This window comes from Lycorma delicatula, chromosome 10, assembly GCF_047948215.1.
Source record: "Lycorma delicatula isolate Av1 chromosome 10, ASM4794821v1, whole genome shotgun sequence".
Lineage (NCBI taxonomy): Eukaryota > Metazoa > Arthropoda > Insecta > Hemiptera > Fulgoridae > Lycorma > Lycorma delicatula.
This window is the reverse complement of record NC_134464.1, coordinates 20300382-20565098: the sequence shown is the minus strand read 5'-3', so window position 1 is coordinate 20565098 and position 264717 is coordinate 20300382. Positions and strand designations below refer to the sequence as shown.

Below are 264717 nucleotides of genomic sequence, written 5' to 3'. Positions count from 1 at the left end.
GGAGATTTTTATTACATTTTAAATTTTCATTTAAGTGAGTTAAAGAAGTCTTTTACAAATGATCAGTCATTAGCCCAAATTCTGGTTTAATCTCACACTGCTTCTATCGGCTAATAAAACTGATTATTAAATACTACTCAGCCAAGTAAATTATATGTTTATATCAAAACCATCAAGACTAGAAAAAAAACATCAGTGCTTGCTTTAATTATATAAAAAAGTAAAATTATTTCTTAGGTGAATCATAATCTAGAACAAATCTACCTACATAATTGATATAACATACTAATATTTAATATCTTGAGTAATTAAATTTATTCACTTAGAAAAGTTCAAAAGAACTCACAGAAACATAATTTATCTTTACCCAAATATATATTACTTAATCCAACCATTGCCTTGCAACCATTGCATTGTGAGTGCAAGTAAGTAACGTTATGTGTCGGTTATGTTATATAACCCACAGGGTTGTACTAGTGGGTGAATGCGTCTTCATTCAGGAAATGTACAGGACTAAACTTCATTTACACTTATACATATCATCCTCATTCATCCTTTGAAGTAATACCTGAATGGTAATTCCCAGAGGCTAAACAGGAAAAAAGAAGGTTATGTTATGTATTTATATATACCAGGTGATACCACATTTATTATTCAACAGCTATTAGTCCCATCGTATTTCTGTTTGCAGGTATGTATACCGTTCTTGGGAGGAACCTTTTTAAAATTATTTTCAAACGGGTGAAACCCAACCACCATTACACCTACCCCAACTCAAAAATTCTTATTGGCAGTGGTAAAATTTAATTACATTAATTAACAACCCCAAAAAAATAATGAATTTTGGTGAAAAGAAAGTTAAAATATGTTCACCCCTTCGCTCAGTAGGTGAAAAAGCCATTTGGGTAGTACTTTTTTAAATTTAACAAAAATAACTATAAAATTACATGATATTACTTCCTAAACCATTTGAAATAATCATAATCTGTGGATTAAAACTGAAAATTATTTTTTAAATTACCAACCAAAATTTTGCTCTTAAATGTTTTCTAAATGTTCAAGGTTGAAAACTTATTTTTTTTTAAATGAGATGATGTAGCTTGTGACACCTCATTGGAAGGCCATTTGAATGACAAGTAATTTGGTACAAATAAAATAAAAATTAGTTCACTGGTGTTGTTTTTATGATTAAAAATGTGTTTTTTTAGGTTATGTTGAAATTCAGAGTTACTGACCAAAGCATTAGGTCTGAAATCATCTGTAATATGGGGTTTAGGTTTCTTCAGCATTGAAAAAATGTACCAGTAAAACACAGCATTATAATAACAGTTAAACATATGAAAAACCAATAATAAGGTAGCTACTTCTTTGCTGGTAACATGTTGAAAAATTGTTTTTCAACAATTTATGTTATAACAAGGTAAACACCTTGTTATAACAGGTTATAATTTTCTACCAATTATTAAGATCTTAGTTTCTATGGTAAATTTTTGCAAATTGTTTTCTTTTATATTGTATGTAATTAATGGCATAAAGTATTTTTTGTATTTATTTCAAAATTATGTTTTTTTAAAATTGTTGTGTTCTTTAGTTAAAATTGGCATTTGGTATATGTTATTGCTCCACACAATTTATACTTTCATTTTTTGTAAATTTGTGTCACTAAAATGACAACTTACAATTTGGAAGAAAGGACTGAACTAATTTTTACATACAGAGAACAAAATAAATGAGCTAGGAAAACTGCCCAAGCATTTAATGAACAGCATCCATATAAAAATGTTTCACAATTTTACATTGTAAAACTAGTAAAAAAAATTCCAAGAAACAGGATCTGTCATGAATAAGAAAAGTGCAGGGCAAAAGGTTTTAGACAAATTAACTTTGGTTGAAATCTTGAGAAATGTAGTAGCTAATTCTCAGAGTTCAATTTGTAAAATATCCCATGAAACTGGGGTTTTTTATGGATGGTTCTGGTTTCACAACAATAAAGTTGAATAAATTTTTTGTGTATAAAATTCAACTGCATCAAGAACTGAATGATAGCTTGGAACATTCTATCATTCAGTATGTTATTGAGCAGGCGAACTGTTAATTTGCGTGGGATTACACAGAGGACCTTACAAATGCCTTCTCTCCAGACATTGTTGTAAGCAGCTGATAAATCAATGAATGCAGCAGAGGTTTTAAGATTTCTTTGGAACCCTGTTTCAATGTATGTTGAGAGCGAGAGAACTTGGTCGGTGCAACTTCATTTTGGCCTAAAGCCTGCATATTTAATCGATATAACATCAAATATTCTCTGACAGATTCTGTTGTAGATAAGCCTTTCTATTAATTTATATGTCACTGATAGCAATGCTATAGGCCTGTAGCTCTTACATAAGTTTACTGGTTTCCCTGGTTTTAAGATTCTACTACCTTTGATTTTTTGAACTTTCTGGGTGTGCTACCAGTCTACATTATGTCAGTAAAAGAATCTGGCCAGCAAAAGTTTTGCATATTTTCCACAGTTAAATGGGAATTCCGGATTGATTGACTCAATCTCTTCAAGTGTTAAAGGGTGACTATACTCAGTCTCCCTCGCCTCTCTCTGGCGTTCTGGTTTCTGAGTTCACATTTTATCTCATTTGTGTGCACCTTGTCTCTTAGTGCTCTGGACGTTGCCACTATCTGGGATGCTACAGTGTTTGGGGAGACATTTATTTTTTGTCTCTGAATAGCAGCAGCTCCGCTTCCTAATTTTCTTAGTAGAGTCCATGCATGATAACTCGAGGTCTGAATTTTATATTAATGTATAAATATTAATTTTAAAACACAAATGGGATTTATAAATAAAATTTAAATATATCTTAATAAAAATGTAGGTTTTTTAAATCATTTGTACTTTTTCAAAAGAGATCATTCACTTTCTTCTGCTGTTTGGGAAGTAATATGTGCCTTAACAACAGACCAGTTCAATGCAAACTCAGATTACCACCTCCTTAGATAAGAAGATAATATCTATCTATCAACATGTTGAAGAATCAGATTCACAAGTATATATTCTTGTGAATAATTTTGTTATTATGTTGTAAATTTTAACTAATAAAATTTTTTTAACTGAAAATTTTAATTTGTAACATTTCCAAAAAGTGTTTCAATTTATCAAATATATTTATTTATGATCAGATCTTGATAGCACTTTTTGGTTCAGCCAACTTTGAAGCTTATTATGATTTCGGTTTATGCATTTAATTATATACAATAGGTTTATTATATCCAACCATGGACCATGAAAAAAATTGCTTACCAAAAAAATGGTCAATTCTACACTGCTTGAAAGTAGGCTCCTTATGACTCAACACACTTAACTCCACAGTCCTCCCATTGCTGGAAATAATTCTTCTTGAAATAGATACCAGTAATTATGTTATTGCTTTTATCATTAAGTCTTCCTGGCAGTGGGATTCTTACAGAAGCATTTTCAGCTTGGGAGACATTCAGAAATGGTAAAGAGCCATATGTGGTGAATAAAGTGCCTTAGATCCAATTGCCACTTTCATGATTCCCTCAAGTCTGGTTTCTTGTGCCAAACTGCATCATGAAGATGATGCAGAACCTCTAGATAGTGATGGTTATTGACAGTTTGGCCTTCAGTTTGTTCAGCATGTTTTGTGATGCAAAACTCTGCAGAAGTCAAAAACACAGTCAGCATCATTTTCATTTTCATTTTGTTCCTTGCTTACCCCATTCTCATTTTTTTTTGCCTTGGTGAAAATGTGACTTCAATATGAACATTCTTTAGTTTCTGGGTCATATACACTCAAGATTCATTACCAATCTTAAATCACAGTCTAAGGAAGTTAAGATCACTGTTGAACCCTTCCAGAATATCCTTTGCCTGTCAAAACGAATCATTTTATACCAAAAGCAACTTTGATCCAGCCACTCTGCACACCCAAAGCCATTTGCAATTTCTTAGAATCACCTGACAATTTTTGATTATCAAATTGTGCATGGTTGTTAATGATAGTTGGATTTTGCTTTGTTAATAGTCTACCATTGTAATGGAGACCCTTAACTGAGGTTCTACCATTTGAAAATAGTTATATCTCTTTAACTTTTATAACCCCCATAACTACATTCCCGGAAAAATCCTTAATCTTACAAATTGCTTTGCTTCAGGTATCAACAAACTTGTGGAAAAATTTGATGGCACCTACTGCCATTAAAAAAAAATAAAAATTGTGACTAGCACCTGTTACTCCAAGACACACAAGCCACTTGATAACAACCGACATACTTTTAATCAAGTTATAGAGCACTCATGTTCTGAATATGCAATGTTGCACTCAAATAATATTTCAACAAAAAAAAATAGTCACTTTTTGAACAGATTTCATACGTGCTTTCCTATATAGAGTGCGTCAAAAGTATAGAAACCCCTCAACAACTTTAAAACTGTTATAGATAGAATACTGTAACTTTCAGGATAAGGTAGCTGTCAACTACTTTACCTTTTGATGACAAATAGAAATTTCAACCCCTTCTTGGGGGGGTGGCCAGAGGTTGTACTTTAAATATTTTAAACGGTAACACCCTTTGTGTGTTACATCATTTTAAAGGTCTCTTTAAGACAAGAAAATGGTAGAAATAAAAAGTTGGTACAATATATTTTCCCAAAATGGCAGCAGGATAAAGTTTGGATTTTGAAAATTACTAGAGTTAGTTGTTTAAATAATAAAATTCAATTATATTTTATCTAAGGATTTCAGGTATATTTTAGATTTAACAGTGAGATTTTTATGTTCTGTATAATGGGTGGGTGCTTAAACAAATTCTTTTCTTGCTGTTTGTAATGTAAGTTATTTTTAGTGTACAAGGTTGGCTGGTGTGTAATAGATTTATGTTGTGCTAAAATAAAAAAAAGGAATACTTTAAAAAACAATTGTTTTATATACCTTTCTACTTAGGGTATTCTCACTGCTGGTTCTAGAATTACAAATATGTACTGTGCAAAATAATTGATATTATTGAAATATCTGTTATCTTTCAGATTTATTTATCTTGCTTTTAAGTAGTTATCTTTATATTACAGGTATGTCTGTGGCTGCATTTGATTTTTTTGATGGCACTTTGCATAGAGCTCAAGTAACTAAACTGCCAGGAAAGCGCCAAGTTGAAGTTTTTTTTTGTGGACTCAGGAAACACTAAGGTTCTGCCATGGGATAATCTTAGAAAACTACAGAACAGATTTTCACGCATGAGTGCTCAGGTGATTATTGCAGTTTTTGATAAAATGTGATTTTTTTACTACAGTGCAATTTATTCTAAACTTCATTAACGAGTATTAATATACAGGTGTCCCTGGTTTTAAAATGCAACCCATCTGTATCAGTAGGTATATTTAAATAAAAAAAGGCAATTTTTTAATAAAGAAGGCATTTCTTAAAATTAAATATTTTATTTCCAAACTTTCCAGACCTTAAATTCTAGAATAAATGCTGGAAGTGGCCACTATCTTCATGAATACATGCTTCCACCCTTTTTCACTGTGTTTCTTGCAAAATTATTTTCAAAGTTTATGGGTTGATAAATAAAACAGCTTGTTCAATATTAACCTTCAACTGTTGAGATAACCCCAAAGAAAAAATCTGGTTCATTCAAATCTGGAGATCTTGGTGGCCATAAGCCACGACCAATAACACAATCACCAAAGAATTTGTTAATGAAATTAGAAGTTGAATGTGCATAGTGTGATGCTACACCATCATGTTGGAATCAGTAGTAACGATCTTCCTCTTTTAAGAGTGTAATGAATTGAAATAAAATATTCTGATATCGTTCTACAGTAATGGTATACTCAAAGAAAAGAGGATCAGTAATTTTTTTTTGTGATTCGCTCACCATATGCCATCCTCTGTGGATGCAATTGTTTTTCATGATATGCGTGGGGATTCTCAGCATCCTACTATTATGATTGTTTACATAGCCATCCAGAAGAAACCATGCCTCGTCTGTGAAAAAATAGAGTCCATAACATGAATTGGTAGAATATTGGTTTCATTGATTGTACAAATCAATGAAACCAATAAAAATATTCTAGCCATTTTTCATTATCTGGATCAAGAAGTTGATAATCTGACTGTTTGAATTCGATATAGTCTAAGTTCAATTTTTTTGTCACCCAATGAACAGTTGTTGATCTTGGTACATTAATTTTTTGCTGAGGCAGTTAATCGGTCTTTAATTTCAGCAACTGTGTTTGCATTCAACACTGTTATCAATTTTTTTTGTTCCTTGATATTAACAGAACCCATCTCTAAATTTAGCCACTAATCACAAAACTGATGTCTTGTTAGATGCTGGTTTATCATGTTACTTACGGCAAAAAGATTCTTGTACTGCAACCACTGATCATGTGCTAAAGTATGACAAGAATAAAAACATATTTGTCTTGTGAAAACACCATTTACTTTCTAACAGTGTACTGAGTGTTACGATCTGTTATGACTATCAGTAGCAGTTAATTGCATTGGCATGATGTTCACTTGTTTGATGATTCCATTCCAGTAAAAGGTTGGGGAGTTGGGCAGTCAGTTCAAATATTAATATTATTGTAGGCTGATTGGTGGGTTAAATTTTAAATGGGAAATCCTTTATTAAATTAGGAAACACTTTTATCTCAACCATTTCTCTTTCCATCTGAACACTTTTTTTATTCAGATTAAAAAAATTAAATTAATTTGCACGCAGATTAAGTGCAAATTAGCGATTGTTTCGCTAATTTGCACTTACTGTGTATAGTATTTCTTAATTTTCGATAGTTATCTTCTTCTTCAATAGCATCTTATACTTTCTATACTCATCCATCACCTGCAAAAAATCTTCTGTTATCCAAGGTTTTCTACTAGCTCTGTTTGTTCTGCCTAAGTTCGCTTCTGCTGATTTAAAAATTTAGTTTTTAAAATTCTACCATTCTTTATCTTCTACCTTATCTTTTTTACTCAGTCCTCTTGCGACGTTCTCAAAAATCTTCTTTACCTCCATTTCCTCAAGCTTCTCTGAATTCCACATATTCAACTGATACCTTTTCTTCAGGTTTTTAAACCACAATCTACATTTATTTCATTATCACTAAATTATGGCTGCTATCAGTGTCTGTTCCTGGATATGCTTTGCATCTACAAATTGATTTTTAAATCTTTGCTTAACCATGGTATAATTTATCTGATACCTTGCAGTTTTGCCTGGCTTTTTCCATGTGTATGTTCTATTATAATTTTTAAAGTGGCTGTTGGCAATTATTAAATTATACTTCATGCAAAACTCAATAAGTCAGTCCCCTCTTTCATTTCTTTAGCCTAGCCCATATTCACCCACAATATTTCCTTCCTTGCCTTTTCTGATACTTGCATTCCAATCCAACTATTATTAAATTTTCATCCCCTTTTATGTGTTTTAATTGCTTCATCAATTTCTTTGTATACACACTACCTCATCATCATCATCATGGGCACACGTAGGCTTATAGATGTTAACAATTGTCTGCTTAGTTTTAAATTTATCCTTATTACAATGATTCTATCACTAAGCTTTTTGAGTTACTCTACTCTCTGCCCTATCTTCTTGTTAATTACGCAACCTACTCCTGCCTGTCCTTTATTTGATGCTGAGTTAATTATTCTGTAATCACCTGACCAGAAGTCGTTTTCCTCGTCCCACCGAACCTCGCCAATTCCTACTACATCTACACTTAACCTTCCCATTTCTCTTTATATTTTCTAACCTACCAATCTTTTTCAAACTTATAACATTCGATTCTTTGACTTGTAGAATGTATTTTTTTTTCAAGTGACCCATTTCTTAGTAGTCTCCACCCAGAGATTTGAACAGGAGACTAATTTACCTCCAGAAAATTTTACCAAGGAAGGTGCCTCCATCTTTGCTACATGAAAATGCAGAGAGCTACATTTTCTTGGAAAAAATACAACTGTAGTTTTCTATTGCTTTCAGCTGTGCAGTATTCAGATGACTGAGTGATATTGATATGGCTGTTTAAGTTTTCCTGACCTACACCCTTAACAACTGCTGAAAGAGTGCTGCCCTCTTTCAGGAATCATTTTTTGGTCTGGCTCTCAAACAGATACCACTCTGATATGGTTGCACCTTCCTCCAGCTATTCTGTATCACTGAGCACTCCAGACTTCTCACCATCGGTAAGGTCTCATAATTCATAGAGGAATACCACAAATGTCTTTAATGCGGTGCTTTCCTCCAACCTTCTGTATCGTATGCTGTTGAACTTTTGGTTTCATCTGTCTTTAGGATGGTTTCCCATTACAAGGGCAAGAGAGTGCCCTGTCTTCTATCGCTTCTGCACCCTTCATAGAGACTGTTGGGATTTGTGGAAGGTGATCCTTATTCCAGGAGATGCTCAGTCCAAGCTTTTTTTAGCCGCTTATATATACTACTATAAGCAATATGTGTAATCGTTGCCCCCTCTTTACCACAGGGAGGTGAAAGTCCAGAATTTCCCTTCCTCAAAATCAGGACCACAAGGCATTTCCTGATTTCTCCAGTACTTAGAGTTGATCTATTATTCAGAGGAAATTATTCTTACCTGTTATTGTTTTTCATGTATTTCAACCAGTATATAAATTCCTTTAACCATGGGATCACAAGAGCTCCTCTAGTTTTTTATTTGGCAGCCTGATCATTTTATTAATATCAAAGATATATATTTTTTTTCTAAGTCTAATTGTTTCCTGAATTGTATTAGTATTTAACGATGAAGACCACTGAGTTGGTACAGGGATCAGGATGCTTGGTATAAAACATGACTATTAAATTTTTTTTCATTAATCATAAAATTTTAGTTTAGTAGAATCTATCCACTTTAGTGAATCTCTCTTTTGACAGGTTTCACCTGTGAATGATGTTCATTTTTCTCAGTTCGAGCATATTCCTTCATTTCCTTCCTAATAACTGTAAACATTCCTAATCCTTTTTTTCTTACTCTCTTTCCTTCCACTTTTCCTTCGCTGAAGATGATTTGGAATTGTAGAATATATCTCACCCAAGATGTTTTCCTTTTTCTTAACATCATCAATTTTTCTTTCCTCTATTCTTCTAGTACTAGCCTTAATTGAATGTGAATTTTTTCAATTTTCTTTTCTTTGAATAATAAAATATTCATATTGGGTTTCTTAATCCTGACTATCTTAAAAAAGAGACATACATTAATAAAGACTTACATGTAATGAAGTATAATAATTTACTAATATTAAAAATATTACAATATTTTCACTATTATTAATTCATTGTAATTGTAGTTATAATTATGTATTGTAATTTATTAAATGATAATATTAATTAAATTATTCCAGTTGAGATTGTGTCATTTAATTTTATTCAGAAGGAAATGAAAACTTGTTTTTTAATTTATAGTAAATCACTTCAAGAATTTTTGTCATAACTTTGTTATTAATGAATGGATTTGAATAAATACGATTCTTTTTTTTTGTCTTAAAATACTTAAAATTTTTTGTAATAAGGTATTCATTGGTATTCATGTGATGCCCTTCTTGTTTACATGGTATATTCAATCAGGTTAAACATTTTTACAAACTCTCATTTCTCATACGACACCCCTGGTACAATTTATGGGTTATGTTTTGTTTTAACCCAGTAGAGAAAGTTACATAATGCAAGCAAGAAAATTTCGAGTATACATTTAAAACATTCAAGATGAATATATGAAGATATAAGGCAAAATTTACAGAACCAAACTGTAAACTCTTTTATACCTATTAAAAAAGACTAATATACTAAATACACACTAGATTAAAAAGATTTCCATAATAAAATTTATCCCAAAAACACTTCATTTGTGACTGGTACTCAGATTAGATTAAAATATTATATAGCTATCGGTTGCACTTAACTATTTGAGAGAACTCATTATTGGCAAAAACTAAACTCACTGTTAACAAAAACTAAGCAGATTAGTAATTGCTGGTACATCAGTAATTCAAATACTTTGTTATCAGTTATCTGTTTTATTTTTTTTTTGTGGAGACTCTTCAGGTCCTTTCAGATTTTTCTTCTTGTCAGCACAACTATTAGGATTTAAATGTGGATATAAAAAATGAAATTTAAACACGAGTTAAAAAAATATGAAATCTATGTTTTTTCAAAACACATTTTTGAATGTTTTGCATACATTTTGTGTATGAATAAATTATGTTGCTAAATATTAACAATGACTGGAAATACAAAAGATCAAAGATACATAAACCATTCAATGTTAGTTCAGTCTGTATTTTAAGCAGGGAAACTGAAAAAAGAACAAAATTCCATAAAAAATCATGCTGCCAAATGAATATATGAAATGAGAACTATGGGTTTTTATTCAATGCTAAAAGAAAATGATGCAAAAGTATTAATATTTTCTTTTGACGGGGAAAAAAATCATACCTTTCAAAAGTATGGATCATTTGGCCTATTACAGCATTCAAATATATTTTCAAAATTTCACTATTGTAGTTTTTAAATTACACTAATTAAAAAATCTGAACAAAAAACCTGCCAATTTTCTGTACTTTAATCTAACAATAAAAGATAATTTGAGCTCACAAAAGTTCCATTAATTCTTTTTAAATTGTTATTATTAGTATATTGTTATTTTATTTATTTGGCTTTATCATAGTCATTTCAATGTTATTTCATATATTTTTTAGTATTATGTATTAATATGAACTATTATCACATCCTACATATAGTTACAGTGTATTATGTGTAATGTAATTAAGGTACAGACTTATCTTTAAGTATGATTAAGCAAAAATTGGTTCAAGGTACCCTTTATCCATCTAGACAAAAATGTTGGGGCAGCTCTTTTTCCTTATCCATGGAGCAGCACATTCATATCCATTCTTCACATGATCTACATAAAATATAATTAGTACTAATCTTAATAAAATAATTATCTATTTATTGATATCCAGTAATCCCTTAAAAAAATCTTCAGCTTCTGTTGCACAAGAAATAATATCATGAAAATTCTTAATTATCTGATAGTATCAATCCTTCACCATGGATTTAACAGATTAAATTTGTCCACTAATAAAAAAACAAGATTTATGAATGATTCTTGCGGGGGCCAAAGTAAAAAAATAATTTTGGTGAAGATGCGAAGTAAATGGCTTGTACCTTCAATTCCTGAGAATAATAATATAACCAGTATAAGGTACTCATTTATCCGTATAAATGGATGTTTTTGGATTAATTTAATGAGATTTTCAACTGCAAAACCAGACATATAAAGGAAGAAATAATAAAGGAACATTCAACATTTATAGAAGTAGAGAATAATTGTAATATCTAGAACTAAAAAAAAACAAAGTCGATGAATACTTCAAACTGAATAGTACATACATTTTAAGCTCTTACTTGGCAAAAAATTTATTTTAACCCTATCAAATGAAAATGTTAAAAATATTTCAAGAGAGATAGTATATTATACCAATAACTGAACAAGTCAAAGAAGAAATTTAACACATCAAAGAAACTTTTCCCAGAAAGACAAACAGAACCTGAACTATACGCAATTTAAAATGTATCTAAACGTTAACCATATGAAAAAACACAAATATAAGTATGTGTGTGTGTATATATATATATACACACATAAACGTTTTATATAATAAATATATATATTTTTTAAATTGTGAAGAGAAGATTATGAGTTTTTACACCTTCTGAAAAATACTTCTGTTGGAGGTTGCTGGGTTTGATCTTAGTAGACGTATATTTAATTATAGCATTTACAATTATTACAATTTTTATAACAGTTAAGAAAGACAAGAGGCACTTATATATAAATTATATATTTTTTTATATTATGCAGTAATTAACTTAAGATATATTATGACCATTAAACAGTAATCTCACTTCACTTCCACACTTTTATAACACCATCACGTGATCCAGTTAATAGAAAACACTGGGATGCATGACAAAGTGCTATATCAGAAATGGTATCATGGTGTCCAGTAGGTGGTGGGTCAGGTCCTGCTCTTGGCAGTTCCTCACTATTTCCTCTGCTACGACTAGAACCAACTCTCGATTGTACTTCTTGAACTATGTTGGTTCCATCTACAAGTCTTGACCTAAAGGTAAAATTATAATATTATAGAATGAAATTTGCAATAGTAATTGTTATAGAATATAAAGTTCTTTTTTTTTTCTTTTCTTTCATTATAATTTACTTGAAGAAAACCTGTAGGGTTATGGAAATTACACACACAAAATTTCCTGTTTTAGTAATTCAATTTTAACAATCTATGATATCATTAATCCTAGAATGTTAAGCCGTTGTGATTTTTCTAAGCCAAATCATATTTTAATAACAGAGTTTGTGTTTCTGTTTTTTTTCACTCCCTACCCTACCTAGGTTAGTGCATTGTAAGAACAGTTATATTTGCTCAGTTAAGTTTTTATTTGCTCACAGCAACCCTGTTTTGTGTTTTTCACAACGGAATACCATTAATGTACCTTTTTCAGTATTTTGTGAGTTTTACAACATACCAGTAATGTAACTTTTATGCAACAAATATTATTTGTTTTATGTACAGTTTTTTCTGGCTTTTTTAATAGTTTTAAGTGTAAAATGTTAATAGTGCAAAAATTTTTAACAGTTTTCAGAATTTCAAATTGGCATTATTTTTATTTTCAAAAACGTAAAATAATATCAGGTTTTTTGTAAAGAATCTGTCTTTTACAATAAAATTACACTCATCTGCAATAGAAAAAATAATTTTTTATGATGAAAGTGATATTGATCATGGTAGTGGTAGTAAGGAAGAGGATGGCATTTTTGCTTCTTCTGATACTGATGATTACAAGTCATCATGTGAAGAAATTTCTTCGATGAGTATGAAATTTGCCCTAAGAAAAAGAGTAAAGTATCAAGGATTCTTAAATTTAAAGGAAAACCTAGAAACCCACGAAGAATCTGGACCACAGAATACATCATCTCAAGTCCCTGATCGTACTGATTCTATTGCATCTGTTCCTGGTCTTGCTAATGCCTGAGCTGTAAGCAGTTCCTCAGTTCCTGCAGCTGCCCCTGCTTCTGTTGATACTTCTGTTTCGACTAGCACTCCACTTCAGCAAATGGCACATGTGTTCCTCGGATTATAAAAGATGAAAACATGTATTCCTGGATGAAAGAACCTCCTTCCAATACTACAAGAGCTGTGGCAAGGAAGGGCCAATGTCCAAAAGGTAATACTTAATTTTATAGTTTCTAACTTTGCAATCACTTCATTTGCATAAGTTTCAAGGCATTATAAATTATAAAACCTACAACCCATACCAATGCCAAACATTAAATAAACCGAGCAACTAAAGCTCTCTGCAATTCTCAGTTGGTCTAACTCTCTTGAAATTAAGGTAATATTATTAGGCTTTATCATTTTTAGTGCCATTCACAAAGACAATGACTTAAATGCAACAGAAATGTCTGGCCTTGCAAAAAGTGATCTTTTATAAAAAAAAGTCCCTTCAAGATGTACAACTCCAAGAAACCCGCAAAATATGGGCTTAAGATAATTATGATATGTGATGTTGGGTCTAAATATATGCTAATTGCTGAATCCTATTTAGGTAAACACTCCACTCAAAGAGGAATACCTATTAGCGAGCAATTTGTGAAAAAATTAACAACATCCTTTCACGAATCAAACAGGAACTTAACGATGGACAATTGGTTTACAAGTATTCTGCTAGTTAATCAGTTGAAAGAAACCTCTCTACGCTGTATAATGTAACAGTTATTCGCACACTTAGACTAGACAAACCAGAAACTCCACTATTTGTGGTTGTAAAAAAGGAAAGCGCGCTAGAGATACAAAATTAATAAGACATGTTATTAAGTACCTGTCGATCACACCAGAGAAAATGCCTGAACTACATTTCTTGCTTATGAAAAGTGACTGTTATTTCCTAACATTCATCATTAGTTTGTTTTTTCTTTTGTAGTGAGAATTCTTCTATCCTTCACAATTCTTTTCTATCTTTTTGTTGACTGAAATCATGTAACTGAGTATGGACTATAATAGTACTGTTGTTTATAAGATAGTTAATAACATGATACATAAGACATGATACTTAGTCTCAAATAGAAAGTCAAGATTGCCATCAATATTAATGGAAATTTTTTCCTACACATCTCCTTTCTAACCTCATTGTTAATTAAAATTATGAAACTACATACATATTCTTATGAAAACAGTTGACAAAATTTTTTCTTGTCTACAGAAAGCCAAAGTAGCCATTATTATTTTTAAATAGTTACCATATTAAAACGAACAATTAGAAATTTTTTTTTAAATTTTAAGCACCAGAGAAAAAAATTTTCATCTCATTGATGGCAATCTTGACTTTCTGTTTGAGACTAAGTATCATCACTTCACATACAGAAAATGCCTGAACTATACAGACAACTACATTTCTTGCTTATGAGAATGACTGTTATTTCCTAACATTCATCATTAGTTTGTTTTTTCTTTTGTTGTGAGAATTCTTCTATCCTTCACAATCCTTTTTCTATTTCTTGTAACTTAGTGTGGACTATAATAGTACTGTTGTTTATAAGACAGTTCATTTAAAAAAAATTCTTTTTTAATATATTTTTATATGAGGAACATTCAATAATCGATTAAAAAAATTTATGTAGAAAAAAAATGATTCATTCAATGGTAATGAAACTTTTTGAGGGTCAAGTTGGCAACTTTGGGAACACATTAATCAGCTGTTCATAATTAATATCTTTTGTTGATTTCAGAATGTCAGCTACACATGTACACCAGAAGAGCAATGTTCGGTGATAAGATGTTTGCCATCAGAAGGTGTGAAACCGGTGGAAATTTACTCAAGAATGTTGAAACAGTATGGTGTAAAGTGTTTATATCACAGTAAAATGGGTGGAACAGTTTAATTTGGCCAGAACAAATGTGACATCTCCCATCAATCTGGAAGACCGGCTAATGTTTCGACTACTGTGCTGCAAAATTGCAAAAAAATATGATCTTATCCATGAAGACAAGCAAGTAAAAATTCCCAAACTGCTAGTTTGTGTAATATTAGTGTTGGAATTGTGCTTTAATCATTCACGATGTACTGAATTATCACAAAACATTTGAGGTGGGTTCCAAGAGAGTTGACTCAAGCCCATAAAGACATCTGGACATCTTGGATTTCTTTGAGCTCAAAGAATGGTTTGAAGCAGAAGGTTCTAGAAGCAGACTTTCTAGATCGTATAAAAACCTGTGGTGAAATGTGGATACAATTTCAAGCCTGAATCCAAACAGCAAAGTTGAAACATCCGGATTCGCCCACCAAAAAAAATTCAAAACTCACATGTCAGCCGATAAAGTGATGTTGATGGTCTTCTGGGACTTGCAAGGCTCAATTTAGTGACTATTTAGAAGAACAACATACTGTGAACAGAGAGTACTATTATAACAATAAGGTGAGACCTGCAATAAGGCGAAAATGTCAGGGTGCTCTCTCAGAAGGTGTGATTCTCTTGCATGACAATGCATGCGCCCATATTGCTCAGAGAACAGGAGAAATGTTCGAGAAGTTGGGTTGGAAAGTGTTGCCACATCCTTCTTACAGCCCAGACCTCGTCCCTTTGATTTTCATTTGTTCGGCCTGCTCAACGACTTTTTATGTGGCAAGAAGTCTGATGACAATGAAGCAATTAAAAAAGCGGTACACGAATGGTTTTAACAGCAAGGTAAAGACTTCTATGCTGCAGGAATCAGAAAGCTCACAGAACGGTGGGACAATTGTCTAAATGTTGTTGGAGACCATTTGAAAAGTAGTGTAAATTTCACTGTCACAGAATAAATCATTATTTCTCTACATCAATTTCTCTTGTTAATTACCGAACGACCCTAATAATTAATATTTTATATAACTATTAATAAAGTTATGGAATGTCGTGAATACAATTAAATAGTGTATTTTTACAGGTACTTTTCCATAATTCCAAAACATTTTCTTCAAATAAATTTTAACTCTCAAGAATAATACAGAAAAGAAATGTCACCCGTGTTCAATATGGTAAAAATTAATATTTTCCATTAACAACTGGCTTTTAATATATAATTATTTCAAGCCGGCTTTTTTCTTTCATGTTGAAAACTAGTAAATTTATATCTTTATCAGTTATTTTAAGGCAGTAATCAGTAATTGCCCGGACAAGGCACTACATTACCATGCTCTGAGGTAATAATCGAGTTGGCTGCCCCCCTTCCTTCATTCTCTTTTTTTAGGATGAATACCATGGAAATTGGGTCAGCTGCTGCCCTGGTCCTATATGTATTATGCTGACTGCAATGTTACAGCTCAGGGAAGCTGACTGCTTAATTTTCAAAGGCAGATGCCTGTAGAACTGTTCAAGAACTCTTTTTCCTATTTTGATGTTGTACAACAAGCCAAACTAGTGGATGAAGTTCATACAGAGTAAAGCAGGGCTTGTTACTTTTATAAATGTTTCCCACATTAATATTGGGATGGAGGTGATATGAGATATGGATTTTTTTGTCATTTTTGAATCAAAATAATTTATGTAGTGGCATTACTTATGTTTACCAAAAATATATCCTTTTCATGGATTTTAATAAGTATCAGACAACAGTTACAGAAAAAGTGCTTTAAAAAATAATATGTGCCTCATGTCAACATTTGGAACTGGTGACAGGGAATACAGGTATAAGGAATTGATCTCATTTGCAATATGTTCAACCACTGCTCAGAAAAATTAATAATTAGTCAAGTACTTTTTTCACCCCTTTACAGAGCAGACTTTACATCTTCTGTGGTGGATTTTTATGTCACAGGATAAAAAGAAGCTTAATTTTAGTATTTCCTTGTACAAAGTACAAGGAAGTATTATAATTGTGAAAAATTTTGGTTTTCAGATTTTAATGGAAATATCCATTTTGACCATCCCAGAATCCATTTTGATTAGTTTCGGCGTGACGTCTATATGTACATATGTATTTTCATTGGTTCCAGAATTATAGGTAAATAAAATTTTAATTAATGAAATATTTTGATCTTACAAGGGGAAGGCACATCGGTTCAAATCAGACTTAATTTTCTTTTTTTTAAAATTTAAATATATGATTTATTAATAATTATTAACCTCCGATTGTAAAAAGATGTTTACAATAAATAATTCAATAAAAAAAAAAAATGAAAATAAATCAGAAGTTATTAGTGAAATAAAATTTTATGTACTTTTAAAAACGTGTATATATAATTTAATAAGCCATAAAGGAAGTTATGTGGTGTCCATATCAGATTTTTTTTAATATGATAAACCATATGACCCTTACTTATACCTTGTACATTTAATTATCAATTGATTTCTGTAACATTTTAACCATAAATTCTTTCTTTATTCATTTACTATTAGAATTTTCCAAAATTCCTCAATTTTATACCACGACACATTAATTTATATTATTAAAAGCTCAAATAAATTATCTCATTAGATGATAAAGACACGTAATTTCTTTCTTAATAACAAAGTAAAAGATAGAAGATGCAAGAATGAAAGTAATATTTCATTTTTCACGGAGCAACTAAAATTTTTGTACTCTGTCTCGTATTTTCATTCTATTCCAAACTTGTCAACAGAACAATTTCATATTTCTCTACATCTATTTACATTGCCCATCTTCTCATTACCCCCCATACTACCAACTACTGGGATGGGTAAACATTTTTTGACTCAAAACTATGTTCTTTGTTCAACTGTAACTTCCGAACAAATTTTTAAGATTTCAATGCAATTTTCTCAAATGATCTGTTATTTCCTAAGGAAGGATTTTAAATATCCAAAATTGTGTACTGCTTTTGATGTTGTTAGTTTTTAATGGGATTGAATTTGATGAAGCTCCCTATATGAATATAGTAGTCGGTCATGTTGCCAGTTTCAGTTTTCGTCTTTGCTGGAAGGATTCTTTCATCCATGTGAGTAAGGCAACATGGCCTTGGTAGCTTGGGGTTTTATAATGTTTAATTTTTTAACAATCCTATTTATCTATCTTGCAGCTCCCATATGTTTTTCTTATTAACCCATCATTAAATAACAGTGTTCTCATCCATGCTTTTTCAGTATTCACCAAGGTTTATTTATGGATGTCATCTAACATAGTAATAAAGAAATTTTTTATAACTTTTCTCCAATCATTTTAAACAATAAAATTGTTAGAAAAACCAACATATACTTTTATACCAACATATGTACTCTTTCTGTACATTACCTGGATAATTTTTTTTACATGTTTTTGGTTCTTATTTCCACATGTTATTTATTTATTATGTTGCTACATTAAATAAACACAAAAAAAATTAATCGGTACAACATTTCAGAATATAAATATTAGAACTACCAAAAGAAGTTACTTATGTAGAGTGTAAAAATCAAAATAATGTTAAGACTTGAGACTGGCATTGGCATTGGTATTTTCTAAACAGAGACTATCTAAATTTTTTTAATTATCAGTTAATTTCAAAATAAAGTTAGTAAAAACTTAATAAAATATTAATTTATTAATTATAATTAATAAATTAACTACAATACATTAAAATAAGGTAGGATTATAAGAAATCTCCTACAAAGAGAAAAAAAAATTAGCTAAACCTATTTAAATTTACCACTTCTAAATAATTTTCTTCATTATGCAGGCAGTGATTCAATTCATTTTTAACACCTGGCAAGTTGATCCTGAATAATATTAAACTTACCTTCAATTTCCTTTGAATATCAGAAAATACTGTTTCAAAACCAATCTGTCAGTTTCAATTGAATTTTGGAAGCAAAACAAAATCATTATGGGCTAGGTTTGACTAATGGAAAGGATAGGGAATGAGTAACATATTGCAGTGGATCAAATACTTCTTATTTTAAGAAACATATGAGTAGGTATGTAGAAAACACAATGAAAGAGCCAACTGCAGTTAAACCAGTTTTTTGTAACAGATTTTCTCAAGGGTATCTCACATTACAATAAAATTCAGACACACCTAATTAAGAGAGATTAAGAGAGATAATTAAGAGAGCGGAAACAATTTATTTAACATCAACAAAAGTAAATTATGTTTTCTGTTAAACTTTTGTGAGCTAGCCTAGCTCTCATTAGTTTTGATAAGGATGGATTATATCTCAGTTTTTGAATTTTAACCATAAATACTACTCTTTTCGTGTACTGCTCTTAAAGATGAAAGATGGATCAAAATCAGTTTAGTCAAAAGAGTCAAGGCACATGTCCATACATCAGTACTTTTAATTTTTTATCAAAAGTCAGGGGATAAACTTAGCAGTATGCAAAGCATGTTGAACATTTTTAATGGGTTTCTGCTCACTTCTATAACTGATCTAAATGCTATTTTTAATTTTATTTGTATTAGGCAAATGTGATCATAATTGAATTTCCCAGATTTTTTCAACATTTTCTACCATTTAGCTGGTACTTGGTCACACTGAATACAGACCATCTACAACAAAAATTTGATTAGCCTGTGAAATAAACAAGTCATTTAAATATTAGATCCCTGATATCTGCCAAACCCATGAAATGCTTCATCATGGTTTTGGCAGATATCAGGGATCTAATATTTAAATGACTTGTTTATTTCACAGGCTAATCAAATTTTTATATGAGGTCAATTCGCATAATATCTCATTCAAAAAATTGGACACAAATATTTATCTGAAAAATTTATGATAATATCTGATATATAACAATAGAATTTAAATTATAACTGATCTATAGTTAAAAGTCAAATGAACTAAACATAAGTACTTACTTATAAGAGAATGATGTTTGTCCAGGAGTATCACTACCACCATGAATAGCCATGTATGATTCATTAGGTGAATCTAAAACCCAATATCGAACCCTGTGATCTGTTCCACCTGATAATAAAAATGGAGTTCTGTCTACATTTGCAGCATATAGTGCAAACATACTTTGATCGTTCAGCTGTTAACAAAATTCATAAAAGTAGTCAATGAGGGAATAATTGATATATGAAGAATCAATCAATATTAAGAGTTTTAACCACTAAGTGATTCTGATCAGAAAGATGAAAGATAAAAACAACAAATGCTCAATACAGATTTAAGTAAACTCTTCATTTGTTTATTACAAGCTGAAAATTAAATTAACTCAATCCATGAACATTTAAAATAAAAATGGGCTGATATTAAACAAATTTTATTGAATTCAAAAAACACATGAAAAAAATAACACGTACGTAAATAACAATGAACAAAATGAAAATATCTCTACAGGCATAAATTTAAGATTCTGCAATTTAATGTCAGAAATAGCTGTATAATACTACCTATGCGATGATTTGATTGGAATAAAATGAGTAATTTGTATATGTTTTAATTAATGTGTATGCAAGGCTACAAGCTCCATTTGTTAATTGTCTATTGCAAAAAAATAATTATAAAGATCTGTGTGTAAACTTTGGTATAAAAATGAGCAATAGAATTTGAGAACATTGTGATAACAAATTTTGGGTGAAAAATCAACAGAAGAACTGCTACTGAAACATTGGAGCTATTGAAATTGGAAATGATGTGGATGCAAAGGCCACTAATGGCCTTAGTAGTAGAAAAGCAAATGGTGTGAATGTGAAGATGTGATTGATGATCCCAGAAGAGAACAGCAAAAAAAAAAAAAAAAAAATTATGGAAACAAATGTGAAGACAATGCAGCAAGCGTGGTACATCTGAAAAACAGTTAAGTATGTGATTAATGGCAGATTAAAACATTGATGATGCTGAAAAATTATGAAATTTTGCTTGAACAAAAGATTGGAATTGTGACTGATAATAAGAAAGTTAATGGCCAAAAATCAATTACTGAATTATATCATCCTTAGTTTCTTATGATTTCTGGTTGTTCTCATAACTAGACTTTGCTAAAAAGACAAAGATTTTCTGTTTTCTGATATCCAGTGATATGTAACAAAAAATCAGAATATTCTGCAATGAATTCCCACTTTCAGAGACAGGAACACAGTAAAGTAGAGTATAGATGTCAAGGAATTTGTAATTTGAAGGTGACAGAAGTCACTAAAAACAGTTTCAATCTTATGTTTTTTTGCAGATAAATTCTGGGAATTAAGTTGTCACTCATCAATGATTTACATGAAGAAGAACTATCTTTTATATATGCTTTAAAGAGAACATGTTTATAAAGAGCATACTATACATCAGTAGTGTGCTTTCATTTTGTTAAGTATAACTGTTTTGTAGGATGTGTAATCATGTACTGAATAACAAAATTAAAAAATCAAGAAATTTGAAATTATATATAAAGACACAAATAACAAATGTAATATTGTCCATTTTTGCATCTAACCTGGAAAATCTGCTGTGTACAATATTTTTTTCTTATTATTTTATAGCCAATATATATTTTTTTAAATTTATTGTAATAAATTTAATGATTTTTAAAATTACAATACATCAAAACACAAATTATTCAGATATACAATTTCATTAATATTAATATTATTTATCAGACTTGTAGAATTTTATTTGCTAATTTTAGTTTTACAAACTACAATCTGCAATGTACGTTTTGAATTGACAACAAAAGTTTAATTTCTTATGATTCTTTTGTATGCGAGCTATATTCCCTGAAATACATTACTATAAATAGCTTAGTTTTTCTGTATGTACTGAATATGGAAAAAATTATGACAATAGCTGGATATTAGCATGTATTAATAGAATCATTTTGTGTCAAGTCAAGCCATTCACAACCCGAGTGACTAGGATTTTCATGAAATTTGGTTTGAATTAACTGTTGATAGAGTTTGAGAAAATAGTGAATTTCAGATCTCATTAACAATTTTGTTTTCAGAGCCCTTCAAATCTACTGGAAAATGGCAAATTTTGACTTGCGGCAATAATGTTAGGTCAACAGAACTTTGTTATTTATTAAGATAGAATGAGAAGTTGTTGGTCTATAGTTAGTACCTAATAAAACCTCTGTAGTAGAGTTGGTTGGGAGAAGAAGACTGCAAGAAATGCAAATTAATGTTGCTGGGACCGGTATTCCCACATCGGGAAGCGTTAAGTACCTCGGCGTGTGGTTGGAGAGGAGCTGAAACTACAACGCCCACTTTCAGCAGACCTTGGCATATGTTCAGACAGTTGTTGATAATCTCGGTAAGCTTATGCGTAACCACAGAGGTCCTTGTGCCTCTAGACGATGCATAATACTGACAGTGGCTTCTTCAATCATATTTTATGCTGTCCCTGCATGTGGTAGAAGCTCTTGAAAAGAAAAGGAATATAGATAAAATATCATCGCTTCAAAGATGTGTTGCATTGAACATTGCGGCCACATACCGCACGGTTTCGCAAAATGCTACTGAGGTCATCTCCATCATTCCACCAATCCGGCTGTGAGCATTGATGCTCCAGCAGGTTTATCTTGGTATGACAAAGACCAAGGCTAAGGACTTACTTCAGGCCAAGTGGCAGGAGGCCTGGAACACCTCATCTACTGGTAGATGGACACGTAAATTAATTCTGAGAATAGATGTATAGGTAGGTGCAGAGAGGACTGGGTGAGGTAGGTTTCTATATAACGCAGCTCCTTTCTGGACATGGTGAGTTTGAAGTCTACCTGCATCGCTTTGGCAGGAGAGCATCTCCTCTATGCAGGTACTGCGATCTTGAAGATACTGTTGAGCACACCATCTACCAATGCCAGCGGTGGGATGTAGTCAGACAAGATGTCGGGTTAAGCTGACTTTCTTCGGAAGAAACAGTTCCACACATGTTGGTAGGAAGAGCGGAATGGGACAAGGTAGTACACCTAGCAACAAGTATCCTGAAAACTAAAGCAAGAGAAGCTAGAGAATCGGATAGAGCCTGATTTAGGACCCAGATCAGTAAGAGGTCTGAAGATCACCCATCAAGGAATCAGAGTTGCATACAAAAGACCTGAGACCGAGGCGAAGAAAGTGAAGGGGTGAAGGACAGCCCGCTGTGGAGCCGTTGTACGTTTGACTGCAGGACCGATCCCGGAGGAGGAGAAACAGTGAGATAGGAATTTTAGTCAGTAGCATGCGGGTACACATAGGTTCTTAATAACATCTAGCCGAACCTGTGCGAGTCTGACACTCCCCAATTTATGGGGGTGCGTAAATGGCATTTCTCAGACTCATCTATAACAAAAAAAAAAATAATAGTAGAATGATAAACTTGGACTTATTTCATGATCAAATGATGAATTTGAGGTCATCGGCCTTTGACTTTTGTCCTTGAATTCAGAAAAATCAGGTCTTCCATTTTTTTTTAAGAAAAATATATTTTATTCATCATTATATTATAAAACAGCTGTGCAAATTTGAAACTGGGACTGCATTGGGATTAAGGGGAAAAAGTAAAATGTGTATCAATGTTTAAACAAAAAAACCTTTTTTGTCAGGTTTTGAGGTGGCAAATACTTAAATTTTTGTTGGCTGAACTTGCAAAATCATATAAAGAGAAACTAAAAATAATGAAGCAATATGTTGCTCATTTGTTTTGTCTAGTAATAATAAACTCAACTCAATCAAATGACCAATGATTATGTAATGCGATGACTCAGTGTAATTAATATAAATCTAAAGACAAAAAGTATTGAAGCTTACTATAACATCAGTTTAGTCATAGTCTGTGTCCGTTGTTTTAGTGTAAACAATATTAAATATGATCTAAAATATGTGATTTATTTGTGGAATAACATGATGTAAGAAAGCATGAGCACTGTATAAATATGCCTGCCCTGAAGTCAAGATATTCAGTGTTCGTTTACTGATTGCTAAGCATTGGTATAGTTACTTAGTTTTTTCTTAATGTTAGGTTCTTTTTACAATAATAAATGCAATCTATTTCAAGTAGGTCATAATAATGTTATTATGAATTTAAGAAAAGTGTTGCCAAGAATGACAGAAAAAAATTCAAATTTAGAAAGTGATTGGAAGATTTATGATAAGTGTAGGAAAAACTTGCCTCAATTAGAAATAAAGCTTCAGAAGAAGAAGCTGCAGATGATGGTGAAGAAGCTTTTTATGATGAAATGAATTATGCATTAGACAGGCTCAATGAGAGTCTATTGAGTATTGGGGAATCACCTGCAAAATGTAAATAATAGCAACGGAAAACATATTCTGCCAAAAGATAGCAAAAATTTAGTCGTCAATGAGGAAAAACATATTCAATGGAGCTTGTAAAAATTCTGAGACTTCATCTCAAGTTGAATCTGATAGCGAAATCTTGGTACAATTGAAAGAAAAATTTAATTGTACAATGGACAGATGTCTTAAAATAAAAAGTTTCAATAAATTTTTTATCTTTATCTGAATCTTATATATATAACAAATCAGAAAAAAGTAATAATTAAATTTCATACCTGAGTATTAGAAAGTGGTGGTGCATTGCTCGGCCATAGCACTAACTGTCTTGAACCGCTTTCAATATTCCACATTCCTATTTCATTATTACCTTGTACTGATGATATTAACCATGATGGTTCAGTAGGATGAGTAACTAACCTTCTTACTCTAAGCGCTGTAACAAAAAATATTCTATATTCAGTTTTATAAATTATGACATCACTATTTCTTTTCATTAATTTCTCAAAATAATGAATTCAAATTCATTTACTTCTAAAAATAAGATGTTTATATATTTAAATAAGTTGCAATTTTTTAAGTTTATTTTCTTGGTTTTTACAACATACAAAAGAGGTCCCCTGAATTCAAAACTGTTAAAATCTAAGTTAAATTGTTTTATATGTACATAAATGTGAATTGTGTGTGTTGAACTCTATTTTACCACCTCAGGAATGGTTTACTATTCAAATGAAAATCTTAAATATTTTTTATTTTTGACTCATAAATGATAGTTAGAACACAGAAGTAGAGACTGTATGGAGAAATGAAATCTGATGTTGTAAAATATAAATTTAAAAATATTTAATATCTGAATGGAATATAATGCTTTACAGAGGCAATAAGCAGATAAAGGAATGCTAGAAAGCAAAAAATAGTAGTTTTGGAGTGTAATGTTATACAAGAATGATGAAAATTAATTGGGTTAAAAAGTCTGAAATGATGTTTTAAAATAAATCAAAGAAAAGACCACTGGTAAATATACTGAGTTCGTTAATTTAGTAATGGAAGGAAGTAAAAACTGTAAAGGACAGACAAAAGTAAAAATGCATACATTAATCTAATGATGTGGGTAATTTGATGTGAAATATAAATAAAAATAAATAAATAATTTATGAGAATGGTTTATAGCCACTATAGCTTATGTTTAGAGCCACTGCAAAAAATAACATCCTATGCCAGGCTGAAACATTTTACTAAAACTATGAAACAGTTCTCATTGCCTTTTTCAGTAAGCCAAATAAACTGCTGCAAATCAAAAGGCCAAGACCTCCAAACTTCAGCTAATATTAAGGCCTACTAGCAAGATTTTCACTCTACTACAGGACTAGCTTTATAATAAACATTATTATTATACTCAGAGGCAACAACTCTTGCTAGTACCACTTGCACCTCGCATCTCAGATAATTTTCAAATATTAGTCATAAAAGGATGCAGATAGATAATGAAAAACAACAAAAATAACGTATTCCTTTCTATGAGAAATCTCACGTAATGTGAGTATAACCTATCTTCAACAGGGTAAGGTTACATGCAACAAAATACATTGAAATTAAAACATTAGCATAGAAAAAAATGAAGAAGTGCATAGAATAATCAAATGACTAATAAGAAGAAAAAAATACATACATTGTGGGTGAGCCATAGTTGCTACTGGTAACTGAAAACGAAGATCCCAACATGTAATATAACCGCTACTAGTACCTAAAGATAAGCTACACTGCCTTGAATCAATACACATTGCAGTAATAACTCCTGAAAGTAAATGAGAAAAGACATAAATATCAGGGAAAACAATACAACAATGAAGAAAAATATCAAACAGATTATTTTTCTAAAAAAGAAACAATATAATTTTTACATACTTACTGTGCTATAAAAAATGTACTTTTAAACTGTTTATAAATAATTTTCATATACTTCTGTGAATTTTAAAATAACATCACACAAACTCCATTGTCTTACTATTATTATATCATATTAATACAATATACTATAGTTAACAGAAAGTTAATATAGTAAAAGATTTCACAGATTCAGAATTAATGATACTAGGATTGCTGAGAAAATAATTATGAATATTACTGTGTCATTGAGCAATTAAACATACAAAATAGGAATTACAGAATTACTAAAAAAAAAAAAATAATAAATGATCAAATAAATAAAGGCTATTTACAGTCTATACAGGTTACACAGAGTAATTTACTAAAATTCTCATGTTTAATTTCCTAATACTGAAACACTTTCGTTCATAAATAACAATTCCATTTAATTTACTAACAAGTACTGAACTGTGGTGTGAAAATTTTATTTTATTCAAAGAGACATCAAACAGTAGCAATTAACAAACAATAATCACTTCTGAAAGAGAATATTAACTTTCTACATCATAAACTTAATAAAAAAGTAAATCCAAAAAATAAAATAGACTTACTAAACTACTAAAACTAAAATTGGTTCACGTAGACTAATTTTAGTTGAGTTACAAAATTCAATAAATACACAAATACATGTATAATAATAGTATTTTTCTACTTGCAAATTATTAAAAATATTAAAGCTGACATCAATGAATAAGTGGTGATAATTCTGCCTTATAAGATTTTGGGTTCAAATTATAGTTGGGCTTCTCATTTTTTCATATTTTGTAAAACAGTTTCTAGTTTCTTTGATCAATATGATTTAATTTTAAAGCCAATAAGGTTCTAGATAAACTGATTTCAGGTTCCATTCCTAGCAAGTATCAGAATTTTATTCACGTATCATTTCATTCATCTCATTTTCCATTTAAAATATAATAGCCATCAAGAAAGTAAAGAATGTCAAGAATACAGCAGTCATACAGACGAATTCCCAGGTAAGTCCTTACTGTAATAGCTATGCTAGTCAAGTTTTGTGATAACAGATATATATTTTATAATTGTTTTTTTCCCTTAAATATATTTGAAAAATATAAAATCCCATCTTGTACGAAATTTTGTGTAAGATTTAGTTTATAAATGCAAGAAAAGTTTAATTGTAGAAATTCATAGTTAAATAAGAGAGGCATTATGTGGTAAAGTGATTATGAGTTAATCAAAGGTAAGAAAATGGGTATCAGGTTTAAGGCAGGAAATGAAATGTTTATAAATTGTTCCAGATGTCCTTTTTTGCGATAAAAAAAAAACTGTAGTAAAATATTTAAAATGAATTTCTTTATGAAAAATGATTCCCTATTGATGAATTTCATAACTTATTTTTTAGATTTCAAGTTCACCAACCGTGTGAACTTCTGTATATTAAAAATATTTGCTACATACATTCAGTCAAGTCTATTTAAAATAAAATTTACAGATAATTTTTTACAGAAAAAAATATCTTCTGTCAATGATTCTTTTTCAACAATTCTAATAAAAAATAATAGGTCTAGTTTTATACATAAAACAATTAAATCAAAGTACATAAAATAAAACAATTTTTATTGATGCTTTTTGAATCAAGAATTATTCTGTAGTTATTTATGTTTACTATATTAATACCATTTAATTTATAATACCATTTAATACCATACCTTAACATACCTTAATCATACCATAACACCTTAATACCATTTAATTTATATCTTAAATAGTTAATATGGATTTTAATCACAACTATATTTTATTTTATATCTAGCCAGTCGGGTGAGTGAAGCGAGCTCCAACCAGGTAGTCTTGCCAGGGGCTCTACCCCCTGGACCCCTGAGGCCCAGGTGAACCCCCAGAGTTGATCCAGAGACATGCTAGGCCACAGAGCTCCTGCAGGGTTCACTTCTCTTGCCATTTTTGTCTAGTCAGAGGGCTCCACCCCATGGACCCCTGCAGGATTCATTATCCTGCAGGGGAAAACTTAGCTTTCCCCTGTGAGAAAGTTTGATAAAATAATACTGATAAATATTTGTGAGAATAATACTAATAAATAAAAATTAAAGTATTTAAGCTTTTTAGAATCTGTGGGTTGGTTCTTACGTGATACGAGAACAAACAAACTTTCAGCTTTATATATAAGAATTAATTGTATCATTTTGCAATTCTACTCTAACAAGGTTTTACCACAGTTTCTCTTGAGGAAAAATGTTGAGGCAGGTTTCTTTATTTAGATAGGACTGGGATCTGGATAGCAAAAACTGTGAATTATGACTTCTACTACTTATAAAATTCATTGTATACTATGATAAAAAGATTTATCTGATGTAGTCTATCTGTTAAACAGTGTATTCACTACTTATAGATCATAGCTGATTTTCTTAACATTATTATTGTTAGTACTGAGGTGAAACAAAATTTGTATGTTTTTTATGAATCTGTATGTCATGTGAAAAAATGAACTATAAATAAATGAGACAAAGTAGAAAAAATAGTAACTGATTGTAACTTAATCAGTAAAATTATGGAATACTGATTTTGTTACAAACTCAGTAAGAATTTTGTTGATACAGAATTTTGTCTGAGAGCAGATACTGAATATTTCTAATAAGATATATTTGCAATGTAATAAAATCACTTAGAAAATTGACATAAGAATCTGTACAAAAAGCTACCAGAAAAAATATAAATTTTCAATAGAGACTGACACTATTTAAGATTTGAAATCAGTAGAAACTTAAAAAGAATAGTTTACATGAATGGTATACAAAAAGTGTTTATAGAGTTGAAATATTTAATGAAAATATTCTATACCGATGTATGTGGCTTCTCTTATACAGAAGATTTTGGGTATAAGAGAAATTGTTTGAAAAAAGGACTACCTGCTTAATTTTTCCTTTTTGAAGACCTCTTTACATACAAATTAATATTGATCCAAAATAAAATCATACAATTTAATGAAAACAAAGACTGTGCTAACTGCTCTTTCTTTCACAGTGTTCTGCAAGAAACTTTTGGGAATTGGCTCATTTCAAGAGCTACCTCTCTGGCCATCACTCTCTTCACATCTTTTACCATATGGTAACTTCTGGAGATCAGTAAGTGACTTAATGCAGTAGACAATATTCAATGTCTTTGAAAATATTGCCACGCTATAACTAAACAAAGAATTTATCTAAGTGATAAGAGAACTGAACTTTCCTATTAAAAAAAACACAAAAAAATTATTTAAAAAATTAACCGATGTTTGACACATGTTTAGAATTAGAAAAATATGATTTTATTTAAAAAATCAACTTTTTAGTTGATTTATTTTTATTTATCTATTAAAATAGTTAATATATGCAGATACAAACATTTGAATTTCAACAAGTTTTACTGCTCTTATAGACACCAATTTTTACTCAACATGGATTCTACAGCATCAACTTTCATTATCACTAATCCACATCAACAACTCACCAACATATAAGCTTGAACTTATCAGCATATTCTGTCAAACAATTTGAGCTTAATTCAAAACATTTTTATAAATTGTACTTACTTGTTTGTGTTCCAACAACAGAAATGTCTTCAATTAATCACAAAACAATAAAATCATAAAAAGTAACATACATGAATATCTTGGTTAGTTACTTCTAAAAACTTTGGTAATGCTTTTTAAATATTAAAATAAGTAATTTTTAAGAATGTGTCAGTCAACTCATCTACTTTTCAGATTTAACATTTACAAAATTAGATGAAATAGTGAATGTTTTTTTATAACTTAACAATTATAATGAACATGAAAATTAACAATAACCTTGTTTCAAATCATTATCAAGACGGAATGCATCACCAGGTTTTCTAAGATCCCAGCCAATTAAATTACCATACATGGTAGCATAAACGAGAACAGAATTTGAGCCAGAATTAAAATAAGCAATATCTACAGCAGTGCCGCCTTCTTGAAGATCTAGTTGTCAGCTGCTTAAAAGTGACATTTTATTACTGCTTGTTTCCATCCTGTAAAATAACACAAAGATTATGGATTAAAAAACAGTTGTAGTACAAAATCTATATACTGCAATATTCTGATAATAACAAATCTTCAATTTTTAGACTTTGTCACTATTTACAATTAAGGGTATATCTTATAATTATGAGATCATTAAAAATAACTTTCTTGAGAATGGTAAATTAAAAAAAAAAAAGTAATTTTAGGTGATCTAGATAGAACCTCTCAATAGTATGCTACAGAGAGTTAGTACATGTGCTCAAGCATTAATCATTTAACTGTCTATTACACTGAATCTAATAATTTTCTTTTGATAAATCATAATATTTAAAACTGAATATTAATAACTTTAAATGTTTTGGAAAAATGAGGCCAGTATTGCCTAGCATAGACCCAGTTCTGACATATTACAAAAAAGTCATTAAAAGTGAAATATAAAGATTTTCATTCAAAATGTCTTGTAAAAGTTACCAATACTGGCTCGTACCATCCCAAAACATTACCAAAACTGAATACAAAAAGAATGGCTTGACCAAAACTGGTCAAGCCATTCTTGAGTAATCTGTGAACAGAAATAAAAAAACAAACAAAACATATGCAGTTATTTATAACCTCCTCCTCTTTGAAGTCCGATTAACAGTCATAACAATATAACTTACCTAAGAAGAAATATAGAGCCAGAATCGTTTGCTGCAGCAAGTGACTGATTATTTAAACACAATGTAAATCCTGTAAGTGGCCCTGCATGTGTATTATAAACCTGACATGATCTATTTGCAATATTTCTTCCTTCCATTTTTGCACAATCCCATAATCTAATGCAACCATCAGATGAACAACTAGCAAATAAACCAGCTGTCTCTGGTATAGCAAGCATTCTGAAACGCCAAAGAATTTAAAAATAGAAAAGACAGACAAATTCACTTTAAATGGAAATATCATGAAATTATATTGCAAAAATTAAATGTTAAATAATAATAATAAAAATCTTTAAAAAAACAAACACAAAAACAGCAGAAAAAAGATGAAACAAGAAATCTGTTCAACATTTGACCTTGAGTCATTAAAATGAAAATATCCCACCAATTTGGTTCTACTTCATCCGTATGTAAGTATAATCCACCTTAACTAAAACTAACCTTCTAAACACATTTTAAAAAGTATTATTTTTAGAAAGCATGTATTCATATGTTTTTCATAATATCTTCTTAGGTACACATCATTACACTTAGAGCACAATTTAAGTTTCAGGAATACTCAAAATTTACAGGGAATAACTATAAATTAATATATTTGACAAATCTGGTTAATTATATATCTAATTGAACAATTTAGGATTAGATAAAAGAAATGAATAGGGAGTTATCAGCCAATCTGAACATTCCCAAATTGTTGTTAAAATTATCATATTAAAAATAATTTATTGGATAGACAATTGACACTCTTTCACAATTTAATTTTGACTTCCCATAATATAAACATTTCATTATGTTAATGATTTACCAGGACAATGATCAGGTTTTATCAAATGTGACTGTTTGTGAAACAATTATATCATTCTTCTGTTTGTGTAAACTCCAATGGATTGTTGCTAGATGCCTAAAAAATCTTATTTCATCTTTGGAAGATTTTGGCAAAACCTAATATAATGATATCGTTTATGATGATATGTCATTAACATATTCATTGTTTTTTTTTTTTTTTTACAATTATTTCACCACATAAACTAAAAGCTAGAACAAAGTAATAAAAAATTGATTTTTTTTAATGTGTGAACAAAAGCCAACGGATTTGAACCCAAGATTTTTTAGATGAAAGGCTCAGGTGCTAGTACATCACTATGGATGTGTGCAATATGACAAGCATTTAATATGATATGAAAATTGCAGATTTCAACATATTCTATTGTTAAGGTTTTTTTTTAGCCTTACGCACACGTGCTAGTAGGTTAACTAAAGCACTGTTTTATTGATTCTAGCTGATAATCAAAAAAAAAAGAAAGAATACTTTTTGAACAGACTTCTAATATTTTCATTGAGCTCATGCAAGTATTGTAGTATTTAGACTTAATTTCTAAAACAGCCAAAAAAAATTCCCATGTACTGAAACCAATCAACTATTTAAATTTATACAAGAATTTTTATTAAAGAAGGGTTACAGATTTTTTTTTGCTTATAATTATTAAAAAATAGCATTCGTTGTATGTTGCAGATTCACAGTTAACCCAGTTAATAAACTCTGTTTTTATAGGTAAGCCAAGAATAAGATAAATCTGAGTTACTTAATTTCACTTGTATGAATTACAGGGATTAAATAATTAGAATATAATAATAAAAAAGAATTTAATTTTAAATAAACCAGCTATTTTTGTTTAAAATATTGGTTGTTTGTTTATACTTTATGTTTGTTAAATTATTGAATATACATTCAATATGTGAAAATATCATATGAGTGAATAATAAATAATATATTACCTGTTAACAGCTCCTTTATGTTCATGCAAATGAGCAACAAGGGCACCCCTTAGCTGCCAACCTGGTGGTGGCAATGGAGGGCATAACCAAGTTTTATGTTCAACCCATTCTCTGTTTCGAACTACAGTACTATGAATTTCTTGTTTTCTATTTAACAGCTGTCGCAATTCTAATCTACATGGAGCACATCTATCTGCAAACAATAAGAGTAGATCACAGGATCCATACAGGATCATCATCACTGCATTGCTATTAATTGTAATGCATAAGATCATATTTCATGTTTAATTTAAAAAAAAGCAATGAACTGCATAAAGTTATAACTTCACAGGGAATTTCTCCACACTATCAAAAAGTTATTTTCACAATAAACATTAATTGATGTTAATATCCTACACATAAAAGTAATTTTACCAAATTTCAAGTCTTTATATTAACGAAGTCTGTAGATATGAGGAATAGCTAAATTTTGTTACTCCATCCATTAAAAAAAAGAAAAAAATTAAGTCTAGCAATCATATCACTTTTTATATAGATAGTTAATAATTATTAAATTTCCTTATTTTCTACCAGCCACTGACAATTTTCATTACCAACCAATTCCTTTTCTATTTTCTCCTTCACTTTCTAAAATTCCACAGTCAAATTAATGAACTTTCTACAAATTTTAAACCAATGTGATAAAAATTATGGAAAATCTCGTATAAAAAGTACATTGTTTACATTATTAAATATAATTAATTGATTTTAATATCTTTTATAAAAAATAAAACACGAATAAATTATTTTTAAATGGAAACATAAAATGCATTAAAATAACATCTAATTTTTAGGTAATTTAAATCTAATTTGAAAATATATTTATAAAATGTTGCAACAGAAATTGCTACGCGATTAAATATGTTAATATTTTAATCACACTATAATTGCAAGAAATTAAAAATTATGTTGTAAAATAAAATATTTTACTAGCCAAGATACTGATAAAATAAATGAAAGTAAAATGATTTTGGGGTGTAAAGTATGGCATGCAGCACAAACAGCCACATCCATGTAACTGCCAACTTGTTCACACTGATGAGGCTATGGTGACCGAGTGATCGTCAGTATAAGTGGTTCTTCTTATACCAAATAACTGAAGTTGTTGGCACTTATTTGGTATAAGAAGAACCACTTATACGGACGATCACTCGACTTCAGCGGAAGTGGATGTCTGGGTACAAGGAAGGGCACCCTACTGTCCTAGAAATGAGAAATTTTTCTCAAAGACGGAAAAACCGTAAGGTCAACAGCATTAGGTTGCATAAGGTAACAAGAAAACACTGCGTTATAAAGATCCGAAAGGATTCCTTAGTAGTTTACGGTACGGTATGGACCTTACTGAAAAAGTTTCTGAAGGTAAAGATCCCCTCAATCAGATCTCCATGAGGGGAATACGATGAGGCTTATACTCAGGAGGAGGGGGAAAGGAGAAATATCCAAAAGTGAAAATAAATGATACAAAAACCTTAAAAATTGAAACACGGAATGTACTGGCATTACTTCAAAGTGGAAAACTAGAAAATACAAAGAATAAATCGGTTAAAAAAGGGCATATTTGGTACGAGTGAAGTACGACGGAAAGGAAATGGAGAAATATTAAGGGGAGATTTTCAGTTTTACTATTCAAGAATGGAGATAAGTGGTAAACATGAAGTCGGTATGATATAAATAAGAAACCGGTAAGAAGAGTAATAAAGGTGGAATATGTTGATGAGCGTGTGATAATGATGAGGATCAAAGGAAGAGATAAAGATCTTATGATAATACAAGTATACGTCGCAACCTCACAGCACTCAGAAGAGTGCTGTGAGGTTGTGCTGTGTCTACTTGTGCTCACAAGTAGAAGAGTGTTGTGATAAAAGAAATAGGAGGTTGTGTAGTGATAGTAGGCGATTAGAATGCTGTGACTGGAGAAGGAAAAGAAGAAAAGATAGTCGGAACTTATAATTTGCTAAGTATTAATGAACGAGAAGACTCACCAAATTCTATATGAAAAATAATTAGTATTAGAAAACAATTTTTATAATAAACACAAGAGAAGATGTACACGGGTGTCAAAATTAAATGGTGCAAAATACCAAATCATCTATATCGTAATGCAATAACGATGTAGGGATTGCTTGAAAAGTGCTACAGCTTACCCTGGGGCAGGTATAAGTTCATATCATAACCTAGTTTTCACACAAGTGAATATAAATCTCAAGAAAATATTAAAGGGAAGTGGAAGGAGTTACTACAATTTGGAGAAACTAAGCAGAAGAAGAAACAGAAAGACAGATGGGGGAGAACTAAGAACTAGAAATGTACTAAGTAATGCGCACGACAAATGGATAAAAATAAAGAACAGTTTAAAAGATGCAGCAGAAGAGATATTAGTGATTAATAACAGGAAAAGAATACACAAAGAGGGGTTCACCGGCAAAATGTTAGACAAGATGAATGAAAGGAGAAAATGGAAAAATATGCAAACAGAAAGCAATGGAAAGAGATATAGAAAACTACATAATGAATTAAGAAATGAAACTGAGAAAGCTAAAGTAAGGCGGCTCAAAAAAAGATGTGCTGTGATAGAAAACCTGGAAAAGAAATGAGTGATATGATCTAATGTATAAAGAAGATTCAGAAATGGTTTTTAACAATAAGAGAAGGCACTAAAATGTATCAAATAGACAAAGAATATAAATATAGTAACAGAGAGCTAAGAAGTGAAAAAGAACATGGAAAGATTGATAAAAAAAAGACAAGAGAAATATATCTACGAGTTGAATAAGAGAGCAAATAAGATGATCAAAAGGAATACAATATGTAAGAAGTAAAGTATGTAAGAGAGACTATTAAAATGAGAAAAAAGGAAAGGCTGAAGTAGGTGATGAAATATCAATTGAACTGTTTATCATTCTCTGATTGAGAATGGAGAAAATAAATCTGTGCAATGCAATATACAAATTAGGAAAGTGGCCTTGGGTCTTCCTTAAAACAATAATGGTACCTATTGCAAAGAAAAAAAATACAAAAAAGTGTGAAGAACACAGGACTATTAGCATAATATGTGCAAAGGTGCTAATAAGAAATTTAAACAAGTCTTTACAAAAAAAAGTGGAGGGAGATATTGGGAAGAGCAGTATGGCTTTGGAAGGATAGTTGGAACTACAGTTGCTACAGGTCTTCTAAGATGATGCAGGAGAGATATATGGAAAAGAAATGGAAGGTATGTATTTTTCATTTGTCGACGTGGAGAAGGTCTTCAACAGAGTAAGATGGTATAAATTAATATTAATTTTGAAAAAGAGGAGAGTTGACTGGGGAGAGAGAGAGAGAGAGAGCTGATAAAAGAGTTCTACTGTGATACAAGAATAAAAGGTAAAGTGGGAGATGAGATGTACGAAAGAGACTAAGCAAGGATGATCATGTCGCCTACTCTGTTCAGCATACATCTACAAGAGATAATTAAAGGTTGTTTTAACGGCAAAAGAAGATGGCAGTCAGAAGAAGGAAAGTGGAATGTACGATTCATTGATGATATGGTGGTGGAGAGTAAAACAAAGCTAATCGATGTGCTTAATGAATTAAATAGATTTTGTGAAAACAAAGGAATGATAATAAATAAAAAGAAAACAAAATGCACGGTAACAGGCAAAAAAGTAGAGAAGATTGAGGTCAGAGTGGGAAATGAAGTATTGGAGCAGGTGGAAAAATTTAAATACTTGGAAAGTATTATAACCGAATACCTAAACTTGTACCACAGCGGGTAAAACAAAGATAGGAGTAAAAGAGAATTTAATAGTAAGAGAAAACTGTTGTGTGGAAAGAAACCTGGAATTTAAGAAAAAGATTGGCAAAATGTTATACTTGGGAGTGTCATGTAATATGGTGCTACGGAAGGACACTATAGAAGGTAGACAGATGAGGAATTAAGGTATTTGAGGCGTAGGTATGGCGTAAAATGATTTTTTCAGATGGCAAGATTACGTAACGAATAAGTTATTAGAAAGAATAAAAGAAAGCAGGAGAATGTTAAATATAATCGACAGCAGGAAAAGATAAAGTAACTGATGCAAGATACTATAAAGTGGAGAATGACCATGTCGAGACCTGGGGGAACAGAATGGATGAAGATAATTTTAAGAGAAATATTTTGAATGTGTTTATGTAATAATAGATGAAATATTGATCAGGTGTCACTGGCTATACAAAACGAAAAACAATTTGTTGTTTCTTATTTTTTTTAATGATAATATTAAACCATTTTTTTGTAAACCATCTTATTATGTAATTCAACATAATAGTTAAACATTTTATCATTTCGCTTGAAGGCTAAGTGATTAACAAGCCAGAAATTTAATTTTTATTCCTCTAAAAAAAAATAAAAACTACATTATTTAGTTTAAATTATTAAGTAAACTTTTCATCGCAGATCGAGACTGTCTTATGCCCGATTGAGAAAGAAACATAATATTATAATTTAGTTCATAAAATGTGAATCCTCACTTTAATGTTTTTTTACAGTAACGGTGGTAATGATATACTTGATGTAAAAGTTCCAAGGTTTACTTATTTATTTTGAAGGAATGAATATAAATGGCAAAATTCATCATCAAAACCACATTCTTAATTCGATAAAACATTAAATCAATAAATTTAATAAAGATTAATTTTAAAACGCGCTTAAAGAAACACAAAAATAATGCTGATTCAGCTTAAGAAAACAAATATTTGTAATAGCATACATCTTTAAAATAATCATTTGTTTGCAATAGATCTCGTCTCTCAGTAAATATATTATAAACATAACAGTGTTAATTAACTGCTTGATTTAGTATAATCGATCAAAATTTGCTTTTACAATGTCTGGGATAATTCAGTTTAACTAAATATTGAATCGCAATTTAATGAAAACAGTAATACTAGTATATCAATTACAGTAGGAGAAGTCAATTATAATAGTTGAAATAATTAACTGTTCAACAATCGACCGATTAATGCGATTAGTTGGGAGAAACGATTCCACTAATATGGTAAACACATATTTAGTTACAGCTATTTATTATTTTCTGTGATGTCAGATTCATTATCTCAATTATACATATCTGTATTTTTTCATTCTTCTTTCTTCCTTTATTAGTTTGTCTTCATCTATACAAAATGAATACACAGAGAGAATATTCCATTACGTGATGAATAAACTGCATACCTATGTTGCAAGAAGGAAAGTATGGTAATCAGTCAAAAAAAGAGAGTAAGTTTTTTTCATTTCTAGACATTTTATGATCCCGGGACTCTAAAAAACAAAAAAAGTGGGGGGTTATGTTCATACATATGTATGTATATGTGTTGGCGTGTTTGAAACTTAACTAATTTTGACTGGATACACTGGTTTTGATGAAATTTAGCACAGAGACTTGTGTATATGGAGCAATTTGTTAGTAAATGTTTGAGCTCAATATTTCCAGGGGATGCTGTGAATAGTTTCTTTGGGTCGATTTTCTCAAAATACTGCAAACATATTGGGCTACAATACTTGTGCACATGCTTCTTATCTTACCATTAAAAAAAATATTTGCCCCCAAATATTGAAATCTTTTCATTTTTTCATATCTTAATAATTTTTTTATGCCTTCCTAGGTGTAGTAGTAGTGCAAACGACCTAAAAATAATAATAAATACTTTGGGGATAAAAAATATTTCCACCTTAAAGTTAAGAAAAACTTCATATTTAATCGATAAGACAATGGTAGCATGTGAAAAAAGTTTAACATGTTTAGCGTAATTATAAGTTTGAATAACTGCTATTTTAATAGGGGAAAAAAATTATCTGAATAATTTCTAAATTATAAAAAAATCTTTGTTAAAATACCCTCTAAGGGAAGGTAATTTTTTGGAAAATCACAGCCGCTTTTCAATTCCAAATCGGTTGGTGTTTGGAGGTATTTGCAGAGAAATTTTATGTATTTTTTTTTATTTTTGTAACAAGTAACACTGTAAAAAAATAATTATCATAAAAGATGTTAAAAACTATTCATCCTTTAGCGATTAGAATCTTAAAGTAATACTAAAAAAAAAGACACTACAATTAATATAAAACACAACAGTTTAATTAACCATCAAGAAATTATAAAACGGTTACTTTTGTACGGATTTGAATACTAGATCGTGGATACTTGGTAGTTGGGTTTTAATTAACTATACATCTCAGAAATGGTCGACCTGAGACTATACCAGACTACACTTCATATACACTCATACATATCATCCTCTTAAGTAATACCTGACGGTGGGTGATTCCCGATAGTTAAACAGGGAAAAAAAGACAAAAGATTTATAATAATTTTTTAATACGCTCTATAATAATATGAGCGTATTAATTCGCGAAAGTTTAATGTAGTAAAAGTAAAAATAATTCCTTATTGTGTTGTGCCAAAACGGTTTGTGAAGGATTGAAGAATGATGTTAACAGTGTTCAGATTAGCGCTCGGTCAAAATCTGGGGCGTTCTGATCGATCGGTTTTCGTGTTATGATTGATATATAAATATACTGTTTTCCGAACGGTTAAAAGTTTTCATTCTTATAATCGGTTAAGAAGAGATATTTCATTGAGATATTCTGATCGATTGGAAATCGGTGTGTCTGATTTTCTTGAACGAATCATTGTGTAATGTTAATATAAACGGAGCAGGTATTTTTTTCAAACAGGAGTCACTTTTTGTCAAGTTCTAGATGTTGAATGAATAAATAAATAATGCTGCTACGAGTATTTAGCGAGTTATTCGGAATTATGAGTAAATACAAAGGTTGTGTGTGAATAAAAACGAAACTTTTTGAAAAAGCTACGTACATATTTATTAATCTTTCTTTTCATGTTCGTATGTTTAGTTATAACCACGGTTATGAATATTAAAGTTCGTAAATCAAGATGGATAATAAACGGAGACAGATACAAGGTAAGTGCAGAGAATTATTAAGTTTTCAGAATGAAAATATCGATTTTATAACGAGGCAATTTTGGTCAGAAAATTATAAACAAGAGAAGAAGCTTTGTCGCCGAGGAAAAAATGGAGTTGTTGTTACGTTTTGTCGGTAATTCAGGATTCCAAACCGATATAGCTAAAGATGATAGAGTTCATCGCTCTCTTGTATATTAGACTGTAATGAATTGTATCATTGAAAATCAAATCGCATAAAAAAGAACTGATGCTAAGGTTTTGTGGCAAACCCGTTTTCGGATCCCGACTATAATAGTCATTAGCCTATACTCTTACTGAGGTTCTATTTGCAGATGAATACATAAACAGAAAAGGTACATGCGATGCGACTGGCTGCACCTCCGATTACGTGAATAAAAAAAAACAAAATTAAAAAATGAATTTTTTTAAACAAAGAGAAACGAAATACCGTCACCTCCTGGTGATGTTTGTCGAGTAACGCTAAGAACCGGGCGAAATATATTTTTTATCGTATATGTTTATTCATCAGTTAACCGACTACAACTACTATTTTTAAGATGGAGACATTTTGAAATTCACACGCTTCAGATCACTCAAAGTTTCGGGTTCTGCAGTGAGAACTGTTGCTCCGAAGAAATTACAATATTCTTTTTAAATTGAACGGGCTTTAATTTTTATTTATCATTATTATTCTCAAAAGCATGAATTTAATAAACACAGGGGGTGCAGGGGGCAGAGACCCCTGTCTAGTTTTATTATAAATCTTTTCCACCGTTTACCCAAGAGGCGATTCTAAAAATGTTCTCAAGTTTATCAGCCAGATAGTATTTTTCTCTTACAATATTTAGTCGCATGTCAAACCAAACTTCCAAGCGATATAGTTTATAAAAATTCACAAGTAAATACATTAATATTTATCGTATCACGAGTATACAGTGAAGGTTCCATTAAATTAAATATATGATATATAAAGTCCCCTGTGTATGTATGTATTCAAGAGTAAGGAAGAACTTTAGAATTTAAAGAGCGATAATGTTAGAGGTTAAAGTGTATAATTACTCTTAACGTTCAAGAAATTGTGTAAAATCAGCTCTATAGTACACCTATCGGGTCATTTCTAATGAAGTTACCGGAATAAAAGTTTTAATTTTGAAAAAAAAAATTAATGAAAGTTATCGGTCAAATCGAAACCGATCAAGCGGTACGGTATGAGGAACAGAAATTACAAAATTATAAACCGTCTACGATTTATTATTATTTTTTAATAAACAATTTTACACGAACTATAAATTATATTTATATATAAACAAAAAAATATTACTTATATTTAAAACGGTGTATAATAGTATTTATAAAATTACACAAAGGAAAAGTTTCACGCCAAATTTCAAGAGTTCTTATTAAGCAGTATTTAACCGAGTTTACAAAAAAAAATAATAATAATAATAAGACGATGAAATAGGAGCAATGTAGTCCACCAGAAACGAGTTACGAAAATCTCAAGGAATTCTAATAAATGTAGAAACCAGGAAAAGAGAATTTTTCATGATTATTTCATTAAACGCATATGACGTTTAGATACGATTAGATATCATAATGTATGTGCTATTACAAAATAAATTTCAAAATAGCTTTATGAAATTAAAACAATAAAAAGAAACTAAGTTTAGTAATTACATATTAACAATGTGAAAATCATGAAATAACAGATAAAATACAAAAACGTCTCGTAAATATTTTAATAAAAAGTAACATAACTATCTGAACGATAATAATTATACACAAGTACAACAAAACAACACAAAATATAGTGACAAAATTCTTATTAATTTATAATAAAACATAAAACATTTCATCTTTCAATAAATCGATACGCTTTTCTAATATGATTTCAACTTTAAAAAAATCTCTCTTTTTATATTTCGTTTAAAAAGGCCAAACCGATTTACTTTCAAGATTATTTCAGACTTTTAAGACAACATAAATAGGTAAATATCACTTCCAAGGCGAAACAGTTTTTGTTTTATAATCTCCCCCTTAGAATTTAATAAAAAATAAAGCTCATAACATTTGCAGGATTCGAAGTTTTTTTGTTGTTGTTGGAATTTTGAATAGTGTCGCATTTGATGTAAATAATTATTTTCATTTTTCCTTGGTTCTTTTTCGGAATCCGACAGCCACTGTTCAATTATTTCTTCAAAATCAGTGGGTGTTTGGAGGTATTTGCATAAAAATTATAAACATAATCTAATCAAACTTAACCTATGCTCGCTAACCTATTTTTTTTAATTTCTACTTGTCGATTTTATTCAAACATGGGTCTTCCAAATATACCTGTGAGAAGCACAATATAAACATTATATATATATATATATATAATTTAAACTTCGCTTGCTAGTCAAGATTAGAGGCGAGCGTAGGCTAAGTTTGGTTAGATAATATTTAAAATTTCTCTGCAAATACCATCTGATTTGGAAGAAAAAATTGAAAAGCGGCTGTGGGTTTCCGAAAAATTACATTCTCTTAGAGGGTATTTTAATAAAGAGTTTTTCTTATAATTTAGAAATTATTCAGATAATATTTTTTTGCCTAGAAAAATAGCAGTTATTCAAACAATGTAAAAATAAACAAGTTATTCAAAAAAGTTATTATTAAAAAACTGAATTGTAATTTTAATTCATTCATTAAGACATTGCCCGATTCTTCGTTACGATGAAGTACAAATAGGACAAAGCTCGGAGAACATTCTTGAAGAGGAATTATGCATATACAAGTCAGCAGTAGGTGGCGTGCTAACTAACTAAGAGATAGACGATTAAGATAAAAAAGATAGCAGGATAGAAGTGTTTCTAGAAACTGAGTAAAGCGAAAGAAAGCGGTTGAAAAAGTTGCCCTCCACGCCCATTATAATTTAGCGATGAACTTTCTCGTCGGAAGGAAAATTTGAATCGATTAAATCCGTATTTTATGCAGATAACATAGTCATAATTTAAAAAAATAAAAATCAATTATATTATCGATTTACGATATTTACACACGATTCAAATATGTAGTACAGTTTTTTTAGATTCATAGCATATCGGCAGCTGTAATGAATGTATTTTAACTTGTTACATCCGTACAATAAGATGCTTCATTGGAATTAAAGGACTTTTAGCGTTAAAATATAACTTTTTCTACCGGACCTTGAACTATCAATTCCCGTAACCATCTTAGTCACATCGAAACGTACCGGTTACAATATGCCAATTCCTTAGAAGAGACACCGGTAAGTACCTTTCCGGACAAAAGTACAAGGCGATAGCTTTTGAAGGGAAGCTGACCAATTCGTTCTAAAACTCGTAGTCGACCAGATACTACCAAAAGTAAAAACATTTAACAGTATTGTGATATCTGAAAATTTAACAATTTTTTATTTTAGATAGCGACGTGAGAAATACAAATACTTCAATTAAAACTGAAGAATCATGAATTTTAAGGCTGCTGAAATGAGGAGGTACCTGCGTTCAGTGAAAGGTTGTACAACAAGAGATATGATAAAGAATGAAAATATCATGAAAAGATAACGATAAAACTGCTTGATGAAATATTAAATAATTATATGCGAAAATAGTCAAAACATCAATTGAGAATTTCAGCCATCAGATAATTCTATGTGTGAAATGACAAACCCGATGGAAGAACAGATCTGAGAAGACTGAAAAGTTTTGCGCAAGAAAAGGCTAATGGCCATAACCCTTAAAATATAAAAAGAGTATAAAAAATTGAGAATCAATTTTTTCCCGTAAGATGTTAATAATAATAATAAAAATTAAAAAGTAATAAACCGAATAATGTGCAAAGTTAATAATAAAAATAATCCGTTACAAATCATTTAACTGTTGTAAATTGAAGAAAAAAAAACGAAAACTGAAGAAATTATTAAATCCAAGGAGTAAAGGAAATGAAGCAAAAATAAAGGTTTCTAAAAATGCTGACTACATTCTTTTAGACCGTTCATTCATTCATATAATTGTTCTACACCCTTTTTCTTTCTACAAAACATAAAAACAAAAATACAGTAGAAAGCAATATTACACAGTTTGCTGCCGTTCATAATTTTCACGTTTAATCTCTTTCTACAGGTAGACTTCGTCTTACTAAGATTTTTTTTTTAATTTATTTAAAAAAAAGGTTTTACAAAAAAAAGTTGAAAATCTACAACACCGTTAAATGAAAGAAAGATCGATGAATATTACAGCGACAAAAGTACAAACGAATATAAATTTACCGCATCTCAAAACTTTTTATCGAATGATGTCGTCGTTATAGAATCGTGTACGGAAGACAATATAATGTCTATACTATTCAAACGGTAATCGATGAAATACGAGTATAAGCCGAAAGATTATAAACATTTACTTTCCTAAACTCTTATCAAAAAATATAATTCTTTATTAAAATTTTAATCCGGATACGATTATAAATATAACCGAAATAATTTTTTTTTATCAGGCACTAGAAATTTCTTAGTAGATTCAATCGATAAAAATAACAATGAAATTGTAAAATACACGGTAAGAGTCGTAGAAATAAGTTTTTCAGTTAAAAAACAAAAATTTCTGTAATAACTGTTTTCAACAAAATGATATCAAAAAAGGTAAGACATTATACAATTCTATTATTAAATTTTTTTATTGATTTAGAATTTCCTTTAAAATAATACACGTTAAATAAATGTAATATACAATAATAGATAATAAAAAATGTTTAAGCGTTCCATATAATAAGCAAAAAAAAAATAAAAAATTGTTACAAAACTCTTACCGGCCCGATTTCATTTATTAAACACCGAATAATCAAAAGAATTGTATTATTTCTGTAAATGTGATATGTATTATTCGTTGTTTAATAAATGAAATCGGGCCGGTAAGAATTTTTTCTATTTTTTGCTTATTATAAGGAACGCTTAAACATTGTTTATTATCTATTACTGTACGTTGTCTATTACATATATTTAACGTGTATTTTTTTTTAAACAAAATTGTAAATTAATAACAGATTTTGATAATAGAAATGTACAACAGTCTTACCTTTTTTGATATAATTATCGTTTTGTTAAAAAGAGATTTATTTATAGTACACATATTTTTGTTTTTTGAGAAGAACTGATATCTGCGAGACTCTTACCGTATCGTTTAAAATTTAATCGTAATTTTTTTGGATATCACTGGGTTTTAAGATTATTCTTTTATTTTTTATGAGTTACTCATCGTTATCTTATGGACTTATTAAAATTTATCGCCTTTCTAGAACAAACAAATATACATTTTTTTAAATTTCACGGCCAATTTTTTACGTCGATAGTCATATCATTCACTTCAAACCATATTTTTCATTTTTTAATAAAACTAATATAACGAATGACCTTCTCGAATCGAAGATCCGTGGTGTAATATTGCACTTATTACTTTGAACGTGAAACTCTCGACTTTTATCGTTAAATTCGATTTTACCAATGGAATATATTTCTGTTTTATATATTCCTGTTTTAATAAAACTAGTATAAACTCTTTTAAAGTAATACTTTATTTTTTTTTTTTAACAAGCGATGGGAATTAAAAATATTGTTTCATCTTCAGCATTTTCATTTACATAAGAGCAATTACTATTTAAAAAAAGACTGTTGTATTTTCTTCTAAATTTTATTATTTCAAGTACATCAAGTTTTTGTACGCTTAGTACTGTCAAGTACTGCTATCTAGCGGCGCTATTTGTTAAGCGACGTTAAAAAAAAGGAATAAAATGACATATTCGAGTCCCGCGGTTCATCAAATGGAAAAAAACGTCGTTTAACAAAATTCGAGGTATTTTTGGAAAGTATTCTTTATTACAAATCTAACTGAACTGAAATGTAATGTTTTCACGCTTATTTTTTCCCCGTTTTCATTTCACTTTTAGGTTAGGTCATATTTATAACTGTAAAAGTGGTTCGTGGACTTGGCCGTCTGCGACCCCTTACCGGCGAAATTCTAACGAACTCCGTGATTTCTGCATCATCGAGTATCTCCAAAATTTATTCATTATTTATCGGTTATTTAATTTTTATATTCCAGATAAATACCGGTCACGCTGGTCACAGATTACGGGTCGTTAAATGGAATACCCATCGTACTAGAAAGTAAAAGAAACCTAATTACACAACTAAACACAACGTTTTAAGAAAAAGTTACGGATTAAATATATACTAAAGATGAACACAAAATATATAAATCTATTTTTTAACTATTTAGTAATTTAGAAAATTTTTATTTAAATTGTTACGGGGGTCTCATAGACATATCCTGTGATTGTTAGATCCTACCGTCGTTTGCGGGTAAATTTCACGAATATTCCTTATTTTTTATATCTTCTTCCGAGAATTTGATTTGAGCCCTGCTGGACAAGACCCTACGAACTATGGATTTGTACAACCGAAGTGCACTTGATATGATCTGATGAGGAGGCAGCTGATTGTAGATCGACAGATAGCTCGGTTAACATCCGCAGCAAGATTGCATAATAAGGCTAACAGTTGAAGAGCCTATCAGTTGTAATGTAAAAAAAAATGAACTGTCAATTATAAATTAAGAATCTTTTGCCGTATTTCTGAACTTGAAACGAATTCAAAGAGAGAAAATATTTAATAAACCGCACTTCAGAATTAACTTTATTAATAAAATTTTTTGTAAATTACGTAGGTATAATCAAAGAAATTAATGTTCCTTTTTTTAACATTTCAAACAGATCTTTTTCGTTTGATTTTTTCATCTGGAAAAGGATTTCGATGAGATTTACTTTTGTAGCCGATTTTATTAAAATCTAATACATTTTTAACAGATTTCATGTTGATTTCTACCTTACAGTTTTAGAAGATGATTTTAAAAGTAGATTAGGAAATTATGCGATAAATTTTATTTTTCGATTTTCAAACTTATGAAAACGTAACGGATAGCCAAGAATCACGATAATGATTTATACGCTTTTTAAACCTTCTTTTTAAACCCTTTTTACATCGGTTGAAATACATTTCTTGTTAACCAATCGGTTTCTAGTTTGTAACGATTAATGAATAGAAATATGAATACAAACAAAAAGTTTATACGTAAAGATCTACCGTCTATTATTTATGGTTTTCGTCGAATGATGTATGATTTTTCCAAGAATAGGAGAGGCCGATCAATAATAATTTTAATTTTAAATTCTGAGCAATATTTTACCGACTACTTTCTGCAATTTCAGAAAGAAACAAATGGGTTTTAAGGTATGAAAACATTTATAACATTATAAAAACATATGAAAAACATATAACATTATGAAAACATTTATGCATTAATACATAAGTAGCTTAAAAAACTTGTTGCACAATTATGCCCAAGAAGACCGACTTTCCTAATTTTATTTTGTATAATATTTATTGTATGATTATATCGAATAGTTTTTCTTCGCATTAAATAAATTAAATTAAAATTAAAATTAAATTCGTTTTAATTATTTAATTACCATGAATGGTATTTTTGTAATTCTCATACCTCGAAATGTAAAGAAAATGAATGAATGTTAGCCAACCACACCACAAGCGACCGAAAAAGTACCTTAAATTGAGGTTAAGAGTTGCCTGTTGTCAAATTTAAATTGAGCGTAACTCAGGAACGACGAAACCAATCTTCATCAAATTCTCACGTATACAACGTCAGATTCACTACTACAGCATATCTAAATTTCAATGAAATTGATAAAATAGTTATAGATTTTCGAGCCACAATTTTATACATAGCACACACACACACACACACACACACACACACACACACACACACACACACACACACACACACACACATCTCAAAATCTAAAGAAAATTCAATTTAATCCTCCCCATTTTAACGTGCGACAGAAAGTAATACCTTACACTTTTCTTCGAAAAATCAAAAGATCTACAAAATTATTCATAGAGATAACAATTTTCTTTTATAAAAAAAATCCCTATTTTTACTTTCTCACCAAGCGCTACAGCCGAACTCCCTAAAGCTATACAAGTGAAAATACGGTAATCGGTTCACATTGGGCATATGCGATTTTCACCGCATCTTTACGTTTTGACACCTAAGGAACCAAAAAAAAGGGTGGAAATTTTCCGGATGTTCGTATGTACGTGTGTGTGTGTTCGGTGTTATATCCAGAACTAATCGACCAATTTTGATCAAACTTAGGCGCATTATTTCTATACATGGAGCATTGATCCCGCTAAATTTTCAACTTAAAAGGTCAAAGAGGTGAGGCTGTAGAGCAAGGTTACCTTCAGCCTAATTATTTCGCCTAATTAAGGTCCTATTTTTCTTAGGCGCATTTGTTAACGATTAAAAAACAATAATAGTTCCAAAAAAGGTTTTACAAAATCGCACTCCCGCTCATAAAATGTTCTAAATAAAGTAGCGGCTAAACGGGTATAGTGTCATTAGTACCACCTCTAACCACAAGGAGCGCTAGTGTAGCATTGACGTACAGCTACTGTAGTCGTCTTCTACGTAACGTCACAGGTAAGCGGTAGAATTAAATAAATGAATAATATTTAAAGTGTAAAAATTATTTAAATCGGCCACTAGTACTGCCACACCAACGCGAATGTAATATGTTATGCGCGCGCGCTTTAGTTCTCTTTTTATCTTTTATCCTCCGCAACCACCGTAAGGTGTTACTTCAAAGGATGAATGTGAATGAAGTGTAGTCTTGTACAATCTCAGGTCGACCACTCCTGAGAGAATTGTGGTTAATCGGGACCCAAACACCAAAGAACACCGGTATCCACGATCTAGTATTCAAATATCCGTATAAAAGTAACTAGGATTTGAACGTTGACACTCTCGACTTGGAAATCAACTGATTTACGATGACAAGTTAACCGCTAGATCAGATCGGTGGACTGCGCGCGCTTTAGTTAAAACGATGAATTAAACAAAAGATAATATATTTAAAGAAAATGAAATATTTTAAATTAAATTTTGTGTGCGTAAGCCGTGAATCAGTTAAAGCCGCACGGCGAGGAAGTCTTACAACTGTGTTGTCATCTTTGTTTAGCTTATTTATAATTTTTATAGATAAAAGGAAATTTCAGTTTTGCTTATATTATTAATTTTTGAAAATTCATTATGATGCAAATTTTTAAAATGCAAAATTTATTAAATTTGTTTCAGTTTATATTAGACAAAAATTTCAATTTATAAAATAAATTTTATCGTCATTTGCACGTATACTAATATTTTCATACTCCCTGGTATAAAATGTATTATGACGTAATTGATATATATATAAATTGAAACTAAATCATTTTTGAATTATTTATATCGTTATTTATTACAAAAACAAACTATTATTCTAATTAAATGTTTGTTTCAATTAATTTATTTATATACATTAGTTGAATATGAAAAATTAATTCTCTTCTGTATTTAATAGGCATAAGCTTATTCCTTTTTTTAATTTTTTTAATGTTATTTAACGTTAAACATCAGAATGAATAAACTTTAAAACCCCTTTCAAATAGAAATAAAAATTTTAAATATTTAATTTCTCAGTAAATATTACAAATTTTTACTGAGAAATTAAATATTTAAAATTTTTGACTTTGGACAACTTACCTATATTTCACATTGAATTTTTACCTAGAATCATTATTTTCGCATGAAATTAGATGTTTTCAAAATTTTAATTACTCGAAAAAAAAAGAGTAATTTTTTACATTTAGGAACATATTTTTATAAGAAGCTTTTTTAATTTTGTCAATAGAACACTTTCCTAAAATAATAAACGTGGTCACATTACATAGATACTTCATTAATTTAAACCGGTTTACACTTTCGTGATATGATATAATAACAATCGCATTACCTTATTGGTACGGAAAATCAACAAGCGAAATTCTAAACATTAAGAATTTGTTAAACGTCATATAAAAAAAGTACAGAGTCATTAATTAATTTTGTATCAAAAAAAAAAAGAAAAAACATACACAAAACGATAAAAAAATGGTTTTTAGATTGCCAAATCAGTATAAATACATACGGAAGTAAGTGAAAAAAAAAAAAAATCAAAGCTGTAGTATAAACTGAATGCGACAATATTTTACCCCGTACTACATACCTTGACAAAAATATCGTACGTTTTAAAGTAAATTTAACCGTATATCCAAACACCGAACAAAATGTCTCGTTATTTCCTAACATATACCAATAGAAATTTTCACGAACAAATAAACGGGTGCGAGTATAAATGTTACCTTCATATAAATCCCTAGATGCAATTGAGTGCGCGCGCGCACACACAAAAACAACATACGTTGATAGCAAGCGATGCTATCAAACTTTAAACGACGCGCAATCTTAATTTTGACCATTTTCTATTGTAATTTCTGACGGTGATGATTGCAAATTGACCGAACTCCCGTTACAGTTAATAAAAAAGGATCTAATCGAAAAATATTCCAATTCTTAAACACACGTATACTACTAAGCAAATAATAAACATAAGAATGTTAAAAATTAGATTTTTATTGGTTTCTATAAAACATATAGTTATTTTAAATAGCCAAGTGTTTAGCCAGGTAAGAAAAAACACTAGTTTTGTATACGTACTGTGAAATATATATATATAGTGTTTCATTTTAATCGTCGCAGGAAATTGTTTCGTAAAATACGCACGATACAAAAAAATGACCTAAACAAAACTTACTCAGATTGAAAGGGGACATAGTACGGTGACCTTGACCGTTATTTCAAGGTTAACACGATTTGTTTCAAATGAAATGACCTATTTTTGACCCCACCGATAAAAAGAGCAGAAAAGTTTACAACGGAATACGTAGTAAACATAAACTTGGATCTGAAACTGAAATGTGCGCTTCAATAGAAAATGCCGCGAATTGTAAGGTCCGTTCAGCGATAGGTTTTTACCGGCAAAAAATCTCAAACCGATTGAAATTCATCGCAAGTTTGTGAGGTGTACGGAGATGGAATAATGAGTGATGGTGGAGTGAGGCAGTGGAGCATTTAGTTTAAAAATGGCCGCACCAATCTTCATGATGAGAACCGAACTGGTCGGCCTAGCTTTGTGACTGATGAACTGACGACGAAAATCAACGATAAAATTCGTGAAAATCGGTATTACGATTACGCAACTCTCGCTTCATTTCCCCCAAATTTCACAAAGTTTACTGCATGAAATTGAATCGGGAAAGCTTGGTTATCACAAGTTTTGTGCAAGATGGGTGCCAAAAATCTAAGGCGGCAGATTTATACAGAGAAGGAAAAGCTTGTGTATCGTTATCATAAGTGGCTTAATTTAAATGGTGCCCGTGTAGAAAAATAGTTTAAGATTGTTCCTTTCAAATATATATAATAAATTTCTTTTTTTTATTCGGTTGGTTTTTTATTTCAAAACGTAAGTTACTTTCTGGACAGACTTCGTGTGTCTAGTGGTGAACGCGTCTTCCTACATAACCGATTTGGAAATCGAGAGTTCCAGCGTTCAAATCCTAGTAAAGTCAGTTACTTTTACACGGATTTGAATACTAGATCGTGGATACCGGTGTTCTTTGGTGGTTGGGTTTCAATTAACCACACATCTCAGGAATAGTCGAACTGAGACTGTACAAGACTACACTTCTATTACACTCATACATATCATCCTCTGAAGTATTATTTGAAAGGTAATTACCGGAGGCTAAACAGGAAAAACTAATTTATAAATATAACTTTCTACAAAGAGTGGTACAGTCGCTTTTACTGGATGTATTCGATTAGGTTATCTTAATCATTATTATATACTATAGACTAGCAAACATTTTTGGCAATTATTATTTTTACGGCATACAATTCATTTCACGGCAAGAAGTATCATTCTTTTTATATAAAAATACATTTATACAGCAACTGCAATTTTTTATTTAGTTTAACTGATGATTAATGAATTGAAAATCGGATAAATATCATTCGACATAAAACAAGGTATTAATTTTAATATATTTTCTATTATTCGAAAAATGTAATAGAACGTTTTTTTTTTAATTTTAATATGGAAGGTAAGTTTTTATTATATTAATTAAAATAAGGTGAAAATGATTTATGTTTTTAGATTAAAAAAAAAAATCAAACTACATGTACATCTAATATAATTAATTGTGGATATTTCTGACCGTAATTCATATAATACAATAGGCGATTAAATAAAAAATGCCGGAATTGTATTCATGACATTCAGTACAAAAAATAGGACGAATTATTTGTTACAAGAAATATTTTTATTAGTGATGTTTGATTCGTTTAAATCAATTAATTTTCCAAAAATAAGATTAAACGATTACAGTTCAACTTTTATTTTAACCGAATGAAGGTAACGAACACTTAACTAAGGAGATTAAAGAGATATTTTAATGTTTTACATATTTATGGATCGTGAACATACAAGACATATAGTCAAAACTCATTCGTAACTCATTTATATTTAATAGTACGTAATCGCATTTATCTGCTATTTAAGTAAGCAAATTAATCGATTTAAATTTTGGAAGTTTAATGAATTATGCATTAACTTACATTAACAAATGGATTTAAAACATACTAATTTGTGGATTGTTCGTACGGTTGCTCTACTCGGGAGAAAACTGAACGTTTACAGTTCGTTACGCGTTCACGCAGCTTACCGGTTGTAAAACGTATCACCTGTCAAAGAAAACCTGGACGTGCTTGTATACAGAATTGCACGCACATTAAAACATCATATTCACTGTTACCTAGTTTATTTATCCGACGAATAATAAAATTATTATCTGTTGTAACAATTTTATTATTACAAAATAATAATTTTATTATTCCGGGTTCCTTACTGCGAAGTCCACAGGATTGGGATGTGGAAAACACGATTCCGATAGTAGCAATTATAATTTTAAGTTAATTGTAAATTAGTTATTTACGAAATAACTATTTATTAAAATTAAATGCTAAGTACATCGAAATAATTAAAAAATAAATGTAAAAACAAATCTTACGGAAAACTTTATATAGAGTTAAGCCGATCTCCGTGGCAGAATGATAGCGTCTCGGCCTTTCATACTGAGGTCCCGAGTAAGGTATGGCGTTTTTCATAAGGCTTCAAATTTCCATTTCCATATCCCAAGCATAAGCTTCAAGCTTATGTGGCGATATCAAGCCAAGAAAAAAAATAGATGCTAAATTCATTCTTTTTTAAAAAAAGGGTAGTTACCTTTTTCATTTAAAGATCAATAAAGAGGTTAGCACATCATTTTATGGAAATTGGTCCAATTTGGGCATATACGATTTTTACCGAATTTTACATTTTGACACGAAGGAACCCAAAAAAACCAAAATATCGCATGGAAATTTTCCGAATGTTCGTAAGTACGTTTTTGTGTTCGGTGTTTAGTGTCGCCCCCTAAATCACCTTACATGTCCAGAAATACTCAACCGATTTTGACCAAACTTAGGCAGCACATAACGTCTATATGTGGGTAATCGTCTATACGTGGCTATACAGCAAGGTCACCCACGAGATTTCGCCTAATTAAGGTCTTATTTTTCTTAGGCGCATTTATTAACGATCAAAAAATATTACAAAATCGCACCCTCAAAAAATGCTCTAACAAGTCGCTGGGTATAGTGTATCACTAGTATCCCCTCTCACCACAAGGAGCGCTAATGTAGCACTGACGTACAGACGTCTCTTTCACTTTCTCTCTTTTTCTGTTTAGCCTCCGGAACCGCAGTAAAGTATTATACTTCAACGGATGAATGAAGATTATATGTATGAATATAAATGAAGTGTAGTCTTTCACAGTCTCAGGTCGACCGTTCCAGAGATGTGCGGTTAATTGAAACCCGACCGAAAAAATCACCGGTATTCATGTTCGAGTAGCTATAGTCGTCTGCTATGTTTTAACGTCACAGGTGAGCGGTAGAATTAAATCGATGAATAATATTTAAAATGTAAAAAGTATTTCCAGTGACCACTAGTACCGACACACCCGCGAATGAAATACGGTATGCACGCGCACTTTAGTTAGAATTACGGAATTAAATAAACAAAAAAATAAATATTATATTTAAATAAAATTATAAATATTTTAAGTTAAGATGTGTATGTAAGCCGTGCGTCAGAAAAGAACCGCGTGGCGGGAAAGTCCTACAACTGTATTGTCATCTTTTTTACTTCCTTGTACGAAGTAAAGAAAGTATTGTGATGGCGAAAATATCATTTTTGGATGGTCCATTTTGACTGGTTTCGGCGTGACGTTGTACGTACGTATGTATATATCTCGCATAACTTGAAAACTATTAGCCGTAGGATGTTGAAATTTTGAATCTAGGACTGCTGTAACATCTAGTTGCGCACTTCCCCTTTTGATTGCAATCGACTTGACCAAAAGTATCCAAAAAAGCCCAAAATTGGATTTTGGACTTTTTCTTAACAGCATTGATAAGCCCTTATTGAGAGCTTTTCAACGATACATCACAAGTGGTACTTATTTTCATTGGTTCCAGAGTTATAGCCAAATAAAATTGTAATTAATGAATTATTTGGATCTTATAAGAGGAAGGCACATCGGTACGATTTCGACTTCATTTCCTCTTTTTAATTTAAATAATATATTGATTTATTAATAATTTATTACCATATAATTCGAAAAAAAATTACAATAAATAATAATTCAATAGCGATAAAAAAATGAAAAAAATATCACAAGTTATTAATGAAATAAAATTTTTTGTACTTTTCATTTTAAGAAAATGTGTATGTGTAATTTTATAGGCGTTTTAACACCGTTTAACACCACATCAAAATTTTTAAAACGGTAGAGTTTCGTTAAAGATAACAAATAAAATATCCTTTTTATTTATCCTAAGGAAGAAGGTAATTTCTCGAAGGTGAGTCCTTTCCTCATCGCTCAAGAAATAAATAAATGTGCTGGAGGCCAGTTAAGGAAATTAGAAAACTTTCACGGGAGTTCATGTAAAGACTGTAAATGATATACAGTCTCAGAAGATCCTAGGGCTGAAAGAAATAGGAGATTTGGCTGTACGTGTTGATCCCCATGGCACACTCAACACCTCAAGAGGTGTTGTGGTCTGTCGGGATCTTTTAAATTGTTCAGAGCAAGAGATTGTAGAGGAACTGGCAGCACAAGGAGTAATATAGTGTCGCCGATTGAACAAGAGAAGGAATGGCGAAGTCCTTCCCTCAGCATCTCATGTTCTCACATTTAACCGGCCTACTTTGCCGGAAAAAGTAAGAGCGGGAATACATCGGTTGGATGTGCGGGCATTTGTCCCACAGCCAATGAGATGCTTCAAATGCCTACGTTTTGGCCACACCGCTCTCAGATGTGAGAGACCACAAATATGCGTGTGCGGCGATGAGTTGCATGAAGGAGAGCCATGCAAAGAACCTCCACATGCATCAATTGTAAAGGAACGCATTCTTGTAGATCCAGGAACTGTCCTGTCTACCAAGACGAGGTAGCTGTGCAGGAAGTAAAAACCCTGTAAAAGGTCAGCTACTTCGAAGCAAAGAAGGTTGTTAACGCCCGCAAGCCTAGAGCAACAACAACTTATGCTCAGGCTGCGGCTGCCGTTCATGTTCCTACTCCAGTTGCTGTCGATGAAAGTCGACAGCAAATGTTGCAAAGTTGCCACCTCCTGCAAATGAGGTGGGCTCTAAACCCCAGAGGCCACAAAAAATCACACAGGGGGGCGAGTGTCCCCCATTCCACAGGCGGTGACCGGTGCTACCCCCGTGTCGGGGGGCGACCACGTTGCCGCCTCTCAATCGGCGCCGATCCATGCCCGTCGTCATCGGTGGCTTCTCTTGTCTCCGATTCGGAGACTGGAAGCTATACGGGTGACGACGTTCTCCGCGAACATGATGCTGTTCGCAATATGGAGAAAAAAAGAAAGAAAAAAAGGATGGCCGAAAGGAAAACCTAGGCTATAATATAATTTAAAATCAGCGAGTCGATAGTACAATGGAACATCAATGGATGTTTTTCAAACATCCATGAGCTCCAACGCTTGGTACATGGTGTAGACCCGATTTGTATATGTCTGCAAGAAACGCATTTCAGCCGAAATGAACATTTTAAATTAAAAGGATATGATACATTTCGGCGAGATCAACCGGCAAATATTAGAGTTAGAGGTGGAGTAGCCATACTAACATCGACCAGAGCTACCGCCGAAGCTGTTGATCTAAATACAAACCTGCAAGCGGTCGCCATTAGAATGAAGCGTCCGCTTCAGGTCACTGTTTGCAGCATATAATTGCCGAATTTTGATTGGAATAAGGATGACATAGCAAGATTAATTTTCTGAGCATTTTCTGAGTAATTCTGAGTATAATTACTCATATAATGTACCATTTAAAATGCAAGAATTCGTGAAAGCGTTGGAAAAAGCAGGCAACACAGCTGCTGGTCCGGATAAAATCCATTATAATATGATCAGGCAGCTGAATACCACTGCAAAACGCAGATTATTAGAATTGTATATTCAAATATGGCGATGGAATATACCCGCAGCAGTGGAAAAAAGCTCATGTTGTTCCAGTACCAAAGAAAAAGAAAAATTTAACAGATCCCAGTAGCTATCGTCCTATCTCCTTGACGTGCGCTATGGGAAAAATATTCGAAAAAATGATTACTAATCGACTCGTTTGGGTTCTGGAAAAAGAAAACCTGATATCACCATATCAAGCAGGTTTTCGGCAATACCATTCTACCACTGATCAAATGATCAACTTAGAGAACGTTATATAACAGCTTTATTACAAGGAAACATTGTGTCGGAGTCTTCTTTGATCTTCAGAAGGCTTTCGATATGACCTGGCGTCATGGTATAATGCTCCAGATACATGAATGGGGCATTCGTGGCAAACTGCCAATCTTATTGAGCAACTATATGAATGATGAATGACCGTACTTTCCAAGTACGTGTCAACAGCGAATATTCATCTATAAAAATCTTGGAAAATGGCATACGACAAGGTTCGCCGGTGAGCGGACCTTTAGCAAAAGCGTCTATGTTGATGATTTGGCAATTGTGTATGCCAGCAACAAGACTGCTATCGTGAAATACAAATTGCAACGATCGATCAACGCTCTAAATGAAGTTGCGAGGAATAATGGATTCTAATTTTCACCAGAAAAAACGTGCTGTGTACACTTCTGTAGGAAGAGAATTCCTCATAAAAGTCCTATGTTGACAATCGGCAATGATCCAATACAATATAAAGACAACGTGAGATTTTTAGGACTAGTATTGGATAAATCCGTTACATGGGGATTACACATACAGGACTTGAGTGTTAGATGCAAAAAAGCCCTAAATATTATCAAATGTTTATCGAATATTAATTGGGGCTCAAAGAGATATTGTTGAGACTGTATAAGGCATTGGTTCAATCGAAACTAGACTACGAATGTATTGTATATTCATCCGCTAGGAAGTCGCATTTAAGAAAGTTAGACGTAATTCATAATAGCGGAATTAGATATGCGACAGGCGCTTTCCGCACAAGTCCGGCGACAAGTCTAATGTCCGAAGCCGGAATAATGCCACTACATTATAGAAGAGAGATCCTTTTGTTAAGATATGCAGCAAACGTATGGGCTTTTCCTGCCCATATAAATAATAAACTTTTCATGAATCATCCAATGGCTGCAGTATATGAATGTCGTGCTACCTATTCCAGACCAGCCGGAATTAGGTACCACGAATTAAGAAGAAAATACGAAATTGCTATTCCAGATACAATAGCAATTTCCACAAGAGAAATACCGCCATGGCTTTTGCCAGCGGTAAATACAAGGTTGGATCTCTCTCAGGGAGAAATAAAAAAGAAGCCAGCATTGATCATCCAACAGGAAGTTTTGGCAACCGTCAGTAGTTACGAAGAACATATTAGAATTTATACTGACGGTTCTAAAACCGAACATGGTGTTGGATGCTCCATATATGTAAATGGAAAAGCCCATTGTTGGAAACTGCCAGATATGGCCAGTGTTTATACGGCAGAACTTACTGCCATTCAGCAAGCTCTTCGCTTCACAGAACATTATTGCGAAGAGAGAGTGCTAATTTGTTCCGATTCCCTAAGTGCACTTGTTGCAATTCGGAACAAAAACATTAAGGATGTCCTAATTTCAAACATCCTGTCTATTTTATACGTTTTAAATCAACGAGGACAGCGATGCGTATTTGTATGGACTCCAGGGCATGCTGGTATTACAGGTAATGAGAGCGCAGACGAAGCTGCCAGAAAGGCAACAGTCTGCGATGATTTGGATGCATTTCCTGTAAGAGTGGCAGATGTTAAAAACTGTCTTAACTAACGTAGTTAAAAACAAGTGGAATACTGAATGGAGGAGTTTAAATACAAAATTAAACTCTGTTAAAACTTCTCCATATAAATGGAAAAGCGACTTTAAGTTGATTCGCCGAGAACAAGTAGCTGTGACCAGACTTAGAATCGGTCACACGCGATTAAAAAATGCATATTTGTTAACCGGCGAAGAGAGACCAATGTGCGGTATTTGTAATAAAACACTGACAGTCAAGCATCTAATAGAAGCGTGTACCATATATGAGTACCTCAGAAAGAGGTTCTGTCTTAGAAAAGATATTACTGCTGATCTGGATAATGGAAATGAAGAAAAGATAGTTGCATTTTTACATGCCAGTGGACTCCTTAAAAGTCTATAAAAATGAAAATAAAGCTGTGATAAAAGAATCTCTAAGCGGTAGTTTTATATATATATATATATATATATATATATATATATATATATATATATATATATATATATATGAGAGCCTCGAAGCGTGGCATGTATAGTAACGGGAGGTAGCCGCCCTCTTGCCTAGGCCATCTGGCTCGTCTGCATTCAAGAGCAGTGAGTCGGGGTGTGTCCAATGATGGCATGGGGGACCCTCAAGGGTAAACTGAGGGCGCGAGGCTATGGGTAAGTGCAATTGGATTCCCGTAGCCTGTTTATAGAGGAGTCAACTGCCACGGCACCCTGGCGCGACTGATATACTGCTCAACGGCGGTTCTGGTCGCCCCGAGGGTGCTTAAACAAACTATAAACGAGACACGTAGAAGAAGGAAATGGTATTGATATCTTGTATTTTTAATTTCATGGTCTTTTGAGAACTTTATCTCAAATTTTAATATCGGGGCCCTTTACACCCCGTAAGAGTTGTGTTTGTCCTTAGCTTTTGTGTCTTAATGTTTCGTGTAGTTTGTGTTTTTAAATAAAATTTAAGGGACCTTTACACCCTTACATATGACGATCCTGATGGTGATACTAATTTCTTTCTAAGAACTTGACGAGGGCAATGACCTTAGTAGTCGATGCCCGTAAAAATTCAAGAAAAAAAAATAATAATAATATAATTATAATAATAATATAAATTATTTTAAATTAAGATCAATTATTATTTATTAATTTATAATAATATATTATATCTAAATTTTAATCTCTACAAAAATATAGAACCCACAATAGACTAAGACCAATATGAATAACCAACATGAAATCCATTTCATATCTACCTTTGATCCCTGTTACACTTACAAAAAATCCTAAAAAATTTTAGATGACAATGTTTTTTTTGGAATAAATATATTATTTAAATGAATCGAAGTAATTTTTCAATATTATAAAGAAATACGGGCAATAAATTTTACATTAATTTATTGATTGGTTTTCTATTTCTTTAAATATATTTACAATTTACAAGTCTGATTTCTTGTTTCTCTAGGTATTAAAACCTTTCTTTTGAACAGTAAAAAGTGTTTTCTTAGAACAGTGCAGAAATGTTTTCTTAAGTGTTGCTAATTAACTGATTCAACCTTTTTCGACTAGTCTTGTTTCTGTGTAAATATTTTGTTTATAACTACAGTGTATTATTCACTTAAAAGTAGTACTTAAAAACGGATCTCGGGGAGACTCCATACACTTGTAATATAAAATAACTGAAACGATATTTACGCATTTAAAAACAAGATATGGAAGAAAAATGGATGAAATTTTAGTGAAATTAGTTTGAAAACTTTCAGTCTTTCTAAGATTAATGATGTATCAACAAAATAAAAATCTTAAGAAATTAACCCTGATGTTTAAACGTTTGGTTCGACATTTAAGAGGTGATTTTTTAAAAATTAAGAATAATCAAATTTCTATAAATATTTTTCTCTTTATTAAATATATTGGGTTTATAAAAGTAAATTAAATGAAAAAATTTAGTACAAAAATTAAGAAGATATTAAAAATTTTATTAAAAACTAAATTATTTTCAATACAAATAATGTCACAATTTCGAATAACTAATGTCTTCAATTTATAAATAATGTCTTCAATTTCATTAACTACTTTCATTAAAAAATAATTCATTCAGATCTTCAATTTTCGGCACGGTGGCCCACCGCTGTCATTATGGTTTTATTTCTGTTTTTTTTTTTTTTTTTTTTACTTAAATAGCTTTCTTCTTACATTATTAGTGTTAACTGGTTTCTTTCAGTTTAATAACTTTTACCTTTGAGTTTTAGTTTTTAATTTTTTTACATTACTTTTATATTGTTATTCCATTTCAATTTTACTCTTCACGTCACACACCAACAATAACGATATTGTTCATACATTTCTGTTGTGCTCTTCACTCCTTTATTTCTGAACTATTTGAAATTTTGAGAGGTGGGGGCCCACCTCCCCACCTCACTTTATCATCACCCCAGAATAACCATGCTATTCATCCGATTTTGTGTGAGTGTTCACTTCTTTATTTATGAATTATTGGAAATTTTTAGAGGTGGGGGCCCTCCTCCCCACCTCACTTTATCATCACCCCAGAATAACCATGTTATTCATCCGTTTCTGTGTGACTTCACTTCTTGATTTATGAATTATTGGAAATTTTTAGAGGTGGGGCCCTCCTCCCCACCTCACTTTATCGCCACCCCAGAATAACCATGTTATTCATCCGTTTCTGTGTGACTTCGCTTCTTGATTTATGAATTATTGGAAATTTTTAGAGGTGGGGGCCCTCCTCCCCACCTCACTTTATCACCACCCCAGAATAACCATGTTATTCATCCGTTTCTGTGTGACTTCCCTTCTTGATTTATGAATTATTGGAAATTTTTAGAGGTGGGGGCCCTCCTCCCCACCTCACTTTATCACCACCCCAGAATAACCATGTTATTCATCCGTTTCTGTGTGACTTCGCTTCTTGATTTATGAATTATTGGAAATTTTTAGAGGTGGGGGCCCTCCTCCCCACCTCACTTTATCATCACCCCAGAATAACCATGTTATTCATCCGTTTCTGTGTGACTTCGCTTCTTGATTTATGAATTATTGGAAATTTTTAGAGGTGGGGGCCCTCCTCCCCACCTCACTTTATCGCCACCCCAGAATAACCATGTTATTCATCCGTTTCTGTGTGACTTCACTTCTTGATTTATGAATTATTGGAAATCTTTAGAGGTGGGGACCCTCCTCCCCACCTCACTTTATCACCACCCCAGAATAACCATGTTATTCATCCGTTTCTGTGTGACTTCGCTTCTTGATTTATGAATTATTGGAAATTTTTAGAGGTGGGGGCCCTCCTCCCCACCTCACTTTATCGCCACCACAGAATAACCATGTTATTCATCCGTTTCTGTGTGACTTCGCTTCTTGATTTATTAATTATTGGAAATTTTTAGAGGTGGGGGCCCTCCTCCCCGCCTCACTTTATCGCCACCCCAGAATAACCATGTTATTCATCCGTTTCTGTGTGACTTTGCTTCTTGATTTATGAATTATTGGAAATTTTTAGAGGTGGGGGCCCTCCTCCCCGCCTCACATTATCACCACCCCAGAATAACCATGTTATTCATCCGTTTCTGTGTGACTTCGCTTCTTGATTTATGAATTATTGGAAATTTTTAGAGGTGGGGGCCCTCCACCCCACCTCACTTTATCGCCACCCCAGAATAACCATGTTATTCATCCGTTTCTGTGTGACTTTGCTTCTTGATTTATGAATTATTGGAAATTTTTAGAGGTGGGGGCCCTCCTCCCCACCTCACTTTATCTTCACCCCAGAATAACCATGTTATTCATCCGTTTCTGTGTGACTTCGCTTCTTGATTTATGAATTATTGGAAATTTTTAGAGGTGGGGGCCCTCCTCAACACCGCACTTTATCACCACCCCAGAATAACCATGTTATTCATCCGTTTCTGTGTGACTTCGCTTCTTGATTTATGAATTATTGGAAATTTTTAGAGGTGGGGGCCCTCCTCCCCACCTCACTTTATCGCCACCCCAGAATAACCATGTTATTCATCCGTTTCTGTGTGACTTCGCTTCTTGATTTATGAATTATTGGAAATTTTTAGAGGTGGGGGCCCTCCTCCCCACCTCACTTTATCACCACCCCAGAATAACCATGTTATTCATCCGTTTCTGTGTGACTTCACTTCTTGATTTATGAATTATTGGAAATTTTTAGAGGTGGGGGCCCTCCTCCCCACCTCACTTTATCGCCACTCCAGAATAACCATGTTATTCATCCGTTTCTGTGTGACTTCGCTTCTTGATTTATGAATTATTGGAAATTTTTAGAGGTGGGGGCCCTCCTCCCCACCTCACTTTATCACCACCCCAGAATAACCATGTTATTCATCCGTTTCTGTGTGACTTCGCTTCTTGATTTATGAATTATTGGAAATTTTTAGAGGTGGGGGCCCTCCTCCCCACCTCACTTTATCGCCACCCCAGAATAACCATGTTATTCATCCGTTTCTGTGTGACTTCACTTCTTGATTTATTAATTATTGGAAATTTTTAGAGGTGGGGGCCCTCCTCCCCACCTCACTTTATCGCCACCCCAGAATAACCATGTTATTCATCCGTTTCTGTGTGACTTCGCTTCTTGATTTATGAATTATTGGAAATTTTTAGAGGTGGGGGCCCTCCTCCCCACCTCACTTTATCACCACCCCAGAATAACCATGTTATTCATCCGTTTCTGTGTGACTTCACTTCTTGATTTATGAATTATTGGAAATTTTTAGAGGTGGGGGCCCTCCTCCCCACCTCACTTTATCACCACTCCAGAATAACCATGTTATTCATCCGTTTCTGTGTGACTTCGCTTCTTGATTTATGAATTATTGGAAATTTTTAGAGGTGGGGGCCCTCCTCCCCACCTCACTTTATCGCCACCCCAGAATAACCATGTTATTCATCCGTTTCTGTGTGACTTCGCTTCTTGATTTATTAATTATTGGAAATTTTTAGAGGTGGGGGCCCTCCTCCCCACCTCACTTTATCGCCACCCCAGAATAACCATGTTATTCATCCGTTTCTGTGTGACTTTGCTTCTTGATTTATGAATTATTGGAAATTTTTAGAGGTGGGGGCCCTCCTCCCAGCCTCACATTATCACCACCCCAGAATAACCGTGTTATTCATCCGTTTCTGTGTGACTTCGCTTCTTGATTTATGAATTATTGGAAATTTTTAGAGGTGGGGGCCCTCCACCCCACCTCACTTTATCGCCACCCCAGAATAACCATGTTATTCATCCGTTTCTGTGTGACTTCACTTCTTGATTTATGAATTATTGGAAATTTTTAGAGGTGGGGGCCCTCCTCCGCACCTCACTTTATCGCCACCCCAGAATAACCATGTTATTCATCCGTTTCTGTGTGACTTTGCTTCTTGATTTATGAATTATTGGAAATTTTTAGAGGTGGGGGCCCTCCTCCCCACCTCACTTTATCATCACCACAGAATAACCATGTTATTCATCCGTTTCTGTGTGACTTCGCTTCTTGATTTATGAATTATTGGAAATTTTTAGAGGTGGGGGCCCTCCTCCCCACCTCACTTTATCGCCACCCCAGAATAACCATGTTATTCATCCGTTTCTGTGTGACTTCGCTTCTTGATTTATTAATTATTGGAAATTTTTAGAGGTGGGGGCCCTCCTCCCCACCTCACTTTATCGCCACCCCAGAATAACCATGTTATTCATCCGTTTCTGTGTGACTTCGCTTCTTGATTTATGAATTATTGGAAATTTTTAGAGGTGGGGGCCCTCCTCCCCACCTCACTTTATCATCACCCCAGAATAACCATGTTATTCATCCGTTTCTGTGTGACTTCACTTCTTGATTTATGAATTATTGGAAATTTTTAGAGGTGGGGGCCCTCCTCCCCACCTCACTTTATCATCACCCCAGAATAACCATGTTATTCATCCGTTTCTGTGTGACTTTGCTTCTTGATTTATGAATTATTGGAAATTTTTAGAGGTGGGGGCCCTCCTCCCCACCTCACTTTATCTTCACCCCAGAATAACCATGTTATTCATCCGTTTCTGTGTGACTTCGCTTCTTGATTTATGAATTATTGGAAATTTTTAGAGGTGGGGGCCCTCCTCAACACCGCACTTTATCACCACCCCAGAATAACCATGTTATTCATCCGTTTCTGTGTGACTTCGCTTCTTGATTTATTAATTATTGGAAATTTTTAGAGGTGGGGGCCCTCCTCCCCACCTCACTTTATCGCCACCCCAGAATAACCATGTTATTCATCAGTTTCTGTGTGACTTTGCTTCTTGATTTATGAATTATTGGAAATTTTTAGAGGTGGGGGCCCTCCTCCCCACCTCACTTTATCGCCACCCCAGAATAACCATGTTATTCATCCGTTTCTGTGTGACTTCGCTTCTTGATTTATGAATTATTGGAAATTTTTAGAGGTGGGGGCCCTCCTCCCCACCTCACTTTATCGCCACCCCAGAATAGCCATGTTATTCATCCGTTTCTGTGTGACTTCGCTTCTTGATTTATGAATTATTGGAAATTTTTAGAGGTGGGGGCCCTCCTCCCCACCTCACTTTATCGCCACCCCAGAATAACCATGTTATTCATCCGTTTCTGTGTGACTTCGCTTCTTGATTTATGAATTATTGGAAATTTTTAGAGGTGGGGGCCCTCCTCCCCACCTCACTTTATCGCCACCCCAGAATAACCATGTTATTCATCCGTTTCTGTGTGACTTCGCTTCTTGATTTATGAATTATTGGAAATTTTTAGAGGTGGGGGCCCTCCTCCCCACCTCACTTTATCGCCACCCCAGAATAACCATGTTATTCATCCGTTTCTGTGTGACTTCACTTCTTGATTTATGAATTATTGGAAATTTTTAGAGGTGGGGGCCCTCCTGCCCACCTCACTTTATCGCCACCCCAGAATAACCATGTTATTCATCCGTTTCTGTGTGACTTCACTTCTTGATTTATTAATTATTGGAAATTTTTAGAGGTGGGGGCCCTCCTCCCCGCCTCACTTTATCGCCACCCCAGAATAACCATGTTATTCATCCGTTTCTGTGTGACTTCGCTTCTTGATTTATGAATTATTGGAAATTTTTAGAGGTGGGGGCCCTCCTCCCCACCTCACTTTATCGCCACTCCAGAATAACCATGTTATTCATCCGTTTCTGTGTGACTTCGCTTCTTGATTTATGAATTATTGGAAATTTTTAGAGGTGGGGGCCCTCCTCCCCACCTCACTTTATCGCCACCCCAGAATAACCATGTTATTCATCCGTTTCTGTGTGACTTTGCTTCTTGATTTATGAATTATTGGAAATTTTTAGAGGTGGGGGCCCTCCTCCCAGCCTCACATTATCACCACCCCAGAATAACCGTGTTATTCATCCGTTTCTGTGTGACTTCGCTTCTTGATTTATGAATTATTGGAAATTTTTAGAGGTGGGGGCCCTCCACCCCACCGCACTTTATCGCCACCCCAGAATAACCATGTTATTCATCCGTTTCTGTGTGACTTCACTTCTTGATTTATGAATTATTGGAAATTTTTAGAGGTGGGGGCCCTCCTCCGCACCTCACTTTATCGCCACCCCAGAATAACCATGTTATTCATCCGTTTCTGTGTGACTTCGCTTCTTGATTTATTAATTATTGGAAATTTTTAGAGGTGGGGGCCCTCCTCCCCACCTCACTTTATCGCCACCCCAGAATAACCATGTTATTCATCCGTTTCTGTGTGACTTTGCTTCTTGATTTATGAATTATTGGAAATTTTTAGAGGTGGGGGCCCTCCTCCCCGCCTCACATTATCATCACCCCAGAATAACCATGTTATTCATCCGTTTCTGTGTGACTTCGCTTCTTGATTTATGAATTATTGGAAATTTTTAGAGGTGGGGGCCCTCCTCCCCACCTCACTTTATCGCCACCCCAGAATAACCATGTTATTCATCCGTTTCTGTGTGACTTCGCTTCTTGATTTATTAATTATTGGAAATTTTTAGAGGTGGGGGCCCTCCTCCCCACCTCACTTTATCGCCACCCCAGAATAACCATGTTATTCATCCGTTTCTGTGTGACTTCGCTTCTTGATTTATGAATTATTGGAAATTTTTAGAGGTGGGGGCCCTCCTCCCCACCTCACTTTATCACCACCCGAGAATAACCATGTTATTCATCCGTTTCTGTGTGACTTCACTTCTTGATTTATGAATTATTGGAAATTTTTAGAGGTGGGGGCCCTCCTCCCCACCTCACTTTATCATCACCACAGAATAACCATGTTATTCATCCGTTTCTGTGTGACTTCGCTTCTTGATTTATGAATTATTGGAAATTTTTAGAGGTGGGGGCCCTCCTCCCCACCTCACTTTATCACCACCCCAGAATAACCATGTTATTCATCCGTTTCTGTGTGACTTCACTTCTTGATTTATGAATTATTGGAAATTTTTAGAGGTGGGGGCCCTCCTCCCCACCTCACTTTATCACCACCCCAGAATAACCATGTTATTCATCCGTTTCTGTTTTACTGTTCACTTCTTTATTCATGAATTTTTGTAATAATGAGCAACGAAAATTATCATGGAAAATATTACGCCGCATCAAATTTTATATGTTTTTTATTACACCATTTATAATTCTAAAAATCAATGTTCTGTTTGCCAAACTTTTAGTTCTTCGTAATTTTTATGGTGCACGTAATCGTCCATCAGAGCAACTTATTCGTCCGAATGTTGATAATTTTTGAAAAACATTAATTCTACTTCATGAAAAACCAACAAGACCTGTAAGTACAGACGAAAATATCGGTATTGTCAGTGATAGTTCAAGAAGATCGGAAGTATCTAAACCACATCCTGCTACCAAATTATTCCATTCATTTAAACAATTTTGCGACCGAATTATTTGACGTAATATTCTAGTGAATTGTCCTCCAAGATCATGTGACTTAACACCAGTAGATTATTTTCTTTGGAGATGTTTTGCTCTTTGTTTATGCTGATAAACCAACAACAATTCACGCTTTGGAAGGAAACATAACTCTTGTTATTAACAACATAGGTCCCGAATTACTTTTAGTTTGGTTCAAAATTGGAATTGTCGAATCTTACTAATCGTGGTTGACATATGCCGGAAATTATTTTCAAAAATTAAACGGAAAAATTATGTTTGAGATAAAAACAAAATTGTTTTCAAACTTACCTTTTCATGTGTTTCAAAATTCAAAACTTCAAAATTCTATCACTCTAAAACAAACACCCATTATAAATGTTGTAAATGTGTACCACCATCTTTTCCAGGTCTTCGTTATCACGTTTTTACCTTATTTGAAGCTTTTGTTTTCTTTACTTATTATAAAATTATTTTTTTAATTTATGTAACTTGTAATTATTTTTAGTTTTTACACATGCACTTTTATTAGATATTTGAATAGAATTAAATGCTTAAGTTACATGACGTTGCTGTGTTACGAATTAAGCACTGTTATAGAAGATTTTGTTCCATTGTTAATATTTTTATTAATAAAAAATAAAAATACTTTATTTAGTTCGTATGTAATAAAAAAATTTAATCTTATTTTTTATAGATGCAGTGAAAGTAGTATCAGAAAAGCTGCTGACTGTTGTAAGGGACAAATACTGCATGACTTGCCTGGCTATTCCGATCAAGTATACAATTCCTTGCTCAAATTTTTCATTGCAAAACTTTCTAGCTTCACTGAAAAACTTTACAATTCAATTATTCAAAGTCTAATTTTTATTTTCGTAAAAAATGTTTAAATATAAGTAAATAAATCATATACATATATATATATATATATAAAAGTTTGAACTGACGGTGGTTTTGTAGTCTGGGGGATGTGAAACGGGAAGATATGTCGAAATTTTTCGGAAGTGGAATCATGGTACCCATTACGATACGTAGCTTTCTTATGAAATGTACCTAAATTTGATTTTTTTTTTAAAGGAAAAATTCTGTATTTATTTATTAGCCTAAGGTACTACATCATAGACATGTAAAGGAAAATTGTCACAATTTAAAGAGAATTTTATTTTTGTGAGTACAAATACGTAAAATCTAGTGGAAAAATTTAATATTTTCCCTTGCCCATAATTGAAGTAAGCCGTCACCGTCTGTTTTTTTTTTTCAAAATATATCTCAAATTTTTTATTTATATTTCTCTCTGTTTCTATTTGTTTGTATCAGTATAAAATATATACTTACATTATATCTTCGTACATAATCATATCGTCTATACGTACGTACGTATATATCTCGCATAACTCAAAAACGTTTAGCCGTAGGATGTTGAAATTTTGGATATAGGACTGTTGTAACATCTGGATGTGCACCTCCCGTTTTGATTGCTTTCGACTGGCCAAAAGTGTACATAAAAGCCCAAAATCCAAAAATATTTGAATTTTGGACTCTTTCTTAACTGCAGTAATAAGCCCTTTTGGAGAGCTTTTCAACAGTATATCATAAGTGGTACGTATTTTTATGCTTTATGAAAATAAGTACAAATAGTTAAATAAGAGTTAACTTAAGAGTTAAATAACTCTTGACTTCAGAGTTATAACGAAATAAAATTTTAATTAATGAAATATTTGGATCTTAGTAAGGGAAGGCACATCGGATCGAATCAGACTTCATTTCCTTTTTTTAACTTTTTGTTTTTGATTTAAATGTATTGATTTATTAACAGTTATTAACCTCTGATTGTAAAAAAAAAATTCACGATAAATAATAATTCAATAATATTAATAAAACAGAAAAATATGAAAAAATATCAGAAGTTATTAATGAAATAAAATTTAATTTACTTTTCATTTTAAAAAAAGTCTATACTTATATGTAATTTAATAGGCATACAAGGAATTATATGGTGCTACATCAGATTTTTATACCATAATATTGCAGTAGAAAGTAATGGTTACAAAAAAAGTAAAAATAATACCATTTTGTGTTCCGATATTTTTTATTTTTAATATCCATTCATTGATAGTTATCTGAGAGATATTTACGGGTGGAATTTTCTGTTCATAAATAAAAATAATCGGAATTAGTGAATTTGGTTTGGAGTAAGATTTGAGGAAGTGTTGCAGGCAACAAAGACTTTGTGGGAACCAAGACGTTAAAGTTTGAACCGTTAAAGAACCAAGACGTTTGAGTAAATTATTCACAATAGTTTTTGTGATAAAAATTCCCTTTGAGGTGACTCAAATATATAAAACAAATTATATTATTCCCTACGTAAATAATTAATTATACGGGAACGAAATCCATTATTTATAATCTATAAGTTCAGGGTAAAAGTGGTATTTTTACTGTATAGGTTAAAAGTATAAATGTTGATTATCTGTTAATAAGGGTTTTTTAAAGTTTTTTGTAGTTTTTTTCTCTTACATTTCTTCAGTGTTCCTATTCTTTCTATAGCACCTACATACAACTAATGATTATATTTACTGGTTTTAATTGTATATTTCTGTGTACAGTAAAGAAGTTTGATAGACCATTATTGTCTTGTAATTTGAATGTTCCCGTGTTATTTTCAGATATTTTATTTGACACAATTCAAAATTATTAGTTTATTTTAATAACTATTAATTTCGGATTCAATATAAGAAGAAAAAATCAAAAAGACAAATGTTTTTGGCGTTTTAATACTGTTCTACTCTTAGAATTTCTGGATTGAATAATTATATTAATAATAACCTTGCTGAATTAAGTTGATAACATAGTCGAATTTACAGCTTAAAATTCTTCTCTCAACGACAACACCAGTCTAAACTGATGTTGTCTAACATCATGTTGTCTAACGTTGAAGAACGTTTATGTTTCTGCTACTAGTAGAGATACATTTCATTTAGATGCATGCATACGCCATTAGACAAAAGTATGTTTGTTCACGCGCTCTCTTACGCACCCCACACCGACAAACATTTGTCTTTTAATTTTTAAAGCACAAAATATCAAATTTTTTACGTGAATAAGTTGTCACATGTAAAACCGTGTGCTAGAACACTAAATAGATGCATAAAATAAACCTCTGATTGTTCAATTGCCTTTATAATCACTTTAAAACGTGATTGTAATGGTAAAGCAGAATGTTTTTATTGCGTGACAACATACGTTTCACCTTATTCCATGATTCAATCAATATATTCATACTGTTTAATTACTCCTGACTGGAACGAGAACAAGCCTATTCATAGTTTATTTTTTTATTTTATAATCTCTGCATTCAGAATACGATTATCAAAAGGCGTATCTTAAAAATTTTTATTTTATTTTATTCAGATTTATTCTTTCATTCAATTTTTCACCACTTCTTTTATGTAAGACGTTCTGTAACGTACCAGGTAATTTTGTTTTAAGCAGTGTTACTTGGTTTTCCTGAGCCTTTGATTATTTACACATTATTCTTATATAGATTGTAAATAACACTTCTTTTTCTATATTTCAATCAATTTTCCGTAAAAGTTTTATAATTTATTCCATTCTGTTTTATTTAATAATGTATAAGGATCAACATAATCTCAACCAGGTAGCGTTTTCTTTTTTCTATCTTGATTTCGATGACAAATACATTAGTTAAAAATGCTTTCTTTGTATTTTTATTTTTTGTGAAAATGAACCAGCTTCATGGAATTACATTTATCATTTATCTGCTCCTACTTTTTTTAATTTTTTTATTTAATTCAGTGGACTCTTAACTAGTGTGGCTTACATAGGATTATATTAGCTATATTTTTTGAATTGTACTTAGTTTTTAACAAAATAATTGAGATACGAGAAATTACCCTAAGGTAGCGTACCGTAATATTATGTAAAACATTTCTCTGGAGATTGCTGGTCTTACTTTTTAATTAAAAAAAATAATAATAATAATTGTCATTACACCAGACAGAGAACCAGACAAGGGAAGCAATTTTAGGCCTCAGATTAATAGTAGAAGGAAGATTAAAGAAAAACAAACCAACATACTTGGCGTTTATAGACCTAGAAAAGGCTTTCGATAACGTAGACTGGAATAAAATGTTCAGCATTTTAAAAAAATTAGGGTTCAAATACAGAGATAGAAGAACAATTGCTAACATGTACAGGAACCAAACAGCAACAATAACAATTGAAGAACATAAGAAAGAAGCCCTAATAAGAAAGGGAGTCCGACAAGGATGTTCCCTATCTCCGTTACTTTTTAATCTTTACATGGAACTAGCGGTTAATGATGTTAAAGAACAATTTAGATTCGGAGTAACAGTACAAGGTGAAAAGATAAAGATGCTACGATTTGCTGATGATATAGTAATTCTAGCCGAGAATAAAAAGGATTTAGAAGAAACAATGAACGGCATAGATGAAGTCCTACGCAACAACTATCGCATGGAAATAAACAAGAACAAAACAAAAGTAATGAAATGTAGTAGAAATAACAAAGATGGACCGCTGAAAAGTAGTTACTTATAAAAGTAGTTACTTAGATTATTATTAAGTTAACTTACTTTATTTTGGTAAGTTAATTCCATAGAAGTGTTCTTTAAATAAATTACTTCCTTAAAAATTTAATATTAGTTTCCGTAGAAGTAACTGAAAATAGTCTCTAATACCATAATTCCAAATATGAGAATAACAATATCTTTCTGGCAATTATGATTGAGTAATAGCGTCTGTCCCTTTCACCCGGAAGTTTCTGTGTTTGAATCCCGATAAGGTTCGGCATATTCACGAGCTACAAATTCATCTAAAATAAGCATAATTAATAAAACATATTATTAACATATCTTTAATAAACATAATTCAGTCACCGCTATCGTTATTTTTTTTTAAGGAAAATAGATTTTATTTTGAAGCTTGTTGATATTTAGCTCAATTTTCCACGTAACAAAGAACTGATATCGCTAGAGAGTAATAATTTGACGATTATACCGAGCGTTTATTGAGGATCTATTTTTGAGGATTTATTGAAGAATTTTTATGTTTGTGCTGCGTGTAGAAGTACATTTGGATATACGCATACGCTATTAGACACAAGTTTGTTTGTTCACGCGCACTCTTACACATCCCATATGCACAAATATTTGTCTTATAATTTTTAAAGCACAATTATCATATTTTTTATGTGAAGTTATTAATTATATGTAAAACTGGGTGCTACTACCCTTAGTAGATGCATAAAATATAATTAATTTATAATTTAATTAATTTTTTAGAAGGTTATTAAAAATAACCTTTCTGTAGAAGAAGTTTCTATTTTTATCGCATCAATTTTGAACCGTAATTTTTAATAAGAATTAGTCTTGTCCGTCCTTATGTTAACAATGAAATTAAATTTGCATGAAAACCTAAATAAATTTACGAGATAAAAATTTAATTGTGTGATTTTGTAATAGCAGAGAAGCATATTTAAAGAGCCGATTTAAGGATTCCATTTCTTCCGACTTGAATCGGCTTAATTACGTTAAATTATCCCGGATCGTTGTGCAGGTCTTATTTCCATTAGCTCCACATTTTAGTGAATTTATATAAATAAGTTGAGTTTAGAACAATTATGAATATAAATCTTATTCATCATTTAAGAACCTGTTTATTGATAACTGTGAACTAGTTCAAATAGCTCATAATACAACTATAATAGCTTTATGTTAAATGTACATATTACGATCTCATTTGTGTTTAAATATCGGTGTTACTTAATGAACTGGTTATTTTTTAAATTAAAATTTGAATAATAAATATTAAATAAAATGTAAATGTGTAAATAAGTGTGCGTTGAATCCTGCAAAAATTCGTTTCACGTTAAGTTTTTTTACGTCTCGCGTGGCAACAATAGATAAAAAATATTAATTCCTAATATAAATCAGTTGTTGATATAGCCATATGTTTATAAGTAACTTTACAGTGTTGCCACTCTGGCTGCCAAAAAACTAGTCTCATTATTTTATTTACAGACCTCATATGTATATGAATTTTTTTCATTACTTTTACCAGTGAACATGTCCTGAAAGTTTCACCGCTTCTTCGTAGGGATAACCTGTATAACTGTTCGGTTGGGTATCGAATTACCAACTTCCCGTAAGGAAGGCTTAACTAACTGTTCTACTCTACACGAAATACACATATATATTATGTGTACGCGTAATATGTAGCTCTGGAGAATAAACAATAAATTAGTTTATAAGGCGTAAATTTCAACGGTTAAAACTACTTTTTACCGATATCGTTTTATCTATTGCGATATATCGCAAAAAATGGTAGCGTTCCTTGGCATAATATTGAGTATGACAACATACATACGATTAAAATTTATATAGAAAGTATACAATTTAATACAAGATTCAAAGGATATAAATTAACTTTTTTATGCTAAATCAAGAACTTAACGTTCGTACTAAAACTAGATTAATGTAAATTAACAGGAAATTTCTTACGTTAATTCAGACTACGTAATCGTCTGACGAATGCAGTTTAAGTTAGCTACATCTTTAACTTGATTTATCACGTTAAAAGAAAAAAGGTATAAACTATATCTAAACAGTTTTTATAAATATATTTTTAACTTTTATAAATGTTAACTTAAATATTTAATTTTATTTCTGGAGTAAGTTTATTTATAAGTAGAACTCATATGGAGAGTAGCAATAGTAAGGGTATAGCTTATGACTCGGTTATTAATACTAATCTGGTATGTTATACATATATATTTCACAGGAAGATACTTTAACGTGTAGGTTGATGTCATATGTCACGGCTAATTTAAAATAAAACTTTAATACTGCCACCTGTAATAGCTAAATTACGTAGCTGGACGATTCATAAATACATTTATGTAATTTCAAAATTTTTAACGATCGAAGAGAAAATATATATGTATTAAAAAAATATATATCAACACAGATATCATAAACATTTTAAATGCATCAACATAAATGTCATAATTGTAATACGAATGTAAATGAAATATTGAATTATTACGATATCTTTCAAAATTGAGGGACAAAAATAATTATTTACTTCCTTGTACGAAATAAAGGAAGTATTGTGATAGCGAAAAATTGCGGTTTTCAGATTTCAACGGAAGTATTCATTTTGAACATCCCTGAATCGATTTTGACTAGTTTCCGCGTGACGTCTGTACGTACGTGCGTATGTAATTCGCATAACTCAAAAACGATTAGCCGTATAATATTGAAATTTTGGATTTAGGACTGTTGTAACATCTAGTTGTGTACCTCCCCTTTTCATTACAACCAACTGAACCAAAAGTGTTCAAAAAAGCCAAAAACAAAAAAAAAATTGGTGTTTGGACTTTTTCTTAACTGTAGTAATAAGCACTCATTGAGAGCTTTTCAACGATTTATCATAAGTTGTACTTATTTTCATTGGTTCTAGAGTTAAGCCAAATAAAATTTTAATTAATGAAATACTTGGATCTTAAAAGGGTAATGCACATCGGTTCAAAAAAGACTTTATCTCATTTTTTTTTAACTTCAATATATTCATTTATTAATAATTATTAACCTCTGATTGTAAAAAAAAAATTACGATAAATAATAATGCAATAATAACAATAAAAAACAAATACAAAAAATATTAGAATTTTTTAATGAAATAAAATTTTATGTAGTTTTCATTTTAAAAAAATTTGTACTGTAATTTAATAGGCGTTAAAGGAAGTCATGTAGTGTTCACATCAGATTTTTTTTCAGTAAAAGAAAGAAATATTGAAATTATCATAGTTTTATTAGCATTTTTTTTGTGGTATTATCATGTTGCTTCTATTCTGTGTAAAAAAATATGATCTACCAAAGACTTATAGCTGAAATGCTCACCCAACACTTAGGGAAATTATTTCATTTGTTGGGATTGGTGTTTTATTACCGAGGTTCCCATCTTAGTAGATTGTCCTGTTTATCCATTTATCCATTTTGTTTATCCTTGTTCCTTCCTTTTCTGGTTTAAATTAGGTCTTAAGTTGAGAGTGTGAGGAATCTGACAAAACAAACAAGATTCTACATCCTTATATCTAAACTATCTTAATCTAATTCATATAGAGAAAAATCAACCTTTACATGAATAAAGGGCACAAAGAAAAAAAATATATATGTTTATATATTCCACATGTTAATATCATATTGTAACCCTTAAATAATTTTTCAACAGTTAAACATAAAAAAATGAAACTTATCAAATCGTCTCACCACAAAATTCTACTTTTCCATATTGAACCATACCATTCTAAGCATTCAGTGGGATGTTTGCTCAAAAATTTGAAATTGAAAAGACAGGGTTATGAGCTATCATTTTAAAGAGTACTATAAGCCAAACATTTTTGCATTAAAAAATTTCAGCCTATGAAACCCTAACGAAAATGTATTTGCCATTTAATATTTAACCAGATAGTTTTGAAATTGGCCTATAGTTCACCCCAGGTAGTGATCGCAAATCAAAAAATAGATAATTTTGATTTAGAAAAATTTTCTGAATTTAATTTTTTTAACTTTCCACTATTGAGCAATTATTTAAGAGATATTGCAAACCACCTTTAAAACTAGCTAATTAAATGACTAATATTTTCGTTAGGGTTATCTTAGTTTACTTTTTTTATATAAAAATATTTGCTTTTCAGTCTACTTTAAAAGGGTTTGTCACAAACATTTCCATTTAAAATTTTTGAGTTGCATCCCTGAGTGCTTCAGGCATAAAGGTCTCGTACTGAAAAATAAATGGTTTTGAGATAGGATCATTTACTAAATAATTTTATTTTTCTACTATCTAACCCTGGAAAATTTATTTAAGGGTTGCCATTGCTTTGTTAACATCTGGTGTGTGTATGAATGGATGTTTTTAACACTAAATTTGTGACTATTCTACCGATGATTGATGAATTAACAATCGATTTAAATAATTTTTTTTACTCCTACCAAGATCAATTTTATCAAATCAAATACAAAATTAAGCTTGATTCCTACGCGATTAAATTAAAAAGATATTGAAGTTTTTAATCTTCACAGAATTACATTTTTTTGGAAACCATCGGGTGATCAAAGATTCCGAGAATTCTCTGTTTTTAAAGGCAGATTTAACTTCAATTACAAATGTGATGCATAAGGAGTAAAAACATACTGTATCTTTTTCACAATAACACATACCTCTATTTTCATTCTTGTAATATAATTTTTAATGCATTGAAAACTAATTATACCATTTATTCTTCATTCAAACATTTCTACATTTCTTTAAACTAATAATAAGCAAAGTAAATATTGAAGAAAAATTAACATTAACCTCATTTAACTAACAGATTCTGTTTTTTATATAATATTTTTTTAGGAATAATTATAATGAAAGTGACATCAACTACTTAAAAACAATGACAACTATTTGTCGCTAAAACACAACCCTTTAAGTTACAAGTTAATTTTGTACCATTTTACTTTAAGTGTATGTAGATAAGAGTACCTTAGCTTCATGACCATAAAGGCTAACTTTGTTTGAGACAAAAAGTGAGTATAGTTTTTTTTTTTGTGAGGAGAGTATTCTTTAAATAAGTACACCTTATATGAATTACATTTGGTGACATTTTCTGGCTGAATTGTAGGTTTGTGACAAACAATCAGGCCACATAAGATTTAGGATTTGTGGAACTTGCATATTCAGGAATTTTGAAATTTATTAAGCTCTGAAATTGAAATACTGATTTCAGTAACAATGAGGGAATGTTTATACTTCATATAAATAAAAATCATTGTTTGTTTCTATACGGGTGAGTGTATTTGTTTTAAATTTCCTGCTAAACCACAGGACTGATTTCATCCAAACTGGGACACTTAATGTAATTTATTAACTGAGCAAAAATACTATGGATGTTGGACATACCTACCACAACCGCTGCAGGAGGGTTGAGCGGTGAGAACCTTAAGCCATTATAAAAGGTTAAAATTCTAGAATATTTGGGGTTGTTCTACAATATTATGAATAATAGTATTCATATACTATTATACATATGCTATTTTACCCATACTGTTATTCATATACTATTATACATTTTGGAAATAACACTACTGTTACACACTTTCAAAATTGTTGAACTTCTTAAAAGTTTCTAGAACATTTTGGAGGATTCTAGATCATTCTTGTATATTTTTGCATTTTGGAACAAAAAGAAATGACAAAAAATGTTGTTTACAGGCAAGAATTGCATTAGTCTAAGTTGTTGCAGCACTGCTGCATTATTATTATTCTTCAATTATGAAAAAAAAATACTTATTAGGTATTTTTGGATGCAGCATCCCTTTTAAACTAACAGAAGATATTGATCCAAAATAAAAATGAAAAACGATAAAATATTAACTCGTAGAGCAAATCTAGATTCTGTTACAAAAACAATAATATTTCTGTTGTAAAATGGCATGACAGAAGCAAAAAACTCTTACGATCGTTTCCAACAATCATAATATCATGAAACTACCACAGTTAAGCGAAACATTTGTAAAAAGAGAGATTTAATGTGCAGCCGATGTTTCCCTGCAACATTTTTATGTCTGGTTACAAGGAAATAATCGTCCGTGTGTGTGGATCAAAATGAAACATGTTGCTTGTATTCGCGTGTACTATCTTGAGTAGGAAATATCGGTTGGTCTGGACGTCCCGTAAGCAGCAGAGACTGTATCACCTGGAAACGGGAGAATGAGTTTGAACCGTTGCTCCCAGTGTGGACGCGAAACATTGGTGTTACCGTGTGTCTGGATACAAGTTGCTTTCTCTCCATCAAGTTTTGTCCAAATTGCGGGATACTTGTTTGCTGGCAATTATCGTCGATTCAGCACAGAGCTTTACAGCATTTCTAAACAAATCAATAAGATATATTCTGTTTCTTACTCGATGTAGCAATTATAAATAATTATATATTAGCCAATTGAAAGAAGACAACAATAAATGAAACTATAAATTAATTTTAATTTTCACTCGCTTTTAACAGGTAAACTTGTTAAAGAGCAAGCACTAAGCAGTGTAAATAAAAAACATGGGAAATCACTGAAAGGTTTAAGTCACAAAGAAAACAAAATTTTTTTATAAAAAAGTCGTTCGCTAAAGAAATTCGGTTTTAAAATGTTGGTACACGCATTCCGATGAATAGACCGAACGACTTAACGTCGCTGTACGAAATATCAGTACAAGGAAAAATGTTAAGACATCAAATATTTTATGAAAAACAAGTTATATCACACTACGTTTTATTACTTTTGACTCTTTCCGTAAAATATAATACGTAAAAATGGAGCAATATAATATTTACTGTAATTTTTTAAACAAAGAACTACGGCGATCTTCGTAACAGAGTGATAGCGATTCTGCCTTTAATCTGGATATTACGAATTTGAGTTCCGGCCAGGCATGGCATTTTTCTCGTGCTACAAATTCATTATTCTTCATCAGTAACCGTTATGCAGCGTCAGTCTGTAGGCCAGGGATTTTCAAACTGGGAGGCGCAGACTAGTGCAAAGAGGGGCGCAAACAGAAATGTAATCGTCATAATATAACATTTCAAAATAAAAGTTGTATTTTGAATTTAGCGCGTATATCGTTGGTGAGTATTTGCATTATTTAACAGTGACAGATAAACCAACCTTTAAAAATAAAATACGCCGTAGAAACATTACCTCACTTTTCTAGTGAAATGTAGTAAACCCGTAGTAACAGTAGTACGGAAATGGTGGTACGGCGTCAAAAATGACGTCATTCCAAGATGGCGGCTGTCCGCCATCTTGTATTCCAAGATGGCGGCCGTCCACCATCTTGGAAACGTCACTTCTGACGTCACTAATTCAAGATGGCTGTGGTCAGCCATCTTGGATTGTGACGTCATTGACGCCGGTACCCCGTCAGTGTTGCCAACTTGATTTATTTTATGTCGACAGCGAGTCAGTGTTACCAACTTGATTTATTTTTTGTTGACATGTTTATATATTGAAAGAATATTTCAAAGGTTGGTATCACTGTTGTGTGGCGGTCGATTTGAATTAAATAAATAATATTTAAAGTGAAAAAAAATTCTGTCGGCTAGAGGATTCGAACCCGGTCATGACGGGACGCGACCGACTGACGCCTTAAACCAATCGGCTGCGGTGACTCCCTGATGTAATGAGTGAAAAATGTTCTACGTAAGCTGTGAATTTTAACGTAACATCAGTCTGTACACACACACACATACACAAACACACATGCACACATACACACGCGCACACACATACATATATACACACAAGTGAATATAGACGTACCTCGAGGATGATCCTGGTCGTCCAGGCGATGACGTTGGGAGGCGTAACCTCGAAGGAGAGAGGTTCTCGTCGTAGATCGTGCACCGAGAGGCGGTGGCGGCGATGTCTGCTGCGACACACAAACACAAACACACACGCACACACACACGCGCACACACATACATATATATACACACAAGTGAATATAGACGTACCTCGAGGATGATCCTGGTCGTCCAGGCGATGGCGTCGGGAGGCGTTACAGGTTCTCGTCGTGAATCGTGCACCGGGAGGCGGTGGCGGCGATGTCTGCTGCGACACACAAACACACACGCACACACACACGCGCACACACATACATATACACACAAGTGAATATAGACGTACCTCGAGGATGATCCTGGTCGTCCAGGCGATGGCGTCGGGAGGCGTTACCGCGACGGAGAGAGGTTCTCGTCGTGGATCGTGCACCGGGAGGCGGTGGCGGCTGTGTTTGCGTGCGTGCGTCAGCGGAGTGACGTAGAGGTGTTTACCGTGCGAGATGCGGCGCTCGACTGAAGAATTGTGGGACCGACGTGGTCTGAAGTTGTCCGATTGACCAATCGCAGCGTTGGAATTCGAATCGGCGCATGCGCACTAGCCGTTAGTGCGTACGTGCGAACTCGAACGTCGTCTCTAATAAGAGCGGATGCGATAAGGAAAATGTTTTTTTTAATAATTATCGGATCACTAATACAAAAGTGACTTGAGTTGTTGTAACTGGTTAAATCCGGTTGTGTCTGGATCTGTAAAAGGAAAAAAAAGTTATGAAATGAATTTATGTGTTGGAACACTCTCCTCACCATTCGCAAGTGTAATTCGACAACAGATGGTGAATCTGACATCGGATTACACCGCAGGCCTTGGAACCTTCATCCAGTAATGCCGATCGACTAAATTTTATTTCTAAAAAATAGTTTTACATTACTGTATGGGGGTTTAGAGTGTTGTTGCATTTCCACACCACCCCAGAGGTAGCAACCGCGGTGCGTTGAGATTTTTTTTTTAGAGTGATATCTCTCCCCAGTAGGCCTAAAAAACACTCGACTATATATATATCTTAAGAAACGTCTTCATGATACTTCTTTACAAGAAAGAACATCTATGTTAAACAAAAAAAAATCCCAAGATAACTCTAATTTATGTTGTAGTCCTTAAAAGAACTTATTTAAACATCGTAGAAATTAAAAAATTCGTTGACGGTTTTCTTTATACTCTTCTTTGCGTTTCGTATTCTTGTATAAAATAAAATAAAGAGAAGCGATGTGACGTCCTTTCGTATATCGATTGGTTTTAACGTAATCGAATTCTGAATTTTCATTTGTGTCGTACGCCACCAACAGCGGTTGGGTATCATCGTCACAACCATCGGCAGAACAATCTACCTCATCACGACCTCTGAAGAAAAGTCCTCCGTCCGTCGCTACATTAGCTGTTACTCTTCTTCTTTCGTTTGCAGCAAACACGTTTACAGCGAGTACGTTATTTTTTCGATGCGACGTATTGAGATTTTTTAACACGGACGCATTCAACTTCATATTCGACGAACGATTTAATTTGAACGCCTTTACGTTACCGTCGTCACCGTAGAATCCAGAAAACAGTACTTCTTTGCTGTGAATAAGTGCGATAGCTTGTTCACCGCATTCAAATTCGCAATAATATTTTCGTCCATATCCAAAATCATCATCATTGAAAACCACTCTTATGGTCAAGTTATCACCGTTTTTATCAAAATCATGATCAGATAAATCGACAATATATACGTAACTGTGTTTTAATTTAAAACACATAGTCGTCAGTTGTTGGTCACCAACGCGCACGCGTACATCTTCTTCACTAAACTGAATCATGTTTACAACTCGAACGTTTCTCAACAAATAAACTGCTTCACTCAGTTACACTGTATTTATAAGCTCCTCCCCACCACCACAACTACCACACCCTACTATCAACGAATCAGAATGTCACATCCTCCCCTCCACAATTCAAAAAAAAATTCATCTGATAGGTATGGTGATATCCTGACAAGTGCATTTTGTATGATTTGAAGCTACAATTTTTCAATTTATTGTTAAACACTCTCCTCACCATTTGCAACAAAATCCGATAGTAGATAAATCTATTACCAGATCGTGTCGCGGGCCTTGGAACCACTACATTCAATAAACGTAACTAAATATCGTTTTCTATCTTGTTTACTTTAAAAGAAAACATTTTTTAAAAAACAATAATTAGTTACAAATTTATTGATGGGGGTTTAAAGTGTTTTTTGTTTTGTGTATGTATGTGTAATTTTGTGTTGTTTGTTTAATGTGTTGTTGTCCTGAAAAGGACAGTTTAAATAGCTACCTGGTATTACTCGAATGCTACATCGAAAGCTTTACCAATTAATCCTTTATATACGAGTTTTAATTTCATAGATACCATTTTTTCTAATTCATCCTCATTAAGCATTTCGGTAAAACGTCTTGGTAAATAAACGTTAAATGGTTGTTCTTCTTCACCATCTCGTAAACGACATACTATGCTCTTCCCATAACGTGTAGCGATTTTCCTTAACCATACAATTTCATAAGGTTTACCGATAGTGAGATCACCAACGCTTTTTGTTTCGAAGTTGGTAGCAACAAGTCGCTTATTCAAATGATGAATAAAATCTTTTCTGTTACCGTCAGTCATGATGATGTTGTTTGTCCAAGAGTTAGCTTTAGAATGAGACTACGGCGATTACAAATGGCTATTTATACCCACACATCTGCTTATCAACATCCGCAATCGGTATTCCAAGAATCGACAATTAATATTTATTTTAATTGCTTAACAACATCTGGTTGAGCCAATTATTTTTTCTTATCAAAGCCATAAATTATTTTTATTTTAAGTTCTTATCTACTAATCACATCCGGTCGAGCCAATTATTTCTTATCAACGCTATAAATAATTTTTTATTGTTATCGTCACGATAAATAATCCCACGTGTCAATTAAAATTATCGTCACGATAATTAATTCCACGAATTGAACCAATTATTTTTTTTTATCAAAGTCATAAATTATTCTTATCAATATTTATTTTAATTGCTTAACAACATCTGGTTGAGCCAATTATTTTTATTTTAAGTTCTTATCTACTAATCACATCCGGTCGAGCCAATTATTTCTTATCAACGCTATAAATAATTTTTTATTGTTATCGTCATGATAATTAATCCCACGTGCCAATTAAAATTATCGTCACGATAATTAATTCCACGAATTGAACCAATTATTTTTTTTATCAAAGCCATAAATTATTCTTATCAATATTTATTTTAATTGCTTAACAACATCTGGTTGAGCCAATTATTTTTCTTATCAAAGCCATAAATTATTTTTATTTCTTATCAACGCTATAAATATTTTTTTTTATTGTTATCGTCACGATAAATAATCCCACGTGCCAATTAAAAATTATATTTTCCTTATAAAACAGTAATCACAAATAAACAAACATTTACCACCACCAAAAAAAAAATACATTTGTTTGAGTTGCGTTTCCACACCACCCAAGAGGTAGCAACTGCAGCGCGTTGAGATTTTTTTTATGCGAGTGATATCTCTCCCCAATAGGCCTACAAACACTCGTGCAAAATTTTACAAACTGATTTTTATATCCTCGTTGAACTCGTCAACGTCACCGTTGGCGAGTTTTTTCTTTCCATAATAAGTTAATTTCATCGAATGATTTTTTACAACGTTCAATTCATCGTCGGTAAATCTGTTTGTATACGTCTTTGGTAATAAGGTTTGAAAGCTGTCCGGTTCATCCGATTCGCTGTCGAACAATATTACGCAAATACGGAGTTCGCCGTATTGAGTAAATATCTTTCTCATTTCCAACAGTACGTAGCTAACACCGATATCAAGATCGGTCAACCTCCTGAACGGTATCTTCTTTAGAAAACAATATTCATCGTTGAAAATGTTAATAAACGCTACGGTGTCCATCTTAACATTCGCAGTGCTCACACTCGAATGGCAATTGCAAGTGTGATTTACCTTCTTACCCCCTATTTCCACGACAATTTTGCAAAACAACCGAAAGAGTTCGTTACGATCGATAACTGTACAGGCGAACGGACTTTCCCATAACACTTCGTATTTATTTGCACGTACCATAGCGTGCATTCTTTTCACGTTTTCAATAATCAATTCGCACGAACATAAGTATTCTGGTAGACCACGACCGCAGTAGTCGAATTTCTTACAATCGAAAGCATGTATTTCATCATTAACATCGTAGTGGGTGGTAAGCATCATAAAACAATATTTGCAAATATACGATGCAATAAACCTCAATTCGTTTACCGAATCGCTAAACGTTTTCATCGCTGCTATATTGGATCGTCACTATAGTGAATATAATGTCTACACAATCCGTCTACAGTATCTATTTTTAAACTGTCTAAATATTCTTGTAAACCGTCGTGAAGTTCAGCGTAAGTGGCGTCGTAATTGAAAACCACTCTAACCGTATTGAAACGGTGTATGTCTGCGGTAATACTTGTTGCGTGAGGAAACGCAGCAATTGTAAGTTTCATAAGATGACGCAACGTTCTTACGCGACGATTTGGAAAAAATCTAATCGTCCACACCGATGCGGCTATGTCAACGTCCATCGCTAAACTGCGGATGGAATTACACATCGGAAGGTTTTTTAAGGGGAAAAAATAGGTTTACTATAAAACACTCTCCTCACCGTTTGTAACACAATTGATAGTGGATAAATCCAATATCATATCGTGTCACGGGCCTTGGAACCACTACATTCAATAAATGTAAATAAATATCGTTTTTTTTTTTAAATTAAAAAAACAATAATTAGTTACAATTTATTGTATGGGGGTTTAAAGTGTTTTTTGTTTTGTCTACGCGTGTAATTTTGTGTTGTTTGTGTAATGTGTTGTTGTCCTGAAAAGGACAGTTTGGGAAAGACGGTGAGGTGACTAGTTGAAATAGATTTTTATATAGCCAGTCACCGCTTGTCTACACATCCCACATGGAAGGTTGTGTTGTATTAAATACCGTACACAATCTATGCAGAATGTGTGACCACACGGTAGTATCGTTGCTCCTACACGTCCAATCAGACATATTTTACATCGCAGTGTACTGGTCAAATCTTCATCCCGTATAACACCTCGTTCTACTGCACATTTCACATTTCTTAATGCCTCACTAAGCGATTCTAAAAAGGGTACATCTGCACCCTTCACACTTGAGATACTACGCACCAAGTTTCTAATACTGGTAACAACTCTTGCTTTAGCAAGTTCGAATGATGTCGATGTTCTCTCACCCATGTTCGTCTGATGTGCAGCTGTGTTGTGAAATGAATGATGTAGTGAGCAGAGCGACAAATATATATACCTTATCAGTGCTATGGACCCTGTACTTCCTGTTATTTCCCGCTTGTTATTTTAAATTTAAAAAAAAACGGTTACGTTTCCACACCACCCACGAGGTAGCAACCGTGGCGCGTTGAGATTTTTTTTTTACATGAGTGAAATCTCTCCCCAATAGGCCTACTGTAAAACACTCGAATCTTTTTTTATATTTTTTTAAAATTTTTTTTTATTTTTTTTTTTATTTTTTATTTTTTTCATCAACATCTTGCAGCAGACTGAGCTCTACAGCGGTATTCGACGTGGAACAACATGTTCAAACGAAAGCGGTACGTTTTCCTTGATGCAGTTTTGACAACGAGTTGAGTGGTGATGCACATCCATCCTTTCGTTACACCAACAACATTTTACACACAATTCGTTGAAGGAATAGTAATAACCGTTTTTTGCCAATTCCTCTTTGTTTTCCGCGTTTGTGTTCGCAAACGATCGCAATCGATCGGCTTCTCTCACCAGATCCAACGGCTTTTTACACATCTTCAACCACTCCATGTAGAAACAACCGGTTTGTAACGCACATTTTCCACTCTCCTTGTGCGTGTGGTACGGACAATTTACGATATAATTTGAATTAGGTTTCGGTGCGCCGTCCGGTATCTGACGAACATCGTTATGAAACTGTCGCAAAAATTCCACTTTCTCCAACCCTTTGGTGTGTATTGTGGCAAACTGCGAACATAACGCCTTCATGATATCGTCGTTGTATACGACTTCGCCGTAATTCCAATCGATTTTGTGAAAATTCCTCTCCAACCATCCGACCATCCGTTTGTATTTAGATGTCAACTCAGACTTTGGGTACGGTGATCGAAAGTGAAGAATCATATAGTTTCCATCACCGACAACAGCAAGTTCTTTAACTATAAACTCACCTCGTTTGCCGAGAAAGCCGTGATACTCGATAACTCCTTCCATGACGATCGCTCATCCGTGTATGAGGATGGCGATATGTAACCACCAACGATGTCTATGAAATCACAATGTTGGTGGGGGATATCCCTTCGTTCCCCTTATCCGCCTTCTTTTTGTCCTTCTTCTTCTGCTTCTTATTGGTCTTGGTCTTTGTGATCGTGTGTTCAACTGAAGAAGGTTTATCATAAGATTTTTTACGCGGATTTCTCCTTTTGCGGATCTTCGTTGGTTTCGATTTAACCTCCTTCTCAGTCGGTTTCGTAACTTCAGGATGGTGATTGATGTTATGCAAAGAATCGTTCATGAATAGAAACGATTGAACGTCGTCTGGCGAATATACACCACTTCCTTCCATGACGGATGCTCAACAACTACTGATTTGTATGCGTGCAGTCGGATTAGGCCTTTTTATACTTTCAAAGTAGAAGTGGTGGGGGTTACCCCCTCCACATCTTCTTCTTCCTCGTTTAGAGGACCATCATAGTCATCATCACCATGTGCATGTAACGTCATGTTACGTAATGAGATTTTGGTAGCGTTTACCTTTGGTAACACTGTTGTCCTCGCTGAAGGTAATGATGTCGTTACATTCACTATGTTTTTCCTCTTCAATGCGGTTTTGTCGATGTTTACCTTTGGTAATACTGTCGTCTTCGCTGAAGTTAACGATGTAGTGATGTTGCTAACTACGTCAGCAGACAGGTTTTTTGAAGATGATGGTGGTGATACGGTAGCGTTGTAAAAAATGGACAACACCTCCACAGACGATGAATTACACCATACTAACGGTATGTTAACCGGTGATTGTGTAGAAAATGTCACTCTACACCGTATCGGTTTGATCGTTGTACAAGATTCATGCGAAAAGTCACCCAGTAACAGTGTTACGATTATTCCAACTGCAATACCCGTTTTAAATATGCTAAATGTTATCAACCATTTCGTAAACTGTCGCCACGTAGCTAATATTTGCTTTTTACCTTCCTCTCCCCGTCCACCACCTAATTGATCCATCTCAAATACCACCGGCATTACATACGTTTTTTCACTATTCCACTGAGCGGAGTGTACGTGACGATGCTATCATGTATAATGAGACAGTAGGCAGTCGTGTTGGCCGGTATATTGTTTTTAGTATCGAAATCGATACGTACATCTACTGTTCCTGTTTTAAGCGATTCGTTCTGACGGGAACAGTCGATAACTATTAACGGTACACTGGTCTTGAAATCCGCCAAACTGTAAGCGGGACATTCGTCCTGCGGTTTGTTATAATACCCGGACCGAAAGCTGGCGAACATTTCATACATCATATTCACATCTCCCTGTAGATTGTCGTACGGATAGTACTGCGAATTCAAATACAGACGAACGTTTACCAACTCGCACATATCGAAGTTCGTCAATGATTTTGTAGCTTTATCTTTTCTGTCGGTCTGTAAACCGAATATCACGTATCTTGGTCTCTCCGTTTGCGCACATGTTTTTACCGTCCATGAATGTATGTTTGTTTGTGGTAGAGCCGGATATTCGTGGATCTGCCATGTACGAAAAGCAATAGCTAACGGTCTATCTCGTTCTACTACCTTCAACAAATGCAATCGCATCGTATCGGCAACGTGAACATACGGAATTTTCCACGCTATCTTAGTCACTTTCAACTTGGAATCAGGCGCCTCTTTTGAAGACACTAATGCGTTCACGTCGTTGGAAGATCTAAGCAAAACCAATTCTTGTTTAACGTTCAATATTATGTGTCTGTAGTCTTCGGCGAAACCCATAAGCATACGCAGCGGTACGTAGAAGCAAAATCTTCCCGTGTTTTCTTCCAAATCGAACTTATCCGACGCTTTGAACTTCCACCCGAAATTTTCCAAAATATTTTCTTCGCTTTTACGCAACGAAAGAATATTCTTTATCGTTGTCGTTATTCCTAGCTTTTGTACGCGACACATTTCCGTACCGTTTATCTCGTATCGTATCTCTTCGAAGAGAAACGGTATCGCGTTGTTTGTTAACCACGATTCCGTTGCCTTTTTATCGCCTGCTTTAGTAGTTAACGCACCTTCGACCATCAAATAGCTTTTATGCGGTAAAGTGTACACATCTTGTTGGTGTATCGGAATCCGGATTTCATCGTTGTTGTTGTAAGTCGACGAAGCGTACGGTAGATGGGTATGATATTCGTACTGTGTGATCGTGTTATCGAACGAAACACTTTCACCGACGTCCAACATATTCGCTCCTGCCATTACTGTTCACCAAAACTGTAAAACCAAGTTTACGAAGAAACAACACGTTACGCGATGTTAACGCTTTGGTGTTTGCACGTCGACTGATCGGTTTGCGTGTCGTTTCGCTACTAGTACCAACGCTGTTGTATATTAACCCCATCTATTGGCTTTCTTTTTTACTTCGTTTTCCTTTGTAAATGCAATCTCACCGTAACGGTTTCACCGCGAAAATTAATCGGTTTTCCGTCTTGATCGGTAAACTTTATAGCGATATCGTCTAAGCTCTTCGTATTCACCGGTAGATAGATTATATTCTTCGGCGATTCGATTATTTTGAAACCTGGCGGTACGCTTAGCGTGAATTCGTGCAACACGTGTCCCTCTGATCCGTTTGTGTAGGAGCCTCGTATAAGGTTGCATTCGACCCGTACGGTGTTCACGTTGTTAATGGCAACTGGCTTCGATGACTCGTGCCATATATTCGCCGTCAGATTAGTTTTCTCGAACCCCAACAACGGTGCTAAACTATCCGTTGATGTCAAATCGATGGCAGCGCTGCATTTAAGTTCGCATTTTAATGTGTTGTTATTCGGACGCATAAGTAAATCTATTTTGCTTTTGTCTTTGAGTTCATCGCTCAAGCGTTTGGCGATATCATCCACTTCGTACGATCCGGTCGCTAGTGTCAGCTTAATCGGTTTTTGAGGTTTCTTTGGTACAACAGTAAATGTGTTGTTGATTCCCTCTTCGACATTTGGAATCGAGTTGTATGTGGTTAAGTTTATCAACGCCAATTCCCAATCGCCATCAGACAAATCCAATGGCGGAAAGAATGTAGCGTGTAAGAACGACGTAGTTCCACTTATGCAAAACATGTTTACCTGTAGGCTGACGAATCACGACTGAGAAATTCAAGACATAAATGACCGCAGATAACCGTGTTTATACTCTGTCTGGCGTTATAATTGAAATTTATAATCGAATCGAGTGGAAAATAACGTATCAATTCGTTAGGTGGACGCAGATTACCGAAACTGTCGAAATAGTCCACCATCCGTCCACGTTTTCTATAACATACCCAGTGTGTTCCATGACCAGTACTGCGGTCAAGATTAACTATCGCAGTTTCGTTAATCTTCGGTTGTGTAGGTAATGCGTCCAACATGAAGACCCCTCGAAAATCGGTTATATTTGTCTTCTCGCGTACCACATTAGTTCTATGTTCGATAGCGGTCGCACTGGTATTCCCTTTATTGGAGACGACGACGACGGCGACGACGTTTTTTTTTTACCGCCCATCCCCGATCCCGTCAAAGGGTAGGGCTTAAGGTATAATCCCTGCCCTGCAGCGTCCGCTTTTCGTTTCATCATTTCGACAAGGCGTTTTATATTATTCCTTTTTGTTCGTCTTCTTCGTCTTCGTACTCTTCCACCGCCGAACTTTGCTTTTAATTTCATCGCGTTTGTAACCGCCAATGCCGTAGCTTTTTCCGCGATACTCGAATCCTTAGCTTTAACTCTTTCCCAAGCGCTTTCGGCTAATTTACGATCTGCTGCCGCTCTTCTTTCGTTGTCGCTGTACGTTGCGTATGCGATATCGTGTTCTTTACAAGCGGCGTCCAACTTGTTTACACCGGGATCGCCTCTCTTTAATCGTTTTTTTAAATTCGTTCCAGGTCCGCAGTACTGATATCCCGGAATATGTAACTCTATCGGTAATAAATCGACCCCTTTGTTTACGACCGTACCCACCACCTTTTTGACACCTTTTAATGCTTTATCACCGATATAGGATCCTAACGCTCCTGCAGCTCCTGCTGTTAGAGTTGTTAACAGTCCACCGCCTCGTTTAAGACTGGCTATTCGTTTAGATCTTCTCACCTTACCCTTTTGAACGGGAGAACATTTTGACCTCCTCACTCTTGCCATGTCGGATAGACAATGAACTTGTTTACAACATTCTACCATCTTACATTGGATCCATGTTCGACAATCATACCATATTTTTATTCACATCATCCGAGACCGGGGGACGTATCATATTTTTATTCACATCCTCATTCTTCAATGTCTTATCAGTGATCGGAGGACGCACCATATTTTTTGTCACATCCTCGTCCTCCGAAACCGGGAGACGTATCGTATTTTTATTCACATCATCATTCTTCATTGTCTTATCAGCGATTGGAGGACGCACCATATTTTTTGTCGCATCCTCATTCTCCTTTGTATCTTTACTATTTAGATCTGTGTTTGCAGAATCGCTTTGGTGATGATTGTCAGCGGTTAATATACGCATAAGCGATATTTGATTTAAGTTTCTGTTAGCGCTGTCATTAATGTTTAATACAAATTTGTAAAAATTAAATAGTGCGCGTGTTAAAACCAAATTAGTTATTTGCTTTTCATCGAAAAGTTTTTTTTTTAAATAGTTGACAGTAACGACGTCCGTCTTTTCGACAGGATCACCGACTCTACATATTCGCTTATTTTGGATATCCACAACACCGTTTTTAATCGTTAAAATCCCAGTTGTCAATTTGTCTACGTATGACTTTGTAGTGAGATCTGTGGTATTAATTGGTGCACCAGCATTTGCAATAACGCACCCTCTCGCGTTAATTCTCTCATTTGTACCGAAAAGGTTTTTCCGTAAATAGTCGACAGTTACGGCGTCTGTTTTTACAATTGGATCGGCGATATCGCACAATCGCCTCTTTGAAAAGGAGAGTGCGTTGTTGTCCATCGGTGAAACCGTCGGTAAGTATTTATTATTCAACTCGCTTTGCTTTACGAACATTTTCTTAACGTGACCGATTGTTGCACCATCATCATCTTCAACAGGCGGTCCGACGTTGCACAAACGTCTTTTTTTGATATCGAAATCTCCATCGGCGGTTTTGTCAAACGTTTCAACAATCCGAGTTGGTGGTGGTTGGGCGGTTGCACTCCCAACGCGAGAACGTCCGAACTTGTCGATACTCATCTTCAGACTGTTTAAAATAAAAGGTTCCCTGTACTACCTTCCTTTATGTATCCACCTTCTTGCAGTTCTTCTACGATTGAAACTATTTCGTTATTATGACCGGTATGACCCGCACGTTTCGAAGCCAATAAAAGTCGCAGTCTATCGCACAGTTCATTCGGATCGTCCCAGTAAACGTAATCCGGTCTAACCGTTTTCTTCGCTCTCATCAACAGACCCGATCCAGTTATTGGACTTTCGTCGTCATGACCGCTTTCCGACGAAAGATGCGTACGAGGAAACAGTCTTTTGATAATATTTTTGTACTTTAACGATCGACTGGAAATTATGCGACCGGTATTTTGACTTTTATGCGCCTCAGTAGTTTCTAATATTTTCTTATAGTTATTTAAATCTTTGGTTGTATAATCTACAGGCTCATTCAAAAAAATCAATTGATATAAACCTTTGGAACCGCTATACGTCTTGTTGTCGATAACTATTTTATTTCCTTTGAACTGGAGTGGTTATGTTCCGATCATCCATTGATCGTCAATGTTTTTAACTCCGTAGACGTTGTCTATTTTTTTACCTTTATCCGTTACGGTAAGATCCAAGAAATGTTTTGCACGATACCCCATCGTTTTCGGTGTCGACGGGTCTACAGGTTTCACGAACTGTTTTTCCGACGTCGGTGTTTTAAAGAGTCTTCTCATAACCGTTGGTGTCTCTTCCACCTCCTCCTTTGCATTCTCTTCTTGTTCTTTTTTAACATCGTACTTTTGTTTAAACGATTGATTAAGTTCTCGGAGCGGTTCGACAATAGGCTTAAATTGCTTTTCAATATCTTGTTCCGATTCTGTTATTCCTTGCGTAATAGCGCGATGTTTTCGTTTAATCGAATCTCGTATTCTATCGATTTCCATTACCAACTTCGCAGACGACGATGAGGATGGCATATCGACCTCGTTCTTGTTCGACATCGTGGTTACGAATGATCGGAAAACAGTCGATCACATCACCATCCTAGTTCCACCGATCTAAAGAACACTGCATGTTTTTTGGTTCTGCGTAGAAAACGTATAACATCGATTAACGAAACATTCATTCTTGTCAGACGACGATTGGTATTGCACAATTCGCGGTAATATTGTGTCACACCCTGATCGATAGACGGTATCATGAGTTTCGTGCTTGTGTCTTTAAAGACAGCAGCCCTTTTTACATTTCCAACCCACAGCGGAATATCCACAACCGTTGAGTGATCGCGTTGTGGTACCTTTGTCAAGTACCGTGTGGAAAGTCGTCTGATCGGATGACGGTCACCTTCCGAATGTAAATGCAACAGATAGCTATTCAACAACCAAAATTCGTCCGGTTTCGCTCCTGCATATTCGCACCATTTTCGCAGCAGATCTTCGTTTTGGATTTCAAACAGTTCGCGTCGTTCGTTGTACCTCAATCCGAACGAATCGGCGTATAATCGCAACGTAGGTAGCGCTTCGTTTAGAAATTCGCCAGAAAAGAGCGCCTGCGCCCTGTTGTTCACGATGTCGAACGGTAATCCTCCTCGTCTTATCGGTAATGTTTCCGGTACGTCGTCGGTAAATTGTACTCCGTAAGCCGTGTCCACAAAACATTTTCTACCGTATGATAACGCTAAGCGGTACAACGTTTTTGGCGACCTGATCGGAATAGTTCGTTCCGTGATCACTATACAGCATCTCGCTCCTTCTAGACGACTACCGTATTCCAACATGTGCATGTAAACGTTTGTGTAGTCCATAGATGCATGACGGTTCCGAAGTTCCAATAAAGGCTTTTTGTACACGAGCGGAGAGGGTCTAAATCTTGAAATAAAGTTCCATCCGTGTCGAATTGTGGTGTTGAACATGTTTTTATCGTATATCACCAGTTCAATTGGCATCTCGTATTTGTCACATTCTTCTAAAAATTTTAACCATATACGCTTATTGAAAATCGTACCTTCGCTAGTAATCATCAACAGAACGACCAACGGATAGTCACGATTCATTCTTTTTACATGTCGCCAACATCGTCGGTCTTTATTTTCACAGTAGTTCACTTTACGGCAGACGTAGTTACCGCAAAACTTCTGACGGTCGCTAAAATATTTGGAACACAAGTTGTTTTGCGGTTTTTGCCTAAAACGTATCGCGTTAGCGTACGGTGTTCCGTCCTCGTAGGTGTGTATGCTTGCCATTGTTACCAACTATCAACTGATCTCTTTTACAAAATCATCAAAGCCTACTCTATATCGTCCACCGTCGATATCGCTCTCCTTATCCACAACCAAAAATCCATGAGGTTTTCTCCATGCAACACCACACAGACTTTTAAACCGATCGAATTTCATATCGGTATTTACATGATCTTGATATATGTGACGTAAGTTGAGATCGTCTTGTTTGAATATAAGAAGGAGATTTGCGTTGTCCCGTACAAGGTGTTTCCCGACACTGGAATATGTCTGAGTCAAATAAAAGCTATCGATGTTGTTGTGTCGCCCCATCGCAAAGTACTTGCGAATATTATGTTGCTTTTCGCAAGCTACATCGTCGAAAATCATTATCGAATTCGGTTCCGCTTCGTCGGGTGCCATCACATGATCGTTTTCTGAGTATGCAAAAAAGCCGATCTCCGGGACACCAGTCATGACTTGTTCTAGAAACTTATATTTCGGTTGGTACAGCGATTTAGAAAACACGTAAATATTTCTGAATCGTAAACCGTCCGGTGAGAACAGCAAGTTGAATAGGACATTTGTTTTTCCGCAATTAGACGGTCCACAGATAATACATCTGATTGTATTCGGTAGAAGAGGTCCATGACGAGTCCTTTTTCCCTCTCCACACCCGGCTCCTGTATATTCGTCGAAGTTTTCTAGCGTAATATTACCGACCTGTTGACGTTCCAACTTCATGTTTATGACTGATCGATTCACTACACCAAATCCGCCTTATGTATCCAACTGTTGTGTTTTCCATCGAACCCTTGCCACTTTACAAATAGCCTATCGCCTTTTCTTCGTAAGAATTTCTCGACTAAATAAACATTATTTGTAACGTTAGTTTTAGTGAGCTCTTCAGCGTAAAATTTACCGCTCACCACCTCACCGTGAACATCGATCAACGTGTAAGTACACGGACGCGTATTATCATGTACCTTATGTACGATAAATATTTCATTCGTCCAATTCGGTAGATATCCTTTGGCGAATGTCTTTTTAAATTTGCTTATACGCACTCGATCGCCGACATTGTATTTCGGTAAAGTAGGTTTTCGATAGAGTACCGTATTTAACCGCTGTAAAACAGCGGCTTGGTTTCGCTTATTTACATCTTTCGGTTTCATTCCGATAGTCCGGTGACTGGTGTTGTTGTATTTTGCGATCAATTTCGGTAGTAATTCTAACCACCTGTAGGTTCCTTGTTCGGTAAAATTTCTCCACATCATCGTTTTCAGTGTTCGATTAAACCGTTCGACTATCGACGCTTTTTTATCCGAATGTGTGGAATAGTGATTTATATTGTACGACTGTAATAGTCGTTTAACCGACGGATTGTAAAACTCTTTACCCAAATCGGTTTGAAAATGTCGCATCTTGTGTTTATCCAATATGGGTTTGAGGGCTTTAGCGATCTCCGTACCGGTTTTGGTTTTAATCGGTACGGCAAATGCTAGTTTAGAAAAACAATTTATCATCGTCAGTATGTAACGATAACCTTTGTTCGATTTAGCATACGGTATCATCTCAACAAGGTCAGCTTGATATAGGTCTGAAATACCTTTAAGTTCAACGCGTCTTGTGGGGTAGTTTCGACGCGCCTGTCGATGGAGCTCTTTAGCTATTGACGCCTTGACGTTCATTGTTGTACTGACCGTATTTCGTGTGTGTTTGTTTTTATATTATTAGATATATACTTTATTTCATATTTTTTTACATTCAATTTTTTTGAAAAAAGTGATTTATGTAATAATTTTAAAAAGTCATTTATATTATTAGATATATACTTTATTTCATATTTTTTACATATAATTTTTTTTTCACTTATAATAATTTATTACATAATGGTTTTATTTTAAATAAAAGAAAGGCAATATATATCCTCATGATAAAAAAAATTAACAATAGTCATGATCGTGGGCTATTAGGGTTTCGTTTACGGTTCTTGGTCTACAATAGTCATGACCGTGGGCTATGAGCACTTCGTTTACGGTTCTTGGTCTTTTTTGCGGAGTGTTGTCGTTATTGTTGGGTGGGAGTTTACGTTTCTTTTTGTTTATACTGTAATGTCCGTATGGAACTGTGTTGATTTTATTTTCTAATATGTAACGTTTATCGTCGTAAGGTGAAAGCGATTTCTTTGACTTGTTAATGGAAAATATATTGTGCAAAGTGCTTATGATTCCGTACGCGCTTGTATACGTAACGGAATCATTAAAAAGACTTTTTTTGTACAGATCGTGTCTAAGATCCTTTGCAATGGATACTCTAGGAATACCCTTTGCTACATTCTTCTCTTTCTTGTCGAATTCGAGAATGCTATACATCTTAGCACGAAGTCCGACAAATTCACGAATAGCTTTTCCATTCATTTCGTCTTTGAATTTACCAAGTTTTTTCTTATTGGTATTACTAAAACATGCGTGATCGCGAGGGTAATCTGAAGTATCGAACCGATCGATATCGTGAAGAATATCGTTGTAAACGTTATCGGTCACGATATGATACATCAGACTGTCCGTATCGGTCATTAGAAGATTTATATTATGACCGTACTTTTCCACCATGTAGTCATAGTGGAATTCGTACATGATCATTTTGCTAATGTCCAATACGGTAAATCCGATGTAGATCGGACGATTAAGGAATATCTCCGTTTTCTTTAGATTTACCCCAACGACATCCTTGTTATAGATGTACCAAGCCTTAACTCTCGGTTTTGCAATCACCTTATCCAATTTACGTTCGTTAGTGACCAGTTGGAAGTCTATTCTGTTTCGTACGTTTTCTAAGGACTTACCGTACACCGCGTTGTTCATCAACTTAAAAAAGTCCTTTTCAAAACTGTTTCGTGCTTGTGCACGCTTTTCAGTATTGAAGTCGATGTACGGTTTCAACCAAGGCGACTGGGAGAATTCCAGAACTCTGTGAATGTTTTTCACTTTCAGTCCTAGTCGAGTGTACAACTTTAGGTTTCTGTAATGTAAAACGTATTTTTGTTTGTCGTACAATGTAGTCATTAATTTTTTTACGGGACATCTCTTTATGTCCTTCAAATAGGGGGACAGCATATCATCGGTTGGTACTAATCGTTCTGGTGCAAGAGGGTAATCCTTGTGACGATCGTGTAATTCTTGTGGATACTCAAGATCCACTTCTAAGATGTAGCCCTTTTCACCACGATCGCAAACGCTGTTAATATCGAGATTGTCAATCTCTTCAGTATTCAACCACCTAAAATTAGCGTGTGGCAAGGGCTCAACCATGGCTGTCCCGTAAAGGTTGTTGCAATCGTAATATTGAACCCAGGATGTGGGTTCGGATGGGTCATACTGATCTGGAATGTTGGGATTGTTCGCCTTGGCGTACCTGTTTGAAATCATGGCTACACCACCTCGTGTTCCTTTTTCGACAAACAGATGCATATCTATGTCGGTTAACAGTTCCAATTTTTGTCGGGTAAATTTTAACATGGCATTCCACGTGAAATGGGGGGTGGAGTAAAAGTGACAGGGGTCCAAACCGTAATATTGCATAGACGTACTTCGGAAATTTTCAAAGACGTCTGCCAACAATAATACGTCGCTAAGAAGATAAAGATCGTGGTAATCGCCTAACGTATTGCAGTCAAACGATTCCCACACGTTTTGAGCGTGGACGTAATCATCGTCCGTTATGTTCTCTCTTCTTAGCGTACTGTAGAATGCCGTCTGTGGTGGAAGTTGGGTTTCGAAAAACTTGTTTATATGGGTCATGTACTCGTACGGGTAAACGCCTTTACGGATTAAACAATCTCTTTTCTCGGGTAGCGGGTAACAGTTTGTGAGACGTTTAAATACGGTGTCTTTGTCCTGACAATCTTTTACAAGATTTTCCACAAGTTTTTCGAGCGATGACGAAAGAAATTGTAAAGAGTCCAAGAACCTCAACGGACCGACAGACAGTGACTGTAATCGCTCGGATGTGTTGGCGATACAGTTTATTTTTACATCGTCCTTATATTTTCCCAGAGCTTGAACTATATGATGACTATCGTAACCGCGGAGGTTATGAAAAAATACTGGAATATGCTCGGTGCGCTTACAATTTAAATTGCACTCGTTATGACATGCACCGAGAAACCGTCCTGTGGTATGCGAGTGATGACGTACACGATCGTCGTTCAACTCACAATGACAAAGAAAACACTCGGTAGCCCTTTGAAATGTTTCAGTGTCTTCGGGAGTCATCACCATCGGTTTTTCGGTGATCATAATTTTGTGCAATCTATCGGCGTGACCGAGCAATTCATCCAGCATCTTTTCAACGATATTTTCAGCATCGGTTCTCGCTCGGTAGACTACAGGACCTTCACAAATCTCCCCTTCCTCGTCGACGATTACATAGGCGTAACCGGACGGAAGATGATGGGCTACCTTATCGGTAAAACTAGTGTTGGGTTTAGGGGTGGCAGTGTCCATCGGATGTACAAATGATTCAAAGTCTGCATACACTGTATACGGAACGCGTAGTGTGGACGAGTAGTCCCTGAACTTCATCACGCATTCCTTTTCTTTAGCGGGATCGGGTACTCTTATCCTTTGTGCACCGTGTCGCTTACACTCGATCAAATGTTGGTTTAGGTTTTGTGTAGCGACATGTGGGTCTGATGAACTGAAACGGTGCAAACAGTAAGGGCAATATTGGCTGCTACCACCATGTTTTGTAAGACCTGAAAGGAGACGAGATAGCCCATTTTTACCTGGTTTGGTATTTATAAGGCAGTAGTGAAATTTATCTCTCGTCTCCCCTGCAAGCAGCAATAGGTGTATGCAGTGGGTACGATCGCGGTTTTCGGTAACACGCACCGGGTACACGCGATCGTTATCTTCCTCATAGCCGTAAACATTGATGCTTATTGTGGGGTTCAACACCTCGAAGCGATCAATGTCTTTAACCTTTACTGGATATGATATCCCGTTCATGTTAATTTCATGTTCAAAGCGTGCATACCAACTCTGACGATAGTTACGACCTGGTTGGTCATGCAGGTATGCTAGTACGGACCATAGGAAACATTTTTCATCATGCGGATTTTTTACATTAACTATTGCCTCTCTTTTTACAAGTTTTTTTGGTGTTTTTATAAATGTGCTAGAGGCGCCATATAACGGACGGTAACGAATAATATTTAAATCAATATAAATTATTTTATTCATTACCCATCCGCTGCCGTTGTTGATGAATTTGGTTAGTGTCTCTATAATTTTCTCCACTGATTCTATCCATGATTCTTCAACAACGTTGGTGTTATCGTCCAAATTTATCACCGTTCTAGTTTTTCCATGCAAGTACAAATTGATGAATGTTGTTTCTACTCCGTCTTCCAGATGTGTCCGCTTCATCAATTCAACATTTGCTGCAACGTACCTGTAGAAACAGAATAATGTTAGTACATATTGACTACTTTAAAAAAAAACAGTATTTACAAAAAATATTAACGTTTTTTTTTAATTACCATTTTATGTTGCCATCAAAGCGTCTGCCTTCTTCCTTCAAACAGTTCAGGATGTTCTTCTGATACCGTAGAAGAGTTGAAAGGAGATACATCTCCTCAGAGTCAGACAGGTCCCATCGAAGACGGATGACGTTGTTATTTATTGCGTGGATAACTACCGGTGATACCATTTTTTTTGTAATATCTGAAACAAATTAAAATAACATATATCGTAACATTGTTTTTTTTTGTGTGTTTCAGTGAATAACAGAAGAAGAAGAAATGTTTTTCATTATATATATTATTTATTTTATTTGTTTAAAAGTATTTTTTATTGTATTTATTTTAATTGTATAAAGTATTTTTTTAATTGTATTTATTTTAATTGTTTGAAAGTATTTATTTTTTTTAAGTTATAAAGTATTTTTTTAAATTTAATTAAATAATTTATTTGATTTGATTTGATTGAAAGTTATTTGATAATACCATACTGTTCCATTAGTATTTATTTTTTTCATTATATATTTTATTTGTTTAAAAGTATTTTTTATTGTATTTATTTTAATTGTATAAATTATTTTTTAATTGTATTTATTTTACTTGTTTAAAAGTATTAATTTTTTTTTAATTTATAGTGTTTTTTTTTTAATTTAATTAAATATTTTTTTTTTGATTTGATTGAAAGTTATTTGATAATACCATACTGTTCCATTAGTATTTATTTTTTTAATTAATTAAAGTAAAACTTACCTTGCTAATTAAGATGAAATTTTTTTCATTATATATATTATTTATTTTATTTGTTTAAAAGTATTTTTTATTGTATTTATTTTAATTGTATACAGTATTTTTTAATTGTATTTATTTTAATTATTTAAAAGTATTAATTTTTTTAATTTATAAAGTATTTTTTAAAAATTTAATTAAATAATTCTTCTTGATTTGATTGAAAGTTATTTGATAATACCATACTGTTCCATTAGTATTTATTTTTTTAATTAATTAAAGTAAAACTTACCTTGCTAATTAAGATGAAAATGTAATGATCTCTCTCCGATCGATGTATTCACTTTCAATAACAGATTGCGAATGATGAAATCAAATGATCTCTCTGCGATCGATGTATTCACTTTCAATAACAGATTGCGAATGATGAAATTACACAAATTTTTTCACTTATATACAAACACAACCGGATTTAACCAACGCAAGTTATAGATAAGAAATTAAAATAAATACGATTCGTGGAATTATTTATCGTGTCGATAAGAACAAAAAAAAAAATAATTGGCTTGTGGTTTTAATTATTAAAAAAAAAAAAAAACATTTTCCTTATCGCATCCGCTCTTATTAGAGACGACGTTCCAGTTCGCACGTGCGCACTAACGGCTAGTGCGCATGCGCCGATTCATATACAAAAACGGCTCGAAAGAGAGAAGAGAGAAAATGAAGAGGGAAGGGGCAGGATAGGCAATCGTGTATCGGAGACTGCAACGATGGTATAGAAACGGTGGCTATGTGTGTATTAATATTACTGTACCATAGCAAATACGATTCTTGGAATTATTTTTCGTGACGATAAGAATATTTTATGGCTTTGATAAAAAAATAATTGGCTCAATTCGCGGAATTAATTATAATGACGATAACAATAAAAAATTATTTATAGCGTTGATAAGAAATAATTGGCTCGACCGGATGTGATTAGTAGATAAGAACTTAAAATAAAAATAATTTATGGCTTTGATAAGAAAAATAATTGACTCAACCAGATGTTGTTAAGCAATTAAAATAAATATTGATAATAATAATTTATGGCTTTGATAAGAAAAAATAATTGGCTCAACCAGATGTTGTTAAGCAATTAAAATAAATATTAATTGTCGATTCTTGGAATACCGATTGCGGATGTTGATAAGCAGATGTGTGGGCACGTACGCACTAACGGCTAGTGCGCATGCGCCGATTCGAATTCCAACGCTGCGATTGGTCAATCGGACAACTTCAGACCACGTCGGTCCCACAATTCTTCAGTCGAGCGCCGCATCTCGCACGGTAAACACCTCTACGTCACTCCGCTGACGCACGCACGCAAACACAGCCGCCACCGCCTCCCGGTGCACGATCCACGACGAGAACCTCTCTCCGTCGCGGTAACGCCTCCCGACGCCATCGCCTGGACGACCAGGATCATCCTCGAGGTACGTCTATATTCACTTGTGTGTATATGTATGTGTGTGCGCGTGTGTGTGTGCGTGTGTGTTTGTGTGTCGCAGCAGACATCGCCGCCACCGCCTCCCGGTGCACGATTCACGACGAGAACCTGTAACGCCTCCCGACGCCATCGCCTGGACGACCAGGATCATCCTCGAGGTACGTCTATATTCACTTGTGTGTGTATATATATGTATGTGTGTGCGCGTGTGTGTGTGCGTGTGTGTTTGTGTTTGTGTGTCGCAGCAGACATCGCCGCCACCGCCTCTCGGTGCACGATCTACGACGAGAACCTCTCTCCTTCGAGGTTACGCCTCCCAACGTCATCGCCTGGACGACCAGGATCATCCTCGAGGTACGTCTATATTCACTTGTGTGTATATATGTATGTGTGTGCGCGTGTGTATGTGTGCATGTGTGTTTGTGTATGTGTGTGTGTGTACAGACTGATGTTACGTTAAAATTCACAGCTTACGTAGAACATTTTTCACTCATTACATCAGGGAGTCACCGCAGCCGATTGGTTTAAGGCGTCAGTCGGTCGCGTCCCGTCATGACCGGGTTCGAATCCTCTAGCCGACAGAATTTTTTTTCACTTTAAATATTATTTATTTAATTCAAATCGACCGCCACACAACAGTGATACCAACCTTTGAAATATTCTTTCAATATATAAACATGTCAACAAAAAATAAATCAAGTTGGTAACACTGACTCGCTGTCGACATAAAATAAATCAAGTTGGCAACACTGACGGGGTACCGGCGTCAATGACGTCACAATCCAAGATGGCTGACCACAGCCATCTTGAATTAGTGACGTCAGAAGTGACGTTTCCAAGATGGCGGACGGCCGCCATCTTGGAATCCAAGATGGCGGACAGCCGCCATCTTGGAATGACGTCATTTTTGACGCCGTACCACCATTTCCGTACTACTAGTAACTATAAAAAAATGATAACCTGAAATTCAAACGTCCCTCTTATCTAAAATGTTAACATAAGCATTTCTATAGTGTGTGATTGTTTTTTAAAATTCTTTTTGTCGTAATTACTTACCTATAAATATTCGTAAGTTATTTTGAAGTTGTATTTTTTCTTCATATAAATTTAAAAGTAACTTTTTTTAGACAAATGGATAAATTTTTGATCGGTCACAAGAAAAAAATCTTCTAATTATAGAGTTAATAATGCTGACACAAGTAAATGTGGTGAAAATACAAGGTGCAAGGAGATATAACTCCCAAAACAAGAAAATATGATTCATCCTATTTATGATTAGGATTCACAAGTGTTATTATAGATGGCTTGGAAAAATTAATATCTTTATTTTGTACTAAAATTAGCTGCAAATAGTATGAGACCAGGCCAATTAAAAACGGCACCTTAAAACTATGTATTCTGATTTGGCAGTCCGGAAAATTTTTTCAAAGAAAACTAGGTGAGTTTAATACATAAAAACAAACGATCAAAAAAATTGTTTCTGTTCCATCAAATTAATTGCTAGCGTCGTATCATGTTTCTTACAAAATTGCAAAATAAAGGATGAGTAACATAAAACCGAACCGCTGCAGAATCGGTAGGTTATGTTGGAATGAAATTTTATGAGTGATACGATAAATTAAATAAGAAAAACACATAAAAGAGTAATTTAAATGCTGCATTCATTTACCTTATTGTTACAAAAGATGTTCAAAATGACCACCCTGGGCGTCGATGCACTTTTGTGCTCGATTGATCATATTGAGAGTCGTCTGACGCAAAACGTTGTTGTCAATTGCGTTGATTTCTCGTTGAACGTTCATCCTTAGCTCATCAATATTGTGGAGATTAGATGCATAAATTCTCTCCTTTAAGTAACCCCAAAGAAAAAATATCGCAAGTAGACAAGTCTGGAAAACGTGGAGGCCACCGTCCTCTGCTGACAGCTCGTTCATTTGAAAGCTGCATGAATGCGATTCAGTGAAACGTTTGATGTGCGACACGTTGCTCCGCCTTGTTGGAAGAAGCTGTATTCTTTTTCATTATCAGTTAATTGCGCATAGAATTCTTCGAAAATTATGAGGTAAACTTGTGTATTGACAGTCCGATCAAAAAATATTGGTCCTACGATTACCGGAAACAGCACACCAATTTTCTCGTCGTGAAATGGACGCTCAAATATCTCGTGAAGATTCCTCGCCATCCAGTATCTGGCGTTCTGCGAATTAACATGGCCGGATAAATGAAACCTTGCCACGCCAGACATGAAATACGACATCGGGTCTATCTGTTTACCAAAAATGTTTTCGAAAAGCTAGTTGCAATAATCAAGTCGTTTCGGTTTGTCTGTCTCCTTCCGTTTTTGCACAGCTGTAACGCGGTACTGTTTCAATTTTAATTCATGAAGAATTTTACGACAAAATGTGTATTTAACACCAGATTGTTGGGATAATTTGCGTAGTGATTCTTTTGGACTGGCAGTAATTCACCCTTCAATGGCCTGTGCAGTTCTAACGGAAGGTTGCCTGTTTCGTTTTGCTTTTGAAACCGAACCTGTTGTACGCCATTTTTTAACCAAATCTACTCTTCTCTGGGAAAGAGGCATTCGGAAAATTTTTTACGAATACTTGACGTGATTCTTCAAACGATCCAGAATGAATATCGGCCTCAACTGTAACTATCCTCTCTTGGACTGAATAAGGTATTTTACACAAACACAACTGCACTTACAATACTGCACTGCAACAAAACGTATATTGCTCTGACACGTAACCACCTGACAAACGGCAGCAGCAATCAGTAGTAACATATACATCCACTAGTCGCGCTAGTTCTGTGAGAATCTTTCATAAATAGTATTAGGTAGGGGTTTCATTATGGGTTCGGTTTTATATTGCCCCCTTGTATTAAAAAAACCCACACAATAGGAGAAACTCTAGTTTTGCTAGCAACTATTGGTATATTTAAAATAATGTTCAGCGAATTATATGCAATGAAATTTTTAATACGTGTATAATTGACACTTTTTGTGATGAAAACGACATAAAGTGCAGCAACTGCATCGGATTCTGTATTGATGAAGCACAGTTAATGTCAGGACATAAGGGAAGTCATCAAGCGTTAATTAAAAAGAAAGCATCCGAAGTTATATGGACTTACTGCGTGCTTCACAGAGCAGGTCTTGTTCAAAAAATTTGAGCTAGAAACTCAACGAAATTTAAAAAATTACGTTAGTTATAAACGACATAAAAAATACCCCTTTAAAAATTAGGACGTTTGCAAAGCTGTATGAAGAACATTATTCTTCACTTCTGTAATATTGTGAAGTGCGTTGGCTAACTCGTGCAAAAATTATTCGAAGGGTGTTTGAACTCAAAGAAGAGATTGCAATTTTTACTTGCTTTTCTTTAATTCACAATTTTTTTTTCATATTTGTCCACATTCTTCCTGACATTGCCGATTGATGATTTATTCCGATCGTCCAAGTTTAACTTCCAAATAAAGCTACGCTCCAAACATATACTTTCAAAAATATTTTCCTGACGTTTAAATTAATTTTTGATGTAAATAAATTATATTTCTGATTGAAGGCTCGTTTCAACTATGCTATTCGGCATTTTATATCGCTCCTGATTCGTCCATCTTTAGTAATTCTACTTCCCAAATAACAAAATTCTTCTACCTCCGTTATCTTTTCCCTTCCTAGTTTTACATTCAGTGGTCCATCTTTGTTATTTCTACTACATTTCATTACTTTCGTTTTGTTCTTGTTTATTTTCATGCGGTAGTTCTTGCGTAGGACTTCATCCATGCTGTTCATTGTTTCTTCTAAATTTTTTTCACTCTCAGCTAGAATTTCTAGTAACATAACAGGCAATACAATTAAATTTAAGGGAACCAATATAAAGCTACAAACCACACAGTTCAAGACCAAAAGAATTAGGACAGATCCAAATGCAACAAGTGCATTTTCTTTATGTTTTGCGACATCAAAGGAATCTTTCACTAAGAAATTATTTATCTCTCCTGGTGAAATGATGAATTCTTGATATTTATTGCTGTTTTCTGAAGAACTTGAAAGAAAATGTGCGATAAAAAAGATCAAAACAATCCAAATTGTCTGTTGCATTTATGTGCCTTTTCCCCCTCCCTCAATAATATGCAGTTTTTTATAGAAAAAATCTGATGTGGACACCATATGACTTCCTTGTACGCCTAATAAATTGCATATACACATTTAAAAAAAATGAAAAATACATAAAATTTTATTTCATTAAAAACTTCTGATATTTTGTCATATTTTTTTTTGTTATTATTGAATTATTTATCGTACATTTTATTTTTACAATCAGAGGTTAATAATTCTTAATAAATCAATATATATAAATAACAAAAAAAAGTTAAAAAAAAGGAGATGAGGTCTGATTCGAACCGACATTGGAGATGAGATCCGTACGTACAGACGTCACACCGAAATTTGTCAAAATGGATTCAGGAATGGTCAAAATAGATATTCTGTTGAAATTTGAAAACCTAAATTTTTCGCGATCACAATACTTCCTTTACTTTGTACAAGGAAGTAAAAATATTGTAGACGTCCTACGTCATCCTTACGCTCTCGAATTAGCCTTCTATAACTTTTCCTTGTTTTTGAAAATGAAATTGTAGGTGAAAAGCTGCCGTTTTGACATCGTAGAAAATGTTCAAACATAACAGCAGTACTGAACGGCCTTTAATATTTTTTTTTTTTTTTTAATAATTTATTAAAAAAAAATCTATATATTATTATAAAATAAAGGAAAATAATTTCGCCGGTGCTTTTAGAACGTGAAAAAGATGATGGGATTACTGTATTTTCCTAAAAAGACTACTATTTTTGAGATGGAGCCTATTTTTAAATAAGTAAGCTTTTATATTATTTTTAGACTTAATCTGGGAACTTTCTGAAATAACCTTGTATATTTTAGAAAATTACCAAAACCGATTCATGAACTGAGTTCCTAGAGAAATTAGTGATCAACGGCTTTATAAAAATAATTTTTAGTAAAATAATATTACGTAGTAGGATCGCTTAGATTCTAATGACTACAAACTCTCATAGTATTTCTTGATGATGTACTTCCCAGTTCTGCTAAATAAGCGTAATTTAATAATTTTATAAAAATAATGTTAGAACAATTTGATATAATATTTACCAGAAAAATTTAGCTGATAAAATTTGTCCCGTTTAAGTTTTTTATTGAAATATTTATAAAATTAAATCCGTTAGTTAATTTTAACTAATTAATTTACGTTGTAATGTACATTTTTATACTAAAAATTATGTCACTCGGAAGTGTTGGACAACGTAAACAGGAGAATTCATTTGGCAGATGTATATAACATTTTGCTGCTCTGGGTGACATGTCTCAGACGGTTATTAACCAGGACAGGGCCACCTTTGTCTGCCCGCCCGCTTACAAGTTTTTGCGCCACTCTCACTCGTCCAACTTCTACTACCACACTTTTGTTGTAATCAAAATAGCACTTTTCATCTAAATTTACTAATGCATTGTCTCTATTTATATTTTAGTATTTTAATGTTGTTTTACCCCTTTTTTAAACCGACCAACAGCTAACATTGTGTACCGATTGCATATTGAATCCGGCGTAAAGATGACCTTGAGTAAAGATATTACTACAGTTTTAGTGCATACTTCATCGTAATTTATCATAAGACTCGCATAGCCGCATTCTTATCCATAGCTTATCCATTTCATGTAATATTTAATATATTGTAATTTAATAATCTTAAATGTTTATTTCCCTTCTTCAAATACTCCAAAAAGAATTATATATGTATTTTTTAATGAAAAACAGGAATTCAAAATAAATATTTTTATACGTTACATGCTTTACAGTTTGTTATATGTTAGCTTTACAGTTGTAGGTGATGTAAAATAAGATACTATTTCCAAATATGGGATACTATTCCATTCATAACAAGCATTCCATCTCAGGCTTAGATGTGAAGGTATTGACAGAAGTGGTTTTTCTGTTAATATCTCCAATAATAAGCTACATATATTGTTGTACATCCTGAATTCATTGAAATAAAGATTATATTCAACCCTTCTATGTCACCAATATTGTACATTACAGAAACTGACTGTAATTTTTTCTCTGAATCTTCAGAGAAAACAACAATGACTACCGCAGATTGTCTCTCACGTGCTCACACACACACTCTCTCTCTCTCTCTCTCTCTCTCTCTCTCTCTCTATGTATATATATATATATATATATACGAGGTGCTACCGAAAAGTTCGGGGAATTTTGCCATAAAAATAAAATAGCTTACCATAACTTATAATTTCCACTGTCTCCTTCAAAGTAATCCCCTTGGGCATTGATACAGTGATCCCAGCGTTATTCCCATGATTTCATGCATCCCTGGAAGTCTGTAGGTGTAAGTGTTCGAAGCACGTTCTGCGTTTCTTCCTGAATCTCCTCAATTGTGTTAAAACAACGGCCTTTCAATTGAAATTTTATTTTCGGAAAGAGAAAAAAGTCGCACGGGGCAAGGTCAGGCGAATAGGGTGGGTGGGAATCACTACCGTCTTTTTGGAAGCCAAGAAATTCCGAACGGCTAGCGATGTGTGCGCGGGCGCGTTGTCATGGTGCAGAACCCAGCTGTTGTTTCCCCACAGATCTGAACGTTTGCGCCTAATGCTTTCACGTAACCGCTTCAAAACTTCACAATAGAACATCCCATTGACAGTTTGACCAAGAGGAACAAATTCCTTATGGATAATGCCTTTGATGTCGAAAAAAACAATCATCATGGACTTCAGTTGCTGCGAACTTGGCGTGCTTTTTTTGGCCGCGGTGAACTTGGCGACTTCCACTGCGACGACTGCTGCTTAGTTTCAGGGTCATACCCGTATACCCATGTCTCATCACCGGTTATGATGTTTGAGATGAAGTTAGGGTCATCTCTTGCTGAATTTTTCAATTCGCTACAGACAGTTACGCGATTTTGTTTCTGGTCGCTGTTCAACAGTCTCGGTACGAATTTTGCAGCAATACGTCTCATGTACAAATTGTCCGACAAGATGCGTTGCACGGATCCATATGACATTTGTACGATTGCACAAACATCATGGATTGTTTGCAACAGTAGATCTGCAACAATAGCCTCTCGCACTTTCGCGATGTTTTCCGGTGTTGCGCTTGTTGATGGTCTTCCTGAATGCACATCGTCATCGACTGTCGTTCGTCCATCTTTGAATCGTTTGTACCACAAAAAAGTTTTACTTTTACTCATAGCATTGTCACCAAATGCTTCCACACGCATGTGATGGGTTCCTGCCCAGTTTTTTAAGCATGAAGCAAAATTTTATGCAGGTTTTTTGCTCTTTAAAATCTGCCATTTAAAACTTCGCCGAAGCAGTAAAACACAACGTTACACAACCGCACGAAAATCAACAATGCAACCTTTCACCGTCACAACTGTTGGAACACTGATTCACAAAGAGTACTGTTAGCCACACCTAGCGGCAGCAGGTCGTACCAGCAATGTTCCGCGCGCGAAATTCAAATTTCCCGAACTTTTGGGTAGCACCTCGTATATGTATATATATTACACCCTTACAAATAATGTAAAATAAATTAATGTCTCCTTTTTTTCAAGAAAAAATGTGTTATGTACACTACATCACTTTCAGTGCGTTAACTTAGAATAAATATCTATTATAAGTTTTAATTACTTAGACATAATATTTTTATAACTATTTGCACTAGTTATGTATATGCCTAGAGTTTATATTTATATCTTACCCTTATGTTTAATGTTTTACTTTACAAACCAGCATAAATGGAGAGAAAGTTAATTACGGGATCTTTCCTTGTGTTTAGAAAAGAGTGATACTATTTTTTCCTATTAGCAATTATTTTTGCAAAGACTTGTTCTTTTCTGAAAGATTTTTATTCACCTCTTAATAATTATTGTAAGCCGTAATAAAATATTATATCAAATATACAAACTATATAAATAAAGATGTAAACGTTCGTTTGTTCAAAATCTTAAATCTCCGAAAGTTCTTCACCGATTGCTTTGAAATTTTGACAAAACGTTACATTCGAATACGCGCGTGTTTTTTATGTACCTACCATTTATAAACCTAAGATGTCACGCCTGTAACAGGAAAAACATGCTTTTTTTTAAAAATGCGCTATCTGTTGGACGTAAAAGCAACAAATACTATGCTAAATATTTTACGATTCCATTTCAGCGTTTCCGATATGTGTGTCCACTATAGACTATAAAACCCATTTAAGCGCGGGGGAAAAAGGGAAAAATTGGAAAAGGGAAAGAGGGAAAAATCGGAAAAGGAAAAATTGAAAAAGGTAAAAGGGAAGAAGGTAAAAATGGAAGAAGGGGAAAATGTAAAAAATAAAAAAGGGGAAAACGGGGAAAAGGAAAACGGACAAAGGAAATGGCGCTACAGCCTCATCCCTTTAATTTGAAAATGTAATGGCATCAGTGTCCCATGTACTTGTAATCTGACCAAGTTTGGTCAAAATCGGTCTGGTAGTTCTGGAAATAAAAGGTATTTAGAGGTCAATACTGGACACACACATTTACATTTGAACATTAACATCCAGAAAATTTCCTTCTGGTTTTTTGGGTTCCTAGGTGTCAAAATTTCAAGATCTGATGAAAACCCCACATGCCCAAATTGGACCGATTACAATATTTTCCCTTCTACAGCTATAGTTTTGCTGTAGTGGTATCTAGATGGAAAAGTAAAATATATATATATATGTATATATATTTTTTTTTATAGATTTTGGTTCAGTGTATCATGTTGTTATAAAACATTAATTACAAATTAATATGTTTGCTGACTGTCATAGACAAGAAAATAACAAAAATAAAACTTTAATAATTGGATAAAAGAATATTGTAGCAAACCATAAATATAAGAATATATTTATGTAATATAATCAATCTTAATTGTTTTATTTCATGATAGACATGAATAAAAATGTTACTCATTGGAACAATATACAATAAATCAATAAAGTAAAAAATAATAATTTACTAATATTTTATTGCTTAGGTGGTTTTATTGATCTGAATGCTTACATATATTTTGAATTGCAAAATAATATAAAAAGAAAGTGTGTTTGTGTATGTGTGTGTGTGTGTGTGTGTGTGTGTGTGTGTTTGTTTATGTGTCCTTATTGTTAGTGTGTCTTTTGGTAAAAATAGTAGAATAAATTTTTTGATCATAAAAGTTTTAGAAATTATGTTCCTTAAACTCCTATTTAACCTAAAATTTGTGCGTCTACAAGTTATGTTATTGTATAAATGTGGAGAAACTGCTAATTCTGGGTCCCTCATTTCTAATAAGAAAAGAAGTGATTCTAATTCTTCCCATTAGTAGTTTACCCTAATTTTCACAGAAACATTGCAAGTACCTATCTTTTTCTCTGTTAAAAGTATAAGGTTAAAACATCCTTCTGATGAATAGGGTTTAATTCTGGTACTAAGATGAGAAACTTGTACTTTTTTCATTTGTGTAAAGTACCGTGGGTTCCTTTAATAAATTAAATTTACTTATTAAAATGTCTATTGCTATTAAAATTAGTCTTTTTATCGTTACATGGCAGAGATGTTATGGTACATGGTTTACAAATAAAGATGTCCCTTTCAATTTGTTTTTTATACTACTGGTTTCATCTTATAGTTATGATGCATGAAATTTATCTAGCCATTAGTACAAGTGGCATTAGTAAAAACTGCTTTCTGTAAAAGTAATGATGTTCCATTATATAGCCAGCTCCTGTAGTTAACAAACTAAAAAAGTCACTCATACAGCTGATTTTCACATTCATTTCAATAAGTTTGCCATGTTAATAGAGAAAAGTAAGAGTATATTTGACTAAGTGATGAAGATAACACGATACCAGTTTAATCTCACTTCCCTAGTAAGCCTGGCATGGATGTTTGCTATGCTTTGAGACTGGCTGTGTTATTTTTTGGATGAATTACTGGTGGTGTCTTGTGTGTGGTATTATGTGATGTTCCATACTTTTTAGATGAATTTGTAGTTTTTAAACAATTATTAACAGTAAAAATTCTGAATTAAAACCTACAAGTAAATTCACTGCAAATTTACATCAGACTTTTGTGCAGGTATATATCTAGAATTTTATATGTATCCATCTATAACAGTCTACATGATAATTTAAAATTTAAATGTTTTTGAAGATTAACTTTACCAAATTATTTAATTGTATTTTTTTTTTTTTTAAAGAACATATTAGAAACAAACATATTATATATGAAGAATCATATATATATATATAAGAATATATATGAAGAACATATTCAGTCACCTTTATAACAATCTTCAGTGATTGGTGCTGTTATTTTTACATTCAATGAAAATAACGCTGTGTGAAAACAATCAAATGGTTGCAAAGAAGACTGAAAAATATTAAAGATTTTTTTTTAATAATTTTAATTACTATATTATTTTCATTTTATTTATATCATTAGATTCATTATTAAAAGGTTTAAGTATTCAACTTTGATGTAAAAGCATATAAATTATATGAAAGTTTTCTTAACTTTCAAAATACATGTATGTATAAAAATAAGAGCTGTTTTATTGTGTGAATTGCTTTTTCTTTATTTCACCTGTGTAATGTGATCTTAAAATATTTCTATATTTCATAGTACATTTTAAATGTACATGCATATATATATATATATATATATATATGTGTGTGTGTGTGTGTGTGTGTGTGTGTGAGCATGCGTGCACATGCATGTGAGAGTAGAGAAAGAAAGAATATGAGAGAGAAAGAGCAGCAATAAAATTATTTGAAATGAGATTTTATATTAAGACTAATTGTAGGTTGAGCTTTAAATATCATAGATCTGTAGAGAAGTACAGGTGTGTCACAATTTAGCTATTCTGATGGAAAGTACTAGCAGCATCTTGGCTCCCACTCGCATAAAAATAAACTTGAATAGATGCCCATAAGTTGACTGAAAGGTGTTACTCAAGCGTATAATCATTTGTCATAACCATTTGAATTTTATTACAAGAACTTGAAAGGATTCGCTTGAAATGTAAAATGTGTTTCAAAAATGACTACTCATATTTTAGATTATTTTATATATGAATGATAAATATTAATGACATAATAAACTCTTTTTATTTTGATATAAATGGGAACAATTTAGAAATACTTACACAAATAAGATTTATTCAATAGATTTAATTTTGTAAAGGAAATTTCATAATTTTCATAAAATATTAATTACTGAAAAATTTGTGTAATAGCCATAGCTACTGACTCACAGTAAACCAACACCATACCATAAAATATAAAGTTATTTCAAACAGGAAAAACCAGTAATATTTGAGAACAACTAATCTTAAATATTTTTTAAATATTAAAAAAAAAAAGTTGTAATGAAATTACAGAAACCAAGTAGGTCATCACAGTAATAATGAAAGAACTAGTGTTTTATAGTATATAAATGTAGACAAAAATATTTAATATTTTAACTATTTAGATTTCAACCGTTTAAATTTCCATTTATCTACCTACACAATTAACTCAGTTTAGTTTATCATGTTACAAATACAATATTAAAGCATCTTTCCTTATTTATATATAGTTTATGTTGTTATTTTATTAATCAGAAAAATTTCAGTAAGAATTTTCTATAGAAAAAATATAATTTATAAACTTATTTATGGCACAAACTGAAATATATTTTCAACTTTTGATTGATGATGCTCTCTGATTTTTAAAAAATGATATTTTAAAATCATTTTGCTAATATTTTTATGATTGAAGTCGGCTTTAAAAAAATTAAAGTGTAATTCAGTTTGGACAAATATGATTTGATTGAAGAATTTTTCTCATATTTTTCTTGTCAAAAAAATTTTTATAGAGTGTAGTGTTTCATAATCTTTTTAGGATTAATGACCTTGTTTTACATATTAAGCACCTCAGAGTCAGAATTGGCTTTTTACACAATCATTGAACAGAATAGAGTCTCTAGGTAGAACTGCCCCCTATTAAGCTAAATAAATACCAAGGATGCAGTAACTAAAAAGAATTCTATATCCATTGAACTTTGATTCAATAGACATCTATCTAAAACTCATATAAAACCGTTTGGGAGTAAAGAATCCAGAATAAGGATAAGAAAAAAAGAAAGGGTTGGATACTGATAAAGGGATGATCTGCCTGTAGCAGGACTGTAGAATGGGACAAACCCTTCTTAAAAAATGTACCTAAGACTTCCTCAAGGTAGGCCTCCTCCTTGATAGTACCAAGTCTTTCAACATCTTAAGCATAATCATTCCTCAGGAGATCAAAATATCTTTGCCTATGATGAGAATAGCACATCAACAATTCTTAAGAAATATGAAGCAGTGGACTGCAGTTCATGTAGCACTCATAAAAGGCATGTAAAAAATATTATAAAGTTTTTTATAAAAATCTTGATGTCTTCTAAAAAAGTACACAATTATTCTTCAATTTTGGTAAATTCCACATAATTAAGAATTTTTCTTTTCTTTAAGAATTTTTTTTTCTTTTAAGTGTCATATTTTAAACATCATGTATAAAATTAGTAACATGGAAATGGAATAATAATTGGGAAGAAATTGAAGTGGGTAAAGCAATTTGATTATTTTTAAATAAAAATTTACAATAAATATTTTTTTTTAATACATGTTTTATTTGAATGATAAAAAAAATGTGAAAACATGCCAAAAACCTAGGCAACAAAATTTGTGCCAAACTATAATTGTTGGGTTATCATTTAAAACACTTTTAAAATATAACAAAGAAAAAGAATCTTTAAACGTTTTAATAAATTTAACACTAATGTTATAAGGAGGTTGTTACATTTAAATAAAGAAGCTAAGTCATTCATCAAGTTAAGATATAGGTTAGTATTAAAATACTGTGATTACTAAAATAAAACATTTTTATAGTATATCAATACAAAGTCATGATTCATATATAAATTATTTTTCTATTATTTTTTTAGTGTTGAAGGATTGTCCTCCTTCACTTTCATGCGACTATTCATGTTTTAATTCTACTGGTGTAGGATGATCAAAGGATTCTTTTCCTTTTTGTGTTTTTATTTATATTATTAATCTTGAACTTACTGCATTGTAAATTACATAAAATTTTTAAAGTTTTTGTAATAAAATTACTTTTCAAAATGAGAAGATAAATAATCAATAATAAAATAAAAAAATTAATAAAATATTTATAGTACAGTTTTTATTCATCATACAAAAGTACAGACATCAAATCATACAATTTTTTTCATTAACACAACACCATTCATAAATCTGATGGACTTAACCAGAGGTCATCTTTTAGACCGTCTAAACTTGAATAACGCAGTCATCAATTTGGCTTCTGTCAGGATGCCACCAATACAAATGCCTCAGCAGACATTTCCATCAGTGTATTTACACAACTTGCTATCGCCTTCATATGGCCTCTTCAAACCACAACCATCTACCATAACTTAAACCCTCAACTATCAAATTAACCGATTTGTGGAAGTGTGATTCCTGCGCCTTCCTCTAATACCAAAGGTTTCAACAAAAACTCTTCCTACTCTTCCCATATCTAACTTAAATTCGATTATGCACTCAGATCATTACTTGATTGAGTCTAAACAAAAAAAAATACTGTCCTCATTCCAACAAAACAAGTATTGATCGCGACAACGACAATTTTGTCCTATAATTTAATTTTTTCAAAGTCCTCTTGATTTATTTAAAAATTAAGAACCAGTATCACAAATTTAATAAGTCTCTAAGGAAAACTTACCCTGTCACTGTCTGCTCTGATCCGGTTTCAGGAGTGAGTTCATTGCCTACACCATCCCACACCGCAGCTCCGTTTCAGAGTTCTCTACACATCCACTCTCTTCATAACAGTGAATATCCCAGCTAATCGGAGCTTGATGTCAAAACACCTGTCTTGGCAAGGTAAGCATCCAGGCGGGCACCTAGCCGCCTGGGTTGCTATTCTATCTATATATCTATAACAGCATCAGACCCACTCAACCATCCTCCACAGGGGTAAGAATCTAAGGAAGCAGCAACTATGTTTCATTCCTTTCAGTTTTCCAATTAACTTGCAAATCAAAATCAGTATTGATCCTAGCAAGCTCTCTAGCTACTTTGGTACATTTAGCTTCGTACCTGGGGCAGACATATAAGACATAGTGCGCATTATCAATGGCTCTACACTCCAGACATAAGCCTGAATTAACCAAACCAAATCTAGCCAACCTATCTTGAAAAGCACCATGTCCAGAAAGAAACTGTGTAATATACTGATTGGCAGTATCCACCTAACTACGTGTATACTTCTCACATCAGGAAAATACCATGCATGCAGTGGCTATCAGATGATTAAGTCCATCTTACCGCCATAAATGGTAACCTTGGTCGTCGCCCAGAAGTAAGTTACCTCTGGTAAGTTACCGGAGATAAGTACCTTCTTAGCATCATAAAGTAATTGACATTCAGTCACAAGGATATCAATGGGCTTAATACCAGAAACAACAAGGACCACCTCTCATGTGTCTTAGGGACGAATCACAGATAACTCCTAGGGACCAATCATAAATAACAATAGGAGATGCAGGGCTCTCAACAACAAAATACTCCTATAATGTTTGTACCTCATTCAATGAGACCAGACCAATGAGTCCAAAGTCAGTAAAAAACATTTTAAGCCTCCAATTGGGATGAACTACTCTCTGAACACCGAATAAAGCAGAGCAAGCCTTTTTGGTAGCATATTGAACGTGCTCTTTGAATCAAAGATTCTCATCAAGGGTAGCACCTAAATACTTCTGCACAGAACATAACCTAATTCGATGACCTACCATTAATACACAAGTTCATCGTGTAACAGCTTGTCTGCTCTTGAACAACATCATTGTTGTTTTCTCTGGGCTAAATCCCATCTTATGTTGCAAACTCCATAGCTGGAGTATCTTGCAAGCCTGGGCTTGCAAGAAATTGAATTCAATCTCATTCCTCGAATCCCCTTTAATCAGCAAACGTCCTTCATCAGCATATATCTTCCATGTCCTGCCTGAGGAAAAACCATACTGATCATCCAACAAATCTCTAGAATTCAGTCTATCAGTAACATGAAGGTACAATACTTTCTGAAAAACACCTTTTCAATAACTGGCAGGAGCATTAAAGACCTATGAAAGGAGCTCACAGTGGGGTCCTTTTCACCACCTCTAAACAACAATTTTAGAACACCTTTTTTCCAGCAAACGGAAATAGCCAGCAAAGAGCGTTCTATTAAAATTTTAGTCAAACTACCAACACAAATTCTGACAGAATGGACAAGGAACTCTACCACGATTCCGGGGCTTTATTCCTACCAGAAGTGCAAATTGATGTACCTTTGCCTCGTAATTTCCAGAGATAAAACACTACAGTGAAAAGCAGCAACTTCTTCTTGGACTTGCAGATGATACAAGGTTTCATTAGTCACAGCATCATCTAGTAACAAATCATTCAATAGAATATTTAAAATCTCAGCTTTGTTAGAAACAATACCCTGCTGAGTCGAGAGAGCTGACAAAAGAATATTTTTCTTACGCTTATGCCCTAGGATTCTATACACAACACCCCAAGGATCGTTATTTCCTTGTTCTCTAACAAAAGAATGCCATAAGCCCCATTTTGATGTCCTGATCAAATGAAAATATTGAGACCTCTATCTTTGATAGTCATCTACGAAAGCCGCTCGCCATTCAGGATTACTGTCCCACTGAGCAGCTCTCCTGAGACGGTTCATGAACTGTTTCAACAAAGACAACTGTCTAGTCCACCAAGAAGCAATTCTCTCTTCCTGAACTATGGGAAATTGAATTCTCAGTGACATCGAAGAAAGCCAGAGAAAATCTTTCTGTCAGGTATTCCAGTTGAATATCATCCAGTCTTCAATCTAAGACATGGGAGTCTAGCAGAGAGAATATTAACAAATTTAGGCCAGTCCACCTTCCTGTACATGAAGCACCTGCTGATGAACAAGGACATTGCATCTACAAGCGTTTTGCAACTCCTTAACCAACTCAAAGATAATTAATTGAAGATCACTAGAACAATCATCAACAACAGACCAAGCACCAACCCTACCAAGAATATTCCTATCAACATAATATGAATATTTGTTCCAGCAAACAATCTCCTTCCTTCTACCATTCCAGCATCTGTTGGTAACTCACTGAAAACACTACTGTACATTGTAGTATATTGAATCCTTACAACACCCTTAATGGTTTTATGATTGACATAAATTACAAGTCATTTCAAAAAATAGCAGTTATCTTAAAGAATAATAATAACCCAAGCCAGACCTACTAAAGAAAGTGAGGAATGAAATAGTCTCCTGTTACTTTCTTAATATTCTTTCCTGGAAGTGACATCTTCAATTATCCATCAAAGGTACAACCTACGTAATAAAAATCAATGTTCTGGTGTTTCTTATAATTAAAGTGTTTTTCATGTATCATAGCCAAAAGGTTTTCTTTATTCCTAAAAAGTACTACTGCAATTTTAACTTATTTGTAGCTGTAAAAGCAGAAGTGTTGATAGTCCAATCTGCGAGGATAACTTAACTAAGAAATTACAGCAGAGAAGAATTTAAATTCTTTCACATCCTCAACAGTTAGACGATTATCTAATTGTGTATACTTCTAAAATCATAAGTTAATTTACAAAATGTGTAATTTTTTTTACTTAACCAGGAACTGCAGATTGGTAATTTCAACTAAAAATAGTCTTTCAAGTATTTAAATGCTTTACAAGTTGAATAAGATTCTACAATAAATACGCACACATTAGTTGTTAGAGATTGGCATAATTGGAACAAAAAAAGAAATGGAAATGGTGGAATAGACTGCAATGTCACTGATGTGCAACAAGATTGTTTCAAAAGTTACGTGAAACAAATCTTGAGTACAGTATTGCCAACAGATAAATAGAGTGATGTAAAATTTACCTATGAATAAGTGTCATGCTTTTATTCTAAATGTTGCATCATTTTAAAATGGTTTTCTAAATTTGCAACCATATTTTTTCCAAAAACTTGTTTTACTTAAATAAAAGTTCTTTTTCAGTAAAATTTATTAATAAGAAAGATGTGAGGTTTTATTACATCACAGTTTTGATTGGATGGAGAGGATGTGTTAGTTTTTTCTTTTTTTAAGTTTGAAAGATGTAGAGCAGCTGAATTAAATTATTAAAAGAGTTATCAGTCTACCAGCAGCTCAAAATGGGTTGTTCCAATAGCTTCTTTGCGATCATGTTTCATATTTACTGCCCATGCTTTGCACTCAACATTAATGATAACACCAACTGAAAAAATTAAAATATTATCAATAATTTTTTTTTTTAAATTTAACAATAATTTAAATCAAAGAAAATAAAAATTATAGATGTTTTTAATATAAAAAGACCAATTAAAAAATTATTATCATAAGTAACAAGGCTGAAAGCTAAAATAATTTTATTCAAAATATTAAATATTTTATTTTTAAAACCATTCATAAAAGAAATTCTTAAACATCTTTCTCTGCTGCAAAGAAAATCATGAGTAATAATTAGGTGACCCTTCAATCTGTGGATTTCCTCAACAACTTCTGTTCCCCTAAGCTTGTATTGTACTAACTCCTCCTAAAGGTGAGACTATGTGATCCTGCTGAGGAAGTATAACACCTCATTCTTCCATTTAACCAGCTTGTAAGTCAGTGACTTTTAATTAATGTGATTTAGGTCTTGTTCACAGTTTATGCTCAGGTCTGTAATCCTTCAAATACTGCTCAATCCTTTTTATTATCCCTTTAAATTTAAAATAACAGATGTCTCAAGGATATCCTTCAAGGTGATAGGAATTTACATAAGAAAGTTACTCATCGTAAGGTCAGAGAGTTACCTACTCTAGTGACTGTTCTGGGTTTTTTTCTTTTTAACAGCACACGTATTAATTTTGTATTAGTCAGAAAATCTCAATGTAATGTATAAAATCTGTAATATTGATGGTGTGTGTCATAACATTGAAATTAATACCACTGAGAGAGAATACTTTCAAGCATGATGATGAAATTTTCTTTATATTTACAGAAAATGAATAATGGACGTGAAGAATAGATAGAGGCCAGTCGTCAAATTTTTAATGAAAGAGGTACGAACAGCTGGAAACATCCATGGTTAACTCACACATATTCAGTGAGCTAGCAAGAAAAATGTTCAAAGGTGGGTCAATAAGTTTAAGGCATGAGAAAATTCCCATAATGACAAATCATTTGGTGGAAGGCCAGTGAGTTGATGACTTGATTTGTGCAGATCAATGAATCCCATTATGCAAAGTTGCTGTGATCTTCAATTGAAGATTTAAAAATGTGCAGAGGATAATAGAGTTCCCAGGTTACAGAAAATTAAGTCTGCATCAAGTAGGTATCTTATCAGTTAATACCTGCTTTGAAAAACTAAAGGTGGAAATGTGTATGCAGAATTCCTTTTCATGTTTGAAATCGATGAAGAGCATTTTTTTTTAAATGTTGTGATGGAAAATGAAGCTTGGGTATATCAATAAAGTCTTTAAGTCTAGAAGGCAGTTGATGGAATGGCAACATAGTACTTCATCTAAATTAAAAAATTCATAAAAACATCAGAACCCTGTATCCAAGGTGAGAGTTTTTGTTTCTTTTTTCTGGAACCAGAGTAGCATCAGTTTGTTAGATCTTCTTGAACAAGGCTCAACAGTAAACGGTGAGTATTACATTGTATCTTTAAAAATAACTCAGAGAAGCCATCAGAAAGAAAAGACAGAGAAAAATCTTTATGCCATTAAACTGTATCATGATAATGGGCTCCCAGATCTCAACTACAAACCAATACTATGTACAAATGGGGTGGTCAGTGGTTTCCAATTCGTCCTACAGCCCTGATCTTGTACCATCAGACTTGCATATCTTTGACACAATGAAAATGCCTTTCAGTATTCAAGTTTGAGTGATACAGAAGGAGTAAAAGCTATATCATTAAAGCGTAGGTTAGAGGGTCCTTTACAGATTTTTCCAAAGTGCTTTTCAGAAATTGGTAAAAGATGGTGCAAATGTGCTGAGTGCAAAAGAGATTATTTTCAATAGTGACATTCAATTCATAAAGATTCAATGTATATATAAGTATAATTTCATCTTTCAAATTTTGTTAATAAATAAATTATTAGCCAATTATGAGTTTTCAGTGCAGCCTACATTTTCCTAAAAAATCACTTCAGATCTTCTGGGTTTTATAACGCTACATTTTTTGTGGATGATAAAATATTATTGAGATTCTCACTAATTTTCTTAGTCAAGTAATATTTCTTACAATATTGTATTTTATTGTATATCGTATATTATTTTAATGTGCAGTTTAATCTGTGCTGTCTTGTGTCATGGCCCAAAGCAAGTACTTACAGTATGTAACTTCTTTTCATGAAGATAAGTAATTATTCATGTATTTGTTGATAATGTATTGTTCAATTGGTTGTAGTATATAATAATACATGTCTATATAATCATTATTTATATATATAAATAAATAAAATATATATATATAAGTTTAGTAGATTGTTCTTATTACAATAATCATAAAGTAGACTAATATTTTATAATAGTAAGCTATTATTTTATTGTATTTGAGAATGAATGCCTCTTATTATTCTCTTATTATATTGAAAAGATCTTGGAAATTGGAGTTGAGTAGGAGGAAGAATATGTTGAAGGAAATAATAAAGAGCTTTCCAATTGTTTAAATATGAGATCATTGTTGTTGTTTAGTGACAGGCAACTAGAACTAGTCAGTGGTCTTGACCCAGATGTTCAGACAATAAGCAGGACATATTAAGTGATGACAATAATTATGTTTATTAAGGTACAACAGTGTAACAGTTTTTTTTTCATTTCAACAATAAAATTAAAAAAAGGCTCCACCAATTTAGAATATTAGAATAAAAAAATACATCACTGTGTTTCACTTCCTGCGACTCTTGAAATTATGAAAATTGTTAAAACTTTTCTAGAAATTTATTCTTACAGTAATGTTATATGTTTATATTACATATAAAAATTACTTTATTTAATGTTGAACTTCAACATTATTTTCATGGATTTTTAGGTTTGTAAACAAAGGTAAATAGTGTTTTGTGTTAAAGTTAACTTCAGAACTTTAATTGTTTCTCTCTATTATAATAATAAATATCTTGCCTTTTTATTAAAAGTTTTGAAAAATTTGAATTGATTATAATTTTTTCTACTTAAAAATTGTACTTTTTTAATTTTTTTTTAAATATTGATTTAATTTAAATTACTAAAATATAAATACATTATGTGGTAATCAGTACATGTTTAAGATTTAGACAAATAAGTAACTTTCCTTTTATTTATTCTGAAAAAAAAAACAGTTAGGTCATAAATATCTTAATATTAGGGTCATAATATCTAGTAAAAAAACTTACTTTTCGGCCTTTTAAAGTGTATTGCAACAAGTGGACTGAGATAACCTTCTGTGTTTAGATAAGGATAAAAGTAACCAGGAAATCCCTGTCGTGGAATATACTGTATTTCTCCAATATTTTCTCTGTCTAATGGTCCTTCACCTTCATATGATACCCAAATAGTCTTCAACTATTTAACAAAAGAAAATAACTATTAAATAATAAATGTGTAAAATTGTTTATTCATTAAGAATTTATATAAACTCATATCTCCATAAATTTATGCCACTCAAAACAACTGTTATGTGCTTAATGAAGTTAATATTGTCATATATACTGTATTTGTATATAAAAGTAACATATGTACCTAAATAGCTTTTATTTTTAGTAAAAATATACTTATGAAAGTTTTCTTGTTTATACTCAGTCTTATATTTTACTGTGATGTTACTTCAATTACATAGCAAATGATGATACTTGAACGTTGTCTAATGGACTTAAAAATTTCCTTCTTATACTATATTTTAACATTAAAACAATATAAAAAATAAAAGACCTTCTGGAGTAATCGTTTTAAAAGCTCAGAAAAATGGGTAGATAAGGGAATATTTAACTTTGGAACAATGCTTTTACATGATGCATCTTGTAGCTATAATTAATGAAAAACAAGTTATATGAAATAAGCTAATTTTTAATGATGAATCTTTTTTTTTGGATGGTATCTGAGATCTGAAAACAAATATTGCATCCCGATCAGATTCTTATGCACTTATGTCAACTGGACCTCCTGTTACCAGAATGATACTATTTATCATCTATGCACTTAATCCGTTTTCCCCAAGAAAAAAGATTAAGATTCATCTAAGTTACTTATAGAAGCTCTTTTGGGTCAGTAATTTTTTTGATTGATTCATATAACATTCCAGAAATTTCTAGATATCTAGTACTGCTTCCTTGATTCAGGACACATAAGCAACTCATCCCTTGTTTGTCTATAGAGAGTTTCTGTAACTTGTTATATCTATGGATCCCCAGGCTAGGATGTATTGTTGATTAGAATTCATAATGAAGGCTGGGACATCATCAAGAAGAAATTATTAAAATATTACTTGTTTGGCTTGGCCTCAAATTACCAATCTCCCATATGAGAGACTACCCTATAACTATCTCTGGATAATGCAACATAATTGTCAGTTATAGCTTATCAATATACTTTCATTATGCAGTTTTCTTCTAATTTAAAAATATAGTTGACAATCAGTCGGTTAAACTTTTTAATCTTACCAAACGTGGATTAACAGTCTTCTGAGTTGCTATTCGTCTTTTAAGATCATCGGGCATGTTTGAAGGTAGATGATTTGTATCATTGTAAAACTGTGGCATCCATCCAAATATCTAAAAAAATATATAAATCTTTATTAAAAACATAAATTAATTATATTGTAAAAAATATTATTATTGATTTTAAAAATATTAAGAACTTTGATCAATCATCATAGGGTAATAATAACTCAGTAATTAAAGCAAAGTAAATAAAAAATTAAATTAATTATTGACAGAAAATAGTGCCATGAGATTACATCTGTTGAAGTTTTTCTAATAATATCGGCAGTAATTAAAAAAAGGATTATTTAAAAAGTACACGTATATAACATATTGTATTGTGTTAAATATAAATAATTTTCATTAATACCTTCTGAATAATTAGTTATTTTGTATATTTTGTAACTATTTTATTTATTTTTTATATTCAAATATTTAATTTACTAATATTTCAGGTATTGTATTTCAAATAAATAGTATGGACTTTTAAATAGTTCTATTTTTTATTTTATAATTAATTATGTATTTACAATAGATGTTCTGATCAAGGCTTTACTTGGTTTACTTTGGTTCATCCAAGTAAATGCTGAAGCAGTTCCTTTATTTCAGTATGATGTAGCACATCTATCATTTGTTATAATAAACAAATGTATGGTTTTGTAATAATAAAAATTAGAAATAAAATATATTGTTAACTAGTGTAGTAATAATTTATAATATTATTATATGTACGTAACATGGAAATTGAATTTTCGATGAATTGAAAACCAAAATAAAATTTGAACTTTATTCAAAATTTAATTTAATTACACTATACAATTTTCCAATCCATTAACTAATAAAGTGGCAATATAAATTGCCATTCCATTCAGATTAATGAATCATTGAATCATTTTTTTTTTAATTTGTATTATTATAACAGATAAAGGTTGTACTAGTCTCCCTCAGCTCCTCAATTTTTACAGCAATTAATCAAAATTCTACATGTTAAAAAAACTTTGAAAATCTAGTGCTGAATAATAAAATATATAATTTTAATTCTGACATTTAAATACCATTATAAAAGAAAAATGCAACAAATCAATTTAAAATGAAAGTAAAATAGAATAATTTGAGTTTGGTAAAAGAAAAATGATACATAAAGTTTTTAACCATGAGCCCATGAATTGGTTTTGTGTCTATTGTATCAATGTACTGTAATTAGGTTGGCATGCATAGGGGAAATCAAACAAATTTCTAAAGTTTGAAATGTGATTTAAAAGTGATTTTAACACAAAACACATTTATTTTTCCTTTGTTTATAAGTTCATTATCTGGTCCTGTCAGGTTCCCTAGTCCTCTCAGTTCCCCATTCCCTTTTTGTCCCACTAGTCCGCTCAGATTCTCAGGCTCTCAATTTTTTAAGAGTACAGGAGTTAACTCCAGAGACCTGTGCTAATTGCAGTCACACTCATAAATCAAACCTGTACTTCATAAAATCATATTATGCTAAATACATTTCAATTTTTAGCGCTTTTCTTCACATGTACTTATTTATATTAAATTATGCACTGTACTTGATTATCTACATTGAGCAATTTTTCATCATTGGTTTAAATTACCACACAGAATTAGTATAGTTTGGGTGTAGATGAAATTAAAAAATATTTCAAATTTCATGAAGTCAATTCGATTATTATCTTGTTTTAATTTATTTTTTATTTCTATCATTCCTTTACATTTCCCCCCTCTCTTACATTCCCTTTTATACATTCCTTCCCCCTTTACATTCCTTCCTCTTCACATCCATTCAGGTTTCAGAATTTCCTCTTTGGTGACTTTTTCCTTTACAACTTCTTTCTTTACTTGCTAAGTATTGCTTTATATATCTCTATGCTGGTTGTTCTTGAGTATTATGCTATAAAAATTCAGTTTTGGTACTTGTTTCTTTTCAGTTTTTCTCAACATTTTATAAAATTTTTTCATAATTTGAAGTAATGTAGAATTTGCATTTTTTATAAGATAAATAACCTGTCTGATTATTTGCTTTAAAAAAATAAATGATTGAAGAACTCAGTCAACAAAACTTAAACTTTTTTTCAACAAAATTGTTTTTCAACAAAACTTTAACTTTAGATTTTTCTAAAAATCAATGAAATTGGTTCATATTTACTCCTGGAATGTCAACATGCTTCAAAATTGAAGAAACATGATTTTTGGAGCTAAGATTGAGTGTCTTGACCAGATTCTGCATCTTACTAAGAACATAGAAATAGGGTTAAAGACAGTAAAAATGGTAAAAAATACTTTTATACTGAGGTGCGTAAAGTTAGAATATCTTAATTCTAAATCAATGTAAGCTAAATGAAAATCCATTTTAATTAAAGAAAAATGTTCAATGAGTAACACATTCTGTTTAAATTGAATTAGTGCATTAAATTTCTTTATTCAATGGATATTCCTTTAATAACTCGTCTGATTTGGAAATATCAGAAATAAAGCCTTGCTTTACAAATCAATATATATGTTTTCATATGCATCATACAGTGTGTACATATATATAAGAACAAAGAAATTTTATTAACACATTATTGTTTTAAGATGATAAATGAGTTGTTGATCAAAGAATACCACTAAGATGCCAAGTTATATTACTTAAATCAATTCCATGACTATTGGTTTTATCATCTAATGTTGCTGCCAATAAAAGTATTACCTGGCTGACTTTCAGATTCTGTTTTTAGTTTTTCTGAGTATAATAAAAGAAAAGGTATCAGTACAAAAACAGGAATGCATTTTACATTATCGTCATGGTTCACTGCCAAATAAGTTTATTTCTATCTGTTTAAATATCTCTACCCTGAAGGTAATTGAATCTTATGAACATTTAGTAGTAACATAGATGATAATAATAATTAAATTATTTCAGGTAAAGAGGAATAAAAAGATTACTTATTACAGATAAGATGATTTAATTCAGAAAACAGGAAAAATTATAATAATGAAGGAGCAGCCATGGTAGTATTATAGAACTTTGCCTAATTTTAATTTTATGCACTTAAACTAGAAATTATTTAATATAAAGTTTGTTACAGAATTAACAGTGTAATGAAACAATAAACTGACGAGGTAAAATTAAAAAAAAACTAGTTTTTGTAAAACAAAATACTAAGTTTTTTTTTTTTTCCCTACTAAGTTGAAGCAGTAAATATAATGGATTTTTTCAATGTAGAAAGGGGTACATTGAAAAAATCCATTATATGTATTGCTTCAACTTAATGTTTACTATACAACTATACAGCCAATCTGTAATGGAAAGAATAAAGGTGTCACTTATAGAATTAAATATATCATGTATTCTGATGAGATTAGTATGCTAATATACAACCACACACACATTTTGCATAGTGAAGAATTTAATAGGAAACCAATTACTTCATTCCTCCTCTTACTTAGTAACTCGGACATGGAATCTTGTTATTCTTACAGAAAATTAAGTCATTTTTGGGAGTGACTTGAACTCATGTCAGGTCACCTACAACACTGTCAAACACACCTTGTATCAGTGCCCTGAATGGGAGGAACGTAGGGTTCGTGTAGGGATTCCCGGCTTAACACCTGCATCCTTACTGACTCACATATTTGTTTCTACAGCTTCTTGGGATGTGTTCAGCCTCTTTTCCCAGACGGTGCTTTGGTGCTAAGGATGATGAGAAGCAGAGAAGGGGCTTCTAAAAAGGGGCATTGGACAGCCTCAGCTGCGAGGACTGGTACGCCTTGGTGCACCAGCTCCGATGATCAGTTGGGGATTCCATACATGACATGTACCGCTATGACAGTTCCCTGATGAAGATCTTCATCCACTAGGGGGGAGTTAAGACCAGAGTCCTGGTGGGGGATCCTCTTGGAGACCCTTCATTTGAGGCATAAGGCACAGACAAGACCGAGACCGAGCCTTCGGCGTAGGGATAAAGGTTGCAGCTTAGCTGGATCTGGAGTCTCCTCACTGAGAGTTAGAGGCTGGCACAATAAAAAAGACCCAACCTGCAGGCCAATTTGCCTTGTTGGATATACAGCTGGTGGGCGGGAAGGCCTGTTAGAGTTAAAGGACACTCCCCTGGGCTGAGTTATACTTAGCTGTGGGTCTGGCTCAGGGGAGGGGAAAAAAGCCACTTACAACAAATATTGTTATGGGACATAAATATATATAAGAAATATACAATAAATATGAATATATACAATAAATATGAATTTAATAATAATATCATATATACAATAAATATGAATTTATTGTTTAATATAAAAATTAAATGTAATTGTTCAGTTCTTAGTTAAGAGCACAAAAATATCAGCTGACTACACAATAAGCTATGCAAGACTATATACCAAGTGTCTGTAAAAGGGGAGGCCAGTCTCTAGGTAGTGATTCTACTTAACATACTGAAGAAAAAATGTCCAGTGAACATGGTTCAAAAATGCATATTTTTCTGTCTGTCATCATGTTGTTCTTTTCTAAGAAAAAATTATTTTTCAAGAACGGTTGGAGATAATGCAATAAAATTTTGTACTTTATTTTAAACTAACATTTTTTAATAGGAAAAAAATAACTATACTCTTCATTGACAAATTTCAAAATGACGGTCTTTTCAGTTTTTCAATCTTAAATATCTTAGGAATTGTTAAAATTTTATCAAATTGTTTTGTATTGTAAAAATTATGATGCATTTTTTTAGAAACAAAACAACACCTTAGTCGTAAAAACCCAACAACAAACAACAGAGTTACTGCAAAATGTAGGCCTTAACCAATATGGTGGCCATCTTGTTTGTTTTACTGTCATGACTCACTTGATAACTAAATCAAATTTTCTGATTAAAATTTCTAAAAATTCAACATTATGAATATTTAATAATAATTATTGAAAGAGCATGTGAAATTTTGTTTGTTTTCTGATGAGAATCACAACAAATGTTCAAAGTGACCTCCACTCATTCTATGACAACAATCCACACATTTAGTGACTGATGTACACAGTCAAAAATTCCTGGCTGCTCCCTGATTTTTTGAAAAGAGCAGACAATTCTCTCCTCTAACTGATGAACATCAACAACTGGTATTGAATAAAACAGAGACTTTACATGTCCCCATAAATAATAGTCTAATGGGTTTAGATCTGGAGAACCTGCAAGCCAACGAATGGGACCGCCTCAACCAATCCACCTTCCTTGAAAACAATCAGTAAATTTTTCTCTGATGCCGATTGTAAAGTGAGCAGGTGCACCGTCACGCATGAACCACATGTTCATTGTGCTTTGCAAAGGAATGTCCTCCTGAAGTTCAGGTAGGTCATTTGTTATGAATTCCAAATATGAATCACCTGTCATTCTATGTGGCAAAAAGAAAGGCCAATTAGCTTATCCATGTAGATTGCTTCCCAAATATTCAGAGAAAACCTGTGTTGATGACTTCCTGCTTGAAATACTACATGAGGATTTTCTTCACACCAAACATGTCGATTGTGGAAGTTGTTTATACCGTCCTTAGTGAAAGAGGCCTCATCTGTAAAAAGAATGTTAGATATCTGCTCGGGTTATGGGCACACTTGTTAATTAACCACCGACTGAATGCAATCTTTGATTGGTTATCACCTGGTAGAAGAGCTTGTACCATTGCAGATGGTATGGGTTCAATTATTGCAAGTGTAAAATATTCATTCTATACTGTATTCCAAAATATTTTTTCTTGGATAGCAATTCTTCTGCACGATAATTCTGGATCCTGTGCAAACTTGTTCAAATCCCTTTCTTCTACCTGTGGTGTTGAAACGATTTTAGGTTTACCATTAATAACTATGATGGCTAGAATTCTTTTAAATGTTTTTAAATGTAACCAATATGAGCACTGAAATAATAGAACCTTCTAGCATAGCACCATATTAACAAATGAAAATTTCTGATGAAAAAAATATTATGTAGTTTAATGCAGATAAATATTATTTCTAGCACAGCAAATATATTCACCTAAATAAATTTTGCTGGTTAGCAGGTATTCTATATTATAAAAACATAAAAATATACTTATACTGAACTTATACTTAAATGAATTGAATTATTTATTCATTTGATTTTCTATATAAATCACATCAGAAATGTAAAAGCAGCACACCATAAGGTGTTCCTCATTTATTTTGTTAAAATCAATTTATCAATTCTATTCAGAGTTTTTTCTTTTTTACAATCTATCAGAATTCTTTTTATTTTATAAAAAATGTGTCCGTTCCAAAGAAGTAAAACGTTAAAAAAATACTGTAAATAATGCTGATTAAACAGTTTTTAAAAAAAATTCTACTGTTCTATTAATGAAATTTTTTAAGCTGTTTAAACTACTCAGATTTTTTTTAATGTGTTGACTATGTATAGTGTTACACTAAGTATACATTACACACAAATTTATTTTAATTTTCTATACACTGTTAGATAAAATATTACCTACAGATCTATATAGTATTATACAAATTTAGAATGAATGATTTGCTCCATTGAGCACACTTTTATGAATCTTAATACATATGCTTTTTTCATGGCACACTGCAATATACAGTCATCTACCATGCCACCGCTGTCAGTATTCTTTTTAATTGAAACTGTAAAAGTAATATAATGCATATTAAATAATATAACTTGGTAAAATAAAGTAAACAAATAAATATATCATCTAATGTATCAGGAATGTCATACATATTATGACTGAGAGCTTTAAGGGGGTGGTAAGATTTTAATATGTAGCCCACCAACTTTGTTTTTTTATGAGATTCTTCAATTTATTTTAAAATCTCTTCATTTCATACTTTATCAACATATATAATTTTTAACATTCTTCAATAGCACTAAATTTTAAAAGCCTGATTTTTCCCCTCTTTTCTTTCTTTTATTTTTCATGTTTCACTTTTATAAACTGTTGCATAATAATCGTTTTATAATCAAGATTAATAATTTTTGAGTTTAGATTTGTAAAGCATGATATTATTCAGCTTTTAATCTAGTTTAGGTTTAAAATACAGAACCATTTGTTTTAATCTACAAATATTAATTCACTCCATTACCTTCAATATTTAGCTCTTTCATTTAAATTTGTTGAATTAATTAAAAATAATGAAGATTTATGACAAAAAAGACTAGAAGTAACAAGTAAACCTATACTGGATTATTTATAAAAATTGTTAATATAAAATATCTGACCTTATTGAGTTTTATGAAGACACATGGACTTGACTGATGGTAGTTAAAATTGTTCTCAAAAGTACAAGGAAACCAGTTCTTCACATCTACATCGCATACTTGTCCTCTGCCAGGAGGGCGATCATAGTCACAATTGTAAATATTTTGCCCTCTTCCTGGCGTTAATCCAGGTCGTCTATAAACTGATATAAAACAAAATTTAACATATTATTATTCATTTTAGATAATTTTTTGTTGAATATTATTTAGCTTCTAGAAAATAAAAGATGTAAAACTTTGAATTGGGAAATAAAATAAAAGAGATCAAGATGAAAGCAAGAGTAATTAGTTAGATAGAAGAATGTAGAAGGAATATGGAAGTAGTTGGAGTTATCATAGAAGGATAAAAAATGTGACAATTTATAATTCATTGCCCAACAAAAATAATGAATGAGGGAAATTTGAAAAAAAATTATTGCTAGATGAAAATTACATTACCAAGAATAATTTTGTTTTTCTTTTGTTTTAGGTTTCAGGAGGCTAAAAGGAGGAGTTAGGATTCAGAGGATGAAATGAAATGACAATTTTAAAAAATGTCGTGACTGACTGGGATAGGACATCTGAATGAAAGTTACTAATAGTAACTAGGAAGTATTATTGTGAATGGTTATGAAATAATATTAAAAAAAAATTCCTTGTTAAAAAAAACGTAATTATGTTATCTATTTATATTCTATTTCTCATGTATAAGGCACTTTTTGGAAAAATAATAATTAAATTAATTCTGTAAAGTTATAAAGTGTTCAAAACTATGATTTTTAATTACAAATCAAAATTAATTTATTTTTAAAATTGGTTTTCAACTTATACTGTAGTGCTTTTAGTTCCTTTTTCTCAGTAACTGTCATTTTTGCACTCTATTACCAACTGTTTTATTGTTAGTGTGTTTTTCCCAGAAGAAAATATGTATTCAGGAAAAGTTTATTAAACTAGAACTGATTCCATTCATTAAAATATGACTGTATTCATAAGATTTAAGTGAGTTCATATGTTCAGTCATTTTTTTTGTGTATACGAGAAATATATTTTTTTGTTAATCCTAATGATCTGTGACATGATTTTATAAAGTGGTTGACAAACATTGACCCTGTACTGTTATAAAGAATTTTTATGAGATTAATGTAACTTTTTTTTTAAATGCTTCCTGTTTGTCCAGTATAGAAAGAACATTGTGTGTTCTAGGGCATTATGTTTGCTTGTAGATTGAATTTTTGAGTAGTAAATCTGTTTATGAGTAATAATTTTGAGGATAAAATTATGTTTAGCTTCTTTAAATGATGAATTACTTTCTTTGCGTCTTTATATATGATATGATTTACTTTTTATTTTGATTATTATTTTTTTTTTATGAAGGAGTAACACTAACTCACTCCTATAGAAGAGAAATAAAAACAAGAAAATTTAATTAAAAAAAATACATCACACTAAAGACATTAAAAGTAGCTAAAAAATGTATAAATGAAGCATTCATAACAAAAATAAAACCATAATGTAAAGAATATGTAAAGTAATCATTTCTGTACATTGTTCTTTATGGCACAATTGGGATACTTTAGACAAAGGTATAATTAAAATATAGAAGCACTCTGCACAATTGCACAATACAGTCAACATTTACTGGCATCTCTCAGTAGAAAATGACAAATTCACAGTCATTAACTCAACCATCTTAATATTCTATAAATACTGAAAAAAGGATTACATTTTAATACTTTTGAATATAAGGAAAATTGATAAAATTCATTGATATATTAAATGAAAAGACATAATTCAAATCATAGACACATTTCAATTAAATTCTAAATATTTTCTAATGGAAAGAATCAATTTAAAGTCAAATGATAACTCAGAAATGTTTTCCTGGTTCAAAAAAAAAAAAACTGGCAAGCTATAACAACAGCTGATACCAAAGCTAAATGCAGCACAAACTGCTGTAAAGGTTGCAAAAGTGACTGAAGTATTATGACATAAATTTATAAAAACACTGTATTAAAATAAATTTCATTTAATTTTCATTAAAAATTAATGAAATTTATTTTAATTTAAATTGCAGTTCATGTGTTTTAATTAATAGGTATTAAATGTAAAAAAAAATAGTAATTTAAATATCCTCCTCTATGAATCATGAGACCTTGCCGTTGGTGAGGGGGCTTGAGTGCTCAGGGATACAGAGTAGCTGGACCGAAGGTGCAACCATATCGGAGAGGTATCTGTTGAGAGCCAGACTAAGGAATGATTCCTGAAAGAGGGCAGCAGCTCTTTCAGTAGTTGTTAGGGGCGTGAGTCACAATGACTTAAACGGCCGTATCAACATCACTCAGTCCTCTGAGTACTGCGCAGCTGAAAGCAATGGAAAACTACAGCTGCTTTTTTTCCAAGAAAATGTGGCTCTCTGCATTTTCACATAGCAACAATGGAGGCGCCTTCCTTGGTAAAATATTCCGGAGGTAAAATAGTCCCCCGTTCGGATCTCCGGGTGGGGACTACTAAGGAAGGGGTCACCAGAAAATTAAAAAATAACATTCTACGAGTCGGAGCGTGGAATGTTAGAAGCTTAAAAAAGGTTGGTAGGCTAGAAAATTTAAAAAGGGAAATGGATAGGGTGAATGTGGATATAGTAGGAATTAGTGAGGTTCGGTGGAAAGAGGAAGGTGACTTTTGGTCAGGTGATTTTAGAGTAATTAACTCAGCGTCAAATAATGGGCAGGCAGGAGTAGGTTTCGTGATGAACAAGAAGATAGGGAGGAGAGTGGAGTATTTCAAAACGCATAGCGATAGAATCATTGTAATAAGGATAAAATCAAAACCTAAACCGACAACGATTGTTAACGTTTATATGCCTACAAGCGCCCATGATGATGATGAGGTAGAGTGTGTATACGAAGAGATTGATGAAGCAATTAAACACGTAAAGGGAGATGAAAATTTAATAATAGTTGGAGATTGGAATGCAAGCATTGGAAAAGGCAAGGAAGGAAATATAGTGGGTGAATACGGGCTGGGCAAAAGGAATGAAAGAGGGGACCGACTTATAGAGTTTTGCACGAAGTATAATTTAGTAATTGCCAACACCCAATTTAAAAATCATAATAGAAGAATATACACTTGGAAAAAGCCAGGCGATACTGGAAGGTATCAGATAGATTATATCATGGTTAAGCAAAGATTTAGAAATCAACTCGTTGACTGCAAAACTTACCCTGGAGCAGACATTGATAGCGACCATAATTTGGTGATAATGAAATGTAGATTGGGGTTTAAAAACCTGAAGAAAAGTTGTCAGATGAATCGGTGGAATTTAGAGAAGCTTGAGGAAGAGGAGGTAAAGAAGATTTTTGAGGAGGACATCGCAAGAGGTCTGAGTAAAAAAGATATGGTAGAAAATGTAGAAGAAGAATGGGAGAATGTTAAAAAGGAAATTCTTAAATCAGCTGAAGCAAACTTAGGCGGAATAAAGAGAACTGGTAGAAAACCTTGGGTTTCAGACGATATATTGCAGCTGATGGATGAACGTAGAAAATATAAGAATGCTAATGATGAAGAAAGTAAAAGGAACTATCGGCAATTAAGAAATGCTATAAATAGGAAATGCAAACTGGCGAAAGAAGAGTGGATTAAAGAAAAGTGTTCAGAAGTGGAAAGAGAAATGAACATTGGTAAAATTGACGGAGCATACAGGAAAGTTAAGGAAAATTTTGGGGTACATAAATTAAAATCTAATAATGTGTTAAACAAAGATGGTACACCAATATATAATACGAAAGGTAAAGTCGATAGATGGGTGGAATATATTGAAGAGTTATACGGAGGAAATGAATTAGAAAATGGTGTTATAGAGGAAGAAGAGGAAGTTGAGGAGGATGAAATGGGAGAAACAATACTGAGATCTGAATTTAAGAGAGCATTAAAAGATTTAAATGGCAGAAAGGCTCCTGGAATAGACGGAATACCTGTAGAATTACTGCGCAGCTCAGGTGAGGAAGCGATTGATAGATTATACAAACTGGTGTGTAATATTTATGAAAAAGGGGAATTTCCGTCAGACTTCAAAAAAAGTGTTATAGTTATGATACCAAAGAAAGCAGGGGCAGATAAATGTGAAGAATACAGAACAATTAGTTTAACTAGTCATGCATCAAAAATCTTAACTAGAATTTTATACAGAAGAATTGAGAGGAGAGTGGAAGAAGTGTTAGGAGAAGACCAATTTGGTTTCAGGAAAAGTATAGGGACAAGGGAAGCAATTTTAGGCCTCAGATTAATAGTAGAAGGAAGATTAAAGAAAAACAAACCAACATACTTGGCGTTTATAGACTTAGAAAAGGCTTTCGATAACGTAGATTGGAATAAAATGTTCAGCATTTTAAAAAAATTAGGGTTCAAATACAGAGATAGAAGAACAATTGCTAACATGTACAGGAACCAAACAGCAACAATAACAATTGAAGAACATAAGAAAGAAGCCCTAATAAGAAAGGGAGTCCGACAAGGATGTTCCCTATCTCCGTTACTTTTTAATCTTTACATGGAACTAGCAGTTAATGATGTTAAAGAACAATTTAGATTCGGAGTAACAGTACAAGGTGAAAAGATAAAGATGCTACGATTTGCTGATGATATAGTAATTCTAGCCGAGAGTAAAAAGGATTTAGAAGAAACAATGAACGGCATAGATGAAGTCCTACGCAAGAACTATCGCATGAAAATAAACAAGAACAAAACAAAAGTAATGAAATGTAGTAGAAATAACAAAGATGGACCACTGAATGTGAAAATAGGAGGAGAAAAGATTATGGAGGTAGAAGAATTTTGTTATTTGGGAAGTAAAATTACTAAAGATGGACGAAGCAGGAGCGATATAAAATGCCGAATAGCACAAGCTAAACGAGCCTTCAGTAAGAAATATAATTTGTTTACATCAAAAATTAATTTAAATGTCAGGAAAAGATTTTTGAAAGTGTATGTTTGGAGTGTCGCTTTATATGGAAGTGAAACTTGGACAATCGGAGTATCTGAGAAGAAAAGATTAGAAGCTTTTGAAATGTGGTGCTATAGGAGAATGTTAAAAATCAGATGGGTGGATAAAGTGACAAATGAAGAGGTATTGCGGCAAATAGATGAAGAAAGAAGCATTTGGAAGAATATAGTTAAAAGAAGAGACAGACTTATAGGCCACATACTAAGGCATCCTGGAATAGTCGCTTTAATATTGGAAGGACAGGTAGAAGGGAAAAATTGTGTAGGCAGGCCACGTTTGGAGTATGTAAAACAAATTGTTGGGGATGTAGGATGTAGAGGGTATACTGAAATGAAACGACTAGCACTAGATAGGGAATCTTGGAGAGCTGCATCAAACCAGTCAAATGACTGAAGACAAAAAAAAAAAAAAAAATTTAAATATTAATATATTTATTTTATTTGACATCATGGACAAAAACATTCCAAATTTTAAAGTATTATTGAACTTTAAGTGATTTTTTAAGAACTCTTACAGATAACGAAACTGGACAAAAAATAACAGATTTGTAAACAAAGAGAAATTAAACATAGAAAGTGATTAAATACTGATTAATACAGTAGTTAGTAATTGTTATTATCTACATATATTTTGTTCGAGTACTCAACTCTGTCTATGACTTCGATTACTGATATTTAAAAAAAAAATTTAAGTAATTCAATAATTATTTGTAATTGCACTAAATAATAACAGAAAGACAATCACATTTGGTATGCATGCAATTGTTCTGCTGTCCAATCTATAACAAGTTTCTTTAGTAATAAAATGCTGAAAACAAGAGAGTGAATTCTTTTGTAATGCATCATTGTAATTTCTGTGTTTTAAAATATTTAATAAACGTATTAAAAATAAAGAATAACTTACCATCAAGAAATTTCTGAAGTTCATCTACCCAGTACTTGAAACTGTTAGGATCCTTTCCCTTATACCATATAAGTGTACTTTTGTGATCTGAATCATTTGGCCATGGGCGGAATCCAAGTCCTGTTCAATACATGCATTCATTCAAAAAAATTCTGTAGAAAATCAATTACAAAACTATTATTTTAATTATGTATAAAATTCATTAAGTATATTATTTACCAATAATGTAATACCTTGACTAGAAATTTTAATTTATTGAAAATAAAAACTTTAGAAAATACTGTATTATACTGACAATATAATAACTTATAATACTAATTTAAATAAATATATATATGTTAATGCAATTAAATTACTAATATTTTTCATACTTCTGTATATTAAAAAAAAATGAGATAATATACAAAAACACATACATAATAATTTTACTGCATATAATATGAATGAAATTATATTAGTTTAGGTACAAGATCAGAAGCTGATTTGAAATTCATCAGTCTTGCTAGCAGGTGGTGCTCAAAGTGGTTGGAAATTCTAAATAAAAGCTTAAATTTATGATTAACAGAGATTTTTTATTAGCTCCTGTAAACTGTAACTAAAAAAGTATGCTTAGTAAAAATCTATTTAGTACTTTATAACGTATATATTGCAAAGAGTTTTTCATGATATAAGAATAAAATTAAAAAAATATTCATATCATATTTATATAACTATATATATAGTTTATTTCAAAATAGATGTTGAAAGTGATTTCATATGGTTTGTGTGCAAGTTGTTACCCTCTACATATACAGAGTGTACCATGAAGTTCTCCCAGGACTTTATAATCGAAAAAGTTCATATAAATATATATCCAAAAATGCTTTGTTTGCAATTTATGACTAGTGAAAGATTTTGCTTGGATTTCAGCTATTTCAGTTATTTTTTTATGGTTATGCCACAGAAGCTTGAAACTTCTGCATGGGAAATAGAAATGCAATTTTTCTAGTGTATGAAAATTGTCATGTCTGACTGGAATTCAAAGCTGGGACCTCTGGATAAAAGGTCACGGCGCTACCACTCCACCATGGAGATCAGCAAACAAATTATTTCACTGGACCATCTTTCATATTCATCAAGTTTGGGACATGTGACTTTTCTTTTCCCTGAAGTGAAATCTGTACTTAAAGGAACAAATTTTGTATCATTAGTTTATGGAGTAAAAAAGAAAACAGCAGATTTGTTATTTATTGATTTTCTTGTTTTTATTGGTTCTTTATTTAAAAATATGATAATCTTTTCATCAATCATGAAGAAAGACACAGCAAATTATTCTGAACATTTACATTTTTTTTCAACTGAAAATTGTATATTCATTTATTCCATAAAAAAATAAGACTAATAAGTCAACATGCAGTTAAGAAATCTGTATATTATTACTGCACTGTTAATTTAACAATAACGATTATATACATATAATCACATACCTCAGAACATAGCTCTCTTAAAAAAAAAAACCAGTGAGGTGCAGTTAATTCCATTATAATTACTTTATGATGTTTTTACTGTCTAAGGCAGTGTATTATTTGTTTAAATATAATTTCTTTCAATATGATTTGATTTTAAAATAAAATTCAATATGCTGTAACTTATAACATTTTTTTATCAAAAGAACTGTATCATAATCCAGTGGAGTTAGCACTAACTCATAGAACTGAAGCATATTATGTTTAGTTTTCATTCAAGCTTCTGTAACACGTCATACATACGTACACAACATGTTCAAAACTCTCATATTAAATTTTTAGTTCTAGTAAATGTAGTTCTTGTAAATGTTTTACTCATATTATCAAAACAAAATATTTGGCATTTTATACATTTACATATTTTTTATTTACAATTGATGTCATCTGCTACCATTGCTTTCAATTGGTATATAAAAGGATCTTTACAGGGATTGAAGGAAAAATGTAAGAATGGAATCATTTTTCAAGGAGAAAAAGTAAAGATATTAAGATTCACTAATGATATTGTTATTTTGACAGAAACCAAAGAAATATTAAACGAATAAATGTATTGCTAGGAGAGAACTTCTTCCTGAAAATAAGTAGTAATGAAACAAAGGTAATGAAATGTAACAGAAAGATAATAAGGAATTAAATATTAAGATAGGGGAACGCAATATTCCAGAAGTGAAAGAATTTTATTATTTTATTAGGTCAGTGGTTCCCAACCTGTGCTCCTAGGAGCTGAAAGGACTCCATGACCACTTCAGGAAAATAAAACATACAAAAATTGAATAAAATTAAAGAATGAGAAACAAAAAGTAGAGTCAAAATAAGAAATCTGAAGTCTTTTGTAATGCAACAGTTTGATTTATTGAACTTGAAGAATTTTCACATATGGCCAAGTTTTGAAAATATCATATTTATCAGAAGTAGTTGAGATACCATGGTAATTATGAACACTTTTAAAATATAATTTCATTGTGTGGATATTGCATAGTTGTTTAATATCTTTTCTTTATATTCCATTATTATCTATTCCCTTTTTCCTTCCCCTGTGACACTACTTTTAAGCATTATTAAATATGCCAACCTTGCTACCCTGCTGGTGCCCACAGTAGACTTTTTGACATAGTACCCACCCACTATGAGTTAAAAAGTTTTGGAATAGGTGATAGTAAATTTTAGATGAAGTAATGTAGATATGAAAAGAAAACTGGCACAAAAAAGGAGAACTTTCATTCAGAAAAAAATCTGCTAGTTAACTGGATACTAGGGAAGAAATTCTTAAAATATTTGTATTGAGTTTACCACTTCATGATAATGAAACATGGCATTAGTAGAAAGTGCAACAAAAAGAATTGAGGCTTTTTAAATATGGTGTTATAGGAAAATGTCAAAAATAAATGGGTTAATAAAATTCAAAATGAAGAAATATTAAGATGAGATAAACAAATAAGTATTTGTAGCATACTCTTGTAAAGAGATAAAACTGTTTTGGTGGGCTGTATATTAAGATGTCATTTTCAATTAATTCGGTAATAGACAGTGTAAAAATAAATCTATAGAGGAAGAAAACTATAATAAATGAAACAGATAATTACCAAATTTGATCACTCAAAAAAATAAATTAAGACCCATTAGTAATATTATTTAAGTATGAAAAGCATACACACGTTACCATAATAATTGAACACTGAAAATTGGCAATATAAACTTTTAATGAAAATTTTTTAATAAACCAAAGTAGTAGCCATGTTGTGTTAGGAAATGTAGATTACTATACCATTAATATTAACAATGGATTAGCATTTTCAATGAACAATATTTCAAAATTGTTCACTTCCAGAAGACATATCACACATTATGTGATATCTCTTCTGCAAGTGAAGAGCAACAACAATGAACAGGAGCAGAAAAACATTTTTCTGTAGAGTTACTTAAAGAGTGCTTTTGTGATCACCAAATTATTATTTGCTTCATTACAATCCACACTATCGGTGCGATGAGTTTTTGTCATAACACACCTTTACTTTTCCAGCCATTTAGCTAAAATAGCTATATTAAAAGGAGAAAGTATGGTGATCATATAAAAATGTGGTATTGGGGTTCTTGTGTTATCTATGTGTTAGGGTCTAAATAGTTCTGGACCAAAACACATATGCATGTATGTATGCATGTCACACTGGCTTTGGTCTTATATCTCAGGATTGACCAAACTGATTTTCTTCAAATTTGGTTCAAATATTACCAAAAAATGTGCCATTGATCAGATTATTTTTTCAAAATTTGTTAAGGGGGGGGGGGTAAATATCTCAAAAAACCAACTTCAATTTTCTTCAGAGGCATTTTAAAATGCCTATAAAAATAATTCCAAAAAAAATTGTCTCAAAAAACCATCCCCTGCCTCCCAAAACTGAAAAATATATGTTTTTTTATTCTTTTGTGTTCAATCTTCCTGGTTTAAATATCTTTCAAACAATTTTTTGATTGTTTGCACTTTGTACTTAGAACTACCAAGATAAGTCTACTATTTGTTTTAATTACAGAACCTGGATCCAAATAGCAGTAATGTTTTTGAAAACTTTCTTTTTCATATTTTAGCCTCAGTTGATGGATTTGGAGAGAACTTTACTTAAGCAAGTTTGTTAAGCTTAACCTATTCATGAATATTAAAAAAAAATTTCTTAAAATTTATTTCCCTCTTCTAAAAACTATGTATATACTTTTTTTCTTTTTTGCCTCAAGTCTTTTAATCTTTATTATGAAAATTTTTTTTGTATTTTTCTCCATCACTTAAAGGGCTGTTAAAATTAAAGTAGCTGTGCCACCTATATTATATTGCAAACCCAAAATAAGACTTTACTTACATAAAAGGTATAGTTTATTTTTTCAGTATTTTTAAGCAATTTTAAGTTGTTTTTTAAGTAAGGAAGCCCCTAAAATCAACAATTTTTTAATTCAAATTTTTTGAATTTTGACAAATCTTATCTTGGTAATCAGGACTTGGTGTAGCCAGGAAAGTCATGTAATACATTTTTGCTAGCTTTTTTAAACTAGTAATACAAGATAACCTGAATTTTTGGTTCTACTTTGTTCTCAGGTTGTTTATCCTGCTCATATGCAATGAAAATATAAAATAAAAAAATTATATAATTATATAATTTTTTTATAAAAATTATAAACTAATTATTTTTACAGAATTATATATTTTTTTTTATATGTATGAAATGTAGTAACATAAGAATTAAATTTTGATGTATTTCTTCTAACCTGGGTATTTTCCAATTAGTGAATGTTCTAATGACCACTTGGGAACTCTGGGACCTAATGTGTGGTAAAATATCCATAACATTATACCAAACATGGATGCCAACACTGAGTAAAATATTAAATAGAACAATCCAATCTTTGCTGCAATCAAAGAATGACACACATTAAGAAAAAATCACAAGAAAAAACTTTAATTAAATTATGTATTCTAACAAACTAAAATAAGAGAAAATATGGGCTTTTTTTTATACTTTTTTCTCTAATTACCAGTTGCAATCTATAATTCTTTAATTCTTGTTAAATATTCTCATTATTATTATAATTTTTCTATTTAATAAAATTCACAATTACCCTTCAACAATCAATATTACCCTTTTTTTGACATTTTTAACTTTTTTCTTTCCTTCAGAAGTAATGAGTTTCCAGACTACTTCAGTTTACAATAAATTATTAAATTGTACATATACTACATTCATAATATTATTATGAATGCAGTAAAAAATAATCTTATAATTATTATTATTAAAATTATTTTTTTTTTTTTTAAATAATAAATGTTAAAATATTGTATAAGTAATAAAACAAAAGTTGCATTTTCATTAAATTTTTTCTCAGTTATTACTTTTATTTTATTGTTTTATATTTTGTCTTTAAAAGATATTTCAGAACAGTAAACTGATATTATATTTCTGATTTATATGTTATCATTATTTTTTAAAAGATTTGGTTTTTAATGCTTAATTTGGGTGAATCCTTAACAGCTTTCAAGTTTGAATTCTATCAAGTTTTACTGACAACTTTTTTTATGTGTATATGTAAAAACTTCTTCATGGACAAACAATTTATTTTTACTATATACTACACCGATTCTTAGGTTGTTTTGGCTTGATAATTAGTAATATAAGTATTTAAGTTTGATGTTAATGTATTAAAAACAGATAAACAGGACTAAAAAAGTATTCACTGATCATACTACATGATAAGAAAGTGATAGAACAAAACTATTTTGCAATTTAAAATTTTTAAATATTATATCTGATTGACTGTTTATTTGTTCATTAATTATGTGCTGTCCTTTTAATTTAAACTTGAATATTTCCATGTTTTCTAGTATATCTAGAAGTTTTCTAGTATATCTCTGCATAATTTGAATATTTTTTTGTAGCAATCTCTTTATTTTGCAACTCACTTGATAGAAAAATGACATATTCCCAATGAAATTATAAAATTCATGAAAATGTTACATTATGCAAAACATTTTTAAATATTCTAGAAAACATAGAAATATTCAAACTAAAAAGACAGGAAAAAAGAATGTTTTTAAATATTAAAAAGACAGGACATAATTAATGAACAATTTAACACTCAATCTGATATATTTTTAAAAATCTAAAATTGCAAAAATAAAGAACAGAAGGATTAGTTTCAAGAAATTCTATAACTGTTAGAGCAAGAGGGAGAAGGCAAAAGGGGCCATGACAGTAGTGATGGGAGTGGGAGGAGCTTAACAATACTATTTATTCGATGTTCCTAACTCAGGAAGACTCAGTGCTAAAAGTAGTTTTGAGAATTGAAGTACTCTGAAATGCGTCAACTACAAATGTTACAAGTGAAAATGCTAGGAAGGGCAGAGAATAACACTAAATTAATAAATTTAACATAAAATTAAGTAAAAAATGTTAACTAAATTCATGATTTCAAATAAATTTTTTTTTTAATTTTTAAATTAAGTAATTAATAATATGAAAGAAAAATTATTTACTCACCCCAGCTGGAACCTGTTCTTCCAAAAACACTACCTTTCTCTGGGTTGTAAAGAAATGTTTTTAATGCTTCCCAAGTGGTCTGACTTGGGGGAACATACATATTAGCAATAGCTGGGTCTTTGGATCCATCCTCCATCCTTACAAAAAAAAAGAAAATAATCGAACGATCAAAAATTGTACTTAATTTAATATTATGATCTTACAAATTAATCATTCTCTTGAATCTACAGACATCTCTGGTGTGTCTTACCTATACAACTTTTCTGTAGATTTAACAGGTTTTAGTATTATGGTCTAAATGTTGAAAATAAGGTAGGTTATGAAATTTAATATGAAAAAAATCTAAGATAAATTGGAGAAAAAAGAAGTTTGTAGCAGAATCTTGTAAAATGAATAGATAAGGGAGGAATACAAAGGAATTGAGGAATTCATCAAACCAATCAAATGATTAATAACAAAAAGAAACTTTGTTTGATTTAGAATAAATCGGTAGATAACCTAACTTATTTTTCTTAACTTTTGTTGTAGAATGGTAACAAACAGTTTTATAAATACTGTAATGTTTTTATATAAGTTTGTTAAATCTTAAAGTGAAAACTGGATCAATCATGTATATCTGAAATTGAAACATCTTACAAGCATTTTCATGATAACTCGTCACAATACTTCACTGTATGAAAAAAGGATTATATTTGAATCCCCTTTTTAATAAATTATTGATCCATTTAAAAGATCATCATTTTTATTTAATTTAAATAATTTTATTTTAATTAGATGACTTTTTTTTTATATAGCCCGTATTTTTCTGTCAGTTTGTCAGTTAATTTTTAAATAATATTAACTTTTAAAAATCCTAACCTAGTACTTTTCAATTTCTCACTTCTTACTTTTCAATATTTTGGATTTTTTATAAATAAAAGTTAGATTAATAAAGTAGAAGTGAAAAATTGAAAGTGAAGAGGGCTAAGTGAAAAGAAGATATGTAAGAAGTTGTTTGTTTTATGAAAGACTACACTTTTTATGTTTCATTACTTTTCAAAATAACATTTTTAAGAATAGCTATGAGAAAATAAGGATAGGATAACTTTGTATGCAATTCTTTGTTCTAACAGAACATACCATACTCTTTTGTTTACATGCGAACAATACAGTAAATAATGTTAATGCAGTTTATCTGAAAAAAAAAGAAACAGCAACCATAAAAGTAACACTCCTTGAGCACACTTTTTTAACAGAAGAAACATTTTGTTTGCAAAATTTAAACTAAACAAAACTCAAGAGATGAAAATTAAATTGTGGACTTCTATAAATTATTTTTAAGCTGAGTAATCATTTCCAGCAAAATTTAAGAAAAATATTATTTAATAATTTTACTTTCACTTTTAAGTCAACTACTTTTCTTCTTTAAAAATATTATTTAAAAAGAGCACAAAAAAGTAAACAATGCAAATTGAAAAGTAAAACGTTAGTGTGTTTTCTTCATAAAGCAAATCAAATATACAAAGTTCATACATTTTAAAAAACAGAATTCTCTTCACTTTCCAAATTCTGCAGAACGAAAAGTACTTTCAAAAAACAGGTCAAGGTGATTAAAAAAATGTAATTCTTTTATTGATATTAGATAGATATTTTATTTTTTCTAACAGTGAATGTGTCCAGTCTGTCCAGTGTAGAACTTTATACATGACTGCAGTATAATTTGTACCAGATTTAATATATTATTTAATTTCACACTTAAAGAGTTTCCTAACCTTTTCCAGATGGGTGCCATTTAGAACATTGTTATGCTAATGAAAATATTACTACAAAGATACTGATTATTAGCTGAAAATAAAAGATTCGTTTGAAAGTGTCATTAACAATTTTTAATTACTTAAAATGATTTATCAACAAGATGTTTTAAATATTATATATTCAAATATTAATAATATAAATATTAATATTATATATTATTTCACCAATAATGTTTTTTTTCTGAAATAAAATATCTAAATATATATTGTTATTGAAAAGTATCTGTATATACTTTTTAATTAGTTTATTTTAGTTATGTTTATTAAACAGGCATTACTTACTCTTTAACTCTTCATAATAATATTCAAAAACCAATTATTTCTTAAATTATATTTTTAAACTAAACAGTAAATTTCCATTGAGTATTTACTTTGACAAGTGTAGAATACATATCCATAATAATTAATATTGCTGTTTCCCTTGTATTGATGCTGTCATTGATTGTATGTAATGATAATAAAAAATAAACTATCAAATTAAGCTAGATAGGAAACACATTATTTAAAACTTTAAAACAAGTCACTTTTTAAAAATTCTAAAAAATTATTTAAATGTTGTAGTTTATATAAATTCTGAATAAAGGCTAGTAATCATTTGTAGTAAAAATAATCTAGTTCTTTATCAGGGTAAAGTTGTGCTGGATTACTCTTTCAAGAGCACACAAATTGTATCAATGATAGTTGTACGAAAATTTCTATTAATATAATATATTAATATTATAATATATAATATTTGTTTCCTATTGTAGTCAGCAGATTATTAATTTATTTTAAAATAGAAATTAAAAACATATTTCTAACTTTAGATTGATAAAAGTGATGCCAGAAATGAAATGTTGTTTCTTAATGTATGATTTATATGAGAGGAGATAAAATAATTAATCTTAATTATATAATAACAACTGAAAATAGCATTGTTCATACTCTGTTTTTATTAATCACACTGAAGCCTAATCTCATAAGTACCTTCTTTTATCATTTAGGATTATGCAACCGTATGTGACAGGAACATTACTCAAAGAGCACACAGAGGGAAATCATGAAGCAGATTTGTGAGTATTCTTTAGTATGATATTCTTATTAGGCAGAATATAAAATTATGAATTAAATTATTATTAATTATTATGATTATCTGAGAAGGATCATCTGGAATCAATACATTTATATTTGATGAGTTATAAGTGACAAATGAAATCGAAAAAAGGATAGCTTAGCTATTAAATACTAAATTATTAAAGTAGAGTAGGCTCTTCTTTAAACTTAAATTTATTTCATTATATAAAAATTGAAATAGCTGTCAAATTTCTCATAATTCAGAAACATAAAAGTCATATATGTACAGCATTTTAAAAAAATTAGAGTTCAAATACAGAGATAGAAGAACAATTGCTAACATTTACAGGAACCAAACAGCAACAGTAATAATTGAAGAACATAAGAAAGAAGCCGTAATAAGAAAGGGAGTCCGACAAGAATGTTCCCTATCCCGTTACTTTTTAATCTTTACATGGAACTAGTAGTTAATGATGTTAAAGAACAATTTAGATTCGGAATAACAGTACTAGGTGAAAAGATAAAGATGCTACAATTTGCTGATGATATAATAATTCTAGCTGAGAGTAAAAAGGAATTAGAAGAAAGAATGAACGGCATGGATGAAGTCCTACGCAAGAACTACTGCATGAAAATAAACAAGAACAAAACGAAAGTAATGAAATGTAGTAGAAATAACAAAGATGGACCACTGAATGTGAAAATAGGAGTAGAAAAAATTATGGAGGTAGAAGAATTTTGTTATTTGGGAAGTATAATTACTTCCCAAAGGTTTTTGAGAAAGATGGATGAAGCAGGAGTGCTATAAAATGCCGAATAGCACAGATGAAATGAGCCTTCAGTCAGAAATATAATTTGTTTACATCAAAAATTAATTTAAATGCCAAGAAAAGATTTTTGAATGTATATGTTTGGAGTGTCGCTTTATATGGAAGTGAAGCTTGGACAATCGGAGTATCTGAGAAGAAAAGATTAGAAGCTTTTGAAATGTGGTGCTATAGGAGAATGTTAAAAATCAGATGGGTGGATAAAGTGACAAATGAAGAGGTGTTGCGGCAAATAGACGAAGAAAGAAGCATTTGGAAAAATATAGCTAAACGAAGAGACACTTATTACACATATTAAGGCATCCTGGAATAGTTGCTTTAATATTGGAGGGACAGGTAGAAGGAAAAAATTGTGTAGGCAGGCCACATTTAGAATATGTAAAACAAATTGTTAGGGATGTAGGATGTAGGAGGTATACCGAAATGAAACGACTAGCTCTAGATAGGGAATCTTGGAGAGCTGCATCAAACCAGTCAAATGACTGTAGACAAAAAAAAAATGTTATATTTATTTTTTGAAGGGCTATCCGAGGATAAAAAACTGAGTCATTAGCTTGATTAATATGGAACATAAAGTGTTATATGACAGAAAGCAATCAATTGAAAGCTGCAATAGAAGCTTTAATACTTGTGATTTAAGAAGGGGCTATTCTTGCTCAGATAATATCTTTGTTATTAAATCATTAGAAAGCAAAGAGAATCCTGTCTAGAAATTTGCCTTTCATAGATTCTTAGAAAACTTTTGATTGAGTGAACTGTGTAATATTCTTTAGAAATTCATGCATAATTATGGTTACTCCAAATCATCTTGTAATTAGAGGTTTTTTGAGAAAAATGTGTAATTTATAAAGTCGAATCAGGAGATATTTAATTGATTCTATAAAAGAAATAATTAATAATCAGAGATTTAAACAATGCTGTAGTTTGTTGCTCTCTCTTTTTAATATTTATTTAGTTGATTTTTAAAAAAATAGTATAAGGTGAATCTCAGTATTAAAATAACAGGAACATTAATATACTTTAATATATGACATGTGAATGGTATAAGTGTCAAAAGATGTGCTGTAGAAATCATTTTTTTATCGGTAAATCATTTCAAATAAATAACTTCTGAGTTTTTATTAAGAAAATTAAAATTATTTTACTCATAAAAATATGGTGTTAGAGGAACTTTTTCATTTTAATTATTTAGGCTGTAATGTAAGTTATGATTTTTATAATGAGTTAGAGAAGAATGTAAATAGATTACAAACAATCTGTGATGTAATGAATAGAATAGTGGGGTGTAGAGTAATGAAAGAAGAATGAGATTACACAAAACATGCAGTAGATCCAGTAAATAATTTCTTTTGCAATGAATCATGAGTTATAACTAAAAAACAAGGTAATTATGTACCAGTGAATGAAGTTCAATTGTAGTTATTAAGATAATATACATAGAAATGAAGTTTTTATGTTTATATATAAAACATGTACATGTTTGTTAACATTTTATGTAATAACTCTTTAATTTACTCGAGGAAAACTGGTTTTGGAATCTTTCCATATTTTTTTATTTCCAGATCTTTCTTTATTAGAACGTGCCATTAATTTAATTGGAAGAAACATAAAACTTATACATGACAAGATAGTAAACTAGGTATAGATAGTTTAATAGATCCTAGAGTCGGAATCCGGCTCAGACCGGTTAATATTTCAGTTGTTAGCCATCGCTTAAAAATCCGGCTCAGTCTAGATAAAATTTGTTACATGATGGATGAATCCCTCGTAATCCAGTTTCAATGAGTACCTCATCTAGAATCTAATGGTAGCCTAGTGTAGTAGTAGCCATATCAACCCTTTATGTATTGTTGTCTGTGAATTGATTGCTTTATTTTTCTTAGCGCTATATCTCTCCACAGAGAAGAGCTTTTGATTAAGGGAAAACTACAAAATACAAGATTACTATTATTGATAAATAATGAAAATGTATAGAGATAAATAAAAAGATTACAGTTTAATTATCTAAAAATTCTTAATAATTATAATAAAAGTTACTTTTTTATTATGTCTTCCGTTACGCTACATTATACTTATTAATTTTGCATTTCAGATAATTGCTTAACTATAAAATCTTAAAGCTAATTATGTAAACTATAGAAGATCAGAAAATGGAGAGATAAGCTAAAAAAGCAATTATCATATTACATTGAAAAAATATCAGATTGATAGTACTTCAGATTAAAAGTTTTTACTTTAAGTAGAAGAAAAGTACAAAAATATCAAAAGTTGTCAATGAACTTTACTTGAATAACATGCAAAATTATATAATTTGAATGAATAATCAACTGCTTTTAAACGTTTTCATGCTTATAATTAAATAATTATTGAATGTTTAATCATTTATATCATACTTTAAAAAAGCACGTTGGATTAAATTAACATTTCCATAACTTTATACATTAAGTATTCCTATAATTTACAAGACAATTTAGAACCTTAAACATATTATTTATACAAATTAGTTTAATGAGTTGAATTAATATATATTATGCATTTTTTTCACTACAGAAAGGGATACATTAATCTGTTTCTTCATACTATCTGCCCCAATATTTTTTATGGTTGTGTAAGAGGTAGAGGTACAAGAGGTATCAGTCCAAGCCGCATTCTCTGAAATTAATTGTGTCCATTGTATTCTACAGTTGGTCTCTGCGGTGAACAGGTGTCTCTTATAGATCATTTTGATGGACTTAAAATACTGATATATAACCTTATATTTGATTCAAAGAAAGGAACCAAAACCACTTTGCTCCTCACTTTATTTAGTAAGCTTGGTATGTTATGCTTATTATTCTTAGAAATGGCTACGTTATATATGTAATTTTTTAGACTGTCTTGTGATCCCATCAGATAGCATAGGCAACCATTACGGTTATGGAATTTAATATACATATATATATTTGAAACAGTTTTACAAGATAATTGAATTTATAACATTAAAATTACTGGTTATTTTATTAATGTGTGTAATTTATAATTGTTATAAATTATAATAATCAATGTGTTTCTGATAACAAATGTTCCACTTGTTCATTATCTTCTTCATAGTCTATACTTTTATAAATAAAAAACAAGATTTATCAATCTCTCCTATCTGAGAACCATTAATATAATAATCCGTCATTAGCAATGTACTTTTTAAAGTGGGAAATTAAACGCATCCCTCTGATTGGCAATCAAATTTGTAAGTAGTACTACCTCTCAAAATTTGGTTATAGCATATTTACACACTCCAGCTTAAAGAAAAAATTATTGAATGAAATGCATCTAAATCACCTGAACCAGATTACCATATATCTCACTCACTGCTTAGTGCTACCGTAACATCTCTTAGTAAGTTGTTTGATATGTGACCCTAGCAGGGCAAAGCAGCAACTAATGATAAGCAAGCAGATTGTTGTCTTAACAGTAACGGATTGAGCTAACATTGAAATACAAGTCATTCCTGAAAAACAATATCTCAAGAGTAGCAAGCATGTACCAAGTTTACTAGGGAAAGTAAGGAGTGAAGTGGATCATATGAATAATCTGCACTAAGCCAAATACATTATTGTTTATCAGCTGTTACACTATAACAGTGTCGCCAAACATTTCTAATGTTGAGAACGTAGTACCTTTTTTCTCGCTAGACGAGTTTTGTTACAGCTAATTTTCATAATCGAATTCACATATTATGCAGCACTACAGACGATGAACTCTGAGAATTGTAAAAGCTCAGAATATTTTACGACTTTGACAGTGGATAACGTACTGGTAATAATGAGTAAATATCGACTCCTAACTAATTAGCTTTGATAATTTGTTAAATTTAAAAAACAAAAATGCCTTATTAGACGAGTATTTGTCTGTTTTCTCCTGCATTGCAATATATACAGTATTTCAATTGTGATGATAGTTTCGTGGCGCTATCTCGTATTTTATAATAGAACTAAATTATAAACGTAACATTAATGATGTTTTAGTTTTTAGTCATTAATTAATGTACAATTCTGGATGAGTATAAAAACGTTTATTTCTAAATTAAAAAATTTCGAACAAACCATAAATAGCATATTACAAAAATAATTACCAGCAACCACACCAGTCTTTTTAAAGTGTTCAAAAGATCATGATCGTATGGTTAGTGCAATACCTTTATTTCATAGAAAAATAATTTCTATTACATGAATCAACAGTGTCCGTGAATTATTTATAAGCTTTTGGCGATAATCTGTTTATGTAACTGTGGTTTGACAATGAATGGATGATTCAAATATCATTCACTTAACAAAGATAACGAACGACGTTATTTGTTGCATTGTGAAGAGAATTTGTCATCGTTTGACGTCAGTTCAGAGATGCACGAATTGCAAATACTTTTCAAAACTCAGTGTTCTAAAATATTCTTATCTATAATAACTGTAAACCTGCATCCGCTCCCGACCCTTTAATTATGCGTAAATCAAAGACATAATCCTGCCTTTTGTTACATTAGTGTAGGTAGTAGATAATATTAAATTATTTGGTAAATTAACACAGTTCATCACAATCTTATTGGGTAATAATTGTTATTATTCTATACTGCTATGATTTTGAACCGATTAAATTGTTTTTCTCACCACATACATTAACATTTTTCTTTTTCTTAGAGAGTAATTTTTTCGTAAAATTTCAAAAATACTTCGTTGATAAGCAATGTATTTCCTATCCTGAAAACTAGGCAAAAAGTAACCTATTGTTATAATTCATTAATACTATAGCAATTGCCTACAAATGAATAAATAAAATATCATTAGAAATGTAAAATTAACAATTTAATATAATCTTAGATCTAGAGAAATTATTAATGATTTTCTTGAGGGGAATAAAGAAATAAAAGATAAACGAAAATAATCGAATTGAATTTCTGATCGATTACCGTTCTTTCGCCTCATATATGAGTCATTTAAGTTTTGTAATTAATCTTATGTGGGTCAGAATTTAGGTCAAATAATAAAATTTTATTTATTTATTTCAATTAACACAAATCATGAAATTAAAGCTTAAATAACATATTAGCACTAACTTTAATAAAAAATTAACTGAAAAGTAAAATAATATTATATATATTCTGTAAAAAATCATATTTAAATTATTTACGATATAACACACAATTCCAAACTATTCTGAGTACATTGAAGGAGGTCAATTAAACCTATTTTAAATAATTACACGTTCACAATCTTTCAAAATATATAAGTAGATAAAAAGTACGATAAAAAATCTTAATTTTTTATTTGAAAATGCATTGTTGAATTACGTACGTTATGGAATGAATTCATCAACAGCTATTTAGAATCATAAAATTTCTTTTAAAAAAATTTGTGAGATTTATAGGAAAACTAAATCGTTTATTTTATACGATTTTTTTTAAGATAATACATACATTTTTTTGAGTCTTTGATACCAGTTTTCCTTGTGGTAAACCTTTATTTTTATTCTTATTTTACATAAGAGTCCAGGTAAAATGCAAATATGGTATATGCCTAAATCACTTATGTTTATTTACTTTATATGTTTTCAGTTTGAACTACTCCGAGATTGTATACAGTGATACATACATATACATTATATATATAAAATCATAATTTTACCCGTTATCGATCCACTGCTGGATGAAGGCCTTTTCAGCATGTTCATATATATAATATGTGTCCTAAAACGTATTGAGTCTTTTGCGCACGAGATAGTCTTAGCGTATTCTGACAAAAGTTGAGAAAGACCGGTATATAAGCAGTCATAATATCGCCAGTGACCTAAACATTCATCACCGAACAGTAATTAAATCATTTGGAGAAAGATGGTTACAAAATGAAGCTCAACATTTGGGTAACACATGATTCGACACTGAAAAATCTACTTGATCGAATTTCAATCTACAAATCTCTACTAAAACGTAATGAAATCGAGTCATTTCTGAGGCGGTTGGTCACGTGTGATGAAAAGTGTATCACCTACGACGACAATGTGCGAAAAAGATCTTGGTCAAAGAGAGGAGAAGCTACACAGTCTGTAGCAAGCCCACACTGACGTCCAGGAAGGTTATGTTTTGCATTTGGTGGGATTGAAAAGGCATCGTTCATCACGCGCTGCTGCCGCCAGGCGAAAGGTAGACTCAGACCTGTACTGTCGACAATTAGCGTGATTGCACCTAGCAATTTAAAAGAAACGGCCTGAACTGGTCAACAGAAAAGATGTCGTATACCACGCTCTCAACGCCAGACCGCAAAAATTTGAAACAACCCGTCAGAATTTGAGAGAACTTGTCTGGGAGGTTTTAATACATCCACTATATAGCTCGGACCTGGCACCGCCAGGCTGTCATTTGTTTGGTCTCTGCACAATTCCTTGAATGGTATTTAATTAGTTTCAATAAAGGCCTCCGAATATAAATTGTCACAATTTTTTGACCAGAAACCACAGAAGTTTTATAGCGACAGGATTATGGTGTTGCCGGAAAAATGTCAGAAGAACGTAGAAAACAATTATGCATGCATATGTGGTCTCATAATGTTATTTTCCAATAACAATAAATACATTCTCAATTTTGGCCTTCAAAGGCTCAATACCTTTCAGACTACTTAATATAAACATACCGGTGAGCACAGGGTATGGCAACATTTAAGTAACTTTTCAATAATTAAAAATAGAAACATAAAATTTAGCAAATGCTCTTACCATGGAGCGATCCATTTTTCAGTAAGAGAGAACCACTTTCTCAAGCAATCATGATGAACAACTTATATATTTATATGAAAAGGGTAGGGTTGTGTCATATCAATTTAAATGTCATTAAAAAAAAAAAAAAAAAAAGACGTAAAAATCTTCAGAATACAACAACCCAAATCAAAATCGCGGCTATTATTGGATAACTTTCTAGAATTTATTGGTTTACTAGATTTTTGGATCTAGAAATAATGTTTTCACAACTAGTTTTAAAAAGTGGCTTACATTACCTTTTAAATAGCTGATCAACAGTAAAACACTAAAAAAAATTAAATTTATCATATGCTCCTACTTCAAAACAATTTTTTTTTTGCCAAATTGAAAAAAAGAAAACGAAAATGTACTAAGGCTTAATTTGGAACCAATTTCAAAAGTTGTAAAATTTTAAAAAAAATTGAAAAAAAATACAATTTTTTTTTTTTTTTTAGTTTTATTCCGGCTTTTTCATACCAGTTTATTTTTTATAAATTTTTCTCTAAGGTTTTTATTAATCGCAAAAAATTTCGGTTTTCAGATTTCAACGGAAATATCCATTTTGACCATCCCTGAATCCATTTTGACTAGTTTCGGCGTGATACGTCGTACAGACAGTACGTACGTATGTATCTCGCACAACTCAAAAACGATTAGCCGTAGAATGTTGAAATTTTGGATTTACGACTGTTGTAACATCTAGTTTTGCACCTCCCTTTTTGATTGTAATTGACTGGACCAAAAATGTTCAAAAAAGCCCAAAATCCAAATTCTTTGGATTTTGGACTTTTTCTTAACTATAGTAATAAGCCTTCATTGAGAGCTTTTCAATGATATTTCATTAGTGGTACGTATTTTCATTGGTTCCAGTTTTAGCCAAATAAAATTTTAATTAATGAAGTATTTGGATCTTACAAGGGAAATGCATATCGTTTCAAATCAGACCTCATCTCCTTTTCTACCTTTTTTTTTAATTTAAATGTTGATCTATTAATAATTACCTATAATTGTAAAAAAAAATTTATAGTAAATAATAATATAAAACGAATATGAAAAAATATCAGAAGTTATTAATGAAATAAAATTTTATGTACTTTTCATTTTAAAAAAATGTGTATATGTAATTTAATAGGCGTACAAGAAGTCATGTCGATCCACATCAAATTTTTATACCAGCTGGATGATCTTAATTTCTCCAAAATGTAAGTAGTATCTTTTTCCTGTTTAGCCTTCGGTAATTATCGTTCAGATATTATTTCAGAGGATGATATGTATGAGTGTAAATGAAGTGTAGTCTTGTACAGTCTCATTTCGACCGTTCCTGAAATGTGTGGTTAATTGAAACCCAACCACCAAGGAACACCGGTATCCACGATCTAGTATTCAAATACGTGTAAAAATAACTGATTTTTTTAGGATTTGAACGCTGGAACTTACGACTTCCACCTGGTTGGTCTACTGGTGAACGCGTCTTCCCTGATTTGGGAAGACGTTCACCAGTAGACCAACCAGGTGGGTTAATGTTTGTAGCCTATATCGATAATTATTTACCTTAAATTTGCCAACAATATTTTTCGAATTTTAGGGTAAAACTATACCAGAATAATATCAAGATAATACTTTGTCGGCAAAAATGTTGCTAGAATTGCTATATTAAAGGGGAAAGAATGCAGATCATGGCAAAAATTGGGCATCGGGTTTTTTTAAAAATCTTTTTATTCCAGGTTCCAACTGGTTCGCTCAAATATTTCTATAAATATAATATTTCTATATATGTGATGATTGATCACATTTTTTTTTCAAAATTCATCAAGGAGATGGGGGATATTGAGAATAAAGTACAATTTCGATTTTCTTCGAGGCATCTTAGAGAAAATTTTATTAAAGCAAATCTTTCATCTTTCTTTTTCCTGTTTAGCCTCCGGTAACTACCGTTTAGATAATACTTCAGAGGATGAACGAGGATGATATGTATGAGTGTAAATGAAGTGTAGTCTTGTACATTCTCAGTTCGACCATTCCTGAGATGTGTGGTTAATTGAAACCCAACCACCAAAGAACACCGGTATCCACGATCTAGTATTCAAATCCGTGTATTAAAGCAAATCTATACCTACAATGCATATATAAAAAATCTAAATAAAAAATAATTACAAAATAATCAAACCCCCCCCCCCCCACCTCTTAAAATTGAAACATGTTTTTTATTCCTTTGCTCAATCTTTCTTCGGTTTAATTTTTTTTTTGAAAGTTTATACTTCACATATAAACTATAAAAAAGTCTACATTTAAAAAAAATTGTAATCATTAATTTATACCCACCGGGTTGGTCTAGTGGTGAACTCGTCACTGGAGATCACCTGATTTCGAAGTCGAGAGTTCTAAGGTTCAGAAACTAATAAAGGCAGTTACTTTTTATATATCTGTATTTAAGTTATTTAGTAGGTTTTTAGAGTCTTTTCTGTTTTTCCCCGTAGTGGTTTTTGTTTTTATACGTAACGTATTATGTATTAGTAATTGCTCTTGTTATAATTATTTGCTTGTAAATATAGATTATAAAGATAATCAAACCAAACTTAACTACGCTCGCTTCGTTCGCTAACCTTGACTAGCGAGCTTAAGTTAAGGTCGGTTAGATTATATATATAATTTCTCTGCAAATATCATATAATTATAACATGAGCAATTACTAATACGTAATACGTACGTAAAAAAATCCATTGTGGGGGAAAAAGAGAAAAGACCTCGTTTTTAGTTCAATATTTATATTTTTATACGTTCTGAGAAAGAAAGATATCACCAAAAGCGCTTAACAAAGAGTAAAACAAATATTAAACAGTAAGTAAATGACAATTTGTTTTTAAAAATAAACTTTACTATCTGCTTTATTTTTTACTTCCTTGCACGAAGTAAAGGAACTATAGAGATCGCGAAAAATTTCGGTCGGAAAGATTTCAACGAAAATATCCATTTTGACTATCCATTTTCACTAGTTTCAGCGTCGTACGTACGTATCTCGCATAACTCAAAAACGATCAACCGTAGGTTGTTGAAATTTTGGATTTAGGACTGTTGTAATAGTTTTGAACCTCACCTTTTGATTGTAATCGACTGGACCAAAAGTGTCCAAAAAGCCCAAAATCCAAACTATTTGGATTTTGGAATTTTTCTTAATTGTAGTAATAAGCCGTCACTGAGAGCTTTTCAACGATATATGATATAAGTGGTTCTTATTTTCATTGGTTCCAGAGTTATAGCCAAATAAAACTTTAATTAATGGATCATTTTCATCTTACAAGAGGAAGACACATCGGTTCGAATCCGACTTCATCTTTTTTTTTAGCTTTTTTAATTTAAATATATTGGTTTATTAATAATTATTAACCTCTGATTGTAAATTTTTTTTGCAATAAATAATAACAATAAACAAAAAGTATGAAAAACATCAGAAGTTATTAACGAAATAAAATTTTATATACTTTTCATTTAAAAAAAAATGTGTATATGTAATTTAACAGTCGTACAAGTTAGCCATGTGATATCCACATCAGATTTTTTTTGAGAATGTTTTCTCAGTTCAAATATTAATTGAAGGATTATATTTCGTTGATTTTTTTATTATAATTAAAGGTAGAATTGCATGTAAAAATAAACCACATGACGCAGTGGCGAAAAAATATTCTGTAGTGGAGTGGAAGTGCTTTCCCAATCATCTGGAGGTCCCGAGTTCGAATCCCATCCGGCATGGCATTTATCATAAGCTACAAAATTTCAGTTTTCATATTGCCATTCTCAAGCTTCGAACTTACGTGGTGAAGTTATATATCAAAATTTTCAGCTTTTAATTTTCAATTTGAGCAATCAATTTCAAATACAAATTTACGTAATTATAAAAATGTAATAGTGTAAGAAAATTAATAAGATCTGTTTTAGGAGTACCACGAAATTGTATACAGTTAACTTTTGATTTCTTAAAAAAATAACGACTTATTTTTAATTGGATCACAAAAAATTTGAAAATGGAAAAGTATACACTTAAGGAGAAAACCAATCGTTAATTCTTTATATACAAACTGTTACCCGCGGCTTCGCTACATTTTCTATCCAGAATTTTGGATTTGGATCTTGTACCTAGAATAACTTTCTACAGAAATATTAGATTTTTGTTAAAATTCTAGTATAATTTAAAAGGTTTGATGTTTTAGTACGCATATGGGCAAATTGGTCTATTTACGTTTAAATTGATCTAAATCTTAGTTGAGCGACAAAGTTATATTTCGCACAAAATTTTGACGATAACCCACCGGGTTGGTCTAGTGGTGAACGCGTCTTCCCAAATCAGCTGATATTGAAGTCGAGAGTTTCAGCGTTCAAGTCCTAGTAAATTCAGTTATTTTTACACGGATTTGAATACTAGATCGTGGATACCGGTGTTCTTTGGTGATTGGGTTTCAATTAACCACACATCAGGAACGGTCGAACTGAGACCTGATCGGTCGAACTGAGTGTAAATAAAGTGTAATCTTGTACAGACAAGACTACACTTTATTTACACTCATACATATCATCCTCTGATGTATTATCTGAACGGTAATTTCCGGAGGCTAAACAGGAAAAAGAAAAAGAATTTTAACGATAAAACAGTGTAGAATGTGTACCGAAGTTATCTTTTAGAATACAATAATTATTCACTACAAATTGTTGAGATTCAGAATTTTCTTTTAATATTTAGGTCCGCCAGTTAGCCCAAAATTGAATTTTTGAAAACTGTGAAACAAGTGCCCTTTTATTTAAGAAAAAAATGTTTTAATACTAATTTTCACTACTGTAACACTTTCTGGTTAATATAGTGTCATGAAAAACTTTGCCATCTCCCAAATTGAATTTTTGAGAAACGGGGAAATATTTATACTTTCAAACGGTGAAATAATTGTACTTACAAAAAATTATCTAATTTTCAATTTTAACACCTTCAGTACCAGAGATATAAAATTTATACGAAAAACATTTTCCCGTTTGCCACTCCTTGAATTGAGTTCTTGAAAAAATTTTAAAGAAAATACCAGTTTTCACAACTATAATACATTCGATTCCTGAGATATAGAATCTTCACTAAAAAATTTGTCCCTTCCTTTTTACCAGCTTACAGAAATTTTCTAAAATCCTTTCTTAGTGAGTGCCTCTATTAAAAAATCTAATGTTGATATCACATGATCTCCTTGTATACCTATTAAATTTCGTACGCACATTTTTTTTTAAATGAAAAGTGAGGGCTTATTACTGCAGTAAAAAGTCCAAAATTCAATCTTTTGGGGATTTTGAGCTTTTTTGGACACTTTTAGTTCAGTCAATTGCGATCAAAAAGGGAGGTGCACAACTAGATGCTACAACAGTCCGAAATCTAAAATTTCAACATCCTACGGCTAATCGTTTTTGAGTTATGCGAGATACTTAAATACGTACGTACAGTCGTCACACCAAAACTAGTCAAAATGGATATTCTATTGAAAACTGAAAACCGAAATTTTTCGCGATCACAATACTTCCTCTACTTCGTACAAGGAAGTAAAAATCAAAATATCCACCAAAATTCAGTAACTGGATTAAGCGTTTTGAACTTGCGTTGGTGTGTCAGTCAGGACACTTTATTTATATATATACGTCTAACATTTATGTGTGTGTGTGTGTGTGTGTGTGTGTGTGTGTGTGTGTATGTGTGAACGCGCGCGCGCAAAAGTATGGGTATTTCGCTGAAAAGTGTTTGTTTGTCTGGTGTTATAATATTAAAAGAATAATAGTCAAGAGACTCGTATAATATATTAGACGTTAATTGTCGTAAGGAAAACGTGGGAGTGAGGCGATATTGACGTCATCTTATTTAATCAATATGAGTTACACTACTCCTCTTAAAAATGTTGGAATATAATTTTATTCATCCTAAACGAAATTTTATTTACACATTAATATTTTATATTGCTATACATAAATAAACATATATTTTTCCCGCAGTGTTTAATTTATAATCGGTTCAATTTTACCAGAACCATACGTAAATTTGAACAAAAAAAAGGACATGCAGACAGGGGTTTCCATTGAAATTCCTCAAAGAATTGAATATACTCTACGTATATACTTGTACATATCAATTACAGTATATAAATATATATTAAACTTAAAGAAGCACATAAAAAGATGAATCAAAAGAATATTGATCGTCCACAGTTCAGAACATAAAAACAAAGAAAACACCAAAAATAATGTTACAATCACATATAAAATAACTAATTAAACAAAATGTTAAATTACTCAAAGAACAAACAAAAGTGGCGAGATTAATGAAGAATTTTGACAATGCACAACACCCTAGGATAGCTGATTCACCTCAAATTTTGGAGAACTTACAGATCTAATGTATGTAGTCGCTTTAGGAGCCTAACGTCCTCGCTGTTATCCAGAAGGTTAATCGCGAGCCATCTCATTTTGTATCTTGTACCTACTCTCCGAACCTCCTCTTGAACGATTGAAAATTCCAGATAATCGTGTGTTTCAGTGTTTTTCGCAAATCACGGCGCATCTGTTATATTTCTGAATACTTTGTTCTGGACTCGCACACTACTTCAATGTTACTCTCGCTTTTCGTACCTCATAGTTGGATTCCGTAGATTCAAATCGGTTTCAGGACCACTGAGTGGAGCAATTACTTATTAGCTGATGATAATTGCGACCTGCTGCCTAAAAACCAGTACATTTCTCTGAACTTAACGTTATGCTGCATCCTTTTCTGACATGACTCCTCCACATGAGGCGGCAATCCAGATGGACTCCTAGGTATCGAAAGATGTGTATGCACGACGAAAACTCCATTAAGTTGAACTCGCGGGCAGTCACCCCCTCCTCATCACAAACGTAATATGCGTAGACTTAGCCGGATAAATCATCTTCCATTTAGCTAGCCGTTCGTTGTTTAGATCTAATACAGTTTAAAATTTATCAAAAGGTGCGATAGGCTCAGCATCCCCTGCTAGGATCGCCGAGTCATCCGTAAACGATGCAACTGTGATGTCCTCTGGAGTCGGGAGGTCCGCAGTGAAGACCGAGTATACAACCGGCCCCAGAACTGAACCCTCAGAAACACTCGATCCACGATCAAAAAATTCAGACTTGACCTGGGAAAAACGAAATTCAACGTAGCGGAACAGGATCAAGTAATACGGTTAAGGAAGACACATTAACGGTTTATTGCCGCATAAATATTTTTTGTTGTTATATATAAATATATGTGTGAACAGTGGTATACCAATACATGGTATGCGTCAACTAGTTCTTTTCCTTTTTTCTGTTTAGCTTCCGGTAACTACCGTTTAGATAATACTTCAGAGGATGAATGAGGATGGTATGTATGAGTGTAAATGAAGTGTAGTTTTGTACATTCTCAGTTCGACCATTCCAGAGATGTGTAGTTAATTGAAACCCAACCACTAAACAACACCGGTATCCAAGATCTAGTATTCAAATCCGTGTAAAAATAATTGGTTTTACTAGGACTTGAAACGACGCAATAGAATGTTTCATCCCGGCCTGTAGATCAATCGGTGGCACACCAGCTATGACTGACGCCGCTTCTGTACCTATCGAGCGGTACCCTGCGATATCCCACAGATTGAACCGTCATTGTTGGCTAAACAACCTCCTTCTGTTCTGTTGTATTGTAAGGTTTCCGAATACTTGGTTACTCTCTTCCATAATCTGGTAAAGAGGAATTTAGGTAGCATGATTGAGATTGTAAATTAAATACTTAATACAAACTCATACATATGTTTAAATAAATACATATATTTAAGTTACATAATGAGTACTCTGTTAAAATATAATCATCTTTCTTTTGTTGCGTTTCAAAGCGTTGTAAATGCAATAAGTCAAACATAATGCAATTTTTTTTTCTATCAAAAAATAAGTTTATAAAATTTTAAAAAATAAATACACATCACTTAAATAAGAAAATATCCCGGTTTTGGAAACTACTAAATCGATGCACGGATTTGTTGTAACGTAATTCAAATGTACATTCATCAATTTACCGTATATCTCCCGCCAATTTATACATATTTATAATTAATATCTTTCCAGTAAAAATCGGTCAAAGATTAAGTAACAAACTGAAATAAAAACTCCTCCCTATTTATATAGACAGATTATAAATTCTCATTACTATATAAGGAGATGTCTTTTTCTTTTGTTCCCAGTAACCGCGAAAACTACTGAACCAATCATTACGAAATTTTAACTGTAGCTTTCTTATGACCCCTGGAATATTACCACCGTTCAAACCTCACCGATCTCACTGCTATTTAAATCACAAAAAATCAACGAACGTGTAAATAAATAACCTAGAACTTCTTTTGTTAAATTTTATATCATTCTCTATATCGATCATCGCCAATGTCAATATCGACTTCATAAAAATTACATAATCTGAAGAATATGTAATTTACTACGTTTAATATCATTGTCTACAAAAGATCAGTTTGTATTATTATCGAAATATACATGTAAAAACATATTATCTTAAAAGGTGAAGCCAAACTCTAGGAAGTAATTCTATTTATTATACTTAAGAAAAAATGTGAAAATAGGTCCGAAAACGCATATTTTCCTCTCTGTTTTTTACCGATCACCGTTTTTTAAGAAACTAACATTTTTTTTTTTAAATAGGAAAAAAATAACTTACTCTTCGTTGATAAATTTCAAAATGGCGGTCGTTTAATTTTTCAATCTTAAATATCTTAGGAATTCTTAGATTTATCAAATTGTGCTGCATTATAAAATTTATGAAACCGCATGGAGGGATGCTATTTATTAATAAATCGTTATTGCTCACGGCCTGATGTGTTGTTATTTCGTGAAATGGTAAACCATATCATTTCATTATACTGATTTTTTTTTTACGTTAATTATATTCATTAATTTTTTACTTCCTTGTACGAAGTAAAGGAAGTATTGTGATCGCGAAAAATTTCGGTTTTCAGATTTCAACGGAAATATCCAATTTGACCATCCATGAATCCATTTTGACTAGTTAGGCGTGACGTTTGCACGTACGTATGTATCTCTCATAACTCAAAAACGATTAGCATTGGATGTTGAAATTTTGGATTTAAGAGTGTTATAATTACACTTCCCCTTTTGATTGCAATCGGCTGAACTAAAAGTGTTCAAAAAAGCTCAAAATCCCCAAATATTTGTATTTTGAACTTTTTCTTAACTACAGTAATAAGCCCTCATTGAAAGCTTTTCAGCGATATATTCGGCTTTTCAGTGAAACTTATTTTCATTGGTTCCAGAGTTATAGCAAAATGAAATTTTAATTAATAAAATATTTGGATATTACAAGGGGAAGGCATATCGGTTCGAATCAGACTTCATCTCCTTTTTTTTTGTTTTAATTTAAATATATTGATTTATTAAAATTATTAACCTCTATATTTGGCTGTAACTCTGAAACTGATGAAAATAAGTACCACTTATGATGTATCATTGAAAAGTTCTCAATGAGGGCTTATTACTGCAATAAAGAGTCCAAAATTCAATTGTTTGGGGATTTTTAGCTTTTTTGGAAACTTTTGGTTTAGTCGATTGCAATCAAAAAGGGAGGTGCACAACTAGATGTTAATGCAGTTCTAAATCCAAAATTTCAACATCCTACAACTAATCGTTTTTGAGTTATGCGAGATACACACGTAAGTACAGACTTCATGCCGAAACAAAATATGGATTCAGGGATGGTCAAAATGGATATTTCCGGTGAAATATGAAAACCGAAATTTTTCGCAATCACAATACTTCATTTACTTTGTACAATGAAGTAGCAAACATGAGAATGATCTGTTATATCATAAACAAAAGAACACGTTTTTTATCTAAAACATATATTTTTTTTAAATTTAAAAAGAATAATGAACTCGAAGGTTAACACTCTATAAAATACATATTTCTGGATGACTTTGTCAAGTTTAAAAGAAAAATCTGTTTTTGTTAATTTATTACAACCATTTATTTATACTGTTATTTTCATTGTTTGATGTGAACTGACGCATTTTACAAACATACGCTCACAAAACCCAGTCAAAAATTTAAATTTCCGCAAAATTGTTTTAATCATCTAAAAGTAAATATTTTTCCTTAACTGTTATTGTTGTTTAATATTTAATTTAGTAAAATCTTTGGAATTTATAACTGGTTTTTTTGAGTGAGTTCCGAAATAGTATTTTGAAATATAATGATTTTAAAATTAGTAATATTGGAAAAATATATTTTGCTACGAAACTAATTATATTCATAAATAATCACTCTATGAATGTATTCGCATAATTTTATTTCAATTTTTTGAATCTGATTTTATTTGCTGGCCTTTGATAAACAAATCTGAAAATACTTCGACCTGACAACATTATATTATATTATATTATTCCTAAATGTAACAAATTCTTTTAAATTTACCAAAACTTATTTCTTTATATATCGTTTATTCTTTAATAAGTTATTTCTTTAGGTATTCTGTCAGGATAATTGAATGATCTATAAACCTTTTAGCAATAATAATAATAATAATAATAATAATAATAATAATAATTTTAGCTTTTTTAGTAATATATTCCGCTTTAGTTTTCAAAATTGAGCGGTTAACTGAAAAGTTTGATTTTTTTTTTACTAGTAAAGCCATTGAAAACCTATTTCATCCTAGACCACTGAAACCGGTACTAGATTTTTTTTTTACGTCCTTGTACGAAGTAAAGAACGTATTGTGATCGCGAAAAATTTCAGTTTTCAGATTTTAACGGTAATATCCACTTTGATCATCTGTAATCCATTTTGACTAGTTTTCGCCGTGACGTCTGTACGTACGTACGTACGTATGTATCTCGCATAACTCAAAAATGATTAGCCGTAGGATGAATACTTGGCAAGAACGGTGGAATGCGGGAGAGAAAGGTCGATGGACTTATCGTCTCATTGGGAATGCAAGGAGTTGGTGCAGTAGGACTCACGGATCAATTGATTATAGTCTTACGCAATTCCTGGCCGGACATGGTGGTTACAGATCGTATCTGTTTAGATTCGCTCTTGACCATTCAGACCGTTGTCCGGCTTGCGATGTTGAGGGAACTCCGTACCATGTCTTTTTCAGTTGTACGCGATTCCAGAATGCACGGAGGTGGATGCTGGGTGCCCTTTGTCGGGTAGACATGTTCAGCCCTGAGGTTTTTCGGAAGGTAATGCTTCTGTGTGTGAAGCAGTGGACTATTATTGCTTATTATAATAGAAAGGTTTTAAAAGAACTTAGTAAAACAAAAAAAAACTAGTAGAAGACGGCGAGCATTGGCGCAGCCTGCAAGGGAATGAGGCGTCTGAGGATGCGAGGTTGGATAGGTCTGCGTCTGAGTGCCTTGGGGGCTCTCTCGAGCATGAGGGGGGTAGCTTTGGTGCGGTGAGGCCGTGGACACTCCGCACCCGGCCTGAGGGCGTTGCTCACGTTTTTAATGATTATGGCTGACGAATATGTGGGTAAGTGTTAAGTTGGTAAGTAGTTGAGTTGAGTTGAGTTGAGTTGAGTTGTGTGTGTGTGTGTGTGTGTGTGTGTGTGTGTGTGTGTGTGTGAGATTGGAAATTTAATTAACTTTTTAGAGTACTTTGGTGGATAAGTTTGCTGTTGTGGGCATGTCTTTATGATAGTTGTGCGCTTGTCTTGTGTTAGCTTGATTCGCCAACCGAAAAAATTTCGGTTTTCAGATTTCAGCGGAAATATCCATTTTGATCATCCCTAAATCCATTTTGACTAGTTTCGGCCTTACGTCTCCGTACGTACGTATTTTTAAATTTTGGATTAGGACTATTGTAACATCTAGTTGTGCACCTTCTATTTTGATTGTACTCGACTTGACCAAAAATGTCAATGTATAAATGTGTGTGGTACGTCTTAGTACCAGTTAGGTGTTCTACTTTTTCTGAATGTTTTCCTCTTTAGGCATTTGTGGTGAGCAGTGTGTGCGTTTAGTGGTCTGGTATGGACGATGTTTGCTTGTGGAGACCGAATATGTAGGATGTTGAAATTTTGAATTTGGGACTGTTATAACATCTAGTTGTGCATCTCCCCTTTTGATTGCAATCGACTGAACCAGAAGTGTCCAAAAAAGCCCAAAATCCAAAAAAATTGATTTTTTATGTTTTTTTTTAAATATACTAACAAGACCTCATTGAGAGCTTTTCAACGATATTCATAAGTGGTACTCATTTTCATTGGTTCTAGAGTTATAAAAAAATATAATTTTAATTAATGAAATATCTGGATCTTACAGAGGAAGGCACATTGATTCAAATCAGATTTCATCTCCTTTTTTAACTTTTTTTTTTAATTTAAATATACTGATTTATTAATAATCACTAATCTCTGATTGTAAAAAAAAAATACGATAAATAATAATTCAATAATAACAATAAAAAAAATATATATATATAAAATATCAGAAGTTATTAATGAATTAAAATTTTAGTACTTTTCATTTTAAAAAAAACTTGTATATTTAATTTAATAGACATACAAGGAACTCATGTGGTATCCACATCAGATTTTTTTTAGAATTACTGTTTCCCTCTTGGGACTCATTCAGTAATTTTTCTCTACTATTTAATATTACTCTTACTGTAGATGAGGCCAAATTAAAATTACAACAAATATCAAATTTCTTATTTCTCTATTCTAATATTTGAATAATTTTAATTTTTTTTGTGAAGAATGAATAGCTATAATCTGAAACTAAAAACAACAAAACAAAGAACGGCTTGAACGTACTGTAAATATTGAACTGTAGTACTATTGCATAAATAGCTGTGTATTGTAATATACAGTACAATACGCATCAACTTGTAGATAATTACACTACATGATTTAGGCCTATATGAAGCAAAGGGCGGAGTATTGGTATCGAATTATTGGCGCGTCCTTGTTAAGTAACAGATAAAAAAAGGTTATTCATAGAATTCGTAGAAAGGTGTATATATATATATATATATATATATATATATATATATATACATATGCGTTCTAGTGTAACCTGTTTCTATTTAAAGAGTTCAGATACCTTGATCGTTAACCTTCGAAAAATTCTGCCCCCCATCGATTTAAAAGTAGTTGTAATACGTATTGTTTGACCGTTGTAGAGAAATTTAGGCATTTTTTTTTGTGTTACAGAGAGCTTAAAATACACTGATCGATGTAGAAATTAGGACCAACCAGTATTACAACTTCCTTATATACAACTTCCAGTATTGTCTTCGTAAAATTTAAATGAAAACAAACAAAATAAAATAGTTGAAAATATTATTTTGAGAATAAAACTTAAATTGCACAATTAAGGAAAAGTTTATTTTTAAAATAAGCTTGTGTGTACAAATTAGCATATAAGAATTTATTTTGCCAAATTGATTACGACGAATATTTATTAATAACAGAGATGTTTTAGAGTTAATCAACTTTCAAGCCTTAGGTAATAAATAACAAAGAGAATAACAATTACAAAAAATTTGTATTTTTTGAATACAATTACTGTTTCCTTCCGATCCCTCAGAGAAAGGTGAACAGATAAAGGAATAGAAAAGCAACACTAAAACGTGTATTTCGTCAAAATTATAACTAATCTTTTTATTTATTAACTTGTTTTTTTCTCTATAAACACACATTTAAAGCAGTAAACGTGTTGTTACTATGTTATAAATACATTTACCCTGTTAGAATAAGACGAGTAATAAATATACGAGTAAGATAGTGTCACAGTTAATATCGTGTAAACAGATTTCTGTTAAAAGATACAAACCTTTAGAAAAGCTGCCAGGATGCGTACAACTAGTTACGAACTGTAGACAGTTGTTTGTTAAAAGGGACGTGTAAGTACGCACGGAAGGAAATATTTGAGGGGATATGAAGTACACTTACTTCCCCTCCAGTTGTTTCTCATTTTCTTTTTAGACGAAAATGACAGACAGTTGATAAGAGTAAATAATATAGACCGCGATATACCTAAATTATATTTTCCAAAGTCGTATTATAATATTATTATTAATAACGAATAAATAACATAAGAATTAACTAAATTTATAAAATGCAGTTAACAAATATGTAAAATAATTATTGTGAAAATCAGCAAAAAGAGGTTTCATTTAAAGCATTCAATCGATAAAATAAAACAAGAGATATTTTTTAATGAAATTTTCGCAACTTGTAGACTCCATCTCCATATGATGATGAAATACTTAAGCACGTGTTGTTTCGATTCAAGCAACTTAAGAAGGAAGTATCATACGTCTACGTAAGATATAGAAAAGAATCTCGGTTCAGCACTTTTCTGACACAATAAGTTGAAAGTTGAAGAATAAGACAAATAAAAAGATTCACAACATATTAATTTCATAAGATGGCTGATAAATAAGAAAGTAATTTAACAAATTTGTAAAGCTGGATCAAGTAATAAGTGCAAAATTAATTAAACTAGGATCGATTAATTTTGTAGCTATTATTTAAGCAATTTATTAAATAAACGCCGAGTAAGCGTAAGCGTATGAGCTTGTCTTTTTTCTCTTGATACAATTCTCCCTGCTTATATAATTTTCTATAACCTAAATTATCTAATTAGTTCACTTTACGGCAAAATTCATCAAATTAACGATGGTATTTATCGCTTCGGAATTCTTTTATCTCATTATGGATTACAATTTTTTTTTGTAAAATCGGTAATTAAATACTAATATACACACCGGGTCGGTAAGTGATAAAAGTCGTCGTTGTAAATAAATTGATTTTGAAGTCGAGAGTTCTAAAGTTCAGTTATAGCAGGGGGAAAGAAATCTGAAGCTTAGTAGTAATCAAGCAAACTAATATGCTGTATATCAAATATTCTACAAACATTTCTCAAAACGGAAAACTAAATCTGTTGATGAGTCTGTCTCAATCATTTTACAATTTACATTAAAAGTAAGTCTTATACGTATAACAAACACATTGTTATGTTATCCCAAATCGATATTATGTATAATTTATTTTACAATTAAAATAAAATTATCCTAAATTATAGTTTTAAAATGTTATAGGTATTTCTTAACAAAATTATTATAATTTATGGCACAACGATTAAAAATTACAAAATTAATGAATGTAAAGTCAACACTTTTTTTTAAAAAATGAAACGATTTTGTAATCATGAGTTACTGGAATAAATGAATCCTAATTAGCCGACTAAGGGTGAAGGCATACATCGATAGCAAGCATCATATACAAATTAAAAACAAGTGTTAAATTTATTTTATCTGTAGAGAAAATTATTAAAGTTGGAAGCTTTACTACTGAATATTAATAATATTAGTAATTTCTGTTCATTTGTTGAGTCTTTTCGCCAGTGCCGCGTTTTGCTTTTCTGGGATTTATAGTGGTGTGCATAAGTATACACCTTTATTTGATCTACTGTTGCAAGCAAGATGAATGAACTTAAATCAGATGCGACTCGTAAAAAAATTAAGTCGGCAAGCTAGGGAGTTAATAATATGTACGAATTCATGAAAGAAGAAGCAAGCAAATTTGGATAGTCGGGAAATAACGACAAGTGTATTATTCCGATTCAAAAGTGTGATGAACGAACAGCAGATGCGTGTAAAATATCACGACCGCAACTTCAATGTGTAAGGAAACGGAAAATGGTATTATTAAAAAAATTACAAATAGGTTTCTCGAGAAATAAAAGAAGCCTGAGAAGAGTACTACAACAATCGGGTTTCAAATGCGGAAAACTGAAAACGATTGGAAATGTATTATTGAACATCATGACATTAAACGAATAAATTACACGAACGCGAACAAAACCGAAAACAGCCGACTGTATACCTTGATGAAACGTATGTTTTGTCAAGTTATAACTCAACGAAATCATGGAAGGATGCTTCAGGGGGAAGACTTCTGACTCCAGTTTCTAAAGGTAGTAGATTGATTATACATGCTAGGGGTGAAGGCTCCTGGAATAGACGGAATACCTGTAGAATTACTGCGCAGTGCAGGTGATGAAGCGATTGATAGATTATACAAACTGGTGTGTAATATTTATGAAAATGGGGAATTTCCATCAGACTTCAAAAAAAGTGTTATAGTTATGATACCAAAGAAAGCAGGGGCAGATAAATGTGAAGAATACAGAACAATTAGTTTAACTAGTCACGCATCAAAAATCTTAACTAGAATTTTATACAGAAGAATTGAGAGGAGAGTGGAAGAAGTGTTAGGAGAAGACCGATTTGGTTTCAGGAAAAGTATAGGGACAAGGGAAGCAATTTTAGGCCTCAGATTAATAGTAGAAGGAAGATTAAAGAAAAACAAACCAACATACTTGGCGTTTATAGACCTAGAAAAGGCTTTCGATAACGTAGACTGGAATAAAATGTTCAGCATTTAAAAAAAATTAGGGTTCAAATACAGAGATAGAAGAACAATTGCTAACATGTACAGGAACCAAACAGCAACAATAACAATTGAAGAACATAAGAAAGAAGCCCTAATAAGAAAGGGAGTCCGACAAGCATGTTCCCTATCTCCGTTACTTTTTAATCTTTACATGGAACTAGCAGTTAATGATGTTAAAGAACAATTTAGATTCGGAGTAACAGTACAAGGTGAAAAGATAAAGATGCTACGATTTGCTGATGATATAGTAACTCTAGCCGAGAGTAAAAAGGATTTAGAAGAAACAATGAACGGCATAGATGAAGTCCTACGCAAAAACTATCGCGTGAAAATAAACAAGAACAAAACAAAAGTAATGAAATGTAGTAGAAATAACAAAGATGGACCGCTGAATGTGAAAATAGGAGGAGAAAAGATTATGGAGGTAGAAGAATTTTGTTATTTGGGAAGTAAAATTACTAAAGATGGACGAAGCAGGAGCGATATAAAATGCCGAATAGCACAAGCTAAACGAGCCTTCAGTAAGAAATATAATTTGTTTACATCAAAAATTAATTTAAATCTCAGGAAAAGATTTTTGAAAGTGTATGTTTGGAGTGTCGCTTTATATGGAAGTGAAACTTGGACGATCGGAGTATCTGAGAAGAAAAGATTAGAAGCTTTTGAAATGCGGTGCTATAGGAGAATGTTAAAAATGAGATGGGTGGATAAAGTGACAAATGAAGAGGTATTGCGGCAAATAGATGAAGAAAGAAGCGTTTGGAAAAATATAGTTAAAAGAAGAGACAGACTTATAGGCCACATACTAAGGCATCCTGGAATAGTCGCTTTAATATTGGAAGGACAGGTAGAAGGGAAAAATTGTGTAGGCAGGCCACGTTTGGAGTATGTAAAACAAATTGTTGGGGATGTAGGATGTAGAGGGTATACTGAAATGAAACGACTAGCACTAGATAGGGAATCTTGGAGAGCTGCATCAAACCAGTCAAATGACTGAAGACAAAAAAAAAAGCTAGGGGTGAAAAAGGATTTATTCCGGACACACTATTAACCTGGAAAGCAAGTGCAACAACTGGCGACTACTGCGACTCTACGAATGCAAATAATTATTTAAATAGGCCTAAGAAAAATTAATGAAATATCTTCTCGAACATCCGTAATAATTTTAGACGACGCATCTTATCACAGAACATTGCAAAAAATATTACCCGCATCCAATACAAGAAATGCGGGATCGGTTACGTAATTAATCGATGAAAGTACTGAACGTTCTGATTAGATAAAGGTTGAAATAAGAAAAATGAAATGTCATGGTTTTTAAGTACGGGATCTGAAATTTAAAAAAAAAATATATAATTTATACATTTTTTGATAGCTCTACATATAATGTAAGCATTTTTGAAAATATTTAAACAGAAAGGGAAATAGAGCAAAAGAACATAAACGCGAATTCTTGATAAGTAATATTAGTTATATAAAAAGAGGAACGGCTGCTTAAAGTTTCAAGCCTTTTCCGTTTTTCCCCCACAATGGATTTTTTTAACGTTATATTAATATATAAAATATTATTTAAAAAAATTTAGTAATTATAATTACCAATTTTTTATAACTTATTATATATAATTTATATTTTTAACGTTAATTATACAAAGTTAGCGAGCATTGGTTATTTTTGGTTACATTATGTTGATTCCGTGTGACGACGAATCATACGTACATCAACAAAACTTTTTTTTCCTGTTTACCCTCCGGGAATCACCGTCTGGTATTAGTTTAGAGGATGAATGAGGATGATATGTATGAGTGCAAATGAAGTGCAGTCATGTACAGTCTCAGGTCGACCGTTTCTGAAATGTGTGGTTAACTGAATCCCAACCGCCAAAGAACACCGGTATCCACGATCTACTATTCAAATCCGTATAAATATATGCAGTGACTCGTGTAGTGCTCTCCAAGCCTTAAAAAACTTTTATTCCAAACATCCTATCGTCATTGAAATTTACAACGCAATCGCTGAGTTGAATAATCGCAACACAGAATTAAGTTTTTGCTGGGTCCCTAGCCACGTAGGGATTCCAGGTAATGAACATGCAGATTCCGCTGCCAAAGAAGCATGTAACCAGCCTCCTTTCACCACCCGAGTTGCTACTTCTGATTTCATTAACTATGTAAAACAATTATTAAGAACAAGGTGGCAAGGTGATTGGACAGCTACCGTTGATAATAAACTCCGTCAGATTAAAGATTCCGTGTTACCATGGAACTCCTCATACAGAAAACCCCGGCGTGAGGAAGTAGTTCTCTGTCGATTGCGGATAGGACACACGAGAGTCACACACGAGTACCTGTTTACAAGAGGACAACCACCTCTATGCGCAAGATGCAACTGCCGCGTGACTGTGCGCCACATACTCGTGGACTGCATATGTTATGCGGCATTGCGTCGTAAATTTAAACTACCTAGTAACATCCGTGGTATCTTGCGTAACGATAAGGAGGTTTTAAACCGGATGTTTATATTTTTACGTAGTATAGGGTTAATGCAAAAAATTTAATAAGTATGTATTCTTTCGTAATTGTACGTATTGTTTTTGTTATCCGAGTAGGGAGCCTTTTACACTCCCTATCGGATTTTTTTTTTTTTATATATATATATTCATATTTTTTTTTTTTTTTAAATTCGTCTGTGATATTAGTTGTAAGATTTTTGTGATATTAGTTGTAAGACTGTAAACGTAATAGTTTTAAGTTTTATCTCCTTTTTTTAGTTTTAAGTTTTATTTATTTTTAATGTGATAGTTTTTAACATAGTTTTAAGTTACATATTAGTGTTTTTGTTATCCGAGAATGAGCCTTTTACACCCATTCCGGATTTTTTTTCTGCTGATTTACGGCCTGATTAGGTTACTAATTTTCCGTTAAAAAAAAATGTATTGCAAATAGCACACATTATATTGTTCACCACGCGCTATAAAAATCTACGTAAAGACCTAACCCTCCCGCAAACAATTGTATTCTACATATTTACTACAATCTGCAGAATATTCCTATATATTTTAAGGAAAATTAAATTTGACGGGGCTGATTTTGTTGTTACTTTAAGATAATGCAAGAATTACAATTAATTTTCATACGATATCGTTTTGTTAGAAATTTTCTATATCGATATCTGTTATAGATTCCCTCTACTTTAGTATTTCTCCTGGAAATATGAGAAATAATAAATATACTATATTTAATAAAATATTAAATATTTCTATATAATACACGTTGTTTTAGATCATTAGCTTTTGTTATATAAGTATTAAATATTAATCTGTTTTAAATTTAACCGGTCACGAAAAAGCAAATAGACGTGGAATTATTAATCGAACAAACCAAAATTAAAATCAAATACTTATCCGAATCGCGGCAGCAGAAATTTTATAATTTCAAACAGGATATAAAACGATTCCTCCTACATTAAGGAAGCCATAACTTCAATAGAAACTAGCATAAACACACGATTCATGATACTGGAGATATAGTAAAAATTATGATGCCAATCACTGAGCTGCAAGTTTTTGTTCGACCGGTTGATTTCGCTTTTACGTATTGTTTGGTGTTGAACCCGAATATAACGTCATAATTTGTCTTAACAGCTTTATTTGTTTGGTGATACGCGTACAAAATTTATGGGTATTTGTAATATATATTCTAAGCACCGTTTATTTAACTATTACAAACAATTTTACTTCATAAATGTTTAATAAATTAGTAAACATATTAACCCTGTCGATTACTATACGTGAAATGTTTTTATAAATAACCAGAATTATAGTTAAAAAAAAAACTTGAACTCCTAATTATAAAATAATCTAGAGTTTGGTAAGACAATAAATTACACCGACGAGTCCTTTCTCAACACCAACCCTTTTTTCCTAATCCTTGATCCCTTCTTCACGGTCGTTTGTGAGTGCGGTTCTAACCGTTCTCTTTTTCACGCTAAGGATACTGCGATCTGAAGAGCCGGTATCGATAGTCAGGGACTCGTTGGTTCTCTGGTAAGTGCGACAAAAAAAAAAAAAGAAAAAAACCGTATCGTGTAAAGATGGGGAAAAAATAATATTTTATTCGTAACTTGCCTTACGCTAACCGTAATATGTTATTAATAAAATTATTTGTCGCTTTTATTTTGAAATAAACAAGATTCCATTTCATATTCCCATACGCAAGTTTCGAGCTTATACGGTGAATTAATCATCTGTAAAAAAAAAAGTAATCGTATGGTGTCATTAAAAAATAGAAAAATTGTACAACGGTTTTATATTTAATCAGAATGCTGCTTTTTACGCGAGTAATACCCAGCAGTCGTGTTTTTCCTACTATACGGGTAACAAAACATTTAAAGTATTTTTAGGCAGCGGGGTGGAACATAATTTCAAAAATTATTTTGAACATTTTAAAAAAAAAAAATCTTGACAAATGTAGTATACAAATACGATGAATGCTTCCATCAAGACATGTCGACGATAGAAATTCAATATCGGCAAAACTAGGATAAAATATATTTATTACAGATCCTTCAATAGAAATGCATATATAACGGAAAATCTTTTTCTAAACGCATGTATTTAAGTATTTCTCAAAGTATTACAAGTTTCATATATGTATGTTGCTCATATACTCTATCGTAAAGAGAAAAAAAAAAATATTTTAAAGATTTTAAATCGATGTACCTTAATTTTAAGAAACACCTTACTAACACAAAATGTAAAAGTTTTTCCACCAGAGTAATTTTTTTAATAAAATTTTAGATATCTAATGAATCATTTTTCCGTATTTAAAAAAATTAATTTTTATTTAAAAAAATAAAGTCGCATATTCTGTTAGTTCCAAGAGATTTGCGCGACGAATGTCTAATCTGTCTGGTTTCTCCGTCGGTAATGTCCGCACGGCATCGCGCAAGCGTTTAAAAATGGATCCGTACAGAATTCGTGTTTCTCACGTGTTTTTACCTGCAGACACTAGAAAAGGTGTAGCTTTCTGTCGGCGGTTCGTGACATCTGTATCGCTAGATAGGGAAGTACTCGATGATTAGTTTTGGTCTGACGGTGGATAAGTAAATACTCAGAATCCACGCGTTTGGTGTACGGAAATCCACACAGCCGCACGAGTCTCCTCTGCACGGACAAAAAGCGGGTGTTTTATGTGCACGAGATATTTCTATTGCACAGTGAACAGTGAGCGCTACATATAGATAGTGCAACAATTTATAAACACTGTACCTGCAGACCGGCAACAGTACATATTTTACAGCCAACAATACTGTAATTTTCTTGAATCACTGTTTTCATGGGTAAGTGGTCCTCGGTGTTCTGATTTATCCCCTCCTGACTTTTTCTTGTGGGGATACCATAGGAGGCTGCTTACAAAACTCATCTTGACACCGTTTCCGAATACCAGAACGAAATTGAACGATGTGTCACTGAAATTCCTCAACACATGTTTAAGAGCATATTCAATTATGTGAATCGCGTAATGGAGGCTACTTTCAACGACGATTCTAACTTACTCATTTTCCCGTAATGTTGCGTACTTTTTGAACACTCTGTGTTATGCGAGTAATGTTCAAAACGTACTCGAATTAAAAAAAAAAAATTAAAAGAACGGTTTTCTAAAATAATAATTTATAATAGCTAAAGAGAAAATAGATTCTTATATCGTATCCATTATTTTAAAAAAAACTGTACAAATCGCCCTGCTTAATACATCGAGGTTAGAAATAATATAAACAGGTCATGGCTTGAACCCATCGGGTCGGTCTAGTGGTTAACGCGTCTTCCCAAATCAGCTGATTTGGAATGTCGAACGTTACAGCGTTCAAGTCCTAGTAAAGCCAGTTATTTTTACACCGATTTGAATACTAGATCGTGGATACCGGTGTTCTTTGGTGGTTGGTTTTCAATTAACTACACATCTCAGGAACGGTCGAACTGAGAATGTACAAGACAGACTACTACACTTCATTTACACTCATACATATCATCCTCGGAAGAATTAACTCTAAACGGTAGTTACCGGAGGCTAAACAAGAAAAAAAAGTCATGGCTTGACCGTTCAGATATTATGTACCCTCTTAGACTTATTTAAGAAGGCATTTAATAACTGTCTTGTATTAGTTAAACAAATAAAACTAAGAAATGGATGACTTTCATTCGTTTTGAATTTACGGTATTATTATCGACTCGTACTACAAAAATTTAATTTATTCAATGATTTCATTATTTTCTCATGAGATTTTCTTAGAAAATTCATTAGAATCGTTATCAAGATAAGAAATCATACGTCTTCCTGAAGGAAAATTCCAATAATTATTACAACGGAATGAGTTTCCACTTAAACGGAATTTTAATCGAACTAACTACTAACAAGTATTAGCGATTTGAAATCTCCCATATAGGATTTAACCGAGTCGTTAACTACCCATATACTATATAAACATCACAGATTTGTTCGTAAAGATGTGTACACCGATCTGTGTTATTTCAGCGTCTATAGCAACGTGAAAGTTTAATGAGGTATATAAGCGCCTAACATCATAATTTTACACCTGATTCCATAATGACCGGTCGTCGAAGTATGAATCGAAGATATTTCATGATAAATAGACCGTGATATTTTAATACTGTTAATGTAATATCCCGTAACACTTTAAATTTCAGTAACGATTATAATTATTTCGATAAGAAGCAAATAAATTAATACGGTTTGTAATTTTATACAAGACCTAACTTATCGACTCTTTTCCTTCAGCCGTTAGTACATTAAGAATATCAATCGATAAATTTATAATAACGATGAGGTAGACCAAATATGAATAAATTAAAAAACAATAAGTCGTAACGTTTCTTATTAAAAATGAAAATTTCGTCCTTAAACTATTACAGACGGACTATTTTTAGTCTTTTCAATAAAAAATTATTATAGGAAAACCGTTTTTAGAAAATTTAATCCGTATCAAATATATTTTTACGGCACGTATTTGTTAAAAAAACATTATAAATTTTAATTTTCTTGAACGATTAAAATAACTGTTGGACCACTACGATTAATATCCAGTAACATTTTCACGTTCGGTAAAAATAGTATTTATTCGGTAAGTTTATATTTTGGTAAAAACAGTACTGAAAATTTCATTCCGACTACCTCGTCGGTCGGGGCTGATAGAATAAAAGTTCAACGGGGCCACGCGTACGCATTAACGTTCACAATTATTTGTGAAAACCCTAACAACTGTAAGTACATCTGGAAAAATGATTTTCAAATAATAAAACATGTTTTTCTTAACTTAGCTTTACTCCAAGTCGGATAAGTTCATCATTTTTATCATTAACACTTGTGTATTTAGGGCTTTTCCAATTCCTCTTTCTCAAGCCCTCTGCTATTTTATCTGGCTATCTAAATTTTTCGTCTTTCTCACTTTCTTTTATCTATTACTTAGAATTTCCAAATCTTATTTCCAACACGTTATTCACCGATTCGCCGCATATGACGGAACACATTTAGATAAATAAGGTTATGTTTTTAAAAGTCGTTTTGTTAAATTTTTGAGTTCCTTCTTTGTCGTTCTAAATAGAATAAATTATTTCTATCGGCAGAACAATTTTTAATCTTTTGGACATTTTGGAACTCGTTAAATCCAAAAATATAAAAATTACGGTTAAATATTTTCTGAATTTACAAATGTACGTTACCGTCTATTTAATTTATCTTTCGTGAATATTTCAAATTAAAAATCAAAAAATACGGTTTAGTAATTTAAGTAAATTATTATTCAAATATTATTCTATTAAGTATTAGAAAATATCATAAATATACGACCCGATTAATTTTTAGAAACGACGGTAAACGGTAAATAAATATTAACAATTTTGAATTATTTCATAAATTAAGTCTTAAAGAGGTAGTAATTTGGCGGACATGTAGTTTAACAGATATTATTAGTCGAAGAATTTTTTACGTCCAAGTTAAAGCGAAATATATAACAATTAAAGGAGCGGAAGATGTAGTAACAATTGTAACCTGTAGTGGCCTTCTGTCATTTATCGATTACAAAAGAAGCAGTGCATCGATACTAAACTGCGAGTAATGCAAAGTTACTTCAGGCATCGAGATGTGCTGCTCCGCGAGGGCAGGCAAAAAGCTGTACAAGAATTTTCCTCAGAGCAGCGTGTCGGGTCCATCGTTGCGGGTGGTGGAGTTAGATTCCCTTTTGCGGCTACTCGAGTTACGGGGTCTTCAACATAAGATGACGTTCAGCCCGTAGAAGACGACGAAGACGTCGATGCTTTTTAAAAAGACAGTTTGACGATGAGGCGACAGGTCCGTGTTTCGATGACAGCCTTCGTATTAAATATATTCAAGTTCAAAATTACCTCGGGGTGTTTCCTGACGAGAAATTACAGTTCAAGAAACACCAAATTACGTCGTAGAAAAGGCCTGCCGTGCCTTTTTTGGTATTCGATGAGCGGTTGAATACCGTATGCGGGAATGTCACACCTGATATTCACATCGGTAGCATCCTGACTGTGGCAAGAATAAGACTGCGAGTTGTGTTTTGTGAGGTTCTGAAGATGACCTACGGTAAAGCCCATAAGGGCGAGGTACGGAGGTGGTCGCGTGGCAACCGAAACTGCCACATGTCTTTTCGTACGGGATCAGGATGTAGACGATTAATAGTCAGAAAATAATACGTTCGAAATTTTGTCTGTATCGCTGTAGGAACCGATCGGTAATTTCATCGACGGATTAACCGGATACATTCCTCTTCTTATCGCGATAATTTCAGGTGTCAGATACACACCTACGAGCCGAAGAATATCTTTAACCGGCCTACACGTATGGATTATCATTGCAAAAAAAAGATATTCGAAGGAAGAAAGATACGGTTAGGGTGGTTGAAGGTTTCCTGCCTGCGACCGTAGCCGTACCTTTCTCTGGGTCGTACATAATGATATTAAAACTATTAAATTATAAAATGGAGATATTAAAAATTAAGATAAAAATCTGCCCTCTTGAAGGAGAGGGCTTAGACATAATGTAAATTTAAATCATAATTTTTTATTTAACATGACTTCCCCGGCTAAGGAGCTCAAGTCATACAATACACTTTTCTGTATTTTACGTCCACGTCTATAATTTAAAAAAATTGTAAACAATTCTTCTTGATAGTTCTATTTATTAAGTATAAGCGAAAACTTCTTGAAAAAAGATTTAAACCTAATGGAGACAAAGCAGAAGAATAAAAATAGCATACTCGTATATTTCACTTTTAAGTGATGGAAGTTCGATTTAAAAAGAACAAAAACATTATTTATGTATGCTTAAATTTTCTTTATTAATTTTTCTCTCAAATGCCTCTGAAGAAAATAAAATTTTTTGTTTTTTTTTTGTTTTGGCGATATTCCTCACCCTCGTAATGAATTTTGAAAAACTAATATGATCGACACCCCATTCATAGAAATATTTTAAGCAAATCGGTTCAGTAAATCCTGAGATGTAAGGCCAAAATTTGTGCGATACCCATACGTACGCACATTTTTTTAACTAGCGAGACCCTAAAACGTAAAGATTTGCAAAAAAACCTGAAACCCCATTTTTAACATGATCGTCTTACTTTCCCCTTTAATTTAACTACGCCAGTTATATTCGAAAGTATCTCGCTTATAAATACTAAAAATGACGTTTAACGGAGATTTTTACATATCTTACGTCTGCATCATATTCTTCGAGTAATTAAGAAGTTAGGATGGAGTAATTAAATTAAGAATAACTCTCCGAAATTTGAAAGTTTCAAAATCCGAAAATGTAGAATAATGTTTTTTCAGGTTTACCTATTATATATTAATCCTAAAAAAATTAATAAATTATTAATTAAAAAAAAACACAAAAAAAATTTTGCAACGTCAAAGAAAAAACTAATAAAAAATTAAAAAAAAAAAAATCGAAATGTCATAACTTGTACTATTTCTCCACAAAAAAATGAAGATAAAACTAATCTTGTATCAATGATAAATGAAATTTAATATTTCTTATAATATAGCGATCGTAGGTAAAAATATTGAATCGAAAATCATTAAGGTAGAAGAGATAAAAATTTTGATAGCCGTACAGTATGACAAGTTATCAGTTCTCAATGCATTTGACTTGTCAAAATGTAATAACGAAAAATAATTTGAGAGTAATATTACATTTTTCTTTTTTGTAATAAGTTTATTTCGACGGAAAATAAGTTCTTGACGACTAACAGAATAACTTCAAAAGAACGACAAAATAAAAAATAAATATAAAACAAATCCTAAAAAATTATTCAAAATTCAAATTCTATTAAATCTATTATTATGTTACGCGATGTAGAACTAGGCATTATAAAAAATAGTTTGTTTCCTCCCGTCGAGAAGTATAATAATGTACTCTCTCTCTTTTCTGTTTAGCCTCCGGAACCACCGTAAGGTATTACTTCAGAGGATGAATGAGAATGAAGTGTCTTACAGTTTCAGGTCGACCGTTCCTGATATGTGTGATTAATTGTACCTTTCTTATGTTCCTGATTTGTGTGATATCCACGATCTAGTATTGAAATCCGTATAAAAGTAACTGTCTTTACTAGGATTTGACCCTTAGAAGAATCGACTTTGAAATCAGCTGATTTGCGATGAGGAGTTAACCGCTAGACTAGCCTGGTGGGGTTATAATTATGTACTCGGCTATTATATACATTAATCACACAATAAAACAAAAATTTACTTATTTAATTTTACCTTACAAGTCAGTAACTGTTTTATTTTTTATTTTTTTTTTTTATATAAACGTAATAAACGAATAAATTCGTTAAACAACATATCGGAACGATAACATTTTACATTTCATTACATTATTATTTCAAATTAATGGAACGTTTCTTTTAACAGCATTTCGAAGCAAATTATTGACTGACATTTACTAATCTTAATCGGATAAAATATATTTTAAAAACAGCATATAAATACTAAATGAATTCTAAGAAATTTAATTTAAATTATTTTTAACGTCTTTTAAAGTCAAGAGTTTCATACGAATTTTTTTATCGGCGATAGTAAAAAAATATTGGCCGACAAAGAATTCTCTAACAAAATTAATTTTTCTACGATCAGAATCGGTTGCGATTAAAATCATCACAAAATAATCCACAGATTGATATTATTATAAGAAATACAGTTAAGTTTTTCATATAATTAAATTATTCCTAACGCGACAAAAGCCGGTAAAATTATTTTTAAACGATAATTAATAAACTATCTTTTAAGACGTATATTAAATTTTCTAATGCGTAAGTAGAAAACAAGAGAAGATTCGGTTATACGATACGGGAATAAAACTTTTAATTTTTAAACTGTCCCGCCTCCAGGCAAGTTAGCACGAGAAATAAGTCTAAAAAAAAATTACAACATTCAGCCGAGTAAAAGAACTTTCAAGATCATCGAGAAAGCTATCTTAAGAATAGCCTCTACGTCTTCCGTTACTTTTTTTATTCCGTTATATCTTTACGACTAAATGTATCGACAAACAAAGCCAAGCTCCCGTTAAAAAAATATATCGTTTACTTGCAACAATAATGACAGAGCATCAAAACTCTACGATATTTTTTAATAATATAGATAATAGACGTGGAATTTTATGAAAAATTCAGTAAAGTACAATTCATGAATGAGTAGATCACGCGCAAATGAAATCATTCATTTTTCTATCGGTAGAAGATGCAAAAAAGAGAACGCAGGAATTATTAAAAATTATAGATGATTTAAAAGGAAATGGGGGATATCAACAATTCAGCAGTTTACCTGGCGTTGAAGAAGAATACTGCTGCCTCGTCGTCTCTTCTTTCTTCTGGTGCGGAAGGTGATGGAGGATTGAGCAGAGGGGATTGGGTTTAAGGGGTTTGCTTATTGTATACGCATACTATCCTAGAAACATATGTGTAAGTGTATTTCTATAATTTATATAAACTATTTGCGTTTTAGTTTGGTGGGGATGACATAGTTTGTCTTGCCATTATGTTGACTCTTATGTGCAAGAGTCAGATATGTTTTTAACCTGAATTATAATTTGCAATTTGCCTGTGGCGGCCCGGGGGCAACCCACGCTGCAATTGTTGACTATTATTAATATAATAATTAAATGTAATAATTATATATATGGATGTTTACATAATTTGAAGTAGGACTTACCTCTTTTTAGTGGCATGGCTTACCTGGCCGGCCGTTACCTTACGGCGGTTCGTCCAATACTGCATGTGGTCGTTTCCTGACCACCTGTGGTTGCGGGTCCTCCCTGCAGATGTCCCGGATGTGCTGGAACTCGGAGGCAGCAGCTGAGCTGTAGAACCGCTTCGCCTGCTCCAGCCCCACCTCGCAGACTGTCTGCAATCTAGCGTCACTGCGCAGAGCTGTGTTCCTGATGAACCAAGGGGCCCCGAATATCGTCCTGAGGGCGATGTTCTGGACGACCTCCAGTTTCTTCAGGAGTTGTGCGCTCGCCAGTCCTCCCCAGGCCGAGAAGGCGTAAACCATGATGGGAATCACGTAGATCCTGAAAAGTAAGATCTTAATTAGGTTTGGCGTTGGACTTGGTCGGTTCAGCAGCTGGTAGAGTGCGCCTCGAGCCTGCCTTGCCCTCTCGGTTACACTTAGGATGTGTTCCCGGAAGGTTAGCCGGTTGTCGATGATCACCCCCAGGTATTTCGCCGACTTTTTATATTCTATGGGGTCGCCACAGATTTCCAACCGGACTGGCTGTTTCCGCTTTTTCCCGGGAGGGGTAAAGATCACGGCTACGGATTTGTCTCCGTTCACCTTGACCCGCCTCGAGCCACTTCTCCAGCCCGTCCAGCTGTTCCTGCAGTTTCCCCACCGCGAAATCGGTATTACACGACGTATAGAAGAACACGGTGTCATCAGCGTAGAGGCTGGCCCTCACCCCCGCTATGCACGGCATATCGTTGATATATGTCGTGAAGAGCAAGGGGGAAAGTACAGCCCCCTGCGGAACTCCAGCCTCGATCGGTCGGTCAGTGGAAATTGACTCCCCCATCGAGACGTGGAATTTTCTGCCCGTCAGGTAGGACCGCAACAGCATCACCAGTCCACTCGGCAAGGGGGAACGGGCGAGCTTGTATAACAGGCCTTCGTGCCACACCCTGTCGAATGCCTTGGCCACATCCAGGAAGGCGGCCACAGTGACCATCTTTCTGTTGAGACCTGTGGCGACGCTGTCCACGATCCGTACCAGTTGGTGCGTTGTCGCGTGGCCCTTCCGAAAACCAAACTGGTCTTGCCTGATCTCCCGCCCCAGATATCGAGTCAGACGTTCTAAGAGTATTCTTTCGAATATCTTCGACAATACCGGGAGCAGGGAAATCGGCCTATAGTTTTGAGGGAAGAGTGGGTCCTTCCCTGGCTTCGGAAAGCACACGACTCTCGCAGTCTTCCAGCTGGATGGGTAATGGCCCACCCAGATAATAGAAGAAAAGATGTCCTGTGATCACACATCGCGGGACGTTTCTAAGGGCACGGGCCTTTATGCCATCCGGCCCCGGAGCTTTATCCGGGCGTGTGGCAGTTATGGCCGCTGTGACCTCGTCCTCGCGTACGCGATCAACCTGAGGGGGCACCGCTATCGCATTTTCGGCGTAGGTCTCCCAGAAGTCCTCGACCTCCTCTATATGGTCGTCATCGTAAACATCGGTGTTCGGGGTAAACTGGTCTTCCAGTGTATCCGCGAAAACCTCTGCCTTGTCTTGGTCAGAGTAGGCCAGACCACTCGGACCATGTAGAGGGTGTTTCGGAGTTCCAGGCCCCTTCAGCTTCTTGCAAAGGCGGAAAGCCGATCCCATATCCGCCGAAGCCGACTCGAGAAAATCCCGCCAGGATTCCTCCCTGTGCGCCTCCAGCAATTGTTTCACCCTGGTCGTCTGAGCGTTAAGCAAGCGCTTATCGTCAGGGTCCAGGGTGAGTCTGTATCGTGTTCTTAGCCGTCGCTTCTCGGCTATTGCTTCAGTCACTGTAGGAGGAAGCCTGTCCCTACGGCAGTCTATCGGGCTTTTCGTCGTACAAGTACTAAGAGCAGCCCTGATAGCCGTGGTAACTGACCCGGTCTCGTTATCAATTTCCTCGGCCGTGCCCAGCAGACCTGGTGGCTCTCGGTGATAGGTCCTCTGGAGAGTTTCCTTGAATCTCATCCAGTTGACCGCCTCTTCACACCTAGGCGGCGGGTATCGGTCGGCCCTATCATCTTCCAGTTCAAGCAGGACAGGGTAGTGGTCGGAGCTGAGGTCCTCGATTGTCGCGATGGACAGTGGTTTATCCACTGCCCTCACTATGGCAATGTCGAGGACGTCAGGCCGAAAATTACCCGACTTATGCGTGAACGTGGGAGTTTCAGGGCCGAGTACCCTGACCCCCGCCCTCTGTGCATATTTGCTGAGGGCGCGGCCATTTCTGTTGGCCCTGCGGCTGTTCCACGACGTGTGTTTTGCGTTCAAGTCACCCGCAATTATTGCGGGTGATTGCGCATCCAGAAGGAGGTCCAGGTCATCCAGCGGTAGAGGGCAATTTGGCGGGTTATAGGCCGCAATCACCCTGTACACTGTCCCCGCGAAATCCAGCTGGACGCACGTTTGCTCCAGACAACGCGTCTGGATGTTAACTCTTGAGTGAGTTACACGTCTGTGGACAAATACCGCAGTGCCCCCAGCTGGAGGTCGCCCTTGCGGTACCGCCCTGTCGGTTCTATACGCCGTATAATTCCGAAGTGTCACCTTTTGTGCAGGCGTGAGCTTAGTTTCAGCTACGCAGATGACGTCTGCTTCTAGGTCTTCCGCAAGACGCAGTAGTTCCAGCGTCCTGCTTAGCAGCCCATCAGCATTCCACCCTAATACCCAAAGTACCCGCTTATGCATAGCGAGCAACTACTGTGGTGATCGTTTCCACTATTATGTGGAGTATCTCCTGTATACCGCTCGCCTGCATCAGCCTGGGAACGGCAGCCAGGATGTCTGGCACTATCCCCGCGAAGGAGAACCGCGAGCTGTCGCTGCCCCCCTCCCGGGGACTCTCTCCCACGACCCGGGCAGCCGTCCCCTGTGCCTTAGCTGGGCCAGAGGGTGGACCCCGCTTCACGCTTCTCGGCCCCTTTGGCTTTCGCTTCTCGGCGCTCTGTTTCGGCTCGGAAGGGCGGGGGGCCGGCGCAGGTGTAGTTTTCCGCTCCTTTCCCCCTCCCTTCTTCATCGCCTTTTTGGGCTGTTGTCCCCCGCCAGCGGTGACGGTTTTCACTTTTGAAGGGGCCGCCTGCTTGGGCGGTTTCCCTTTTGGTGCGGTCACCTTTGGTGGGCGCTCTGCAGCCTCCTCAGCGGGGGGCCCCGCCCCCGGGGTAGCTTGCTCGGATTTCTCCGGATCGGCAGTCCGGGGGGCGGTCGGTTTCCCTGTCGCACCGGACGCCACACTGGCCCACGATCTTCCGCTGGCGGGAGTCGTGGCAGCGCCAATGTTTTGTCTGGCTACTATCTTTTTGTAGTAGCCGCACCCGCGATAATTAGCGGGGTGGTCTCCCTTGCAGTTGATGCAAACTGCAGGGGATTCCCTGGTCTTTGTGCAGGTGGCAGTTTCGTGCTGACCTGCACACTTCAGACAGTTGAAGGCTCTCGAGCAGTAATTGCTCGAGTGCCCAAACCGCTGGCAACGATGGCATTGGGTGGGAGGCGCATTTCGCCACGTAGGCCGACATCTTCACCCTGCAACAGAACAGGCTGTCGATGTCGTACACCTTCCGGACATCAGGGGTCCTCCTCAGAGCGACCAGACAGGTGGCAGTTTCTCTGCCATCCCTTGTTGTCAGTTTTCTCACCGATGAGACGTCCAGTCCCATCTCGGTGAGTTCAGCGTAGATGTCCCCGACATCCACGCTAAAAGGGAGCCCCCGGCACACCACCTTCAGCTCCTTGTCTCTCGACAGCTGGTAGGTGTGGTAAGCCACACCCTTTGACTGCAGGTGGGACTGCACCACCCGGAAATCCTCCTCGCTTGTCAGCTGGAGGCGCATTGACAGACCCGTGCATTTGGCAACGAGTCTGCCACGGACTAGTCCGGACAAAGTCCGGCATAGTCCCGTCCAGTTGTCTGGACAGTCCAGCATTATGGGCGGGATCTTGCTCTTCTGTTGATGAGCAGGATCAGCCGCCGGGCAGGGAGCCCCTGTATCCATCGCCTCTCTGGCGGCACCAGAGTGGCTGGATGTTGGCGTTGTCGGCCTTGAGGCACTGGAGGCTGACGCAGTCGGTCTGGGCAGCTTAGAGCTCCCCAAACCCTTCTTGGCACGCTTGGCCAGTCTAATCGATGCTCCCTCGTCACTGCGGTCCGAGCCGCTGGACACGGATCCACAGGGCGGGGCAGGCCCCGTCTTTGCGCGTGGCGCAACTACGCTTCCCATTTTCGCCGAAATAAAAATAAATAAAAATTAAACTAAGAATATATCTTATAATTTACACTTTTCTGAAAGAAAACACAACACGATATAATATGCTATTCGCACAATAGTCCTATACAATTTATATAGGCTATACAATAAAAGTTCACTATTCTAATAGCTGAAAAATAAAATAAATTATATTAGTCGTAAAATCTTATCCTAGTCTTAGCTGTTGTTGTGACAATAAGAATAAACTGGAATGCAGGTAGCAGGCCGCCCGGCTGGTGTCCTAGCGGTACCGCTTCACATGGTCAGCGACGCCAGATGAAAGAGGTATAGGCAGTAGACCCTCAGGGCTGCACTCACACTAACACAAATTTACAGAGCTCTTATGAACACAACCTTTCACTATGACTGCCAAGACAAGACCCGACCCTTGCTTGTTCCCCATACCGCCAGTCTTATTACGAGTACATTTGCTTACCTAATCGTTCCACGGCAAATTACGTTTCAACTAACTAAATGTAATGATTTTTTTTTTTTTTTTAATTCTTCAAAAAACCTGAAGTTAGTACAACCTTTATCACTTAAAAGATTATTCGAAGACTATTTGCAAAAATCACATTATATTTTAGTTTTATTCTATTCCTCTTACACTATTTTATTCACGGTTAAATTCTCTTCAAATTTTGTTAAAAGTTTTACGGGTTTATTACACATTTAATAAAGTTATCGTATGTCAAACATAAAAAACAAGTTTCTCAATCAAATTTATTGGATTTCTCAAAACCTACTGCAGATACGGTTCTGGGATCTATTTTATTTGATTTTTCAGTTTAAAAGCCTTAAGAAATCGCTAATTCTGATGCTTAATTAACATCTTAAGCGTTTTAAAATGAACGCATTTCACCGGGGTAGCTGAAATCCGAGCGCATTCTTTCACTAACCGTAAACTCGCAAATAAAGCATATTACGAAATATGTTTATACGAGGTCTGTAAATAAAGTAATGAGACTAGTTTTTGGCAGCCAAACTGGCAACACTATAAAGTTACTAGTAAACATATGTTTATATGAACAGCTGATTTATATTAGGTATTAATATATTTAGTCTATTGTTGCAACATGAGACGTAAACGTTTCGTAAAACGAGTTTTTGTTGTGCGTTACAAAAAATAGTGATACTAATTATCGGCAACGTTGTGCAACCACGTTTTGTGTTAAACTCGGTGAGAATACTACTGAAACTTTTTCAGAATTAAAAAGGGGATATGGAGATGACGCTCCGTCACGAGCTCAAGGTTTTAGGCTTTTAAAGTATTTTCAGACGGCCGGGAATCAGTTGTGGACGATCCATTATCTGGAAGACCGTTAACGACAAAAGTGACGACAGTGTTGAGCGAATCAGAGACTTGACACGGTACGACCGGCGATTAAGTGTCAGAATGATTGTAGAACAATTGAATTTGGACCGTACCGCAGTCCATCAAATTTTGACAAACGAATCGGTCATGTAAATATTTGTGGAAAATTGGTACCAAAAAACCTCACTGTTCAACAGAAAAATAACAGGGTCGAAGTGGTCCGCGATCTTCTAGGGCGAGTTAAAACCGATCCTGATTTTCTAAAAAAAATTATTATTAGTTGTAAATCTAGTTGTGCAGCTTTTATTTTGATCGCAATCGACTGGACTAAAAGCGTCCAGAAAAGCCCAAATCCAAAACGTTTGGATTTTTGTTTAACTGCAGTAATAAGTCCTCATCGAGAGCTTTTCAACGATATATCATATTCGGTACTTATTTCCATCGCTTCCAGAATTATAGCCAAATAAACTTTTAATGAAATATTTGGATCTTACAAGGGGAAGGCACATCGGTTCGAATCCGACTTCATATACATACATATTTTTTTACCATTTTTTTAAATGTAAGTATATTTATGGATTCATTAATAATTATTAACCTATGACGGTAAAAATAATTTACAGTAGATAATAAGAAGCGGATAGTGGTTAATGTATTAGCTGTTTTTACTTCCTTGTACAACGAAAAGTATCGTTAAAAATTTCGGTTTTCAGATTTCAACGGAAATATACATTTTGATCATCCTTGACTCCATTTTGATTAGTTTCGGCGTGGTGTCTGTACGTACGTACGAATGTATCTCGCATAAGTCAAAAACGATTAGCCGTAGGATGTTGAAATTTTGGATTTAGAGCTGTTGTAACATCTAGTTGTTCACCTTCCCTTTTGATTGCAGTTGACTTGACCAAATGTGCCAAAAAAGCTCAAAATCCAAAACAAATTTGGTGTTTTGGATTTTTTATTAACTGGAGTAATAAGCCCCCATCGAGAGCTTTTCAACGATATATCATAAGTGGTACTTATTTTCATCGGTTCCAGAATTATAACGAAAAAATATTTTATTAATTAAATATTTGGATCTTACAAGAAGGCACATCAGTTCGATTCAGACTTCAGCTCCGTTTTTTTTTAATTTTTTAATTTAAATGTATCGATTTATTTTTAATTGTTACCCTCTAATTGTAAAAAAAACAATTTTGATTATTCACGAAGCCGTTAAATTGGAAATGAGCCTCATCACTTATGATTATTTTCCGTTTAAATTCATCATCCACTTCCTTATTTTCCAACACCCGATCGACAAAGTTTCTTCGTTGTTTGTGGTCTCCAGGAGGCATATCTTGAGTCGATTTAATTTTATATGCGCGAAGGAGAAAAGGTCTTTTGTCAAAATTCGTATTCGATGGGATATTGATGTTTTAGGATTAATAGTTACTCTTTCACTCACTTAAGCGAGGTATTTGCAGACTGACGGGTACCATCTTTGAGGTATTTTTTTTTTTACCGAGACACCTATATTTAAAATTTTTCTTTGATTCTATAAAATATCTTATAAATTATACATTTTCTTACGAAAATAAAAAATAAAAAATTAACAAAAAATAAATTGTTAGTAGCACTATAATTACAAATGTCGGAAGAAATACTCCTTATATTTAAAATAGTTTATCGTTTTCAAAAAGCACTTATATTAATAATTAAAATTTTAGAATGTACAATCAAGTACAATTTTATTGCGTATAAAAATTTAATTAATTTAATAACGTAAAACAGAAATTATACAAAATAAAAAAATGAGCGATACAATAATTTCGCTACGTACTACCAGTACGCATATGCATATATAGAACGTAAAATATTGGAATATCGTAATTATGTATAAAATAAAGCGGTTAGATAAAGGATGTGTTCCCCCCAGAATCAAACTTTCAATGAAATCAGGAGAATATTGAAGTTGTTCAAAAACTACTTTGCTTCCAAAAAGCGAACTCCAAGAATTTCATCATTTAATTTTTTGACATTGCTATAATTACATATTTTAATCTTTTTACCGATTATAATGTTTTTTAAAATCATTTTAAGCATAATAATCAAAAGCTGGTTTCAGTCTTTGAAGAACTTTCTGGCGTAAATTTACATTATCTACAATATAAATTCTATTAGCTGTAGAGTAAGTTCTTCTTCTTTCTGTGATTTTGTCTACCTAATTATGAAAATATTGTTAACAAACTGAAATTCTAATCTATGCCGATTATGTATTAAGGCTTATACCCTAATGAAAATTTTTAGTTCAGGATATTTTAAATCCATTCAATGTCTGTCGAGTGCTACTATGCTCTCATGAACAGAGTTCTCGAAGGACACAGCCAGATTAAACAATGACCTTTTTTAGTAAAACTTTTCTGATGAAGTCAGCGTCAAATCGAAATTCAATAATCCTCAAACCATCAAAATTTGTTAAATCAATATTTATAAACGACATTAAATTATATATATATATATATATATATATATATATAATTTATGATATTCCATTATGATGTTCAAATGTTAATATTTGAATTATAATTAAATTTTTTTTTGGAAATTCCGGATGATGATGATGATTATAGTTTTATCCAGTTTCTAAAATGTGTTTAGTGAAATCAGATTTTTCTTTATTATTTTTAATTATACAATTAATGTATTCTTTAATTCTAACTGCGAATGAAAGATTTGTCATTGTCATTCCAATATATTTTGAAAATTTTCGCATTTAATTCTATACACTCCTTGTTTTTCTAAATTATGATTATTATCTTGATTTATTGAAATAAAAGGGTCTTCATTATTTATGTATTATATTATTTATTGTTTTTTAATTTAAAAGTGTTAAATATTTTATTATAATTTATATTGTATTCAATTTTATCGTATTCATTTATTATATTCCTGTTCATTAGCTTTATTTTGTCCTTTATGTGCATTTATTTTTTATTCTTTCATATAATTTATGTATTAATTTAGTATCATATCCGTTGTTTAAAGCTATATATTTAATATTATTCATTTTATTATTTAATTTTATATTATCATATTTTAAATATTTTAACGCTCTATAAATTAATGAATTAAAGGTTGCCATTTTTTTTATTCCAAGGATGGAAAGATTTAAAATGTATTATAGTATTTTGTTTTGTTGGCTTTTTAGAAATGTCTATATCGATTTTATTAATAATAAAATGTTTTTTAAATTTTATGTCGGTAATCAATACTGTTGTTATTTTCTCTGTTTAAATACTATATTAATGTACTAAATAATACTTTATTTCATAATAGTCGCAAACATCTCACGAACATGACGTTAAGGTCATTAATTTTATTTCTCGACGACCGACTATTACGAACGTAACACAATTTTAATTTAAATACAATTATACATTTGAATTATAATTAACTTTTTTTTTGGAAATTCCGGATGATGGAGTAACGGCTCCGAAAGTACTGATATATACTTTTAAAATTTTCCTATGTGGAACTTTATTTTATAAAAATTATGAATCGTTCATATAATATATAGTTCCAAAACAACTCTTTTTCTTCACAGATTATATACACAGTGTAACCTTGAATTAATTATACTTAGGAAATGAGGTAATGAAGTGTAGTAGAAATAAAGTAGATGGACCACTGAATATAAAAATACGACGAGAAAAGACTATGGAGGTAGAAGAATTTTATTATTTGGGAAGAATAATTACTAAAGATGGATGAAGCTGGAGCGATATTAAATGGCGAATAGCACAAGCGAAACGAGCTTTCAGTCACAAATATAATTTGGTTACATTTAAAATTAGTTTAAACATCAGGAAAGCATTTTTGAAAGTATATGTTTAGAACTTAGCTTTATATGGAAGTGGAACTGTACGATCGGAGTACCTGAGGAGAAAAGATAGAAGCTTTTGAAATGCGGTGCTATAGGAGAATGTTAAAAATTAGGTGAGTGGATAAAGTGACAAATGAAGAGGTATTGCGGCAAATTGATGAAGAAAGAAGCATTTGGAATGAAGCTAAAAGAAGAAAATGAAGCCTTATCGGCCACATCTCAAGTCATCCTGGAATAGTCGCTTTGATATTAGAGAGACAGGTATATGGGAAAAATTGTGCAGGCAGGCGACGTTTGGAATATGTAAAGCATATTGTTAGGGATGTAGAATGTAAGAGGTATACCGAAATGAAACGATTGGCCTTGGAGAGCTGCATCCAACCGGTCAAATGACTGAAGACAAAAACAAATGAATTCTAGAGAATTGATTGATTAGTTGTATTTACTGCTATGTGCGAAACGAGCGATGACCTTATGTAAAATTTCGATCGTGCAAAAAATTGTCATGCAAATTTATGTTTTTATCTAGGTATTTACCTAGATAAATATATAGAAATATATCCATATAAGAATTTTCTTATATGGATATATTTCTACTGAATTAAAGCAGAATTATTTCTAAATTAGTAGTATTAAGTTACAATTAATTTAGAAATAATAATAATAATAATAATAATAATTCTGCTGAAATAATAACTGACGTGTACGTGTTCAAAATTGGCAGTTATTTGTTAAGTTGCTAATGATTGTTGTCGCAAATGTGTCAGGATTAACTTTGATGAGCACAGAACGCACAGGATTATATAAATCTCTAATTAAAATTAATTATATATATATGTTTTTGAGAACGCTACCGTACAAAAACAAAATAAGACTAATATGACAAGGTGACAGAACATTTATGTTAATAAAATCGTATTTAAATAGTGTTATGCATTCAATGTAACAAAATATCTTTACAACTTTTTAACTGAATAACATATTAACAGAATTTAATTGACAAATTGACATATGTCAAAACGATTCATTAAAATAACTACTTTTTAATAATACTATTTCGTATAAGCCTGTTTATTGTAAAACTTTTCTTCGATGAAAACTAACTTTTCTAAACGTATTGTTTTACATATTAAATTATTATTTTATATGTCAAATATTGACTTTTATTGATGTGAGAGATAATTGATTTTATAATTTAATTTTGTATATTAATTTGACAGTTTTATTGACATTTCTCTTCTCTAAAATCTTTGTTTTACTGATCTAATTCGTTATATTTATTTAAGTTCGTTATAATGCAACTTCCGTTTTATCTATTCATAATTTAATTTTTAAGTACTGAATTACGTACTATCTAATATACAATTTAAAATATCACTATATTCAAATACGTATTTCATTTTAAAAAAAGAATGAAATATTTTTAACTCATTTTTCAGCTGTTGATGCCCGCTCTTTCATAATAAAAAAAAAATCTAAATAAATATATTTATTTTATTTAGTAAAAAAAATTCTCGTTCTAAACATTAAAAACCACTATAAAAAACCTATATGGATAATCTTGGCCAAATGCAACACCAAAGTAGGACAATTAGTACTTAAAAATGTTCAATGCTGTGAAACAAAAAGAAATCATCCGTAATCTAATATATATCGAGATAGACAAAGAATTCTCTGCGTACATATTGAATAGCAAAATCACACAGAATTTATTAAAAAAAACGTATTCTTTCTCAAGAGTGATTCCAACAAAATAATTTCTTTTCTAGATTTAAAAGAAAGCAAAATGAAGCAGTCAAAATATACCAGTATGATTTATATACATTAATCGTACAATCATTCTATTCGAGAATATATGGCTCTTTCACAATAAGACACGAAAATACCTAGGCGTAACACGTGATAGAACGCTTTAATTTAAGGAGCACCTAATGAAAACTGCAGAGAAATTGAAAGCGTGAAACAATATTATTTATATACATTAATCGTACAATCATTCTATTCGAGAATATATGGCTCTTTCACAATAAGACACGAAAATACCTAGGCGTAACACGTGATAGAACGCTTTAATTTAAGGAGCACCTAATGAAAACTGCAGAGAAATTGAAAGCGTGAAACAATATTATTCATAAGCTCTGTGGAACAACGTGGGGAGCATCGGCTTCCACTCTGCGCACATCGGCTCTGAACCTGGTCTTCTCGGCTGCTGAATATTGTGCGACATTGTGACTTACAACCCTTATGTTCATAGAATTGATGCTCAACTTTAACACTATGAGAATGATTGCCGGGGTTATCAGATCTACTCCCGTGGAATGACACCCAGTATTGAGCCACATACCACCCCCAAACCTGCGCCGTATGAACGCTCTTGTAAGTGAGTAGAAGAAGATTATGGAGAATCGAAACCTACCGATACATGAGGAAATTGAGGATGCCAATCGTGGTCGCCTTCGTTCTAGAAAGCCGCCTATCAAAACAGCAATTGCTGCCACAAAGGAAGCATTTAACCTAACTGACGCCTGGCGTCAAAAATGGACCACAAAGCAGAATAACCAAATCCCATGTATTACTCAAAGGCCGCCGGGTTTTGAATTGCTACGTAAGACACGGTCAACGCTAAACAGAATACGAAATCAGCATGGTAGTTGGGCCTACTTCCTGCATAAATGGGGTAAAACACCGACGCCCCTTTGTGAGTGTGGTGAAAATCAAACTGTTAAACACATCACAGAAGTTTGCCCTATGACAGCTTATGAAGGGACTCCAGAATCAGTAACTTACATTAATTTTTAAATCTTTGTTTGCAATATTTGAGTGTAATTGGTGTTGTGTTTTGGTGCCATACGCTAGTTTTCACAAACAAATTAGATATTTATTTAGAACCTTTAAGTTATAACACCCGAGATCAATTTGCATCTAAAAAATCTGAAGTGGACGCAACGTAACTTGAATAACGGTTAGTTTGTATGGTTTCAAATGCAGTCGTTTACGTAATACGCACCAAATAGTCGTTTGTGGAATGTCAGTCTCACGTCGCACACGCCGAGTTGAATTTTTTCGGGCTACGCGCAAACCTTTCTCTGAGTTGTTCCACAGCAGCTTCAGGGACGCGTGGGTGTCCTGGTGATTTTGTATGTTTAGCAGAACAACCTGTCTCGCGTTGAAGCCAATAGTGAAATTGTATGCCTGCTAGGGGCTCCCTACCGTACTCTACGAAATTTGTTGAACAGCAGTTACTAACTGTAAATCGTGAAACCAAAATACAAAGGAACATGTTAAGGCATACAGTATATATTAATATATAGGAGCCAGTAATATATAGGAGCCAGCACTGGTGGCCAAATTCGGTACTAATAAACTGCATGAATTAAAACTTACTGTTTTTCTATGAAATGAGACCTTAACTGAATCTGTAAGTTACCTCAATAAATTTTTACATGCTTTTTTAATGACCCGGTAGTTTTCTGTAGAATATATATCAATCTTTTATTTATATCCAATATGTACTTCTATAAATCTAGTATACTGCCCTGTAAGATGTCGTACGAGGTATCATGAAGAAAAATTTTCTGTGCCTTCTCTATATTTGGGAAAAGCATGAATTCCACATTCTCATCTGGTGATGTTTTAATGTGTGTCTTCGATAACCGTGATTGTAAGTCAGATTTTAGTTGATAGTCTAAACTACATTTAATATATATATATATTTATAAATCAAGAGATAACTGTGAGTTTGTTACTCTTTCACGCAAAAACTACACAACCGATTGAGCTGATTTGCATGAAGTTTTTAAAATCTGAAAAGAACATATAACTATGACCGTTATGAAATGTTTCATCTTTTCATGGTAGCCGTTTTAATGGCTTACGGTAACAACCAAATGCTCTTTTTCGGTTTAGCCTCCGGAACTACCGTAAGGTATTACTTCAGAGGAAGATATGTATGAATGTAAATGAAGTGTAGTCTTGTTCAGTCTCAGGCCGACAGTTTCTGAGATCTGTTGTTAATTGAAACCCGACCACCTAAGAACACCGGTATCCACGATCTAGTATTCAAATCCGTATAAAAGTATAACTGCCTTTTTTCGGATTTGAATTTTAGTACTCTCGACTTCAAAATCAGCTGATTTGCGATGACGAGTTAGCCACTAGACCAAACCGGTGGGGTTTACGGTAACAACCGGATTATGTTCCTTATATCGGTAAGGAACAATATCAACATTTCTATGGCCAACCGTTGGTGAAATCAAATTCAGAAAATACTTGTAATATTTAGAAAATTAGCTTTAAAGGTGCGACAGGGTACGGCGTATATTCCTTTAGACTTTCCCCATCACTTTCAAGCGCCTATATTTGGCTGGTCCTCACTTGCAGAGTCAATGCTTCTCGCATAGGCAACTGTATGTTGCTTGCTCCAGAGTTTCCTGTGGGAACAATTTATATATATACATACACATATCCCGAGAGAGAAGCTGTGAATATCGTATACAATTCCATTCTTTAAATTATCTTGTTCACAAATAGAAAAAAAAGTTAAAAACTTAACGTAAAATAAAAAGTAACAAATGAAAAACGAATTATTCGTTTTTTATTTATTTCATTTGTTTCTCATTTTTATTAGCCGATCAGCAAGTTTCGAGTTGTGTGTTAATCCAATTGTTGCGCTTTAGATATTATATACTGTACACTGATAATATATGGTAAATCGATCAAGTGTTATTTATCAGTATTATTCTCAAAAAATGAGGATAAATGAACACTTTGGATACAAGACTGTGCGCTTGAAGTGGGAGCTAAACGGGAAAAGCGAGGGAAGCGATCCCTGACCGGCTAGTTGTAATAGTAGTATTCTACAACTACATTATTATATACTAGATTTCTACTAGTATAAACAATCGGCATTGTTTTGGATGATGATATGGTCGTAATCGGAAACATTTTCAATCAAATTTACTCTGTATAAAACTTAAAACAACTGACCCGCTTACCGTCACATACATATCTACTCACACTTAGCAAAAATGTATTGTTCTATAATATGCATTGCATTGTTTAATAGTTAAACTCGTAACGAACTGACAACTGCCCTGAAAAACGTAACACTAGCACTTTCTAATTGCGATACATCTATAATCATAAGCAAAATGTTAAATATAATACCTCTAACAAAAACATAGTTTGGGAAAAAAGTAAATAACGTTAAACAACACAACCTAAAATTATCAAAAAAATCGTTAATCGCGTCGGTTTCAAAATCATAAACAAAAGGAAAAGGTTTATTCAGCAAAATAAATACTCAATTTCAATAATGTAGGCGTAAAGTTATATTGTGGTGATCTAAGTGTTACATAGGGCCGATCAATTGTGTATTCGCACTGATAAAAGACAAATACATTCTAGCTTTATTAAAACAAAAATCAAAATAACTACTACAAGTAATCTCACGAAGCTAAAAATGCATGAACATATGACTTATTAACATGAGTATTTTTCAGTTGGTACTTAAGAACCCAAAAGACAGCTTGATTTCACCTAAAAGATAGGTAGAGACCAGTGGCGGCTCGCGTATAGGCACTGTGGAACACACAGCAACCTCTATTTCCTCTTATCGGTAACATTTAATAAAATAAGTCCTTTTTTCTTTAATTCTTTCTTTATACTTGTATAATACATAATCCTTAAGCTTAATGTAAGTAGCCATCCCCAGTTTACGAAAAAGACACAAAAATCTTTAGAGTTCCAGCAGTGTGGTGTTTGGCTGTTGTGCTCATGCGCACATAGGAAGCTGCACGCGAGACTGCGAGGGAGAACACTGTTCTGTGTTGGTGGAAATTAGTTTTTTTTTTAGTCTCCGAGTGTTTAGAACGTTCCTTGTTCGTTCCCTAGTCGGTGAAAGGAATATGAAAATGGTTTAGTTGTTTTAACAGTAGTGATCAGAAGATGGCGGAAAGCAAGGGTTCTTTGATTGCCAAATCTGACCAAAAACACGCTGGAAGGGCGAAAGGGAAGGTATTTAGTAAAAACTAATTATATATATGAATTGAAGGAGTACAAAAGAATCTCTTCATGACACTGAAAGAGCGCTTTCAATAATTAAAAGTAACCTGACTATAAAAATAAAAAGACAATCTTCGTTTTGTGTGGGACTTAGTAACTTATTATTTATTAAATAATAACTCAAAATAAAAAATTTCACATGTTATTATTATTTGTCCCGGAAGTGTTTACGCGTTACTAGTTCCATAATATTTAATAATATAATAATTTAATATTTAAGTTAAATAACTGTCTGATGAAGTCGATATTAACATAGACGGCGATCGATATAGACAGTAACAATCGATGTATACAACGACATTAAACTTAGTAAAAGAAATTTTAGGTTGTTGATTTATTCGTTCTTTTTTTTACTTCCTTACACGAAGTAAAAGTATTGTGATCGCGAAAAATTCAGACGGAAATGTTCATTTTGACCATCCCTGAATCCAGTGCTGGTTCGTAGCTAAAATTAGTGGTGGTGCTGCTCGGGGACATAAAAAGCCCAGACTTCAATCTGGGCCTTTTCAAGGCCATGATTGAAGTCTTCAGTAAAATAAAAGGACCGAAAAAATGAATCAAATAGAACAGATGGAAGCAGGAAAATAATGTAATTCAACAATTTGTATCGCATTCAAGAATTTGGTACACGATTTTTAATCCGGCTCCATGTCCTTGTTTTGATTTAAATAATAATAATAATAATAATGACACATCAGATTTTTTCTAGCGATTATTCCTTCCTTTCTACTACACATGCCTTGTAAAAAGTGAAGCCGAAGGATGATAATTGTCGACGACAGGAAGCATTATATTAAATTGTACCTTGGAAGATATCGTGAAGTTGTCTTCTGCTACCGACATTTAGAACACGCGTGGATTCCTCACCTTCTAATGATGTTCTAATATGTCTCGTGGATAATTTCCCCGTGACAATTCGTTACATTCTATTTGGTAGTGTAAGTTATGTTGTAATCGTAATAAATTTAAACTAGTACAGTCCTGTTTTGGGTGATCATATGGGCGAAGTTGGGCGAAAAATTAAAAAAAAAATTTTAACGTCACAAAAAAGAGGTGGCCCCTAATAAAAAGAAAAAAAAAATTAACATGCATACAGTTAAAATTAAAAAATCTGATGTGGACACCGCATGACTTCATTGTACGCCTGTTAAATTATTTATACACTTTTTTTTTTAAATGAAAAGTACATAAAATATTATTTCATTATTAACTTCTGTATTTTTATTATTATTATTATTATTATTGAATTATTTATCATAAAATGTTTTACAATCAGCGGTTAATAAATTATTAATAAATTAATATATTTAAGTTTTAAAAAAGTCTGATTCGAACCGATGTGCCTTCTTGTAAGATTCAAATATTTCATTAGTTAAACTTTTATTTGGATATAACTCTGAAACCGATGAAAATAAGTACCACTTATGGTATATTGTTGAAATGCTCTCGATGAAGACATATTAATGCGGTTAAGTAAAAGTCCAAAATTCAATTTTTTTTTTGTTTTTGGAAATTTTTGGCCACTTTTGGTTCAGTCGATTGCAAGCAAAAATAGAGCTGCACAGTAGACCTAAATCCAAAATTTCAAAATCCTACGGCTAATCGTTTTTTAGTTTTGCTCGAGATATGTACATACGTACGTACATACGTCACGCCGAAACTAGTCAAAATGGATATTTCCGTTGAAATCTGAAAACCGAAATTTTTCGCGATCACAATACTTTCCCTACTTTGTAAAAGGAAGTAAAAATTGGTTGAGCGCAAAGGTTTCTTTGATATTACATTAGCTCGTTTATCGTTTGGAATTCTTAACCGATTAAACCATTGATGGAGCTGTGTAATACGAGTTACTGAATAAAGTTTTTACGAAGCATATTTATATGCTTATTATATGCTTTATATGCTTATTTATATTGTAACAAAAACGTTACAATAATTATTATTACTGTTATTTATTTTATTCTTTTTCAGGATGCATTTAAATACTTCTAGGCTATGAAAGTTGATTTACTCAGTGAAAATTCACCGCTGAACAGTTTTTTCATACAGGTAAGTAAAATTACTTTTAATATTTAGCATTGAATAGAACACCCTCCCCCCAAATATTAAAACACCCTAATCTTATTTATATAATACATTAAAATAATATAAAATTATTTATAAAAATTCCGACGACCCGTTTGAATACATATCGTGATAGAGCTCAGTGAGAAATATTTTTATAATTACGATTATCAAACGTACAGATGATGAAAAAAAAATATATATATATAGATAAATCAGTGGTGACTCGTAGATAAAATTAGAGGGGGATGATGCTATTCTATTTATCCTGCTTCCAGCTATTCTATTTGATTCATTTTTTTCGGTTCTTTTAGTTTACAAAAAATCTTAACTTTTCTGGAGCATCATCCCCCTCTAATTTTATCTACGAGTCACCACTGATTTATCTATATATATATATTTTTCATCATCTGTACGTTTGATAAATGAATCGAATAGAATAGCTGGAAACAGGATAATAATCTAATTCTACACTTAATCGCATTCAAGAATATGGTACACGGTTTTTAAATAAAACTACCTTCCACCAGCAAGTCAGGATCGAAAATGCGGGACTGACAGTGCTCTCTCTCCCACGCAGTCTCGCGTGCAGCTTCCTATGTGCACATGCGCACTGCAGCCACTGTAAAGCATACAGTTCCATACAAAGGTTTTTGTATCTTTTTCATAAACTGGAGGATGGCTACTGAATTGTAAAGAATTTAAAAAAAGTACTCGTTATATTAGGGGGTGCTGCAGTTGCACAATGTTTATACTCGAGCCGCCACAGATAGATAGAAATATACATAAATATTTATCTGAACTCTATTTGCAAGCCAAATCTATTGAATATCTCATTTAGAACAGTCGAAAATGGGGAAAATTTACGATCATTGACTTTTCAAGGTCGAATTTCAAAGAATCTAGAAATTAGTTTTTAGATATTCAGCGAAGATTACACACACCAAAAATCAAGTTGATGTTTTATCGAGAAATTAAAAAATATTAAATTTCATTTTTACTCCATTTTAACCCCTTTATACTCGTAGTTTCAAACTGTGTTAATGATAAATAGAAATTAAAGGTGTATTGTAATTTCTTCAAAGCAACACTTTGGTTAGTACATGATCCGAAACTGAGCGATTTAAGAACGTGTGTTTCTTATACAGTCGGCTTCATCTAGAAGTAATGGCAAAAATGTATTTTTCCCGGTTCTTAGCGTTACCCGATAAATACCATTAGCAAGTGATCGTACGTCGTTTCTCTTATTTTTTTTTTTTTTTAATTACTTTTATGTTTTTTAGTCAAGTAACCGGAAGCAGATGCAGCCAATCGCGTCGTACATACAATAACAGCGGCTGCGTTGGTTGAACCGCTGCGCCGTTGACCGTCGCATCCCTTAAAAAAAAATCAAAAAGATTGTTTTAAGATATTTATCTGAAGAGTAAGTCCCGATCTAGAGAATATCTCGTTTAGTATTGTCGGAAATGAGAGGAAAATTTGCAAGTTTTGTTCAAATTTTTTACCTCTCTTTACCAAATTTAAGGTTGAATTTAAAAAAATATGCAAATTGGTTTTTTAGATATTTACATGGAAATTACACACACCAAACCTAAGCGTATATCTTCATTTTTTACCGAAAAATTAAAAAAATAGAGAGTTTAAAAAAAATTCAAAATTTATTTTAAAACTTTAAACTTGTAATTTCAAAATCAAAAATTTTTTTTACATCGAAAGAAGAACATGTATACAAATTTTCCAGTAAAGACAAATCGCTTTTAAATGTACAGATATATAATATATCCGCATAATGTAGGCTGTATAAGTATGGCAGGCTGTGATATGGGCTGTACTGTTTTTTCTAAATAAACCTATTTGCGAATGTGCATTTAGAATGCCGCGTATCGGGTGTGATCAGAATATACTATTCTACTATTCGTAATGGTAACAGTATAGATGTAGTGTCTAGTTCGAGTTTATTCGTAATTACAGAGTACGTATAGTAGATAAAACATTTCAATCGCTTTTGTACGCCGCTGGCATATAATATTTCTGGTTATATCCAAAATATTGGTATTTAAAATCTATCTTCATATCCATATTCGATTTTAACAATTAAATTTATGTAATTTTAATTAATTTTATTATTAATCATGGCCCGTCGGTATTGATATGAATTTAAATATTAATAATTTCCACTTACCGATTATTTTTATTATGTTCGAGCGCTTTCCGATGTTAATCCATTATCAGGAACATTTATATATTATGGATTATAATTATTTCCTTCACAAATTAATATATTAGATGAAAAATGTAAAAATGACGATCAGTTGTTGTATTTATAATATTTGTTTTTAAAAAATTCAACATTCATCTAATATATTAATTTTTGAAGGAAATAATTATAATCCATAACACATAATTGTTCCTGATGATGGATTAATATCCGAAAGCGCTCGGACATAATAATAAAAATAGTATTCAAAATATAATTGTAACCGAAAATTACAATCGATAACATTTTAAAAGTTTTCTGTAAATTATTGTGTTTTAATCTAATTTGAAGGTAAATCTTTGTTTCATTAAAAAAGAGAGGTTTTTTTACTTTTAAAATGAAATTATATAAATTCTACTTTTATTGATCCAGAGATTATTTAAATTTCTAACATATCCTTTATTAATTGTAAAAACAGAATGTTCTAGAATATATTATTTCACATTTTGTCATAGTTTGTCTATATACTCGTATGTAGATTTTATTTGAGTTTTATATAATTTTATCTAGGAATTATTTTAAATGAAATCATGCCTAATCTTGATTTAGATTATGCGATGATTAAATTGAAAATTACCATTATTTTCTTGATAATTATTAATTTATTGTTTTGTCATTAAACCGCTAAAGAAAAATAATTCAAAATTTGAAAGTTATATTCATTTCTCTTACTTGTGAAAGTTATATTCATTTCTCTTACTAAATTCGAGCGTGGTTTTGAACTGTCAAATAAATGTTGTCTGTATAAAAAACAAAACTTACAACTTTAAGTTGTAAAATTTTATAATTTTATGCTGTTTAAAATTATAAGATGACCATCAAAACCGACCTAAAGCAAGGAGATAGACTTTCTCCACTACTTTTTAACTGTGTTCTTGAAAAGATAGAGAATGGAACAAAGATTTTGACAAAGATAGTGGAATAAGACTGGGCACTAAAGGACCAAATTAATTGTTCAGCTTTCGCAGATGATATGGCGTTATTAGCTAAAAACTGAAAAGAAGCTGAACAACAAATTAATGAATTAGAAAAACAAGCTGCTAAAATGGAATAAAAAATCGCGTTTGAGAAAAGTTAGAGTTAATAAAATGGAATCAGCTTTTCCACCTAACGAAAAATACTCGCGGAACTCAAAATTTCGACACTATAAAACTGTGATAAAGCCAAATAACAAAGTTTATTTTAAAATTGAAAAATTGTCAAGACACGATAGGGAAACGACGAATTGCATTTTACTCCCGTTTATTTAGAATAATAGTAGATAGACTAAACAAATTTCTGATTCCGTCCAAAGTAAAAATAACTAAAGGCAAACGGTCACACTAGTCAAGAAGACCTTTCTTTCTTTTTCCTGTTTACCCTCCGGTAATTACCTTTCAGATAATACTTCAGAGGATGATATTTATGACTGTAAATGAAATATAGTCTTGTACAGTCTCAGTTCGATCATTCCTGAGATGTGTGGTTAATTGAAACCCAACCACCAAAGAACACCGGTATCTACCATCTAGTATTCAAATCCGTTTAATAATAACTGACTTTACTAGGACTTGAACGCTAGAACTCTCGACTTCCAAATCAGTTGATTTAGGAAGAAACGTTAACCACTAGACCAACCCGGAGGAAAAAAACTGATCATAACTGAAGGAATTGTAAGAGAAATAAAAATTTTAAAGATGAAAATAAAATGTTCCAAGAAGCGCCAAAACGCAAGAAAAACAGAGCTGAACTTTCTGAAAAACGAATGAAGAGGTTCTGAGCACATAGAAAAACAGAAAAATAAAGAAACAACCGCAGGTTAATAAATGATCTAACTTGTTCCAAGATGAATTATTCTAGGAATTACATAATTGGGATTTTTATTAATTAAATTGACTACAATTTTAGTGAAACATGCGCTCTATACTTACATCACATTAAAATGTAATAATTATATAATAAGGAAGGAGTTGCAACTCTAACTACTGGGTAATAATCACACATGATTTATCCGGTTTTGTTCCCATAAAAAAAATGGTATTTAAACAATCGGATACTTTTAACGAGGTTATTCCTGAACTGTTCTCAAGTGGCTCTTGAATTTCTTAAGGAAACATTAGGAAATATTAGTCGTCGATTAGTAGCGCGTGCTGGTGTTGTGGGCTGTATGCATATTTCGCCTTGAAGACTTATATTTCATTCGATTATAAGGGTTTATGTAGATTGTACTTTAGTTTTCCCTGCAAATTTTACTCATAAACATTTATTACAGTAGATTCGATAAATTTTAAGTAATTAATATCTAAATCCAGAAATCTGATTTTTTAGCAAATGTAGATAATTTCGTCTTTATAATGTAACAAAAAATAATAAAACACTCCCTAGTTATGCAGAAGGAGAAGTGGTTTCTAATAAAAAAAAGAAAAGTAGTTTTACTGAAACATTGTAAAGTAATTCAATAACTCTCAGTAAAAGATAATTTTACGAAGGAAGCAATTTAGAGATTTTTGAATTAACTAATTATGTTGATTGTTTTATTATCGCATTACTGGTAATGTTATCTTTTAATATTATTTAACGTTATTAAATAATATATACAGTGTTCGTACGTAGCAAACAAAATCCAACAATATTTATTTTGTTTGTAGACGGTAGGGTAGGGTATTTGGTTTATATTATTATATTTCATAGACAAATCTGGTCTGTTCGCAGAATAGCATTGATAATCTGATTATAATATTACGTAGATAATCAAAATAAAAATAAACGAATCCAGTTTGTTTATAATCATTTCTTTCTTTTTGTCGGAGTATTTATTTATTACATTGTTTGGAAGATGGCCGATGTTGAAACCATAATAAGATTTTTACAACATGAAAGAATAGGGTAGAGCCTGACCGTAATGTTCAAGCAGCGTTACAACATCGCCGCTATGCCCGGCAATAAAATGAATTCAGCTCCGGTATTCCGACTATGGAGGACACCATCGTAGCTTTTATCGACAGATTCAAACGGTCGTATACGATTGGATAGCGTTAATTTCGTTTTACCGGCCCCGTTCGGTCGTTTCCGTACGAACAATAGCCGAGACGAGCCCCAGAACGGCTTACTGGAAATCAGCTGGCTTAGTCCTCCTAAAACCCTAGTCGGTGGTACCTCTTGTTCTGTGCGGAAGTGAAACCGCTTATTCTTCAATACTCATGTGCGTACCTTTTCACATCGGACTGTCATTTTTTTTCTTTTTTAATAAAGTAATTATATTCATCAAAATTGATAACCTTCGGATAAAGAAAATAAACCAGTCGATCTACAATACGTATTATCTTACAATTCTCTATTATAAAAGAAAAGAACTGTTCTTCTTAATGTATAAAATTGGGTTCTGTAGATTTTTGAAGGATCATTATCTATGATAAAGGTATCTTGCTTTACAGACTTCAACGCAATAGGTATGAAGGTAAGAAGATTTTTTATAATTAAATTTATACACGCGTAATTTTATTTTAATTTAGTTTTACATTAGAATACGTTTGTTTTTTTAAACGGTGTTAAATATCGGTTTAAAAAATTGAAAACAATATATTCCATAAATTAATCAAGTTACTTGATTTTATTTTTGACTTTAGGCTTACATTGGTCGTTAATTCCTTACCAAGATATCATTTTAAGGAAATTTAACATTTTGTATAGAGTCTGATGGAACGTTATACATTGAAGTTTTTATTATTAATTGAATATAATATTTTAAGATATGCTTGAAAACATTCAGAGATGTAAAGTTGTGTTAGTAAGTTATAAAATCCTATATTGTTTTTGTAGATTTATATAAAACAAAAACATTAAGATTAATATCATAGATTGTTTTGTAGGCTAATAGAATTTTAGGCCACTTTTACAAACTGAGATGATAAAGTTTATTACGTTTGTTTTAAAAAGTTTAATTAATTATTAATTAACATAATAAATACACAAAATCCCGCGAAAAATAAACCAATAATGATCTAATTATTAACTAAAATCGATAAATTAATATGTATACATTTATCATTAATTTACTACACGGTTTGGCGACATATTTTATTAATAATGTAACGCGTAATATTAGGATACATCCTTTTTTCAGATTCTTTTACAGTTTATTAGACCTACCGAATAATTTTACTCACCCGCGAAATGACAAGAAGGGCTGGGAAATTTTATAGAATTGATATAATCGTTTTTGTCTTTTTAATACTCAAACAGCTCGACATATTTTATCGAGACCATTTAATTCTACTTTTTTCTTTAATAAATAATATATATTTACTCTTTGGAGATCTAAATTATGTAAAATGTATTTAGGATTAACTGTAATTCGGGTTGAGTGTTTTTATTGTCAGCGACAGTGTTAAATGGTAGATGTTTTTATGACATATTTAGGGATGAAATCATAATTATTGCCGAATTTGGCTGCTGGTATTTTTTTATTTGTAGAACTAGTTTTCCTTCTTTTATCTTTATCTTTAGCTGGGGCACCGGTTTTAAGAATTAAAAAACCAAATCACTTCTATATCATTCTGAAAATTTATTATTATTAACTTGTTTTTAATTAATCTTTAGTCTATAGTAGCATATAACAGAAGTATAAAAATAAGTGTGCTTAGATATCTTACGATATAAATTTATTTATAATTATTTCTTCTCGTTTAGTATCGAATAAAAAAAAAATAAAAGTTCATTATTTCCATTGCAATAATTAAATCGGTTTGTCTAGATTCAGAATAAGCATTTACCGAGAACTCCAACGACCAGTGTTGGTGACATTTCTTTTTTACAAAAAATTTACGTTACTCTTCCATCCTGGTAAAAATTGACTTGAAGTTGTTGAAATTTTTATTTCCAATACATATTTTAATTTTGAGGTATAAATTAAAGAATTTTAATATGTTACGCTGTAAATAGCATGTAATCCGAATGTAATTGAAAGATAATTTCGCCCGCTTTTAATTTGTTGCCCGCATTAAGATCTTCATAAAATCAACATATATCAAATATTTTCTTGATTATTCTGCACTAGCTTATTTACAACAAGAGAAGTAGGTTTTATAGAAGGTTTTTACTTTTCTAAAATTGGATGCATTTTAAATAAGAAATTCCTTAAATTTTCTAGATTTCTTTTCAGAATTATAATAAATCCATTTTTTTTTTTGTTAAATTTTGGTTATAATTGTTACATTCTATACATACATTATTGCTTGTAATTATGTTTTTTCTTTTGTATTAGCCGGTGCTTGCAAAATTCTATGTCTCAATTCATGATCAATTTTTGTGTTTTGATAAATTTTGTTAGTATTCTTTATGTATAAAAAAATTCAGAAATGGTGATTGTAATTTTCCTATTTATTTGGTTATACTATTGAAAACGAAATTAGAATCTAAGCTAAAATTATGTATAGGTTTTTTTTTAATTGTTTCCTCTGTAAAGGTAAATTGTGAACAAAGTTTTTTTTAATGCCCTATATAATTAGAAACTTTTATCAAGATTCATAAGTGAAATAATTAAGGGTAAAACAATGTCTTAATCGCTTTTTGTTAGACAAATTGAGAATATTCGGGTGTAATATTCTCATTTAGGTACCGTGCTTATCATCAGCACGCATGACTGCAGTTCATAGGTGTAATTTGTGTAGAATCGTCTGTAGTAATAACCGGATCGTTTTCAAAAAAAAAAAAAATTAATGATATTACATATTAGTATAATGTTGTAGAGACTTACAAATTCAAGTACTAGTAATTTGTTAAAGTAAAAAAATAATATTTCAACTAGTTATAAAAATGTAAACTAGTTATATAAAATTTGTTATCCCAGTAATAAATAAAAATCTATGTAATAACATTTTTAAAATTGTTAATATTGTACCGCATTATTTGTACCACAAAATTGTTAATATTGTGTAACCACATAACTATTTAGGTTGCTTTGATTTTAGAATATAAACACATAAACGGATTATGAAGGAGGTGTATTTATTAAATGACTAGCCAAATTTAACATCAACACATCATCCCCGAAACATAATCTTGTCTTTTTAAAGCACTGCGTAAATAATTTATTGATCAACTGACAGGTAGTGAGATATGATGTTTTACGAAATTTTTTTTTATATTTTTTATTTTTCGTCAGATTTATATACATTTTTTAAGGTATTTAATGTAGAAGACTCGAAAGCGAAAATCAAGACTAATGAGAAGCTTGCTTTTGCCGGGTGTTTATTGTTTATGAGCTCTGTTTTTCTCAGAATTTTTCAATTTTTATAATAAAAAAAAATTGACGTATAAGGTTAAAAAAATAATTGATTCTGTTGCGTTGATAAAAGCGTAATAGAACTTTGTAAAAAGATTGTTACAAGAGAAAACTTTTTGTGCTGAGATATTTCGGTGTGTTTTTCTCATTAATCGTTTCTCTGAGAAAAACTTGTATTAGCCGATCCATGCAGAATTTTTGGTAAAAAATTTGTTTACTTTTTCAGTAAATATCTAGTTATTGAAATAACTTCAATTTCCCATATTTTTATCCTAAATTACTTTCATCAAATTTACTCGATTAAAAGTATAAAACAAGATTACAACTAAGAAACAAATTTACAGAAAAATTAATTTATAAAATCTATTAAATTATTTTTTTCAACGTATTTTTGTGTACAAGTCTAAAAAAAGATTAATTCTTGATTACTCGTTCTATTTAATTATTAATAAAAATCCTTTTAAACTTTCTTAATTAATAATCGTTCTTAATAAACATTAATAATAATTTTTTACAGAGTTGTATTGCGCTTTTAAAATCAACACTTTTTTACTGCTTTGTTTTACGCCAATTTAAAATAGAATTCAGTCTTTAAAACGGTACTTTAAATTTGATTTCATTCATAATTTTATAAAAAAATTCTAATACGAATATTTTGAAAAAAAGTAACCGGAGTTCAATCCTTTATTAATTAAACAAAATGAAAATAGTTTAGGTAGAGACGTATTTTTTTATTTCACAAAATTTATTTATAGATCTAGAAATTAAGTTTTCAACTTATTGTTTATATCGTGAGAAAAACATAGTGTAACTCAACTCTACAATGTGTATTTACAATGTGTATTAATATAAAATTTTCTCTTAGTTGTTATGTTTACATATATGTATGAATAGTTTAATTTTTACGTATTTCCTTAGTTAAATTGTACAAAAATAATGAAACATCTCGGCTGTTAATTTTATATTAGCCGTAAGTAAGACAAGCAAAACAGTAGCAAAACAGCCGTAATAAAAAACAGAGATTTTCAGATAAAATTTTTAACGATTCTTTCAGTACAAGTAATATTAACAAAATATCTTTCAATATTAACTTTTAACTTAAGATATTGAAGTATATTTTTTTCATTTTTCATGATAAACTAATTTTATCGGTAAGCCTTATAAATATTAATTCTTACTGAGGGACTCTGATACTTAAGATTTTGTTCCTTTTAAAATATTCTTTTTTTTATTTTACCAAATGACTTTTGTAAAAACAAAAAACTGCATCCGTAAAACATATAAATATTTAAAATATGTATACGAGTTATTGAAGAAAAGAAAATAAACACAGTAAATCTTATATACTTATTAAAACGAGATGTGTAATAATATATTTATATAAGTTATATTTATGAAAGCGATTCGTTTAGATAATTATATATTTGTATATAGGTTAACCTACAAAACATTAAAAAATCAAGGACATGTAGTTTCACCCCGCTACGGTGATCGGTGGACTGATAACGCCTTAAGTAAGTCATTCATTCGGAAGGTCTCAGGTTTGAATGCCGATTAGGCATGGCATTTTTCATACGCTATAAAATTTACTTCCATTCTATATTCCCTCGTACAAGATTCATCAAACTTACACGACTAAATTATAAAACAAATTTAAAACGATTTATAAGTCTTCTATCGCCAAAATAAATAAATCTAGAAATAAGTTGATAATGTTTTAGTAGAATTCGATGTATATAAGTTAGTCCCTTTTTTTTAACTGTATGTTTTAATACTATAATTTGTTTGGGTGTGAAGATATGTTCGAAATTTTATAATTCTTGAAAATAATTACGAATGTGAAACCATCGAGGGATCCCTCGCTAACGACCCCTGTGGCAAGTATTACAATTTGATAGAGAGGCGGTGACGCTACCTCTACAATCCTTAAAATAGGGGTTTTCGACACCTTCCGTACCTTTAAATTCATTTTATTAAATAAATAAGAATGATTTTGAATATATGAATTGCGTTTAAGAAACTGTAATCTTTGCGCAAAACAGTTTTTCTTGGTTTTTTTCATTGGACAAATACGGTCAGTCCCGTGTGTTCGATTGAAAATAAATCAAGTAACGATGCGGGTTACTTGGTCGATTCAGTTTTTTCTATAGAGATCCCATTTTTATACGAAACATAATGTTTTCATAATAGTATTAAAAATACTATTTAAAGATAACTTGTGGTAAATTTTGTTCATCGCATCTCTTTCGTTGAAATCTAGTATATGGTTTGCAAAAAACATTAGCTGTACGTAATTGTGTTTAGGCATAGAGTTGTACGTAGAAAAAAATCTTCTATTGATATATAAAAGAAACTTCATGCAGCAGGAAAATGATCAATGAAAGCTTGACAGAATGCGTTTTAGTTTCATTTTCGTACACAGTTTAATCCACACAGTAGTGCGGACCGTAAAGTCCTACTTACTCCTAAATAATCTTTTTTTCATATAAATTTCAGTATTGTAAAAGCGTGTTTGTATACGTAAACAGTATTCAATATATATATTAAATATTTTATTTTCTATTTTTACTACAAAGATTCCTTTTCAGTTGTAAAATCTACTTATTTTTTTCAAATCAAAAACAAAAATGTATTTCAGATATTGCGCGGCTAATCTAGATAAATTGTATTATAGTGAATTATCAGGAAACTAATGTCAACTAATAATCAAAATTAAGTAATTTGATTTTAATATGTATGGGAAATTTTTATGTTTTTTTTTTTTGAGTTGATATTGATCTTAAGTATTTTTTAAGTGAAAGTTTTCTTCGTAACCCATCTATATTTTTTTCATTTTAACCGAGTTCAAAAAAAAAGGAAAATGTTCATTTAAATGAGTTCATATATATTTTTTTATCTGGACCCACAAATCTCGGCTTCTTCAAAACGGTTTATTATAAGAAATTAAGTTTTTAAATTATATAAATTAAATTTAATATCTTTTCGGTCACTAAAATAGAATGAATTTTTCTTTGCAAAAGTATTCGATGAAAATATTAATATTTTGTGCCGCTAGGATTTATTTAACTTGTAAAAGAATCTATCAAATTTAAAAAAAGTATATTTAGGTTTTACTATTTACCGATACACCTTACATCATTTTTCTTTTTTTTATTACATAATTAAAAGATATGAATCATCCTTCCTTTAATGTAAAATTTCTTATGGAACATTTTATAAATAAAAATTTATGTAATCTGAATAGATTGTTTGAAGATACTTTATTTTTTATCCAAAATATTGTTCAGTACTGATTTGCTGTAATGTTAATGTAATATATTAGGTGATCTAATTGTGATATTCAACATATTTTCAAGTAAAATTTCAAGAAAATTAGTTGAAATTTTCTAAATGCAAAATGTAAATTTTTAAAGAGAGTTCTTTTTTTGTACAAACGTTTAAGGTTAAAAACGTTATAGAAAGGCTGATCTCGCGCAACATGTATTTATTTATGTAGTTTCTCTAATTCTATCCTCATTTTTATCAATCCCCAAATTTCTCGTTCATTCAGGCAGCGTTTTTGAACTAGTATATAAGAAAGTTAAAAATCATGTAATTTAAACTAAAAAATAATAATACTGCAATTAAAAACTCGCTAAAAATTTAAAACAAAAACTTATTCTGTTCTTTCAAGTTCTTTGAAATCAGCAATAAATTATTAGGAAAAAAAATTCGAAATTTTAAGGCTTATATTTTAAATAATATATGTTACCGTGAAAGACCGATGTCGGGTGAAACTCGATATTCTCCGGTGTATGTCGATACATACCAAATACGTCAGTGAAAGATCGAAATATTTGAGTGTTTGGACCTTCGCCGGACAAACACAAAAAAGCTGTGGTCGGTGTCGAAATTATAACTAGAAATTAAAAAAAATACCCGATACAAATCTCTAAGGTAGAGAGATTACGAGAAACGCTCGTAAAAAAAGGAAGTTCGAATCTAAGGCAAACATAACCTCCAGTCGCTAACCTCGTCCGATTAACTTTATAAAAAAATTTTGTAAATTGAAAAATCAGATTTACAGAATATGATAACTGCATGGATGAACGATAACGATACAAATAAACGGTCGCATAATTTGCCCTTTGTTCAATTTTTTTATAAAAATATTGTTCGACTTTCATCATCAGTGCATGCTGAATGCGGTGAATGTGATTATTCGCCTCCAGAGATTTATATAATCCTTATGTTTACGAGAATTACTTGTAATCTACTTACCTTAAGTTATCGTTTCGACCTCCCAAAACTTATCTGTGTGTATCGACATATACCGGGGAAGGTCCGAATAAGCAAATATTTTGGTCTTTCACCCGCGTATTTGGTATGTGTCGACATTCACCGCAGAATATCGACAATCTCTAATTTCAGCCTTTCTCGGTAACATACGCTTTTATTAATATTATTTATTTTATTTATACAACATATCATCTTATCTACCGAGTCCTCAATTACTTTAAAAGAAGAAAAAAGGTAAAATTTTAGCGTAATTCAATTTGAAGTAAATGATATAAATATTTTTAAAACTGTAAATCAAAACCAATAATACTCGTACAAATCATTCGCAATGTCGTGTTTGAAGAATCCTTTCAATTCCTCCCCGATTTAAGTTATCTTCATGTCAAAGAAAAGTCATTTTCTAACAAAACAAAATGTTGTAATAAAACTTATCTTTAAATCTTTGATCGTATGAGTATTTTAAACCGACAATTTCTGTTTTTGGCCAGGAAAACAAAATTTTGCCATTTTGAACATCAATAGAAATGATAAAACCACGTGGTTTTTTAATGTTAAAAACTACTCACCAGGTAATTATTTTGTATCGTATTGCTACTATAATTTATAACGTTTTAAATTTGCTACTCTACGATGAGAAATCCTACACTACAAAAAAATAAAAAATAGTATTCTTAATTGAAAATTAAGTAAACCTTTCTTACAGTGTCAAGACGCACAAATAATTATTACAAATCATTTACACGTGAAACACAAACGGTTAGGTGTGAAGTTAAAATATCAAAGCCACATTATTTATATAAAAATCTTCCCGATGTTAAAAAAAGTATTGATATTCAGTATTACTTTCCTCCTTGTTTTTATTACCTATTTCAATTTAGATTTAATCGTTTCGACGAACTTAATTTCTACCTACTATTTATAACTAATTAAAGAAATAATCCAAAAATTAATTTTAATTAGTAGCCGTTAAATAAACGGTAGAATATATTTTAAATTTTAAAACATAATGTAACGAATTGATATTGTCAATTGTTATTATTAATGTATGCGTGCTGTTAATTACTGTTTTCAGTCTTATTTTTTTGATTAAATCTTTAATTAAATATAATAATTTAAATTGCATTTCTCATGATAAAATTGCCAAATTTTAAAGCCCACCGGCCTTGGGTTAACTCGTCGTCACATATAAGTTAACAGTTGATTTCGAAGTCGAAGGTTCTGCGATTCAAATCCTAGTAAAATATAGCTACTTAGATAAAAGAGACAGTGTACACCGGTGTACTTCGATGGTTGGGGTTCAATTAACCACACGTCTTAGGAGTAGTCCACCTGAGCCTGTACAAGACTACACCTTATTTACATGTCGTACATATCATCCTCATCTAATTTGGTCGTGGAGACTGCAACGTGCACATTAGAAATAATAATAAATTTCAAAGAACATAGCCTTCTCATTGAGCAATACCTTTTTATTTCACATATCCTTTATGTTTGACATCTTTGGAAAGGTTATACGAATATTGGTGTTTTCTAGGTTTTGTAATGGAAAGAAAAGGAAAATTTAATTCACTGCATTCTTTCTAACTCGGAGAGCAAAATTTTATCGGTGAAAATAATTATCAATATCTTTCTCAATATATGATTAAATAGGTTATTAGTTAGCAAAATTATAAAAAATATCAGTACAATTATAATCAACCAGGCTCTAAGGTTCAAATCCTAGTAAAGGCAGTTACTTTTATACGGATTTGAATACTAGATTGCGGATACCGGTGTTCTTTGGTGGTTGGGTTTCAATTAACCATACATCTCAGAAACTGTCGACTTGAGACTGTGCAAGGCTACACTTCATTCGTATTCATACATATCAAAGAAAGAAAGAAGGTAGGCATACCTACATATTTAGAAAGATATTGATAATTATTTTCACCAATAAAATTTTGCTCTCCGAGTTAGAAAGAATGCAGTGAATTAAATTTTCCTTTTCTTTCCATTACAAAACCTAGAAAACACCAATATTCGTATAACCTTTCCGAAGATAGAAAGATTCGGAATAATTGGAACGTTAAAGATAAAGGATATGTGAAATAAAAAGGTATTGCTGAATGAGAAGGCTATGTTCTTTGAAATTTATTATTATTTCTAATGTGCACGTTGCAGTCTCCACGACCAAATTAGATGAGGATGATATGTACGACATGTCAATATGGTGTAGTCTTGTACAGACTCAGGTGGACTACTCCTAAGACGTGTGGTTAATTGAACCCCAACTTTTGCTAACTAATAACCTATTTAATCATACCAGGTATTATGTAGCTTGTTGTATATTGTTGAAAACAATATACAAACACCATAAGTAAGCTAATCGTGTAATTAAATTGGTCGATTAAAGATTAAATAAAATAAAAACAACTTATTTTACTAAATTAAAAAAATCTCATGTGGATACTACATGACTTCCTTGTACGCCTATTAATCTTTTTTTTTCATATTCTTTTTTTATTATTGAATTATTATCTATTGTAAAAACATTTTTTTACAATTACAGGTTTAAATTAAAAAAAAAAGTTTAAAAGGAAATGAAGTAGAATTCAAAACAATGTGCCTTCCCCTTGTAAGATCAAAATATTTCATTAATTAAAATTTTATTTGAAACTCTTGAACCGATGAAAATAAGTACCACTTATGGTATATCGTTGAAAACGCACTCATGAGGGTTTATTACTGTAGTTAATTACGGTTTTATTTACAGCTATTGCACTCGCCATTTTTCTTTACAATCTAATCTGGGTAGTTTTCCGAAAATATTTTTAAAAATTAAAATATTTTTAATAAATATTATAATTATAATATTAATTATAATATTTAATTATAATATTATTATAATATTTATATTATATTATATTATAATATTTTATTATATTATATTTTATTAGTATTATTTTTTTAATAAAAAATACAATAATATTTTCCTTTAATTCACATTTTACTAGTGTAAATTAAAGTTGTGCGTCATGTTACGTTCAACCATTTATTACCTATTTTTTTTAACTTCTTGTTACTACCTTGTACGAAGAAAAGGAAGTATTGTGATGGCGAAAAATTTGGTTTTCAGATTTCAATAGAAATATCCATTTTGACCGTTCCTGAATCCATTTTGACTAGCCTAGGCGTGACGTCTGTACGAATGTATATGGGTATCTATCTCGCATAACTCAAAACGATTAGCCGTAGGATTTTGAAATTTTGGATTTATCAGTGTTCAAATATGTAGTTGTGCACCTCCCTTTTTGATTGCAATCGACTTGACCAAAAAATTGGATTTTGTACTTTTTCTTAATTAAATTATATAATATTTTTAAAAGAAAATGTTCTAATATTTGTAAACGTTAAGATTTAATTTTTTTTTAATATTTTCGGAAACTACCCAGATTAGATTGTAAAGAAAAATCGCGAGAGCAATTGCTGTAAATAAAACCGTAATAAACATTATTAAAATTTATTACTAATTTATTATATTTAAGCAGAAACATTTAAATAATGCGAATTAAAATTATATACGTATCGGCGTTTATTCATAAACCATTATAAAAATCTAATTTGCTATAATATTAATTTTTTGTATAAATTAATGAATCTGTTTTTCCCTCCACTCCTAAAAGAATCAGAGTCTATTTTTCGTAAATCTGTTGTATATATCGTTTTAAAAAATATTAAAAGGACGTTCAAATTTAACAAAAAGTGAACGAATCGTTTAAAAAAACATTTATCTTTTTTTCCGAAAATTTCATTTTGAGAATTACATTTCTGTTTTAGAAACCGATTGAAAATTTGTTTTCGTATTTTTTTATCGAGATATTTACACGATAATTGTTACTATTATTGTAATGGAATGTTAAAAATCAACGAAAAATCCACATTATACTGGAATTTAACTAAATTTTGCCATTACATCAACGATTAAATAACATAATTATAATTTACGAAAAAAGGGAAAAGTGGAAAATATTATGATTGTAGAGGTTTCAAGAATATTGGACAATATTTAAAAGGTTTTTCATTTTTCTTTTATTTCAAATGTTCCAGTATAAATTGTAAACTCATAGGAAAAGATTTTGATACCTTATTTATGAAAATCGAAAGCTTTCAAATGATATATATTTATTTTCAAATCGTACACATAAAATTGAAATATATATATATTCTTTTAAATTTATTTTCAGTTTATTGACGAAGGCGATAATTTGATTAATTTTTATTTTTTTAAGGAAGTTCTCTGGTAAGTTTTAATGTTTTTGAACGAATAATGATTAGTATTTCGTATAGTGATTATATTCTGTATAGTATTTCGAATTGGATCAGTATAGCGTAAAGTAAAAATTACCTGGAAAACATTAGGTGTTAAAAACTGAAAATATTACACATTATATAATATTTCAGAGAAAAAAATATATTTCAGGGTTCACAAAACATATCAAATTTGGATCCAACTTCAAAAAGTAGTTATTTCAGATAGTAGTTATTTCAAAGTTATTAAAAATAAGAAACAATCATATATATATAATCAGTTATATTAGTTTCGCTTTACTTTTCTTTATCTTCATCGAAACGATGGGATTATTACTTATTGGGTTTGCAAACTTATGTTTGCTTGCATTATGTTATTAGTTTAATTTTCGGCGAGAATTAGATAAGATCTATTAACAGCAGTTTGTGTTATATCATCGTTAATCCGTGGCATTTAGTTGATCGGCACAAATTGATTTTAAGCCTCATACGCATCGAATAACTTCGGTCACTATGAAAAATTTTACATCGGTTAGTGGTAGATAGAATTTTATCTTACATGTACAGCTGAAAATCTGCTAAATAATTTTTGATAACTTTTCGATAGGTTTTGTACTTCTATTGAAAGTAGTTTATAAATATTTTATAAACATATTAGACGGTAAACGATTATTGTTATCCTTATAAATTACTTTTAGAAAACAATTTTTTTTTTATTGTAAAAACTGATTTATTCTTAAAATCAACGTAACCATTTTTAGTGGAAAAATAAGGATTATTATTTTATCCATTATGTTTGTATTTTATGTATGTCTTAGGCGAATTGAAAAATGAGACATATTGTAAAGAGCCTACGATATTTTGCAGTACACCCGGCAAATTGGAAAATTATCTAGCGATTTCTAATTTGCCCATTTTTTTCCAAATCAGTGGATATTTGAAGAGAAATTATTTTTATAATTTATATTTACAATTATAAACAATAATGTTTGTATGGAAATTATCTAGCGATTTCTAATTTGCATATTTTTCCAAATCGGTGGGTATTTGCAGAGAAATTATATTTATAATTTATATTTACAATTATAAACAATAATGCTTATATTGAACTTCTATTTCTCCTTAATGAGCAAATAATTGCACATTTTTCCTTAAAGTTGTAAAGGTTCATTACAATAAGCCTGAAAAATAAAGTCTGCATTTTCAGTCGCTTACGACGTAAAACCTAGATTAACCTGCAATTTATTTACGATATTAATGGAAATACCTTTGTTACCTTTGTTAAAATGAACACACTCTGTTTTTACGAGAAGGAAATCCAAGAAAGCGATAAAATTATTAAGTATATATTACATAGTTCAAACTTTCAACGAAAAATAAAAATAATGTTACTAATTTATACGCTTCATTTTTTCTCAGAATTTTATTTTCGCAGAGTACTCGATTAAATACGTAACTCGAAGTTGAACACAAAATTAACATTTATGCTTGTATTCTATTGCGTAGTAGCATGCGACTGACTGGAAGTTTCCGTTAGAGATGAATTCAAAAACTCACTGAAATTCTTTTCTTTATATAGGTTTTTCCCATCTTGTTAAAAAATAGTTTCACTATGTACATACCATTCTTCCTTTGGACGAATCTTTTTTAAATCGTTTTTTCAATTAGGATCATCGTACATCTTATTCCTTTAGCAAATATTTATATTTTTAGCTCTAACTTTTCCTTACATATAGAAATAAATTATAAAATATTTAATCATTGGTATTTATGTCAATAACTGATTACGCATGCGCGCACACATATACCCAACACACGCGCGCGCGCATACACAAATTTATTATTTATTTTTTTTTTAAAAGTAGCTCTTTGGTCCAGTCGGTTTCAAAAGCATGCTAAATGTTATGTTGCTAACTCTAATCGTAAAGTAATTTTTCAGAGTTATTAAAAGAATACTTATAAATTGATCAGATGCTCATTAAAAAATGAGATAATAGATTTAAAAAGAAAATTAAAATATCCGATATTATTCAGATATTTCGAGGTCATTACCTTAACTGTAATTTTTAAATCGATCTAAAATTTGCTGTTTAAAGTATTTAATACGTAAAAAAAAGTATTTTAATCCCGTGAAGTATACTACTTTACGATACGCCTATGTTACTTTCGTAAATTATGGACAATGAAACACAAATATCGTCTCATATTAAAAGTTATCTTAGTAAAGATATTTAAGTTTTAAAAATTGAATCAAAATAAATTGAAAAAAGGAAGTTGATAAATATGATAACAGGTTTTTTAATCTTTTTTTTTTTGTAAAAAAAGAAATCATCGAATTTGAGGATGGTAAGCAACTAAACTGAGTGAACGAAAAGGGAGGCTGTGGGTAATTTTTCAAAATGAAATGCACATACGAATTTTCTTCTTGTTTGCAACAGTTAGTGTGTAAAATATCATTACGATCGATCGGTAATATAGATAAAACTCTAGATCTGTATTAAATGCAAATGGACACATTATATTACATTTCCTTTCAAAAAGATTTAATAGGTAGAAACAAAATAATTGAAATATTTCTTTCTTTTTTACTATTCGATAAAAAACTGTTAGTATACTTAGCCTAAATTTGTAATTTATTTTTACGCATTGCTTTGAAAAGTCTGTTATCAATTTTCAATTTATTTTTTTTCAATTTTTACAACTTTCGAATATCTTTTTATAACTTTTTTATAAATAAAAAATAAGCGTGATCTCAGATATTCAAAAGTTGTAAAAATTGAAACAAAATAAATTGAATCGTGCTTATTTTTTATTTCACTGTTCATAATTTATGCAATAAATGATACACGCGTATCGTAAACTAGTAAACTTAAAGCGATTAAAAGATTTGTTTTTTTACGAATGAACTACTTTTATATCGTAATAGAACTTGTTCTTTTCTGTGTTATTATTGTTGAATTTGTAATTTTATTTTTTTATTTATCAATTTTTTGAAAAGAACCTATAGGAATTAACGGAATAAAAATATCACATTTCTCTCTCAATTCATCCGAAAATGCAATTTTAACATCCCGTTACTTTATTTTATAGATTATATTTGCATTAAAATTACCAGCAATACAAACCTCCGTTAACAAAAAGTATACATCTGTACTTTGTTAGTATACCGGTGTCACTGTGTAACGACAGTTCACTGAAATTCTTTTCTTTATATAGGTTTTTCCCATCTTGTTAAAAAATAGTTTTACTATGTACATACCATAATAAATGTGTTAGTAGTGTTAGTAGTAGTAATGTAATAGTAGAAGCGTTAGATTTTCCTGTAGATCAGACAAAGTGGAAAAGGTCTCTAAGCATGCTTCAGTTAACAAACTAAAAGTGAAGAGCCTCACTGCCATTCCGACATTTTTTTATAAACAAATTAAAATTTAACAAACATGTCTTTTTCCACTATTTTGGATTTAGAGCGAAATGTTTTACACAAAAAAGTCTATAGACACGTTCCGATCGAATCAAAAATAAACGAGCTAGCGTATAAACAGTAACACTCTATAAACACTCTATATATACTGCCTTTGCGGAGAGATATGACGTAGCCGGCGGTACCGTTTCAACCGAGCACGATAAACAAATTTTATTTTGCTCGATAACAAACATAATTACAATCGGCTCTCCTGCGGAGCCATAAGTAAGTTTCCTGACAAAAGCACGTGATAAGAAGGTCCTTAAGGAACCCCAAAAATAAATAATACGCAATAAACAGTTCTAAGCAAACTTAGAGTCAAATATGAAATTTCAAGCTCAGTCGTAAATCACAAACCAATAATTTTAGCACCATATAATCCTCAAAACAAACATTAATAACAAATAAAAAGAAAAAGAAAGAGAAGTAACAAGAAATTAGATACGACACCGCTAAACTTGACGGTGTTAGATTCCAAATTGTAACACAGAACCTAAGTCGAGTACATGGGTTCGTTTCAATCGTTCGACGTCCCTGTTGTTATCGAGTAGATTAATTGCAAAGTGGTTTACATGATTCTCAAGCCTCTGCAGGTATTTGACATTGCGCTGTCGTGCAATCTCACGAACCGATGGAGCTCCAGATAATCCTGAATCTCATCATTCCGCGTGAACCACGGAGCTTCGGCAATTACCCTCGCTACTTTGTTCTGAAATCGTTGTATAATTTCCACACTACTAGTACTAGCCTTTCCTGACAATTCCACACCGTACGTCCAGAGTGGGCGCAGGATAATCTTGTAAATTAAAATTTTGTTTGAAAACGTGAGGCCTGAGTTCCTCCGTAGCAGCCAATCGTTAACAAATTATTATATTTTTTGATTTACGATAGATAATGCAAAAAATTAAAATTTGATCGATAAACGATACCTAAAGGAATAACTTTTGGTAAATTAAAAAAAAATAGGAGCAACATTTTATAGTATAATGTTGTAAGGTCAAAGTATTTTCAAATCTGTTTATCAAAGGCCTGTAAATAAAAATCAAATTAAAAAAATCGAATAACAAGTATGCGAATATATTCTTAAAGTGATTATTTATCAATATAATAAGGTTTTGTAGCAATATTTATTGTTTTTTAAATATTAGTAATTTTAAAAAGATTACATTTAAAAATCTATTTTGGAATATTCCGCAGCAAACTGTGAAAATACGAGTAGCAAAGTAAATAATTTTTTGTAAAAAATTAACAATGTTAGTAATTAAGATAACTTAGTAAAGTTATCTAGAAGTATGAACTTTATTTGAGTAAATAAACCTTCGATTTCATTATTTTTAGAAACTTTTAAAAAAAAGCTTTCCGTTCTACAATTTTGTTTGAAACATTTTTCGATAAAATCATTATTTAAGTAGTTACAACTAAAAAATGGGACTACGATACGTTTACATCGATATAAAATGAGCCATTTTACTAGATCCACCCGGATATCTCAAAAGTTTTTGAAGTAGTAACTCTTAACTTTATGTTGTATATTAATTGAAGGATACTTAGGAAGCTTATCCGCCTGGTATGATCGATAGGAAATCTTTTCCCCTATATTCATTATGTGCTCCTACTCTAAAAAACGCAGCACTTATGCTGAGAGTACGAAATAATAATAATAATACTAAAGTACGACTTATTGAAACGATATTTGGAAAATCATTAGTAAATGTAAATAGATGAACTTTTTTATGACAAAACCTTTCTGTAATCTTTTAAAATTTGTCAACATATTGATTGCCCAACCGGGGAAAAACTACCCGAAAAATAAGGTACTTTATATGTATTTATTGTAGTTCTAATAGGTTTTTACTGAACCAATAACTCACGACAGTAATGTAGTAAACCACAATTAGGTAGATTGTTGGTTTCATCAGAAAGTTAGTTATTGTAATTGGTACCATGATTCGTCTTCCGAAAAATTTCGGCATATCTTCGCGTTTCACATCCCCCAGACCCCAAAACCACTGTCAGTTCATAAAAGTTTATATATTTATATATATATATATTTCATTTTCTTGTTGACAAGATAACTGCCGTAATTTTGCACCAATCACTTTCAAATTGATACATAAAATATAACGATTCAAAATCTCGGTGGAGTTCATTAATGGATAAAATCGGACCATGGGAGAGGAAATGGGGGGGGGGTTTCGAAAAAAAATATTGCTATAACTTCCATATTAAGTAAAATATCGAATTCATTTAAAGTTCCTACTATTCTTTGGATAAGGGCCTTTGGATAATATCAAAAAACTTTAAAGTTTTTTGATATTACCAACCACTGGCCAAGGGGGTAGAAAAAATGGGGTTTTGAAGACAAAAATAATCATACTTGTATCGAATCGGATTAAAATGGTCGTTAGTCCTCTGAACATTACTGAAAACTTTTATCTGAAAAAATGTTTGATATGACCAACCCTTACGGCAAGCGAGGACCAAAATATTACTGAAATTGTAAGAAGATAGGGCTTGTCGTATGCTAAATATGTGAAACTTTTTTTCACATGCAACTATTTTCGTATTTAGTAAAGTTAAAGTTCGAGGTGAAAATCTTTTTTATCCTCCTATTTAGCATCGGTGAAATCTACCTTCGCCTTCCGGCGTGCCGAAAGGGAATTTTTTTACCTACCGGTTGGTTCGTAAGACAGCAATTTTTCAAAGAAATATTTTTTGTCGTTGACGAATATTGTTTTATTTCAGGCTGTGCTTTTTATTTATAAAAATGAGTAAATTAAAAAAAAATTATTCAATATCTAACACGTTTGGATTTAACGTAGTAACTGTTTAATTTTTTTCCCCCTCCTTATATTTATTTCATTTACATAAAAAAATAACGGTCGATTTGCAAATTATTATTTTCTTTTACCAAAATTTATCGATATCCATAATATTTAAAACATCCGCTCGTATCGACTAATTTATTATAAATTGTATTCAAATTGTATTTAAATTAATATAATTCGTTATTTTATATCCAAAAAAATAGGCGTGTTTAAGTAATTTTAGTATTCATTTATTAAAAATATTTCGGATGGAATAATTTATTGTTAGGCTGTAAGTACGTATATCTTTTTATCGCACGCTTACACGCAATGTAACGTATAGTAATATGTTTTATTCAGTTTTTAATGTTTTTATTTCGCGTTATATCTAACAATTATTATTAGTAGCATACATTAAATTCGTAAAATTAAAAACCTTATTTTACGTTATATAATTAGTTATATATTTTATTTATTTTTTTAAATTATCATGTATTTGAATTAATTTTCGGATGCATTAGTGAAAAAGACCTTCTTAAATTAAAAATAAAAATAATAATTTATGAGTAGTAAAAAATTTAAGACTTGTGGTTATTTTACTAGAATATTCTAGTATTATCAGGTAAATGCTGTATTAAAAATACCAAAATACGGTGTTGAAACGATGGGACTCTTTATGCAGATAAATTCGCCGAGAGGAAGTAGTCCTGTGGCCATTGGGGTCGGACATAACAGAGGTAATCACGGATACCTGATGTCGCCAGAAAACTCACATTATACTTACGATGCGTGCAGCTTGACTGTAGGCTACATCCTTGTGGGCTGCCTGTGTGGGGCCTTATGTCGCAAATTTAAACTACTCAGGGACATTCGGCGCAACCTAGAAATGATAATGTACTAGAATGTACTAGGCCGGGTATTTTTACTTCTAAGAAGAATCAATATACTTCATAAGATTTGATTATAAATTTTATAAGTTTTCATCGTATTTTATTAATATTTTAATATCCGAGTTTTGTTACCTTTTGACCCGGGCGATGATAACGGAAAAATAACTATTAAAACAGAAAATCATTACATAATTATAAATTTAAAAATATCATTACATTACAAGAAGAAAAACAAGTCAAGAAGCAACGAAAGAAAAATTCTTTGTCGGTTGCAATCGTCGTCATGTGTGTTTTTTAATCGTACATAAAGTTTGCATAGCTTAAGATTACGCTAATAATTATAACGTCAGATTAAAATAATTATATAATATAAAAATTAAATAAGAAATTAGAATGTAATAGAATGCATATTAAATCAAGTTGAAAAAAATCATTTTCCTAAATCTAGTCTTTCATAATGAGTTTAAAATTACTTTTTGTTGCATCATTTAAACTGGAGATGATCTGAAATATTATAATTGTTCTTTCTTAAATTATAAATATGAGGGTTTTGAAATTGAGCGCAAAAAAATTGATAGATTGAAATGGCGACGTCATTTGTTTTCAGTAGTTTATGACAAATCAGCATGGAACGCAACACGCCTCCTAGGCGGTTACTTTTATACGTTTGAATACTAGACCGTGGTTACCGGTGTTCTTTGGTGGTTGGGTTTCAATTAACCACACGTCTCAGGAACGATTGACCTGAGACTGTACAAGACTACACTACATTTACAATTCACCCATATCATGCTCATTCATCCGCGCGTCTTTCTTCAAAAAACAACATGGCGAATTTTTCATAAATTCTTGTTCGTCTGCACCCGTATAAAATTCAACTAAGTTAAGAATTAAAGGCCGCGGGACCATTTTTTGCGTCGACTGTTTACCGATTCGACTTTAGAACAAACGAAAGTCGATCAAAATTTTCATCAAAAATCATATTTTCAGATGAGGATCAATTTTAGCTCGATGGTATTGCAAACAAGAATATTTGAGATGATCCCGATCCAGAAATAATTCAACAGCAACCGTAAATCTGAAAAAAACACTGGTGATGAAACGGGCTAGTGGCGTTATTGGATAATGTTTTTATTCGAAAATGAGCAAGGAGATGCTGTTACAGTAAATGGTAAACGTTATCGAGCTGTGATTCGTGATTTTTTGTTTCCAAATTTGAAAAATTGATTTGAATGATTTGTAAGTTTGAATAGGATGGTAACACATACCGCACAACTGCTGAACGATTCGGTTATTTCGTCAAACGTTTGTCGATTTGATAATTTTACGAAATGGTAATATCAATCGGCCACCAAGATTGTATCGTTATGAATCCCTTAGGCTTTTTTCTCTTTACCCACCGGGTTGGTCTAGTGGTGAACGCGTCTTCCCAAATCGGCCGCTTTGGAAGTCGAGAGTTCCAGCGTTTAAGTCCTAGTAAAGCCGGTTACTTTTATACGGATTTGAATTCTAGATCGTGGATAACGGTGGGTTTCAATTAACCACGCATCGTAGGAACGGTTGAACTGAGACTGTACAAGACTACACTTCATTTAAACTCGTACATATCATCCTCGATCATCCTCTGAAATATTATCTGAAAGGTAATTAATTACCAGAGGCTAAACAGGAAAAAGAAAAAAATACTTTTTCTTTGGGTTATGTTACGTTACAAGTCTGTAAAAAAAGTCGGTTGATGTTACAGATCATTTCAACTTTACTTTTTGTGCTGAAATGAAAGATCTTATATACAATCATGTACGTGTAGTAATTCAAATTAATTACTATAATTATTAAAATAAATTTTACTCGCGTGATACGGTTGTCTTATATTCATGACATTAAAGTTCTTAAATATTAAGCGACTCGAATACGTTTTTTGTTCGTTTAATATTGTTTTATAATTAGTTTTTGCCGTATAAATAAGTCCACTAAGTTAGAGCCAAAAGCTCCATCCCGAATAAATTATTTTGATAAAATCAATCGTTCACATTATAATAATAAAAATTGATAAATAGCTTTAAATAATATGGTTTTACTTTATTAAAAAAAACAAATTCGGTGAATTCTTTCTTTTAAAAATTAGTTACTATTCACTTTTTAAGGTTAATATATATATATTTTAAAGTTTCGCGGTAAAATTAAATATTTAATTATAATATTACTAATTTTAAAATGTTGACCGTTTCAAACGCGATGTAAGTTTCACTAAATTAAAAATAATCAAATCTTAAAATTCCATAGTTTCTATGGTTTCGTAATTTCTTTTGTAATATTTTTATATCGTTTGATTTTTTTAGGTAAAATATGATACGTTGATGTGAAATGCGGTGAGAAAATTCAGTAGTGTAATATATTATCGATCTAACATGAAAGTTTTACTAATTATAAATTATTATCTACCCCTTTCCTCTTTTTTAATCCTCTCTAAGGTTCTCTGAAATATAATTTGGTGCGCCTACGTATTGCATCGAGCGGTGGTTATTGTTAAAAGGGTTTTTAAGTCTATACCTATATGGTGAAGGGTTTGGTGAGATAAGAGGTTTGAATGTCTTTGTAAAGCGTTTCGTTCTTAACGTATCGAGGAGGTCAGCTATAGTCCACACGCATTTTGATTGAAAAAATTTCTAATCTTTATAGCTATAGATATCTTAAATGCAAATTTAGTTTTTATTAATAAATTAGTTCTTAATATTTTAAATTAGTTTTCTACTTCAATATAATCTGAAACAACATTTATTTAACATTTTTATGATTATTTATTTTCATCTTAGATAAATTATAATAACTTGTATAAAATTTTAAAAATTTCATTACGGGTCTTTTGTTTGATGAAAATTATTTCTTGATGCTATTAAATAAGCAGAGCGGAAGGATTATCGATAAAATAATATACTTTCCAACATAAATGCCTATTTTGTCTACTTATTAAATAAATACATTGCAAAAACGTCTTCAACAATTAAATAAGCAAGATATTTGGAAATAAAAACTCGAAATTTCGTCTCGTTCAAAATTAATTTCTTATTAAATCTATGAAAAAGTTATAAGATTATAGCTTCTATATCTAAGGATCTGAAAAAATTAAAAGTTCTTTTATACGGTTAATTAAAAAGAAGTATTCTGAAATAATACAGAATATACGTTTATGTACACTGATAATTATACATATAATTTCGATTATCTTTTGATTTTTTTTAACGGGTCCTTCCAGTAAGGATGAAATCCAGGAATTCTGTATCGGTATAAAATCTCTTCCATCTTTTAAATTAAAAAAAATAAAAACAATTTTAATAATTTTCTAAAAATTAAGAGAGAAAAATCGCAGATATATTTTATTCTATATAATAATAAAAATACTGTATATCAAAATCTATAGAAAACTTTAGAAAAAAAATATACTACGTAAAATATCGTTAGATAAAAACCCGCTTTTTTGATTCAATTAGGAAGGATTTTTGGGAATCTCTAGTTTCCAGCTCTCTAGTAATATATTTTTATATTTTCTTTTTAAATTTAAGAAATGTAAACCGTGTGGAATGCGTAATGACATTTTTCTTTAGTCAGAATATTTTTGTTACAATTACGTCCATAGGAAAAATAATTATTAAAAAAACAAAAAATACGTTTCAAATAGAAAAATATATAAATAGAATATATATAAATAAATAAAATTTTTATAAATAAATTTTATAAATAAAATATAAACAGAGAAATAGAAAAATGCTCTAAAAAGTAAGAAATAATTTCGTTCAAACACTTAATTTTCTAGACTTCTTTTCTAGATTTTTTTGAATTGGCGACTACAACAAAATTAATTGCTTGATATAATATAAATCGGTTACCTATCCAAAAAAAAAAATTATAGTGAAATTGTAAACCGTACTGTAACAATTTTACAGATAACATTTCTTCCGCTCAAAAAACAAAAATGTCTGTAATATAAATAAAACTGTTTTAACAATACGATACTGATATCAAAAAAGATAAAACACTACATTTCTATTATCAAAATCTGTTATTAATTTAGAATTTTCTTTAAAAAAAAATACATTTTAATTATATGTAATAGACAATAGATATACAATATATAATAAACAATGTTTTTAAGCGTTCCATATAATAAGTAAAAATTAGAAAAAATTGTTGCAAAACTGTTACCCGGTCGGATTTCATTTATATGTAATACATATCACATTTACAGAAATAATACAATTCGTATGATTATTCGTCGTTTAATAAATGAAATCGGGCCGGTAAGAGTTTTGTAACAAGTTTTTCTATTTTTGCTTATATGGAACGGCTAAACATTGTTTATTATCTATTATTGTATATCTAACATTTATTTTTACCGTACGGTTTACATTTTCATTGTAATTTTTTTTAGATTATTCTTTAATTTTCTATGATTAACTGATTGCTATCTTACGGATTTATTATAAGATTTATTACCTTTCTAATTTTTTGAGATCCTCGGCCCATTTTGTGTTGTTGATAGTCATATCATTCACTTCATACTGTATTTTTCGTTTTCGTTTTTTAATAAAACTAAATCGAAGATCCGTAAAGTAATATTGCTCTTATTACTTTGTAAGTGTAACCGTCGATTTTTATATTTCGATTAAATGAATTTTTTTTTGTTTCTCCATCAATTAGTCCAAATAGTAAAAATTTTATCAATAGAATTTAATTCTATTTTATGGAACAATTTTTTGTTGCCAAATTTCCAACACTTTCCTATTGCACGTGTTTTATGTGTGTTTATTAGCAATTATAATCTCTTTTAAAGAAGTGATGGGAATTAAAAAAAAATTGTTTCATCTTCAGTACTTTCATTTGCATAACAGCATTTACTATTAAAACAAGCTGTAGTATATTTTCTTTATCAAGTTTTTTTACGCTACGTAGTACTATCAAAGCGGCAAGAGATTCGTTAACCCATCTTTTTGAGGAAAAGTTACATATTCCAGTCCCGCGTTTCATTAAATGAAAGAAAATATCGTTTAACAAAATTTGAGATATTTTTTAAAAGTATTCTTTATTACTAATCTAATTAAACGTAAATATAATGTTTTCCCATTTTCATTTCACTTTTAGGTTAGGTCATGTGTAGAACTGTAAAAATAGTTCGTTGACTTCGCCCGTGCCGTCCAGTTATGCGGACTCTTACCGGCCAAGTTCCAACGAACTTCGTGATACTTCATAATAACCGGTACCGTATTACATCAGTGGATTTCTTATTTATGTATTTTTATATACGCCATCTACAGGTCCATTCAAGTAGCACATAAGTGTGATGATGTATTTTGGCGTCGATTCAAATAAGCGTCTAAGAAATTAAGTATTTGAATGAAATTATAGCTTACGTTTTAGCGCATTTCGATGTCGATTACGTGTTTTTTTGTTTTTTAAATAATTATTTCATAATTTTCTCTGCGTCTGATTAATAATGATAAATTATTCGGCCGAGTTCTCCTTTATGGTGATATAATGCAGCCGCCTCCAGTCAGACCGTCGGTATTTTCTTTAACCTCCTTGGTGTGGAGCAGAAATAAATTTGTGGCATCGGTTTTCATTTTATCGAGCTAACGATAAACTTGAGAAAAGGAAATGACAAGGAGTTCATCGATTTATTAAATAACTTGCGTTTAGGTGAAGTTAAAACCGGCCGATTGGAAACGCTTTGCAAAAGAAGGAAGGTACCTTTAACAGACGAATTTGCGTGTGAAAATGCTTAAGAATATTTCTAACTGCTAAATTAGTTTATGAATATAATCGTAGTATACCGATACGATATAAAAAATAAATAGAGTTTATGTTATTAACGCTATCGATGAATCGCTAGACGCTGCGACATGTTGAATACCTCCCCCCGGAGATGTTATTCCGGTGGCCTGTTGCGTAATGTACAATCGGCAGAGGGTTCAAGAGTTATGTTAAGGCGTAATATATCGACTTCTGATAGTTTATTTAACGCCGCTATGGGAACCGTAAAGAAATTCAAATTGCCTTCCCTAAGAAGGGACCGACCGAAAATAGGTAACTTACCGAAAGTTGTGTAAATAAAATTCGATAACAAAACAGTAGGTCCAAAAATGATTACTTATTACACCGGTAAGTACGAAGTTTCAAGCTAATAAAGGATATTGAGATGTAAAAAAACGAGCGCTATCTTTAATTTTAAGTTTGGCTGTAACAGGATACAAATTAAGAACATTACAACATAAGTATTTGTAAAAGGACAAGTTTATGTCGCTCTAAGCAGAGTCAGAAGCTTAGATGGTTTAGCTTCGACCTTGCGAGAGACCGCAAAATACTATGTAATGTGATGTATGCGTATAGAATTATAAAATTCCCGCTGACCGATGCCGGATATTTTATATAATGTGTATCGGGTCTGAAAGGATTAAGATGAGAATTCTCGATTTTTCATGATTTCATTAACGGTGCTACATTCCTTGTGCAGAAACTCGCATTACCTACCCTACAGAAAACGATCTAGCATCGTCTAACGTGACACTTATATATACGATATCAGGAATCTTTACCTACCCTCCGGACGGCGAAAAAATATTTCTGTCGATTTTCAGACCGATTTTTTGTGTGTAAAAATTTGTTTTAACATTATGGTACCGCAGAGAAAAGCAGTTGCGTCGACTACAATAAGATTTATTGCGATCGGATTAATAGGGAAAAAGTTATGCGCGAACAAACATAAAAAGCCGGACGGTGAAAAGTTTTTTGTTTTTGTCAATTTTCAGACCGATTTTTTTTTTCAATATCATGGTACCGTCGCAGAAAGCAGCTGCGTTGATTACAATATTTATTTTAATCGGATTAATAGGAAAAACGTTATGCGCAAACAAACAAAAATGTGGAAGGCGAAAATCTTTTTTTTTGTTTTTGTCAATTTTCAAGCTGTTTTTGTGCGTCTAAAAAGTTTTATCAACATTATGATACCATTACGAAAGCAGTTGAGTCGATTGCAGCAAGATTTATTTCGATTAGTTTAATAGAAAAAAAGTTATGCACAGACAAACATAAAAAAAAAAAAATATACGCGTCGAATACATGACGTCCTTTTTTGAAGTCGGTTAAAAAATCAGTAAAACTGTTAAAATTGTGTTTAGTTTTATAGAGTTCAAGAAGTTTTTAGTTCTAATTTACATTTTTTAGTTAAATCTTTTTTTGTTTTTAGAAAATAATCTTATTTTAGTATTGAACACATTTTTTCTATATAATTCACTAATTTTGGTGCGATATCTATGTATATAAAAATGAATGTTTGTCTGTCTGTATGTCTCTTATGCCTTTCTAAACCGTTCATCCGATAGCGATGAAACTTTGAGGAACGGTTGGACACATGCCAGGGAAGGTTTCTGGATTAGTTTGGCGTCGAGATATTTCGAAAAATTTTATTTACGGTCCGATTTGCCTCATATTCAGAATACATGTTACTTACACGGAAAGAATTATCTATCTAAAAAATGAACCCGCTAGATGGCGCTGGGGCTGAGATATTCAAGCCACCGGGTTGGTCTAGTGGTGAACGCGTCTTCCCAAATCAGCTGATTTGGAAGTCGAGAGTTCCAGCGTTCAAGTCCTAGTAAAGCCAGTTACTTTTATACGGATTTGAATACTAGATCGTGGATAACGGTGTTATTTGGTGGTTGGGTTTCAATTAAGAAAAATATGACCGTAATTAGGCGATATCTCGAAATACTGAGGGTGATCTTTCTCTATAGCCCCACCTCTTTGACGTTTTAAGTTGAAAATTCAACGGCATAAATCCCCCATGTATAGAATTAATCTGACCAAGTTTGGTCAAAATCGGTCCGGTAGTTCTGTAAATATAAGGTTATTTAGCGGCCGACACCTAACACATGTACATCAACATCCGTAAAAATTTCTATTCGGTTTTTCGGGTTCGTTAGGTGTCAAAACGTTAAGATCCGGTGAAAAACGCATATGCCGAAATTAGAGCAGTGGTCTCGAAAGTGGAGTACGCGTACTCAGTTCCGGGGGGTATGCAAAGTAATACTTGGGGACAAATAAGTAGTATAAATAATTTGATTTTTGACTATATACACAAGTGGACGCGCGCGCGCACATACAAACCCACACACACATATATACACACACACACACAAACTCACTCACACACACACGTACTCTCTCTCTCTCTCTCTATCTATCTATCTCTATCACGCACGCATGGACACGCGGGCGCGCACACACACACACACACACACACACACATGTTATATGGGATACAACTTATCATTTTCGTCTTTGGGGTACGCCACACATATCTCCGGTGTGTGGAGATCACTGCTTTAAAACTACAATACCAGGCAAGCAAAATAAATTAAACCACTTTGTCCTGTAACATTCTGAGATAAAAAAAAAGTCAGGGGTTTTAAAATATAGTTTTTTAATTAGTATTATTTAATAAATAATTGATAATATAAAATTATTTTAATTAAAAAAAGAAAAAAAATGTTTAAATAAATTACTGGGAATATCCATGAAATAAGGTCGGTCGGTAAAATATATAAATTTGCTAGAAAATACACCCAAATTTTTTAACAGAATTAGTAACAGATTATGTGTTATATAACATGTCTTGTCTTTATAAATATACTGTATTAAAAATATTGAAAACTGTTATTACAATAATGTTTATTTATTCTACAACACACACACACACACACACATACATACACACACACACACACACACACACACACACACACACACACACACACACACACACACACACACACACACAACATACACATCATGAAATACAGACAAAAAAGTGTACATCTTACTGTTACAATAAAAAAAAAACCTTTAAATATTAACAAACAAAAGAAAATAGAAGAGTTGAAATTATGAAATATATATATATATATATATATATATCAATAAACGTACCTTATTTAACTACACGTACTTCGTTGTATATCCAGCGATGACTAACTAGACCGAGTCGGCTGAGTTGTTTGTCACATTCGTTCCCTTCCGCGTACAATCGGTCATCTTCGTTCTTAACTATACAACTGTTGACTCATCTTGTTAGCCGAGTTCCAGATGTACATAACAAATTGTTTTTTTACTTTATTTCAAGAGAAGGAAAATAAAATTATATTTTTAAATTAATAAATCTTTTTTTCAAGAGGTCAAATAATTATTAAATTATTCAATAAAAATTAATTTTTGTAATATATTTAACTAAAAATTATTTATTTATTTATTATTATTATTATTTTGGAAAACAATTTTCATTTACCATATAAATAACATCTGTATCTGTAAAACATTGACTGTACCTAATCGATTGATTCATCATTAACGCCCAGTAAAAACTACTAAAGGTAAATTATTGAAAATTTTAATTAATGCAAGTTCTTCTTAGGAAGAGCACACTAAGAAATAATTTTTTGAAATTCAGAGTGTTTATGTTTAAAATGAAATTTACTTTTTTATAATTTCTTGGTAATAAATTAAGGTATCAACTTGATTTTTATACGTCTAATTTTCATATGAATATCTAAAAGCTAACATCTAGATTTTTCGAAATTACAAGTTTAAAGAGTTAAAATTGATTTTTGAATTTTTTTTCAAAAACGGCTGTTATTTTTTTTTTTTAACTTTTTGGTAAGAGATGAAGATATCAACTTGAGTTTTGGAGTGCTTAATCTTCATGTACATATCTAAAAAAAAAAAAAAACAATTTCTAGATTTTTCAAAATTATTACACTTAACACTTATTACAAATTTTCCCCATTCCCGACTATACTAAACACGATATTCACTAGATTGGAGCTTGCAAATACTGTTCCGATAAATATCTAAAAACCATTTTCGGGTTTTTGAAAATTGTTGAAGGGTGACGGTATCTAACGCAACGGTTCAACCAACGTAGCAACTGTTATTGTATGTCCGATACGACTGGCTACATCTGCTCCAGTTACTTGGCTAAAAAAATAAAAGTAATTAAAAAATTAAAAATATAAGAAACGAAATACGGTCACCTTGAAGTGGTATTTGTCGAGTAACACTAAGAACCGGGTAAAATACATTTTTACCTTTCCGAAGTACGGGTAACTAGTTATCTAAATAAACAAAAATGTAAATGTTCGTTTGTTCAAAATCGTATGTCTCCGAAAGTTCTTCAGCAATCGCTTTGAAATTTTGACACAACGTTGCATCCGAATAATCGCGTGTTTTTGTATACCTACTATTTATATACCTAAGATGTTACACCTGTGACGGGTAAAATTATGTTTTTTTTTTTTTGAAAAACAACGCTATCTGTTGGACGTAAAAGTAACACACGCTATAAGAAATATTTTACGATTCCATTTCAATTTTTCCGATATATGTGTCCGCTATAGATTCAAAAACTACTGGACCGATTTACGCGAGGGGAAAAAGGGAAAAATCGAAAAAAGGGGAAGAGGGAATGATTCTTCCCTCTAAAGGTTGATTTGGAAGTCGAGAGTTCCAGCGTTCAAGTCCTAGTAAAATCGGTTATTTTTACACGGATTTGAATACTAGATCGTGGATACCGGTGTTCTTTGGCGGTTGGATTTCAATTAAACACAGATCTCAGGAGTGGTCGAACTGAGACTGTACAATACTACACTTCATTTACACTCATACATGTCATTCTAATTCATCCTCTGAAGTAATACTTGAACGGTAATTCCAGGAGGCTAAACAGAAAAAATAAAGAAAAAGAAAGTAAAATCTGCCAAGTTTTGATAAACGAATTGTTTTTAATAAATTTCGAAATTCTTACGTTTGTATATCTTCCTTTTTCCTGTTTATCTTCCAGGAATTACCGTTCAAGTATGACTTCAGAGGATGATATGTACGATTGTAAATGAAGTACAGTCTCAGGTCTATCATTTCTGAGAAGTGTGATTAATTGAAACCCAACCGCCAAAGAACACCGGTATCCTCGAACTAGAATTCAAATCCGTGTAAAAATAACAGAATTTACTAGGACTTGAAAGCTGGAACTCTCGACTTCTAAATCGGCTGATTTGCGACGACGCGTTCACCGCTAGACCGACCTGGTGGGTTTATATATACATAGATAACTAATATATACTAAATATTCATACTCGGAGAATATTGATGCTGTTCAGGATCGATCATAAAAGACTTTTTTTTTATTTTCTGTTGACTTGCTGAGTCAACACAAAATCAAAATGGACTTAACCTCAAAAAATTCACTACAGAAAATAAATTATTGGAATGTGTTTGTATAGAATAAAAGTGTGTCCTAATGGACATGAGCTATTGACTATTTATTTTTAGGTAGATTTCATAAGATAGCTACCTAATGTAATGGGGTACCATGACTCCACTTCCGAAAAATTTCGACATATCTTCGCGTTTCACATTCCCCAGACACCAAAACCACCATCAGTTCAAAAGCTTATATATACAATATATATTTCACTTTTTTGGGAACAAGATAACTACCGTAATTTTGCGCCAATCCCTTTCAAACTGAGCCTTAAAAAGATAACTCGTCTAAAAATCTTGGTCGAGTTCGTTAATAGGAAAAATCGGACCGTGAGGGTGGAAATGGAATGGGCTTTTTCGAAAAATAAAAATTCGCTATAACTTTCTTATTAAGTAAAATATCGAATTCGTTGAAAGTTCCTACTGTTCTTTAGATAAGGGCTGAAAACTTAAGTAAATTTTCTTGCTATCACTAACCATTTGCCCGGTTGGTTGAAAAAATTGTGTTTCGAAGACAAAAAAGAATCATACCTTCCTTAATAGGCGTAGTATCGAATCGGTTTAAAGTGGTCGTTAGTCCTTTAAACATTACCTAAAACTTTTGTCTGTAACAATTTTTTTATATAACCAACTCTTACGGCAAGGGGTGACCAAAATGTTGCTGGAATCGTAAGAAGATGGAGCTTATCGTATGCTAAACATGTGTATCGTATTGAATAAATTTGAAGTATAAGGTGAAAATCTTTTTTATTCCCTACTTAACACCGGCGAATTCTACTTCCGCCTTCCGGCATGCCAAAAGGGATTTTTTTTATATACCAGACAGTTAATGACGATACTCATTTTTTTTTTAATTTATTGATAATATAAAAAATTAAATCAAATTTTACTGATTGAAATCTACCTTTATTTTTATTTTTATTTTTTGCTTTTTTTAAGTATAATACACCCGATAATTTAATACGCTTATTTTTTAAAATTTTGTTACTATATTTTAACCGAGGTTAAATTAAAAATATATAGAGTATTTGTAAATTTAATTAACAATATAAAACGAAATCGTTTAATATATCTTGTCCTGTTTATTAATGTGCTTTTCTGCTTTAAAAAGTTTTTAAATGTTAAAGAGGGTCAATGTTATTTAAATCGGAAACAATTATATCTCAAGTGTTAAAATGACGGACAGCTTGTAAATTAGTTGACAGTTAAACTAATAGATATCGTTAATATACTTACAACAAATTTGTTAAGATTGCTTGAATGCACTAATGTAAATTGACAAGTTCCCATCCCTTATATTTCTTACTTCAATTATTAAACTTCTGTATGAGGTTGACTTAGATTATTTGTATGTCGTGTATATATATATATATATTGATAAAAAATAAATTTATACCTTATTTACTGATATCAGATTATCAGAAATTTAGGATAAAAAAATGGTAATTTTATCAAATACCGGCAACGTGGAATATTTGTTTAAATACCGAATATATTTCTTTTTAACAATATAGAAATGGTAATTAAAAATTAAATGCCTAAAATAAGATAATTAATTATAAGTTATCTTAGCACAATGACGTAAATTCGTCAATTGTGTATCTATACCTAATATATTGTAACCTGGCGTTGGTTCTACGCCAAGAATTATTATTATCGAAAATTATTATTTCTACCGACCCCATCGCATAAGTTTTCCAAACGTTTTATAAAAGTTTGAAATTTACGGAATTATGAACACAATAACAACGAGTTGGAATAACTTCGTATAAATTCTACCGGAACTAGGACGTGTCACAATTCATAAAAGCAAAAGAAAACTTGTCGATAATCTGATTCCGGGTAAATAGTATCGATGAAGTTAATAGTATGAAACGCATCGGTTAGACTTCGACTAAATCCGTGTTTGTAAAAATAGCATTTCATCTATAAATCAATCTATATATACAGAATTTCACACAAAGAAACGGAGAAACTTTCAGGACATATCCTATTAACCCACCGAATCGGTCTAGTGGTGAACGCGTCTTCCCAAATCAGTTGATTTGGAAGTCGAGAGTTCCAGCGTTCAAGTCCTAGTAAAGTCAGTTATTTTTACACGGATTTGAATACTAGATCGCGGATACCGGTCTTCTTTGGCGGTTGGGTTTCAATTAACCGCACATCTGAGGAACGGTCGAACTGAGACTGTATAAAACTACACTTCATTTACACTCATATATATATCATTCTCTGAAGTATTATATGAAAGGTAATTACCGGAGCTAAACAGGAGAAAAGAAAAAAAAAATTTTTTTTACTTAAAGTTTTATGTAAATGAAAAGCTCTGCATATGCTCTCGCTCGCTCTAGCTAATCAATCACTTAAAAACCGCTAATGAATCATCTAACAAAGAGAATGACGCTTCTCTTGCAAAATGACGATTTTAAAAACGTCGGGATATTTCATACGATAAACAAAATAAAAATAAAAAAATAAATACCGATATTTTTTTATTATTATTATTATCAGTATAAAAAAGGTTATACGTCATGTAGACAAATAATAAAAAAATAAATCCATTTTCTCAACAAAAAAATAATAAATAAAAAAATGATAAAAGTAGAAAGGAGTACAGCCAGATAAAGAAACAAAGAAGAATGAAAAAAGTAAACGGAGAGTTCGTCCTCGTGTGAGTATCTATGTATATATAAACTGCACTTAAGTTGCCAGTTGGCGTTACTGATCTCATATGATAGTAATTAATCCTTCCCCATCTAAACCATTACCACCACTTCCTATATAGTATTTGTTATGTCGGCACCGATGAATTTCTACATAGCAGTTGTCACTACCTCGTTGTATCCCGATGAAATTCGATCCGGACAATACGCGTTGTTTGTTCTAGCAACCGTTATGTATATAACAAAAGAAAAGAAAATACGATATTATGGCGCAAATATTTACAAAAATAAATACCACAGAAGACAGAACAAAATTAAAAATATTTAGCTAATTATAATTTTATTTAAGGAATGTAAAATCTTTCCCATGTTATAATTTTAAAACCGTGTTTTACTATTTAAGTTCTAAAAACAACTTAAAAATTGTTTTAAATTCGTCGAATAAGGTAATGGTTTTTTTCACAGTAAAATCTAATAAAAATTTGATTTCCGTGGCGGAGTGGTAGCGGCTCGGCCTTTCATTCGAATCCCGGTCAGTCACGGCGTTTCTCATTCGCTATAAAGTGCATTTACATACCCGCCGCACAAGCTTCCGGCTTTTGTGGTGGTACCACCAAGCCAAAAAAACATTATCTGGATAATAATGGAACATTTGACTTTATCAAAAAACAATGAAATTTCGTATTTATAATATTAACGTAATAAAACAATAAACTTTAAATTTTTGTGAACGGGTTTAAATACCAAACGTATTTCTTTTCTATTATTCCAATAAATATTCGATCTGATATCAAAAAGTCAAATTACGGGCCGTAACCGATTTTGATGTTTCATTTTTTATTCGCTCTGATCTTATAATCTCTTAAATATTTTACAGAAATTTATCCCCGGTAAATCGTAACGATAAATAACAAATCGCTTGTTTAAAAAAATCACTAAATAAAAGTTTACTAAAAAAAATTAATTAACTTAATTTTTATCTTTGGAAAATTTTGAATTAAAATCCACATCGTGCGAGTAAATAAAAAAATTAAAACAAAAAAATACCGGTTTTATCTAGGAGGCGTGATACAAACTTTAAATGTATTTCCTACATGAAGAAACATATCCTCTCAAGAGATTTAATTGTCAGATTTCACAATTTTTTTCACACTAAACATATCAGTCATACGTATTAAAGAAATCGTATAATTCAATTTCAAGTAATCCACGAATAGGGTTACATAAAGAAAAAAATCACTTTAAAAAGAAATAAACTAGGTAAAAAATTACTTTTCCATTTAATAATTAAATACGTAAAAGAATGAAATTATAAGAATTACAAGGCTGATACGCAAAAGATTTTTAAATAAAAAAAAGCCGCCTGATTGAAAACGCAACACGTTTTATCTAACACCAGAATAAAACAATAAAAACAATAAAGTTGAAAGAGAAAGGAAAAAATCTACTCGTAAATGGATTATGAAATTATGAAAAATTCTTTCGAATGAGTACTTCAAGGTCTACTACGTGAATCGAGGTAACCTTTGTTTTACTCGCAATCCCTCAGGAGACTGGAATATCTTTATCCAGGACGAACAAGTTCAATTAGAAAAAATAAAAAATAAATGCGACATTTAACGTATGACGTAACATTTAACAATTTAAAATCGGAAGATTCTCCGCCTGAGTCTAACAACAAGAATAATAATTCAAAGAAAAAAATCAGAGTACTTGGAAATGAAGCGCCACGGCGGGGAAGGGGGTGGTTTGGCTGGCGGACGTTATTGTCGGAGGGGAAGGGGTTTAGGTATAAACATCATAACAACCACAATCCTGTCCTGTCATCGGAAGAAGAAGAAGATGAAGAAGAAGGCAGACCCTCTACTCGTCCCAACATCACGGACTGGAGTCCGGAACAGAGCCCAGCAGAGATACGTCCCGAAAGGCAGCCGTAACAGAAGTGGATGAAGAACTTCTACACAACCTTTCCTTTAACACTTACAAGTAAATGAAATTAAACCAGCAATTGCGATTCCTCCTGAGTAGGGGTCGCATTGCTCCCTCCTGATAGTTGGTGCCCCGTTGTGGCGTATTCCTGCTAGCCTGTGAAGCGTTAGCACCGAAAGGACTTCAGTGGACGGTCTGAAGGGGAATTACGTCGGGAGGGCAGGTTTCATAAGCCTAGCCTTCCGCGGTCGGCCCATAAAATGGGTTCGATAACGCCGGTTTAATAACGGATTGAAATGCAATTAAATCCGTCCTTAAAATACTGAATATTAAATAAAACAAAACTTGAAAAATTAGACCCGTCACTTAAAATAAACCTTTTAAAAACACGCCCGATTAGAATCATCCAGCAGCAAGGGACTCCGTCCAGGTTCTGCGATCCGTAGGGAGAAATAAACTCCCGCCAACTTTGCATCCCATTCCGTTCCAATCCTGTCCCTAGCGTGGTAGCACGCGACCTCGTAACAACAACCGATCAGAAATTAGACAACATAAATGACGTCATCAACACTACTAGCTTGCACTCTTGTTAAAATAAAAAGGAAAAAATAACATACATGTTTATAAATTTAAACTAGGTTTCTTATATCGTAACAGGTAAATATAAAATTTGCCACGCTATTGAATAATTCCTGGGCACGAGTCAAAATAAATAGATGTCCCGGACCTTCCGGTTACAACTTGCTCTATCGACAAAACAGTGTTAAGTAAATTGAATAAATAGCAAAATGCGATTCACCGACGGTTCTCAAAACGTTATTATTAATTTTTATTAAATTAAAATTAACGTAATAACGCTGTTATAGCATGATGTGTAAACAAAAAAATAAATAAATAAATAATAAAAATCTTTTTTTTTTATGAGACTGTGGGAATCGACTGCTATCCTCATTTAGCCCGAACGGAAATCGGTAGCGTATTTTAATACAACGTAAAAAAACTAACAACGTAAAACATAAACTATTTTTTTTTTTTTTATTGACTTGAGTGGATTTTATATTTCATCTTATTTAAAAATGAAGGTTTTATTGCATTTTTTTAAAATTTATTAAACGGGATATCCACTCACAGACTTTGCCCCTGTAGTTATTATTTACTATTCGATGTATTTTATAAATATTTATGTACCGAAATTAAATGCTTTTTTTTGTTTTTTTAAAACTTAAATATATTCATATTAGCGCGCGCGCGCACAGAGAGAGCGAGAGAGAGAGAGAGAGAGACTTCTAGGAATTTAAAACAACAAACAAAAAATATTAACACAAAATAGATGGAACAAAGGAAATTAACTGAAATAAATAATAAAAAATATTATGGGAATGGAGAATAGATTATATTGTTGTTTGCGCAAAATGTCCTTGAAAAGCCGGCCGGCTTCAACAGCTGACCGGACGGATCGCACGCACGCTCACCAACAACATACATGCAACAAACATAACCCACTAAACAGTATACAGTATACCGAGGCGTTGGTTTTATATTTAACTGTGGCAAAAAAAAAAAAAAACAAAACAAAATTTAGTATAATATTTTTTTAATATTTCCATACCGATGGGAAGCGTTAAAATTATCTGTATAAAATACGAAAAAAAACTCAATTTTTTTGTATAATTACTAATAATACAACGATAATGAACAAAAAAAATATTTAAAAAATACGAAATCAAAGTTCATTTATCAAACCGAAGGGATCTAGTTAAGGTTAATTAGTTTTATTTTTAGAAAAAAATGATTTGGCCAAATTAAATTTAAAAAAAAAAAATAATTCATAATTCGTTTATGAAACTAGTAGGAAACAATATTTAATTAATTTACGATTTTGATGAAATATTTTATAAATTTTGTACAAATTTTATTTTATAGATCTAAATTATAAATTACCTCCACGCAAAAAAAAAATTGGTATTTAGGATATAGGATAAACGCTGGTCGATTCAACTAGAACAAACTTATTATTTCCTTTGTTTCGGTCTGATGAATTAATTCCACAAATAAGCTTAAAGCCTGTCTGTAGGAAAGTGGAAATTGAATTTTGTTGCGTATTAAAACGCGTTGCCTAACCGGGATTCGAACCAGGGACCTCCGGATAAAAGGAAGACGAGACCACTCCACCGCGGAGGTTTCATTTAAATAACATAACTCTTAAATATCGCCGGCCTTCGTGGCAGCATCTCGGCCTTTCATCCGGAGGTCTCAGGTTCAAATCTCAGTCGAGCACGGCATTTTCACACGCTACAAAGATTGTCATTCATCTCATCCGCTGCAGTAATATCTAACGCGGTTCTGGAGGTTACTTAAATATCGAGGGACGTCGCTAGCGCTCTCTCTGGCAAGTATAACAATTTGACAGTGAGGCGGCGACACTACCTCTATAATCTTATATATGAATAAAAATTAAAAATGTAATCTTACGCGCAAAACAGGTTTTCGATTAGCATTCTTGTTTTTTTATTGGAGCGCATAAAAATCCCAAAGCAACTACTCTAAAAATATTCACACTTTAGAAATGGTCCGACTGAGATCAGCTGATCATGATCGGTCAGAAACAACTCAACCAATTTTAACATGCATACCTATATTTTAATGAAACTGATGTAGTAGTTAGGAAATTTTTAGACCTATATATATATATATATATATATATATAACACATCCCGTAGAGTATTTTTCACGATTTAATATTTATATTGAACACTGTTCACGCTTTTTCAGAACAGATATTTGTCTCCGAATTCATTTATAAAATTAGTGATCATTCTTTTAATATTATTAAAAGTTTAAATAAATAATAAACTTTTAGTAATAATATTAAAATAAAATCTCATAATTTACCCCCACCCCAAAAAAGAAATTTTTTTAGTAACGTTTTATTGGTTGTATATTTTTTAACGGTATTTTGTTTTAGTTTCTTACATTTAACATAGTAAACGTTGAAAAATCAAAAATATTCTTAGAAAGTGATTTTGGGGTAGAAAAAACTTAATACAGATTTTTTTCAGTTAATGGTTTTTTGTTTGTTTAAATTATAATTATATATTTTTATAATCGTAACTTAACCCCACCACAAAAAATAAATTTTAGATATATTTTTTCATAAATAATTATTTTTCCTCTAAATAAGAACGAATAACCAATGCCAGGAAAGAATTCCGACTTTGTTGTCAGCTTTTATTTTCTTCAATTCCGGTATCGTGGTTTTTTATGCGTACAAAGTTTATACACAACAAAAATTACACTACATTTTTACGTTATTACTGTTTACTGAATCAAATCCTTCTATTTTCACTTAAAAAAAAGAACCAGGAGAGATATTTTCCATTGTTCAGATCTACGGCACAGATAATAGAAGAGCCTCATGAACCCTTAAAGAAAACTACTTGCATCTAACCGAAGGTCAAATATTCCCCCCCCCCCTACCAAGCCCTGTTATTAAAAACCCTTTCTTTACTGTTTAGCCTCCGGTAACTACCGTTTAGATAATTCTTCAGAGGATGATATGTATGAGTGTAAATGAAGTGTAGTCTTGTATATTCTCAGTTCGATCGTTCCTGAGATGTGTGGTTAATTGAAACCCGACCGCCAAAGAACATCGGTATCCACGATCTAGTATTCAAATCCGTGTAAAAATAACCGGCTTCCAAATCAGCTGATTTGGGAAGACGCGTTAACCACTAGACCAACCCGGCGGGTAATTTTTCATATCGCCTACGTATTAGGGCACCTTTAAGTAAACAAAGGTTTAAATGGCCAGACCCGTTCAAGTTACGCGGGTTTTGAATATTTTTGTTTACTGTTATTCGTTAAAATGTACCTACTATTATTACATTTTTTTTTTTAATTTTATTATCGGTAAGGATGACAAAAAATTTACTCGCTTTCATTTCTTGGTTTTCTTACAGTTTAGTTCCTTATTTGATAAAATTTTCAGATTTACTGGCATTTAGGTCTTTCTAAACTACTAATGAAGAATTATTTTTTCTTAGGGCCTCGAACGTATAGAATTCACAAAATACATGGAATCCTTTATTTCAGAAAGCCAAGCCAAGCCAGATTTTGTTTTTGTGAAGTCTTACTATCCCTCAACGATCTGTAGACTTGATACTGTAGCTTGACAGCTGCTCTTACTCGGTCTTGGACTGATAGTTTTTTAACATTTTCAGTGCTGGGAACCAACTACTAACTCTTTTGATATTCAGAACCGATTAAAAGTAGTTGTTGCACCCGAGTCCTGCGGCATCATAGAACAGGGTTAACAGCTTAAAGGTTATTATTAAACTAGTCTGTTAGATAAGCTAGTCGGTTTGATGACCATATAGTTAGATTTAGATGTAAACAGGAACCCGATTAGCCCTGTGCCCCTCGCTTTGAAAAGAATGAAACGACGTAAACAAGCATCTCCTTTTCAGATATTAATATAGGTAGATCGGTGGGATTCGCGATGTTCAAAAATTTTAAATTCCTCAATTATACCGAGAACAGATGCAAAGTTCTTCTATCTACACAGATCGAATCTTATAGTCTGAAAAGTCATGCGCAAAAGATCGGCACAAGTTAAACTTTACTGCGTAGAACAAAATAAAAAGAATAAGTTTTGTCGATCTCACCGTCTCAAAAAGTAACTTGAAAAAGACACTTTCAAAATATGAGAAATGATGGTAGGTACTCTTATTAACAACTATTCAAACCAAACAGCCAAAACATAAACTATCAGCTTTAGAAGTTTGATCCGTAACCTAAATAATACAATAATGTTACCCGATGACATAATAATATAACAAAACATAAATAGATATCGTAGCATACTTATTATCATCACACTCCTACACAAAATAAATAAAAATATATTACATAACATTATCTAAACAACTCGGAGAAAATAACTCACAAAAAAAATATTACCTTCAAATGAACTAAAACAAAATAAATCATTACATACCGAACATATTATACTCCAAGAATAGTTAAACTGAACTGCTCTGAGCGCGTATGTTCTAAATCGATCAAATAGAAAACAGTTTGAAAGAAATTCAATAAACACAAAAGTTCTCCTAATAAGATAAAGTTAATATTTGTCAACCGTCTTATAGAAACATATTTATGCAGATTAATAACAAGTTTAATATTTTAAACGTACATGAAAAAGGCCCATATCTTAACAACTGTAACACTGTGATATATATAAACACAGAGAAGCTATGTAAAATTTACAGACATAATTCAAATGCGACATACTTTTCAACCGCATTCTACATTTTTCTGCCTAATTAAAAAATAAAAAAAAAAAACAAACTGTTTACAATAACGCTAGCTGACACCGGAGATGAAAAGTTGCAAAGGCAATTGAAAATGTTTTGAAGTAATTCGTACCTGGGGCAGAAATAAAAGACGTGGCGCACATCTTCAGTGGCCCTAACGCTCTGGACAAAGCCTTAATTAAGCAAACCAAATCTGGCTAACCTATCTCAAAAAGCACCACGTCTCAACTATCCGCATACTTCTCGCATCGGTAAAAATTACACGCGTGTAAAGGCCATCAAGCGATTCAGTCCACCCGACCTGCCGTAAATGGAAACCCTGGTCGTCTATTTCTTTCATGTGTCCACAGGCAAGTGCCTGCTTTCTTAGCATCGTACCGTAATTGACGCTCAATCGCAAGGATATCGATGGGCTTAATTCTAGAAATAATAAGGACCACCTCTGGAGAGACATTCCTACAGGCGTTAATCACAGATAACAATAGGAGATGCCGGGTTCTCGTCAAAATATTCCTATAACATTTGGACCTCATTCGATGAGCCCAGACAGGTGCAGCATATATCATTATAGCTTCTTATACAACAGCATTATATAGAACGCACACGGTTCTGAATTTAAGCACCCGATAGGGGTTGGTAAACTAATTAACGGCACTTGGTTAAATGACGGTAGCGATTTTAATATTTAATAAGATTTAAACTTTAATAAATCGTTTTATTATATAATCTGATAAAATACATTCGATCTGCGTTATTTACGGTTTCTTAGTACGCTGTTAAAAAATGATTTTTAAGTGTAAAATACACACATATCTAATCCAAATTTGGATATTTAGAGTTTGTTTCTTTAAGATGATTTGCAAAATTTTACTCTTGTTATATCGTATGTGTCATACCTGTGAGTAAATAAGCGTCCGATTCTGTCATATTTAGTAGAATCATTTCAGTTGAATCTGTAGACTCGTAGATTATTATGTCAGCGTACGTTTACTTGACAAATAAATATTTTTTACGATCGGTACATAGTAATATATAATATAATTCACGTTAAGAATAGATAGGTACGCTATTCCACGGATAAACGAATTAACTACTGTAGCGCTTACCTAAACGAATTAATTACAACAAAAAAAGAAAACCACTTAAAAGCGTTAAAGATTAGATAAATAATAAATGTACGAAATAAAAAAAATACTAAATAAATCATATAATTAGAAAAAAGGTAAACAATAATGAATTTATTAATTATATAATATTTAAGGTTGATTAGACGAAGTTAGCGAACAAAGCGAGCGTTAGATTATCGTACAAAGTTCAGTACACGAAATCAATAGTTACCTATCTAACCGTAATCTTGACCTAAACCTAACTAAATTCAACTGAATTTTACTTAAACCATCTGTTTATTCCGTAAATATTAATATTTTCCAATGTTGAATTATAACATTTTTGGTGAGGGTACTATGTAACTTACAAGGGACGTAACTCGGGTGAAAAATTTCAATCGTAACGAATAACTTGGAATATACGTTGTTTAGGACCTAACTGTAAACAATTACCAAAATTTTAAAATAAATATAAGGTATAGTTATTTATTAGTTTTTTTGTTTATTTATTTTTTGTTATAGCCTACAACATTTACAACTATCATATTTTTATCACAAGATATTGTTACAAAAAAAATTTGTTTTTATTTTTTTTATTAAAAAAAATCTATTTACGCATTGATTTTAATTCGATAACGTAGACTGGAATAAAATGTTCAGAACTTTAAAAAAATTAGGGTTCAAATACAGAGATAGAAGAACAATTGCTAACGTGTACAGGAACAAAACAGCAACAATAACAATTGAAGAACATAAGAAAGAAGCCGTAATAAGAAAGGGAGTCCGACAAGGATGTTCCCTATCGCCGTTACTTTTTAATCTTTACATGGAACTAGCTGTTAATAATGTTAAAGAACAATTTAGATTCGGAGTAACAGTACAAGGTGAAAAGATAAAGATGCTACGATTTGCTGATGATTTAGTAATTCTAGCCGAGAGTTAAAAGGATTTAGAGGAAACAATGAACGGCATAGATGAAGTCCTACGCAAGAACTATCGCGTGAAAACAAACGAGAACAAAACACAAGTAATGAAATGTAGTAGAAATAACAAAGATGGACCGCTGAATGTGAAAATAAAAGGAGAAAAGATTATGGAGGTAGAAGAATTTTGTTATTTGGGAAGTAGAATTACTAAAGATGGACGAAGCAGGAGCTATATAAAATGCCGAATAGCACAAGCTAAACGAGCCTTCAGTAAGAAATATAATTTGTTTACATCAAAAATTAATTTAAATATCAGGAAAAGATTTTTGAAAGTGTATGTTTGGAGTGTCGCTTTATATGGAAGTGAAACTTGGACGATCGGAGTATCTGAGAAGAAAAGATTAGAAGCTTTTGAAATGCGGTGCTATAGGAGAATGTTAAAAATCAGACGGGTGGATTAAGTGGCAAATGAAGAGGTATTGCGGCAAATAGATGAAGAAAGAAGCATTTGGAAAAATATAGTTAATAGAAGAGACAGACTTATAGGCCACATACTAAGTCATCCTGGAATACTCGCTTTAATATTGGAAGGACAGGTAGAAGGGAAAAATTGTGAGGCCGGCCACGTTTGGAATATGTATGAAACAAATTGTTAGGGATGTAGGATGTAGAGGGTATACTGAAATGAAACGACTAGCACTAGATAGGGAATCTTGGAGAGCTGCATCAAACCAGTCAAATGACTGAAGACAAAAAAAAAATGATTTTAATGAATAAAAACAAATTGAAATCCCTTTAATTGTATTTCTGAATCTTGATTATACAAGTATATTCAAATTGATAATTTCTTTACCGGTTACGAAATAGTAAAAATATAGATGATATCAGACAAATGGAACGGTGATTATCTCAACTGATTTGCCCAAAACCAAATTCGAATAATCAAAATTCTGGATAATTGTAAAATTTAAAAAAAGTTTTATCGTAACTGGATAATCGTTGTAATGTTTGATAAGAATTATACTTACTAAAAACACGAAAGAAAAGTAAATTAAATTATAAAGCTAATCGAAAAATACGTACCATATAATAAAAAACACATGCAGTAATAAGTTACAAAAAAAATTCAATCGGTAATAATTTCCTAATAAAAGGATCAGGATTTACAAAAATTATCTAAAAAGGATTGAAGTTTACTGCTTTAATACTTTTTAAAAAAAGTATCGTTTGAAAATCTTACCTTTTCCCATCACAATGATCCGCGGTTGATTAGCGCTCCGCGAAAATATGTTGGTATCTGATTACCTCCCTTCATAGTCTTATGCTACCCTCTTGTGAAAAAAATTTCAAAAAATTACAGTATATTAAAGAGATTTAACAGATTTTGACCAAAAAAAAACCCGTTACGATTGGATATTTTTTATGCCTGTAACAACAAAAAATTGAAACGGTACAAAAATTACGATAATTTAATTGCAGAATTTTTTTGCGCATTTCTACCGCGTCTTTTATTAGCGAATTTTTTTTTTTTTGCTTTGTGTTTATAAAACATAGTTTGCTGATTTTAAAAATAATACTTTCGAGCAAATCGGTTGAAAATTGGGCAAAATATGATGAAAAACCCGTGTCATAAATCACAGATTAGTAACAAATTGAAAGAGATTCACAAAACTACATTTTATAACAATTCCTACCACTTAAAAGGCAATTCAGATCGACAAAAAAAAATTTTTACTGTATAGTGTTATTCATTACGAATAGTTATGTGTTACATGTTTACCGATACCATTTGTCAAAAAAGATATTTATAGATATCGAGTAAAAGTGAGTGACGTTTTATGACCAGAAATACCTTCTTTTTTTTTGTATGCCGTATATCATAATTTATTATGTCTTTCATTACATCGATATGTTGCTAGTAAGATAAGCTATTTTGGTAAATAATAAAGAAATTCGTAACCCTCATAGCAATTATAATACACAAGTCTCACACACACACAAGCACATTTCTGAGAAAAAAATGGTCATATTCTTTCTAGTCTAAATAAAACATTTTACATCGTTCAAATTGTATAATAAAACTGATTCCTTTGTAAATATAAAAAAAATACCCGACTTAGATCCCATATAAAATGATTTTGTATGATATGTTATAAAAAAATAGTTTCTTAAAAAAGTTGAAAAAAATTAAAGTCCGTTTAATATAATAAAAGTTGGTGATAATCAATATTTCTACGCCGTATTCAATTATTAACGATTTTTCCGTTTTGTATATTTCTTTAAGATAGATTCAATTTCTCTACTTTTTCGTTGAAAAAACACTCGTTTTTGTGAGACATGACGTTAATGAACTAAGAATGTATAATGGAGGAACGGTTTAGCATACATGCTGCGCGTACGATGCACAAATACACATGCGTACGCGCATAAAGTTGTCTCGTCATTGTCACTTCTTGATCGGTTGTTATATTAACCTGTAAACAAATCTATTAATGTCGATCGAGAAAAATCTTTTAGATAAAACATCGATTTACATTACTACTTTAAAACGAACGGTTTTTTTATAAACATGATATCTTTTCTACGACCGATTACCATTTTCAATGCAATCGACTAGACCAAAGTGTCCAAAAAAGCCCAAATTGGATTTTTTAATTTTTCTTAACTGCAGTAATATACCCTTATTGAGAGATATTCAACGATATATCATATCTATTTTTACTGGTTCCAGAGTTATAGCGAAATAAAATTTTAATTAATGAAATATTTGGATGTTATGAGGGGAAGGCACATCAGTCCAAATCAGCCTTCGTTTCCTTTTTTTTTTAATTCAAATAAATTGATTTAATAATAATTATTAACCTGTGATTGTTTTAAAACAGGGCTTCTTAAACTGTGGGTCGTGACCCCCAGGGGGGTCGCGAGACTACTGAAAGGGGGTCGCAAAGATCTGATACTTTTCAATCATTATAAATAAAATTTTTAAATTAGTATACACACTACGTACAAATATAAATACAAATAAAAATCATACAAAATACTATTGTAGTTTTATTATAACTATTTTTTGAAAAAAGTGGCAATGCAAAACTGTTATGTAGGGCCTATAAATGAAAATATGGAAGTAGCATTTAAAATAATAAATACAACGCACTCCTCGATTTTCAACTGAACGTTCGACATTGATGTCTGGCCGCCGGCGTCAGTGTTTGCAAGATAACTTAGTGATTATAAGTACCCAGACGCCGCGTCGCCTTACAGCTTACACATACAATACGGAAGCATAATCAAGCTAGGCTAGGCGAATCGGCATATTATTTTTATAAAAGAATAATAAAAAAAATTAAATGAAAGCTTCTTTTTCGGCGTCTTTGTGATACGGTGCCTTTGTGCGCTGCACACTTTGAACACGCCATGCGTCGGGGTTGATCTGATCGTAATTTGTTGTCATTGCACTGGTAAAGATTCGAGTGTAGTTATTTTTCTGTTTGTACTTCAGTTTGGACTCAGCTTTGTCTTCGTAGTGACATGTGTGTATTTACTGTGTAATTTTCAGTTGGTGTTTTTAATTATTACGTTAAAGTTCAACTACATTTTGTTTAATTATTTATTATTATTTAACCATCATGGATAAATGGCTAATTAAAATTCCAACTAATAAGTCTGCCACGCCGTCACAACCAAGTTGCAGTGCTTCAAATCCGACTTCTAGCAAAACAAAAAAAAGAAAATATGACGAATCATATTTGCAGTATGGCTTCACATGCTCTTCTCACAACAATGAAGAACAACCAGTGTGCTTAATTTGCAAAGAAGTTTTGGCTGCAGAAAGCATGAAACTGTCAAAACTGCAACGACATTTGAATACTAAACATGCAACGTTATCAAAAAAGCCAATAGAATATTTTGAGCGTCTTTTGCAAACATCAAATAAAGAAAAGAACACTTTGGAGAAGTATGTTACTTTGAATGATAAATATCTATTGGCATCGTATGAAGTTTCGTATTTGATAGCAAAAACGAAAAAGCCTTTTACTATTGGAGAGCAACTTTTACTACCTGCAGCTATAAGAATGTCTGAAATTGTTCATGGAAAACAGTATGCTGCTGAAATTAGTAAAATTCCATTATCAAATGACACTGTGTCCAAAAGAATTTCAGACATTAGCAATGATCAATTTCAACAGCTTCTTATGAGGCTTAAAGACAGCTCAAAGTTTGCAATACAACTGGACGAGTCGACAGACATTTCAAAAATGGCACAGTTGTTACTTTTTGTAAGATATATTTATGAGGGAAGCATTCATGAAGATATACTGTTTTGTCGTCCTCTGGAAGGTCATACTCGTGGAAAAGATATATATAAAAAAGTAAATGAGTTTTTTGAAAAAGAAGGATTAAATTGGAAAAATTGTGTTGGTGTGTGCACGGACGGTGCTGCAGCAATGACCGGACAAGATCTTGGTTTTACAGCATTTGTTAAAGCTGGAAATGATCATATTACATTTACACATTGTATGATTCACCGAGAGGCACTTGTTGTTAAAAAATTTGCACCAGAATTAAACACTGTGTTTTTTGATGCAGTCAAAATCATTAACTTTATTAAAAGTCGAGCACTTAATAGTCGATTGTTTAAAAATGTGTGCATTGATATGGATTCGGATTATACAAGTTTATTGTTACATGCTGAAGTTAGGTGGCTATCAAAAGGTCGAAGTTTGAAACGATTATTAACTTTAAAAGATGAAGTTCTTATATTTCTAACAGAGCAAAATTCTAATTTGGCCGATTATTTTCAAGATAATTTATGGCTTCTCAAGCTATGCTATTTGGCAGATATTTTTGATAAAATCAATGATATGAATTTATCAATGCAGGGAGTCTGCGTTAATATGTTTATGTTAAAAAATAAACTTGAGGCCTTTGTTAAAAAAATTCTTATATGGAAGAACAGAGTGGAAAGTGGATCGCTCGAAATGTTTCCATTTACTGACGAGTATATAATTAGTAACAATATTTCAAAAAAAGATACTCCTATAACAAAAATTATAGTTAATCATTTGAAGGATATGGAAGTTTACATGCATAGGTATTTTCCCAATGATATCGATACACAACAATGGATTTGCAATCCATTTTCAATTGAAATGGAAGAAATTAATTTTTTAAACTTAAAAGCACAAGAAGAATTTGCCGAATTAACAAGTGATACTACCTTGCGACTTAGATTTTCTCAAGTGCCTGTGCATGAATTTTGGATAGAAATCAAATCAGAATATCCCCTACTATCGGAAATGGCAATGAACAAATTACTGCCATTTTGTACAACATATTTATGTGAATCAGCCTTTTCCACATTAACTTACATAAAATCAAAATACCGTTCAACTTTAATAAACGTTGAAAATTTATTACGATCTGCACTAACTCAAATTGAGCCTAGATTTAATTATTTGTGTAAAAATAAACAATCACACCCGTCACATTAATATTGTTTGATGTTAATAATATATTTTTATTAAAAAAATTGTTACAAAAGTTTATTTTTTCTATTGAATAAATATATATATAGTTTTATGTCATTCTATTTATTGTGTTTTATTACGACCGATATCCCGTCAACGTTTCCAATTATACATATGTGAAATGAATGGGTACGTATTCTTTAATCCTTATTTTATTTACATTGTAAAATAGTGCGATATTACATCTACATCTACGGTTAATATATATTTCATTATATGGAGGAGGGGGTCGTTTAAAATTTCCTAAGCTTGAAGGGGGTCGCTATATAAAAAAGTTTAAGAAGCCCTGTTTTAAAAGTTTTACAATAAATGATAATTCAATGAAAAAAAATGTAATAAAAAAAATATATATATATATATAATAATAACAATAATAATTATATATATATATATATATATATATAATTTAATATGCTACAAGGAAGTCATGTGGTGTCCACACCACTTTTTTCCGTTCAGCCTCCGGAAACACCGTAAGGTATTACTTCAGAGGATGTTATGTATGAATGTAAATGTAGTATATAGTCTTGTATAGTCTCAGGTCGACCATTCCTAAGGTGTGCGGTTAATTTAAATCCAACAACCAAAGAACACCGGTATCCGCGAACAGATTTTTTTTTTTAATAACGTTTTTAGAATCGCTCAATTCACTACCGCATTCTGTATGAGAAAATTAAACGAGATAAGGCGTTTATCCACATGAGGTTTTATATTTATTTTAATGTTCTAAATTAAGGTTTATGTACAACTTCCGGGACACTGGATATGTTTTCCCAGACACTGGGATAACATAAACAGATTGTACAATTAACACTAGTAAACCGACCTTGAAGTTGTTTCAAAAATTGATATTAAAATATTACAAGAAATAAATGCTTTTTATAATACATTTAAAAATGAATTCAATGTGCGAATTGAAAATAATTTATTACATTTTTTTTTACTAATTCATTATTATTGTTATAAAAATTATAATATGAAAAATAGAGGTTGAAGGAAAAAAATAAAATATTTTTTAACAATAAACTATTCGAACAAATAAAACAGGGTAAACCTTTTAAATATATATATATATATATATATATATATATGTGTACACAAAAATATGTATATATCATACCTAACTCCAATTGCAAATGACTCTTCATAGAATTACAAATATTAAACAAAAAAACAAAAAAAAAACTATTTGGCTAGGATTTTATAAATACTTCATTCAGCATGGCATAAATCCAACAAATTGAGATAAAACAGAGTCAAAATTTTTGGATGAACCCAAATAATTATTATAAAAACTTTTCTTTATATAAATAATTATATATTTCCTTATTTTTATTTTAAATTTGTATATATATATTTTTTTTAATTCCTACACAGAAAAAACATAAATATTAAAAAATAATGATTTAGAATCGTTATTTTAATAATCTGACTAGTTTCAGAGGTGTGCCGTAGACATGTCAACTGCAGCTAGGCCTTCCGGGCGAGTTACCCTGGAGGAAGGCGTTTCGGAATGGGATTATTAGGTGTCCAAAATTGATTCCCTCCAGTGTAGAAATATTTTTTTTTGAATGATGAAAAGTGATACTACGAAAGTTAAATTAGAAATTTATACTAACGAATCGGAATTTTCCGCTAGTGACCGGTACATTCCGGCGCCTAATTTTTGGTTATAGTTCATTATTTGATGAAGTAAAACAATCACATAAATAAATAAAAAATTGATGTGGACACCACGTGACTTTCTTGTACGCCTATTGAATTACATATGCACATTTTTTTTTTTTTTTAAATGAAAAATACATAAAATATTTTTTTCGTTAATAACTTCTAATATTTAAAATTTGCTTTTTTATTGTTATTATTGTATTATTATTTATCATAAAACCATTTTTATAATCGGAGGTTAATAATTCTTAATAACACAATTTATTTAAATTAAAAAAAAGTTAATAAAAGGAGGTGAAGTCCGATTTGAACAGATGTGTCTTCTCCTTGTAAGATCAATATATTTCATTAATTAAAATTTTATTTGACCGTTGAAAATAAGTACCGCTTATGATATAACGTTTAAAAAGCTCTCGATGAAGACTTATTACTTCAGTAAGAAAAAATCGGAAATTCAAATTTTTTGGATTTCGAGATTTTTTGGACACTTTTCGTCCGATCGATTGCAATTAAAAGGGGAGGTGCACAATTAGGTGTTACAACAGTCCTAAATCCAAAATTTCAACATCCTACGGCTAATCGTTTTTTAGTTATGCGAGATACATACATACGTACAAAAATCACCCCGAAAGTAGTCAAAATGGATTCAGAGATGATTAAAATGGATATTTCCATTGAAATCTGAAACCCGAGATTTTTGCGATCTAACTACTTCCCTTACTTAGTACAAGGAATTAATGTTATATATTTCGCATGTATAAGCGATACATCGATATATAATTATAGTATAACAAGTATACGTCTGACTACCACGAGGTATGTACTAACGAATTGGGATTTTTTGCAACGTATCGGTACACTCCGATGCTAAGCTAAGGGGGAAGAACACACACACACACACACACGCACACACAAATGCCCTTTAGTAGGGTAAGAATATATATATTTTTAGTGGTCTCATTGAATCTGGTACGCTTTTACGCAAAAACTACTGAATCGATTGTACTGTGAATGTGCACATATATATTTTTTATATCAGGAAAGAACGTAGAATTATTGCCGTTACGAATTATATTTCACCACCGTTTCAAGACGGTGGCAATTTTAATCGTTTGCGATTACAACCGATGTTCAACTTTATTATGGGGAAACCGTTGGTTAAATCGAATTTCGAGTTCACTTGTAGTAATTGAAAGTAAATTTCCTATAAAAAAAAGGTTGGTTTGCCTTTTTCGATACCTCATTTGGTTATCGATAAAAGTAGCTTTAAATATCAACGGTGTACGGCTCAGTAACTTAACCGACACAGGATATACCATTTACGGTATGTGCGACGCGACTGGCTGCACCTGATTTTGGTTTTTTGACTAAAAAATATAATATATATCAAAAGTAAAAAAATGAGAAATGATATACGGTCACATTTTCGTGATATTTTTCGGGTAACACTTATAATCTTGAAAAATATTGTTTTATCCGCACATCATATAGGTAATTCGCCATAACTACAATTTTTAAAATGGAGACCGAATGTTTTGAAACCCAAGTACTTCAGAAAGTTCCAAGTCCGGGCTACCCCTGGATCGCTTTGCCCTTTTAAATAAAAATCCCCATTACAATTCGTCAATCAACTAGTATTTCATTTTAGAAATTTATTTATTTTAGATGTGGATTTTATGAGAAAATTTATCATTTAAATTTTAAATATACAGTCTTTTTCTTATTTCTAAGTGATCTAACAGGAGTTATACCAATATCATTGCTTTTAGATAGATTTCATGAGTAATGCGTACCGTGATTCGACTTGCAGAAAATTACTACATATCTTCGCTTTTCACATCCCGTAGACCCCCAAAACCACTGTCAGTTCAAAAGTTTATGTATATACGTATATATATCACTTTATTTTGGACACGATAACTGCTATAATTTAGCACCGATCACTTTCAAATTTGTACATAAGATATAACGACCCAAAATCTCGATCGAGTTCGTTATCGGGCAAAATCAAACTATAGGGGTGGAAATGGGGGAATTTTTCGAAAAAAAAAATCGCTACTTTCCTATTAAGTAAAATATCGAATTCGTTTATAGTTCCTACTATTCTTTGGATAAGGCCCTAAAACTTATCTAAGTAAATTTTTTTGATATCACCAACCGTTGGCCCAAGGGTTGGAAAAAATGGGGTTTCGAAAACAAAAGAAATCATGCCTCCCTTAATGGGCACAGTATCGAATCGGGTAATTATTTAGTTGAGGTGCCTCATCCCGAAATCACAAAAAAACAATATCAAATTCATTCAGAATTAATATTTATTCATTTAATGATGTATTTTGGATGTCTGAAAATAGAAAATTATTAAAAATTTACATAGCGATACAAATAACACATAACACAATGAGAATCGAAAAAAATACTTGTATCATAGTGAAACGTTCTATTTAAAGATATAAACACGAAAATAAATAATATAATCTAACCAAACAACAACCACCTATGCTCACTTCGCTCGCTAATCTTGAATAATCAACAGTAATGTTTTGATTATTTAAGTAATTAGGTTAGGTTCAGCTATTGAAGATTGTATTGCGTTTTTCTTGCTCCGAATATTCACGGTTATTATTGCAGTTTTCGTTAATAGTTGTGTTACTTTTTCGTTTTTAGTTGTTTAGGGATGTTTTTATTGTTCTGCGTTTTTGTTGGGTTTTCGTTTTTTTTTTATTTGTATCACTATGTAAATTTTTACTAATTTTCTATTTTTCGACACCCAAATTACATCATTAAATGAATAAATATTAATTTTTAATGAATTTGATAGGTTTTTTTGTGATTTCGTGGTGAGGCACCTTAGTCCTGTAAACACATTACCTAAAATTTTTGTCTACAACAATGTTTGATATGACCAACCGTTACGGGAAGGGATGACCAAAATGTTGCTGGAATGGTAAGAAGATGGGGCTTGTCGTATATTAAACATATGAAAATTTTTTTCGCATGCACCTATTGTCTTATTGCGTAAATTTGACGGTTTTCTTAACTTTAAGGTGGAAATCTTTTTTATCTCCTACTTAGCAGCGGTTAAATATATACTTCGCCTTCTGGCGTGCCGAAATGGACTTGTTTTTTTTTTGTTTGCCAAATCTTTATACGAATCTTATTATACAGGTTATCATAAAAGAATGGTGCGGTTTCAGTAATTCATAGGAAGATTGTAGGGAAAGTTCTAGATGTTATATTAGTATCCCTGAAAGCCTCCGACCCAAAAGTTTGTTTATCAGCAGTTGTAACCGCAACGTCAGTTCTTGTATTGTTGTTGCGGGGAGTTTAGCGAGTTACTATGTTCTCGGATAAAGACAAAGCAAACTGTGTTTTATTGATGGCCGAATTAAAATCCGTAATTTTAGTTCAACGTGCGTTTCGACGTGAATTCGGAAGAGATCCGCCGCACAAAAATAACATAACACGTTGATTCGAAGAAACCGGATCGATTAAGAAACAGAAATCGATCGGCAGACCGAGTGTACCGGACGAAACGGTTAACTAATTAGACGATCGGCAATTAGAAGTCCTGGGAAGTCCATACCCCGTCGAAGCGTCGAATTAGGTATTCCAAAATCAACGGTTCACAAAGTTTTACGTAAAAAACTGAAATTACACGCTTATAAAATCCAGATACTGCAGGAAATGAAACCCGATGATGGTGTAAAACGTTACAATTTCGCTGTTGAAATGTCGGACAGAATAAGTGAAAACGAATCGTTTTTAGACGATATAATTTTTACAGACGAAGCTACATTCCATGTGAACAGACACAATTCTCAAATACGGGGCTCTGAAAACCCACACGCAATTATCGAGAAACAACGCGATTCGCCTAAAGTTAATGTTTAGTGTGGTGCGATGAAGAATCGTGTAATAGGACGTTTCTTCTTTGCTGAAAAAACAATTAATGGAGTCGCGTATCTTGACATGTTAACAGATTATCGCTTTCCTCAGCCGGATGAACTCGAAAACATTCATCGACTTCATTTCCAACAAGATGGTGCTCCCCCGCACTTCGATGCGTCGGTCGCGGACGCTTTGAACGAAAAATTTGGAGATCGATGGATAGGCCGGCGAGGATCCGTACTTTGGCCTCCAAGGAGTCCAGACCTAACACCTTGCGATTTTTTCTTGTGGGGGACATCAAAAGCGTTGTTTATACGCAAAACATTCGCGACCTATACCGCTTAAAAAACAGGATTAATGAAGCGATGACAACCGTTAACGAAGAAATGTTAACTAATGTTTGGAGAGAAGTCGAGTATCGTTTGGACATTTGTCGAGCGACTAAGGGCGCACATATTGAAATTTATTAATTATGTACAAAAATGTTTTGAGACGACAAATTTGAAAAATAAAAAACATAAACTGTAAGTAATTCTGTTTTAATTTAAACCATGTTGAAAGCCGCACCATTCTTTTATGATAACCCTGTATTATAAGTCCCCTCCTGGTAACCGGTTCAGCAATTAAACATTCGCAATCATGATAGGGTGCCACGAGGACAGGGACCATATATTGTCGTCGTGCTCGACAATGTGTGGTCCCTGTCCTCGCATCACAAATGCTGTTGCTACCGTTGACCGACATATATTTGCACGTGTTTGGGAAGAATTCGACTACCGTGTTGATATCTGTCCTGTTACAAACAGTGCTTATTGAAAACAAGCTATCGAAGTGTAAATTTCATTTATAATCACTCTGTATATTTAGAATTCCAAATCGTCATATTTCATACAGTCAAATCACTTTATACCGCTGCAGTTTCTACTTTTTTCTATCTTTCGAAGAAACGCTTATTAATGAAATAGCTTCCCGGCGTACTAGGATTTGAACCTTAGAACCGGACTTGGAAATCAGCCGATTTTCGATGACGAGTTCACCACTAGACCGACCCGGTGGGTTACGCCAGGCTTACCGGAAAAAGAGATACATTTTTTCCGAGTTAAATATACTATTCTGCATCAAAATACTAAGCCTAACCCGTTACAGGTTGATAATTTTAATCTATTTATCAAAGGGACTTGTGAACATCGTTCAGCAAAGTAAATCTGACTAGCGTCTCTTGTATCTTAAGTATTTTACACGCGTCACTGACATAAGAAAGATTAAGACAACAGGTGGAATATATTAATAAATTAATTAATCGTTAATAATAAAGCCGTATAAAAGTAACTTCCTTTACTAGGATTTGAATCTTAAAACGCTCGACTTCGAAATCAGTTAATTAGTGATGACGAGTTTAACCACTAGACCGATCCGTCGGGTTAGGAACGGTCGACCTGAGGCTGTGGAAGACTATACTTAGTTTATATTCATACATAATACAAAATGAATCGCAGGTAATATTCAGCCCTAAATATCTTCATTCGTTTCATTACAGAAATCGGTCGTATAATTAATATCGTTACTCTCAGAAAAAAGCAACTCTGCTGCTTTATATGCGTTGTAGTAACAAGAATGATTGCGTAAAAGCACACCGGAAGATAGCGGCATCGGGTAGAACTTCATCGGTCGCCGGAAACCTGTATTCTCCGATGCGATTCTCTGTACAGAACTTTTAAGGTTACTGGTCGTGTATAATTTCAACCGACTTACAGTAAACGGCAGGTTAAAGAAAAAATAAAAGTTTAAGAAGAACGTCTCCCGAAAATGGGAGTTAATGAATTCAGTCGGTCAGAATAAGATGAAAAGTAGAAAACCCGGTTTCCTATTCTTTTCCTCCTTAACATACTTAAAAGTGAGTCAACCGCTTCAAAGTTTATACGCAAACTCTCTTCTTAAAGTGAATGAATTATCCTCTCCGTCAAACGAGGACCTCGACTAGTACATCCCTTCTGCCCGAAAGATACTGAAACCGAAACGCCTCTAGAGGACGGACCTAAGAGGAATTTTGCCGGGAGAGAGATGCAATATCTTTTTTCATTTCTCCCGAGGATAATCCCGCTAAAAATTTTCAAAATTAATTACGCCAGCTTTAAAAAAAAGAAATTATTGTAATATAGTTCGATCATTAAAAATAACCTACCCGCTAAGTAATAAGAGAGATCCAGCAGCAAGGGACAAATGTCCAGGCTTTGTAATTATAGGACGGGGATATTTCTTCCCACCCGTGATATATTTTCGTTCTTTTCCGTTCCTTACGATATTAATTTTATTTGTTCCAAACTTTTCGTCGTGTGAAACATGCGTAGAATATTTGTCGTTCGATGATTGACTTCTGCTAAATATATATATATAGTGTGTATAATAATAGTTTATCATCTTTTACAAAGTATATTCTTTTACAAAATTACGTTGTAACTTAGTAACAATTCCTGCAAATTTTTATTTCTTTTCTATTTCTTATTTTTCCATATGTGTACGTTGCAATCTGTTTAGTGATGAACAATAAGCAACTAACCCCCCCCCCCCCCCAAAGATCAATGGTATGAGGATGACACATATGATATGTAAATGAGGTGTATTCTCGTACAGACTCAGGTCGATCATTCCTGAGACGTTTGGTTAATTGAATTCTAACCGCCATAATACACCGGAACCAACCGTTTAGTATCTAAATCCGTATAAAACAATTAGCCTTTACTAGGATTCGAACTTCAGAATCTTCGACTTCGAAAATCAGCGGTAAATCAACTGATTTATGACAAGACCACTAGGCCGGCCCGATAGGCTAGTGAAAACTTAAAATAAAATAAACATACTTATACAGAAAAAAAAAATGTACAGAGTTATATATATATATATATATATATATATATATATATATATATATATATATATATATATAGTACTATTATAATGACAATGAAAGAAAATCGCCTAAAACATTCTTGATATATTGTAATTTTTAGATCGTAAAAGAATGAAAACTAAATGCTCCCGAAGAAATCCTATAGGGGGTTACTTACTGTCTTCATAATTTAACAAATGTGAAGATTGGAAATATTAATAATCGAATCCTGTACGCTGGGAAGCTATTTCATTAATACGCGTTTCTTCGCATTTCAGAAAAAAGTAGAAACTGCAGCGGTATAAAGTGATTTGACTGTATGAAATATGACGATTTGGAATTCTAAATATACAGAGTGATTACAAATGAAATTTACACTTCGATAGCTTGTTTTCAATAAGCACTGTTTGTAACAGGACAGATATCAACACGGTAGTCGAATTCTTCCCAAACACGTGCAAATATATGTCGGTCAACGGTAGCAACAGCATTTGTGATGCGTTGTTTTAAGTATCGATATCAACAGGAAGGGGCGGTACACAAACCCTATAAGGCGTAAAGTCGAGTACACGGTGGCCGACGCTTAGCACCTGTTTTCCTCGCTTGTACTTCCAATCTGTCGACTAGGAAGATATAAATCCAAATAATTCTGATCTATAAATGCCATTGAGGCGGAGCTCCATGTTGTACAGAAACGAAGTCGTCAGTAGCTTCTTCGAGTTTAGGCATTAGTCGTTCGCTTAACGTGTCCAGCTAAATTACTCCGATTATTGTCACTTAGTGAAAAAAGAACGGCCCGTACACCCTTTCATTAGATATAGCGCAAAGATGTTCAGTTTACCGGAGTCGCGTATATTTTGTAAATTATATCTCGGGTTTTCTGTATCCCGTATTCTTATATTATGTCTATCACCTCTACCGCCGATGTGAAACGTACATTCATCGCCGAAAATTAGGCGATGGAAAAAGCTGTAAATATTATTGTAAATATTATTTAATTGTAAATATTTTTGCGTGTTTTTGAGTTGATTTGGGCAAGAATTTTTGGGTGGCATAAAACGAAAAAGTACCAAATATTGAAAATTTGATTAAACATTTATAATGAGAATTTGTAAACAAATTAACCTGACTACTGATTTATTGTAAGTACAGTATATTTCACACTAAGTATTATAACAAGTATAGAATGTGTACAAACTTGTTTTAAATTGATGTAAAAAATTATATTTTAAATTATTAGAAAAAATCGTTTAAGAATTGCATTATAATAGGAATATATTTCAAAAAAAGTGTTATAGTCATGATACCAAAGAAAGCAGGGGCAGATAAATGTGAAGAATACAGAACAATTAGTTTAACTAGTCATGCATCAAAAATCTTAACTAGAATTCTATACAGAAGAATTGAGAGGAGAGTGGAAGAAGTGTTAGGAGAAGACCGATTTGGTTTCAGGAAAAGTATAGGGACAAGGTAAGCAATTTTAGGCCTCAGATTAATAGTAGAAAGAAGATTAAAGAAAAACAAACCGACATACTTGGCGTTTATAGACCTAGAAAAGGCATTCGATAACGTAGACTGGAATAAAATGTTCAGCATTTAAAAAAAATTATGGTTCAAATACAGAGATAGAAGAACAATTGCTAACATGTACAGGAACCAAACAGCAACAGTAACGATTGAAGAACATAAGAAAGAAGCCGTAATAAGAAAGGGAGTCCGACAAAGATGTTCCCTATCTCCGTTACTTTTTAATCATTACATGGAACTAGCGGTTAATGATGTTAAAGAACAATTTGGATTCGGAGTAACAGTACAAGGTAAAAAAAGATAAAGATGCTACGATTTGCTGATGATATAGTAATTCTAGCCGAGAGTAAAAAGGATTTAGAAGAAACAATGAACGGCATAGATGAAGTCCTACGCAAGAACTATCGCATGAAAATAAACAAATACAAAACAAAAGTAACGAAATGTAGTAGAAATAACAAAGATGGACCAATGAATGTGAAAATAGGAGGAGAAAAGATTATGGAGGTAGAAGAATTTTGTTATTTGGGAAGTAGAATTACTAAAGATGGACGAAGCAGGAGCGATATAAAATGCCGAATAGCACAAGCTAAACGAGCCTTCAGTCAGAAATATAATTTTTTAAATCAATAATTAATTTAAACGTCAGGAAAAGATTTTTGAACGTGTATGTTTGGAGTGTCGCTTTATATGGAAGTGAAACTTGGACGATCGGAGTACCTGAGAAGAAAAGATTAGAAGCTACTGAAATGCAGTGCTATAGGAGAATATTAAAAATCAGATGGGTGTATAAAGTGACAAATGAAGAGGTATTGCGGCAAATAGATGAAGAAAGAAGCGTTTGGAAAAATATAGTTAAAAGAAGAGACAGACTTATAGGCCACATACTAAGGCATCCTGGAATAGTCGCTTTAATATTGGAGGGACAGGTAGAAGGAAAAAATTGTGCAGGCAGGAAACGTTTGGAATATGTAAAACAAATTTTTAGGGATGTAGGATGTAGGGGGTACACCGAAATGAAATGGGTAGCACTAGATAGGGAATTTTGGAAAGCTGCATCAAACCAGTCAAATGACTGAAGAAAAAAAATTTTTCATCACTCAGAAAAAAATCTTTTTACACAAACACAAAAAGTATTCAATTTAGGACAACTAATAATCCCATCCCGAGACGCCACCTGACAAGGCAACACGCCCGGAGAGCCTAGCTGCGGAAGCGTGCCTTAGGCACGCCCTGTGGCACGCTAGTATTATGGTAAATTTCAAGGTTTTTAAAATACAATTTGATTTCATGAACACTGCACAATCGCTTAGATAGATTTTTAATGTACTGTCTTTCCCAACATCCTTCCCCCTTCACGCAAATCCTAAACACCATTAATTATAGCTCATAGAGTCGGTCTAGTGGTTACTCGTCTCGCATATCAGCCGATTTCGAAGTTAAGATTCTAAAGTTCAAATGCTAGTAAAGGTAGTTAGTTACTTTTATACAGATTTGAATACTACATCGTGGTGGATACCTGTGTTCTTTGACGGTTGGGTTTCAATTAACCACACTTCTTTTAGTTCGTGGAAATTCACGACCACAGCTAGAAAGCAGAGCGCAGGTGGCTTTGTCAACCGCCGAAGGCTGGATGGACATTCAAAATTTAAAGATTTCTGTGCCCAAGACGAAGTTCATGCTTCTGAAGGGCGCAGACAAATTATCATGCATTCGAAACCCCCACATTAAGTATAAAGGCTGTGTAATCAGCCGAGTAAGGGTTCATAAGTACCTAGGTGTTTTGTTTGATGACAAGTTGCTTTTTAGTAACCGATTAAGAAAGTTGTGGCGGACGCCGTCTCTGTGATGCACAAACTTAGAAGGATTGCTCGGAAAGACTACGGGGTGTCTGGTCGCCAAATGTACTCGGTGTACCGAGGTGTCTTCGAGAGTATGATCGCATTCGCGGCGCCAGTTTGGGCGCATAGGTTGGATAGAAATAGAGCACTGCTTCTAAATTTAAGGAGTTCCCAGCGCAGAGCCTTAATAGGATGCACTGATGTTTTTAAAACAACCTCCTACGAGCCTACTACCGTATTGGGAAAGGCTCTCCCAATCGATTTTGTGGTGAAAGTTCGAGCAGCCATGTGGAAGTTGCGAAGAGGTCGGGAAACCGAGGTATTTGGGATGCGGTTTCGGGCCGGGCTAGAACCGGAACGGAACGGGTATCACAATGCACCGGGTTTAAATTTTGAACAGTTGCCCATTTCCCGCCTGCGGAGGAGGCTTTGGAGCCTCGCGATGGAGGCATGGCAGCATGAATGGCACACCACGACTAAGGGAAGATCTCTGTATAGATTTATACAGGATCTGGGGGGATGGTATGCCTCGAGTTCATTTTTAAGGGTGGTGGGTGCCCAAGTGCTCACCAACTGTGAATTTGATGCAATATCTGTTAGGTTTCGCCTAGCGGCTGATGAGTTGTGTGTCTGCGGGGAGGTCCATTGCTCCATGCGCGAGACCGGGCCACCCTGGAACTTAGCGGTCAGGGGGAAAACTGGCCGCTCATAAACGACGAGTCAATGTGGCGTGAGCCGCATTGTCGGACCGTGTGGGAGTTCCTCGATGAG

The 264717-nt window shown here is 32.2% G+C and overlaps 2 protein-coding genes, 1 long non-coding RNA gene and 1 pseudogene across 3 annotated transcripts; 1 reads left to right on the top strand and 3 right to left on the bottom strand.

Moving 5' to 3' along the window:
* Positions 1-11892: 11892 nt before the first annotated feature.
* On the bottom strand, positions 11893-32806 carry LOC142331273 (phosphoinositide 3-kinase regulatory subunit 4-like; annotated as a pseudogene).
* LOC142331671 (uncharacterized) lies at positions 32616-98932 on the bottom strand. The gene is made up of 3 exons (XM_075377701.1): positions 98636-98932; positions 96533-98547; positions 32616-32812 (listed from the first exon to the last, which is right to left on the bottom strand). The coding sequence occupies exons 1-3, from the start codon at positions 98803-98805 to the stop codon at positions 32616-32618; spliced, it is 2382 nt and encodes a 793-aa protein (XP_075233816.1). The 5' UTR covers positions 98806-98932.
* A 14794-nt stretch (positions 98933-113726) lies between these two features.
* LOC142331357 (uncharacterized) lies at positions 113727-130639 on the top strand. Its single transcript, XR_012757967.1, has 3 exons — positions 113727-113778; positions 119015-119146; positions 130422-130639. It is a non-coding gene; the product is annotated as an uncharacterized LOC142331357 (long non-coding RNA).
* On the bottom strand, positions 118040-232498 carry LOC142331355 (sodium/potassium-transporting ATPase subunit beta-2-like). Its single transcript, XM_075377203.1, has 8 exons — positions 232344-232498; positions 142357-142493; positions 140591-140731; positions 135834-135953; positions 129914-130095; positions 122658-122768; positions 121395-121563; positions 118040-118249 (listed from the first exon to the last, which is right to left on the bottom strand). Exons 2-8 carry the CDS (start codon positions 142490-142492, stop codon positions 118146-118148), a joined length of 963 nt encoding a protein of 320 aa, XP_075233318.1. The 5' UTR covers position 142493; positions 232344-232498; the 3' UTR covers positions 118040-118145.
* Positions 232499-264717: the final 32219 nt, after the last annotated feature.

Coding starts and splice junctions, on each gene's coding strand:
- LOC142331355 (XM_075377203.1), bottom strand. CDS start 142,492: ATGGAGGATGGATCCAAAGACCCAGCTATTGCTAATATGTATGTTCCC. Junction 130,096..135,833: donor ACTTCAGAAATTTCTTGATG/GTAAGTTATTCT, acceptor GTTTTATATCAG/TTTATAGACGACCTGGATTA. Junction 122,769..129,913: donor TCTTCATAAAACTCAATAAG/GTCAGATATTTT, acceptor ATATTTTTTTAG/ATATTTGGATGGATGCCACA.
- LOC142331671 (XM_075377701.1), bottom strand. CDS start 98,805: ATGGTATCACCGGTAGTTATCCACGCAATAAATAACAACGTCATCCGT. Junction 98,548..98,635: donor TTTGATGGCAACATAAAATG/GTAATTAAAAAA, acceptor CTGTTTCTACAG/GTACGTTGCAGCAAATGTTG. Junction 32,813..96,532: donor TGTCGAAAAAGGAACACGAG/GTGGTGTAGCCA, acceptor TATTGTTTGCAG/ATAGATGTGCTCCATGTAGA.